Source organism: Loxodonta africana, chromosome 2 (genome assembly GCF_030014295.1).
Source record: "Loxodonta africana isolate mLoxAfr1 chromosome 2, mLoxAfr1.hap2, whole genome shotgun sequence".
Classification (NCBI taxonomy): Eukaryota; Metazoa; Chordata; class Mammalia; order Proboscidea; family Elephantidae; genus Loxodonta; species Loxodonta africana.
The window spans coordinates 75,762,167-76,001,304 of NC_087343.1; the positions used below are offsets into that span (position 1 = coordinate 75,762,167).

General features: G+C 40.2%; 2 protein-coding genes across 2 annotated transcripts; one reads left to right on the forward strand and one right to left on the reverse strand.

Annotated features, from left to right (window-relative positions):
- Nucleotides 1-11,152: 11,152 nt before the first annotated feature.
- MRPS27 (mitochondrial ribosomal protein S27) lies at nt 11,153-107,530 on the reverse strand. The gene is made up of 11 exons (XM_010588206.3): nt 107,400-107,530; nt 100,301-100,378; nt 84,948-85,018; nt 80,450-80,508; nt 29,038-29,152; nt 25,876-25,954; nt 24,862-24,977; nt 20,199-20,301; nt 18,484-18,626; nt 16,214-16,384; nt 11,153-12,853 (listed from the first exon to the last, which is right to left on the reverse strand). The coding sequence occupies exons 1-11, from the start codon at nt 107,470-107,472 to the stop codon at nt 12,614-12,616; spliced, it is 1,248 nt and encodes a 415-aa protein (XP_010586508.2). The 5' UTR covers nt 107,473-107,530; the 3' UTR covers nt 11,153-12,613.
- An 80-nt stretch (nt 107,531-107,610) lies between these two features.
- On the forward strand, nt 107,611-141,652 carry PTCD2 (pentatricopeptide repeat domain 2). Its single transcript, XM_064272968.1, has 10 exons — nt 107,611-107,760; nt 110,611-110,703; nt 114,226-114,355; nt 118,954-119,071; nt 122,534-122,612; nt 123,233-123,324; nt 126,262-126,375; nt 127,394-127,468; nt 134,831-134,944; nt 140,445-141,652. Exons 1-10 carry the CDS (start codon nt 107,649-107,651, stop codon nt 140,667-140,669), a joined length of 1,152 nt encoding a protein of 383 aa, XP_064129038.1. The 5' UTR covers nt 107,611-107,648; the 3' UTR covers nt 140,670-141,652.
- Nucleotides 141,653-239,138: the final 97,486 nt, after the last annotated feature.

Here is a 239,138-nt window from a genome sequence, read left to right on the forward strand (position 1 = left end):
ATTTAATTAGGTAGGATAATGGGCTTTCAGCAATGATTTGTTATTAATATACAGTAAAATCTGCAAAAACTGGAATCTGTGTAAGTGGAAGCCTGTCAGAGAAGGAAAACTCAAATATTTTCCATTAAAATGAGCGATAGAAAAGTGTTAAGACTGCACCCTATCAAAGGCAGAAAACTTGTGGGAGCTGGAAAAACAAGTCAGTCCTGTCAATTTCCAGCTCTTACAGGTTTCACTGCGGTTGTTATAATCAAGGCAAGTACATAATTACTGCAGAGCTGGAGCCTGGGAAACACTGATGCTGGCAATGGCCTACCATACTGTCATCGGAGAAAACTTTTAATGGGCATTCTTGTTCTATTCCACATACTATCTTGGGTGTATTAACTATAAGGATTAAAGCATAAATTCTATAGAGATGAAGCATTATGGGAGCCAAAAAAGTAAATAAAATTCTCCTACCCTTGGGTACATCAGAGCATATGATGCTTCTTTTAGAAATCCTTTATATGTCTTCTCCATGGTTTGTGATCCAGCAATAATGGAATTTACTTTCAGATGCTTTTGGAAAGAACGACCGTTTGTTTTCTGAACATGCCCAGCTCAGATCTGGAATCCTTAACATTCATACATAAACACAAAGCCTAAGTAACTATTTTGTTTTAAACAAAGATCCCAGCGGTTACAGCCACGCTCTCAGGGGCATCACCATCTTTTGTTTGGGCTTCCTTGTTACCATACACGTTGTAACATCCTCATGGTAGTACGCAATGTCAGGGAAAAAGCCGAATCAATGTGGAAAGAAATGGTTATTTTCCACTAAGAAGCTGTTATTTAGAATAAAAGGCAGTTTTCCTGACATAATTACGTGAGCGAGAACTCCTCTTTCCCCCTTTTCTAAAGCAGGGTTTTAAAAATTTACCTTTTTCAGATTTTGAAAAGTTGAGCTCCTTGAGAATTATTAATTACCATTTAATGAAAATACAATCATCCCTACACTCTCTGCTTTTATGATTCACTCAAACCAAAGCTCTGGGGATCCCTTCAAGCTTCGTCCCTTTCTTCCATGTCCAGTGAGTCTAGTGGGTGTGAAAGGAGTTGGCTTCTGCTGACTCATGCAAGTCACATCACAGCATCTTTGTCCTGAAACTCAAGACACAGCTGGTCCCAGTTACATATCCTGAAAATGTTGAATTTTACCCAAGCCTCATGATCCTGGACATCCTCCCACCCTTTTGTCTTATGGAAAATGGCTAGACAAGATGGCACTAGCATTTTCCTCATTTTGACTAAACTTTAGGCAGATTTCTTCCTGAATCTAGGCCCCTGACCTTGCTTTCTCTCTTGCCCTTATGGAGTCCAGATGGAACATTCTCTATCTACCCTTAACAGGGAACTAGGAGATGACTCGATGTGATTGACATACCCCACTGCTTAGACTGCCCTAATGACATTTAGTATTTTTTCACCATCTCACTTCATCCTTTAAAACCCTTCCCAACCTCTGCTTCAGTGGAGTGGGAGCACAGAGTTCTGGTCTCCTCCCCCTCCTCTCCCTTAGTCCTTTCCCCTCCCTTTCAATACCTTTTTGGATAGTCGTCCTTACCTGTTTTAACATTGTGCAGTCTAAGTTTTTCTCTGCCAATCTCCAAACAGCAAAACCATATAAACCATGTTTTACCATTTTCCATGATGGCTCTTGTTTAGGTAAAAGTAATGGCCTACCCTGCATCACTGCATTTTTTATACCTATATTCAGAGTTAGACAAGAAACAACTAATTGCTCTTCTAAGCATCAGAATTATAAATGAAGCATTTAGCACAAACATTATTCTTGGATCTATGCAACTGCAAAAGCCTTGTGGTGCCTTACCCATATCCCTTGTTGTAGTTGTGTGCTACTGAGTTGATTCCGACTCATAGTGACCCTATAGGACAGAGTAGAACTGCCCTATAGGGTTTTCTGGGCTGAAATCTTTATGGAAGCAGATCATTAAGTCCTTTCTCCCACAGAGCAGCTGCTGGGTTCCAACTGCTGACCTTTCAGTTAGCAGCTGAGCGCTTAACCATTGTACCACCAGGGTTCCTTCCTTATCCCTTAGACCAGGGTTTTTTCAATCGTGACACTATGGGCATTTTGGGCTGGATAATTCTTTGTTGTGGGGCTGCCCTGTGCATTGTAAGATGTTTGGCAGCATCCCTGGCCTTTACTCACTGGATGCCAGTAGCAGCTCATCAGTTGTGACAATCAGAAATACCTCCAGACATTGCCTCATGTCCCCTGGAAAGCAAACCTCCCCACTGTCTTGGACTTACTCCTGAGGTCACCTGCAGACTGTCCCCCAATAGTGGAGACATGGCTTCCTGGCCTCTCTGCCTGAGGGTGTACCCTGATCATGGGAACGTGCTGGCACTGCAACAGGAGTGCTCCAACCAGTGGGGCAACGGGAGCTAATGGGTGAATTTCTCTGCTTCCTGCCCCTCAGTGCAAACAGCTGAGGCCTGTCCTACATTCTCTCAGGAGGTCTCCAGCAGCCCTGAGCCTGATGCACTCCATGGTGCACTTTTATTGGCTTTCTTTCCTTTTCTGTATCAAATTCTCCCTGCTTCACATGGCTTCTTGGGATCACCTCCGGCCAATGCAGTTGCTCCCAAATTCCTGCTTGACAGTCTGTTTTTGGGGGAACCCAAACTAAGACAGTGATCTTCCAAGTTTGGGGTTGTAGCCTTAGAAATCAGATCTGGGTCCGACTGATTTCAATTAATCTCCAATTTACTGAGGGTGAGCTTGGATATTCACTAATTTCTCTAAGCCTTTGCTTTCTTATATATAAAATGGAGCTGTAATAATAATGAGTTATATTCTTGTGGATTAAATAAGATAATGCACTTGAAAGGTTTAATATGTTGCTCCCAACAAACCCAAAACCCACTGCTGTCAAGTCGATTCCAACTCATAGCAGCCGATAAATACTTTTATTAGAAAGGATAATTACAAGATTATTATAAAGGAATTATAAGATTTGAGCCATGGTTTCATCACTTTTTTAACTTTCTGCTTTGAAGGGGGTAAGTGGGATACAGATAAGAAACAGGGATACTTCCAAAAAACCCTGATATTTTTTTCATGAACCTCCCATCTGAGCTCAACTTTTGTTTGGTCCACATGGTATTTTGTAGGAATCCAAAGAGGCTCGCTTTGACATTAAACCCTCAGTGTAGTAATAATGGCTTCTAGTGTCTCAGTATTTCTGTGGGGGAATTAGAGCTCAATCGGAAAGGCTTTCAACTCCATCAACAAAAGTTATTCATTCCACAAATATCTGAGCATTCACCTCACGGTGGCTACTGTTCCTGGTGCTGGGATATAATAATTAACAAGGCACATGCGGTACCTGTCTTCATGGAGTTTAAAGTCTGGTGCCAACCGTCTCCCCCTCCTCCATATTAGTTCTGAAAAATTAATTCAGAATCCACAAAGTGGACAAGAGGTTTAACACTGGGACAATGACTCCAAAGGGTAGTGCAAACTTGCTGCTAGGATGGCTCAGAGAAGCCTGGAGCAAAACTGAAATACCTGAATTGATGTAGCAAACCATGGACAGGATTAAAAGTTTCAAGGAAATGAGCTTGCTGGTGGAAAGGCAGTCACACCTTGGCTCACTGACAGCAATGGTGACGATGCCCCCAGCCTGTTCCTCCTCTTCCCAAAGCAAAAGAAGCCAGGTGGTGTGCTTCCTCTCCCCCTCCTTTCACAGATGTAGATTTCCATCTTCATCTGAGGGCTTTCCTGCCCATTCCTACTTCTACCTCCTTTTCTCTTGCCCAATAAACAGCTTTCAGTCCTGTCTCACCATCTGCTTCCTGGAGGCCCTAAGTGACACAATGAGTTTCTAAAAATGCCTTTCATACCCAAAACTAAGTTTTTCTTCCACCAACATGACAAAAACTGGTTCATTTTTGGTATTGAAAGAGCGGCTATTTGTCCTCTCTTCTGCAGTGGTTAAAATAAAAGGGTCTCTCCTAAAGCTCAACACATAGATGGAGCAAAGAGAACGCTGGGTTATACTTCCAGGGACCAAAAAAAAAAAAAAAAGCATCGAATGTTAAAGCTAGCCGTTTTCACTTTGATTGAAAAAATGGCTTTAATACACCTCTTTTCAAAGCTTCTGACTACTTGTCCAATCTGCAGCAACCTTCCCGCATACCTCTCTGACATCCCTGGCCAGCTTGAAGGTAGGACAACAAAATGCAAGGCTTGATGCTATTGCAACACAGCTCCTTGGAGGAGGGTAAGGTGCTAGCTTTTGAGCTTCACCACTGTTTTTTTCTTCTTCTCTCCACCACCCCGCCTTTGTTTTTCCAGGGTAGGTGTGGAGTATGGGCTAAAACAAGTTTAATTGAATTGTTTATTTTAGCTCAATCTAAAAAAATTTCTCTTGAACACACCTACTCTACACAAGACTGGGTGGAGAGGAAGACTCCTAGCTCCACCCAGGGCAGCTTGAGACAACCATATGTGACTAATTAAAGCACAAGGCAGAGGGTAATTACTTCCCTTCATTAGAGTTTTCTGATTTCCAGGCTTGAAGTCTCTTCCTGTGAACCCCACATCCCTGTATGTGTCTCTGTAATGATACCTTTCAGCTGAGCAGTAAGAGGTGTGACCGTGACTGTCTCTCTCCTTTACTGGTCTCTGTTGTTTCAGAGTAGGATCTAGTTTATTGATCTTTGTCAACTCCACTGCACTCAGCATGGTGCCTCGTACTCAATACATGCCTAACAAGTGCTTGTGAACACAGAAGACAGAGCTAGAACAGACAGTGTGTCTGCTGCAGGTGCCTCTCTTGGCTTGTACAGGGGTGGTCAGGGTGCCAAATGCAACAGAGCATTTAAGGGGGCAAACGGATCACTGCAGTTGATGACGGTGCTGTGCAGCAGAGCAGTGAAGGGGATGGCCAAGCTTAGGGTCTAATGAACGAGCAACTAGTGAGTGTAGATACTCTACAAGTCTGTGACAAAAGGAAGGTGAGTGATAGTAGCTTGACTGGTGGCAGTGGCAGGACACAGTAGTACTACCGGGGACACAATAGAAGGTCCCACATAGGAGAAAAACACAGAAAACTCAAATTCCTAAAAAACGCCAGACTTACTGGACCGATAGAGACTAGAGGAACCCCAGAGACTGTCACCCTGTAACACCCTTTGAAATTGGAACTGAAGCCACACCCAGGGGTCACCTTTCATCCAAATAATAGCTTGGCTTATGAAATAAACAACTGACTTACAAAACAAACAATAGCGAGTACTGTGCTCCCTTAAATAATCGACTATATGAGACCAAATGATCAATATTTACCCTAAAGCAAACATGAGAAGGCAAGGAGGGGCAGGGAACCTAGATTAATGGAAACAGAACAAACAGAATGGAAATAATGAGAATGCTGACATACTGTAAAAAACTTAACCAACATCCCAGAAAAATTCATATAAAAATTGCTAAATGGGAACCTAACTTGCTTTGTAAACTTTCACCTACAACACAATAAAATAATAATAAAAAATAAGGTTTACTGCTTTCGAAAGGGAAAGAGGTCTGTAGACCTGGAAGAAGAAATCATAGAGATGATGCACAGTGGAAAAGGGATGGCCCTGGAATCAAGGTCACAAGTGAAGAGTCCAACCTAACAGCCTGAACCTGTTGCAGAGCCTTCTCTTGTTATGGGCCCCACTCAAAACTAGCAGCTTTTTGAGTCACTTGACAAATAGGCCAGAGTAGCACACCCAAATGAGGGATATGTTGCCTCTAAAATCCAAAGAGGCCCACTAGGTGTTGTGCCTTTTTTTAGTTGTGAGAGGGTCTAGATACAGTAACTTATTCTTCACTTTAGAAGGAATATCTCGACATGCCCCACACCACTGGACCCCTAGAAATTTCACTGAGGTGGAAGTGCCTGAATTTTTGTCGGATTAATTTCCACCCTCTAGCACGCGCTTGTCAGTTTGTTGTACTCTGGTGGCTTGCATGTTGCTGTGATACTGAAGCTTTGCCATTGATATTTCAAATATCAGCAGGGTCACCCTTGGTGGACATGTTTCAGCAGAATTTCCAAACTAAGACAGATTCAGAAGAAGGACCTAGCCATCTACTTCTGAAAAAATTGGCCAATTAAAATCTTATGAAGAACAGCGAAACATTGTCTGATACAATGCCAGATGAGCCCCTCAGGTTGGAAGGCACTCAACACATGACTGGGTAAGAGCTGCCTCCTCAAAGTAGAGTCAACCTTAATGACGTGGATGGAGTCAAGATTTTGAAACCTTCGTCTGCAGATGAGGCATGACTGAAAATGAGAATAGCTGCAAATATCCATTAATAATCAGAGCGTGGAATGTAGGAAGTATGAATCTAAGAAAACTGGCAGTTGTAAAAAATGAAATGGGATGCATAAAGATCAGTATCCTAGGTATTAGTGAGCTGAAACGGACTGGTACTGGTCATTTTGAATCAGACAAACACATGGTCTACTATGCCGGGAATGACAATTTGAAGAATGGCGTGTTCATCATTAAAAAGAACATTTCAAAATCTACCCTTAAGTACAATGCTGTTAGTGACAGGATAATATCCATACGTCTACAAGGAAGACCAGTTAATACAACTATTATTCAAATTTATGTACCAATCACTAAGGCTAAAGTTGAAGAAACTGATTACCAACTTCTGCAGTCTGCAACTGATCAAATATGCAATCAAGACACACTGAAAATTACTGGTGACTGGAATGCAAAAGTTGGAAACAAAGAAGGATTGGTGGTTGGAAAACATGGCCTAGGTGACAAAAATGATGCCGGAGATTGCATGATAGAATTTTGCAAGACCAATGACATTCATTGCAAATACCTTTTTTTCAACAACATAAATGGTGACTAAATGTTGGCCTCACTAAGTGGAAAACACAGGAACCAAATCGACTACATCTGTGGAAAGAGGTGATAGAAAAGCTCAATATCAGTCAGAACAAGACCAGGGGCCGACTGTGGAACAGACCATCACTTGCTCAGACTCAAGTTCAAGTTGAAGCTGAAGAAAAATTGAAGCAAGTCCATGAGAGGCAAAATATGACCTTAGATATACCCCACCTGAATTTAGACACCATCTCAAGAGTAGATTAGACCCACTGAACACAAGTGAGTGAAGACCAGACGAGTTGTGGAATGACATCAAGGACATCACACATGAAGAAAGCAAGAGGTCATTAAAAAAGACAGGAAACAAAGAAAAGACCAAGATGGATGTCAGAGGAGACTCTGAAAGCTGCTGTTGAATGTAGAGTAGCTAAAGGGAATGAAAGAAATGAAGGAATAAAAGAGCTGAACAGAAGATTCCAAAGGGTGACTCGAGAAGACAAAGTAAAATATTATAATGAAAAGTGTAAAGACCTGTAGTCAGAAAACCAAAAAGGAAGAACACTCTCAGCATTTGTCAAGCTGAAAGAACCAAAGAAAAAATTGAAGCCTCCAGTTACAATTCTGAAGGATTCTTTGGGCAAAACATCAATGACACAGGAAACATCAAAAAAAGATGGAAGGAATACACAGAGTCCCTGTACAAAAAGAATTGGTCGATTCTCAACCATTTCGGGAGGTAACATATGATCGAGAACCGATGGTACTGAAGGAACAAGGCCAAACTGCCCTGATGGCACTGGCGAAAAATAAGGCTTCAGGGATTGATGGAAGACCAACTGAGATGTTTCAACAACTGGATTCAGTGCTGGAAGTGCACACTCATCTATGCCAAGAAATTTGGAAGACAGCTACCTGGCCAACCGACTGGAAGAGATCCATATTTTTGCCTATTCCAAAGAAAGGGTGATTCAACAGAATGAGGAAATTATACAACAATATCATTAATACCACACGTGACGAAAATTTTGTTGAAGAATATGCAAAAGCAGTTGCAGCAGTACATCTACAGGGAACTGCCAGAAATTCAAGCTGGATTTAGAAGAGGACATGGAAGGAGAGATATTAATGTTGATGTCAGATGGACCTTGGCTGAAAGTAGAGAATATCAGAAAGATGTTTACCTGTGTTTTATCGACTATGCAAAGGCATTTGACTCTGTGGCTCATGATAAAATTATGGATAACATTTCAAAGAATGGGAATTCCAGAACACTTAATTGTGCTCATGCGGAACCTTTACGTAGACTAAGATGCAGTCATTCATATAGAGCAAGAGGATACTGAATGGTTTAAAATCAAGAAAGGTGTGCGTCAGGGTTGCATCCTTTCACTATACTTATGCAATCTGTATGCTGAACAAATAACCTGAGAAGCTATATGAATAAGAATGTGGCATCAGGATTTGTGGAAGTCTCCTTAACTACTTGCAATACGCAGATGACACAACATTGCTTGCTGAAAGCGAAGAGGACTCAAAGCGCTTACTGGTGAAGATCAAAGACTACATACAGCCTTCAGTATGGATTAGACCTCAACATGAAGAAAACGAAAATCCTCACAACTGGACCAATAAGTAACATCATGATAAATGGAGAAAAGACTGACGTTGTCAAGGATTTCATTTTACTTGGATCCATGGTCAACGCTCATGGAAGCAGCAGTCAAGAAATCAACTGGTATATCTCATTTGGCAAATTGGCTGCAAAAGATCTCTTCTAAAGTGTTAAAAAGCAAAGATGCCACTTTGAAGATTAAGGTGTGCCTGACCCAGGCCATATTTTCAATCGCCTTATATGCATGCCAAAGCTGGACCATGAATAATAAGACCAAAGAATTGATGCTTTTGAATTATTCTGTTGGCAAAGAATACTGAATATACCATGGACTGCCAGAAGAAGAAACAAGCCTGTCTTGGAAGAAATACAGCCAAAGTGCTCCTTGGAAGCAAGGATGGTGTGACTTTGTCTCACATACTTTGGACGTGTTAACAGGAGGGACCAGTCTCTGAAGAAGGTCAGCAAAAAAAGGGTAGACCTTCGATGAGATGGATTGACAAGGTAGCTACAGGGCGCTTGAACACAATGATAGTCAGGATGGCGCAGGACTGGGCAGTGTTTAGTTCTGTTGTACATAAGGTCGCTATGAGTTGGAACCAACTTGATGGCATCTAACGACAGCAACGACAACCTTGGAAAGAAGAGAGGGGATACCTATTACTTGGAAGTAGGAGAAATGACGGAGAGAACTGGTAAGGAGGGAGAACTGTTGAGGCAGAAAGGAGGGAGACTGAGGTTGTGCCGTATGGCTGAAATTTTCTTGATAAAAATATGATACAGAGACATTCTGGGGGCAGGAGTCTGGGGCTTGACAAGCTGCTGGGAAAAAAAAACAGTCAATGAAATATAAAGAATACTGAGTTGGAAAGGACAGCCATAAATTTGTAGGGGTACTTATCAGTCTAGCGTGTTTTTATATGCCTACACTTAGTAGGTCAGAAGCAAACAGAAAGAAACAAATAGTCTACTTGGGTATAAGGATGGCAAGCAGGTCTAGATAAAGGGAGAGGAAATTAAAGATGCTAATGACAGCTTCAGAGCCCTGGTGGCATCGTGGTTAAGAGCTCCACAGCTAACCAAAATGTCTGCAGTTCGAATCTACCAGCTGCTCCTTGGAAACCCTATGGGACAGTTCTACTCTGTTCTATTGGGTCACTATGCGTTGGAATTGACGCGACAGCAACAGGTACAATGAGAGCTTCAGTGAGATGGCTGATCACCGGGCCCAGGCCTGGAGGAAAGCAAATAGGGTCAGAATTCTAGAGATCAAGGGTTTGAGCAGTTGAGCAAGGGCTAAGGGTTTGCAGGCTGGGAGAGGGAGAAGCTGGTTCAGTAGGAGTCATGGTATGAGAGAAGAGCAAGACTGGGAGAATGAGACTTCAAGGTCTAGGATCTTGGATTAGTGATATGAGGCTGGAGGATTCATAGGTCAGCTAGAGGGAAGATACTTTATTATAGCTAAGACCATCCCCAGAGGCCAGGGTACCAAGTATTCTCCACACAGAGGAAATACAGAGGGTGGTACCAGGGAAAGAGAGGACCAATGTCGTCAGATCTCACAATCATCAAGAAGTGGGAGAGCAGATTCTACAGTTCAGTAGATCAGAGCATGGGGAAAGGAGAGTATACTTGGAGAAGAATTCCCAAAGGGGAGTATTCCTAGAGATGTGGGGACCCAAGTGTTGAAGGAATTCTGAGGAGCAGGAAACAGGAAAATCCCTCCTGGGATAGCAGCACAGTGGCAGAAGTGGTCTCTTTTTTGGGAGGATTGGAAGTGCAATAGGGACAGATAGGGAGGAAGAACGGAGGCAAAAATAAAAGCTACAAGTATTAAGCAGATGTGACATGCAGTGATAGAGGGTCCCTACGTGGCGCAAATGGTTTGCACTCAACTCTTAACCTATAGGTTGGTGGTTTGAACTGAATCAGCAGCTCAGTGGAAGAACGACCTGGTGATCTGCTTCCTGAAAGATTAAAAGAAAAAAAACCAAAAAACAAAAAAACAAACCCCGTGCCGTCGGGTCGATTCCAACTCATAGCGACCCTATAGGACAGAGTAGAACTGCCCCATAGAGTTTCCAAGGAGCGCCTGGTAGATTTGAACTGCCGACCCTTTAGGTTAGTAGCCATTGCACTTAACCACTACACCACCAGGGTTTCCCCTTAAAGATTACCGCCAAGAAAACCCTACGGAGCACAGTTCTATTCTGTAACACGTGGGGTTGCCATGACTTAGAATTGACCCCAAAGCAACAGATTTCAAGCAGCAATAGTCAATAGACTAAAATGCCAGAATTAATTTTTGGCCATTACCCTCTACCCAAACAAGATTCAGCTTTGCTGGTCTAAAGGGCCCTGGGTGCTGGATATTTACTGTAGTTATACATGGCAGTAGGTTCCCTGGGTGGTGCAAACGGTTAAGTGCTCAACTACTAGCCGAAAGGTTGGCAGTTTGAACACACCCAGAGTTGCTTCAGAAGACAGGCCTGGCGATCTGCTTCCAAAAGGTCACAGCCTTGAAAACCCTATGGAGCACGGCTCTACTCTGTACACATGGGTCGCCATGAGTCGGAACTGACTCAATGGCAACTAAACACAACACACATGGCAGTAATATGCAGGGTGAGGAGGAATGGCAGCTTAGTTTCAGTTTCCTCATTCATAAAATGGAGATAACAGTACTTCCCTCATAAGGTTTGAATTGTTGGCATAGTATCTGACACACAGTAAATCCTCAATAAATGTTTGCTGTTGCTGTTATTTTACTAAACGCTGCAGTCTAATGGAGGAGGAGGGTTGAAAATATGTTCTTAAAATCATAGTAAAAATAATGATGGTGAGATTCTTTGTCTCTACTTCCCTTTCCCCAAAAATAAAGAATATACCAAAATAATCTTACAACATTTATTTCCACAGGTTCTTGATGAAAGAGCACAATCGTGAATAAAAATACTCCATTGTACTTAAAGGCAAAATTATTACATAGCAAGCAAAAGGTGCCCCTCTACCCCTTTCACAGAGGAGAAACCAGAAGGAAATTTTCTACCTCCTCACAGTTTTACAATTATTCACATCTCCATCTCATGACCTATCTCAGCCCTCACCCTCTCCAACATCTCTAACAGAAATGTGTATTCACAAGTTGTGCACGTGTGTGCACACACAATAGGCTCATTTTATCTACTTGATAAAAGAGCTAAGACAATGCTTTCAGACAAAAAAAAAGTCACCCCAACATAATGGAGAAGCCAAGTCGAGGAGGCTTCACAGCTAGGGCTACCTTTCTCTTCCAAAGACCTTACATTCTGAAGGTACCACTTTGGGTTACTGAAATTTGAAATCAAGCAGGTTCGTGGCCTGTGTTCTCTCCCATATGGATTTCTCTGTGCAGCTCAGGTTCTGGTCTGGAAAAGCGAAGCATGGTGGAAATGACAAAGTGGGAATGAGTGAACACCCTACAACCAGCTCAATGGACAGGAGACTGGGGTCTCAGGACATGCAGGTCCCCTTGGCCCAGTGTGCCTGGGCTGGGGAGAGAGAAGACCATTCAAAAGTCTGTGCTTTAGATCTGACACTTCAGTCACACAGCTCCTCCCACCACAGCACTAGGTATTAGGAGCTTAGGTATTTAGCTGGAGGTCCCAGTATGACCACTTTCTATACTCATAATTTCACAGCCCCTCTTGACATCTGGATGGGCAGTCATTGTGATGGTTTCCCTTCAGACTTAATCCTGAAAGACAGGTTCTGAAGAGTGCCAAAAGTCACAATGTCAAGTGTAATGTGAAAAAAAAAACGTGAAGGCCTTGAAAATACTATACAAAACAGTGGCTGGGTTTGACAAGCCCATGTGCCGTTCTTGGTTTGAAGTCCTGCCCATGTAATACCTTTGTCCCTCTCTCCCCAGGTGTGCTCCTCTATCAGAGCTACGTAGAGCATCCTGGCTTGGATACCACATGTGTCCTGCTTTAAGCAAAGCAGAAGAAATACGGAGGAAGCTGAGGCTGCCGTCGTGGTCACCGACGAATCCTACGTTGGGGCCTAGTGAAGTTCCTGTAGGAGGGGCTGGGGCCCTGCGGGGCCACGTTAGACAGATGCCTTTGCCGCTCTCCGAGCCTGATACTCCTGTTTTGCTTTCTCCCTCTGCTCCCGTTCCCTCTGAATCAACTGTACTTGCTCCAGATGCCACTGCTGCAGTTTCTGCTCATAGTTGGCGATGTCCTCTGCTTCATAGGTGGGGAGCTTGTCCTTGATGAGCTGGGTGGTCAGAGTCAAAAGGCTTTCTGACTCAACTTTGCCCAGAGCCTGTAGCTTAGAATGTAAGGCCTATGGAAAATAAAGGAAAAAACAAAACAAAAACCAGAGGAAAAAAGGGAAGCAGGGGGGAGAAAAAGAGAGAGCAAAAGAGAAGAGATCGTTACTTGCAAAATATCCACGCGTGTTGCTTGCAGCACAAGGTGCTTTGCTAGGAGTCTATTAGGCAGCCTTTCATCCAGACACACTTAGCTTTTGCCATTTTCTTAGCCCAGCAATTTTGCTAAGATGCACCACATGTGATCTCTCCTCCTTTTACTCACAAACAGTAAATGACACTTCACATGCTTGTGACTCCCTGTATAATTTCTTGTTTTAAACCACAAAGACAGCACAGTGTAACAAATCTATGTTTCCACTCTAACTACACCAAACCAAGCAGCAAACGCCAAGAACAAAGAATTCTAAGATGCAAATAAAATGCAGAAGCGTATGATAAACAGGAGCCTATTCAAATCTTTCCCTTCAGAATAACTGGGATAAATGTTTGCCCTACCAGTGTTCCTTTCAACAGATGGAAATGATTTCAAGGATTTCTTACTAATGGTATGCTAAACAGCTCCCAGGAGTGCCTGCACTATTATAAGCTTCCACCTGCTGTGTTCCACAGCAGATCAGCCTTTACATACAGCCCCATCTGAAATGGCAGCTTGGTTTGGTCAGTATCGTACCCCTAGAGAAGTAAGGTATTAAAAATATTCCTCTACTTAAGTACTTCAAGATGGAAATCAGCAGAGAGAGCCATTTATGGCCCCAGCAGTAGCTTATACCACAAGTCCCCGTGTTCCACAAACAAACACAATGAACTGGCATAGTGATGAGGTCTGCTCTGGTAACGGGGGTGAAAGGTAGGTAGTATCCATGGGCTTCACGGAATGGCCAGAGGCTGACTGAGAAGGGTCAGTCATATAAAAATGGACCTCAAAGAAATGATGCCATTCTAATAACAACCAGGCCACAGGAAGAAAAGGAAATGTAAAATGATTTCTTTCTGACATCACTCTCCATGTGGTTTGAGGCCAAGGAGATGGCTTGGGACATCAGAATTAGGACTCAATTCTGTGTCAGCAAACTTTTGTTCAAACCCAGTCTTATTATGTTTCTCTCAGCCTTGGTGTCATGTAACATGGGAAGAGCAATATCGGCCACACAGAGCTTCTGTGAAGATAAATGAAAAGCTATAGTGTCTAACACACAGCTAGCATTCAATAAGTATTCATCTTTTTTTTTTTTTTTTTTTTGCCAACTAGCTTCTCATTAAACAGTTAGTACACATATTGTTCTATGACATTGGTTAACAAGCCCATGTCAACACTCTACCTTCCCGACCTTGGGTTCCCCACTACCAGCTTTCCTGTGCCTTCCTGCCTTCTAGTCCTTGCCCCTGGGCTGGTGTCCCCCTTTAGTCTCATTTTGTTTTATGAGCCTGTAAAATCTTTGGCTGAAGGGTAAACATGAGGAGTGACTTCATTACTGAGTGAAAAGGGTATCAGGGGGCCAGACTCTCTGGCTTTCTTCAGTCTCTGTCAGACCAGTAAGTCTGGTCTTTCTTTTTGAGTTAGAATTTTGTTCTACATTTTTCTCGAGCTCTGTCCAGAACCCTCTATCGCGGTCCCTTGTCAAAGCAGTCAGTGGTGGTAGCCCGGCACCATCTAGTTGTATTGGTTTCAGTCTGGTGGAGGCTGTGGTAGATATGTTCCAGTAGTCCTTTGGACTAATCTTTCCGTTGTATCTTTAGTTTATTTCATTATTCCTTGCTTCCGAAGGGGTGAGACCAGTGGGGAATCCTAGACGGATGCTCACAGGCTTTTAAGACCCCAGACACTACTCACTGAAGTAGAATGTAGAACATTTTCTTTATAAACTATATTATGGCATTTGAGCTAGATGTTCCCTGAGACCATGGTCCCCACAGCCCTCAGCCCAGCAATTTGGTCCCTCAGGGAGTTTGGATGTGTCTATGGAGCTTCCATGACCTTGCCTTGTACAGGCTGTGCTGGCTTCCCTGGTACTGTGTAGTGTCTTACCCTTCACCAAAGTCATCACTTATCTATTGTCTATTTAGTGTTTTCCATTCGACCTCCTGCCATAATCTTTTTTTTTGATTTCCATAAAAATGCATTTGTGGAAGAGCGAGAGCTGAGAATTTAATGTAGGCACAGGTTTTTATTCTCTGAGGCTAATTATACAGGAAACATGAGAAAGAGGTTGCACCTTTTTGGAATGGTGTGCCATCCCTGGTTGATGTGAATGACCATCTATGGGGTGAAGTAGGTTTTTGTTTTAAAACCTTTCCAAAATCTACAGGCAAAATTAAGAGGAAAGGATGGGTATGCAAATTTTCAATCTAGCTCTACTGTCAATTCCTGGTATATCTTGGGAAAATTGTCTAGCCTCTCTTTCTCAGGCTCAATTGTCTAACCTCTCTTCCTCAGCTTTATGAACAGAGAAATACTGGTAGAAACAGCTGCTAAAAATACAACAGAATCCTCCTTATAAAATGAGGAAACAGGTTTCCCATAGCTAATTTGATACGCTGAAAACATTTAAATGTAATAATCTAGTGAAGTTTACATGTCTCTGTCTCAAAATGACACAATAGGTCAGTCTGCACGGATAGGAAGGTTTTCTGCTACATTCAAAGAATTCCCACTCAGGCAGCACTTTTTTTCTCTTTGCAGTAAAGAAAGAAATCAAGAGTTTAAACCTTGGACATGGTTCTTCTTTCCTAATGCTGATCACAAAGCATTTTGGGATGTGCAGATGAACACTACTGAAGGACTTGAGTGCTCAGGGCTGTTCTGGAAAGAAACAGTGCAAACTTATTTACATCTTTCATCCTAGACAATAGAGTATTTCTAATGGCCCAGGGAACATCACAAAACTGGTGAAGATGAACAAAAAAAGACGCCTGCAATTATCATCTTCTCTCTATCATACGCAAATGTGGCTTCCTAAAATTTCTGTCTGGGCTTCTGGGTTATCAAGCAAATCTCATGCAATATGGAGAAATGATCGGATATTGCCCACCCTGGGTTGCAGTCAGGCTATTGCTGTGAGTAGGCAAGCTAACACTCACCCATCAGGCCTTCAATCACCAGACACACGTCACGGATGAGTGGGAAATGACAAGCAGCTCTAGTGAACAAAACTGTGACCGATTATCTCAAGTACGAAAAGGAGCATAAAAATTCCATTTGTTTCTTTTAAGACCACTTCCTGTGTGAAGCAATAAAAATGTAATTTTTGATGTCATCTTTTAATGTCTCTGTGTGTGACACTGATGCATGAAAGGACTGCTTGTCTATCACCACAGCAGAGAAGCATGTTGAATGCACAGCTAAGATAGACTCAATTCTGCTACCGACTTACATTAAACTGTTCCAGGTACTGGGGAAGCTTGGACTGTTCGGTTTCCTCTATGTCTAAATGTTCTACCAAGTCTTCTGCTCCCTGGTGGTCTCCACCTTTTTGGGACTGTTCCTCTGAAGAGCCATCGGCTGGAGAAGTCAGAGCCTGCAGCACTACATCCAGCACACCGAGCTGTAGAGCAGAAAGAGGGTCAGGGGCTACTCATCCTGCAGCCTTGAAAACATATTGAGAAGAGAGGCTGGAGAAGGTAAAAGAAAGGAGAAAATAACAGGATCTAAAAAAAAAAAAAAAACCGTGAGAAGATTTCTCTTGTAAAATTGTAGGGAAATATAAATGGTTGTATTACTTCACATTAGGAACACCCTGTCAGGTGGTGTGGAAAACTTAGTACAAAACAAATGGTACAAATAAGCAAGCTCAGAATTATCTGTGCAAATGAATGAGCACGATGGCATTGGATTTCACTTTTAGACAACCAAGTAGGTGTCTAAGAATTATGCTTGATGGACACTAAAGCACCTCTTCCTTCTGTCTTTCCTCCTCAGTCAGTTTGGAATTGGGACAAAAGGAAAGACCACCACAGGCTACAACCAACAGAGAGTCATTCTGAAGGCAGAGTTAAGCCTCTGAATATGGGTGAGAGCTTCTCTCAGAGAAAGATTTTCATTTATAGGGTATCTACAAATTAGGCATCAGTGCAATTCACATAAGCTGCGAGCAAAGAACAGAGAAGCATACATGAAATTCATTTTAATGAGGTGATTTCTGGGACTTACAGATTAGGTAAGTTATAAAACAGAGGGTTTATTTTTGTTTTGCCTCTCCCTCCACCACTTTTACTCTGGAGTGCACCTCCCATGACCCAGGGAGGACCTAACCACCAGAGACGGGATAGAGACAACATTAAGGCCCACATAAGCACCCACTTGGATACTGATTAATTCTGTCTATGTTATATTAGAACAAAAATCCATAAGGTACCCCAAGGCCTTTTAGTACCACTAATATGACAGCACTGGGTTACTGGGTTTTAATACATTACACCCAAACCTGACGTATCCAGTCCTTGCCGATATCTGAATCACGTTCCTATTAAGTCAGACACTTCCTACAAATCTTGCTCAGGATGGAAGGAAACATTTTCGTGGCAAAGGATTTCTATATAATTTTGTGTTTTCAATTACTAGCACTGACTAAAGCAAGATTAAAACATGAATATACATTTTAGAAACATGTATCCTTTGTTACCACATGGATTGCAACAATGGGCCCAAACATAGCAACCATTGTGATGATGGCATGGAACTGGACAGTGTCTAGTTGTTTGTTCGCATGTTGTACATAACAACTCACTAGACATTGGTATGAGGCACTAGTATAGGCACCAAACTTGCATCTCATGATTGATATGAAAGCCAAGTGATCCTAGTGATCAGGGTCAAGACAAAACAAATAAGCAGCTCAAAGCTAACATTTACACTGGTAACAAAACAACCAATGTTTTTCTAGGCCTCGTTTTGACTATGAAAGCTGCTGGGACAGGGGCAGGTGCTATGGCTCCCTATGGGGTGTAAGGCTTGTAATGTGGCTGTCAGATACCATGTTTCCTATAGTCTAAGCTAAGTCTAGGACCTTCATAGTACCAAGAGCCCTAGGTGACTAACACAGATGAGCTTTGGGGCTGGTGGGAGGATACTTCCCTAGCCCAGACCAAGTGAACACCTTAGAACTTTGAAGGGAATATCAGATCGAGGTCTCCTCAGCACCATGCATTCAGCACAGAACAATTTAATGGAAGGAACGTAAGACTGTGCCATCTCCAGTCCCCAGATTCATTTCTTGAGGGTTTATAAGGAAGAAAACACTATGTAGTCAACAGTGACTACTTAAAGGTACAGGAATGGACAAAAGTATTTAAGATAAAATCATACCCCCTCTTGAGGTCTCCTTGAGCATTTTTTGGAGAAGAAGGGAACAGTGGAGTGGGCAGTATTTTGTTGAACTCAGTGTGAACTTCAGGGTGGAAGAAATAGTCGCCCTTTTAGACAACGAACTATAAAATCAACATGAACCTTATTTTCTATTCCTGTTTGTCAGCAGCACTGAAAATCTTTATGGCTTTTCATTCCTTTTAAAGCTGCATAAATACATACTCTATTGAAACACAGAAAGGGGGACGGGAAAGGACAGTGAAAACAAATTCAAAGCTCGATTTACTATGGAGAACAGAAGATGGCTAAATCCCACTGAATTAGAACTGAGGAACATACCGCTTCTCTACAGAGCTTTATGTTTTCTGGGGAGGAAGCCACTTTCTCCATCACTTGAAGGGCTCTGTCGAGATACCCTGGTTTCCAAATTAGAGGCATGTCGTGGTACACCGCCCGCAGTCCTTGACGCAATTCTACCTTCCCTGTGGTCAAAAACAACAACGAAGGATGCTCAGCCAGGTCATCCCTGAGACTGAGGACATGAAGACACATGGCAGCTCTACAAACAAAGAAGGATCATTGCAAATCTGTACCAAGAGCCTCATTCCGTCCACGGACCTGGTGAAATTTCAGATGGGCAATGAAGAATGTGGTAAAATTAACGGTATACATTTTTTAATGCAAAGTTGTGCACACTTGTTTTCTTCTTTCTCATTTGGGCTGGTGGAGATTACTGATAAGAATGTGTGAATCATAGGATTGAGGGAAATTTAGAGAAGTTGATATATCTGCCTCTAAGTAGGAATACCCTTAAAAAAGAATCTAACAACTGAAACACTATTTTTGTTTCAAGAATAAAATTTTCCCCGGAAAAAGAAATCCCAGAACTTTTCTCCAATGAAAATCTTGTCAGCACTAACAACTTTCCCTGCCAGGAAATGTTTAACATTTTTCAAAATGCTCCAAAACACTCAATCTACTGTCCTTCTAGAAAAAAAAAAAAAAATCACTTCCTCTTTTTTCCTTTATTTGAGCTCCATCAGTTCTTAAATCACAAAGACCTCATCATCCTCTTGACCTTCAGGACAGGAGTGCTTCTCTCAGCACCTCAAATCATCACAACTGAAACTCAAGAAGCAGACACCTGCCAGCAGGGCCCTCCGGTCGGAGAGTGGCAGGAACCTGCTCTGCACTAATGACCAAGGGTGTCACCCTGAGCTGCCAGGTTTTAAATCAACCTTTACTTATCTTTCCTGGGAAGGAAGATTTGAGAAAGCTACAGAAGCACATAAACAGACACAGCTTATCAGATGACAGCTAATTTTAGACCTTTAAGGTGCTTGGGGCTGGACTACAGTCACCTCCTTGGCAGCTGCTGCCATCAGGGCTGAGTGAGGCTGCACAGCACAGGACAGAATGACAGCAAAGAGCTTTTGATCTGGTGGCTACCAGGACTAGGACCAGAGGATCAGGACCTCTGCTCATGAACAACAACAAAGCACATTTTCCTAGCCCTGACAGCTTCCTAAACACTCTACGTAGCATAAAAGTCCTGAATGGTAATCTGAAGGCAAATGAAAAAATATGCAAATCAGAACCAATGGCAGACGGTAAATAAGGAAAAAGTGATTTTTAAAAAGAGTGGTCAATTATTAGCTAGTCTGATAAACTCTGAAATTCCTCTCTCTGTGTCAGTTTATATCAGCATCAGCATTCAAGAATGCCATACTACGTTTTGTTGGAAAAGATCAACTTCAAAAGCAGTCAGCCTGCTGTAACACCGATGATTTTCAGAAAACAAAGGCAAGCAGCCGCAGTGCATGGTCAAGAACAGGTGCTTCCTCAAATCCATATCTACTTATGAGAGAGGATGGAAGAGCAATGAAGTAACACGTATTTATAAACCTTACATTGCTGTAAGGCCATTCAGGTCTATTTATTTTTAGGCTTTATTCACTAGTAAATTTAAATCAATTTAGAATTTAATTATGAAGCAGAAGAATGTATCAATTCTATTCATGATAGAAAATATCTGTAAGGCTCACACAGCTTACCAAGAAGGGCATAGCCATACAACTGCGAACTCAAACCCACTGAGTTCTCTTGTTTTAGGCCTGGGAGTAACAGGGATGCACCGAAGTTCCTCTCCTCTTCCCACTGCAACAGAACATTCCAGATCATGGTCCATACATGCAATGAATAGTTTATGCAAAAATGTGATTTTTAATGACACAGAAGAAAAGAGTAGCAGTAAATAAAGAAAGCAAAAATACAATAAATATCCCAATTTTGTAAATAAAAGGTATTTATGTTTAAATAAAAACAGAGAAAAGAAGAGTTGTATGTGTTAACAGATTTCTTGGAGGTGAAATTATAAGTGATTTTTTTTTTCCTTCTACTTTTCATTATTTCCAAAATTTTCTGCAATGAGTAAGAGTTATATTTACAATCAGAAAACCAAAACCAAAACAAAAATAAAGAGTACATTTTAGACCAACGTTGCCTTGAGACAGCCAACTGCGATTTAACATACCATCGGCCCCACAGGCACTCACTTCCATTGCTATGACATGCTGGTGTAAGCTTTAGAATTTTAAATAATTCAGTGATGATAAGACTCCTTCTCCTTCGTGGTGTTAAAATAAACTCCACCGTTAAGTTCCTTTTAGAAAGATTTATGCCTCTCAAAAGCAAATTAGGCAATCAGAAACACTTAGTGATAGTTTTTTCAACCCAGGATACAAAATTACACACCAATAAAATTGAAGTCTTTTGAGAAATGGGGGTCGGCAGGGAGAGAAGCGGCACAAATACCAGCATTGCTAAGCCTGCAGCTGACTAGCAACAGCAGTGGCTCAGGGACTCGCTGGGAACACAGGGCCCTGAGGAGAGCCTTGGCAACCCCCTAGACAACGTGAGGAGATCTTGTTGGTCCATGTGAGTACACACTGGCCAGCGCCAGAGCACTTGCTCTCGCTTCCAAATACAGAACACAAAGCTCAGGCTGCCCTGCTCTGGTCTCTGCCGCAGAGGTCAGGGATGAAGTAGAGAATGAATGAGGTTTGCAGGCGCCAATTGCAGCCGGGTGGAAGGAAGGCGTCCCAGGTGTTAATAGGCACCCAAACCTCTTTACTGTGAATGGCTTTTGTGCAATACAAATGTAATTTCTCAAGGTTTTTCTAAACCTTTGAAAAAAGCAAAGACCGTGGGAGAAAAACGAAACCTCCTCAGGCACTTCTGCAGCACAGATAGCAAAAGAGCTATAATTAAGGACCAGGTCATTTCACTTTAAAAAGCAAATCACTCTAATCCAGGGAGGTCTGATTTTCCTCAAATAAACTGCATGAAAAGCAGGCCCAGAGAATAGTAAATAAGGAGTATTAAAAACATTTTTTTTTTTTGTGGTGGGGTAAAACATGACCTCCAGTATCAAGATGCAACAGGGGCTAAAATGAGTGATAAAATCCATAAGGGACAACCATCCTCGATGCTAAGAACTGAGCAGGGATGCTGATGGTGAGTGAGATGGTGATATTGTAAGAGGACTTTTAAAAAGATGAATGAAAACAAGCAAACAGATGAATGTCTTAGGGATTTTTTGATGATTACCTGGGAATAACTGTAACCACTGCTGCTTTTATGATAAACTATTTATGTGTTAATGTAAAATATTAGATCTCTTCCAAGCCCTTACCTACTATAACCAGAAAAAAACACCAAACCCGTCGCTGTCAAGTCATTTCTGACTCTTAGCAACCCTACAGGACAGGGTAAAACTACCCCACAGAGCTTCCAGGGAGCACCTGGTGGATTTGAACTGCCGACCTTTTGGTTAGCAGCTGTACCTCTTAACCATTACACCACCAGGGTTTCCTTACCTACTATACATAGTATAAATCAGGTGCTACTTCATCAATGCACTCTAGGTTTTCCCATTTTCTGTTTCTGTTTTTCCCAAAGCAAATTCTCATTGTCCAACTCACCCTCCCTTCACTCCCTTCATAGCTAGACATCTCAGAAGAGTTGTCTATATTCTTTGTCTCCATTTCTGCACCTCTAAACTCACTCCATAATCACTCCAATTTGGCTTCCTACACCATTACTCCATGGAAACAAGGGTTACTATTTAGTGCCTCTAAACTCAGTGTCACTAAATTCAATGATCCTTGGAAACTCTATGGGGCAGTTCTACTCTATTCTATAGGGTCGCTATGAGTCGGAATCGACAGCACTGGGTTTTTTTTTTTAAATTCAATGAACCTTTCTTTAGGTCCTCATTTCACCTCTCCTTTCAGAAGCATTCTACGTTATACACCCCCCTCTTCTCTTCCCACAGTTTTTGTGGTCTGAATTCCTGATATTCCTTCCTTTTGCTCTCTGGCTCATCTGCAGATGCTTATACATGAATGCATAAATTAAATCTCCAAAATCAAATCTTCAGCCCAGATCTTTCCATTAAGCTCCCAAAGTCCCTCCTGAAATCTCTTGAATGTCTCAAAGGCATCTTAAAATGCAATATAATCAGAGACAAATAAATAACTTTCTTCACAAAACTTGGTCTTTTTCAGAGTTCCCTTTGCAAACAAATGGCATTCCTTCCATCTAGACACACAAGTTAGAAACTGAGATGGTAGTATCTGACTATTTCTCTGCTTCCATATCCAACTCTTTGTCATGTTATCTGCCTTCCAAATATGCCTGCTAGCTACTTCCTATCCCCCAAGCTACCACCGTCTCTTGCTTGGACTACTGTAACCGTACCCTAACTGGTCTAACCACAGTCATCCTGGCACCACCCTGCTCTCTTATCTACACTGCAGCCAAAGGGATCTTCTCAAAACACAAATCTGATCACATTACCCCACTCTCCTCACAGCTTTTCAATGGCTTCTATTTTTAGGATGAAGACAAAAAGAGATAGTATGGCCTACATTCTTCAACCTTATTTCACTCATGGTATCCCTATCATTCTTCTATGTAGCCATGTTGGTTATCTTCTTTCAACCCCTTTCTGCTTACCACGCTCTTTCTGCCACAGGGCTTCCCTGGAGGTCATCATGCTTGGTAAAGTAGAGGGTCAGTGAAAAAGAGAAAGACCCTCAATGGGATGGACTGATGCAGTGGCTGCAACAATGGGCTCAAATATGGCACCAATTGTGAGGATGGCACAGGACTGGGGACTGTTTCCTTCTGTTGGGTTGCTATGAGTCAGAACTGACTTAACAGTAACAAATTTCTTCTATTTGGATTATTCTTCTCTTTTTCAGCCAGTTAATTCCCATTCATCCTTCAAATAGTAACCCAAGAATTATTTCCTTAAAGAAGCCTTTCCTAACCTATCTCATTAGGTTTAAAATACAAAATCTCCCTACAATATGGGCCTCTCATAAACCTCTTTTCTTATAGCACTGATGAGAGTTGTAATTTTATACTGTACAGGTAGTCCCTGCCTTACGATGGGGTTCCATTCCAATGGCTCCATCATAAAGTCGGTTCTGATCTAAGTCAAATACCTTTTTTTTTTTAAGTTTTCATTATTATTGCTTTTTATTATCAGTATCTTTATAAATGTGATCTTTGTCTTCAGGGGTTGGAAACATTACATATAAACTTATAGATATATTTTAATACATACATATATATTATTAATAAGATGTACAAGGAAAACAAAAATCCAGATGGTCCTAGGTGCAGTTTGCTGTAACCTGAATACGTCGTAAGTCAGGAACTACCTGTACTTGCTTGTTTTGTTTTTAAATGTCCATCTTCTTCCTAGATTGTATGTAGGAAATGTAGATACTTGCTTACCATTGTGGAAACAGTACATGGTAATGTATGGAATGTAGTAGGTGCTTAATAAATATTTATTGAATTAATGAATATGTGCTATATCATACATAGGCCGTGACACTCATCTTAGACAGGCAAAACACACCATGCATTCTTTAGAATGTGGGTTAGACTAGGTGACCTTTTCAGTTCCCACCAAAAGTGGGAGGTTTTGATGTCACATTTGAGGCTAATGGCACATACTGTAGAGCCAGACTATTTGGCTTCACCATCTACTAGGTGGGTGGTGACTAGGTGACATCACTGTGCCCCAGGCTTCTAGCCTGAATAGAGTTGTTGTGAGGATTAAATGAATAAATACATTTAAAGCGCCAAGAACACAATCTGGTATAAGGTAAATACTATTTAAATATTAGTTGTATTTGTTGTTATTCTTAGAATAGCAATAAAAAATGACTAAATGCCCTAAATTAACAGCTGAAATCAAAACTTGGTATTCTGGACCTTTCAGAACACCATGAGCCAGAGCAACCTTAGGAAAATACCGATTCAAGTTAAATAATCAGTATTTAACACCTGAGGTTGTGGTCAGTTAGCTGCCTCACTGCTTCTTTGATATGCCATGTCCAGTTCTTACGGATTATTCATTACCCATTTCAGAATGTCTGAGGCTCACTCAGCCTAGCTCAAGTTTCAAAAATGTGCATAAAGACTTTCACTTGCAATTGCCGCAAGTGGAGAAAACAGCCAGTTCGACTTCATTGGAAACCTGTAACTAAATATATAGATACACCATGATCACTTGTTCCTGGTTATGCATGGCCACAGAGCTGCACTTTCTGAGGGTAGGGTTTTCCTCTGGCCACCTCATAATTCTGAGCAGCTTTTTCTAAGGCTCTCAGTAATGCTTTAAAGTAGATCACTTACACTGAAGTCTGTCTTCTTTTCCAGGCTATGGTATAAAACATAGAGGGAGAGAAGCTGGGTAGAAGGCACTTCAAAGGCTTCTTGCATCATGATCTCAAAAACTATCGATAAAGCATCTGGCAAGAAGATAAAAATAAAAATGAGGTAAAATTAGTTGTAAGTAATGCCATCAAATCTGTATTTAATTATAAACATTTTTTAGTTAAACTACAAATGATAAACACTCTTAAGTGGGGCAAGTAGAAAACACATAGAATTAAGAAGTTAAAAAATAAACCCTGTCCTCATTTTTCCATAAACTAGGTCTTTTCTAGCCTTTAGCTTCTATTGTACACACTACAAGGCTAAATCAGGTGTTTTATACCACTGGGTAGGAGTCTGCTGCAATCCTCACCCTTCCTTGGCCTTCCCTACTGTGGTGGAAAGCTAGGAGCCATTTTAAATAAATTTCATTGGATCAGAGCATTTTGGGAGTAACAAGACCTCAGAGGTCACCTACCCACTTATTTCACAGGTGTGGAAACTGAAGTCCAGGTAGGTGGATGATTTACCTTCATAGCTAGTGCACAGCTCTCTCCTGGGTAAGTCAACTGATTGTACAGTCTGACATTTTACATATTATGAGAACTGTGATTAAATACACCAAAGTTGGCCTCATGGCAAATGGTGGTATAAAAACAGTCAAGTAAATAACCACATTACTATAATCTTCAGCAGACACAGAAGCCCAGGAAAGGCACATTGCTTAACTACATAAATTCACTGACCTCTGCCTAAACGGACAGTACAAATAAATTTGAGAAAACTTAGATGAAAAAGGAACAACTGGCCAAGTGGTATGGTAAATCAACTATGCATCTATTTCTGTTTTTTTTAATGCATCTATTTCTCACTGAAATAGACATGTAAAAAAGATGACAACAAGATATAAAAGAAGGAAAGTGCCTATATGTACATACTTCCCTTGAGGAGCTGGCAGACCCATAATAACTGGACCTGGGTTTGGTTTCTTACCTTTGTAATTTTCTTTCTTTATGAAATAATCCATCAGTATATTGAATGTAAAATTATCTGGAAAAATTCCATACTGAACCTATAATGGGAAAAAAGAAAAATCTCCACTTGAATTCGGTCTATAATATATGCCTACGTATTATTTGGGATAAAACTTGCCACCATTAGCTTTAAAATATTTGACCATCATTTTCCAGCATCTGTGACAGTGAAATAGAAGCTGTGACTCATGAGTTTTGGTAGCTGGAACTGCTGGTCAGGATGAGAAAGTTGTGAGTGGGTGTCTGATATTTAAGAGAATTGATATGTGAAAAACAAAGCTCAATTCTAACATCTCATCATACTACCAAAAAAAAAAAAAAAACCTGCTGGTGCAGTGATTTCTTTTGAGCTGTGAATATCATCGCAAAAATGAACTCTCATGACAAAGCACACATTATACAACATTTTCTAGTCCTCAGGCTGGTTTTTAAAGCCCAAGAAATATGCCAATAAAATATTGGCTACTAACCACACTCCTAGGATGCTATCTATATTCAGAAGCCACTGAATATTTGAGAATCTAGATTTTTCAAAATGTGGAGGCTTTAACACCTGTTTCAGAATTTCGTAGGAGTGCTTTGAATAATGCACCACAGAATCAGAATCTCTGGGAATGGGGCCCAGAAACCTGAAGTTTTAGTGAGCTTCCCACGTGATTTTCATGCACATTCAAGTTTGACCACCAATGACCTAGATGAGGTTACATTTTTGCATTTTTGTTTTAAGTTCTTATTTCGGTGGGATTGGCCACCAGTGGCCACACTGCCCCATTCATCCCCACCAACCACCAGAAACATGGGAGGAGTTTTTTCAAACTATACCCACTCCCTTAGGAGATTCAGATATGGTCCCAACCTCCAGTTTCGAATCACTGCTGAATTAAGTCCGTTACTAATAGACATGCATGGGATCCCCCTAGGTGCTGAAAAGAAAAAAAAAAAAAGTTTAAAAAGCCACTGCTTTAAAGATTGTGCCCCATGGACAGTATCCGTATTTCTCAAAGAAGTCATACAAACCAACACTGATCCCTAAGGGCGGGGCAAAAGAAAATATTTTACAATGATAAATCATTAGACCTGGAAGGGGTCTTAGAAATCAGCTGATCAGTGATTCTCAGTTCTTGGGCCTTCTGTTTCCTCATCTTGAGATTCAAGGCCATCACCTAAACAGTTCTCATCAAGGGACCTAGCTCTTTCCAGCCCTCCCCTTACCTTTTTTTTTTTTTTTTTCAGTTGCCATGGAGCTGATTCCAACTCATGGCGACTCCATGTGTTTCTGAGTAGAACTGGCCTTTACAGAGTTTTTATGGCTTTGGCCTTTTGGAAGCATTTTCAAAAAATATTGCTAAAATCTTGTTATGAACTAGTGTTGTAGCTTAAAACTCACAATATTATTCTAAACGTTTGTTTATTTTGGACTTTATTTCATATTACACAGGTAATGAAGACTCAACCCTTGGATGGAGTATAATGTTCAGAAAGATCCGAATAGGTTCTTGGGCCTTAGGGGAGGAATCAGGGAGCTCGGAAGATACATGAGGTGCAGTTAATTACTTTCGTGCATGGCTTCTCTAGCCATGGCCTTGTAACTCCCACCCAGGTGATTTGGCAGGACTGTGATACGGTAATTGAGGCCCACCAAGGGGACTGGTCAGTTTTGCCTTAAAAGAGAGTTAATTTCAGAGCAGAGAGGAGGATCCTACCACCACCAAGGAAGAACAGCCAGGAGTGGACAGCACATCTTTTGGACCCGGGATCCCTGTGCTCAGAAGCTCCTGGAAGCAGGAGACCAAGGGAGTGAGCAAGCCGTAACCTTGAAGACAGTGAGATGCAGTGGCAGAAGAGACCTGACCACAGAAACCCAGCATGGTGAGCTTCCCGGCCCACAGAGAAAGCTGAGTGCCTCTGGCCAGAGGCCAAGGGCCAGGGAGAGCAGTGCCTGTGAGCACAGCTGGCAAGAGGCTGTTCTGGATGGAAGAAGTGTATCCTGAGTGTTCGAGCCCGAATTGTTAACTGTTGCTTCCCTGATAAACCCCACAGTCTGTGCGTTCTGTGTGGACATTGCAATGAATTATTGAATCCAGCAGAAAAGTAGAGAGTGCTGTGGGAGGGAGAGTTGGTGTCAGAATTGGTAAAGACGGCAGGGAGAGGGAGCATGTCTGACTCTTGTCTCATAGGAATCAGCCTTGGGCTGTTAGTTTTGGTTCTCCTTCCCCCTTGTGAAGTTAAACGAGGTCAGACACTGCCCCTAAGCTGTTTTTACAATACATTATGAATAACCTAGTATTACTGTCTTTTTTATCTGTGTAAGATTGTCTGAATACTCTGGAGATCACATTCCAATAAAAACGGTCTTGTCTTTTTCTCTAAACCACACCAAAGTGAACCGGGCAAGAAATCCAAGGCTTAAAGATCAAGGATAAAATAGACAAGGGTGCAGAGTTCTTCTGATTGGATTACCTTTTGCTTTTACCTATTTTTATGGATTGAATTGTGTCCCCCCAAAATATATGTTGTAAATCCTAACCCCTATACTTGCGGTTATAATCTCATTTGGGAATGGCTTTTCTTTGCTATGTTAATGAGACAGCATAAGTGTAGGATGTGTCTTAAATTAATCTCTTCTGAGATATAAGAGAGATTAAACAGGCAAGTGAGGAAGCAGACCTGAGGGACGAGAGATGCCACACCACATGAAGACTGCCCAGGAGCAGAAGCTCAGAGACAAGGATCTTCCTCCAGAGCTGATATAGAGAAAGCCTTCCCCTAGAGCCGGCACCCTAAATTCAGACTTCTAGCCTCCTAAACTGTGAGAAAATAAATTTGTTGCTTAACGCCATCCACTTACAGTATTTCTGTTATAGCAACAGTAGATAACTAAGACACCTATCCATTTCTGAGTCACTAGGTTTGGAAAAGCAGAAGCTACAGGAATTTTTATTTTAATTTGTAGATTAATTGATATCCAGTCCCCTTCCAAAAAGGACATCTGGAATTCCAAAAAAGATATCTGGGAGCAAATAATTAAAAAAAAAATCTTGTACCATTCTTTGCGGTACTGTCATAGGTACAATCATCTAAACTCAGGAAAAGAAGCTAGAGGTGCCAGGAAACCACTCACCTTATTAATAAGGGTATATAAGGCTTTGTCTTGTGCACCATACTTTAGACATTGCCTAATCCAAGTGTGGATAGTCCAGTCTCTCAGGTACCAGCAATTGGGGCTGTGTCTAAATCTAAAAAAAGCATAAGAAGAGAGAAAATTGGTGTTAACTCTTAACTGTCAATGTCAGAGCATATTTTCCATCAGCTGGTCCTCCTCCCAGATGTTTACACATGTGTATCAAGGTGACCAACAGCCAGAAAAGTCAAAAGTCATTAAAAACTTGAGAATGAAACTCATTAACTATAAAGTCTGAAATGGGAAAGAAAAGGCAGAATAATGACAAATAGCAAAAGTATCACGAAAATTTTATTCCTTACTTAATACCCCTCTGCTTCAAACTCTTAATAAGAAAAAGAGATTTATGGAAAATGATTTGGGGAAAACACTCTATTAATGAAATACATATTTCATCAGAAAAGAGATATGAAGCTGATACTTTGGAAGTTCAAAATAAAACAGATTGAAACAAAAATGAAAAACAGAATAGCCCAGTAACTCTGGAGAAAATCAACTTTGAGTGATTTTAACATTTCTTAGGGTGCTTAGGCGAGAATGAGCCACCCCTCATTGAACCAAAAGAAAACAAAAAAGAAGAAAAAAAAAGTTGAACAAACAGGCTGGCAAAGTCTAACATCAGGCCCTCCAGGATCCATGATTCCTCCTCCTCCTTCTAGCTCCATTTAGTCTTTCCACCTCCTCTCCCTTCCTATAGATCCCCAGGTCATGAAAGTCTTAGCAGCCCAGGCTGAAGTATATCTATTAATAAATTTCCACAAAGGAATGGTACTTGGAGAAAATTCTGAATGCTGTTCTTGCCTTGCATTCACACATACTGGTAACACCTGGGGTTGAAGCTACTTCTCCTTGTCCCTTGGAGTCTAGGCCAAAGACTCAGAGCTCAAACAAGCTGTGGGGAGGGTTTGTGATCCCTCTTTTTTGGTATCTGTTTCAATTAGGGCAGATCTTCATATATGGTCTCATGTCAGCTGAAGTCCTCAAGTTTTCTTTAACCATTCAGGAAACAGGTCAATTTCTGGGCCCCATTAAAATTGAACTATTTTCTTACCAAAAAAAAGGGTAAGAAAAAACAAAACAAAACAAAAAAACATGGCGCTAAGAGATTCTGTGCTTTATCTGAGAGTCAAGGGTACAGGCTAATATTAGTGTATTTTGGAGGCTGATTAATTCAGTCTGCCACCTGCTATTTCCTGCTACCTGCTGTTGGGATAGTTTCCTGCTGAATAGGTTCCCTGCCAAAGCAGAAGCCAAGAAAAGGAGAGGAAGTGAGAAGCAGTATTAATTTAGGCTATTTATTAGTGCTCTGGTGAGAGATTTTGCAAAAATAAGATATGGCCATCTAGCTCTCCCCATTCTTTGGAGTATCTTAGGTTTGGCTATAAACTTTCGCTCAATTTTTCTGCTCAGAATTCACCCCTTTATAAGCAGAAAGATAGGAAGATGTCAAATTATGTTCAGGATGAGAGTGAGCTGGCCAGAGAAAGGCACTGTACAGGTGCCCTAGATACCAGACCTAATAAGTCTTCTCACAGAGATTAAACAAAACAGACTGTTTAGTATCTCATGTTTTTCCTCACGTTTTCAAATCAATAGTTAAGCTACTCGAGCTCTTCTCCTGTTACTCTTAAAAATAGGAGATTTAAAAGTTTTAAGGCCAAATAAAAGTTAATTTTATCTTTTCAAAGAAAAAAGTCAAGTGGAATACCAGTCCAAAAAATGAGATGGTGGTGATGCTTCCTCTTTAGCCTGTATGCTCCCTGGTAAGTAGTGCCTGTCATGGCATTACTCGTGGCCTACAGTCAATATTTAGTAAATAAAAAAGCTTCAGTCAACACATTTATTAAATGGTATTACCTACTCATCATTTTGTTAACATCTGTGGTATATCTGAAGAATCTCTGGGGCATTTGTACTCTCATCACAAAATATACATATAGAAATAGTTTAACAATAATACAAGGTAGGATATGATAAATGCTAAAGATACAAAAGGGGGACTCCTAGATGCTAGAGGTTTTTCTAGTTGTAATGGTTGCTAGGTTTAGTCCATTTTTTTCTAAAAAACGAAACATTAAAAAACCAAAAAACAAGGAAGCAAGCAAACAAAATAAAAAAATGGCAATTACTTTCTTTACCTATAATCATTTAAAACCTAGCCCTCATCTGAAACCTAATCCTCTGCTTTAGGATGTCTCTAATGACCACTAACATTAGAGCTTGTCTTTTCGATGGACATTAAAATAAGAGCATCATGACCATACCCTACCAAACATTCTTTTCTCTTATTCATGACCAGCAGATTGTTTTCAGGCTTGGAACAAGAATTGATAGAGACAACTTAGCTGTAGACTTTCAAAGCTCAAATTAAAATTTGCTTAAAGTCATTTGCTAACCTTTTGAGTCTAACTTCAACACAACAAGGAACAGAAAAGTCTTTCCTTTTTAAAGTCTTCCCTTCTCAGACTTTATTCCTCAGGAGCCTAAAGGGAAAGTTACTTAAGACTTTACACATCTAATATAATCATCTCCGCACACTCCCCTTTTGAGAAATTTGTCAACAGGCTCAAGATGGAGGCTTTCAATAAATCTCGTCCCTCTCCCACTCTGGAACAGGGCTACCTGGTATGATCCCTGCTCTCTAAGACCTCATACCCAGACACACAACCATGTCCAGGGCATTTTCAAGTGACAACATCGAGTAGATTTAGGAAGAACAGTAAAAGCCTCACACACACCTTATGAAATATGCTGCCTGAAGTGCAATTCCTGCATTTCCCAGTGGAGCAGCAAATGAAGTCCCATCTAAGGCCCCCTCAGTGTTACAAAGGGAAATCAGCACTCAACCTGTGTGAGTCGTCACCTAGAATATAAGCAACACACAATATCGGGGTAGTAGGGCTCAATTTTGGATGGAGAGTTTGAGAATTTCTTTGACAACGACTTTATAAGCAGTTCAGGAAGAACTTGGGCCCTTTTCAGAACTACCAGCAGTGACAGGACAGGCAGGTAAGTCCCCGGAAGGGGCACTTGCCTGGGATGATTCTGAGGACTGCTGGACAAGTATTCTCCCTTTCAGCCAGAAGAAAGGCAAATAGGCAAGAGCACAACCAACACATTGATTTTCCAATTTGCCTGCAAACAGACTGGCTTTGTTCTCATCTGCTCTGACCACCAGCCTGGCAGATTACAGACGGCCACTGTAGGAGTCCCCTCTGTGCTCCATGCCATCAGCTGTTTGTTCACCTCGACAGAAGCTTTATTATTGCCCAGGCCAGCAGGCTGCCAAGTTAGGCAAACCTTGTGAGTGTGGACAAGATAAACAAATGAATCTCAAATAACCTAACAATGCTTGTGCTCATGAAGGGAAGAGATGTTCTGAGCTTCTATTTTATCAAATATGAATAAACTTACAACAATCTAAGGACATGTGCATTTCTTGGAAGAAGGAGGCACACACAAAAGAGAAGCAGGAGGTGAAGAAGTGTGCTCTCAAACTCCAGCTCTAGTTCTAAAAGTCAGTATCCCCTGGCTGAAGAGATCTCTGTCCACAGTGCTGAATAGGGTGTCCAGGTGAAGACAGAACTAGCCTAGGAAGCCAAATCATGGCCAAACCAATGGCAGGAACTGAGAAGCTTCCTCTCCTCAAAAATCAGGCCATATTCAGGACTCTTCAGCATATTCCCCTGTTGCTCATTCAAGACTGATGTCACGGGGAAGGAAGGAAAACAGAATCAAAGGCTGCAAAACTGACCCAGGGACAACAGTCTTGGAAACCTTAGAGATTTCTTAGAAGGGAGGGGAGGTTATATAAAAGAAATTAAGAGTGAAAAAAAAAACAAAACACCAGAGGCTGTGACTTGTTATTTGCGACCAACTCATTTCAAAAAATAAAGAGGGCGTGGGGGTGGGGGTAGGAGAGGAAGGAGGATTCAAGTAAAGGCTCTATTATGGTTGAAAAGCACAAGTGGCAATGCTCATCAGCTCTTTCAATATCACAAATAACACTGCTCCAGGCTGAGCAGGACTAACGTTCATATGCCAGAGCCTAGAGCCCAGGGGCTCCACCATTTAGCTGCAACACTGGCTCTTCCATATGAGTGAGCAAGCTTTCCACAACGTTTATCTGATTATGAGAGCCACCAGTCTTAAACATACACATGTGCTTTCCTCGCTCCCTCGTGAATTCTGTATCCTATGGCAACAGGCTTTCCAGATGGAAAACTCAGCTGCTTGGCTGGATAGATACGGAGCTGGGTGAGGATAAAGGGAAGGAAGGAAGCCACACTGGCTTTAAAGCTTGTAGTGTGGACTGGTCATCTTATCAATGAAGCAAAGTCTGCAATTATCAAAATGGTTGAGAGTTTCCCTAAACCAGAATCAAAGAGTAAAAGGGAGTCACGTGACTATTTAAAAAGAACAATCTGATTCAATCACTGCTATCCACTTTGATTCCTGATGGAAACTCTTCTTTTATCAATTATTAGTTGCCCCCAACTCCCACAAATAAAAATTTGATAATTCTGTAATGAATATATTTTTGCCAAATGTTTAATTAAAAAAGAGGGCAGAGGAGTCCCTGGGTAGGACAAACGGTGAAGCGCTTGACTACTAGCTGAAAGGTTGGTGGCTCGAACCCATCCAGAGGCACCTTGGAAGACAGGCCTGGAGATCTGCTTCTGAAAGGTCACAGCCTTTAAAACCCTATGGCATGCAGTTCTACTCTGCACACATGGGGTCGCCATGAGAAAGAACTGACTTGACAGCAGCCACCACAACCACCAACTGTCCCAAAGGAATCTAGAATCACCTTAAAGAATCCTAATCTGAACCACAAAAAGGGCATAATCCACTGCCATCGAGTCGATTATGACTCAGCAATTCTATAGGACAGGGTAGAACTGCCTGATAGGGTTTCCAAGGCTGTAAATCTTTAAGGAAGCAGACTGACACATCTTTCTCCTGAGGAGGGGCTGGTGGGTTCAAACTGCCAACCTTCTGATTAGCAGCCAAGCACTTAACCACTGAGCCACCAGAGCTCCTAGAGTCTAATATAGGAATTGATAATAAAAATGCCAGTGTTGTAGAAATAGATCTTGACTGATGAGTTGCCCAAAATAAAAATGGCATTTTTCACTATTTAAAGTTACAACAGTGATTAATTAGAGAAATTAAAACCTCTTTCCTCCCTGAGAGACCAAATTACTGGGTTGGGGGCTAGGGACCAGCTCAATTGGCATAACACAGTTTATAAAGAAAATATTCCACATCCTACTTTGGTGAGTAGCATCTGGGGTCTTAAAAGTTTACGAGCGGCCATCTAAGATATTCCACTGGTCCCACCCCATCTGGAGCAAGGGAGAATGAAGAAAACCAAAGACACAAGGGAAAGATTAGTCCAAAGGACTAATGGTCCACAACTACCACAGCCTCCACCAAACTGAGTCCAGCACAACTAGATGATGCTGGGCTACCACCGCCGACTGTTTCGAAAGGGATCACAATAGAGGTCCCAGGCAGAGCTGGAGAAAAATGTAGAACAAAATTCTTACTCACATAAAAAGATGAGACTTACTGGTATGACAGAGACTGGATAAACCCTGAGCATATGGCACCTGGACACCCTTTTAACTTAGTACTGAAGTCACTCCTGAGGTTCACCCTTCAACCAAAGATTAGATAGGCCCATAAAACAAACAATAATACATTTAGCTCAACCATGTGTATGAAACTAAATGGGCACAGCAGCCCCAGGGGAAGGGCAAGAAGGCAGGAGGGGACAGGAAAGCTGAACAAATGGAAATGGGGAATTCAAGGTTGAGAAGGAGAGAGTGTTGACATGTTGAGGGGTTGGCAGCCAATGTCACAAAACAAAATGTGTATTAACTGTTTAATGAGAAGCTAATTTGCTCTAAAAACCTTCATCTAAAGCACGATAAAAATATAAATAAAAAGGACTGCCCCCCCCCCAAATCTCTTTCCTGCTTGAGAGCACAGATTCTTAAAGAAGAATTTCAGCTAATTTTCATAAATATATACTAAGCCCGCACTAAGTAAGGTACCATATGCAAAGACCCCCTCCAACACTTCCTATCCCTGGCACAGGGTGAACGAGTCCCAGCTTGAACATTTCCAGTGAATTCACTATCTATTCCACAAAGCAGATTAAAAAAAAAAAAACAACCTTTTCAAGTCAGGTTTATTGAGATATAATGCATGCAGAGAAAAAATCATTTTTCAGTGTATAGTTTTTTGAGCTTTGACAAACACATTTAGTTGTTTAAACACTACCATGATCAGGATATAAGAACAGTTCCATCACCCCTGAAAATTCCTTAATGTCCCTTTGTAGTCAACCTCTTCAGGTTTTGGGGGTCCATTTAAGGAAATTTCATATAGCTAACCTCCTTGGGTCCCTTTCTGGCCTCAGAGTTACTAATTTTATAAGAAGAAAAACAAATAAGATAATAAAACCATACTTTCTACCTGCTGGTTGGTTTATAATGCATATCCTTTCAATTTCCAAAAAGAATTTGAAAAAATTAAAACTCAGTTTGCAAGTAGTTTCCTCTGAGTCCTTCATACAGTCATTTCACCTTCTGCTATCGCTGCCTGCCATTCTAAAAAGGGTGATAAGTAAGTGGGTTTTTGGTAAAGAATAACACAGGCATAGAATTTTGAAAATGTGAAGTGCTAAATAAATGCAGCATAATAACACATTTTTTGAAATGAAGATGGATAACAGAAGGACCTGTTAGATATCAAAGTCTGAATTTGTCAGACACAGGGCTTAAAAATGAGGTCATTAGCATTTCACCTGGTTAACACACTGGTATAAATATGACGTATGAGAAAGCTCCTCCAGGAGAGATACTCTAATGTCCATGTCTTTTCACAGAACGGAAGCAATCAGAAGTAGGTCATATGTCACCAAGTTATTTTCTCTCTCCCTTCTCTCTGGCCTGGCTGCTGTTTTGCCAGCTCTGCCTCTCTCAATCTCGGAGACGTATTTCTTACTCATTCATGTAATAAGTATTTACTGAGTAGCTACCGTGAGCCAGGCACAGTGATCCATATTCTAGCCCTGCAAGTTTACCCAGTTCCTGTAACTCCAAACTATCTAAAGATGACACCTCTCCCTTTCTGATACAGAAAGAAAAACACCTATAAATGGACTCTGTGCTCTGCTGAACACATGCGTGCTCTCTCTCTCTCTCACTTTCAGGGTTATGTAAAGATAAGGAGTCAGTCAGAATGAAGCCAGTGATTCTTTGCATGAAGCCTGAACCTGTTTTTATCAGCCCCCAAGGGAAGGAGACTGTATGTGCATAGCCAGGGGAGGATTATTTGCAGGAAGAATGGGAGAAGAAAAAAAAAGTATTTACACAGATGCAGAGGTACCTTTTTTGTGATGTTCCTCAAGCAGAAGATAGCTGTCTTTGTGGCCAAAAGCTGACCCACTGATGAACTCAAGCCAGAAGCACCAGGTGGGGCTTCTCCACTCACTTAAAGCTGGGCACACACTGGCTTAGGGGTCAGCTGCATGACTGGGAGGCAGTCAGTCACTGAAGGCCAAAACTGGGCTAAAGAGAAAGGTCTTTGGCTAGGAACAGTGGAAAGTTGAGGAAAATTGGATCTTGGAACCAGTCTTATTTATAAAAGCATATAAAGTTGTGGGAACTCATTTGGTATGAATCAAGATAAGGGAACTATCTTGTGGTTTTGAGCAGGAAACCTATGAGCAATGAACGAGCCAGTTTTAAAAAAAATGAAAACCTTTCCTGATGTCTTCTAGAGCTTTGGTTAGGAGCTTCAGATAAAACTTCTGCAAAATCATGAATAATACAATGACTAAGACAGGAAAATCGCATATATTAATTAACCACTGGTAGGCTGAACACCTGAATTATTCTGAGGAAGGTAAAGAGGAGAAAGCAAAAAAAAAAAAAAAAAAAAAAGGAGGAAAATTGAAGGAACAGAAATCAGAATTCTGGAGCATTCCAGGCTTAGTAAAGTTGTCAGGATTAGGTCTGCCACTAAGGCAATGTGTAGGCAAAGACGCCTGGCCTGGGGGATGAGGCGCATCAGGATATACGCAAGGACGAGTGAGGCCAGTGTTGAGCAGATTTTTGTGTTTGTGCGTGAGACTATGGATTTCTTTACGGGTGTTTCCGAGGAAAGAGAAACTAGTAGTAATCTGGATTTCTTAAGAGTCAGATTCTTTTTTAGATAAAAGCATCTCAATGCTTTTAACATTCTGATTCTGTTGCATGAAAAAGCTGAGTCCCTAAGAATTCTCTGTTTATACCACAAGGTAAGACTAGTTATTTCCAGTTCGACAGCCCAAGTATGTAGCCAATTTCCATTTCTGTAACTCTACTGACAAGTCTTTAAGCTCTTATAAGACAAAGGACAAACTTTCTTTCATTTTGTGTCCTACAATACTAGGTGCTTGATGATTTGGCAACAGTGAGTAGGCCTCCTAAGACTGTATAAATACCAATAATGTACGCTGAAATCCATGGGTGTTGTTTATATTTAAGGAGCCCTGGTGGCGCAGTCCTTAAGAGCTACAGCTGCTAACCAAAAGGTCAGCAGTTCGAATCTACCAGCTGCTTCTTGGAAACCCTATGGGACAGTTCTACTATGTCCTATAGGGTCCCTATGAGTTGGAATCGACTCAACAGTAACAAGTTTGGTGTTTTTTTGTGGGGTGGTGATGGTGCAATGATTAAATGCCTGGCTGCTAACCAATCAGCAGTTTGAACCAACCAGCCGTTTCATGGGAGAAAGATGTGGCAATCTGTTTCCATAAAGATTTCAGCTTTGGAAATCCTATGGGGCAGTTCTGCTCTGTCCTATAGGGTTCGCTATGAGTCTGAATCAAATGGAGGGCAATGGGTTATTTAAATTTAAAATAGTAATCCACTGTTGGTTTTGAAATATGATCCTGCCTATTATAAACAGAGTTGAAGCCAAGAGGGAATGCTACCTTTTTTGAACAAGACAAGAGACCAAAAATGGCAGAGGAATTGGAATGATATGTGGTAATTCTGGAAAGCCACCTTCTCCTCACTTGTTCTCCCTACTCGGCTCCTTCCTGCGCAGTGCATTAAGTTCAGGGACAGAAAAGCTGATAGGAGAGTGAAACTAAAATGACGACGACAGAAGACAAAGTCCATGGTTCAAAAAATTCACCTAATGAGTTTTAAATAAAAAAATTTTAGACTCCTTTCAGGATTGGAAGAGCCTTTGAAAGCCATATAGGCCAAATAAACTGAGGGTAGAGAAAACAAGAAAAGTTTATACGGAATTACTGAATCTATAATTTAGTGCTGTAGGGAGCTTCAACATCCACTGTTCATTGCACTATTTATTGAGAACCTATTACTTACTAAGCCCTGCACTAAGTGATGTGAAATTGTCGAGATGAGGAATCTGAAGTGTAGTGAGATGAGGAATCTGATGTCCAGTGAGATGAAACGATTTACCCATGATAAGCACAGTTAGCTACAGGACCTAAACTAAGCTCCTTATCCCACCACTGCTTCTCCAATCTTTTATTTGTAAAATGTCTTGAGAAAGCACCTCTGTAGTTCCTCTGTAGTTTCACAATGGTCTCTAACATACCAAAAAATAGACACGTCTTCTAAATTTAGAAACAGAATCCAGAGAAGAATACCTAGGCTGTGAAATAGTTCTGAAATTGACCTGAATTAGCTGTTTGACTTTGAAAAGTCACTCAAACCTTCAGGGTTTCAGTTCCTTCAGCTGTAAACTGCAGAGGGAGGCTTATCTGGACCACAAACTCAAATGTTTACAGAAGCCATTCAGTTACTAGAAATGCATGAAAAATCATGTAAGACAAAAGGTGCAAAGCAAGCAAAGTGGCAACCTTGTTATATTTTTGAAAACACACACTATCTGGGCCAAAAAAAATACATCTGAACTCTGGCTTAGGCTAGACTCTTGAGACCCCTGCTAGCACTTAAGTGTAATGACTGTAAAGAATACCCACTGCCCTCAAAAATCGATTCCGACTAGTAGTGACCCCATGGGATTTCCAAGGCTGTAAATCTCTATGGAAGCAGACTGTCACATCTTTCTACCGTGCAGCTACTGGTGGTTTCAAACCGCCAACCTTTCAGCTAGCAGATGATTGCTTTAATCACTGGGCCACTATGGGCTCCTATAAGTGTAATGACTGTAAAGAATAATAAGCCTAAATCCATTCATTAAAACATCAGTCATTTACAAGTTTCTATTAACCCAGAGCAGCTCCCAATAAAACGGCAGTGATACAAATAAATGAACAGTAAATCAAATATAAATAAATTGCCACTCAGGGCACAGCTGACTCTATTGTATATTTCACAAGCCACTCACTTCCCTAAAACCAAGAGATTATGGGGACTGAATGCTGGCAACTACAATTTCAAGTGGGAATGATAACAACTTCTATTATATATGCTAAGAAAACTCTTAAGAATAACCAAATATGAGCTTCACATTGTAAAAAGGCTTAGGGCCCAGAGACAATTCCTTTTAATATGATAATAATCATAACAAGGAATGATTACAAATTTTTGAACAGTGAAGAGCTATTTCTTTACAGCTCAACCAAATACAAAGGTCTGGGGTCATCTGTTCTTGCTGGCAAAGCTTCCCTAAAACTGCCATGCTTCAGCTAAACAAAAGCTCTTAGGCTGGCCCAGAAGGAGGGAATGAACAATTTGAAAAACATCTTTTATTGCCTGAGAAAATTTTAAAAATGTCTCCAAGTGCCAGGAGAGCTGCCTCCTGTGACTGTAGGCAGCTTTCCAAAGTCCCTCTGCTTTTCTAAGCATGAGTCATAAGGGGAAGGAGACAGAGGTCCTTGGCAAAGTGTCTTTCCTCTCTGGTTCTACACGCCTCCCACTTCTACTATTTAAAAAAAAAAAAAAAGCTTTGATGAATAATAGTTAACTAGATTCCAGACAGGCTTAAGTGACGAAGTTCGAACACCAAGGAGGTGAAATACCATTGCAGAGGTCCCCATTGTTTGCCACTGTGATCCAGAGACGCAGAGAAGCATCTCCTGTACCTTAAAAAGGGCTAAGGCTATCGATCGCGTGGCAGATCACAGCTGCGCTGTGTGGGAGAGGAGAAAGAAACTCGCTATGAAACTAACTTTGCTTCCCTAGCTTCCTAAACATCATTAGCTCGTATGCCGGACACTTGCAGCCAGTGAGCTGGAAGCGGCAGGAGCTCATCCTTTCTGAGTGCATATTAAGTGGGATTTCAATTTTTTTTTTTTAGCATGTAGACTGTCCACATGGACATGACGGCTACAATGAATGCAGTCTTAACGGAACAGGTAAGATGTTCCCTTTGCTAACTTTAGGCAAACAAGCAAGGGAGCTGGTTTGGTTTGTTTGTTAATAGAATACCATTAAAGAAAAGCTGAATGTTAAAGAAACTAGAGAAAGAATAGTTCCACTTCTGTACCTATATGGAATCACTTATTAAAATAGAATGGAGCATCTGGTGAGGACAAAGCGGCTCTCTTCTGCATCAGATCATTCATCAACCTACTATGAGACAAGATGCTACACTGGACACAGGTTATAAAGATGAACCAAATTTACGCCTTGTCTTGTATGAGGTTAGACTGGGATAATAAAAAAAAAATATGTATTTTTCGAACATCTACAAGAAGCTTAGCAAGTTAATTCATAAGCATCATATGCAATTCCTCATTTATATAACATTATTTCATACACCCCGGTGCTAAAATATTTTCAGGTGGCTCTCATAAGAAAAATGAATCCAGCTTTTCTCTTCTCCTCTTCTCAATAATCCTTACCAGTCTTTGTTTCTTCAGACTTTTTTTTTTAATAAAATTTTACAGATATAAAGTGCTATGCTCCTTTACCTCCTTCCCAGAGAAGGAACGCTGGTGTCCATCATTCCCATGCAAGTCTTTATACTTTATTACCTAGAGATGTGCCCAGTTTTGAGTACGTTAAAGTGGCATACAGTTCATATTTTTTGGCAACTTGCCGGTCTAAATGCTGGTTCCATTTTCAGTTTTCATTGTGTAACTTCTATGGCCATTAACTCAGCTCCAAATTACATAAACAGCACTTATAGCTTTTAAGGTACACGGATTTCCCAGGTGGCACAAATGGTTAAGCGCTTGACTACTACTTTGCAAGTCTGGTGGTCTGAGTCCACCCACAGGTGCCTCAAAACAAAGGCTCGGTGATCTACTTCTGAAAAACCAGCCATTAAAAACCCTATGGAGCATACATAGCTCTACTGTGACACACATGGGGTCACCATGAGTCAGAGTCAACTCAATGGCAGCTGGTTTGTCTTTTAAAAAAAAAATTTTTTTTTTCTTACCTGAATTTAAGGGTCTGTCTGGCAGACACTGAGCCAAACTCCAGTAACGTATGCTTCCACAGAGTCAGGAGGAACAAAACCACTGTGGCCCCACCTGACATAAGGGAGGATTGGATGCTACCTCTAACCAGCACTGCCACCAGAAAAATCCTGCATAAAGGCGATCTTGATTGCTGCTCTAAGTTTGATTAGAACCCAGCCCTGACTCACTGCTGACTTGCTGAGGTCACTTGCCCCGAGAATCAGTTTTGTCATCTATAGAGGTGATAATGCCTTACTCACTAGGCTTCTATGAACGTCAAATGAGAATTAGGTAAGTGTTCTGACAGCTTTTAATCCCTTCTGGAACTAAGCATGTATATAAATAATACTACTACTATTACGGTTGGCTTGATTTAGCACTGGATGATGATGATGTTCTGTCTGGTATTGTTTACTAATTGCTTTAAGTGTGTCTCTTTCCTAAGGCTCAGGCCTGTGGTGTAACTGTCTTTGGTAGCATAGAAGTAGTAAAGATACAAAATTTGGCATCAGAGAGAACTGTTCCCACTTTGGAACCTCAGGAAACTTAAAAAAAAAATTTTTTTTAAATAATTTTTATTGTGCTTTAAGTGAAAGTTTACAAATCAAGACAGTCTCTCATACAAGAATTTATACACACCTTGCTATATACTCCTAGTTGCTCTCCACCTAATGAGACAGCACGCTCTTTATCTCCACTCACTATTTTCGTGTCCAATCAGCCAGCTTCTGACCTCCTCTGCCCTCTCATCTCCCCTCCAGGCAGGAGCTGCCCACATAGTCTCATGTGCCTACTTGATCTGAGAAGCTCACTCCTCATCAGCATCATTTTCTGTCCCATAGTCCAGTCCAATCCCTGTCTGAAGAGTTGGCTTTGGGAATGGTTCCTGTCTTGGGCTAACAGAAGGTCTGGGCACCATGACCTCCGGGGTCCTTCTAGTCTCAGTCAGACCATTAAGTCTGGTCTTTTTATGAGAATTTGAGGTCTGCATCCCACACTGCTCTCCTGCTTCCTCAGGGCTTCTCTGTTGTGTTCCCTGTTAGGGTAGTCATCAGTTATAGCTGGGAACCATCTAGTTCTTCTGGTCTCAGGCTGATGTAGTCTCTGGTTTATGTGGCCCTTTCTGTCTCTTGGGCTCATAATTACCTTGTGTCTTCTGTGTTCTTCATTCTTCTCTGCTCCAGGTAGACTGAGACCAATTGATGCATCTTAGATGGCCGCTTGCTAGCATTTAAGACCCCAGACACCACTCTCCAAAGTGGGATGCAGAATGTTTTCTTAATAGATTTTATTATGCCAATTGACCTGGATGTCCCCTGAAACCATGGTCCCCAAACCCCCACTCCTGCTACGCTGGCCTTGGAAGCGTTCAGTATATTCAGGAAATGTCTTTGCTTTTGGTTTAATCCAGTTGTGCTGACCTCTCCTGTATTGTGTGTTGTCTTTCCCTTCACCTAAAATAGTTCTTGTCTACTATCTCCCTCCCTCCCCACTCTTGTAACCATCAAAGAATATTTTCTTCTCGTTAAAACTATTTCTCCAGTTATTATAATAGTGGTCTCATATAATATTTATCCTTTTGCAACGAACTAATTTCACTCAGCATAATGCCTCCAGATTCCTCCATGTTATAAAATGTTTCACAGATTCATCATTGTTCTTTATTGATGCATAGTATGCCATTGTGTGACTATACCATAATTTATTTATCCATTCATCCACTGATGGACACCTTGGTTGCTTCCATCTTTTTGCTGTTGTAAACAGTGCTGCAGTGAACGTGGGTGTGTATATATCTGTTCGTGTAAAGGCTCTTATTTCTCTAGGATATATTTCAAGGAGTGGCACTGCTGGATCATACGGTAGTTCTATTTCCAGCTTTTTAAGGAAGCACCAAATCCATTTCCAAAGTGGTTGTACCATTTTACATTCTCACCAGCAGTGTATAAATGTTCCAGTCTCTCCACAACCTCTCCAACATTTATTATTATGTGTTTTTTGGATTAACGCCAGCCTTGTTGGAATGAAACAGAATCTCACTGTAGTTTTGATTTGCATTTCTCTAATGGCTAATGATCGTGAGCATTTCCTCATGTATCTGTTAGCTACTTGAATGTCTTCTTTAATGAAGTGCCTGTTCATATCTTTTCCCCATTTTTTAATTGGGTTATTTGTCTTTTTGTAGTTGAGTTTTTGCAGTATCATGTAGATTTTACAGATCAGATGCTTATCAGAAATGTCATAGCTGAAAACTTTTTCCCAGTCTGTAGGTAATCTTTTTACTCTTTTGGTGAAGTCTTTGGATGAGTATAGGTGTTTGATTCTTAGGAGCTCCCAGTTATCTAGTTTGTCTTCTGGTGTTTGTGCATTATTAGTAATGTTTTGTATATTGTTTATGCCATGTATCAGGGCTCCTAGCGAGGAAGCTGACTCTTAAGACCTCAGCATCCTAATCTGTATAATGGGAGTAAAAGTTATACCCGCCTCATATGGTACAACTATGGGCAGACAGAAGATTAAGGAGCTAAAGTGTGTAAACTGTTTAGCAGAATGATTAGCACATGGTGAGTGCTCAAGAACTGTGAGCTCTTATGACAATTTCCATCCCCCGGTAGGTGACTTGCACAGCACTGGGTACGAATGTGCAGTACATGCCTGACAAGATCAATATGAAGGTGAAGAATCGCAGATTTCTCATTTCTCTAACAGAAGTCTCAAATAAGGTCCTGAGAGGCAAAACAGGGGAGGAAAGAGGCTTTTCACAATCACAAAGTCTCAAAGCCAACCAGTGCAGGGGTGTGCCAGTCAGCCTGGTGACCAGTAACAGGACTTCTCATCTTATTTATGACAGAGAAAGGTTGAGGCAGGGGTGACCCAATCAGGAGTTAATTTACCTATTAGTGCTCTTCTGCCCTTGGACTGGTTGATACTCACAACCTTAGCAAGGCATACAGGTAGTCCTCAACTTAAAACAAGGTTCTGTTCCAATGACCCTGTCGTAAGTTGCTTCTGATGTAAGTTGAATATATTTTTTTTTCACTATTACTGTCATTTATTATCAGTATCTTTATAAATTTGACCTTTGAACGTCTGAGAATAGCATTGCCAAATTACATGCTGCAACACTGTATGTAGTATGTATTACTGATGATAAGATGTAAAAATAAAAAAACAAATGGTCGTTAAGTCCCATTCATCGTAAGTTGAATACATTGTAAGTCGAGGACTACCTGTAGTTAGAATACAATAGTGTTTACATTTCTACTTTGAGTTCTCCATCAGCCCAGTGCCCACCAGCCTAGAGTAAATACCAACATATCAACAATCATGAAGATGCCACAGGACCAGGCAATGCTTTGTTCTGTTATACACAGGGTCACCATGTCGAAGAGGACTAGATGGCAACTAACAACAACACGAACACCTACTGAAGATAAACTGAACCACTCAAAAGAGCAGCTGCCAAGCACTGCCCATGGCTCTGAACTGTGCTTGGAACAGAGTCTCAGAAGAAAGAAACAGGCATCTGTGCAAAACATGCCCACCTATCCAAGGTAGCTCCAGCACTTGCTACTGTCGCTACCCTGTCTGGGATCTTTGCTCCCCCACAGCAGACAAGAACCTCCCTGCCTTCTTCATCACTTTTCTATTAGAACCCACTGCCGTCAAATCTTCTGACTCATAGTGACCCTCTGGGACAGAGCAGAACTGCCCCAGGGGGTCTCCAAGAGGTGGCTGGAACCTTTTGGTTAGCAGCTGAGCTCTTAACCACTATGCCAACCAGGGCTCCGCAGGTAATTCAAAAAGAGTTTAAGTTTGAAAGCTCCCACTCCCGCCCCCAGCCCCAATGGAGCCATCACGCTTTTCAGAAACCTGGTCAGAGCTGACAATAGCAGCCACATGCAAAGGGCTACCATGGAATATCGATGAAAAACAAATACTTTATCACGAAGTTTTTCTCACGTTGAAAAAAAAAAAGTGGACACAACCACTGTCTTTTAGGATTCTAGGTTAAAACAGGCTCAAAAAAATGAGAGAGATAGAGTGAGGTGTTGCTATTGTGACCATGGCGTCAGATCATCTCTGGGGTTTTCCACAATCCCCTGCCACCATAATAAAGTCTAATTTATTAGTAATACTTGTACTAATTACATTTTCACCAGTCTGTAATGGCAATGAATAAATGAATAAATATTTATAAAATGGAATAGAATACAAAAGAGTTTGCCTTTACTGAGTATTTAGATCTTTTTAAAAAAATCATACTGAAGGAAAACTTATTTTTCTCTGGGCAACTTGTGCAAAATCTTTATTTAATGGAGACTGAGAATGATGATGATGACGATGACGTGTTGAGTACTTCTTATGTGGCAGGCATCATCCTAAGTATTTTATATACACTTTTTCCTTTTTACAGAGAAGGAAATTGAAATTGAAAGGGGATAAATTGAGGGAGATAAAAAACTACCCCAAGAGCTCTCAATGACTCCATCATCGGTGGTTTTCCCTCTAGTGTTTGAAACAGGCTGCTGATGGTTGTTGTTGAATATCAGAAAGAGTTGGCTCACATTTAGATGGTTTGCTGTATAAAAAATGTATTACTCTGGACGCCAGAACTGCACATGGCATGGCAAGATGTAGAAATAAAAACGACACTAGGTTCTTATCTTTCATCTCATGCCTTTGCCAGGGTAGTCTAACAGGGTTATTTTGTTCGGAGATTCCCAAAGAATCCATAGATCGTTTCTTTTGGACTGGTCAGTTTCCCCAGAGAAGACTCCTCCAGTCTCCTCCCTGAGGGGTATAATAAAAAGGATTTGCATCTCTAAGTCCAGGGTCCTGGCTTGATTTTTCCAGAAAGACAATCATCAGTCTTCTGCAAGAATTGGACAGAAACAATCTCTACTTTTTATGAAGTCTTTCAATCAATCCTCCTGCTTTCAGCTCCACTCAAGTCTCTACTTTGGGAATTATTTGTTGCCTCCTATTTATAGACCTTCCTGGGGTCCTATGGTCTGGGCTGCCAATTTTAAGTTCTGGCTTTCTCTTTCTGCTAAGTCAGTCCATTACCTCTTGTCAATCTGTTTTTTAGCTTCAAAAATTTTGTTCTGTTGTCTCCTCTCTTATTCTATTTTGTAGATTTTTGCCTTTAAAAAAAAAAAATCCCTTTGTTGCTATATTTGTGGATATTTCAGGAAGAAATGAATATAAGTACTTATATTCAATCTGCCACTTTTAACCAGAAGACTTCTATAGGCTGTTTGATCTAAGAACTATATGAAAATCTAAAAGTAATGATGATACGTAAAATATACTTCAACACTTAAGTAAATTTTAGCAGTAATAATCCTCTGTTTAAAAAAACTTCTTGGGGCAAGACATTTAACCCTTCTGGAATTCACTTGCAATAAATTACAAAACGGAAGGGTAGATCAGATCTTTAACAACCCTTTCAACTCTAACATCATTAAATGAAGCCCAAAAATAAGTCACCATACTATCTTTTGAATTATTCAATCTAAAATGTTTTATTGAAAACATTTATATAGTGGCAGAAATAAAATACAAGGTAACCCAAAGTTATTTCTAATGTACATATGTTAAGACTCCAGTCCACGGATGGCATGTTGTTGCTGTTAGGTGCCATCGAGTCAGTTCCAACTCCCAGCTACCCTATGTACTACAGCACAAAACACCGTCCGGCCCTGTGCTATCTTCATGACAGTTGTTATGCTTAAGCCAACTATTGCAGTCACTGTGTTAATTCATCTCCTTGAGGGTCTTCCTCTTTTTCTTTGACCTTCTACTTTACCAAGCATGATGTCCTACTCCAGGGACTGATGACTCTTGATAACATGTCCAAAGTATGTGAGACGTAGTCTTGCCATCCTTGCTTCTGAGGATTATTCCAGCTGTACTTCTTCTAAGACAGATTTGTTCGTTCTTTTTGCAGGCCATGGTATATTCAATATTCTTCGTCAACACCACAATTCAAAGGCATTGATTTTTCTTCGGTCTTCCTTATTCATCATCCAGCTTTTGTCCACATATGAGGTAACTGAAAACACCATAGCTTGGGTCAGGTGCACCTTAGTCTAAGAGGTGATATCTTTGCTTTTCAACACTTTATAGAGGTCTTTTGCAACAGATTTGCCCAATGCAATGGTAGGCTAAGTGTTACTAAGAAATACTAAGTCCCTAAAGCATAATATTATCTCTCTTTTTTTCCAGGGGTAAGGAAAAGATAATCACATGAAATATCACTATTCATGATTACTTACTCTGAGCAATGAAATACAATTAAATCAAAATTGGTAAATTTTCTCTTTTAAGAGGGTAGGTGATTAATGTAATATTGCATTTCTTCATTTAAAGGGTAAAATTTCAGTCATATTTACAGGACATTCCCACTATGATGATTCCATTAAAAAAAAAAACAATCAAGTGTTTTATTTTATTTATATCTGAAGGGCGAAGAACCTATAGGAATGGATCTAGCAAGATTATGAAAGCAACACAACAGGAATATCTAATCTAGGTTGAAGCCTAGCAGAGAACCAAGGTACTTAGGGGATAACTTCCTATAGCAGGCTCTCAAAAAATCTGGAGAATTAGGGAGCATATATCATGCCACAGTCTGGCTTGCTTGTGTGTGTGTGTGACTATATATTATACACATAAAATCTCAGAAGGGAGGAAAAACAGAAGGGAATAACAGTAGAAAAACAGACAAACAGAAGAAAGGGAAATAAAACAACCACCCCCATTTATCATCCTTAGGGTTGACACAAAGCTAAATACCACGCCCTCTCCTTACATGGAGGGGACCGCCACAGCCTAACAGAAAGAGGTGGAAATTGTCAGAATTTAGGGAATTCAATACTACAGTTAAACAGGGAAAAATGATCTCTTCCTTTTGCACACTGTGGAGAACCACTTGTATTACAGCATCATAGAGCAATACAGCACACAAAAGCAACTGCTTCCTCTAACAAATATGATTAAATTTTTCATTCCTTGCAAATACCACATGGGATATTACACACAGCCATGTCATTGAGTGTATTTTATTATGTACCAACTGAAGGGATAAAAAGACTCAAAACATTGATTTAAAAAAGTCTACTTTAGTGAATTAGGTCATTCAAATATCAGGACTGCTATTTGAAATGTTTAATGGTCTTTTGCTTTTTGGTTACCACTGTTCTTTTCTTCAAAGATGTCCCTACTGCTAAGACATGTGAATGACATTTTTATTCACTGCATCAAAAAAATACTCAGGATTTAGTAGCTCTACACAGAAAAGCTTACCTTTCACATCTAAAATATAACACATTTCTTGACATATATCCAGTATACACATATACATCTGAAATAAGGAAAACAGGTATGGGGAAAGCTCTAACAGCCTATATATTAAATTAGTACCAACCTGTCCCAATACAAACACTTACGGGAGAAGCTACTTTACCACTGCCTGATGCCCCTCCTCACACAATTCTTTTCTCTAGGCGCTCAAGGTGACACAGCACATAGCTGATGTATTCAATGATAAAATCAGCATCTAACCTTTCTTGAACGCCTACATTATTCCAGTCACTAAGCTATGCTGCCTGATACTAGAATTAGGTGGTTTGGGGGTGGGGGGTGGGGTGGTAAAGTCTCTATTAACTACCTAACAGCAATTGAGGCTTCCTAATGCCCCGGTCAAGGAGCCCTGGTGGCACAGTGGTTAAGTGTTCGGCTGCTAACTGAAAGGTCGGTGGTTTGAACCCACCAGCCCATCTGCGGGAGAAAGATGTGGCAATCTGCTTCCGTAAAGATTACAGCCTTGGAAACCCTATGGGGCAGTTCTACTCTGCCTTATAGGGTCGCTAAGAGTGAGAACTGACTTGCTGTCGGCACACAACAATGCCCCAATCAGGGTGTCAACAATAAAACAGGTGGTATTATTGGAAATAATATTATTATTATTATATTATTGGAATTGGAAACCCTGGTGGCATAGTGGTTAAGTGCTGGGGCTGCTAATCAAAGGGTTGGCAGTTCGAATTCGCCAGGCACTCCTTGGAAACTCTATGGGGCAGTTCTACTCTGTCCTATAGGGTCGCTATGAGTTGGAATCGACTCGACGGCACTGGGTTTATTATTGGAATTACAATTAACTTTTGGCAGAAGGGACATTCGTCTGGCTAGAAAACTTTGTTATTTCAGAAGTCAGAGATAAAATAATTTGGTTTGAATCACACTGAATGAAAGCCATTGTCTTGTTTCTCTCCTGATCCTGGAATGTAATATTACATACGGATATTCAGCAATCACTTCAGGCCTTAGGTTTCCACTATTATTCACAAATGACAATCAAATGCCACCATATTATTACGTTCCTTCAATGACTACCTGTTGCCGTCGAGTCAATTTCGACTGATAGCGACCCTATAGGACAAAGTAGAACTGCCCCAGAGGATTTCCAAGGAGCTGCTAGTGAATTTGAACTGCTGACCTTTTGGTTAGCAGCCTGGGATCTTAACCATTGCACCACCAGGTTTCGCCTTCAATGAATATGTGCATACAATGACTATATGCATGTAAAGATATCATAGACATGTATATCTGTGAATGTGATACATTCCATGTATCATGAAATTGTATGTTTTGTTCTCTTACATGTATATATCTATACTCACAAGTAAGAAACTGCTATCAAATGTATATATCTATACTCACAAGTAAGAAACTGCTATCAAATGGAAATGATATGCACCTTATATTTAAGAAGCAGAGCTATAGCCATTCCAAAAATTTAAATATCTATAAAGGTATTAATAAAAGAACGAGTAAAATAAAATTTAAGGGGAGGGGGAGATAGGAGAAAGAACCTGTGCTGATATCCTATTATAAAATATTGTAGAGCTAGAAAGGGGGTCTCTAGAAATTATCTAACCAACCCTTTCACCTTCTTCATTTATAAACAAAGTGTTGGGATGATTATGCAAACTCAGCCAAGGGCTCTTTGATAATTTTATTATGTAAACCATATTAGCTGAGCCTTAATGTATTGCCCTCTTTCTTCTCACTCAAACAGCTATCCGAAGTCATTTAACATTGCAGGGGGTGGGACAGCAGAAGTACCTGGATGAGACAGAATGGAGGCAGTTTAGAAAGCAGAGAAGGAATTATCCTAATTGCTCTGATTTTAGGCATCTGTACCAAAAAAAAAAAAAACCAAACCCAGTACTGTCGAGTAGATTCCGACTCATAACGACCCTATAGGACAGAGTAGAACTGCCCCATAGAGTTTCCAAGGAGCGCCTGGCGGATTCGAACTGCTGACCCTTTGGTTAGGAGCCGTTAGCATTTAACCACTATACCACCAGGGTTTCCAGACATCTGTAAGTGATTCTCAAAACAGTGGGTCTGCTATAATGCTTATTTTCTCATGAAATGTCCACCAGTTCTACACTCAGTGCCCCTACACCGACTCACACTACGTTAGCACAACTCAAGAATAAGATGAAAACACTGTGAGACTCCTTACAAATGAACGCATTAGCTCCACCAGAAGACATTACTAGACCGTTCTTATTAGATGCTGAGGTTTGTTCCTGTACAGAACAGCCAGATATGCCATTTGTGGTAACCTCAGGATTTACGGTGGTTCCTAAGATGATTTTTTAAAGAAATACAAATGCAAAGAATAAGTAGAGTAGATGTGCAATCATTTCTTTATATACCACTGACAGGCAGGAGAATAGCCTACGAGGTACCTCAGGCACCTGAAGTTTCAGCTGTGATCTGCCACCCACTATCCAATTTTATTTTATAATTGTAATGATTTTTGTTGGAATTCTCATAGAACTGTACACCTGCCAGTCCTATTACAAATAGCTATGTGCCTTTGGGAAAGTCTTTTATTCCTTCTCTGTTACAGTTTCCATCTCTGCAAAATGAGGGGGTTGAATTAGATGATCTTGAACAGCTCAAACAGACTTGAATCTATAATATAACCATGCCTCGGGAGGCTCACAAGTGCTCAGAATATTTTTTTTCTTCCTTTACTGCAGATGGTCTAATTTTTTTCTAGCTGGCAAGTCTGTCTTTTCTCTCACAGAGGACTACTAGGGGGAAACTGACCACTATGCCAGCTACATTCAGCCACAATCCTGAATCAATTGGATCAGACATGGTGGTGACTTCCCTGCTCCCATGCAGATTCATGTGAATGGCTTTTATGAAAATTCTTTTCCTGGAAGCTGAGTTTTTTTTTTTTTAAATCTTCTTTTGATATCTTGTTTCAGAAGAAAAACAAAAAACTCATATTCCAGGCTTTGATGGGAAGAAAAAATAAGATTTGTATGACTTCCAAATATAGCTTAGTTACAGATGACTATTGAATCTATGTCTCTGCCCAAACATCTCCCTTAGCTGCAGACGTATATATTCTATCCCCTCCTGGACATGTCCATTTGTGTGGCTCCTTAATATACTATATTCAGAACTGAGCATATTATATCTACCTTTTTCCTCCAACCACGCTTCTTCTTTCTGTATTCTTGATCTCCAGTGGTGGTTCCTCTAGCCACTAAGATCACCTAAACCAGAAAATTCTACTACCAGACCTCCTGAATATCTGTTGGCCTTTACTCCAGTCAATCTGAAAATCCAATTTCCCCAGTGGCTTCTTCACAAGCATCCATTTAAAAACCTTTTTTAAGTTGTGAGAAACTATCTTTCCTCATTATAAATATAATAATTTTCTTGTAAATTTAATCATTATAGACGAGTCCAGAGAAGTAAAAATCACTTGAATTCTCACCATAGAAAGTTGGTTTTCCATGGTTTATTTAGTCAATTCTCTAATAATGGGCATTTAGGATGCATCAACTTTTTTCTCTGTTACAAAGCTCAGTTAATTTCCTTGACATATGTACAAATTTCTCCTTAGGATAAATTCCTTCAAAAAAGTTGTACCAATTTATGCCTCTAGCAGTGTTTTTTTGGAATATCTGTTTCCACAAGAATTGGCATTGTTAAACTTTTAATCTTTATAGCAAAATAACAGGCAGAAAGTTATTTATGTTATTTGCATATTTTATTTAGTGGTAAGGCTGAACAGCTTTTCCTATGTTTACTGGCTGTTTGCTGTCCTTTCTAGAATTGCCTTATTTTTTTTTTCCTTCCTATTTTGCAACATCTGTCTTTCTATTATTGATGTTTTTGAACTCTTTGTTTATTAAGGGTATTAATAAACAATGAATATTGTAATCACTATTTCTCAATTTCTTATATCATTTTACTTAAAATTAGGGTATTCTGACACAGCTTACTTATTAAATTTTCATATGGACAAATTGGTTAATTTTTTAAAAAATTTTTATTGTCGTGAAAATATATATAACAAAACATATGCCATCTCAACAATTTCTACATGTATAATTGTTGCCTTTTATTATGATTTCTGAGATTTATGTCACATTTAGGTCATAAAGGTCTCCATGCTCCAAGATTAAAAAAACATTTACCTATTTTATTTTCACAGACTTAAATGGTTTCACTTTTTAAATTTAAATGTTTACCTGGAATTTTTTCTGGTATAAGAGTATTGGGAGAAAAAAAACAAAACAAAACAAAACACAACTGTTGCTGTCAAGTGATTCTGACTCAGAAAGACCCTATAGGATAGACTAGAACTGCTCCACAGGGTTTCCTAGGCTTTACGGAAGCAGACTGCCACATCTTTGTCTGCAGAGCAGCTGGTAGATTTGAACCACTTACCTTCCTGTTAGTAGCTGTATGCTTAACCACTGTACCACCGGGCTCCTAGTAAGAATACAAGAATGCCTTAAAAATACCTTCTCATTATACATTTCTTAAGTTATATTTCCTGTTTTCCAGGCTTTTATCTTTACTTTCCCTACTGTTTTATTTCTCTTTTCTATCTACTGATTCATAATTTCAAGACAATCACATTTACTTTTAGGCTGCCGTCACCAGAGTCAAACAAGGCTACACTTCCAATATGTACGATGGAGAGTAAAGTTTTAGATTTACCACAACATACTAATCAGAAAGGGAAGAGGGCATCTCCTGCTCCTTACTCTACATTCTTTTTCTCTTTTTCTTTCTGTGCTAAGAACAGTATGATAATGAAATGGATATCCATTGAGAGAGAAGGTAAAATCACTACATAATAAAATATGTATCAGGCACAAAAGGATGTAGTCTAACTATAAAACAGTCAAATAGTTAAATGTTGTTACAAGTAGTTACATGGTTCAAAATATACATGGGAGGCTGGGCTGTGTTTCCAGGGCAACAAAATGTCAAATTTCATATCACTTTCTACAATAATTAACTAAATCATTTACATTTAAGTGGTACCTTCCATTCCACATGCTTCTGAAAAATTGCTACACTGCTGTGATTCAAATGCTGATCAGGAAAGTGTAATGTAAAAAAAAAAAAAATACCCCACTGCTATAGATACATAGAGGAAAAAACAAAAAAACAAACAAAAAACCCAACAACTGTTACGCACTTCTCCCACTCCATTATATTTTTATACTAGATTATGAGAGTAGAACAAGAACAGGAGTAGAAAAATAAAAATAGATACTCTTCTGTAGTAATAGCTCTGAATCTCATATAGAATTCTGAGTATTAGGAGAGAATTGTTGAGTAGGGATTGGCTATGTAATGTTTGTACCATATGCAGCAGAATAAGGACTAGTTATCATGACCCACAACTTCTCCTCTGTCAATTGCCCATTACCCAGCTCTCCATCACGGTTTTAATACAAGTACAACATAAAAGATCTCATTTGTGGGCCAATTCCCATTTGTTGGTAGTAGCTGCCTAGAGTGCTATATTGAGACAGGTTCTAAGGCTGAGTCATGACTGCTGAAGAGTCCCATGATCAGATGACGGCTGTCAGAGCAGACATCAGTTGTGGCAGTACAAATGCAAATTATGTGCATTTTTATATCTATAAAAAACACCAACCCTCCTGCCCCTAACCCTCTCTAGCCAGCAAGTTTAAACATACATAACCATGTATACTATACTCCCTAACCTTGATTTGGGAATAGTGGCATGGCCAAGTTAAAAACTTGGGCTTTTGAGGAAAAGAACCTGGGTTTCAATCTCTGGATTGCCAATCCCTAGTAAATTTTTAGGCAAGTTTTAGGCATTCTCATCTATAAAATGAGAATAAGAGTATCTTCTGAAAAGGTTTTGTCTAGACTCAGTCACAACATATCATCATGTGGTCAGTACTCAAATGAAGGCTGGTATAAAATTCTTGCTTTACTATTATTCTCTCTATTCAGTAAGGTTTTCTGTGGGGTCTCTTACCTTGTTGCATCCTCTCTTCCCCAAAAACCCCACAAACAAACTCAAAAAAGCAATCCAAAACTCAGCAATAAGAGTTCAGCAAACAGTAAGTACCCAATGTACTAGGGATTGTTAAATGCTAGAGCTATAAAAATAAATGCAACAGGGCTACTTCTGGACTACTGTTGGACACCTCATTAGAGGATAACTAAGTCTCAAATGAAAACTTCTATACTATGATCAATAGTAACCAACTCTCCAACCTGTGGGTCTGGAGGGAAATATGGCACCAACCTCAATGGGGGTGATAGAAGAAAAGGGGGAGATAGCTCCATCTAGCACATGGAAGGAAGGATGTATACTTCACAGGAATTTTGCCAGGGACGAAGCGACAGGACTTTAAGCCTGTGTCTGAAAAACTTGCTAAGTACTGAACGAACTTCTATTTGGTTCATTTTCATGACTGGGTTTCCCATATATCCAGAAAAAAATCAAATATGTCTTCCCCCCCCCCCTTGGTAAATAAGGTACCATGTTTCATGGTATGAAAGGCAGGCCCTGGGTTGTAACAAAAGAAAGCATTTTCCATTGATTATCTCCTAGGGCCTTCCTATATCAGTAACAGAAGGAATTAATAGATCATTAGATCCTAAGATCTTTGAGTGCTGGCATTGTTCAGTATCTGTGTATTACACCCAGCATTGTGCTCAGGAGGAACATTATATAAGTTTGTTGAATGGGGGAGGAGGATAGACAAAAGCTACCACCATTCTCACTGCACTGGCTACTGGATCGTAAATGGAGATAATATCTAAATAATAATAATTAATATCTTAATATCTAAAGTACATTCTAATAAAAGGTCTGCATTATATGAGTCTCTGGTGACGCAAACTATTAACAGCACTTGGCTGCTAACCAGAAGCTTGGAGGTTTGAGTCCACCCAGAGGTGCCTTGGAAGAAAGTAGGCTGCCTGGCAATCTACTTCCAAAAAAAATCAAGCCATTGAAAGCCAAATGGAGCACAGTTCTCCTCTGACACACATGGGGTCACCATGAGTCAGAATGGGCTCGAAGGCAACTGGTTTGTTGGTTACGTATAATACCCCAAAATTTAATGGCTTCGATATAAATGTTTTTATGAAAGCTCTTCTCATTGACATACATGCTGTTGTAATTATATAATTTTCAGGAAAGAATGACATACCAATTTCCAAACTTCACATGAAAACAAAGGATACCAAATGTCTAGTTTGTTCCACTTGGTGGGAAAAGTTAGCTGGAGATGTCAAGAATCAAGTGTAACGAAGACAGAGGGAAAAATGAAGCAGGTAGTAGGCTTAGAGAAGGAAATAAGTATGAGAGGCAAACAAAGCAAACACTGGCTGAAGGAGCAATTAGAAGGTGAGGAGGAGTCAGACATAAAAATGAGAGGGCTGGCAGAGCTGGAGAAAACGATTTTAATCTTACAGCTTGAGATGCTAACAAGATCTTAGGAAGGCAAAGAGTTGCAAATGCTTATTTATTTAACAGGTAATTACTATTTGTTGCAGGGTCCTTATTAAAGCTCTTTGGTAATTATGAAGTTTTATTAGACAAAGTTTCTGTTCTCAGAAAGCTGGTAATCTCACAAATGTGATAATATCACAAAGCTATGCCACATGTGACCAATGTAACCTGAGTAATACAAACTAAATGCTACTGGTGTGCAAGTCAGGGGGTCATTTCGGCCAGAGTAATTTGAAATGAATTAATGGAGACTGGGCACTTAAGATTTGGCAGACTCTTAAAGAGAAAAAAATGAATCCCCAGGGCCTGGTTTATAGAGGAAATTCAATTTAATATTTGCTGAGCAATACTGAATGAGCCAGGAAAGAGAATTCTGTAAGTGTACAGCAGCTTATGCTAGGGACTGGTGATATCTGGCTGGAAAAGTAGGCTGGAGCCAAATTACATAAACGATCTGGGCTATCCTTGAAGTACGTGGCATCGAGAACAGGGCTATGCCTTGAGGGGGGTTGGACAATCACTTTAGTCTTCTTCTAGCTTCTAGTCTGGTAGGAGATGGTGAATTCACTGAGGACTGTCAGAACATAAGAGTCCCATAGCTTTCTCACCTCAATAAAGGAAGTTTACTTGGACAGGTGTCACATAGAGTTACAGAGAAAGCAGATGATGAAGATCACATCTCTATTTTACAACTGGGGATTACAAATCCAAGAAGCCATGAATATAACTTGTAAAACACAAGCCACATCTACTATGTTAATTGGAGGAGTCTGGTTCTGCCACAAAAACTAAGAGAATGACATTCAAGTAGACTTAGGATATTAATGAATTTAACTAAGGTACAGTTACCTTAAACTAACAATTAGTATACTAAATTAAAAGCAAGATTCCGATTTGAAATTTGTTAATTTTTTTTTTCTCGTCTTTGAAGGTGCTAGAAATAAAAATAGAAAACAGGTTAGAGTCTGACTTGGGATCATATCCCATAGCAAAGAGAAGGGGAAGATACAAGAGTGTGGAGGGAAAGGCAACAGGCATTGGTAGAGGGATTAAACAACAAACAAACAAAAAACCGGAAGACAAAATACCGGGATATTAAAAGTAACCCATGAAGAACAACAGAAAGAGGTGACATTCTGAGAGAGTACGAATGTCCAGCTATGTAGCAGTCCCTCTATCCTCAAGGAACCAAAAAGACCCTGGGCCCAGAAAATCAGATATTCACAGTGCCTCCTTCTCCTATTTCTAAGGCCCATGCCTTCCTTCTCTGGCCCACTTCGAATGTATTGAGAGAGTGGGTATCTCTGTCAACCTCCTTCAAGGATCACTAGATACAGTATACACATAACTACCTCAACTACTAACCTGAGTAAAGTAACTAAAAAACAACCTTCCTGAGGCCTGGATTTGAATGTAAGTGAATGTCCCCAAACTGGTGCCATGTATTTTTTTATGTATCTGCTGGACACTGGTGGTTCGGTGGTTAAGAGCTACGGTTGCTAACCAAAAGACGGCAGTTTGAATGTACCAGCTGAAACCTTATGGGGTAGGTTTCATATAGGGCTGCTAGGAGTCGGAATCGACTCAACAGCAATGGGTTGGTGTTGATTGGTATGTAATCTGCTGCTGACTCAGTTCCTAACTATAGTCAGAGAAATGATGAGGAAAATGTTACTGAACTACAGGAGCAGTAGCAATACATAGCCAGAAATGTGGGATGTGTAACCACTGGGTTCGTGTACAGTAGAAAACGTGCTGAATCTTACAGCAAAAAGGGCAGCCAGATCTTTCCGAAGTGTGGCCTCAGGGTTCTAGGGACCATTCACTGAGAGCAATGCCTGTTTGTATCTGTAGAATGCTTTAACTTTCCAGAGCATTTCTACATGTATAAGCTCAGTGATTCCTACATAACTTTCTATCTTTATTTAAAAGGTGAGAAAACCGAGGTCAGCAAGGTTAACTAACTTGACTAGAATTCAGACTATAACCATTTTGGTAGAGCCACATGGAGTCTTCCAGTGCTCACTGTTAACCGCACTAACTCCTTAGACTGACACTCTATGTTTCAAAGCCTAAAAAAAAAAAAAAAATCCGTGTTCATTAAACGGGCTCAAATGATGTCTGAAAAGAGGAAGATAATGTATACACAATCAGGATTTTATATCTGGTTTGGTTTTTATAAAGACTTCATTCAGTCATTAACTCAACAAGTATTTATTGAGGTTCTGCTACGTTCCAGGCGTGGATAAGTGCTGGGAATCCCAAATCAAATAAGTCATAGTCTTTATCCTCTGAAGTTCACCTTACATTGGTGATTCTCCAGAAACACATTTTGTCCAAAGTCAAAAATGTCTGCAGTCAAAATCAAATTTACTGCTGCCAAAGATGCAGATACCAAAACAAATTAAAAAGAATCTGCACTTGTAGCAATAAAACAGCAGGATCCTGGCCAGGGCGGGGGGAGTGTGCTCAGATACTGCTTTCCAAATGAATATCCAAATGAACTGTGACTCATTACAAAATACTCGGCCAAAAAGATTCAACAGTAGAGCCCAAAAGATTACGATCTGCAAAGAAAACACTTAGAAAGGAAAGGACAGAGGTGGGCAAGGATTTTTTAGAGGCATGAAAAACAAATCTCACAGTGACTCCCCAACTCAGCCCACATATGCATCAAGGTCAGCCTCAACAATTTCCCTACTTGACATTAAACACATATTCTGTCCAGAGACTTGAAAGCTAAGAGCAGTCTAAAATAAACCTAAAAGCTATCTCATTAAAATATAAAAAAATTTAGAATTATAAACATGACAAGCTTAATTTATCATAGCACTATTTCAGAATATAACGTTACCCTCAAAATTACTGTCCTTCAATCTTCTAAAAGCCCAGAGGCTCAGATCTCTACCAACAAGTCAAAATAAATACTAGGCAACTTTTGCCTCTATCCCTAAAAAAAGATACTATTCTCTCTGCACCGTGTCTCTGAGTAGGAAGTGACTTGGCACCACTAGGGAAGGGTATGTGAGCATGCCAGAGATACCAGAATATACTTTCAGGAGGACAAAATATATACCCCCCCAATTTTGTGATGATTTAAATTTAACCTCCCTGGATCACTGCGGAACTGATGACATTTTTTCTAAGATTGGGTGATATGGGAAATAAGTGTTCCTTCAGCTTTGGAGGAAGAACCTGGAACTTTAAAACATTTGGGATCAAGGCTTTTTTCTGTCACTCACTAGCTTTTTGACCTTGGAAAAGTTTCTCCTCTGGCTTACTCCCTTCATCTATGAAAAAAAAAAAAAATTTTTTTTTTTTTGAGGGGCAAAAATAGCTGCCCTTTTAATTTTGTAGGCTGTTACATGAAGATAATTAAAAAAAAAATGAGATGATAAAACTTAACTTTTATAGAGTTACAAGCAATCACATTGTTTGATCTTTTTCTTGATAACGCACAATGTCTCTCCAATTGATGGGTGGCCAACTAGACTTTAGAGAGGTTCATTCACCACTCTCCCCGGTCTAAGTACCACTAAATGCAGAGGGTTAGTATGCACAGTCATTAGTACTTCTACTTAAGGAAGCACGTTGAATGATGTAGCTAGTCAGCTTTGGGGCTTGCGCTTATACAGGGAAGAGGAGGCAAAGGGGGAAACATGCATCCGGCTTTCCTAATAATCCTTTCACTGACTATATTATTTGCATGGTGCAAGATTAAATTCAGGATTGTTATATACAGGTTCGCCTTATAAAGTGGTTCATTTTGAGCACTGCCCAAAGGTGTGAATACAGGCTAAAACGAGCCCTAACAACTGTGTGTTCAGGTACAAGGCTACATCTTTCAGAAAAAGAGACTTTTCTCCTACTTCATCTGTCTAGAAAAGGAAGTACCTGTCTAATTTGCATGAAGATGCCTTATAGGCTACTTGAGGTCTTGGTAACATATGTGAAACTTTAAACCATCATCTAGGCCTCCCCATCAGGTACAGGAAGGAGGGAATATTCAAAAAAAGTATTTGGAAAATATTTCTAGCAACTTGAGGTTGCTAAACATAGGAGGAAGGGGGATAATGGAGGTTGAGCAAAGAGGTGAATAGAATTGTGGACTTTCTCTTAAAACATAAAGAAAACGTTAATTCACTACAGGAAAACAGGATTATTTCTTGGGATAGAGAATGCCATTCTTAGGCTAATGCAAAAGGCATAAAAGAAAAGATTGACAAATTCAACTACATAAGAAATAAAAATGTCTATATAGCAAAATAGCCCTGAAACATTAAGAGAGGTCCTAAACATCAGTTTAAAAAAGACCATGACCTAATAGAAAGATGGGGTAAAGGATAAGAAAAGAAAGTTCACAGTATTATGAACGACTCTTAAGCATATAAAAATGTCAACCTCATCAACAATGAAAGAAATGCAAATTAAAACTACATTGAGAAGGCTTATCTCTTAAAAAACATTAATTTGTAATTTAAACTCTTCTTAAGAAAACTCCAGGCCCAGGTTGCTTCACTGGTGAATGTTATCAAATAATGAAGAAATAATATAAATGTTATATAATCTCTTTCAGAAAATAAAGGAGGGAACACTTCCCAACACATTTTGTGATATCACATAATCCTAATGCCAACACCATACAGAAACATTATAAGCAAAGAGAATTAAGGCCCAATATAACAAAAAAAAAAAAAAATTTTTTTTGTTTTATAACTGACAACAAAGACACAAAAACCCCTAGCAAATGTTAACAAGTTAACAATACATTCTTGTGAGTTTATCCCAGTAATGCAACACTGGCTCAACGTTTGAAAACCAGTCAATGTAACTCATTATATTACGAGAATAGAGGAGAAAACCCACATGATCATCTCTATAATTGCAAAAAAGGCATTTAAAGAAAGTTAACACCCATTCATGATTAAAAAACAAAACAAAAAAAAACTCTTAGCAAACTAGGAATAAAAGGTAACTTCCTCAACTTGACGAAGAGGATATCTTCCTCAACTTGATGAAGGGCATATACAAAAAACCTACTGCTAACATCATTCTTAATGGTGAAATACGGAACATTTTCCCTAAGATTAGGAGCAAAGCAAGGCTGTCTGCTTCCACTACTTCTATTTAACACAGTATTGGCATATGATTAGTACAATAAGACAAAAAAAGAAATGGCATGAAATCTGGAAAGAAAGACATAAATATGCTTCGAGTCACAGATAAGATGATTGGATATGTAAAATTTCCTACTAAAGTATCTGCTAGAGCTAATGAGTAAATTTATAAAAAAGACTCACGATAAAGGGTCAACATACAAAATCAATTATATTTTTACACAATAATAGCAAACAAATGGAAAATAAAATCTAATACAATAACTTCCCTTACAACAGCATAAAAAACCATAAAATATTTAGAAATAAATTTAAGGCTTGCAAGATGCCTACACTGAAATTTATAAAACATTACTGAGAAAAAGTAAACATTAAAAAAAAAAAAAAAAAGAACACTTAAATCATGATCATAGGTTGGAAGACTCAAAATTATTAAGATACCCCCAAGAGACTAAAAGACCACATGACCCAGAGCCTCCATCCTCCTGAGCCCAGAAGAACTAGATGGTGTCTGGCTACTACCACCAATCGCTCTGACAGTGATCACAGCAGAGAGTCCCAGACAGAGTGGGAGAAAAATGTAGAACAAAATTCAAAGACAAAAAAAGACTAGACCTACTGGTCTGACAGAGACTGGAGGAACCCCCAAGACTATGGCCCCTGGCCATTCTGCTCACTCAGAACTGAAGCCACTCCCAAAGCCCACTTTATAGACAAAGATTAAACAGGCCTATAAAACAAACAATAACACATGTGAGGAACGTGCTTCTTAGTTCAATCAAATACGTGAGACCAAATGGGCAACTCCTGCCCAAGAGAAGATGAGAAGGCAGGAAGGAACAGGAACTGGACAAATGGACACAGGGAACCCGGGATGGAAAGGGGGAGAGTATTGTCACATTGTGGGGATTGCAACCAATATCACAAAACAGTATTTGCCCAAATTTTTGAATGAGAAACTAACTTGAGCTGTAAACTTTCACCTAAAGGACAATTAAAAAAAAAAATTATTAATTCTCAAATGTGTCTACAGATTTATCAAAATCTTGATCAGAATCCCATCAGGCCTTTTCAGTAACAATTGGCAATATAATTAAAAAAATTTTATAGAAAGGTTAAGAGCCTAAAATAGCCAGAACAATAGTAAAACTATAAAGCTACAGTAATCGAGAGAGTGGTTCTGACATTAGGATAGACAAACAGACCAACAGAGGAAATAGGAACATTCTAATGGAAAAAAAAAAAAATTATCACATCATACACAAGGATTAACTCAAGACAGAAAATTAAGTTAAGATATAAAATCTAGAATTATAAAGCTTTTAAGAAAAATACATAGGAGAATATCTTCATGACCAAGGGGTAGGCAATAATTACTTAGGGCACGGAAAATAATAAACATAAAAGATGGCTAAATCAGATTTCACCAAAATTAAAAATTCTCTAAAATTTATTTAGAAAGTAAATTAAAAAACCATATATTAGGAGAAAATATCTGTAAAACATATACATGACAAAGAATAATGGGAATCGGGGTTCTCACTATGAGAGAAGGTTACTACAAAGTTAGGGAGGGAGAAAAACAAAAATGAAACCTGCTGTGTTAGACTGGGATTGACGGTATAAGCAAGGAGATGGTTTTAAATAAAAACACAGACGATTGATTTTCCAGCTCTACCCACTGACAGTGCCTGAGAGCAATGACAAATCAATAGCTATAAGCACACCTGACATCTAGATCTTGACTTCTGAATATCATTCTCCACTAAAAAGAATCCAAGCTCCTTGGGAAAATGGGGCAGGAAAGTAAAAGATGAGACTAGAACGTGTTTTTGTGCTAGGTAGTAAGAAAATGCTAAAAGGGTGACAGGCACACATCAAAACAGCACAGGAGACAGCTGGAAGGGTCTCTCACCGACCAAATCTGGGACATTTGTGCATCAAAATAAGTAATGGATTATAACTCACTGATTAAAATCTGGAGTCCTTATGACAGAAATAAATACCTGAATAAATAAATAAACAGTAGAATGCCAACTAAAATATAAAAGGAATGATGCACTTAGAAAATCATCAAAAGATGTCATTAGTGGGTCAAAGTTTGATGAGAAACACAGTATGTACATAGTTTCAAAGTATCTCCCCACAAATTACTTAATTACAAAAGGAAAATTTAGTACAATTACAGTGAAGAAATCTAGTAGACACCACTTTAATAAAAGGATCATAATGGACATGGCCAACTAGGATGGCCCATCAGCACATGCTTCCATAAAATAATCCACAGAGGACACAACATCACTTCTGTGGTACTCCTACCCAAAACGCGTAACATGAATCAATTCTCTAGGAAATATCAGAGAAACCTAAATTGAGGCACATTCTACAGATTAACTGGCCTGTACTCTTAAAAATGTCAAGGTCAAGAAAAAAAAAAAAAAAAAAGGTTGAGGACCTGTTCCAGATTAAAGGAGACTAAAGAGATATGACAAGTAAGTGTAATGTGGCTTGGTTTCCAGACGAGGGACAAAAAGCCATAAAGGACATTAATGAGACAGCTGACAAAATTTGAATACTAATTGTGTATTAGATTATAGTATGGTATTACTGATAAATGTTCTGATTTTGATCATTGTACTGCAGTTATGTAAGAGAAACGCCTAAGTAAAGTGCCAAATTATCAGTATCCATATACAGTACCCATGCAAGTCGAATGTCTACTAGTTAACAAGGTCAGCTTTCTTCTTCTGAAACCTCCGTAAGTAAGGAGCACATGCCAACCATCTGTTGTTATCCAGCATTTGTTGCAGAGCTGATGAAAGTTACACCTAGGCTCAAGCTGGGATATAAAACAGCCATCCTACAGATTGTTCCTCCTCAAGCTCCAGGCTGAGAAATAAAAAAGCTCTGGAGTTTAAGCCTTAGTCTTTGCTTTTTTCCTCTCAAAAGCAAAACAAAAGAATGATATGTCCCCATCATTCTTCTTCCTCCTTGCCCACACCTCCCCCCCCCCCAAAAAAAAAGTTTAAGGACAGCGAAGTAGGTGAGGATACACAGAAAAGGCTGGCAAACTAGGACCCAAATGTGGCCCGATTTTTAAACTACCCAATTTTTAAAACTAACATAGCAGGTAGAAGACTTCTATTATTAGAAGGCCTGCTTGTACAGTTGGCCCTTGGTGGACTTTGTGAGGGTTCCTACCATTCCCTAACTGTTAAGAGTGGCTCACTATGCGTAAGCTGTTCATATTAACAATGTAGTTTGTGTTGAACACCATTTTTTACCTGGGAGTGTGAAATATTGGTATGTGCTAGGCAGAGGGAGCCTATGTGACCAGCCCCCAGTAAAAACCTAGGGCACTGAGTTTCTAATGAGGTTCCCGTAGAAAACATTTCACCTGTTGTCAAAATTCAATACTGGTGAAATTAAGTGTGTCCGGTGTGACTCCACTGGGGGAGACAGAGAGAGAGGGGGAACTTTTGGAAGCTTGTGCTTGGTTTCCTCCAGACTTTGCCCCACCCACTTTTCCCTTTGCTGATTTTGTTTGATCCTTCTGCTGTAATAAGTCTTAGCTGTGAGTCCAACTGTATGCTGGGCCCTGTGTGTTCTCTTAATAAATCACTGAACCTGGGAGGGACTTGGGGGCCTTCGACACAGGTTAGGGGAAAAAAGACAACAACTATGCAACAGAGATTATGTGTGGCCTGCAAGACCTAAATTATTTACTATCTGGCCTTTTAGAGAAAACTTGCTGAACCCTGGTACACATGAAAAAAGTTGGACTAGGAGCTAATGGTACTTGTTGAGTGTGGATAAGGAACACATGAGTACATTATACTATTCTGTTTACTTTTTTATATATTTCGATTTTCTCATAATAAAAAGGTTTTAAAAGAAAAGCATTCTAAGGTTGTATCTTTTGTGATATTAATATATTTATTATTTACATATTAGGCTTATCGTGAACATCTTATAATATTATCTAGCATCCCTTAGAAGCTACCCCGTTCTTATATGACCTTACCTCACAGCTGATTGATACAGGGGTAGTCATCTGGCCCAAGCTGGCCCAAACATATTACCCTGATATTATTGTCAAAGTGGACTCTGACCCAAGCTGGGCCATCAGTTCTACATTAAGATTTTTCAACGACGAAGTGAGAAAGAATTAGCCTCAAATATGCTCCAGTAAATCTGCAACAAATGTGAAAACCAATTGTTCTGACTGGTAAGAGAAGAGATGAAAACACCATGAACAATATTCGACATTCAGAAAAGCACAGAGAACATAACACCCATGAACTGGACCACCTACCTTCATCAAATTCTAAAACTGTCACATTTGCTTCATACTTTTTTCCTTTTAAAGGGATAGAGCATTACAGTTAATAGTTGAACCCCCCATATACACTTCCTGATCCTATTCCAATTCCACCTTCCTTCTTCACAGGTAAAAGATATCCTGAACTGTGATTATTGAGATTATTAGTGCTTATCATTCTTGACCAGGTTTTTAACACTCTTAGGAGCTGTGGTGGTACAGTGGTTAAAGCACTCAGCTGCTTACCAGAAGGTCGGCAGTTTGAACCCACCAGCCTATTCCATGTGAGGAAGAAGTGGCAGTCCGCTTCTGTGAAGATTTACAGCCTTAGAAACCCTATGGGGCAGTTCTACTCTGTCCTACAGGGTCACTATGAGTCGGAATCGACTTGACCGCATATTATGCTTTAAACATGTACCCATATAAACTGTAGTACTGCTTCGCATGTTTACAAGCTGCATGAACTATACAGTTCTTCACCTTGCTTTTTTCACTCATTATGTTTTTGAGATAACCATGCTGATACGTATAGTTCATTCTTTCTCACTGTTGTATGGCATCTCACTCAAAGAGTCCACCACACTTTAATTTTCTCTTTTCCTGTTGATGGACATTTAAGTTGTGTGTAGTGTTTACTATGATGAACAACACTAAAATGAACATTCTTGTAACTTAATCCTTGGACATGCCAGAGTTTCTTTAACATAAATACCTAGAAGTAGAATGCTGAGTAGAAAACCACATATACCTTCACTTTTAGTTCATTTGACAAACTGGTCTTTAAAGTGGTTATATAATTTTAAACTCCCACCAGTTGTGAATCCAAGTTCTCGTTGCTCCTCTTCTTTGCCACAATTATTACTATCAAATCTTTCCATTTTTGCATCTGGTAAGTGTAAAAATGTGTATCATTTTAATTTGTAACTTTTCTGATTATTAGTAAGAGTGAGCATCTTTTCATATATTTATGTCCATTCTGGCTTCTTATTCTGTGAATTTCTCTATTGGAATACTTTATTGATTATCCAGATGTATTCTGAATAATGTTTGTCAGTTACATGCACTGCCAATCTTTACCATGGTCTTTTGTTAATGGTGTCTTTTGTGGTTCAGAAGTTTTTAATTTTAATGTATTAAATTTAACAATCTTTTAACAGTTATGATTTTTGTGTCTTGTTCAATAAATTCTCCAGTGCTCCCAATGTCATACAAATATTAATATTTTCATATATTGCCTTCTAAGCTTTATGTTTTGCTGCTTCTATTTAGGTCCTTAACCTATCTTTAAAAAATGTTTATGCATGCATGTGTGTTTTGATGTGAAGGGTTAATATTTTTTTCATATAATCAATTGTCCAAGCACCATTTATTAATTAATCCATTCTTTCCCTTTTGATGTGTGATACTTTCCAGATTCCATATATGTGTAAATCCATTTTGGGGCTCCCTATTTGGTTTTTTTTGGGTACTCTATACACTGGTCTATTTTTCTCAGTCTAAGCCAACATCTCATTTTTAATTACCACGACTTTCTAATAAGTCTTGCTATCTACCTGGTAGGCCAATCACTTTTACTTTAGTCTTTTAAAAACTGTTTTATTTATTCTTTCATTGGAATTTCAGGATATTCTTCTCAGGTTCCACAAAAATTCTGCTGAGATTTTGGTTGGAACCGCATTGAATTTATAGATGAAAATTGAGAGTCAGTTTCAACTAAGTTTAAAACAAATAAAATGGAAAGGTATCATAAAAAGTCTGGCACTAAAAAAAAAGTGAGCAGTTTTTCCTTAAAAAAATTTTTTTTATGTAAGATGTAAAAAAATTAGTAATTATTTTTTAATAAGCAAGGAATACTTTAAAAAAATTACAGACAAGCTGTATATTCTATTTTAACCTGCAGAACCATAGCAGTTAGCCTAGTTCCCCACATAACAGTAGGCTATACAGTTAGAAACTTACTCAGTTTCCTATAGCTGAGAAAACAAAATAATAAAATAAAACAAACAGCGGAGAATGCTGACAACATTAACAGCTTTAGTTATTCTAAGCTGCTCTTGGGCACTCCAGCTATCAGAGCTAAAACCACGGGAAGCAGCACCTGAATTTCTATTTCAACTGTTTAAATGTGTTCCTGTCATGCTGCCAGTTCTCAGAACAAACCTCTCTTTTAGAGTCTACTACTTATTAATAATTGATTCGATAACATCGTGTCAGAGATCAGTTTGGGTGCAGGATTCTCCTGAGAATCATCTTTAGACTTTTCCTTCTCCACAGATGGGAAGCTGATGAGTTTCTGCTGCCCCCTTCTGGTATTTAGCTGCTGTAAACTCAGTGATATGAGTATAATTCTATGAGAGCTTCAAATAGTTGTCCTTTAGGATGAGGCAGCCCCTCCAAAAACGTGATGCCCCTTCCAGCTGGGAGCTGAAATACTAGTGTTCATAACGAACAAGGATAATGTTCATTATCCTTGAAGCTCCAATAACCCTTGTCCCTTGATAACTTTTGGGTAAAGGATGGCAAAGATGGTTGGGGAATATAGTCTTGGAAACCTAAACAAACTGGGGTTCAGAATACATTTTCCCTCAGGAGAGAAAGTATGGGGAAGGAATATCAAGACGTTAAAATCTAGTATAGCCAATATTAAAGCTAAAATTTATTGAGAGCTGACCTACTTTGTTCCAAGATTATCCTAAGCACCATTTTAGTGTATTAACTCCTTTAAGTCTTATAACTATTCTAAGGCACAGGCACTATTTCAATCCTTGCTTTAGGGACGAGGAAACTGAGAGAGAATATAAATAAGTCATACAGCTAGTAGATGGCACACCTGGGGTTCGAATCTAGGCAACCTGGCTCCAGAGCCCATGCTCTTACCACTCACACTAGACCACTTCTCAAGTACGAAAAAATAAGAAAGACATGATTTTGATCAGCCAAAAGACAAGAGACTAAGGTAAGCACCCTTGGATAGACAAAATAAAATTCTGTAGAAGGATCAAGGGAAACAGAGATCACATTCAAATGGCAGAAATCAGGGCAAGTTTATGGATATGGCAGAATTTGGAATAGGCCTTAAAAGACAGATTGTATTCCATTAGAAGGAAATGGAGGGAGGGAACGGTATACTCAGACAACAGCAGTCTACTGGGCTGGAGTCTGAAAGCAGTTTGTAAGTGTGCCATGCATGTTAACTGCTATTACTTGCTATTAGCAAATGGAGGACTGTAATAATCTCTATGTACGAGATCCATAAAGTTTTCATTTTAACAAATAATTTCAGTGTTCTTCCATTAAAACTTCTGCCAGGGCATTTAACAATGAAGAATAATGAGATTCAGCATCTATCACCAAGCCATGTAACAGCCAGTGTAAAATAAATATACTGTTCACGTACTATAAGGGAAAGAGTCCTGGAGTTGGAAGACCTGCCGGCAGAACTATGAAATGGTGACGCCATTTGCCTTGAAACTGGCATTGTAATTAACAAGAAGAACAGAATAGACTTCAAAATATAAAATCTGACTGGCAAAAACAAATGTAACTTGAAATCTATTATGAACACAATAGCAGCCAAGATCACTAAAGAAAATACACATCAAATACTTCTAGCTCCCAAATGTCCTCTTGCCTAGACACACGGCATCTGGAAATGCTCAAAAATTTATTTGCCTTTGGCCTCAAAAATCATGATGCAATCAACCGAAACTTCTGTTCCCACAAATCTCTTCTTGAAGCTTCTGCTTAACTACTTATCTCTCCCTTAAGTATTGTACCAGCTCCTGGAAAGATCTCTTAATTATCTTTAAATCAAAGTGCCTTGCATACAAAAGTCTACTGAAGTCTCTGTTTAATAAATATGACTATATTTTAGTCTTTTTCGCTGCCCTACAGCTGCAGTTCCTGATACCTTGATCATGACTTCAGAGTCCTGACAATAGCCAGTAGGTTTTTTGGATCAAAGATTTTCATACTACAGAAAAAGAATTTAGAATTCATTTTTTATTTGAGGCTGTAAGAGTTTTTTTTTTTTTTTTTTTTAGCTTTAATCCACAATGGATTCTACAGTCTTTAGAATGGGATTATTTTAGTCCTCTTCTTTTTAATCCCAATTATACCCAAGGTATCAAAAATATGTGCTTTACAGCACTGTCCTTCTCGGCACTGGGAAAATAAGATTGGGTTCCAGCATTGCAGCCTCCAACTTCCCAGGCAGCTTCCAAGGGCAACGGTGGGGAGAGGTGGCACACTCGTAGCTCACAGACCCACCTCATCCAGCCTTCACCAGGCACTGCTTGTAGACACCTGGGGAGACAGGGACTTGGGTACTGCTGACAGCAAAAGTTCTGGGAAGGGAACATTTTTATCTGCATGCCTAGCTCAGGATTCCAAAGGTAGAACTACATGTCTTGACATTTTTGTGTTTATGGTGCAATTGTGAATGCTAGAACTTTTGGGGGCTTACAAGATCAAATGTACTTCTCCTCAGGATTCATGCTATCTTGTAGCTGTTTGAGAGGAAAATTCCTTGCTCTGTGTTCTCTTATATCCCACCCATGAAGCAAAGTCCTCATATGTTTCAGCAAACAAGCACCAGGGGCTGGCAAACTACGGCCAATGGGGCAAATCTAGCCTGCTGCCTTTCTTCAACAGCCCATGAGCTAAGGATGGTTTTTATACTTTTAAATGGTCAGGGAAAGAAATAGAAAAATATTAGTGACATGTGAAAATAATTATGAAATTCACATGTCAGTGTCAATAGTTTTATTGTAACACACACACACAAATATGTGCTTTGTGAGCCTTTCAGAGAATGATGACAAGGAAATGTCAAATACATATTGCACAAAAATTAGTTTCCTGGAAAATGTGAGTGAACATCCAACTTTCTCACCTCAAGAAATCTATCAAAAGTATTTACAATAGGAGCCCTGGTGGCACAGTGGTTAAGAGCTCAGCTGCTCACCAAAAGATCGGCATTTCGAATCCACCAGTCGCTCCTTGGAATTTCTACAGGCAAGTTCTACTCTGTCCTGTAGGGTCACTATGAGTCGGAATTGACTCAATGGCAATGGATTTGGTTTGGTTTTATCTACAAATAAGATATTAAATGAAGCCTTACCCCAAATTCGTAAGAGACGAAAAAATGTTGTTTAATTTTACATTAGTTTTTCTTTTGATATTTGTGGTTAAGGTGGGAAAATATCAATCAGACAGTTTAAGTGAACGAAGTTCCGAGCGAGAAACTAAACAAAGACCAGAACTGCACACTTCCAAAGTCTGAGGTTTCTGGGGATAAGTCTAGTTTCTATATCAGTGAGACTTGAGAAACACAGAATTTTAAATATGGGAAGTGTCTCAGGAGGTATCAAGGTCATTTGCTTATCTAGGAAGCTGACTCCAGTGAGTTCACTGATTAGTTTCAAGTCACAGATCAAAGTGGGAACTAAACTGGTCCTAAAATCCAGGACATCTTACCGTTTCCTCCCCTTCTGACACCTTCAGAGTCTCTTCAGTACTTTTTTTTCCCCATGATAATACATTTTACTGTTGAATTTCTTTATATGCTAGGTTTTCTCCGGATTTTATTAACTCTATGTCATTTTGTTAAGTTATTTAAGTATTCAGTGAGTATATATCTTCTGGTTTATTACCAAGACTGCCTCAGGAAAAAGGGCTGGCACAAAAGATACGAGGGTCTAACTGATGAGCTTCTGAACTTGAAGTCAAGCCTTTATTCACAGCTACAGCTTAGACTTGTCACACAGCTCTAAGGAAACTGCTTAGTCTTCCGAGGCTTCATTTTCATATATTCTGAAAGTTGGCAGGATCTCAGAGATTACCTAGTCTAATCACCAGTTAGTGCCAGGACAACAGGAAGACCTCAAGGGTACGTTTTGGCAGGTGTTCTTACACCAAAGGTCTGTGGTATTCCTCACAAACGGTCCAAGTGTGGTCAGTAGTCAACATGTGATGCAGCAAACTTGAACATGTGTATGTGTAACATGAAAGGCAAAAGAAAAACCCACCTTCTTGCTATTGTCTAAATACGTTTCCACTTCAGCAATTCTATGAATGGACTAGCCATTTCCTCATTAACTGAGGTTCAATTTCCAGTTTGTCTTTGACCAACTCTGTTTTTTGTCTTCACATTCAACCTGTCATTAGTTCTGTTGATTGATTTTTCCCCTCCTATGTACAATTTTTTATGTACAATACCTATCTCTCTTCATTTCACTGTCAACCGCCATAGGAGAGGATTTTTATTACCTCATGCACACACAATTTCCCTCTAACACTTATCCCTTTCAGTTCAAAGCCCACCCTGTTATTCACCATCCCGAAATACTTTTATTATAAAAAACTTCTCAAGAATCTGATAACATCGTACCTTGAAGAACCTTTAAAACATTTTTTTTTTAATAAATAGCATACACCCATGATATAAAATTCAAAAAGGTACAAAAGATAACTCTGTAAGAAGTCACCTAAATTTCTTCCCTAGAGGAAACCAAGTTAACATTTTTTGTATGAGTAGTAACAGTTTTTGTGTGTAGGTGTGCATTATTACACAGACATTCTATGAACTATCTATATCTATGTATACGTGTGCATACATGCACATAAACACACATGTATACTAAATATATATTCAGATGCATCAAAGCACATACACACGTATTACATACACACACAATACAGTGGCAACATACTATACAAAGTTCTGCATCTTGCTGTTTTCGCTTAATGTCTGAAGTACAAATACAAATAAGGCTGCCTCATTCCTTTCAGTCACTGTACAGTATTCCACTGTATGTCTGTAGAATAATTAATTTAACCACATCTCTATTGTTGGGCATAATGTTTTACTTTTTGCAACTGATACCTTTGTGCATATGTTATTTCATGCAAGCATATCAAGAGGCTCAATTCCTAGAGGTGGAATTACTGGGCAAAGAGTATGTGCCTTTGTAATTTTGACAGATGTTGCCAACATTCTCTCTATAGAAACTGAGCTAATTAATACATCCAATAGCGATATATGATAATGACAGATTTTAAACTCTCACCTCTTCCCTGCCTGCATTTTATTCCCTCTGTAATCTGCCTGCCTTATTTCTCACTTCTCCCTCGAGAGGCCCCATCGTCTCTGGTTAGAACAGTCTCCTGTCATCCCCATGAAGCCAGTTCTCACCCTACTCTTCTAACTTCTATACTGCCTGTTCTGTCCTGAATACTACCCCCTGTTTCCTCTACTCATCCAATCCTCAAGGCCATCTCAAGTTCTAACTCTTTTATGAATGTCTGCTGATAATGGCATCAATTCTTCCTCTTTTAGCCTGTCCAAAGCAGATTTTATCTAAAACACACATCGTGGTACATAAAAGCAATCAGTTTGCCCATTTATTATATCCTAGGTTTGGTTGATCCTGAATGGTTTCATGTATCTAGTTATCCCCAACCATAAACTATAATCTTTTGTTGTACTGAATATACCACATCCTTCCTTTGAGCACACCAAAGTTCTATTGAGTTAAAAAATGCTTGTCTTAAGCCTTCTATTGGCTTCAGAACTTCCCTTATAAACAGAGCTGAGAATCATGTCTTATAGCCATGAAATCTATCTTAATTTACTTCTATCTCAAATTCTGCTGGGGTTTAAATTAACCTTCAGTAGAAAAAGAATGATTACTGACTTTCACAAAATCAATCTTCCTTCATATCACTTGCAATCCTCCCTCTTATTCTTCTTGTTTCTAAATGTATACTAGGTATTCAATACATACTTCTTGATCTTATTTCTATTTCCCTACGTTAGTAATGTATTGTGTATGTGTGTGTTTATACATACATATATATTAGGTATATTAGAAGACAAACACACACACATATACACATATACTAGAGGAGAACTGGACACAATGAAAGATCCCAACCATGTGGGCGGGGTAAAAATGTTTTTGTTAATGAGTTTGACAAGCTATTAAGTTTGCCATTGTAGTCATTAAAATGGAAGCTTATTTACTGTTATAACCTAAAGAAGTATGCTATGCTGTATCTAGCACTTTTTAAAGCAAATATTAATTGTTGAGGTATCTGTAAATAAAATATAAACCAACAAAACCAAACCCAGTGCCATCGAGTCGATTCCAACTCATAGCAACCCTACAGGACAGAGTAGAGCTGCCCCATAGAGTTTCCAAGGAGCGCCTGGAGGATTCAAACTGCTGACCCTTTGGTTTTCAGCCGTAGCTCTTAACTACTACGCCACCAGGGTCTGTATAATAAATAAAAATTGCCTAAATTTTTCTGTTTGGATTTTAAAATTTTTACTGTGATTGATCCTTCTACTATAGCTTTTTTGGCAGTTAAAAATTTAACATTTTTTTCTAAGAGGTTTTTTTTTTTGGTCACTAGCGTCTACTTATTTTCCAGGTGTAGAAATCTCGATTTTGTAATCAGATTTGAGAAGAAAGTCATTAAAGCAACCAGTCTAAGCACCTAGAGTTCTTTTGAAAAACAAATGTACTTTTTGTAAAAAATGAAAACGTCAAAACAAATTTTAACAAAACATATCGATTTTATGATTATTTAATGTTGTATTTATTTTAGGGACTACAGTGTGCCAAACAAATTACTAAGTAGACAATATCCAGAGTCCTTGGGTGGTATAAACAGTTAAAGCACTCAGCTGCTAACTGAAAGGTTAGAGGTTCAAGTCTACCCACAGGTGCCTCAGAAGAAAGGCCTGGTGATTTATTTCCAAAAAATCAGCCATTGAAAACCCTCTAGAGCACAATTTTACTCTGACACACATGAAATCACCGTGAGCTGGAAACAACTTGACAGCAACATTAAACAGTACGTAGTGTATTTATGTATTCTAGCAATTTTTCTTTTAATAAAATTTGTTGTACTGTTAGTATGAATTGTCAATCAGGAGACAGAGATAGCCTCATTATACAGAGTTGTTCTTTATTATGATTCAGATAGAAGTCTATTTATGTGACACCTCAACCAAAATTTTATATTGTCTTAGGATCTCTCAATCCAGTGGTAATATTATGATAATCAGCATGTCATAGCAATTCTAGATTATCCATAACAACGGGAAGAATCATGGATATTTCAAGAAAGCTGATGAACTGAAATGTAAATATGACCTAGCTTTAGAATGCGTTTTCTTTCATTTTTTTAACACTGGTAATTGAATATGGATGCATCCAATGTTCTGGGAATGCACAATGACTTAAAGAAAATGACAGCTGCATTAAAAAGACCTCGTTCAAAAGGAACTAAAAATCAATCTGCCTCTCCCATCTTGCTACACTTTGCTGAGAAGTGATGGAGCCAGTTAGGCGGATTCTCTTCTAAGTCTGCTGTTTTCCTTGCATCCATTTCCCATACCCAGGAAGGGTCTGGTTTAAATGACCCTCCCTTGTAATTTCAGCTAAAGTAAAGACGAAGTTGCCAACTAGGTCAATATAAGGCTTTAGAAAGAAAAGAATAAGAGAATGTCAACAGGTCAATGAAGAAGAGACACCCAAATCAAAGATTCAATATAAACAATCTGCTTCTAGCAATCAAGAACTGAAAATGTCTACTATCTACTCTCAGCTCCTCAGTGGGGGGGAACAATATAATTCCAATAATCTGTAGCTTTGTTAACACTTAAAAATACTGACTAAACCATGATGTTAAAAAAAAGGTAAGCATCAGCTTGTGGGACAAGAAAAATTAAATCTGTTAGGCAAGTGTTTCTTCTGTACTGTCCTCCTCCCCAGGAGGAAACACAGTCCAAAACCAGACCCACACATATATGAACACCTGATTTTCAACAAAGGCAATTCAATGGAGAAAGTTCAAATCCTAACTCCCAAATGGTGTTCAAGCAACTGAATATTCTTATGCAAAAATAAATAAATTAACTTTGATTCTTACCTTGTACCATATAAAAAAAAAAAAAACCCAAAATCAAAATGGATCATAGACGTAACTATAAAACCTTAAACTATAAAATTTCTAAAAGAAAACAATGGAGGAAATCTTAAGGCACTAGATTAGGCAAAGATTTCTTAGATATGACACCAAAAGTATGCTCAATAAAAGGAAAGATTGACAAGTTGAACTTTATTAAAAAAAAAAAAAACTGCTCTTCGAAAAACAAGAGAATGAAAAGTCAAACCACAGATTGTTAGAAAAGAATTCTCAAAATGCAATAAGAAGAAAACAAACAACTCATTATACAATGAGCAAAAGATATGAACGGACACTTTACCAAAGAAGATATATGGATGGCAGATAAGCACATGAAAACATGCTCAACTTCTTCAGCCATTAGGGAAACACAAATTAAAACCACAATGAGATACCACCTATTAGAATGGCTAAGTGCGTTGGCAAAAATGTTGACGAACTGAACTGCTGTTGGAAATGTAAGATGGTATAACCACTTTGGAAAAAAATTTGGCAGTTTCTTAAAAAGTTAAACACATACCTACCATATGCTCCAGTTATTTCACTGCTAGATATTTACCTCCAAGAAGTGAAAGCATACATTTGTACATGAATGTTCATAGCTGCATGAACTAATATGGACTCCTAGGACAAGAGACTCCTGGGGACCTATTCACACCAGAGAAAAGTTAGGTGGAATGTTTGAGCCAAAGGCAGGATAGACCCCCTTGAAGGTTCGCTTCCACGCCCTACTGTGACCGAGCTCCAGGCTGAAACACTAAGACCAGTGGGAAGAGAAGTGCCAAGTTTAAAGGAAGGAGGCTGAGAGTTCTAATACTAACTCTCATCACAAAACTCCCATGGGTCTTTGGCAAGGCATGTACTACACCCGTGACAATCTGCTATTTTCTAATAAAGAGCCATTAGTAGTAACAGACTATCTCCCAGGTCTTTGGTAAGAATCAGCAAATAAGAACTAAATAAAGCATCTGAAATGTTAAAGTATAGAAGTGTTACTAAAAAAATACTCTAAACATCCTTTATTTCCCATTGGGCTCTTATTCTTTTCTTAATAATGCTCAAACATAACGAGATCTGGCAATATGCTGACGGAGAAATTTAAAATATCCTTTCACGGCTGTAAAACATAATCTCTATGGCCTCAAAGGAAAATTACTAGTGTTTTAACTCAAGCATGCTGTTCCCTCCTAATAAACTCCCGCCTCTCCCTCCCTCTACAGGCAGAAATGGATTCCTGCGACATAGGCCTGAGGAGTGGAGCTCTCATCTTCCAAGGAACCATTGGGATATTTTTGCTTATTGAAAAATGAAGCTATTTTGGTGCTCCCTTTTCAGGCTGGCTGCCAACCGGGACCAGGAGACATGCAGGCTGCCATCTGCCTTACCCTAGCTATTCCTGACCTGCCATCCGCCTCCAACTAGGGATGCCTGGTATCTGCCAGGTCAGCTAAGCAGCTGAGGAAAGGTGCTGCAGGCCAAGGTAGAACGTGGACAAATGTGTTGGCAGCAGTCAGTTTGCCATGCAACCTTGACTTGCTGTCATTACCATGTGGCATGCTATTCTCCATGACAACGCAGAGAGCTGTATTCTGAGAAAAACAGGCCTTCCCGTGGAATTCTGCACAGTTTCTTCTTACTGTATGACAATTAATTCAGCATTCCCCATATTTTTGCTAAAAACCAAAAGGATAATTTTAAAAAGTTATATTTTTAATATAGAGAATACACGCTGTATATGTTATAAATTTCTATTATTTACCCTTCAGGGATTATCATTATGTTGCAGATTAAATAATCAGTTCTGATTATTGATGCTCTTAAAAAAAGGGAGCAAGTTTAATTTCATGCATCTTTAAGCTTGCAATGGTTCCAAAATGATTTGAAAGCCTAAATAAGCCTTTAAAAATGTAATTTGCAAACACTGTGAATGAAGATGAGGATGCCACGTGGAAAGAAGAAATTTTTATGGCTCGAGTTCACATTTCATTAATGCAGCAATCAAATACTAATATAGGAATTGTTAAAGCTTGTTATAACCATGAAAATAACGGCTTTTACTGATGCCACAATTTTACTGGTGACACGCAGGTTTATCTCCCCAAAATGGAGACACAGAGCTGCCTCAGGGGCACACTTGTCTGCGTGTGCACAGCACTCATTGACTTGAGTAGTCCTGAGCTTAGAATTAATGACTAAATAGTCCAGCAAAGAGATACTGATAAAAGCAAACTATACATAAGCTTCCATTATTCACCATAAAATAACATTGGCCTCTAGCTGACAAGTTCCAAAAGAAAATCTATCATAGTAGGGAAAGCTAAGATCGTGGTTCTTAAAAAAATAAACAGCAGCAGCAGCAACTGAGATGGAGACATCTCCATGACACAAGCTTAAAAAGCAAGGTATTAATTATGTATATAAATATACATACACATATATATCACCTTTTGTGTTTAAAATAGGGGACAGGAATGGAAATGTTTACACTGCATATCTTACTTTGAATTTTAATCATGTAAATGCACTTCCCATTCAAAAAATTAAATAAAAAATACACATATGATTACACATATATGTCTGTATATGCACAAACTAATAACAGAAGGAGAGTCAAGAAACAGTTGTCTTCAGAGGTGAATAAACACGACTGGGAATATGTTTTTTTTTTAAAAAAAGATCTACTTTTCATTGTTTGTTTTTTTATGTTGAAAATTTTAAACCATGCACCTGAATTACCTTTCCAGTATAAAACACTTTAGTTAAAACCAAAACTATCAGTTTAAGAATATTATTTATGGTTAAAGAAAATGCTGAAAGAAATAAAATAAGCAACAAACAAAAATCAAGCGATGAGAGAGGAGAGGTAGAAGCTAGTTTATGTGCACTACAATTCATTTTTTACAGCAAGGCAGCAACAGATATTGTCTAAGGACTTAACAGACATATTCCATCAAAGAGAGCTCTTTGTGTATACTGTTAAGGTTCATGTTGGTAACAATTAAAAGAACAAAAAATCAGAACAATTTAAAATAGTTATCTCAGCAAAATGGGGTTGGAATTAAAGAATGGGAAAGGGTAACTTTTTCTTTTTAATAGTACTTTCTTTTTACTGTTTTAATTCTTTCCATGTCATTGTATAGCATTTATAATTTAAATAAATAACCATCCTTGTTTAAAAAATATACATATGCACTTAAAAACCTATCATTGAAACAGATTTATGAAAATAGATAATAGTGTGAAATGAAAATATATTCTTATTAGATCTTAATGTTAATTAAAAAAAAAAAATGTGTATCTCGTAGATGCCTAGTTACCACGAAGTTATAACAGTTCGTGTTTAATGAACTGGATGACTTGGCTAGGGTAATGAATGATACAATGTTATGATATGCTATAGTATTTTATCCCTCTCCTTCTTACCTTCCACTGTTATTAAACAGATTGGATTTAATAAGTAAGATTTCTTTCAATTAATTCTAGTCAGAACAAAGACCGTATAAAAGGTCTATATTTAAGGGACCTCACGATTTAACCATGGCACTCACTACAGTCAGTAAACAATATAGTTTCCAGGGCAAAAAAAAAGATGGCCAATTATTTTTTCCGTATCCTTTCTTACCCTCCACTGGGAATCCATAATTAATGTGTTTTGAGAAGAAACAGTGGAACTGTGTTAGAACAAAGAAACCTAGCTACTCTTCTAAATCTTATCATAGAAGTCTTACATTTTTTTCTTAAGGAACCTTGACTCAAATGCTTAACACAGTCTATCAAAAACTTTACAATAGGAAATATGATTGAAATTTTACTTATATTATGGTTCTAGTGAAATATTTATGTTTATATAAGAAGCCTAAATATATGAAAAAATTAACAGAATCTGCTAAAACAGGAATATTAATAATAGAAAAAAAGGTGGAATATTCAAGATAAAACTAATCTTAATTTATATATGAATTATATGCAGAGTTCTAATCAATGAATAACTAATCGCTCCTTCCCTTAAGATAACAGCTTTACTGCGTTCCTAATAGAGCACAGATATTTAATATTTTAAATTCCATTTTATAGCCAAGAAAGAGAAGCTAAAAGGAAAATGGCAGGGCAAAGAGAATGTAAATGGGTATTTATCAAAAATGAACAGTAAAATGTCTTTTAACTACAGTAGAAACCAATGAGAAGCTTCAAAATACAAAAAAACATGGAAAAGTACCAACGGCAGAGGAAGAACTGAACACGCTGTTAGAAACTGAAAAAATTATTTGAACTTAAATGACTCACACGAATCTTTCTACAGATAAGGAAAATGAGGCCAAGAAGTGGAATGAATTTTCTAAAGCCACATAACTACGGAGTGACAGAGACAGGCCCTGGGCCACGGGTCTCTTGATTCCCAAGACAGTAATTCGGAAAGAACAGCATATACATTGGATAGCCAGGAGATACAAGAAAAAGGCAGAGACAATGTCTTGGTACCTGACTACAGAAAACATACTCTGGCTAGCCCTTTCTTGAAATGCTGCATCTCAAGACTGATGGGAACTTAAAAAAAAAAAGCCTGGAACCAAGAGTCTTCTGGTATTTACATATTTATCCATTAATATTTTAAACAGCAAGATGAAGACAGCTGTTCGCAAAGATCCATATTATGAGTATATAGCTAAACGAAATACAAATCTTACTTGTAAAGGTAATATTCTGCATGGTCTATTTCTTCTCGAGATGAAATGTTGTCTACAAACTAAAAGAGAGAAAAAGAAACCCTAGATTAAGTACAAATCATGCCATACATTAGGCCTAGCTGACACACTGAACTTAAAGAAAACACCTATTTTATTGGAACAATGTTCACATGTTGCGGCTCCATCCTTAAAACCCTTTTATGCTAATGTAAACAAAGAATATACAACAACCTTGAACAGAAAAACTGACTGAAAGCTAAACATGAACCCTGCTCTGAACAAGAGAGTTTCTCATGCTATATTTGTAACTGCTGTTCTTAGGGAACATTGAGTTGGTTCCGACTCATAGCGACTCTAAGAACAACAGAAGGAAACACCACCTGGTCCTTTGTTATCCTCATAATCCTTTGTTATGCTCACAATTGTTGCTATGTTTGAACTCACTGTTGGAGCCACTGTGTCAATCCATCTCACTGATGTTCCTCCTCTTTTTCACTGACATTCTACCAAGTATGATATCCTTTTCCAGGGACTGGTCCCTTCTGATAACATGTCCAAAATATGTGAGATGAAGTCTTGCCATCCTTGCTTCTAATGAACATTCTGGCTGTACTTCTCCCAAGGCAGATTTGTTCATTCTTCTGGCAGTCCATGGTATATTCAATATTCCTTGCCAACACCATAATTCAAAGGCATCAATTCTTCTTTGGTCTTTTTACTCATTGCCTAACTTTCACATGCATATAAGGTGATTGAAAATACCATGGCTTGGGTCAGACGTACTTTAGTTTTCAAGGTGACATCTTTGCTTTTTAGCACTTTAAAGAGGTCTTTTGCAGCAGGTTTGTTCACTGTAATACGTCATCTCATTTCTTGACCGTTGTTTCCATGGGTGCTTATTGTGGATCCAAGTAAAATGAAATCTTTGACGACTTCAATCTTTTCTCTGTTTATCATGATGTTCCTAATTGGTCGAGTTGTGAGGATATTTGTTTTCTGTATGTTGAGGTGTAATCTGTACTGAAGGCTGTGGTCTTTGATCTTCATCAGTATTTCAAGTCCTCTTCACTTGCAGCAAGCAAGGTTGTGTCATCTGCATTATCACAAGTTAATGGGTCTTCCTCTAAACCTGATGCCACGTTCTTCTTCATATAGTCTAGCCTCTCAGATTATTTGCTCAGCATACAGACTGAATAAGTATGGCGAAAGGATGCAGCCCTGACGCACACCTTTCTTGATTTTAATCATGCGGTATCCCCTTGTTCTGTTTGAAAGACTGCCTCTTCGTCTATGTACAGGTTCCACATAAGCACAATTTAAGTGTTCTGGAATTCCCATTCTTCAAAGTGTTATCCATAATTTGTTATGATCCACACAGTCAAATACCTTTGCATAGTCAATAAAGTACAGGTAAACATCTTTCTGGAATTCTCTGTTTTCAGCCAGGATCCATCTGACATCAGCAACAAAATCCCTTGTTCCATGCCCTCTTCTAAATCTGGCTTGAAATTTCTGGTAGTTCCCTGTTAATGTACTGCTACAATCACTTCTGATTTATCTCCAGGAAAGCTGACTTGTGTGTGATATTAGTAATATTGTTTGATAATTTCTGCATTCTGCTGGATTACCTTTCTTTGGAATGGGCACAAATACGGATCTCTTCCAATTGGTTGGCTGGATTACCTTTCTTTGGAATGGGCACAAATACGGATCTCTTCCAATTGGTTGGCCAGGTAGCTGTCTTCAAATCTCCTGGCATAGTTGAGTGAGCACCTCCAGTGCTGCATCCCCCTGTTGAAACACCTCAATCGGTATTCCATCAATTCCTGAAGCCTTGTTTTTCACCAATGCCTTCAGCGCAGCTTGGACTTCTTCCTTTAGTACCATCGATTCTTGATCATATGCTACCTCCTGAAACGGTTCATCATTGTCCAATTCTTTTTGGTACAGTGACTTAGTGTATTCCTCCCATCTCCTTTTTATGCTTCCTGTGTCAATCAATTTTTTGTCTGTAGAATCCTTCAATATTGCAACTTGAGGCTTGGATTTTTTCTTTAGTTCTTTTAGGTGAGAAATGCTAAGCCTGTTTTTGTCTTTTGGTTTTCTAATTCCAGGTCTTTGCACATGTCATTATAATACTTTACTCTGTCTTCTCGAGCCACCCTTTGAAATCTTCTGTTCAGCTCTTTTATTAGTTATGTTTATAGTCATTAATATTTTCTTTTATCTTTTCTCTATATTCCACATTCCAAATACATGGGAACACAATGGCTGAAAGGATGAAGGCTTTGATGGCTAAAAAAACATGGCCCAAGAGATGAAAACTCAAATTTTCATCCAAGAATTCAATCATGTAATTATTTTTCCTACTCCAATTTAAGTTCTGCTTATGAACCAGTCAATCTGTGATTTCTCTACCAACACAATCTCCCTTCGTACCATAACACTCCTGAGTATATTCTTTAATTATAGATCAAATAAACAAATAAAAAGGACTATTACAAGGATGGATTCTACCCTGAAGTAGAGGCTCAGGGGCAAAAAAGATCAAGTAGGAGATGATACATGCTGGGAATAAAATTAAAACCTCACAAAGAGGGAGAGGGAATAAAACAGGGGACTTATAGACCCTGTCCTAAGTTCTGGCAATAACTCAATCTCACTCATCAGGCTCCTGAAAAGGCTCACTATGCCTCTTCCAAGTCTCCCATTCCAGGACTTCGACCCATAATTTTTCCTGTTCTGTTTATGGCTCTGGATCACTCAAATTTAAAAAATTCAGGTCTCTTCTGGTTTCATTTTTTTGGCCATGACTGAACTAGTACAAACAGGTTCAAAACCCTGCTAATGTCCCCATACTGGAAAAGAGGAAATTGAGAGAGGCCATGCTACTCAATGTCACAAAGTAAATTCATGGTAAAGACAAGACCAGATATATTTGAGGGAGTCATAAGAAAAGAATTTTGATGTCACAGGGATCTGGGTTTGAACTCCAGCTTTTCCACTTGTGAACTGTGGAACTTGGACAAGCTATTCAATCATTCTGAGCCTTATGTATAAAACTGAGAAAACATTTATTTCAAATGGCTACTGTAGGAATTAACAGAGATAACGTAGGTTAAGAACCCAGCGCAATAGCTGGCATAGAAGATGTTAAATAATGATTACTAAAGGGTCGCTATAAGTCGGAATCGACTCGACAGCAGTGGGTTTGGTTTTTTGGTATAGGGTCTTTATGAGTCAGAATCAACTCTATGGCAATGGGTTTGGTTTGGTTTTTATCAATTACTGTTCCTGATTCTTAGCCTAATATTATTCTCCACTCCACCACTCTATAGCAGCTTAACATTAACATGCATTCTTTATAGACCTTCTTAAAAAAAAAAAAAAATTTTTTTTTTTTTTTTAGGTAACAAAAACACCTCTAACATTAACAAATAAATAGTATTACTTTGAAAAATGCATCAACTCTTTAAAAAAAAAAATCATGGTATAGTAGACCAGAGTATCATATCCTGGAAAAATATTAAGATAAATCAGACATAGAAAAGTGATTACTGACATCAGAGTGTGGTAAATTTATTACATTTTAATTCAGCCAAAGACATTTGCTACCTGTCTTGGTTATCTAGTGCTACTACAGCAGAAAAACCAAAACTGGATGGCTTTAACAAAGAGAAATTTATTCTCTCACAGTCTAGGAGGCTAGGAGTCTGAATTCAGGGTGCCAGCTCCGGGGGAAGGCTTTCTCTCCTTGTTGGCTCTGGGGGAAGGTCCTCATTATTAATCTTCCCCTGGTCGAGGAGCTTCTCAGCGCAAGGACCCTGGGTCCAAAGGACGCGCTATGCTCCCAGTGCTTCTTTCTTGGTGGTATTAAGTCCCTGTGTCTCTCTGCTTGTTTCTCTTTTATACCTCAAAAGAGATTGGCTTAAGACATAATCTAATCTTGTAGATTTGAGTCCTGCCTCATTAACATAAAAGCCACTGATCCCATCTCACTAACATCATAGAGACAGGATTTGCAACACACAGGAAAATCACACCAGATGAAAAAATGGTGGACAATCATACAATACTGGGAATCATGGCCTACCCAAATTGATACATATATTTTGGGGGGACACAATTCAATCTATGACACTACCTCACCATATCTATTAGTAACTGCAAAGATATAACATACTCTGGAAAAATATATTTCCTATAAAGGGTATTGTCTCTTTATACACCCTCATCTATATAAAGGGAAACCCTGATGGCATAGTGGTTAAGAGCTCAGCTGCTAACCACAAAGGTCAGCAGTTCAAATCCAACAGCTGCTCCTTGGAAACCCTACGGGGCAGTTCTACTCTGTCCTACAGGGTTGCTATGAGTCGGAATTGACTCGATGGAAACAGGTTTGGTTTTCTGGATCTACATAAAGAGGCTTTCTTCCATTCTTCCTTTTTCTTCTTCTTTAAAAAAAAATATATATATATATGTATTTAAATTTTCTTACCCGTGATATTGTCAAAGAACTAACAGGTAACTTTCTCTCATATGTTTTATCCATTAAAGATGCTAGATCAGCTGTGAAGACAAAGAAGAAAAAAAGACTCTTGTTAAATAGACATATTTCCTAAGAAAAATCTAACAGAACTCATGCCAGATGGTTGCCAACATTATGAAATTAATATTAAAACAGACGCTCTTTCTTGTTCTTTTTTAGAAATTATTTTTATATAAATTAACAAGAATAAAGGAATATTAGGGACATTTTTAAAACGATTAATTGGAGTAAGGATTATTGAAAAATCCTAACATATATTCAGTTTTTAAAAATGAAGTATCTCTGAAAGGAGACACAAGTGTGCCACGGGAGGAAGCCAAGGGAGGCTTACACATTTATTCCTTGTACTACGAACCAGGTAAATATACCAGCTGTTCGAAAAAATTAAAATTTATCAAATGACTTTTATACATTCTCTGAATCAACCAGAAAGGCACCCTGGCGATCCTTAATGATTTTCAGCCTGAACTATTCCTATTTTGGTTCATTTTAGCAGAACATCCATAGGTATACTTGGTATGTCTGAAATAACACTTTTATTTCAGATTCCATATGTAGATATGCCTGCCTTGAATCCTGCCTTTAACTCCAGACTTGTATTTCCAACTGCACGAGGCATCTCCATTTGGGCATCTAATAGGTATCTAAACATTATAAAAAAAAACATTATATATCCCATTAATTCCCCAACCTTCTGCCCCAAACCGGCTTTTCCCCAAGCTTTCTCACCTCAGTAAATGGTAACATTAACTGGCTTACTCAAGCCAAAACCTAGGTGTCCCTCTTGACCCCTGTTCTTTTTCACAATCTATAACCAACCTGTTGGCAAATTTATAGGCTCCACATTTGAAATATAAATATATATTCCTCATCCCCTCCACTGCTAAGCCATCAATATTCCTCACCTTGCTTCAGTTATTGTCTCTATCCTTCATATAGTCTGACCGATCCTTTTAAAAGGTAATCAGATCCTGTTATTCTTTTGTCTCAACTAGCCAATGACTTCTCACCATACTTAGGATAAAATCCGAAATACTTTTATGACAAATGTCTACATAATCTGTCTCTTACACAAGAAGTAAAATTCATGAAGGCAAGAACTTAATTTATTGATATATTTTCAGTCCTGAGGAAAATGCCATAAAAGGCGCTCAGTAAATACCTTAAGAAATGAACAAAAGGAAGGAACAAAGAGGGAAGGAGGAGAAAAAGGAAGTGAGAAAAAATAAACTGCTTGAATTTCCAAGTTATTTTTTACTCCCTGGTGGAAAAAATTAGTATTAAGCAATAAAGAGACACTCAAGAGGTAATCAATTAAAAAGTTTTTGTTGAAAAACTGTTGCTGGGTATTTAGTACTATAATGTAACTACACTTTTTTTTTTTTTTTTTTTTTAACACATTCTAACCATTTTTTTCCTCTCTCCTATCCCAGGACAGGAGCCCTGGTGATGCAGTGGGGAAGTGGTAGGCTGCTAACAGAAAGGCCCGCGGTTTGAACCCACCAGTCTCTCTGCAGGTTGCTCTGGGTGGGAATCGACTTGACGACAACAGATTCCCTAGGACAATTTTCTCAATGACAGTAGCTACTAGGGGAAAACAATTTTGCGAAACCCCTAAAACCTGATATAATGCAAAAGTAATTAGTGATTTTTTTATGACTGTCTTAAAGGAACTGATGCCAGGTTATTAAAGAATATTAAAAAAAAAAAGTTCCTAAAACCTGTTCACACTAAGGCAAATTAATAGTCTTAAATCTACTTGCTCACAAAATAGATATTAAACAGCTCTCTAATGGCTCCAAATCTTCACAATCACTTCATAATGAAGGCTCTTGTTTGGAGATGACAGGTAATTATGAGTCAGCTCGCTTTACTCAAAGTTTATACCTTAACGAAAAAAGGCAAGATAAGAATCCACTAGTTTAATTAACTAAAATCACACAGGATTCTGTTTCCTTGTGAGTTTCACACAGCACAGAAATGTATAACCAAACACTGGGCTGAGTTAGCTTCACTGGTCACCTCTGAAGTGTGCTAACTCATGGTTCCATTTTAACCCTTCATACCAAGGCATCTTCACACCAAGGCCTCTTCAGTCAAGTGAAATCAGCTAGGACCTCAAAAGACAACAGCTGCAGGACCTGGATCTTATGAATAACATTTGCATATTGCAAGTCAGAGAAAGGTTTGCTGCTAAATGTAATATGTGACCAATCACCGCACATTAGAGCACTGACGTGATGAATGAGGCAGAAAACTGCACAGAGCGGGGATGGCCAGCAAAGCTGGGGCAGCTGCGGCACAGAGGGCAGCGCTGCAGGCTTCTGGACTCTGCTGCGGCAAAGTGACACTTCACATTTCAGTGAGGGCCAGCAGACGTCCAGGTTTTGTTTATGGGATGTGCCAAACGACATGCTTTCTTGCCTTCCACTCAGCTACTCAGGAATACATATGGCAGCTGGTGGCTGAGGACAACAAAGGCTAAATGGGAAAACTGATCTGAAATTTTAATTTTTAACAAAACTTAAGCTGTATAGACAATATGAAAGTATGCCCCAAAATGAAATGTATATATTTTACATATGTGTATCTATGTATCTCTCTCTATATAAATATACATATAAACACACATATAATAAATGCATATAAATGCCCTTCTTGCTTGAAGGCAACACAATACTGTTGTTGACCTAAGGACATAAAATATCAGATTCCTAGGCCTCATATCTAGAGCCTAGAGAGTGATTCTGATTCCATAGGTTTGGGGCGAGGCTATGGGAATTCAAAATTTTAAACAGCTGCCCCCAGGAGACTGTGATCAAGCCAATCAAGCACTAGAGTCAGTTATGTTTGAGAATGACCACAGAAGGAACACAAAATAAGTCTCTGATATTAATACTTAGCTCAAAGAGGATATTTTATGGAATTCCGCTTCTGGAATAAGGTAGACTAAATACCATTTTTTAAAAATTCTCCTATACTAAAAATAAAACACTCAATAAAATATTTAAAAGATTTTTTTCCAAATATATGACCGAGCTTTCTAAAGTGCAGATGTAATTGTCAGAGGCCAAAGGTATGTGGGAACACAAACCTTGAGTATCTAAGGGAATAAGGAGGGTAGCAGCTACCCTAAGAGTGTTTGCAGATTTCCAGTGACAGAGACCTTCAATTTTAATGGCTTATCGGGGACAGAAGATAAAACCAAGGCCTTTGTAAGATGAGAAGCTGTTTCAGAGGTCTTTAAGTAAAGCCAGGACCACCTAGTGCTATAAAAAAAAAAAAAAAAAAAAAGCTATACCTATAGTAAAAAGCTGAACTACAAGAAAATGCACCTTGCAAAGGTAAACAAACAGCAAGTACAGTTGTCCCCTAAGGTTTCTCTAAACTACAAAGTCAACCCATATGCCTCTTTAGGTTGTTAATTCACGCATCCTACGTGAGCCCTGGTGGAATAGTGGTGAAGAGCTACAGTTGTTAGCCAAAAGGTCAGCAGTTGGAATCTACCAGCCACTCCCTGGAAACCCTATGGGGCAGTTTTACTCTGTCCTGTAGGGTCACTATGAGTTGGAATGGATTCAATGGCAACCGGTTTTTGGTTATGTGATCCAAAATATACCAAACTGAGAATATTGTCTAAAGTGGTCTTGATTTGAAAGTGCTCTCAGGAACCTAGGAAAAGCAAACACAGGGTGAAAGAAAGAAGCCAAACAAAACAAGAGCACATGCTGTATGATTTCATTTACATAAAATTCTAGAAAATACAAACTAAACTATAGTGACAGAAAACATTTCAGCGGTTGCCTAGAGGCTTTCAGGAGGAGGGAAAAATGTAGGATGACAGGATTAAAAAGGAGTAGGAGAAAACTTTGGGGGTGACAGATAAGCTCATTACCTTAATTGTGGTGATGATTTCAAGGACATATATATATGTACTACGTCAAAATTTATCAGATGTAAAGTATACCTCAGCAAAGCTGTAAAACAGAAACTCGATAAATAAAGAGCGAGTGAGGCCAAGAATTAGTAAACTGAAAGGTAGATCTGAAAGAAATTACCCAGAATGCAACAAAGACATATAAAGATGGAAAATATGAAAGAGGAGTTAGGAGATACAGAAGACAGAATAAGAAGGTCTAATATACATTTGATTGAATTCTCAGAAAAAGTTAATAAAGAGAATGTGGAAAAAAATATATGATAATAGCTGATAATTTTTTAGATTTGATAAAAGATACGAGTCTTCGGATTCAGGAAATACATAAAGTCAGGTCAAATAACTAAAACTGAAGTCATACCATAATACATTATACTTAAAGTGAAGAATAAGAGGATCCTAAAAGAAGCCAGAAGGAAAAGATAACTTACAAAGAAAACACAATTATACCAACAGGTGTTTTCTCAATAGGAACAATGAAAGCCAGAAGATGTTCAAAGTAGTAAGAGTAAATACTATCAACCTAGAATCACACACACAGCAAAACTATCTTTGAAGAATAAGGGCAAAATACAGACATTTTTAGACAGACATAAACAGAGAATTTACCAGCAACAAAAAATCATTAAAGGGACTTCTAAAGGATGTGTGTTAGGAAGAAGGAAAATGACCCCTAAAAGTAGACTTGAGATGTGTGATGGCTAAGATTGGAGAGTAATATATCGTTAGGGGTGTGTGTGTAATGCTATCTAAATATACTATCTAAAAGATAGCAGAATGTGATTAACATTAAAATTTAAGTTAAATATACATGTTAAAAGTTATAGGATAACCACCTTTAGAAGAGTAGAAATAGAGTAAATAATTTCCAGATAAGTAGAGGGGTTAAAAACACACAAACACAAAAACGAACAAACAAGAAAGGTAGGACAATTCAGGAAGTAATGACAGAAATAAATCTACTTATATCAGTAATCATAAAATGACAATGTAAATATGATACTTTCTAGTTAAAAGGTAATGATTATCAGACTTGTTAAAAATACAAAACTAGCTATATAAAACATGGACACAGAAGAGTTGAAACTAAATTCATGGAAAAATACGGTAGACAAATTAGTCAAAAAAAGCTGGTGCAAGCTATGTTAATATCAGATGTAATAAACATAAAGACAAAAAGCACTATTTTTCACAGATTAGGTGGGTCATTGCATTATAGGAATATAAATTTAACCTGCTGTATATCAAAATAATACAGCTTCAAAGTGCATACAATTCTCAGAAAAAAAAAATGGCAATCTCCCTAAGCCTTGCAAAACTAGTAGTAGAGATGTGCTGTAAAAGAAGCCTCTTATAAGAGCATGGATCTGTAGGCTAAAGTTGTGATGGGGAAGGTCCCTATAGGAAAGATGGAGCCTCTGTTGAAGCCTGTGGGCCTCTGGGGAGAAATCATAGACAATTTCAGTTTTTCATGATTTGTAATATAACTGTACATTATCTTTACCCATTCGGTCAACACTAAGCTCTAAGTTATGGCCATATCTGCATCTTGCCTAATTTACGTAATAAAGAACTACATACGACGTATTATTGTACTTCCTAGAAGTGGCCTTGGAAAAGACAGGCTGAAATTTTATTTGTTTATCATATTTTAAAAGACAAATACTAACTATAGCATGCATAGAATAAAAGGAAGTAGGAAAATCTAATACAGGAACCGATTTGGATATAGATTTTTAGATTTTTTCCTATTTGTCTGTCACTGGAAGCTTTAAAGCAAATGGATCCAAAAAAGGAAAAATGTAAGAGCCAGTTTTGTGTACCTATATACTAAGCAAATAAGAGTACAAAGGACAAGTCAGTCCCATCTCTAGAATAGCCAGCAGACAGTAAATAGGAAACCTAGTAAATGAACAGATGTCACAGGGATGCAAATATCGACCTGACAAAAGTTAGGAAAGCAGGCTTCAGAAAATCTCCATCAGGCCCAAGAGCAGGATCTGAAAAATTACTGCACCAAGCCAAACATTTCCACCACTGAAATGACACAGCAAAACTAAACTTCAGTTAATGGGAGAAATGTCTGTCAGAGAGGACTATAGTGCTTGGTTTCTGCCTGAATTCAAAAATGTCAATGGTATAATACTCTCTCTGGATGTGGTAAGTGAGTAAAAAAAAAAAAGCAAACCAAATCAAAATATGTCCCTTACTTTGTAATAACTTATAAACTGAAAAAAATCGGAAAAAAAAAACTTAGTTCAGTAGGAATGAAGAATCTAATTCAACTCAAGTCACCTGGGCCCTTGGTCCCTACACAGGCTAACTCAAGCAAACTTAAGGCCAAGGTCACACCTACCCCCAACACCCCTAACCCCAACTCAGGGCTCCAAATGTCTCCATCAGACCTGCCCTCCCGTCTCCAAAATGGTTTTTCTCCTGTGTCCTAGTCACTGTGGGCTCTATGCTGTAATTCAACAGCTACTACTTGGTCAATGCTGATAATCCTCCACTCGTTGCTGTGGAGTCAATTCTGACTCATAGCGACCCTATAGGACTGAACGGAACTGCCCCATAGGGTTTCCAAAGAGCAGCTGGTAGATCTGAACTGCTGGCATTTTGGTTAGCAGCCCTAGCTCTTAACCACAGCACCTCCCCAATATGCTTGCATGTTAGTAGAAAAATTTCAGAAGCAATGCTTGAATTCAGTGTTTATTTTAGTCAAAGGTAACCCCAGTACATAAACAGTCAAAAACTGAAATTTGACTGAAGTTGGAAAGCCCAAGAACTCCCAAGGTTCTGCAGAGCACAGTTGGAGAACACCCTATCAATTAAAAAAAAAAAAAAACTGCAATGGATTAAAATACCTCAAATGCTTAAATCCATGCATTCGTAAATTAAAGAAAAAGAAAAACCTCACTGGCAACCTTTGGAGGATACTAGGGAACCAACTCATTAATTTGAAAACTGCCTCTTCTGTATGAACTACACCTCAGGATAACTACATTGCTGATGAAGGAAAATTCTCTTACAAAAATCTTCCAAGTAATAAATGATAGAAGGAAGGTAGAGAAACATGTTGAGTAACACCATGGGGATGAAATCAGAAAATTCGGAATGTAGAAAACTCTATACGACTAAAGACCTGGTTTCTTCAACAAATAAAACTGCAAGAAAGGGAGAGCGAAACCTATAGATTTAGGAGACATCTCAGCACACTGCAATGTATGGACCTTATCTGGATCCCATTTCAACTGAAAATTTTCAAAAAAATTTATAAGACATTTGGGGAAATGTGAACATTGACTGAATATTTGATAATGCTAAGGAGTAACTATTAGATACGAGAATGGTATTACAGTTGTACTTTTTTAAAAATCCTTATCTTCTAGAGGAAACCCTGGTGGTGTAGTGGTTCAGAGCTACGGCTGCTAACCAAAAGGTTGGCAGTTCGAATCCATCAGGCGCTCCTTGGTTTTTGGGTTTTTTTAATTTGGATCCTGATTCAAACAAATTATTTACAAAAATATTTATGAGACAATTGGGAATATATGAATATTGACTGGATATCTGACGATATTTAAGGGGTATTAATATTTTAGACGGAATAATGATAAAAAAGTCCTTACTTTTTCGAGACATATATTGAAATATTTATGAAATGATATGCTGTCTGGGATTTGCTTCAAAATAATCCAATGGATCCGGATGGGGGAATGAGTGGAGGTAGAAAGGATACAAAGGCTGGCTATGAACTGATAGTTGTTGAAATCAAGTGATGGGTAAAGAGGATTCCTCATACTATCCTCTGTACTTATGCATGTTTTAAATTTTCTGTTATAAAACTTTTTGTAAAAAAATTATCCAATGGTAGTAGAAGTCAGGATAGTGGTAACCTTTGAAGAGAATGGGGGTAGTGACTGAGCAGGGCTTCTGGAAGGCTATGAATGTTCTATTTCTTGCACAGGTTTGTTCACTTGGACAGTTGATCAATCTATGCATTATGATTTGTGCACTTTTCAGTATGTATATTTCACTGCAATAAAACAGTATTTAATGCAAAGAAAGAAATCCACTGCCTTAATGCAAAGAAAAGATGCCGTGGCAGAATTTCAGCTACCACAATGATCACTGAGAAAGGTATTTTTGAGCAGAAAGGCAACTCAATACTATGACCCCAAGCAAATTCAAGCAAATGTCACCATCTGGAATAACAGAAGCTACTTTAGGCCGCTGTTGTGAGCATTAAATGAGATGGTGCCTGCGACTGCTTAGCACAGGACGTGGCATAAGACCAGCACTGAATGAAGGCTGCATTTTGAGTTATGTAAAAGGGCTGGCTCTGCATTCAGGGTCTGTTTGGCCCTTTGACTGCAGAGTGTAGCTACACCAATAATACTACTGGCGTCAATCAAAATCTTGGTAGTAAAAAATTACCCTTATACTGGGGACTGGAAGGTCTCCATTAGCCATCCCCGAAAACTCTAGCAGAAAACCACTAATGAGACTGAAGAGAGAACGCACTCGCTCCCCGGAAGGGCACTTGCCATTCCGAAAGAACATTCCCTCCGCAGTATTCGCCCTGCGTGGAGGTGAAATCACTTAAGTAAATCAAAGCCCCACACCCACACACTGCGCACCTTCCCTCTCTCCGGCACCCCGCCCTCCTCCCACTCACGCTCTCCAATGGGGCCGAGCGTAATTAATGCCTCATATCGTCCTCCGTCCTCCCCCCAATCAGTGAGCCCGCACCAGGCACCTCACAGCCCTCCTGGCCACAGCGTCCAATCACAGCGCTCCACATGCTGAGCACATCCCCGCACTGGGGAGAGCTTCCCGGAGGACCTGCGCGGATACACCCTGCTGATCTGCAAGGGGCTGCACTGTTTCTGCAGAGACCACACTGCCATCTGCTGCCTAGTCTTCAGGGATACAGCAACAGGCGCGTCCCCCTGACCACTGCTTTCTGCCTTATCTCATTGCCATTACCTGAACCCAAAGACGCAAATAAAAATTAGGAAACACATGCAGTAATATCGCTTAAAAGCAAAAAGTTTTTCTTTGTTTTAAGGAGAAGAGGTAACAGAATTAGCGCAGTGATTAAGAGCTCGGCTGCTAACCAAAAGGTCAGCAGTTCCAGTCTAACCAGCTGCTCCTTGGATACCCTGTGTGGCAGTTCTACTCTGTCCTATAGGGTCGCTATGAGCCAGAATCGACTCCACAGCAATGGGTTTACACAGTAGAAAAATTAGTTTTAATAGTCTTACACTTTCAAAAGGCCCTCTCCTGTCAAGCAGCTTGAGTTCAAGAACCTTAATTTACCGTGTATATAGCGGGTAAAATCAAGAGGCCAAAGCACTCACTCATTCAACATATTTCTGGATATATGGGTAACATAACTGAGGCAGGCGTTATCATCATCTCTAATTTACAGATACAAAAAACCAAGGTTAAGTGACATAGCTGAAATCTGGCACAGCTGGGATTCAAACCCAGACACCTGCCTCCAAAGTTCACTTCACAGCACATAGGGAAGGTACAAAGTGCTGTAAGAATAGAGGGGAAGGAAAAATCAATTCTGACAGGATAGAGATTCAGGCCTTAGGGTATGGTAGGCATAGGAAACTGGCACAGTGGCAAGGGAATATCAGTAAATGATAGTACTGCCTTCCCAAGTATACCAGTCTGAACAGAGTAAATGAGACAATGACCTCCATGATATCTCTGCACTGCAGAATGCACAGAATCATGGTCATTCCGCTGCTCACTCAGGTTGCCCTGACAACGTTCCCCTGGATTTGTCTCCGAATAACAGAGAACTGACTTTATCCAGCATCTGACTCAGTGCAACACTGAAGGGGTCTCATTGTTTCCTAACCTTCCATTTATACTTAGAAAAGTGTTAACACTTAGCTTTGAGGAATTGATGGTTCCCTTCTCTGCAGCGCAACTAGTTAATGTGCTCAGTTGCTAATCAAAAGGTTGGAGGTTGAGTCCACCAAGAAGTGCCTCAAAAGAAAGGCCTAACACTCTACTTCCAGAAAATCAGCCACTGAAAACCCTGTGGGGCACAGTTGTACCCTGACACACATGTGGTCATGGAGTCGCCATGAGTCAGAATCAATGGCAACTGATACTTCCATAGCACTTTGCTTACGATTCATACATAGCACACAATAGCCTTGCAATAGATTTGGGTCCATGTTGGTCTCATCACTAGGACTGTGGTCCCCAAAATGAGTAGTACTGGCTTTAGGGGGCATTTTAGATATTTACAACTTTTTGACTGTCAAAAAGACTAGAGGGCATTATTGGCATTTAATGGGCAGACAACAGTGAAATTAGATGACCTGCAATTCCTGAGACTGTCCCATAAATCAAAACATTGTCCCCATTGGGAGCCAAGGATCTCAGTATGGAAGAAGGGAGATATACAGAATAGAGAAAGGCAAGACAGACCTTGTGGGGATGAACTGGAATTGGAGGGGTAGGTATGAACTCATTGTTTCTAAAATATATATGTATGCGTATACACATGCATGTGCATATATGTATGTTTATATATATATGCATACATATTTCTCCTAACTCTGTACACTGAATGGGCCAAGAAGCAAAGATTTCACAGTAGCAATGAGGATACCTTGCACCCAGAATTTGGGCTTTTAATACCATTCATCACTAAAAGGAACAAGGACTTCTTGAAGAAACAGTTGGTCCCAGGTAGGGGCAGGAAAGGTACAAGACGAGCCCGTGGATATCTTGTTATGCCAGAAAGCAGGGAAGTTCAATAATAAAGACAGAGAAGACAGGAGCTAGCTTGAAATGGCTCCTATTGGCCAAATCTGGGACAATCTGACCAACAAAATAATTAAGGATGATAATGAATCACTAAAAAAATCCACAAATCCACAAGACCATACTGATAATAGATAAGGAGAAAAAGAGAAGGCAGCACTCTGGCTTACAGTAGAATAGTGAGTGCTAACTCGTACATGTGGAGTGATTGCTCATCACCATTTTGCAACCATCACAGTAAAGATTGACTGAGGCAAGAAACATCAACAGATGCTAAATCTAGGGGAAATCTTTTGATGAGTAGCAGACTATTTCTGCATGGTATTAAAGTGTCTCCCCACAGACCGCCAATAAGTCAACCGAGAGAAAAAACAGTAACTATACAGCAGAGAAATCTGATACACTTGACTGGGTGCTAAACATCACCAGTAAGGGCATATGGACAGATGTGTCTTCAGATGTGATACCCTGAGAAAGACACAATAACTTGAATCTAATTGTGAGAAAGTGTCAGACAAACTCAAAAAGAGGATCAAACCCACTGCCGACGAATCAATCTGACTTACAGCGACCGTACAAGACAGAGAAGAACTGCCTCATAGGGTTTCCAAGGGTGTAATCTTTACAGAAGCCTACTGCCATATCTTTGTTTTCTGCAGAGTGGCTGGTGGGTTCGAACCACCAACCTTTTGGCTGGCAGCCAAGCGTTTTGACCACTGTACCACGAGGGCTCCTCCAAAAAAGATGAACATTTTATTTGAATGAAAAGACCATTTTCTTTAAAAAAAAAAAAAAAAAAAGTCAGCGTCATAAGAAAGGAAGAAGAACTGCTCCAGGTGAAAGGAGACTAATGAGGCAAGGCAACTAAAGGCAATATGTGATCCTAGGCTGAATTGGAGAGGAAATGCTATAAAAGACATTACTGGGTCAACTGACAAAATTGGGATATGAATAATAAACTATTGTATCATGCTAAATTTACTAAAATTGGTAACTGTGCTGTAGTTATATAACAGAATATCCTCATCTCAGGTAATATATACTGAAGAATTAAGACTGAAAAGGCAATGATATACAAAACAAACTCTCAAATGGTTTAAAAAAAAGTACATATGCATAGAGAGAGAACAAAAAAGTAAAATTAAATGGGTCAAAATGATAACAATAGGTGAGTCTGGGTAAAGGGTATATAAGTGATGTTTGTATTATTCTTGCAGTTTTTCTAAGTTTAAAATTATTTCCAAGTAGAAAGTTTTAAAAAGTTACCCATATACCATGCCATTTATGACATGGCAGACATTCCTACACCAACAACAAAAAACCTGTTTATACTTAACTACATGAATTCCATTTTGCATAAAATCAGTTCTTTTTAATAATATGAAAATAAGCTGACTGTTCTATAAATCAACTACCATGTAAATTGAGGGAAGTAAACACTGATGCGTTCAGAACTTTTATCAAGAGTTGTTTACCTTTCTGTAAACAAAATTATATCACTCATGATAATGCCACTCTTGGTATTTGATTTTGCCAGTGCAACACACCTGTCTCCATCTGCATTTGTACCTGTCATGTTCAAAGTGACTCTGCATTTAAGTGCAAGCATCTAGCCACTTCACTGTGCTTTTCCAGTGTAGTTTTGCCTAAGCATTTATTTATATGTTGAAATACATATTATTTCTTGTTTGTTGTTGTTCGTTGCTATCAAGTCAGCCCCCAACTAATGGTGACCCCATGCACAGGGACTTTTGTATCAGTTTAGGGAATTATATTGATTTTTATGATATACATAAATAAGTTATACTATCTGTAAGTTGCATTTCAGGAAAATAAAAGAAGGGCATTAAAAATATTTATTATAAAAAGGCTATGCTGGGTCTTAAAAAAGTGAGAATCAGACAACTGCTAACCAAAAGGCTGGAGGTTCAAACCTATGGAGCCCTGGTGGCACAATGGTTAAGAGTGCAGCTGTGAACCAAAAGGTTGGCAGTTCAAATCCACCAGCTGCTCCTTGGAAACCCTATGGAGCAGTTCTACTTGGTACTATAGTGTTGCTATGAGTTGGAATTGACGCCATGGCAATGGGTTTGTTTGTTTTTTGGTTTTAATGATGTTTATTTGTTAAGGAGCAGGCAGAATCAAAAGTCTAAGTATGTACATTTTTTATAAAGTGCTCATAAGGTCAGTGATTTCTTTTAGGTCTTGGTTTTTTCATAAAAGAAGTGCTGCACATTATTTGCAATAGCAAAAAGCTGGAAACAACCTAAATGCCCATCAACAGATGACTGGATAAACAAACTATGGTACATACATACGATGGAAAACTATGCAACAATAAGGAACAATAATGAACCTGCACATCTCACTACATGGATGAATCTGGGGGGCATTATGCTGAGTAAAATAAATCAATCACAAAAGGACAAATATTGTATGAGACCACTATTTTAAAAGTTCATGAAAAGGTTTACATAAAAAAAAGAAATAATTTTTGAGGTTTACGAGAGAGTAGAGGGAAAAACACTAAATAGATAATAGGCTAGTGGTAACTCTGGTGATGAGTAAGACAGTACACCATATTGGAGAAGCCGGCATAACTTGACCAAGTCAAGGTCATGGAAGCTTCATAGACACATTCAAACTTCCTGAGAGATCAAATTACTTGGCTGAGGGCTGTGGGGAACCATGGTCTCGGGGAACACCTAGCTCAATTGGCATAACATAGTTTATAAAGAAAATGTTCTACATCCTACTTTGGTGAGTAGCATCTGGGGGTCTTAAAAGCTTGTGTGAGGCCTTCTAAGATACTCCACTGGTCCCACCCTGTCTGGAGCAAGGGAGAATGAAGAAAACCAGACACAAGGGAAAGATTAGTCCGAAGGACTAATGGACCACAAGTACCATAGCCTCCACCAGACTGAGTCCAGCACTACTACATGGTACCTGGCTCCCACCACTGACTGGTCTGATAGGGATCACAATAGAGGATCCTGGACAGGGCTGGAGAAAAATGTAGAACAACGCTCTAACTCACAAAAAAAGACCAGACTTACTGATCTGACAGACACTGGAAAAACCCCAATAATACTCCCGGATACTCCTTCAACTCAGTACTGAAGTCACTTCTGAGGTTCACCCTTCAGCCAAAGATTAGACAGGCCCATAAAACAAAATGAGACTAAATGGGCACACCAGCCCAGGGGCAAGAACAAGAAGGCAGAAGGGGACAGGAAAGCTGATAATGAGGAACCAAAGGTTGAGAAGGGGTGAGTGTTGACATTTTGTGGGGTTGGCAACTAATGTCACAAAACAATATGTGTATTAATTGTTTAATGAGAAACTAATTGGCACCATAAACCTTAATCTAAAGCACAATAAAATAAATAAATAAATAAATAAAGAAATGCTGCAGTATCTTTGTGATACGACACAGGGAATAGGAAAACGAAAGCATGACTAATCAGGAGGCTACTATCTGCGAAGATGTTAGACAACTATCTTCTCTAAATGGCTTATAAGAAACTAAAAACTGCTTCAAATCTATCACTGTAATGTAATGGAGAAGAACTGAAGAGAGCTCTGAGACTACAAAAGGAGTTAAAAAAAATGAAGAGACTGACAATAGAAAAGGATGAAAGTGTGAAATATTTATTTTTCTCTGCAGAGAATGTAAAATAGAAAGGCTACCGTCGATTCTCATCGTTCATGGATTCTCTATTTGTGAATTTGCCTACTCGCTAACATTTATCTGTAACCCTAAAAGCAATACTCGCAGTGCTTTGGCAGTCATTTGAAGACATGTGCGTGCCCAATGAGCACGTTCCACTTTGACTTTTTGTTTCAGCTCTCACACTATAAACAAGTGTCCTTTTTCTGGTCTATTTAGTGTCATGTTTTTCCCATTTTTGTGCTTTTTGTTGGTGATTTCGCTTTTTAAAACGGTGCTGAAGCTCTGCCTAATGCTACTAAGTACAAGAAGGCTGTGATGTGCCTTATGGGGAAAATACATGTGTTAAATAAGCTTCATCCAAGCATTAATTATAGTGCTGTTGGCCATAAGCTCAATATTAATGAATCAATAATATATATTAAATAGGGTGTCTTTAAACAGAAACACATATAAAACAAGATTATGTACTTATTGGTTGACAAAAATGTGACCAGAGGCTCACAGAACCTAACCCTGTATTTCTGCTGGGGGCAATGGTTCAGTATTAGCTAATTCAACACTCACGGAGGCTTTACAGAACGTAACTGCTGCAAATAATGAGAATCAACTGTATATGATAAGAATGGAAAGAAAACAAGAAAGAAAAGAACTGTTTACCTAACTTAGGGAGGCTATTTAAGGCAAATATGAAATATCAAAAATTTGTAGGACAGAGAAAATGATTTTTCATGTGTGAAATAACCGTCTAATTCTTTTAAAGAATGTGTTTACCTGGATTGGATCATCATGAAAGCATCATTTCATACATACATCACGTGTATGTGTATATGCATATATATATATACACACACATCAGTGACTGAAAACGACACATACCATAGACTGACAGGTACCTACCAAGGTGACATTGTTCTTTTTCTCTTGCTTCCCATTTCTGGCTATCCACGTATGCCGCAGAAAGCAGCCACCTTTTTTCTGAGGAAAAAGACAATTATCTCAACAAACAAGGCTTCACAATAGTTTCATTTTACATATCTATCTTTATTAAACATATTTTTGTCATATTTTCAATTTACTAGATTATATATTTTAAAGATTCTAGTAATATACTGCAACCAACACTGCATAGTTCACAACTCCATTCACAACAAAATGCATTCAACATCTAGAAAGTAAAATACACAGAAAAACTGAAAAATTTTACAATGATCTTATGAGTAATTTTATGCTGGTAATTCTGTTCCTATAACTTCAGGGCTTGGAGCCATTTATTTCCACTCAATTATAGCCTAGATGAGCCCTAAAACTCTTTCTTAGAACCCAAAACAATTCCTGGGCTGTTGCTTAGCTCATTATTCAAATGCTTTACAATCATTAGTCAACCCTAAAGCAAAAAGGATGCAAGTATGACTTGGATCAGCATATTTACCTCCATTTCACATAATGCAAGAGCAATAATTTACCCAGTGACTCAGCACCCCAGTGGTAAATGAGAGAAACTCAGTACATCAAACTTGGGGTAATGCACAAGGTGACAAAGCTGTATTCCCAGCACCTGGCACAATACTTGGCATAGGATAGTGTTCAATAAACATGAGTTCAATGAATGAATGACAAAGAACGGCAACTTCACAAAAATTAAAAACTTTCGTGCTTCAAAGGATACCATCAAAAGAGTAGAAGGGCAACCCACAAAATGGAATAAAATATTTGCAATCAGTCATCTGAACTTTTTCTCTTTGTTTTAAAAGAAAAAGTAGTAATGCCCCTACATGTCTGTCAGTTTGTTGTACTGTGATGCTGGAAACTATTCCACCGGTATTCAAGTATCAGCAGAGTCACCCATGGCAGTTTCAGCTAAGCTTCCAGACTAAGACTATGAAGAAGGACCCAGCAGTGTACTTCTGAAAAGAATTAGCCAGTGAAAACCTTATGAATAGCAATGAAGCACTCTGACATAGTGCCAGAAGATGAGCCCCTAAGGTTGGAAGGCACTCAAAACACTACTGGGGAAGAGCTGCCCCCTCAAAGTAAAACCAAAAAAACCAAACCAAACCCATTGCTATTGAGTTGATTCCGATTCATAGTGACCCTACAGGACAGAGTAGAACTGCCCCACAGAGTTTCCAAGAAGGGTCTGGTGGATTCAAACTGCCGGCCTTTTGGCTAGCAGCTGTAGCACTTAACCACTATGCCACCAGGGTTTCCCCTCAAAGTAAAGTCGACCTTAATGACATAGATGGAGTCAAGCTTTCAGGACCTTCATTTGCTGATGTGGCATGACTCAAAATGACAAAAGATAGCTGCAAACATCCATTGATAATTGGAATGTATGAAGTATGAATCTAGGAAAACTGGACGTCATCAAAAATGAAATGGAACCCAAAAACATCAATATCCTAGGCATTAGTGAGCTGAAAAGGACTGATACTGGCTGTTCTGAATTGGACAACCATATGGTCTACTATGCCAGGAATAACAACTTCAAGAGGAATGGCATTGCTTTCACTGTCAAAAGGAATATTTCAAGATCTATCCTGAAGTACAACGCTGTCAGTGATAGGAAAACATCCATATGCCTATAAGGAAGACCAATCAATACGACTATTATTCAAATTGACACACTAACCACTAAGGCCAAAGATAAAGAAATTGAAGATTTTTACCAACTTCCGCAGTCTGAAATCAATCAAATATGCAATCAGGATACACTGATAAATACTGGTGATTAGAATGCAAAAGTTGGAAACAAAGAAGGATCAGTAGTTGGAAAATATGGCCTTGGTGACAGAAACGATGCGGAAGATTACATGACAGAATTTTGCAAGACCAACAACATCTTCATTGCAAATACCTTTTTTCGCCAATACGAACGGTGACTATACATGTGGACACTTAATTGTGCTCAGGAGGAACCTGTACATAGATCAACTGAAAATTGTTGGAACAGAACAAGGGGGTACTGCATTATTTAAAGTCAGGCAAGGCATGTGTCAGGGTTGTATCCTTTCACCATACCTATTCAATCTGTATGCTGAGCAAATAATCCAAGAAGCTGGACTTTGGGAAGAAGAACAGGGCATCAGGATTGCTGGAAGACTCATTAACAACCTGTGTTATGCAGACGACACAACCTTGCTTACTGAAAGTGAGGAGGAATTGAAGCGCTTACTGTAGAATCAAAGACCATGGCCTTCAGTATGGATTACACCTCAACATGAGGAAAACAAAAATCCTCAAAACCGGGCCAATAAGCAACATCATGATAAATGGAGAAAAGATTGAAGTTGTCAAGGATTTCATTTTACTTGGATCCACAATCAACACCCATGGAAGCAGCAGTCAAGCAAACATAAGAGGCATCGTGTTGTGCAAATCTGCTGCAAAAGGCGTCTTTAAAGTGTTGAAAAGCGAAGACGTCACCTTGAAGACTAAGGTGCGCTTGACCCAAGCCATGGTGTTTTCAATTGCCTCCTATGCATGTGAAAGCTGTACAATGAATAAAGAAGAACTGATGCCTTTGAATTGTGGTGCTGGAGAAAAATATTGAATATACCATGAATTGCCAAAAAAATGAACAAATCTTTCTTGGAAGAAGTACAACCAGAATGCTCCTTAGAAACAAGGATAGCAAGACTATGTCTCACACTTTGGACATGTTGTCTGTCAGGAGGGATCAGTCCCTGGAGAAGGACATCATGCTTGGAAAAGCAGAGGGTCAGTGAAAAAGAGGAAGACCCTCAATGAGATGGATTGACACAGTGGCTACAACAATGGGCTTAAGCATAACAATGACTGTGAGGATGGCGCAGGACTGGGCAGTATTTTGTTCTGTTGTACACAGGGTCACTATGAATTGGAACTGACTCCATGGCACCTAAAAACAACAAGATGGAATATACAGGAATCAAATCAACTACATCTATGGAAAGAGACAATGGAAAAGCTCAATATCATCAATCACAATAAGGCCAGGGGTCAACTGCGGAACAGATCATCAATTGCTCAGATGCAAGTTCAAGTTGAAACTGAAGAAAATTAGAACAAAGACAGGGAATTCTGAGGCCCTAAGGTCAGTTTTAACCTTGTATATAACTGAAGCTGCAAATAGATGATAAGGGATAATCACCAACAGACTAAACACACCCTGAAACAATGAGTCAAGGCAACCTAACAATAAAGTTCATAGATTTTCTCAAAGCTGCTTTTTTCCACAGCAACCAGATGGAACCACGCACAGAACATCCACCTCTGGCTGCTATGTGACCCTGCACCAGGGGCTACAGAGAGCTACAGTCGAATCCGGGGAATTGAACTCAGGGATCGACAGACTGTGCAAGCACAGCACCCCATAATAAGTCCTGCTATGAATCCCAGAAGCCTCCGGGATAGGAGCCATCTTGAAGCCATCTTAGAAAGCTGCTGCGGTGTGCACTGTAGTTAACATATCCCTGCCCAGATGGGCCACTTGACGGAAAACCCTGCCTATACCTATGAAAAAACATAAACCCCTTCCCACTCAAAAACCTTTAAAAACTCATGCAAGTTCTTTGTTCTGAGAGATGGGGGTAAGCGTTGCCTAGGCCCTCCTCGTCTCCACTTGCAAGCCTCTTCAATAATGCTTTGCTTGTGTGGAAAATTCTCTGTGTCTTACCTGTTTATTCTTGATGAATGAAAGGCATAGAACAGCCAGCAACAGAACAAGTCCACCAGAGCCAAAGTATGATCTTGAGTATATCCCACATAATTTAGAGACCATCTCAAGAATAGATTTGATGTGTTGAACGCTACTGACCAATGATCAGATGAGTTGTGAAATGACATCAAGGACATCATACATGAAGAAAGCAAGAGTTCATTAAAAAGACAGAATAGAGAGGAAAGACCAAAATGGATGTCAGCAGAGACTCTGAAACTTGCTCTTGACTGTCCAATAGCGAAAGCAAAAGGAAGAAAAAATGAAGGAAAAGAGTTGAACAGAAGATTTCAAAGGGCAGAACATGCTCGGCATTTCTCAAGAACTGAAGAAAAAATTCGAGCCTCAGGTTATAATACTGAAGGATCCCACAGGGAAAATACTAAATGACACCAGAAGCACCAAAGCAGACGGAAGGAGTACACAGTCACTATACCAAAAAGAATTGGTCGATGTTCCATCATTTCAGAAGGTGACATATGATCAGGAACTGATGGTACTGAATGAAGAAGTCCAAACTGCACTGAAGGCACTGGTGAAAACCAACGCTCCAGGAACTGACAGAATACCAACTGAGATGTTTCAACAAATGGATGCAACACTGGAAATGTTCCCTCATCTATGCCAAGAAATTTGGAAAACAGCTTCCTGACTAAATGACTGGAAGAGATCCACATTTATGCCTATTCCCAAGAAATGTAACCCAGCAGAATGGGGAAATTATTGAACAATATCATTAGTATCACATGTAGGTAAAATTTTGCTGAAGATCATTCAAAAGCAGCTCCAGCAGTATATTGACAGGGAACTGCCAGAAAGCCAAACTGGATTCAGAAGAGGACGTGGAATGAGGGATATCACTGCTGATGTCAGATGGATCCTGGCTGAAAGCAGAGAATACCAGAAAGGTGTTTACCTGTGTTTTATTGACTATGCTAAGGCATTCGACTGTGTGGATCATAACAGGTTACGGATAACATTGCAAAGAATGGGAATTCCAGGATACTTAATCGTGCTCATGAGGAATCTGTACATGGATCAAGAGGCAATCATTCAAACAGAACAAGGGGATACTGCATGGTTTAAAGTCAGGAAGGTGTGCATTAGGGTTGTATCTTTCACCATTCCTATTCAATATGTATAAGCAAATAATTTGCAAAGTCAGACTATATGAAGAAGAACAGGGCATCAGGATTGGAGGAAGACTCATTAACAACCTGTGTTATGCTGATGACACAACCATGTCTGCTGAAAGTGAAGCGGACTTGAAGCACCTACTGATGAAGATCAAAGACCACAGCCTTCAGTATGTATTACACCTCAACATAAAGAAAACAAAAATCCTCATGACTGGACCGATAACCAACATCAAGATAAATGGAGAAAAGCTTGAAGTTGTCAAAGATCTCATTTTACTTGGATCCACAATCTATACCCATGGAAGCAGCAGTCAAGAGATCAAACGACAGATTACATTGAGGAAATCTGCTGCAAAAGACCTCTTTAAAATTTTGAAAAGCAAAGATGTCACTTTAAGGACTAAGGTGCACCTGACTCAAGCCATGATGTTTTCAATTGTCTCATATGCATGCGAAAGCTGGACAAAGAATAAGGAAGACCAAAGAAGAAACTGACGCCTTTGAATTGTGTTGATGAAGAATACTGACTATAACACGGACTGCTAAAAGAATGAATAAATCTGTCTTAAAAGGAGTACAACCAGAATGTTCTTTAGAAGCAAGGCTGGTAAGACTGTCTTACATACCTTGGACATGTTATCAGGAGGGATCATTCATGCTTGGACATGTTATCAGAAGGACATCATGCTTGGTAAGATATAGGGTCAGCCAAAAAGAGGAAGACCCTTAATGAGATGGATTGACACAATGGCTACAACAATGGGCTCAAGAAAAATGATTGTGAGCATGGCTTAGGACTGGGCAATGTTTCATTCTGCTGTATATAGGGTTGGTATGAGTCAGAACAGACTTGATGGCACCTACTAACAAAGAACAACTAGTAATGATTCTCCATCTCCGTTGAGTGTAGAACAAAAGAAAATCGATATAAGAATGAAGACTTTAAATTTGGCAAATGGAAAATTTTCCTAATAGATATCTATGACAAACATAGAAATGAGCTGTCAATAGTGATACCCATTACTGACTAGTCAATGCCAACTCATATTGACCGTATAGGACAGAGTAGAGCTGCCCTACAGGATTTCCAAGGCCGTAATCTTTACAGAAGGAGACTGCTGCATCTTTCTTCTCAGAGTGGCTGGTGAGTTCGAACCACCAACCTTTAGGTTAGCAGCCAAGCACTTAACCAAGCGCTTAATGCTTTTGGTAATGTGTGTCATTAACCATCTTCAACAGCTAGGTCAACCACTTAATCCTCAGAAAACTTCTAGCGGCCAACTATGAGGTTTCAAGTTGAAATTTAGTGGCTGTTCCTAGAAAGTGTGAGCAAAAGTGCATGCTGCTTTTTTACAGGGGTTAGAACGGGGGTTTTTTACAGGCTGGAAAGAGGAGATAATGGGCATTCAAAACAATGAATGTTATTATTACATTTTAATCACATAATTAGGCATGCCTTTCAGGATTATGTGGTTAAAATCATTGCAAATTTGGCTTCTGTAAATGCTTTCTGAAAAAATTCCCAATATTTTCATCAACAAACCCACCAAGTTGTTCATGAGTGGGCAGCCTTTCAACTCAAATACCAAAGTACTCTAGACGTTAACTATTAACATTTATTGTCTACACGTGGTGAACTGAAGCAAGACCAAAAAAACCGAAAACTGTTCCCAAGGTCATCAAGTAAAGTGAGATCAGTACTGAAAAATTCTTCGACGACGTGAAGACTACGGTCCAGCCAAGTGTGCGTGTGTTGGGACGCAACCGGAAAGGTTGATCTGAACCCCCTCCAAGGAAGCGCAGCCTCAGCAGGGAGAAAAAGTTCACAGTCCCAGGGGTGGGAACATTTGTATTTTTCATGGTCAGCAAAAAGACGACCACCCTAACACACAAATCCAGCAAATCATATGCAACGTCCCTCATACTATAACCTTTCTTTGCTCTTCACACCTTTGGACAGGCTGGCACTATTATATTGGGGGCAGAGGTGGGTCAGAGACTACCTTCCTTTTCTGCGCTACAAATACCCCCAAATGGCTCCTCTGGCAACCAGACCTCAGATGCATTTCATGTCATTTCGAAAACCTATGATTCCTGTTACTCAAGGGACAGAGTTCTCAGGGCCTAATGAAGCAGCCCCACTAAAGCAGCAGCCACCAACCTGCCGGGGAGAACTGAGGCAGAGCCACTTTCCGCACCAGGAGAAACCCACGCCGCAGTATGGAAGCCGCCATCTTGGAGCGTACCAAGGGGAAGGACGGCCGGGGGTTGCGGGCAGAGAAAGGGGCGGGGTTACAGGCCGACCTCGCTGGGCGCGCGGGGTTGGACGAATCCCATTCGGCCCTCTGGGCTGTAGGGCCGACACTGGGTCCCCTTCCCGACTCCCGCAGTTGGTGCGGCCCACGACAGCATGGCTGCTGCGTCTCGGCCTTCCAAGCAACTTCTGCTACAGGCGCAGCGAAGTTGGGTGTATCCCGGTGTGGGCGGCTCCTGCTCCTGCTGCTGCCGGTGTCCTCTCGGAGGTATCGCGGCCCCAGGCCTGCTGGGCAAATTGTGGAAGGAGGAGGGATGGGAGAGAAGGGATCCTTAGACACCAGCGGGCGTCACTTTGAAGGCGTAACAGCAATGTCTGCGTCACTCAGTGGCCTGGAGCTGGCGGGCAAGTCCTTGCTGTCTGGTTACACCTGGGTGCCGTGACCAACGCGTGCCAAAGGACCGAAAGCTGGCTGGGGTGGCGTCTTGACCTTTGGACTGTAGTATTCCCTAGATGAGACGACGTTACTCTCCGAGACCCCCTGTCCCTCGTGGGTGTACTTTTCTGCAGGTTTGGGGAACAGAGGCCTTAGACTCCCCAAAATTGGAGTCCCAGCTCAGCAACTAACATTCTGAACGACCCTAAACATGTTTTCTTATTTATAAAATTATTCCTTAACATCCTTAGGGGAAGAAGTAAATTTAAAAATGCTAGTGAGCAATAATAAAAATTCTTCAACTTTGTTCCAGGCATTGGTGTAAGGTATTTTACATACATACATTACTTCCTTTCATCCTCAAAACACCCAGCGGAGAATTCTTTTTTCCTTTTGCATGAGAGGAAACAGGTTAAGCATTTTGTCCAAGGTCACAGGCAACAACACCACAGTAGCATCCACTTCACTTTCCATAAATAAGCAGCTATTTTTATTGCTAAGTTGTTATTGCTACAGGGTCGGTATGAGTCCGAATCGACTCCACAGCAATGGGTTTTTATTTTTTTATGTTTTCAGCTATTGCAGCACACAGAGCCTTCTGGTGGGTGATTTTTTGTACAAGCGACACCCCATTTTACCTCATGTATCCTAAAGAAAGCATGTTTCCCAAATCCGCCTTCTCTACTAAGATGTGGTCAGTGATTTCAGGTGTGTCTTGAGTATATCTCGAACCAGACCTAAGAGGTCATAAACCCCTGTTTCACGAATGACAAAACTGGGAATTCCAAAGGTCACACTGTAGGTTTTTCTACTACACTACGTGCTTTTCTCCAAAAACCAAACCTGTTGCCGTCTAGTCAGTTCCGATTCATAGTGACCCTATAGAACAGAGTGGAACTGCCCCATAGTGTTTCCAAAGAGTGGCTGATGGATTTGAAGTGACTTTTTGGTTAGCAGCCAAAACCAAAACTACAGATGCCTGTTTTGCACCTTCATTTAAAAAATATCCAGATAGTCCCTGACTGACTTACAACCCACTGGAGTTGCAAAGAATGGCACTTAAGGTCATCTTTTTTTTTTTGGTACATCTTTTTGTTAGTAATACATAATACAGTGTTGCAGCTCTTAAAGTGCTGATGTTATCATTCTCAGATGTTAACTTGAAGATATTCAAAGGTTAAATTTATAAAGATACTGATAACGAAAGGCAATAATAATGAAAATTAAAAAAAAAGAGAGGTATTCGACTTAGTCAGGACTGTGGGAGTTGTGGGAATGGAACCCCATGACAAGTCAGGGACTATCTGTGGTTTTTCATTTTTGTTTTTTTTTTTTTAATGCCCTTGTTACCCCTTACCCAGCTGGTGAATACCTATTTGTTCTTTAAATCCCGGTTTCCTGTCAACTCTACCCCATACACAGTTAATTACTAGCTCCTTAGTACTACTACTCCATGCCTTGAACATAGCTCTATTGCTGCATTTATTAATGTTACTCTAATATATTTATTTGCATGCTTATTTTTCTTGATACACCATGAGTTCCTGAAGTCTTGTTCATCTTCATATCCTTATGGATCAGTATAACATTTGTTCAATAGTTATTGTGTGCCACTGAGTCAATTCTGACAGGCTCATAGTGACCCTTTAGGACAGGGTAGAATTACTGCATAGGGTTTCGTAGGCTGTAGTCTTTATGAAAGCAGATGACCAGGTCTCTTCTGTGGAGACACTGGTGGGCTCAAACTGCCAACCTTTCAGTTAGCAGCTGAAAAAATCACTTTGATTCTCCTGGAATCTAGATTTCTCGTATCATGGAATTGGGGTGAGCCACACAGGCCATCTACCTTCATGTGTCCTTTTGAACCTTGATAGAACTGGTTCCCTGGAGTCACCTTCAGGTGGAACAATAGCTTAGTAAGAGCAGCTTAGCAGAGCGTTGGGTTCTTTTGGAAAATTAACTATGTGCAGCCAACTTCCAGAAGCAGGAACTCCAGGGTCTGACTAGAGGCTGTTTTAGGGTGTATGGCATGTCCTTGGTGACTGTTTCCATACCCTGTCCTGTACTTTGATGTTATCTTCTGAGAAATTAACCTAACAGTGACCTCAGAGCACCTTCCTGACTTGTTCTGGTGACAATGCCCTATTCGAATGGTATCTACTCGCAATAAATATATTCTGTTACACTAATTTTTGGTGTTTCTTTAAAAAATTTAGGTTTTTGACACAGCCAATGCTTAATCAATGCGCCACCAGGGCTCCTGCTAGATGTACATATATTAGAATTGGGGGAGGAAAACATCAACATGTATAGCTTTGAAAAGCTCCCTAGATGATTCTGACATAGTAACTTATCCTCTCTTCCTCTCACGTGTGTATATGTATATATATATGTGTATATTTTTTTATATACATGTATATGTGTATATATATATGTATGTATGTAAACGTATCTCACATACACACATACAAAACTTGCTTGGCTGAGGACTGCATTCCCTGGTAGTTTGGAGATGTTTCTTCCCATCAGGATTGCTATCTGAGGGGTTGCTATAAACCTGGCTAGACGGCTTATAATAGATAGAGATAAGATCAGTTAATTAAAAAGATTCAATCATACCCTATCATGTTGTTTGTTAAGTATAAAGCAATCAAAATGACTTTTTTTTCCCCTAATTTCTAGCTAAACGATACCTACTAACAGATGGTATTATGAAATTAAGAGAATTTCAGCATGAGAAGGTGACTGTTGCACATAATCTCCCTGGCACCAAAGGTAATAGAATCTATTTTGTCAATTCTTTCATTTATCTGTCATTCAGGTTTCCTGTCTTTTTCCCTATTCATTCTCTCCCTCAATGAACTCATGTCCCATAGAAAAACTTGGAACCATTTATTCTAAGTTTCCTAGTCTAACCTTATATTTACTTTTCATCTTGCTGTCTGCTATTGCAGAGTCTACAGCTGTCCTCTTAATTCCTTCCCCAAGATTGCAGGAAAAAATACTAAAGCTAGTGCTGTAACCAGTCCTCTCTAAATCCATGCCACTCAAAGTGTGGTTTGAGGACCATCAGGACAGGCATCACCTTGGAGGTTGGTAGAATGCAAAACCTCACACCCCAGACAATTCATATCTGCAATAAAGTTAAGAAGAACTGCACCAGATGACTGGCTTTCAAATTCCTTTGATGCAATCTCAGCAAAAAATATATTTTACACTGCAACACCAGTACGTGCATACTTACCTGTATATAAATGAAATAAAATGACACAAAACAGTTTACTATGTGTGATACTACATTTTGATATTTCCCTTTCCATGCTGGGAAAGTCAATAGGATCAAAGAAAGATTTCTTTAAAAAGAGGAGAAACTTGCCTAACAAGAAGTCTAGGATTTACTTTGAAAAAATCCAGCGGGATTAAGAAGGGTGGTACCAAACCAAACCTGTTGCTGTTGAGTCAACTCTGACTCGTAGTGACCCTATAGGACAGAGCGGAACTGCCCCTTAGAGTTTCCAAGGAGTGGCTGGTGGAATCGAACTGCCAACCTTTTGGTTAGCAGCCAAAATCTTGACCATTTAGCCACCAGCAAAATCAGCAACATTTTGATAATTGTTGAGGCTGGGTTATGGGTACGCGGGGGTTCTTTGTACGATCTTCCTACTCTGGGTATGTTTGAAAATGTTTATTATAAAAAGCTGAAACAAAACAAACAAAAAACCAACAGTACCACAACCCTAGTCTATTCCTTTCCAACATATGAGAAGTTTTGTGTTTATTCCCTCCCTCCTGCACACTGAGTTTTTCCCAGTACTTCATATTTCTTTATAAACATAAGCAATTTTCTCATCTCTTTAAAGACCTCAGTTGTTTGTTCCTACTGATGTCTCAGCTATAGGCCCTTCATCTCACTGCCTAGTATATATGAGCACCTAGCATTCCCTTGAAGTCCAGTCTTCCAGAAATCAGTCTTCCTTCGCCACTCCTCTAATCATATTATTATCTAATACCACCTACGGAACAAGAATATATACGTTAGAAGTGGGCGACAATATATTAATCTCCAGTTCTGTAGAATCAATCTAGATTTTACTTCTGTCTTCCCTTTTCAACCATGTATTTTGAAGCAATGGGAGGTTTGCAGAGTTAGGGCTCCATGTCCTAGTCTAGCCGCTATACGACTTGTTGTAGTCTTCAACAGGCTGTGAAGGTTGTACATGTGTTTTGTAAGGCAGTTAATGTAGTCAGTGCCAATCTACTCCACTGTGGCCTGATCTTTATAAAACCCTGTCAACACTTCCTCACTTTAAGAATCTGCAGTGGTGCTATGTTGCACACCACATCATGTACAAACTCACCCCACTGGCTTCCTAGCTCTTGCATAAATGGACCCTGTCTTCCTGGAGTCCAATACGATTTCCTAGTTAATCTAGTCAAAATTCTCCCCTCACCACCTTTCATGCTTGCCGAGTTCATTCTCAAGTCTATACGGATCCCATACCTGGTGTGCCCCCTGGTTATCCAATCCTATCCAGCCCCCTTCCTTACTAGTATCCCTCCGCTTCCACCAAACCTGGTCTGTTCCTGCCACTTACCTCTCTTCTCCTCTTTTGCTTATAACCAGTCACGTATCGCCTGTCCATCATTGCTTTCAGATAGCTTCATAGAAATGTATCTTTTCTTCCCAAATAAACTCTAAGCATGTTGAGGGTAGGAACCATATCTTGTCCGTCCTTGTGTTATACACAGAGAAGGATACCATTGAGTATGAATATATGATAAGCACTTATATTTTGATTGATTTGTTTTAAAATACAAATCTGTTGAAATTTTGGGTTCTTAAGACTTACTAAAAGGATTAAGGGGGAAAAGATGTAGAGTCATCTCTGAAATCTTTTAGATTGGAAATTGTTCAGAAATATTTAATAGAATAAATCCTCTTAAATCTAACAAGTGACAGAGAGAATGAAAATGAAAGCAATAATGTCTGATTTATTAGCAGTTATTATGTGCTAGGCCCTGTGCTCAATGCTTTCCATACATTATCTCAGGACACCCTGTTGAAGTAGGTGCCTTGATCCTTACGTTACACAAGAGGAATCAGGTCTCACAGATGCTAAGATCTCTCACCCACACCATCCAAGTGACAGAGCCTAGACATCAGCTCGGATCCATCCAGCACTAAAATCTTTAACCGTCATGTGGTTATACAAGTAAAGATGGGAAGATCCACTGCACTGTCTCAGACCTAGTGGGCCTTCTTTTAAATTGAGAATAGTGTCTGCCTCAGCCTGCAGTTCTTATGTTTTCTATGTATATTGTACAGCTCCTGTAAGCAGCATTCCTTCAGTGCTCTGGGCATTGGGACAAACCCTGTAGACTTTTCTTGGCAGCTTCTGATGCTGAGAACAGCCTTGCCTACCGGAAGGCAGATGCTTGCTTAGTGCCTGCCTTCCATCTCACTCCACATTCTGGCAAGAATACAGCTCCGTCCCAATCCCAAGAGGCTGTGTTTTCATTGGTGTTTGACTGTCCCCACAGTTGATCAGAGATCATAAGTTCTTTGCAGAAATGACAAGGGACAAGGATAGATTGACCACCTTGAAATGAGTCTGTGCTAAATGTGGAGTTTGCTGCTGTTTAGAGACTGTCTTCTACCCCCTGTGCATTACGCAGAGCTGTGGCATGTTTTCTCACAATTGAGTAATGAGCACCAAGAGGAATGAAAGAGAGGTCAAGTTGAATCAAATGAAAGAAATGTGAAGTGTTCCTGGATCACATGGGTCAAACACTGTGGGTAAACCCATCTTCAATTCACATTTTCCTTTCAGCTTTATTGCTTGGTGTCCTGCCAGTTGATAGTATGGGTACCTTGGTTATGTTTTCTCTTTTTTTTTTTTCCTCATGTATCTCTCATAGATTCAGTTATTTGGGCTCAGCTTCTGGGGCAGTATTTCTCAGAGTTAAGTATGCGTAAGAATTTCCCAGCAAGTAGAAAATGTGTATTCTTGTGTTTCCGCACACACAGACACACCAGAGACCCCAGAGATTCTGTCTTGTAGAGTCTTAAGTGGGACCTGGGACTGTACCCCATATGACATAGATGCTTTGGTTCAGAGCCATGTTCTGACACACTGCCCTAGAGGAGGTGAGCTGGAGAGGGAAGTGCATGTCTGTGAGCCCCCCTCCGAGCCCCTTTGCACTGAGCCAGGTTCAGGTGTCCCATCTTCCTCAGGGTAGCCTCCTGGCAATTCCAGTCAGCCCGAGTGATGGCCACCATACTGTGTTTTCTTCCAGAAACCTATTTTAAAAACTTGGAAGAGAAGTTGGCCCAGAACAAACTCATCTTAAAGGAGGAGCTGAAAACCTTGCTTCATTTGTGTGACTCTCAGGGTGATATACAGCTGGCTAAAAATGTCATTTACAGGTAAGGAGTTTCCCTAGAACCCTGCCAGCCCTCATCTCAGTTCATTCTTTTCCTTTTCCTGAGCAGTCTCTTCCACTGCCAAGAATTCAGCTGTCACTTCTTCACCGATGACTTCCAAATTGTTTGTCCAAGTGCCTGACTTGAGCTCCAGACCTTTATATTCATTCATTCATTCGGCAGACACTTATTGGGTTACTACTGTGTGCCAGGTGTTGAGAATAGAAAAGCAGGTAATTCGTGCCCAAAGAAATCACCAGCTTATTCACCATCTCCACTTACATGTTCTCTAGGTCTTCAGATCCAACGTATACCAACGTGTTCCTCTTCCTGTGTTTTCTGTCTCACTGACCACTTACGAAGGACAGATACCTGGGAGTTCCTTTTCCCTTATCTCATTTGCCTCTCCTCTTCCACTTCCTTAGTCTCTCTTACCTCTAGCCCTCTCCTCTCTATCCACATTACCAGTATCTTAGTTCAGCCCTCCACGTGTCTCACTTGGATCACTTCAGGGGACTCCTAACTATTCTCTCTCCTCCAGTTTTATGCCCAGTATACCTCTCTGAACTATTATCTGAGTTTCCCATGTCAGAAGGAACTCATTGTAATCGTAGCCTGCTGTTAGAAAACCCAGCAGATGTTTAGCTTACCAGTGAGAGGTATGGCACCAAATCAGTAGGCTCGATTTCTGAAATTAAGTTCATTGCTTCCCTTCTCCATTCTTTAAAGAGATACTTGTGTATGTGCACCTGCATTTATGTGTACATTTATATAGAGAAAAACACAAAAAATTCATTATAAAAGACCAGACTATATACCAAAAGTTAACCGTAGTTCTCTAGGAATTATAGATTATATTTTATCTAAACATATACTTTTTTGATTTCTCAAATTTGTCTACGTTGGACATTATTAATTTTATAATATGAAAAAATGTTATTTTTAAAAGGAAAAGGAAAAATGAAATTACACAAAATTCATCAAAAATCACCAAAAAAGAAGGAAGAAAAACATTATCACAAATGCTGGTGTTTCAGTTGTTTGTTGCTGCATAACAAACCATACCAAAACTTAATGGCTTAAAACAATTACTTATTACTTCTCACAATTCTGTGGGTCAGGAATGCAAGCATGGCCCAACTGAGCAGTTCTGTATTGGTATCAGCTAAAATCAGTCCTCATCTATAGTCACCTGGCAATTAGGCTATGGTAGGAGGTCCAGGAAAGCTTCACTCACATTTCTGATGCCTCCTGCTCCTCAGTATGGCCTCTTTCTCCTTGTAGTGTCTCACCATTCATTAGTCTAGCTTGAGTGCATTGGCACATAGGAGAAGTGGAAGCTGCCAGGCCTTGTAAAGCTACCCAGAATTGGCACAGCTTCACTTCTGTTGCCTTCCCTTTGTCAAGGCAGCCCAGATTCAAGGGAAGGGGGAGTAGACTCCACCTCTGCAGGGATGGAGCAGCACTGTATGGGGAGGAAGGAAAGGGTTGATGGTGGCCATCTTTGGAGCCTCTCTACTACACCTAAGAAACCACTGTTACTATTTTGATATATTTTATCACACATTTTGTTTATACAAAGATTTTGGTGTTTTGGAAGGCTTTATTTTACGTGGTTGTAATTATTACCATATTTCCTAGTTTCCTAAATTAGTATTATAGCGTAAATGTTTTTCCTTGTTAATTAATCATATACTTAGGACTCATACTTTTAATGGCTATACAGTATTGCATGGTATGTTAGGTAATTTAATGAACCATGCCTCTATGGTTCCCCATCTAAATTATTTCCAATTTTTCACCAGTATAAATAACGCCATGTTGAGCAACTTTATGAATAAGGTATACTCTTTATTTTATTTTTGAGATTGGAGGGTATTAACATTTTAAAGCTTGCCAGCACAATGGCCACATTATTTTCCAAAAGGGCTATGCTAATTTACAGTCATATGTATCAACAAATCTAATTCAGTTATTTAAGTTTCTTAAAGTTGAATTGTTTGACACCCTCGGCCTGTCTCCCTCTCACCCCTCTTTTTACTACACAAAGCTATTAGATGTTTGTAAGAGTAGCAAAACAGTATAAAAATTCTTAACACTCTTTCCGCTCTTATTTTTATCATAAACATTCAAAGTGTGACTCATAATTCCTTTATTGATGCTAATAACTCTCTACCCAGTTGTCCTTTTCCTCTACTTGTGGACAGCTGGACAAGTGGGAAGATGGTGGATCCATGACCTACCCAACCTGTTCTCTCTCTTCCTGAGACAGGCAGCCCACGGGTGGGAAAGAAGAGTACATAATGAACCAGAATGAGCTAAAAATTGGGAGCAACGTAATCTCCTCATAATCTTGACCAAATATTGTTGTTTAGTTTATAGGGGGATTTTAAATCCTCCTACTTGAATGCTTCTTGTCAAGAAGAAGGTTATACATTATCTCAGTGACTTTCTAGCACTTTATTAGTATCAGTATCATTTAAATTGGGAAGCCTGTTTTGTTTTTGCTTTATTTTGTTTTTAATCTAGCACAAGTAGCTCATGAGGCTAAAGTAATATTGGTTTTAAAGATGTATTCCCCAGTGTCTTAGTTATCTAGTGCTGCTATAACAGAAATACCACAAGTGGATGGCTTCAACAAAGAGAAATTTATTGTCTCACAGTCTAGTAGGTTAAAGTCCAAATTCAGGGTGTCGGCCCCAGGGGACAGCTTTCTCTCTCTGTTGGCTCTGGAGGAAGATACCCCATCATCAATCTTCCCCTGGTCGAGTAGCTTCTCAGGCGCAGGGACCTCAGGTCCAAAGGATGCGCTCTGCTCCCAGTGCTGCTTTCTTGGTGATATGAGGTCCCTAACTCTCTGCTTGCCTCCTTTTCCTTTTATCTCTTGACCTATAAAAGGTGGTGCAGCCCACACCCCAGGAAACTCCCTTTATACTGGATCAGGGAGGTGACCTGAGTAAGGGTAGCTGTTACAATCCTATCCTAATCCTCTTAACATAAAATTACAATCACAAAATGGAGGACAACCACACAATACTGGGGATCATGGCCTAACCAAGTTGACTCATATTTTTGGGGGGACACAATTCAATCCATGACACCCAGTCTGTCTTAAATTTTATGAGCCAGCAAATATTGAAGATACTGTGCCAGGCACATTATCTCGTTTAATCCTCACAAAAAACTCTTTGAGTTGGGTATTCCTCTTATCTCCATTTTGCAGGTGAAGAAACTGAGACACAGAGTGGTTAATTAATTTGCTCAAGGTTACACAGTAAGTAAAAGGGCCAGGATTTGAACTCATTCAGTTTGGAGCCAGAGTCTGAACCCTTAGCACTACACTATATTGTCTTTTAGTAGTTTATTCATAAGTGCTATAGTGAAGAAATGCATATTTTCTGTAGCTTCTATAATTATGAAATGTACCTAAAAAAGTATACGTTATCATTTTATTTGGTAGTATATTTGTTTAGACATAATGCTATTCTAATAATGCCATTTTAACAGACAGTAAAAAGAACTATTTCATTTTTAAAGTCAGAGTATTTCCCGTGGTGTTTGACATTCATTCTTAAATAATGAATCTTCCTAAAATCTGATTTACAAGTAATTAATTAATCATGAGGTGCTTCTTCATGAGGTGTCACCAGATTGTCTTCCTAGTGTCTAAAGCGGAAGGAGTTGGTTTGTGAAAGTAAGTTTCCACTAGCAACATACAGTTCTGTAGTTCTAACCGGCTGCTACCGTTGGGTGCCATCGAGCTGAGTCCAACTCGTAGCGACTCTATGTGACAGAGTAGAACTGTCACATAGGGTTTCCTAGGCTGAAATCTTTACAGAAGCAGACCACCAGGTCTTTTCTTTCACGAAGCTACTGGTAGGTTCGAACCACCAACCTTTCTTTTAGCAGCTGAGTGCTTAACCGTTTTGCCGCCAGGGCTCATTGGCAGACTGGCAGAATTGTAGAAATCTCAAGCCACATATAAAAGATCACTGTCTTTGAAATAGCCTTTTTCCTAAAACTCAGAATTTCAAAACTGAATTTGACTTGTTCAGCCTGATGATTGTAGCACGCGTATATTCCTTCCCCTAGCTTAGAAAAACAGAAATTGCTGTAAATTATAAAATGCATCTGTTGGTTGTCTGCTGTCCTACATGGGGATGAAGCCAGCTGTAAGGAGGACAGAGCCTACTTCTTCATTTGCTCCCTCTAGGCGAGGCCCGTATAAAAACATGGTGCCATTCAAATGCTCTTAACGATGCCAGACCCCTGCTTTTCCCTAATATGCCCATATTTGGTCCTAGGAAGACTACTGGTGATTTAGAAGATGATTAAAATGTATGTTTTTCCTTCCTTTTATTTTATAAGCGATGTCAGCCTCTAACAAACCCTGTTTGTGTGTGTATGTGGTTTTTTTTTTGTTTGTTTTAATGCCTGGTATACTTCTACTCCAGAATTCCTCATTCTTTTCAAGTCTGCACTTCCACCCCTCCAGACTACAAGAGTACTTTATTCTTCATTGTGTCTCCAACACCTAGCAGAGCAACTGCCATGGTCTGTGCATCCCACCTGTTGGCTCATTGAATTGTTTTGATTACCAGGTACCATGCAGAGAACAGAAATGTCAGTTTGGGGAATTATAAGTTTGGACCACTCTTCATGAGGCTCTGTTACGAGTTGGATCTTGAGGAATCTGCCCTGGAGCTCATCAAAGACCAGGTTATTCTTTACTGATTGTTTTCCTTTCCAGGGCGATCTCCTTGTGCTGAGGATGGGGTATTTTTGGTGATGTGAGGAAAGGCATCTCTACCATACATGTTATTTCTGGATTATGTTTTCCAAGAGGGGCCACTGGATTGAATGGATCAGCTCTTCCCTGCATTTTTAAAGCTCCCTTGGAGTCAGTTTCTCTGAAGAGGCGTAGATCTCTTTAGAACATCAGTCATACAGATTATAAGATATCTACCTACCTTGGATGTGGGTCAACTGGGGACTGACACCCTCTCTTTTTAATAGCTTTTAATGGGAGATAGTGGAAGACTGGCTGCCATTTTAAGATGCCTTTCCTACCCTTTACGTGTGCTTCTATCTTTGTTTTTCACTTGAAGACTTTACATGTGTAAAGTGCTTTCCACTTTTCAAATACATCACATAGTTTGGTGTTCTTTTCCTAAAAACAATCATTATAAGCACCATTTATTGAATATTCACTACATCCTTGGCATTGTGTTTATTAAGCAGCACTTTATACATGTTTTATTCCATTTGTTTTCTACAACAGCCCTAGTGACCAAACCAAAAAACCAAACCCAGTGCTGTCGAGTCGATTCCGACTCATAGCGACCCTATAGAACAGGGTAGAACTGCCCCATAGAGTTTCCAGGGAGTGCCTGGCAGATTTGAACTGCCAACCCTTTGGTTAGCAGCCATAGCACTTAACTACTACGCCACCTAGTGAGGCCGATACTATTATTATCTTTATTTATAGATGTGAAAACTGGGTCCTAGTGACATTATAATCTCATCCAAGGTCAGAAGCATTTGTTAGATTGGAGGCCAGGGCTGACCATCATGTACGTTTTAGTGTTATTAGGAACCTCCATAACTAACTGTCCTTCTGTCTTTTATTCCTTTTCATATAAAGTTGTCTGTTCATGGTGAAATTTTTGCTATAGGCTTGCTCCTCTTTAAGGATACCTGTGTATTAGAAAGAAGACCCGAATATATAAGTAAGCAGAAAAAAAGGTGGTTTTTAGAAAGTACAGATAATTTGATCCTTTTTTTTCCTAAAAAAGAAATATGCATATTTACATATTTGTATATATGTATTAAAAATCTGGAAGAATATATACCAAATCACTGGTTATCTTTAAGGGTTAAAATTATAGAAAATACTTTTTACTTTATACATTTTTGTATTGTTTGACTATTTTACAACAAGCGTGTGTTAATTTTTATGATTAAAAGAAAAAAATGAGAATTTTTTTTTTTAGTCTACCTGTGTATGAAAAATTCATGTATAAATGTATAAATATGTTCCCTGGAGTATTGGAATGAACTGCATTAGAGCCAGGTGACCTAAAGCCTAATCCTGCTTCTGTAACTGTGGCCCCATTCAACGCCCTGTGTTGCTGCCCTGTCACTACAGTAGCCACTAGCCGTGTGCGCCCACTGAGCCCTTAAAATGTGGCTACGTGTGCTGCATGTATAAAATACTTAATAAATTTCAAATACTTGTTATGAAAGAGAATGCAAAATAGCTCGTCAATAATTTTTCATATTGATTACATGTTGAAATTACATTATTTGGGATCTAGTGGGTTAAATAACATATTAGTGGTTAAGTGCTACAGCTGCTACCGAAAGGTCAGCAGTTCGAATCTACCCGGCACTCCTTAGAAACTCTATGGGGCAGTTCTACTCTGTCTTGTAGGGTCACTGTGAGTAGGGATCAACTCAACGGCAGCGGGTTTGGTTTTACTTTTTGGTATTAAAACTAATTTCGTCTATTTCTTTTAATGTGGCTACCGGAACATTTAGAATATGTGGCTTGCATTTGTGACTCGCATTATCTTTCTGTTGGATAAGGTTGCTCTGGTGGCTTCCCATCACACTTAGACTAAAACTCAGACCCCTTGCTATTTATGCTCTCTCATCCCCTACCACTCTTTCCTTCTTGCTCACTCCATGCTGGACTGTCTCGATTTTTCTGACATACCAAGTTCACGGCCCTGCCCCAGGGCCTTTGCTTCTGTTGGTCCCTCTAACTAGAATGCCCTACACCCTCATCATTGAGCTTTTCTCCTTTATTTCATTCAGGCTTTCTCTTAGTCATCTAGTGCTGCTATAACAAAAATATCACATATGGATGGCTTTAACAAAGAGAAATTTATTTCCTTACAGTAAAGTAGGCCTGAAGTCCAAATTCAAGGCGTCAGCACCAGGGGAAGGCTTTCTCTCTGTCAGCCTTCTCATCAGTCTTCCGCTGGACTAGGAGCTTCTCTGAGCAGGGCCCCTGGGCCCAAAGGACGAGTTCTGCTCCCTCAATGCCTTCTTGGTGGTATGAGGTCCCCAACTCTCTGCTTGCTTCTCTTTCCTTTTAATATCTTGTAAGATAAAAAAAGGCAGTACAGGGCACACCCCAGGGAAACTTCCTTTACATTGGATCAGGGATATGACCTTTGTAAGGGTATAACCATCCCATCCTAATCCTCTTTAACATAAAATTAAAATCACAAAATGGAGGACAACCACACAATACTGTGAATCATGGCCTAACCAAGTTAATACGTATTTTGGGGGGGGGGGACACAATTCAGTCCATGAAAGGTTTCTTCCCAAAGAGCCTTGCCTGACCAACTTCCACCCATTGTCCCTCTCCCTTTATCCTGTGTCATCATTCTTCATAGCCCTGATTGATATCTGAAAGTATATTTTTATTTCTGTCACTTGTTTTATTTACTTGTTCATTGTCTGATTACTATAGCCCTGCTAGAATTTAAGAGCAGAATGTATGTTTTGTTCATCAACTCTTTATTCTCAGCCCCTAGAACAGAGTCTGACTTGCAGGATCTCAAAAAAGAACAAACTTGAGCAAGACATTTAATGGCACATTTGCATATCACATGTCATGCATGCTAGCATGCCATGAAACATGTTAGAAGAAAAAGGTTGAGAACCACTATTTTAATGAAGTATTTCAAAAAGTGAATAAACAATTACATTATCTGTTTGCCAAAAGAGGATCTAGTTGCACGAGACCGTCCTGTCTTAGTCCTCGAGTATATTTTTAGGTTCCATCTTATGTTAAGTTCGTGGTACCCAAGTTCCAGGACTAGCCCTGCCGGTTGAATTGGCTTGTCTCTTTTCCCCTAAACATAGCAGAGCCACATTTCATGAAGGCGTTCTTTGCTGTATTTCTGAAACCCAGAGATCTCTTCCCATGCCTCTTGTCTTGTGTTCCGCATGCCCGTTCCCAAAGGCATGGCAGCCAAGAGAGTAGGCAGCATTTTATGTTTTTTAAAAAAATTAATTCTTAGTATATCAGAGATTTATTAGGGAATTCAGGAGGCCAGAAGAATAAAGGTAAAGAAAAATAAATCCTGGATGGTTAAGATGAAATATAAGTACCACCTTTATAGTTGTAACTTTTAACCAAGCTGTATTGTTTTTCTTCTCTAGCATTTACAAGGTTTCTTTCCAGACTCCACATCATTCAATATTTTGATGGATATGCTATTTATCAAAGGCAAATATAAAAGTAAGTACTCCAATGTATATTTGCTAGAAATTCTGCTGTCTTTGCTGGCATAATAATTAGAAGAAAAAAAAAAAAAAAATGAGCCACGCAGAAATGACCCTTGTATTCCGGATTAGTGGCTGAGTTATGGAGACCTCATTCTTTAAGTCTGAAAACAATATTGCATTGCATGGCGTGCCTTAAACTAATCATGCCAGATTTTACTTATGCTGAAGTTGTAGCAGGATTTAAAATACTAGTTCTTTCTGCATGATCTCAATATTTATTTTGAAACTTAGTTAATTGCTAAATGACTGGAAACCCTGGTGGCATAGCGGTTAAGTGCTACAGCTACTAACCAAAGGGCTGGCAGTTCAAATCCACCAGGCACTCCTTGGAAACTGTGTGGGGCAGTTCTAGTCTGTCCTATAGGGTCGCTGTGAGTCTGAATCGACTCAACAGCACTGGGTTTGGTTTTTGGTTTTTTGGCTAAATGACTTTGACAAATAGCTTTTATTGTGCTGAAATATACTTTTCAGCTAATGCTGCTAAACAGATTAGAGCTCTGGGGCCTACAATAGAGGAGTCTGAACTTGCTCTGACACATTTAACACTGCTGGCCCACTCCTGACTTTTGGCAGGTGCGTTGGAAGTACTGATAGAAATGAAAAATCAAGATGTGAAATTCAGCAAAGATACCTATATCCTTGCTTTTGCAATTTGCTACAAACTGGTAAGACTCTCTGCCCTTAACTTTCAGAGCTTTTGTGGGTAGTGTTTGAGAGAGGATCAGTTACTCTGAGGTCTGCTTTCCAACTGGTGCAAACATTCTAATTTTAAATGTATTCATTTTTATAAAACTTAAGTTAGCTATGTCAGACAGTTTTATCATGGGAAAAGCTGGAAATATAGATAAGGACAAGAGACAGCCTCTTGGTGTTTGAGCCCTACTTTAGAGTTGTCTTGCTACAGAGCTAATGCTGGACTCTGCTAGACCAGTCTTCACTGTTGTCCTCACCCCATGGTAATCTTACCATCCTTCAGTGGCAAACTAGAGGGCCACCTCATACTCATCTGTGAAGTTTTCTATGATCATCTAAACTGGAAGCGACCTCTCTCTGCCCCAGATATCCCTTGATTGTGCTGTATTGGTGTCACATTCAGGGTACTTACAACACTGCCTGATGTTGTGCTAAGTAGATGTACTTTTCATCCCCCTCTGTTAGAGTGTTAGCTCCTTGAAGCATCTTTGTATCCAAGCACCTAACACAGTACCCCATACACAGTAGATCTTCAATACATGTTTGTTACATTAAAATGAGTTATTTGCTATTTGCTTGAGACCATGACTTAATGGGTTACAGTGGAAAGAAAACTGAACCAGAAATTGGGAAACTTGGGGTCTAGTCTCAACTTTAGCATTAACTGGTTTATATAGTTTTGAACTGGTCACTTATCTAAGGTTACTCATTTGTGGAATGATGGGCTTGAGTTTGGGTCAGCAAACTTTTTCTGTGAAGGGCCAGATAGTGAATATGTTAAGCTTTGGATGCCACACATGGTCTCTGCCATATAGGGTCTCTGTCACATATTCTTCTTTGTTTTCATTTTTATAAGCCTTTAAAAATGTAAAACCCCACATACTTTTGTGGTTACGAGGGGGGAAGGGAGGGAGGGTGGGAGAGGGTTTTTTACTGATTAATTAGTAGATAAGAACTGCTTTAGGTGAAGGGAAGGACAACACTCAATACATGGAAGGTCAGCTCAAGTGGACTGGACCAAAAGCAAAGAAGTTTCCGGGATAAAATGAATGCTTCAAAGGTCAGCGGAGCAAGGGTGGGGGTTTGGGGACCATGGTTTAAGGGGACTTCTAACTCAACTGGCAAAATAATTCTATTATGAAAACATTCTGCATCCCACTTTGAAATGTGGCATCTGGGGTCTTAAATGCTAACAAGCAGCCATCTAAGATGCATCAATTGGTCTCAACCCACCTGGAGCAAAGGAGAATGAAGAACACCAAAGTTACACGACAACCAAGAGCCCAAGAGACAGAAAGGGCCACATGAACCAGAGACCTACATCATCCTGAGACCAGAAGAACTAGTTGGTACCCGGCCACAGTCGATGACTGCCCTGACAGGGAGCACAATAGAGAACTCCTGAGGGAGCAGGAGATCAGTGGGATGCAGACCCCAAATTCTCATAAAAAGACCATACTTAATGGTCTGACTGTGAGTAGAGGAATCCCGGCGGTCATGGTCCCCAAACCTTCTGTTGGTCCAGGACAGGAACCATTCCCGAAGACAACTCTTCAGACATGAAAGGGACTGGACAGTGGGTAGGAGAGAGATGCTGATGAAGAGTGAGCTAATTATATCAGGTGGACACTTGAGACTGTGTTGGCATCTCCTGTCTGGAGGGGGGATGGGAGGATAGAGAGAGTTGGAAGCTGGCAAAATTGTCATGAAAGGAGAGACTGGAAGGGCTGACTCATTAGGGGGAGAGCAAGTGGGAGTACGGAGTAAGATGTATATAAACTTACATGTGACAGTCTGACTTGATTTGTAAATGTTCACTTGAAGCTCAATAAAAGTTAATAATAAAAAAAAAATGTAAAAACCATTTACAGCCACAGGCTGAATGTGGCCTCAGGATCACAGTTTGCTGTCCTCTGGGACAATTATACCATAATTTCCAATTATACCATGCTGTGATTCTGTGAAATAGAAAGCAAACAAAACAGCTCTTAAACATCAGTTATTGAGCCTGTGACGCCCAGTTTTCTGGCCTGGGGCCCAAAGGCTGAAGTGATGTGTATCTACTTAAGCACTCCTCCCTGAGTGTATAAGGAAGTGGAAAGAATTTAATTCTGTTGCGTAGGAAGGGCTAAAGGACTTTTCTCCCCTGTGTTGTGCCCAAGAATAACTTATTTTGCTCAGTGGAGACTGTAGTTGATGAATTGAGTTGGTCAGCCATCACAGATTCCAAGCCAATCCCGAGAACTGTCCTCTCTCATCAAATTCAGACTTTATTTTGAGAATTTGAATTGTGAGTCATGTCATGACAGATGAAAACCAAGATGCAAAGCTGATGCTCTCATAAGGCTTCTCTACCTTCAGCATGTCTAAAGGAAGAGGATTCAGTTTTACCGTTGCTCTCCTGCTGGTTTGTGTTTCAGTCATATTCTTGGATTTTTTTTTTAAGATTCTCTTTTCATGAAATTCATTCATAGCTTATGTTCAAATTAGTGTTCATATTTTCAAGTATTTGGGTTACATGGGTATTTTTCGATTGGAAATTTCCCCAGGAAGCATTTCCTAGTGTTGCTGAGCTTTACTGCACTCTTGAATATACAAGCAGGCTGACTCTTTACACATCGTATTATGGTACTTGTGTATAGAAACCAAAGAAACTTTTATATTTGCAGGTGAAAACTGCCAGAACTGCAGAATATTGACAGAACTTTAAAAATAATGTTAATTTAAATTTTTAGCTGCTAGTATGTAAATAACCTGGTCTATTTGCAAATAGTCTCTTTTAGGGCTTAATCTTAAGTGGCTTGAGATAGGCTTGGGGAATTTCTTGCTAAAGGAAATATGAAATACTGAGGACTGTTTATTAAACTAAAAGGTTCTTGGCATCATTAAGCAATCCTGTCTCCTCACAGAATAGCCCTGAGTCTTTCAAGATCTGCACTACATTAAGAGAAGAAGCCCTAATCAAAGGAGACGTTCTCCCCAGGAGAGCTTCGTGTTTCGCTGTGGCATTAGCTCTGAATCAGGTGAGGATTCGGGTGCACATGACTGGGCAGGAGTTTACTACTTTCATTCATTCTTAGTTTTATTATTTTTCCTTCTGACTGTATCTTGAAGGAAAAGTTCCCACGAAGAGACCAATGGCTTTGGTGCCATGGCAGCCTACATCCACACTTCTGCCTCCAAAGTACGCCTCCATCTCTGGTTGAGGACCTAACATGTATTTCTGTTTAGAAGGGGCTGGGTTAGATTGATTCTAATCAGCACTCTGAGAGAAATTGCTCAAGTAACTAAAATGGAAATTGCAAATGATCAATTTAATATTTAATGTTCTCGGAGAGTAATTTAATTTGAATGCTCTCCAGAGCTGAATTCACCTCAGATGAATCAGGACTGCTGAATCGCTGCATTTTAGAAGTGGAGTCCATCATATTTCCCTTAGCTAGACCCAAATACTCTTATTTGAAAGAGGCATTAATGATCATTTAGCCTATCCCTCTCACTGGCAGATTGAGGCAACTGAGGTCCAGAGAGAAGAGAGGACTTCCCTGAGATCCTACCACACGGAGGACAGAGTTACAGCTGCAACCCTGGAACAGCCCTCTCTTGCAGGGCCCCTCCTCAGGGCTGTCCTTTTCCAAGCGAGGCCTAAGAAAATGTGAAATACTTTACATGCTCCCTCACCAGTGTTTTGGCAGTGCTACTGCCTCTTCTCTGACTTGAGGTTTCTAGTGATGTCGAACGTGCTTCTCATTCTTGGTTTGTTTGTTTGGGCTGATTCCAGTGGGAGAAAGAGAAATACCAACTTTATGCCTTTATCTTAAAAACTGGATTCAGGCAGATTGTTAAAGCATTCAATTATGTGCTGCTGGGTGAAACATTTTATGGAGTGTTCATTTTGGAGTACCCAAAAAACTTGATTTTCTTTATGAACTTCAACCCCTTGGGGCCCCATGAACAGGAATTTCTTGACTTCTTTCAGGGATCCTTATAATAGCAGAGTAATATATGATTTAGGCTATGACATTTTTTTTTCCCTTCCAGAACCAAGTGGCAAAAGCTATGTCCATTTTTTCTCAAATCATGAAGCCAGAAACCATGACCTGCATGAATTTAAATGTAAGTGACTTTCTTATGGTTTAAACTAAGATTTGAAATGTAATAAAATGGTATTTAGACTTTTTGTCTGGGTACATTGACCTGATCTCTCGAGGCCTTCATTTAGTTTGAACGGACAATCGTTCATTGAACTACTTTATGTAAAAGTTATATTGTAGGTCCTGTGAGTGGAGTCAACACATCTCATTCTTCCAGGATTTATAAATTGGTGGGAAAAGTAGATATGTTCAGATACCAGACATGGTTGAGTAAGTGTTTAAATAGAGCTGCAGAATGCTGTAGATGTAGAGACAAGGGAGAGAATGAGGTGTACTCTCCGGTCTCTTTACTGGACCTTGAGAAAAAGCTGTGTGCTAATTGTATGCCATTGGTGGTACCTAACTTACAGGTCATTGTGATCAGTGAGTTAATACACCTCAGGTGCATGAAATAGAGCCTGAAGCGTGGTAAGCTCTCAAGAAGCCTTAGCTATTTTTATTCTTAATATGTTTCCAGTTTGCCATGGTCTATCTGCCCCATTGACTGAGAGCTTATCTGAGCCACATGTGTGTCACTTGTTTGAGGCCTTAATGTCTGGGTCAGCAAGGAGGCTGCGCTCATACAGATAAGACATACAAAACCTTAATCCCTGAAACTGAAAGAAAAACAAAACAAAAAAATTCCTCACAGAGTCACAGGATCCACTCCAGTAATAGAGTTCAAAGCATATCCTGTTACCGCTGCCAGTTTTTGAGCAGCAAGTCACCTACACCTTCCTGGACCAATGAAACAGGCTGTCTTTTCATTAAAGTCACCACAGCCCCCACTCAGCCAACCCCAGTTCAGGCTCTGCTTGTATGCCAAGTACATCTGTGTTCTGGAGAGTGCAGAAGAAAAGCCCCTCGCTTTCAGGAACTTGGAGTCTCCTGAAACAGACAGGGGGTCAAGATAAAGAAAACACTTCCAAAAGAGCAGAAATGTGTAAACACCAGTGTGATGTGAACCAGGGTAACAGGTCACGGCTGATGCAGTATTCCAAGATTGGGAATGAAGGGAAAGACGGAGCTGGTCAGCAGGAGTAAACAGCAGAGCTTAGGGAGGAAATTGTCTTTGCACAGTGCTCTGAAGGACAGGGCTGTGAGAGGTAATGGAGACAGAGATGGAAGGGCATTTTTGGGGGACTGGTTTTGGTGAGGGTTCTTTTAAATGTAAGCTGTTAATTTTAACCGTCTCTTGCTAGCTCTGTGTCCTTAGGCAAGTTGCTTAACTTCTGTGGACCCCCGTTTCCTTTTATCTCAAACAGCAGTAGAAATAGTACTTATTCTTTTGTTGTAAGAATTGAAAGAAAATAATACATATAAAGTAGTTAGCACAGTACCTGGTATGTAGTCAGTGTTCAATGAACGTTTGCTAGCACTTGTAGTATTATTTGAAATGAGGTATGTTAAATAAAAAGGAATATTTGTTTGTAACAAATCCTAGAATCCAGTGAATAGGAATTAGGTATAACTCCAAGGTTCTGAAAAGCAGTAGTAACACTTGAAGATAATGAGGATTTTCAGTTCTGCCCATAGTGGGTATCCTCAAATATCACCCCCAGATCAGTGTCCAGAGGACAATGAAAGAGAAGGGTGTAGAGCTAGAGACTTTTAAGATAAGGGCTAGATAAGCCTTTAATAAAGGTGAACTTTGGAGAACAAAGTCAGCCAAGAAATCTGAGATCAGAATACCTTATATTTGACCTAACATTGACTTTTCAAACTGCCTTCCACATGAGAAGAGCCTGGGGAACTCAGAAGGTAGAAATAGTGATAACAGAGAACCAAAAAAAAAGAAGAGATAGTTTGGAAGGGAAAATATTAAACTTTATTATACACTCACACTAGAAAAATATCCAAAAGGGATTTTGCAGTTTATAAAGGGCATGAACCTGGACAGGAAGTGAGTGTCAGAGCTGTCAGTTAAGACCTCATCTATATAAAGCCTGGGATGGATCTGATATGAACTGATGGCTGCCACAAAGAAAGGGAAGTAGGAGGACCCAGGAATGAGTGTAGAAGACATTAATGGAGAGGCAGAGGAAGCATCAGAAAAAGATAGGGAAGAAATAGCACCAGTGTATGGAAATCCAAGAGGGCTGATAGCCTACCTGTCATAGCCTGCTGCAGAAAGCTACTATTCTGAGTCTGGGGACCTGGAACCAGGCCGGCCTATGGGATTAAGCAGAAACTGCACGTCTTAGTTATCTCGTGCAGCTATAACAGAAATACCACAAGTGGATGGCTTTAACAAAGCGAAGTTAATTTTCTAACAGTAAGTAGGCTAAAAGTCCAAATTCAGGGTATCAGCTCCAGAGGGAGCCTTGCTGTCTCTGGTGGCTCTGGAGGAAGGTCTTTCTCGTCAATCTTCCCCTAGACTAGGAGCTTCTCTGAGCAGGAACCCAGGTCTAAAGGATGCACTCTGCTCCTGGCACTGCTTTCTTGGTGGTATGAGGTCCCCCTGTCTCTCTGCTTGCTTCTTTCTTTTATATCTGGAGAGATTGCCTCAAGACACAATCCATTCTTGAGTCCTGCCTCACTAACACAACTGCTGGGCATCCTCCCTCATTAACTTCATAGAGGCAGGATTTACAACATATAGGAAAATCACGCAATACCAGGAATCATGGCCCAGCCAAATTGATACACATATTTTTTGGAGGACATAATTCAGTTGCTGACACTGCAGATCAGAGGAGGTGGGTCCACATAACGATTCCCAAGCTAGCTGAGATCTGGGAGGCCCAGGCTGGCAAAGGCCCAGAGTGCAGAAGTTCAGGTCGCTGAGCCAGTGATACTGGTAAGCTGAACAGAGTGGTAAGCCTGGTCTTACGGCAGACACCAAATGGCTTTTGTCTTTGTCTCTGTTTCCTAATAAACACAGTCTGCTCTGAGTGGCTGGCACCACTTTTATGGTTAGACAGAAGTGGAATTGCTAGGATTAGCAAGAGATTCTTCCACTAAAGCTAAAGCTATCCAAGTGGTGCATCATGTCATGTAGGAAAGAAATATGAGTGAATGTGGTGAGAGATGTTTTATGTGGATCATTAGTTGCTTTTCCTAGACTTGAAGTGAGGTCTCGAGGGGGATCAGTGAGGATTTGTGGTGAAAAATTGAAGAGAATTAGATAGGCAGGATTTTAATTAGAACATTTAATAAGGTATGATGTGGGTTCTTTACATTTGTTAGTTCACGTTATATGACCGTGTCAGAACGATATTTCTCCATATGGTAAACCAAAAAAATGGTAGCTGTGGAAAACTAAGGTTCAAAGGATAAGTAACTTACCCATGTTCTCACAGCTAATTAAAGAGCAGAGTTGGGTTATTAACACAAACAAATCTGTTTGGCTCTTAAGCCTAGGGTTTTCCCACCACTTCAGATGTGCAGAGGTGAGATGCACAGGGCTGAGACTAGCTGCTCTTCCTGAATAATGCAAAGAATGCAGGACTGAATGTCAGAAAACATGATCTGTCCTTAATGCATGTGTTCTACTTCCTTAGACTTAAATTCCTCGTCTGTTTAAATCCTTGCCATCTTTCACAGTTGTTATAAGCATCTAGTAGTGATTTTTGTCAAACGAGGAAGCACTGTGTAGAAATAAAACATGAATCTGCTGAGAGTGAAAGTGTCCCTTCACAGTAGGAGAATTCCCAAGATGGTGGGGAGAGTGAGGCAGTGGCGGGAAAGGAGAGTCAGGGAATAAACATATCAGAATGGGCATGTTTTGGGCAAGGACCACATAGGACCTTGTGTTGATCCTGAATATGAATCAGCTTCTCCCTGAGTTGGGTCACAGAATTATCCACCGTCAAGAAACTTATAGTTTTATTGTTTAAAAATTCTCACTCCGGAAATTCTTCCAATTTTCCGATCTAAATTTGTCATATTTAAATATAACCCTATTTCATCTCCCTCCAGGATGATGAGAAAGACATGGTTGCCATTCTCAAGTTTAATAATCTTTCAGATTCTGGATCTCTGTTATTAGAGCAATTTTTTTTTAAGTGATTTAATGTAACCTAGCTTCTCCAAGGCTGAGTCATCCCCTTGGAATCCTAAAGGCAGTTTGATAATTATTAAGAAATGGAAATCTGAGAAAGAGGCAAGCAGTCTGTTCACTGAGTATTAGCAGAAAATAATGAAGTTTTTTTTTTCCTTTTTTCTGATCTACTTTAAAAATGAACGCCTTATGCTAAAATCTTTAGCTGCTGCCAACTGGAATTTGAACTTACTTAATTTTCTCCCTCTACTTAATTTTCTTTTCATCTAAATTGTTCTTGCTGCCAATGTGACTCAGAGGGTCTGGTTTCTCATTTTCCCAGCTAATAACTTGCTTCGTACTGCCTTGATTTAGCAGATGATCTCACCGTGACACACACGTATCTACTCTGCCCTTTCGATCTGAATTTAAACCTATCAGTCTTGAAAGAAAGAACTATAGTCCGTCTTTAGCAGTGCTGCTCAGTATCAAAGTTTACTTTTAAATTCTACTTTTAAATATGTCTGGGAGTATCAGAGACCAACATGGGTAGATTTCCACTGATTCTATATGAATTTTTATCATTTCTGTGGAAATCGGGCACGTCTCCAAATGGAGACCCATTTTGGAATTGAATTTACCTTGCTCTTTCAGGGGGATTGACAAGTAGTTATTTTTTATTTATTTTCTTATTTATTTGTTAACACAGGTGAATATTTTAATGCCCCTTTCTCCTACTCACTAAGGTTACTATAAAGCTCTAGTTCCTGCTGGGAAGTCTGGTATGCTGCCTGGGTAGGAAAGGAGACAAAGACTTATTTCATATAAATCCCTTTATGGCAGTGTCTCACCCGTATGTATAAGTTAATTGCATTTAGTTGGGAGCAACATAGGCTCAAAAAGAAAGAAAGAAAGAGCCTGTACAAATTAGAGGCTTTACTTTTCTTCTGTGTAGACAACCAGAGGTAGTGTCAACATTGCTTTTATATCACAGACCAGTCCGGGTTTGGTGTGGCTTTCCAAGCTGTCTTCAGGACACAGCCTCCTTCTGTGTTTCCACTCTACCATCCTAAGCACATGACTTCCATCTATTACATCTCTGTTCCAGCAAGAAGTAGAAAGAATGGGGGAGGATAAAAAAGTTGGTCCCTTTTCAAGATGCTTTCCCAAATCCCTGAACCAACAACTTGCCCTTATATGTTGTTAGCCAGAACTTAGTCCCATGATCACACCTCTCTACCTAGTTGCACAGAAACCTGGGGCATACAGTCATTAAGTTCTGCACATCACATGACAGCATCAGTTAACTTTAGGAAGTTCCGATATCAAAAGAGAATGGGAGAATGGACATTGGTTAGGCAGCTGTCAGTCTCTACTATGATGTTGTTGTTAGTTGCCATCAAGCCTGTTCCGACTCATGGTGACCCCATGTATGCTGAGGAGAACTACTCCATAGGGTTCTCAAGGCTGTGACTTTTTGGAAACAGATCACCAAGCCTTCCTAGGCACCTCTGAGTAGGTTCTAACCATGAACCTTTTGGCTGGTAGTCAAGTGCTTAACTGTTGGCACCATCCAGCCACCCTACCACACTATGATATTCCAATTCAAATATAGCAAACTCATAAAATAAACAAGAAATGCAGATTTCTACATGTTCAGGGCCTCTGTTCCTTCCTTTGATCAAAAGGTACGCAGTGACCTGTCCTCATTTCCTGAGGGGTCAGAAGATCAGGGGGGCAGGAAGTATGTGTTCTTTAAATAGTTTTTCCTACCACCTTTTCCCCTGCTCCTTGATAATTCAGTTTTCCCACCCTTTTGTTTGAAAATTTGCGATATAAAAGCAATGTGCTCTGCCCTGCTTTGGCATTCCTTAACCACACCCTGAGACTTGAGGCAAGCCCTTAGCTTTATAAACATTCTCTTTTGCCCTCCACCAGTGAGTGCCTCACCTATATTGCCCTTCATCAGTGTACTTCCAGGTATTGAACCTTAATCTTGAAATCCCTTCCGAATCAGGTGGTTGCTGGAGACAGGGAGAGAAGTTGGGAAAACTTACGAAGAAAAGTTGAAATCTTCTGGGAGCACATCACTAACAGTTTCTGGCATGGGGCTCCAGGAGCTTTATCCTTATAAATTGCTGGGGGCCTCATCCTCCCCTTCTTACTATTTATTGAGTGCATACTGGGTGCCAGGCACTGGAGATACAGCAGTCAACATGGCTGACTTGTCTTTGCCCTCAAGGGAACAGACCACTGCCCAACCAAGTTCAGGTTGTTTATACCCTCCGACTGAATAATTTCATTTCTGGAAATCAAGTATATAAGAAGCTAGTCAGTTGTTAAAATGTACACGTTGATTGATATAATAAAGTCCGGTATATTTTCATATGAATTTATGCATACATTAAAAATGAGGCTTTTTTCCTGAAATGTATAAGAAAATGTTCATTATATTGGCCAAAAGGGTCAAATTTTGAGAAAAAATAATATATTTTGAAGATAATTTTTCAAATTATAAACAGCAGTTAACATGGGTTGGTGAGCTCTGAATTATTGTCATTTTTGTAGTTATTTTCTTTAAACCTTTTTTGTATTTTTCAAATTTTAATAGTGAAGGTTGTTAATCAGGAGGGAGATACGTTGCTTTTTTCTTGGGTTAGTTGTGCCTATCTGGTGGAAAGTGTTTAGTGGTATCATTTTCAAAAGCAAAGTACAGTATCCAGTTTTGAAAGTTTCTGAATACACATAGTGCAGATAGGAGTGCCTTTTGAAGACTTCAGCTGGCTTCCACTTTATGCCAGCAGTAACCCGTGGTCTGCAATTTCCTAACCCATAGCACCCCCCCAAAAAAATTTTAAGGTACTATTTGCCCCACAGCCAATCTTATGAGATTGTCTGATTGTCTTATCCACCAAATCTAGAGGGGATGGGGAGGAAGACCTAATGTGAATGTCTACTGGCTACCTCCTGTGTGTGTTGGTGTTTTATTTAATGTTCATAATTACCTAAAATATGGAATCCATAGGTCTTTTCCCCATTTTACAGCTGAGGAAATTAGAAATCAGAGGTTAAGTATCTGGTGCAGTCCTGTGGCTGGTAGTTGCAGTGCTGGGATTCTAGCCCAAGTCTGCCATTTTCCAAAGTCATGCTCTTTCTCTTTTACCCTGCTTCCTCTCATTTAGTTCTTAAGCAAGTTTTTAAGTTAGAAAGCAAGTTTTGGCTGATGGACATACATTCAAGGCATCTTTTGAACTTGTCCAAGCCTGTGAATTAAGAAATAGCATCAACGTGTCTAATGGTACATTTCTCAACAGTGAAAATACTGGCTCGGTACTGTATTTGATAATTTTTTCTTTTATTCAGATTATCATCCATATCCACTCAAATATGTTGGAAACCCTGATGGAGATACTAAAGGATGCTGCAAAAGGAAATTTATCAAGCTTTGTGAAAAAACAAGAGTTTTCAGAAGAAGTGGTGAGTATGCAATTGCTGCAGAAATCACTCAACAACCCTAAAGAAAAATGGGCAAGAGACCTGGTCAGAGTTCACTAAAAAAAAGAAATGTGAATGGCTCTTAAACATTTTAAAAGATGCTCAACCTTGCTAATATTGAGAAAAATGCAAACTACAACTACCCTGTGATGCCATTTCTCATACCTTAGATTAGCAGAAATCTGAAGTTTGACAGCATTCTGTTGGCGAGGCCCTAGGGAACGGGCACTACATCCTGTGCTGTAGGGGGAACGTAGATTGGTACAGCCCCTGTGGAGAGGCACTCAGCAATATCTAGGAAAACTACAAATCAGGGTTTTGGACTGGTCGGTTCTGATTCAAACCCCTGCTGAGAATTTGCATTTTTAATAAGTTCCTGGTTGATGCTAATGCTGCTGCTCAGGGACCAGTTCTGAGAACCACTAGTAGAGCAGTGGTTTTCAAAATTTATTTCGCAAAAGAATCACCTAGGGATCTTGTTAAACTGTAGATTCTGATTCAGTATATCTGGGGTGAAAATGCAAATTCCCAGCAGGGGTTTGAACTGGAACGAACTGGTTTGAAGCCCTGTTACAAATGTATTTACCTTTTGACTTAACCAACCCATTTCTCAGAATATATTTCAAGTATACACTGGGAAAAATATAGGATATTGTCTGTACAAGGATATTTGTTGCAGATCATTTGCAATATCAAAGGCCTGGAAGCAACCTCAATTTCTATCCATAGAGGACCAATTGAAAAACCTAGGGTACATCTACACAAAGGGCTGCTATGTAGCTGTAAAAAGAAATGAGGAATACCTACATACAGTGGTATGGATCACTATATCCATGGATTAGTACAATATGTTATTAAGTGAAAAGAGCAAGATGCAAAACAGTGTGTATGGTATGCTTTAAGAAGGGGTATAATGCATACATATGTGTGTATGTGTGTGTTTTAAATCAAAACTTAATAGAAACAATTATTTGTAAGAGATTGAGGGGTGAGTGATGGAAGCTATTTCTGTGAATGTACCTTGTTTGTGTATTTGACTTTGGAACCGTGTAAAGGCTTTACAGAGTTATAAAACAAAATTAAATAAAAATAAAGAGAAAAAGGCAATTGCTAAAAATTGAAAGCGAAATGAAACAAATGCCACACTGATGACTTAACCTTACGAAAGGAATCATTCCAAGTCATTTGAAATAATAGTAATTTGTACATTTCTTTGTTGTTGTGTGCCATCGAGTCAATTCTGACTCAGTGACCCTATATCACAGAGCAGAACTGCCTCATAGGGTTTCCTAGGCTGTAATCTTTACAGGAGCAAATTGTCGGGTCTTTTCTTCTGTGGAGCTGTTGGTGGGTTTGAGCTGCTGGTGGGTTTGAACCACAGACCTTTTAGTTAGCAGCTGAGCACTTAACCATTTTGCCACCAGGGTTCCTTAAAGAAAGAAAGAGCTGTAAAGAAATCATAGATTATTTACAACGATCATATTATTGGTAATAATGCTGGTATTGTTATTTTGACTAAGCGACCTGTCAGTTGATCTTCGTTCCCTTGCGTTTTCTAGTACTGGTCCAGACTGACATCTGAGACAGCAGGATTGGCAATAGGGAACAGGTGGCTTCTTTCTCCTCCTCTGCCACAATAAGGCTTTCATGGCCCTGTCCCATTTCCTCACTTCCACCCATAGGTTTCTTCCTGCTGTCAAAAGGAATTTGTAAGGAAACTGACTAACTCTGGTTATGATTAAATTTATAGCTTCTTTCTATTTGAAAGCTCTGTAGGTTGTGACCGACCCAAATTCTTTTGGAGTGTATTTTGAAAGGGTTGCTATGAGTCGGAATCGACTCAACAGCAGTGCGTTTGGGTTTGGGCTTAAGGGAACTGGAAGTATTAACAGGTTTTAAAGCACACAGTTACATATGTGTACATGTCATACTGACAGAGCTTAAATGTTCCCAACAGCACTGATGCTAATCATTCCTGAGACCTGGCCCGTCAGTATGCTGTCATGCGTTTGTATGACTAAAGAATCCGCATAAACCATTGAAAAAATCTATTTTCTTTTTCTAATTTGATTTTTCCCCTAAAGCCTATAAGACTGATTTTTCTTAGAAAAGTCACCCTCTAGTTCAGTGTTGTTTCCCTGGTTATAGTGGGACCCCTCAGGGAACATCTTGATGAGTCACATAATTCCAGGAGCTTGGAGCTTGTTCTGAACACATGTATGTGAGATTGCATGAGGAGTGTTCTATTTTTATAAGCTCTGCATTTTACAAATACATACATGTATATACAATATGCATACTTATATGTACAAATATTTACAAATATAGTGTTATTAAAAATGTGCTCAATGTGGAGATTAGACTATAAATTATTGTGTAGGTGCTGTTATACCACCAGAGGAATATTGAAAAGAATTGTTGATGTGCTGCAGTGCTGTTACTGAATCCACTAAAATATTCACTATTTCTTCATTAATTTATTTTTTAAACTAACAAACAAATGTGTTACAATTTCTTTTCTACTTAAATTGTGGAATGGTTCCCTTTAATATTTCTCTAGTGGCATACGAGAACTGAGGCAGTAGATACAGTTAGATCAGTTTACCTCCCACTTGGCACGTTTGCTTTGCTTCTTTTGGAAGCTGTATGCTGCACCTTAAGTCATTTCACCTTGAACATGAGCACTAAATAGGCAATTCTTTTTAATACCCTACTTTTAATATCACCTGTATGATAGTTTAGAGTCCTCGTGGTGCAGTGTCCAAGAACTTGGCTGCTAACCAAAAGCTCAGCAGCTTGACTACACCAGCCGCTCCTTGGAGGCCCTGTAGGGCAGTTCTACTCTGTCTTACAGGGTCGCTATGAGTCGGAATCGAATCGATGACAATGGGTTTGGTTTTTTATGTGATAGTTTAAGGAGCCCTGGTGCAGTGATTAAACACTCAGCTACTAACTGAAAGATCAGCAGTTCAAACCCACCAGCAGCTCCATGGGAGAAAGATGTGGCAGTTTGCTTCCATAAAGATTATAGCCTTGGAAGCCTTATGTGGCAGCTCTCCTCTGTCCTATAGGGTTGCTATAAGATGGAATTGACTTGATGGCAATGGTTTTTGGATTATATGATAGATAGTTTATAGTCTAATCTCTACACATAGCTCATTTTTAATAACACTATATTTGTAAATGTTCTTATGTATACATATGTATATTGTATGTTGTTGTTAGCCGCTGTCGAGTCGGTTCCGACTCATAGCGACCCTAGGCACGACAGAAGGAAACACTGCCTGGTCCTGCGCCATCCTTACGATCATTGTTATGTTTGAGCCCGTTGTTGCAGCCACAGTGTCAGTCCACCTCGTTGAGGGTCTTCCTCTTTTTCCACTGACCCTGTGCTTTACCAAGCATGATGCCCTTCTCCAGGGGCTGATCCTTCCTGACAACATGTCCAAAGTGTAAGACACAGTCTCACTATCCTTGCTTCTAAGGAGCATTCTGGTTCACTTCCTCCAAGAGAGATTTGTTCGTTCTTTTGGCAGTCCGTGGTATATTCAATATTCTTCGCCAACACCACAATTCAAAGGTGTCAGTCCTTTTTCAGTCTTACTTATTCATTGTCCAGCTTTCACATGCGTATGATGAAATTGAAAATACCATGGTTTGAGTCAGGCGTACCTTAGTTTTCAAGGTGATATCTTTGCTTTTCAACACCTTAAAGAGGTCCTTTGCAGCAGATTTGCCCAGTTCAATGTGTCTTTTGATTTCTTGATAGCTGCTTCCATGGGTGTTAATTATGGATCCAAGTAAAATGAAACCCTTGACAACTGCAAGCTTTTCTCCGTTTATCATGATGTTGCTTATTGGTCCAATTGTGAGGATTTTGTTTTCTTTATGCTGAGATGTAATCCCCACATCTCTGTCAGTTTGTCATACTGCAGGGGCTTGCCTGTTGCTGTGATGCTGGAAGCTATGCCACTGGTATTTAGATACCAGCAGAGTCACACATGGAGGACAGGTTTCAGCTGAGCTTCCAGACTAGGACAGACTAGGAAGAAGGACCTGGCCGTCTACTTCTGAAAAGAATTAGCCACTGAAAACTTTATGAATAGCAGTGGAACATTATGTATTGTAGATACATGTATGTATTTGTAAAATGCAGAGCTTTATAAAAAAAAAGAACGCGCCTCATATAATCTCATGTACACATATTTAGAACTAGTTCAAAAGCTGATGGAGTTATGTGACTCATCAAGCTGTTCGCTGAGGGGTCTCAGAATAATGCTTTATTTTCTCAGCAATACAAACAAAACTAGAATTTAGCCTTCAGAACTGACAAGTAAGCCAAATGTAAGTGATTACTGCTTTGGTGACAGGCAAGGCTTGTGCTTTTCAAAAGAGGTACTTAAGCCTATTATCTGCAGGGTCAGTGGGGAATTGTCATTGGAAAAGAAGATGTTCAGGTAGCAAATAGGATTATGATATATTTAGAAGATGAACATAGACCAAAGAGTTTGTTAGGAATCTTGATCCCAATTAAATTCTCATCAAGAAATGTTATGTTGGATTCATGACAAAGATTGAACTAAGCAAAATGTTGGCTTTTTTCAGAAAGTAGCTTCACATCCTGATTTTGAGCTTTCCCATTTTTGTACAAATGAGTAGCACTCATGTGCTTATGATTCTAATCTTTATACCCTGGTATAGACCTCTTCTCCATGCCCCAGACTTGTATATTCCGCAGTGTTCCTGTCATGTCCACATAGGTGTTTCTCAGGCATCTCAGTCATGTCCAAAACAGAACTCTTGATTTTTCCCCTCCAGATCTGGTCCGCCTTGTCTTCCCCGTGTCAGTAAAGGATATCACCCATTGCCAAGATATTAAAGCCCAAATTGGGAAGCTATCTTTGGCTCCTCCCTTTCCTTCACCACTTACATGGTAAATCCTTTCAGCTTAACCCCCAAAGTATACCTCACATACATCTGTTTCTCCATCTTTACTATCCTTTTCCCAAACTAAACCAGCATCATCTCTCTTCTGAGCCACAGTGGGGGCCTCCTGATTAATCTCCACCTTCCTGTCCCCCTCCACTCCAATCTCTATACAGCTTTTAAACTAAATCAGATCGTGTCTTGCTTTAAACCCTCCAGTGACTTCTAGAATGAATTCCAAATACCTTTCACCTGACCACTGCCAAATGGATTCCATTGCTATTTGACCCCTTTCCCTTGGTGCAATTCATTGTATTGTTAATCTAACCTTCATTTTATATAATATTAGGTATGATTTTCAAGTGCTGATTTTGAATTTTGTATGTAGCTTGTGGAATATCTGTGTCCCCCAGTACCCTCATTTTCACCACTTTGGGTGTACACTATACATTTTTATATAGGTATAGCTCTGCTTTTTGGAGGATGAGAACAGGAGCAAAGAATGAGGAAGAATCTCAGAGAGATGTAATGATCTGTCCTTCTTGCTTTTTTCCAGCTAGCCGCAGTGAGGGAAAAAGTGAAGGATATCCCCAGCCTTCGGGCCACGTTCGATGAGATCTATGCAAAACTGCACATATCTGGCCGGGTCACCACGCACACTTTGGATGCTATGCTGTGCCACGCCCCCAGGGGCAGGACATCCCACATGGTGCTGGTAAACAAGAGAACATTCAACCTTCGGACTTTCCAGCCACTCAGTCAGTCCCTGTTGGCTGAGTAACCCTAGTTTCAAACCACCGAAGTGGAGAGACCCCTGCTTCTAGTCAGTCATTGGCTTCCTAAGAAATCAGGCATCTCATCTTCAGTGGACATTATCCTGACAGTTGGTCTTCTCCCTAAATCTCCAAGTTTATTAAATGCTGGCATGCTGATCTGAGAAGTTAATAAGTGTGCCACTGTGAGCAGCCGAGATACAAGCATGCAGAAAACTCAGCTCCCTTAGAAACGAGGCTTTGCCTGTGTAAAGTGCCGAGTATCCTTGAAGGAATGTGGACCTGTTTCCCAGTCCAGCTTCCTGTACTAGAGTGGAGCCCTGCAAGCACTATCAGGAATGAATTTCACATCCGGCTATGAGTATGGCCAACTCTGACTGACTGATTTTCAGGGGAGCAGTTCCTTGCAAATTATACCTTTGCTTAATTTGGGAGATCTGAAACCCTACTGGAAACCCTGGTGGCGTAGTGGTTAAGTGCTACGGCTGCTAACCAAGGGGTCGGCAGTTCAAATCCGCAAAACCTATTGTACCATGTTGGGAAAGAGCCCAGGATTTTCTCACTGCTTCTACTATTTATATCAGTGACTCTGTGTAAGGCACTTGATTCCTCATTTTTCCAGCTGCAAAATAATAGTGCCCGTGTATATCTGTATATTGATTTAAAATTTTCATCAAGGTTCAGTCGGGTCAAATTTTCTCAAAAATAAGAAATAAAAAGGTTCCTAAAAAACTTCCTGGGATGATGTTTGTTTTATTTTCTCAGAAACACAAACAGAACTGGAATTTAGCTTTCAGAACTGATAAGTAAGCCCAATTTAAATGATTACTGCTTTGGTCACAAGCAAGACTTGTGCTTTTCAAAATAAGTGCCAGTAAAAATAAGTGCCTCTGTATTGCCACGTTCTCTCTGTGGGTCATAAATATTTGTTCCTGTAGTTCATCTCCTTTGTTAAAGATGTTTTCTCTCTTTGGATGCCTTATTTTGTTGTAAAAATAAATGTGTCAGGAACAGGACAAAGCTTCCTCCGGTTCCTGTGGGTTCATCACTTAATGGTTTGAAATATAGTATCTGGTGAGTGTCACCATATCTGGTCACTGATGTGCTAAAGAGACATACACAATGAACCCACCTCAGTTGTGCCTTTTGTTTCTGAAGGCCCAAAGTGATGTTCAAAGCCTTTGCATACATCTGCCAAGAATACTGCACTCGTCCTTGAGCGCTACTTCGAAAACTGAGGTGCTTACTTTAACTTCATTGTTGTTCTGAGGCAAGGATTGTTCGTAGACTCAAATTTTAGAGTAGGAGTAATCCCTCATCTTTTAAGGTGGAGAAAATTACTTCTTCAAGTTGGCATAACTAAATTGAAGTGGAACTGAGATTAAAATCCAGATTACTAGTCCTTCCCATCATACTGCATTATGTCTCATTGGAGGTGAAGGAGAATCTCTTCAAAGACACTATACTAAGGACATTAATTTTCGGGAGGCCAAAGAGTGGAATGTTATGGATTAAATTGTGTCTCCCTCCAAAATATGTGTTGTGAATCCTGAATTTCTATGCCTGTGGATATAATCCCATTTCGGAATAGGACTTTGTTGTTAATGTTAGTGAGAACATACCAGTGTAAGGTATGTTTTAAAGCAATCACCTTTAAAATTTAAAAAGAGCAGATGGTTGTTGTTGTTGTTGTTAGGTGCTGTTGAGTGGGTTCCAACTCATAGCAACCCTGTGTACCACAGAACAAAACACTGCATGGTCCTGCGCCGTGCTCGCAATCATTTTTATGGTTGAGTCCGTTGTTGCAGCCACTGTGTCGGTACATCTCATTAAAGGTCTTCCGCTTTTCCACTGACCCTGTACTTTATCAAGCATGATGTCCTTCTCCAGGGACTGATGCTGACAACATGTCCAAAGTATGTAAGACACAGCCTCCACGTCCTTCTAAGGAGCATTCCGGTTGTACTTTTTCCAAGACAGATTTGTTCATTCTTTTGGCAATCCATATTCTTTGCCAACACCACAACTCAGAGGTGTCAATTCTTCTCCAGTCTTCCTTATTCATTGTCCAGCTTTCAAAAGCATATGATGCGATTGAAAATACCATGGCTTGGGTCAGGCACACATTAGTCCTCAAGGTGACGTCTTTGCTTTTCAACACTTTAAAGAGGTCATTTGCAGCAGATTTGCCCAATGCAATGCATCTTTTGATTTCTTGATTGCTGCTTCCATGGCTGTTGATTGTGGATCCAAGTAAAATGAAATCTTTGACAACCTCAATCTTTTTTTCCATTTATTATGTTGCTGTTTATTGGTCCAGTTGTGAGGATTTTTTTTTTTTTTTTTTATGTTGAGGTGTGATCCATACTGAAGGCTGTGGTCTTTGATCTTCATCAGTGAGTGTTTCAAGTCTTCACTTTCAGCAAGTAAGGTTGTGTCATCTGCATAATGCAGGTTGTAAATGAGTCTTCCTTCAGTCATGATTCCCTGTTCTTCATATAGTCCAGCTTCTCAAATTATTTGCTCAGCATACAGATTGAATAGGTGTGGTGAAAGGATACAACCCTGATGCACACTTTTCCTGACTTTAAGCTATGCAGTATCCCCTTATTCTGACCCAACAACTACTTCTTGACCTATATATAGGTTCCTCATGAGCACAATTAAGTGTTCTGGAATTACCATTCTTCAAAGTGCTATCCATAATTTGTTATGATCCACACAGTTGAATGCCTTCGCATAGTCAATAAAACACAGGTAAACATCCTTCTGGTATTCTCTGCTTTCGACCACGATCCACCTGACATCAGCAATGATATCCTTGGTTCCACGTCCTCTTCTGAATCTGGCCTGAATTTCTGGCAGTTCTCTGTTGATATACTGCTGCAGCCACTTTTGAATGATCTTCAGCAAAATATCGCCTATGTGTGATATTAATGATATTGTTCAATAATTTCCACACTCAGTTGGATCACCTTTCTTCGGAATAGGCATAAGTATGGATCTCTTCCAGTCAGTTGGCCAGGAAGCTGTTTTCCAAATTTCTTGGCATAGACAAGTGAGCATTTTCAGAGCTGCATCTGTTTGTTGAAGCATCTCAGTTGATGTTCTGTCAATTCCTGGAGTCTTGTTTTTCCCCATTGTCTTCAGAGCAGCTTGGACTTCTTCCTTCAGTACCATCAGTTCCTCTTGAGATGCTTGAATGTCAACCAATTCTTTTTGGTATAGTGACTATATATTCCCTCCATCTTCTTTTGATGCTTCTTGCATCGTTTAATATTTTCCCTGCAGAATCCTTCACTATTGCAACTTGAGGCTTGAATTTTTTCTTCAGTTCTTTCAGCTTGAGAAATGCTAAGCATGTTCTTTCCTTTTGGTTTTCCATCTCTAGCTCTTTGCACATGTCATTATAATACTTTACTTTGTTTTCTCGAGCCACCCTTTGAAATCTTCTGTTGAGTTCTTTTACTTCATCATTTCTTCCTTTTGCTTCAGCTGCTCGACGTTCAAGAGCAAGTTTCAGAGTCTCTCTGAGATCCATTCTGGTCTTTCTTTCCTGTGTTTTTAATGACCTCTTTCTTTATGTATGATGTCCTTGATGTCATTCCACAACTCGCCTGGTCTTGGGTCATTAGTGTTCACTGCGTCAAATCTGTTGAGATGATCTCTAAATTCAGATGGGATATACTCAAGGTCATACTTTGGCTCTTGTCGACTTGTTCTAATTTCTTCAGTTTCAACATGAACTTGTATATGAGCAACTGATGGTCTGTTCCACAGTGGTTGGTGCATAAGTTTGAATAGTAATTTTAGTAACTGGTCTTCCTTGTAGGCGTATAGGTATTGTCACCGACAGCGTTGTACTTCAGGATAGATCTTGAAATGTTCTTTTTGACGATGAATGCAACACCATTCCTCTTCAAGTTGTCATTCCCAGCATAATAGACCATATAATTGTCAGATTCAAAATGGCCAATACCAGTCCCTTTTAGCTCACTAATGGCTAGGATATCAATGTTTATGCATTCCATTTCATTTTTTTACTATTTCCAATTTTTCTAGATTCATACTTCATACATTCCAGGTTCCAATTATTAATGGATGTTTGCAGCTGTTTCTTCTCATTTTGAATTGTGCCACATCAGCAGATGAAGGTCCTGTAAGCCTTACTCCATCCACATCATTAAGGTTGACTCTACTTTGAGGAGGCAGCTCTGCCCCAGTCTTTTGAGTGCCTTCCAACCTGGAGTCTAATCTTCTGGCACTATGTCAGACAAAGTTCCGCTGCTATTCGTAAGGTTTTCACTGGCTAAATTCTTTTCAGAAGTAGACTGCCAGATCCTTCTTCCTAGTCTGTCTTAATCTGGAAGCTCAGCTGAAACCTGTCTGCCATGGGTGACCCTGCTGGTATCTGAATACCAGTGGCATAGCTTCCAGCATCACAGCAACACGTAAGCCCCCACAGTATGACAAACTGACAAACACATGGGGGAAGAGCAGATTAGGCACAGAAGAAACCAAAATTCAAACCTATTGCCATTGAGTCAATTCGAACTCATAGGAGCCCTGGTGGTGTAGTGGTTAAGAGCTTAGCTGCTAACCAATATAGGTCAGCAGTTCAAATCTACCAGCCACTCCTTGGTAACCTAATGGAGCAGTTCTACTTTATGGGGCTGCTATGAGTTGTTATGAGACACAGAGAAGGAAGCACAAATGAAGGGAAGATACATGCCTCATGAAGATCACCAAGGAAATGAGGATCAGAAGCTGAAAAGAGACAAGGACCTTCCTCCAGAGCTGACAGAGAGCGAGCCTTCCCCTAGAGCTGGTGCCCTGAATTTGGACTTCAAGCCTCCTAAACCGTGAGAAAATAAATTTCTGTTAAAGCCATGCGCTTGTGGTATTTCCATTACACCAGTACTAAGACACTAAGGGGAAGAAAGAGAATCTCTTCAGAGATACCATACTAAGGGTTCCCACCACTTAATGTTTCCATGGATCAATGACATGACTTCTGTGTGCCTCAGTTTCCTCAGTTGTTAAATGGGGATAATAGTAGTAACTACATCATAGGATTGGTGTGAGGATAAGATGAGATGATAAATTGTAAAGTAAGCGGAACAGTGCCTGGTACATAGTAAGTGCTATACAACTTTTAACTATTGTTACTGTTACTGTCGATAGCATTCAGAATGTTTGGACCTGTTTGAGGAATTCTGTAAACAAATGAGCTCTTCGTCTTGCTCAGAAATATCAACAGAATTTTTCTTTTGCTCTAGCAAACTCCTGCTCATCTTTTGGGTCTCAGTTTAGACATTTTTTCAGGCAGGAAGGCTTTCTGTACCAACCTACCCCCAAGTCCAGGTTAGATGAGTTACCTATATGCCCCAGCACTTCACTTATCAAAGCCCTTCTCACACTCCTCGCATTGCCCATTTTCTGTTCTTTTCTAGATTCAAGGTGTCATGTCTCTCTTGTTTTCCATTGTTTGCCCAGTACCTAATATGGCAGGAAACATAGCAGAGGATTAGCACTCATTTCATTCACTAACTTATTTGTATTATTGCTATGTTATTTACTGATGTTGGTGGTCATCATAATCCCCCTGTGAACAGAATTTTTTTCCAGTATTGTTCACTCAGTCCCAAACACTCCACATTTAGACCTAACTCCAAGTTTTTGCTCAGCCCATTATGTATCCTTTTCATCACCGAAAATGTCCTCTCTGTCCGTCCTGTCCTACTCCTTTTTCCAGGTCCAATTTATGTGTCATTTTTTTTTCCATGAGGTTTTCTCAAACTGCTCCAATGCTCAAGGATTCTTCATTCATTCATTCACCAAGTCTATACTGAGCATCTACAAAGGGCAAGGCACTGTGAAGCGCTTGAGATTCCACAGGTAAAAGGCAAACAAGATCCCTTTCCAAGGCAGAACATTTTTATCCTGCCATTTTGACAACAAGGACATTTTGGCCCAGTCACCTGCATTCATTACAGAGTGATCAAAGTCCTACCGAAGAATAGACCAATCCTGGGCAATTTTTGCTGACAGTTTTGTTGAGAATGACTCAAGAAATAAATACAAGCTTTTAACCAATTCATATAATGAATATTACCGGGAAATTGTAGTGGGGAGGTGTCTTAGTCATCTAGTGCTGCTATAACAGAAATACCACAAACAGATGGCTTCAACAAACAGAAGTTTATTCTCTCACAGTCTAGGAGGTTAGAAATCTGAATTCAGGGCATCGGCTTCGGCAGAAGTCTTTCTCTCTCTGTTGGCTCTGGAGGAAGGTCCTTGTCATCAATCTTCCCCTGGTTAAGGAGCTTCTCAGTCACAGGGACCCCAGGTCCAAAGGACACAGTCTTCTCCCAGTGCTGTTTCCTTGGTGGTATGAGGTTCCCATGCCTGTCTGCTCACTTCTCGCTTTTATATCTCAAAAGAAATTGGCTTTAGAAACTATCTAACCTTGTAGATCTCATCAATATAACCACCGCTAATCCATCTTATTGGCATCATAGTGATAGGATTTACAACACATAGGAAAATCATATCAGATGACAAAATGGTGGACAATCACACAATACTGGGAATCATGGCCCAGCCAAACTGATACCCATATTTTGGGGGACACAATTCGATCTATGACAGGAGGCAATGATTTACTGCTATAATTCAGGTAGGCAAATTGTAGATGCCACTATGTCTTTGCAATAGAAAATTTTGTTTGTATTTACAAACTGAGAGGGGAATCAATGGGAGACTTGATCTTGTTTTAAGGATATTTTAGTCTTCGATTTCTTTTAGGTAAATATTCAATCCATCCTTTTCATAGCAGAGATGGTAGCCAGATATAAGGCTGTGGTTCTCAAACTTTTACACATATCAGAATCACCTGGAGAGCCTGTTAAAACACAGGTTGCTGGGCCCCATTCTCAGGGTTTCTGATTCAAAATGGTGAGACTTTGTCTCACATACTTTGGACATGATATCAGGAGGGCCCAGTCCCTGGAGAAAGACATCATGCTTGGTAAAGTAGAGGGTCTGAAAAAGAGGAGGACTCTAAATGAGATGGACTGACACAGTGGCTACAACAATAGACTCAAACAGCAACAATGTGAGGATGGCGCAAGACTGACAATGTGTTTTGTTTCGTTGTACATAGGGTCACTATGAGTTGGAACTGACTCAAGGGCACCTAACAACAACAGATCTGGGGTAGGGCCCAAGAATTTGCGTCCCTAATATGTTCTCAAGTGCTGCTGCTGCTGCTGCTAGCCCAGAAACCACACTCTAAGAACCACTGGTTTAAGAGGAGTTTGAGTTTCTTCCTACGGATGGGAGGTTTGGGCTTCAGAGCCATTCTCTGGGTCATCTTTGCCCTTGGTTATGGAAGGAAGGAGCAGTGGAAAGTCCTAGCAGGCCTTTTAGAGGGTCCTGCTGCCACCCACTTCTGAGGTCTGCGGCTTCTATTATTTGCTTTTACTCACAAGTTCCCTCACCCTGCAGTTGCCTCACTCTTACTCCAAGCCCTCTGCTGAATTCATCGAAGTAGGAGTCCCAGAGCATCATGATTTAAGGTCAGTGAAAAAATATATCTATTTATTGCTTTAAAAAGTAAATATGCAAAGAAATCCGTACGAACTCAGGCAACATAAGGCTAAAACTGCACAGGGCTTGACTAAAATAACCCAAGATTCAAATTTATTTTATAACATTTCCATGTACAAATTTGACTTGAGAAATTAAACTCGTTAGACAAAATAGCCATTAAAAAAAAAGTGGCTAAAATTATGTTCAGTAAAATTTGATATGCATAGAAAACTGTATGGTGAACCAAAACTTTGCTTTAAAATTGATCCCAATGGAAATGTCAGAAAAAAGTAAAAATGGTATTTTTAAAAAGGAAATGGTTTGACTATTGCATACAAAATGGATCAAGGAATTAAATAGGTTTAAATGACATTAGCTCAAAGATATCTTCTCAACAAAAAATGGTTGATGTTGGTGTATTTATGATTGAAATATTTTTTATTCATTAACATGAAGTCAAAACAAGGGTATTAAGAAATGCCCTCTGCTCTTATGAAACCTGCATTCTATAAGAGAAACAGACATTAAATGGATAACCGGGCAAATAACTACATAATTGCAATTGGGATAAATGCAGAGTTCTAATGGAATAGTCCAGAGGGATATGAGGACATATATAGTAAGAAGACATATATGGTGAGAACTGAAGGAAAAATTCAAGACTCCAGTTGCAATATTGAAGGATTCTTTGGGGAAAATATTAAACAACACAGGAAGCATCAAAAGAAGATGGAAGGACTACACAGAGTCACTACACCAAAAAGAATTGGCCAACATTCAGCCATTTCAGGAGGTAGCATATGATCGGGAACCAATGATACCGAAGGAAGAAGTCCAAGCTGCATTGAAGGCATTGGCGAAAAACAAGATTCTAGGAATTGATGGAATATTAATTGACATGTTTCAACAAACAGATGCAGCGCTGGAGGTGCTCACTCATCTATGCCAAGAAATTTGGAAGACAGCTACCTGGCCAACCAACTGGAAGAGATCCATGTTTACGCCTATTCCCAAGAAAGGTGATCCCACTGAAAGTGGAAATTATCAAATAATATCACTAATACCACATTCAAGTAAAATTTTGCTAAAGATCATTCAAAAGCAGCTGTAGGAGTGCATCAACAGGAAACTGCCAGAAACTCAACCTGGATTCAGAAGAGGACATGGAACCAGGAGGATCATTGCTGATGTCAGATGGATCCTGGTTGAAAGCAGAGAATACCAGAAAGATGTTTACCTGTGTTTTTTTTGACTATGCAAAGGCATTCGACTGGGTAGGTCGTGACGAATTATGGATAACATTGTGAAGGATGGGAATTCCAGAACACTTAATTGTGCTCATGAGGAACCTGTACATAGGTCAAGAGGCAGTCGTTCGAACAGAACAAGGGGATACCGTGTGGTTTAAAAGTCAGGAAAGGCGTGGGTCAACGTTGTATCCTTTCACTATACTTATTCAATCTGTATGCTGAGCAAATAGTCCAAGAAGCGGAATTACATGCAGAAGAACAAGGCATTAGGATTGAAGGAAGACTCATTAACAACCTGCATTATGCAGACGACACAACCTTGCTTGCTGAAAATGAAGAGGACTTGAAGCACTTACTGAGGAAGTTCAAAGACCACAGCCTTCAGCATGGATTACACCTCAATGTAAAGAAAACAAAAACCTTCACAACTGGACTAATAAGCAACATCATGATAAACAGAGAAAAGATTGAAGTTGTCAAGGATTTCATTTTATTTGGATCCACAATCAACACCCATGGAAGCAGCAGCCAAGAAACCCAATGGTGCATTGCATTGGGCAAATTTGCTGCAAAAGATCTCTTTAAAATGTTAAAAAGCAAAGATGTCACTTTAAGAACTAAGGTGCTCCTGACCCAAGCCATGGTGTTTTCAATTGCTTCATATGTATACGAAAGCTGGACAATAAAGAGGACGGAAAAACTGATGCCTTTGAATTATGGTGTTGGCAAAGTATATTGAATATACCATGGACTGCCAAAAGAATGAGCAAATCTGTCTTGGAAAAAGTATAGCCAGAATGCTCCTTAGAAGCAAGGATGATGAGACTTTGTCTCATATGCTTTGGACACATTATCAGGAGGGATCAGTCCCTGAAGGACATCGTACTTGGTAAAGTAGAGGGTCAGCAAAAAAGAGGGAGACTCTCAATGAGATGGATTGACACAGTGGCTACAGCAATGGGCTCAAGCATAACAATGATTATGAGGATGGCACAGGACCGGGCTGTGTTTCATTCTGTTGTACATAGGGTGGCTAGGAGTTGTAACCAACTTGATGGCACCTAACAGCAACAACAATTGTGTACGTGACACATTTTGACACTTAAAGTACATTGCCTTGTGTTGTTACAGGACATTTTCCTCCTAAGTATATCTAGCCTCTCCTGGGAGAAAATATCCTACATTCCTTTTGTTTGACCCCAAAACGCCTATTTAGCATACTACTGTATAATAGGGCCTTAATATTTTTTTAAAGAATGAATTAGTATATTATGGCACATGTTAATTAATATGTACCATCTGCCATAATATACTTCAGGAACTTCACAACTTTTCAATAAACTGGTGACTATTTCCATCCCAGTTTTACATAAGGCAGAGTCAAGACTCAAGACAAGTAGATTGACTTGGCCTGTAGGCCCGGGGCCCCTAAGTGGACTAGTGCATTAATATCCTGGACCAGAGCCCCTCTATCTTCCAGTTCTGAATTCATGGGGGGAAATTCAGGCACTCAACTAATCTAAGAAAGAAGTGATTGGGGTGGGTATAAAAGTGCCAGGTGAAACTTGTAAGCTGCTAATGAACGAGCGTCAAAGTACAGCTGAGTTGCTCACTCTACGCACCTGCCCGCCTTGCTCAGTGGACCCTTCTTCAAGGGCTATAGCCTCCAGGAGCTCAGAGGCAGGATTACCTCATGGATTAAAGGTAGGATTGGGGAGAGAAGGCCCAGAGGGAAAGAAAAGAACCACACTCTTGGCTGCTAATCACTACCCTGCAGCTGAAACACTCCAAAGCTGGCTGCTTAGGGACGGAAGAGGGGGCCACATTTGATCAGGCCCTGAGAGGAGAGAGAACCAGGACCTCTAAGTCAGCCTGCCAGACAGCAAGCAGCATGGCCTGTGAATGGTGGCCTGCCGGAGAAGTGCATTCTCAGAGCAATAGTTGTTAGTTGCCATCAAGTCAATTCCGACTCCTGGTGACCCTAGTGTGTACAGAGTAGAACTGCTCCATAGAGTTTCTAGGCTGTGAACTTTCAGAAACAGATCACCAGGCCTGTCTTCCAAGGTCCTTATGGGTGGTTTTGAACCATCAATGTTTATAGCCGGTAGTCGAGCACTTAACCATTTGCGCCACCCAGTGGAGGGATGCTTAAATCCTTCATTTTCTCTGATTCCTTTTTCCTGTCCCAGGTCAAGCCAAGCTGTCCACACCAAAGAGCCCAGCATCACCCCGTCATTTAATCCCCCAAATCTCCTTCACTCCCAGACAGCAAGATCATCCTGCGGAATTACGTGTGACATCATGAAGGAAGGTGTTCTCCCAGGCAAACTGACTGCCCTACACCTCGATTTGACTTTGAATCCATGAACGCAAGTCACATTCCTGGCAACTAAGCAACAGAACCTTGGGGGGAGAGGGGAAATCCCACCGCATCACAGGTGACATATAATGTAGCCATTAAAGTTCAGGGGGGTTAAGGCAATGTCCACTTTCAGAGCTGGGAGTTACTGGATTAATGAAAGGTAATTTGAAGAGTATGTTCTGGTTGCATCTGGTATAGGGTGGCCACCTGTGAATGCTGCCAGGTGAGAAGCCGGGAGAGAACCAAGCAACTCAACATGAAACTTTGGGGCCAGAGGTTTGCCTCTGTCTATAATAAACAGAAGAAACTTCATTTCCAATGTAGATTAGCATAATCTGCTTTGGTATGTGGATAATAATGAATTCAACAATGACAATAAAATCAAGGCTTTTTATGCTAAGGTTCATAAAAGAGAAAGAAAGCTAACGTATAAAAAGACCATTTGCCAGGCTCTGTACAAAGCACTTTGTGTACATTATCTCGTTTAATCCTCCTGAAAACCCGTGAAGTACTATTACCCCATTTTACAGATGATATTACTTGCTCATGGCTATGACTCTAGGGAGTGGGAAAGCACAGTGTTTGAACCAGGCGGTCTGATTCCAGAGCTCATGTTTTCATCTCCTTGAATGCACGGCCTACCCAAATAGCTGCAATGTGTGTATGTATGTTTGTGTGTACCTGTGTGTACACTTTCCAGGGCAGGCAGCTCTTAGTGCTGATTCAGCAGATCCTCAAAGGGACCATGGAGCAAAAAAACGTTAAAATATATGTGTGATGTATGTAAATATGCGTGTGTGTTTAGTAATCCTTGGCAGACCTTGTGCTTTGCATTATCACTAGTAGACAGCAGAGGGCGCCTAGAGACACTATTTTTAAAAGGTGCCGGTTTTCAAATGCATCTTCCATTTCTAGAATTCAGAGAGAACAGAGGTTCTTACTGCCCGCTAGACAGGAACTGTAGACTTGATGGGAGACAAAGAATATCACCTTCACTCAGGTTTAGAATTACCCTGTGTTGGAGGGATGTGTTTAGATGGAAGAAAACAATGAGGTTGATCCTCTGTAGAAATTGTACCAATGCGAGTGTGTTTGTGTGGGTGCGCGTGTGCTGGATGTTTCATTTGAAAACACCCAACTCAGCTCCTTATGAAAGAAAAGGACAGTCATTTGTCCCACTTGGGAAAGGGTTTCTTCCTAAACTAAGAAGAGAAAAACCACAATTAACTGCCCTTATTTGCTATAAATCACATTGACATGTGAGAGAAATGAAAATAAATTAGGCTTTTAATTATTTAGTTGCCTCTCTACCCTTTTCAGATGGTAGTCAACCTGACCATGTTCAGGAATGTGCTAACTCTTGGAACTTTCTTCATTTTATGTGAAAGAAATTGTGATATCTTAGTGTATTTATCATTGCCTGTTCATGGGAACAGAAGTCACTTAAGGGACGAAGGTACATCTGACCCAAGCCATGGTGTTTTCAATTGTTTTGTATGCATGTGAAAGCTGGACGATGAATAAGGAAGACTGAAGAAGAATTGATGCCTTTGAATTGTGTTGGCGAAGAATATCGAATATATCATGGATTGCCAAAAGAACAAACAAATCTGTCTTGGAAGAAGTACAACCAAAATGCTCCTTAGAAGAAAGGATGGCGAGACTGCATCTTACATACTTTGGACATATTGTCAGGAGGGATCAGTCCTTGGAGAAGGACATCATGCTTGATAAAGTACAGGGTCAGTGAAAAAAAGGAAGATCCTCAACAATATGGACTGACACGGTGGCTGCAGCAATGGGCTCAAGCATAACAATGATTGTGAGGATGGTGCAGGACAGGCCAGTGTTTCATTCTGTTGTAATAGGGTCACTATAAGTCATAGCCAACTCAACAGCACCTAACAACAACAACAGGAATAGACTGAAGATAAATTTTCCATTATCACAAACCTTCAATATACATTGAGACTTCACAGCGTAGTAATTGTAGTGAGATTGAGATTCCAAGAAAGATATCCCTGACAGAGACCAGAGCCAGGGAGGAGGAAAATGGCAGATGCCCTTGGTAGTAAAGATGACTTGCTGATGAATATTCAATAGATAACTCGTGGGAACCACCAGAAGTACCTGGAAAAGACTCTTACAATAGCTGGTGGGGGTAAGAGAAGAAATAAACTGCTAATTACTCAAAATGGGACCCACTGAGTTCGTATGACTTGAGTGTACCAGGTCAGGAATAAAAGTATTGAGAGACAGAGTTGGGAAAAATCCTATTGCGTAGATGCTTATTCTCTACATATTTTCTGAGATTTATTTCACTTGTAAGTTAAAAAAAAAATCTGGTGGGTGGTCCTTTGGTCAAACTCCTTTATGATTTGGGAGTTGAACAGCCTGAACCAAGTCTCACTTTATCTCATTAAGATGTTAGAGGTGGTGGGAGGGCCCTTACTAAGGCAGTGTCCTACCGTATTGCACAGGGAGTAGGTGCTATCACTAAGGCATAGCGCCTACTTTGCAAGTAAAGAATCAGTAGCATGAAGCTCACTCATGAAGGGTCAGTCCTGACAGAGTGAAGAGTAGAGCAGTTCATCAGTGAATCAACTCATATGAATGGCAGCTCTGGACTCCTGTACTGCTGCCATTCCACGGCCTTTGTTATACCCCTCAGAGTAACAATATTGAACTCAGTGGACCATGGGTTGGACTCAAAGTTATAATCTTTTATTCATATGAACTATGCAGATACTTCTTAGAAACCTCTTTTTATTCTCCAAACTATCTAAATTCCACCTGTCACTGGGCAAGTATAGATATCACTTACAAGTTATCAATTATTTAACTCTTGAAATCCTCTTATGCGCAGAACACCTAGGTAGGTACAGAGGGGGATACAAAAATGACCAGCACACTGTTGCTGTCCCCAAGTAGCAAATTTTCTGATTCCATTTTAGAGTTTCTGAGAAAAGTAGGTAAAATGAGTCTGCATGTCATTGAGCTGACTGATGTCTTAGCAAGCAAATTGGGCTGGAGCGGGCTGGGTTCAATTTTGCCTTTTGTTCACATTTCAATAAACTAATGTCTTATGATTTTTTTTTTCCTCCTTGAATTCTACTTCCTCTTTCTTCTTTCTCTGTTCTTGTATTTTGTGTTTTCCCATCATTTTGTTAATGTGTCTCCCTTTGAAAAAACACTGTAGGTCCCTATTTCAGGTTCCTTGGTGACGGAGTTTGGCTTCCTGTGTTCTTGCTGTTTCACTCACTGACTCAGAGTGGAGGCTACTTTACTGGAACTTAGGAGAAGCCAGGTTTGCTTTCAGTCCTGTTTTCCCTCTACCATAAAACTCTGGGTTTTACTTTATTTCAGGGGAGAAGATCTGAAAAGGCCAAGTTGAGAAAAGCAAGCAACCAATCTAACAATTTTCCTCACCAGCTGTGCATGGGCTATATCCTGTAGAAGGTGTTACAGATTGAATTGTGTCCCCGCAAAATATCTGTCAACTTGGCTAGGCCATGATTCCCAGTATTGTATGATTGTCCACCATTTTGTCATCTGCTGTGATTTTCCTATGTGTTGTGAATCTTACATCTGTAATGTTAATGAGAAAGGACTCAATCTACAAGATTACATTGTGTCTTAAATCAATCTCTTTTGAGATATAAAAGAAAGAAGCGAGCAGAGAGACACGGGGACCTCATGCCACCAGGAAACAAGAGCCGGGGGGAATAGTGCGTCCTTTGGGCCCAGGGTCCCTGGGCTGTGAAGTTCCTCCACTAGGGAAAGATTGATGACAAGGACCTTCCTCCAGAGCCAACAGAGAGAGAAAGCCTTCCCTTGGAACTGAAGCCCTGAATTTGGACTTGTAGCCTACTAGACTGTGAGAGAATAAATTTCTCTTTGTTAAAGCTATCCGCTTGTGGTATTTCTTTTATAGCAGCACTAGATAACAAAGACAGAGTTTGGTACCTGGACAGTATTTGGCAAGGATCCATTTTGCCTGGAAAACAGAGAGGGCAGATTAAAAATAACAAAATGTGCTTGCCAGTTCAACATTTCTAGCTTGATATTCAGATACCTCCTACCATCCATTAACTTCAGATTTAGGTTTAAAGTCCAACTCTGGGACTATATCTCTCAACCTCTACTTAAAGTTTAGAAATGCTTATTACCATTAAATTAATCATATTATCCCATTATTTTCATCCTTATTGTTTTAAATTGAGGTAACCGGATTGTAACCAGATTGTATTTGCCTGTAGCAGCTAGGAGAAGAAGTTTCATTTTTAAATTGATCCCATTCTCTCATTCTTGGAATCAATAAACGAATAAATGATGCTCAATCTAATTCCTGAGTAAGAAGTAAAAGTTTACATGCGTGTGAGACTAGGGGAAATTGTACGACTAATTAAGACAACATTGGGAAAAGCATTAACCACAATGATCATTACGACTCAGTTGATAACATTTTTAGGTGAAGTCCACGGTGTTTGGAAAGTACTGTTTTGTTCCTGGTATCAGAACCTTCAGAAGCACATTAGGAAAGTAAAAGATGTTGGTCCCTGATGAGTTTGTCTAAAGTTATTATGGAAGTCCCTGGAGTCATCTATTATCACTTGTGTTTAATGATGATGATGTCTTTCATTTCATGATACCTTTCATTTCTTCCTCTTCTCCATCATACTCTCCATACAAAATAATAAGTGAAAGGAAGACCAGCTAACAAACAGGGAGCTCACAACTGAATTTGTTCCCATCAGATCTGATAGGACCACACCAATTTCTAAAGAAATTTACCCATAGACAATAAACAGTATGGCAGCGAAGCTCAAGCCTTTGTTTCACATTCCCCACTGTTACTACGCTGCAGTGACTCAAATTTTGAGAAATTTAACCTGTATGCAAATGTGGACAATGCATTCCTGGCAACCTGTAGTTTAACAGAGAACAGGAAATGAAAACTATCATTATTGCCACAAGGTTCCTTTTGTACAAGTTTCCATAACTGAGAGAGAGAGATCTATGCTGCTTACTCTCTGCCCTATTTCCCTCGTCTATGCTTCTTTGCATTTTTTTTTTTTTTTTTTTATGCTTCTTTGCATTACCTCAAAATGAAGAATAAAGGGAAATGCTTGTCCTAGTGGTGAAAGGTCTCAGGAATTGGCTGAGTCTCCTTCCAGGTGAAAGAGAAGGGGCACCCCTAAAGTTAAGTACCCTCCCATTTGCCCTGAAACACTAAGCTGTGGCCCCAGAAATGACTGCCTTAAGGTCAATAATTTGCATACCAAATATATCAAAGTCTTAGAAAGTCTCATGAATACCATTTGGTTTGGGTTTCTTAAATAACCTCAGCAGCACCTAAGACCAAGGATCATGATACACAGTTGTGCAAGTCATAACCCAGGCAAAGGCATTTGGCTAAGGGAATGAGTGGAGGCTAAACTCCAAGGCTGCTCTTCCCATAGGAAGGGGCACCTTTTACTAATTCAGCCATACTCACCGTGTGGACAAGTAGGAGCTGTGAGAAGTCACCCTGACCCCTTCTGCTTGATCTGTGTGAAAACTCAGAACATGTCTTTCCCTTTCAAGACCTCCATTGGCTTCCCATTCCACTGAGAATCAACTCCAAAGTCCATATGGTAACATGATTTGGCCCCACTGAACTCTCCAACCTCTACCTTTCCCTTACTTGCATTTTCTCCCACACAGACCTCCTTACTGTCCATTGAAGACCCTCAGCACATTCCTGCTTCAGGGCCTTTGCACTTGATGTTCTTCTGGGTTGCTGCTTCACTTCAGTCAGGCGTCTGATCAAATGCCATCTTCTCAGAAAGGCCTTCCCTGACCATCTAGTCTGAATTGCACCTCTCTTCCTCAGTATCCCTTATCCTGCCCCCCCCTTTTAACACCACTTCTTACTATTTGAATTTTATATTTATTTAATTATTTTATTGTTTGTTATTGTCTTCTTTCTAGTAAAGAAATTGTCAGGCTACAGCTTGAGGGCCGGATCATGCTTGCTACCTGTTTTTGTGAAGTTTTATTAGACCACAGCCACTCTCATTCATTGACTTATTGTCTTTGTCTACTTTCATACTTAACTGTAGAAATCCAAATGTATCTGGAAAATGTTTTTATTAATTCAACAAATATTTATTGAGCACCAACTTGTGCCAAGCATTGGACTCTGTGCAGAAGATGGCAATGATGAGAGAACAACAAATTCAAAGGCGCTCAAGAATGCCATGTTACAGGTAATCACCAGGTGCTATGGAAACTGTAAGGAAAGACCTTGTCCCATCCAAAGATGGTGACTTCTAAGGATGAGTTCTCTAAGTAAATAGAAGTGGGAAGGGCATTGCAGGCAGAGAGTGGAATATGCATGAAGCACAGTTCTGCTCTGACGCACATGGGGTCACCACAAGTCAAAGTCAACTTGATAGAAACTGGCTTTATACATGTGTTAAAACTCATGAAACTGTATGCCAAGAAAAAAGTTAATTTTACTATATGTTAATTAAAAAGAAAGCAAAACAAAAAAGTAGTATCTGAAGAATATTATGGATTCCCGTGTCTTCTTCTAACCATAGTAAAGTCCTTAAAGCCATATTTTAAAAAATGTGCTAGGCAACAAGGCCTTGACCACTCATGATAAAAGGAGTGCTCAAGGGAAGAGGACAAAGTCCATACTCTGGAAGTACACGTACAGCTTCACCTTCCTTGCTTCAATTCCTCTTTCACTTTCTACAGAACAAGGTAATCTTCACTTCCCAATCCAGGATTACCAGATTTTACCCCAGAACTGGCTGAGCCTCCTTAGTAGAAAAGAGAAAATGTTCTCATAACTTGAGGGATATTGGGGCAGCTTTGCCAGTGTGCTTTGAGGTGTATACAAGGCATAACATTGTGTCTGACGCCCTTGTGTAGGTGAAAAGGCCTCACTGAAGTGGTAAAGGAGAGCCTAACAGTGTTGTGGGGCTAGCTTTGACAGTCTGCAGCTAAGAGAAGGAGAAGAGAGCATAATACGATGAAAGTGACTTGATTCTAAAAGAAATCAATATCCTGTGTGTATTATTCATACAAATAATACCACAAGATTCACAGTTACATGAAATAATCACTATTGCGGAGAGTTTTTTACTTGCCCTAAATATCTAGTCATTCAACTATAATGATGATTGTCATGATGATGGCGACCCAGGGTATGCATGATACTATACTGTGTTCTCACCAAAATGTGTGTTAGAATCCAACCCCATACCTGTGGATGTAATCCTGTTTAGAAATAGCAGTTTCTTTGTTATGAGTAGGGTGGGTTCTAAATCTAATCATTTCTTCCCCCCTCACCCTGAGGAGTGATACAGAATTTAGTGAATTAAAATTTTCTATTTATAACTGAGATCACATCTACATACTATTTTGCTAGTCTACATGGGTACATTATTTCCAAATGAGTTTAAGACTTATGATGAATGGACTCAATCATAAAACACACACACTAATTGTTTTAAAACAGTGTGTACATTATACTCCTCCTATAAAGTTAGCTTTGATTAAAAACTACTAGTTTCAAAGATCAGTCTCTGATTTTGAAGATGAACCAAGATATATACCATATGATTCCAAACTCTATTTTAGCCATTTTGTACAATTGCTATCTTATTGGGCTACAGTATACATTTTTTAAAAGGACACTGATGAGGGGTACTATCTGGTATTAATTCTAACCAGACAGCTGACTTCTTCCCCTTCCCTTCCAACACCTTCAACCAAGAATTCTTCATTGTAAAGACTGAACGGGTCCAGTGGTACTTCAGAATCAGCCCCATTAGTGCTTGGAGGTAACAAAAGCAGGCCCACATCCTCCTTTAATTCTACCACACTATACAATTCGCAAATAGTTCTGAAATTAGAACATTTACCACCATACTTAAAAACTTAGGGACATGGATAATCAGCCAGAACAAGGGAAAAGAAAGGCCCGGGTAGAAGGGTAGGTAGGTAGGCAAAGGAAGAGCCAGGCTGCTGTGTTGAATATCAGTACATGTTGTGCTTTAACCAAAACAACCCAGGAGGCTAAGAGCGGCAGACCTGCTCAATTCACCTTCCAAATCAGAATAAGACTAAAAGCTCAGGTTTGAATTTGCTGCTATGTATTGGTTCCATCGGTGATGAGGAGCTCATCAGCAGGATCTCTACTCTGCACAACACAATGCATACACATGGCACGCCCAACAGTTGAATAGCTGCAAATACCAGCGTTGCCCAGATAACATGCATTGTAATTTCTTGTAGCTTCTTCACAACTAGAGCCTCACACTCCTCGGTGTAAAGGTCAGAGGGGTGGGCCAGACTGCTAAGACAGCTGATGGCAGTCTCTCTGCAGCAGCTAAGAGTGATGCTCTGGTTTTGGGTTTCTTTGAAGCTGTCTATATTTTGCCAGCCTGAATAGTTGTGAATTCCACAACTGCACAGCTGTCTCTGTACATAATCAGTAGGATGGGTTCTAAAACTAATCATTTTTGAGTTGTAAAAAGAGCAGATTAGATACAAAGATACACACATACACATACACACACACAGGAAGACAGATGCCATGTGAGGATTGCCAAGGAACAGTCTGGGCTACCAACAAGGAAAGATAAACATGGCCAAGACCCTGATTTGGACTTTTAGCCTCCAGACCTGTGAAAACATACATTTCTGCCCTTTAAAGCCACCCATTTGTGGTATTTCTGTTATAGCAGCAGTAGTAAACTAAGACATGGGGGACGGTAGTGGTCACCTCTACGTTGAATTGTATCCCATAAGCATCTAGTTCAGATTAAGAGTATTTGGCATTCCTAATCTTTTTTTTCCCCAGAACTGCAAACTGTGGTTTTCATATATATATATATATATATATATATATATATATATATATATATATATATGTATGTATGTATGTATGTGTATAGAAATATATATATATATTAAAGGGATAGTCATAGGTAAAATATTGCTCATTTGCTTTGCAATAATAATAAGGCACAAGATTTGCACATTATCAGAAAAGAATATGTTCAACCTTTCAAACAAAATGAAATGTATGGTAACAGTGAATCATAAAGTGTTATCCATCTGATATTAGTCCAGAAAGAGCTGTACAAAGCACACTCTCACAATCTCAAATATTATACTTGTCTCTCTTTCCCCCCATCATCCAACTTTTTCAGCAACACAACTTCAGATGGATAATTGAAGCTTCTCTAAATTTTTTCAGAGGTAGTCTAGTGCATCACACATTCTCCAGAGCTGTTGATTCCTTATTCTCCATGATTCTATTAACATGAAATATCTAGAATAACATGAAATATCTAGAATAGGCAAGTGTATACAGACCCAAGATTATTAGTGGTTACCAGAGGTGGGTGGGAAGGCAGGGAAAAGGGGAAATCATTGCTTAGGAGGCAATGAGCTTCTGTTAAAGGTGAAAGAAAAATCTGGAAATGGATAATGGTAATAGTTGCACAATATGATGAACGAAATTAATGTCACTGAGTTGTACATGTAAAGACTGTTGAGATGGCAAATGTTTTGTTATGTATATATCTATCACCATAAAAAAGAAAAAGATTTTATTTTAAAAATGACGTCCCTTCTTTGTGTGGTGGGGGTAGGGTGGGTGGCAGAGGTAAGAAATGTGCTGCAGAGGAACTAGTTCACCACTTCAGATCATTTTGAAAATAAAGCTTTGAAGTTTTCAACAGCATTTACACCTTTGATCTTATTGGATCCTCACAACCATTTCTTCCCATGATGTTTTAATGGAAGATCATTTTATCCCAATTTAAGGGAACCTGGAACTGAGGCATATGTAAATATGCAGGCCACACAGGGGTTAATGGAAAAACAGGGAGTAAAACTTGAGTCTCCTGATTTGAGACCCCCATGGCTCCATTCAGCAGACCATATTGTAAAGTGTCATCTGGCTTCACCAAACATAGATGTACAAAAACATAGGAGATAAAGATGGGTGTGTTCCATAGGAATCAGTTGGAACTTCCCAGTCTTACCCTAGGCCTAAACGTAGTGGTGCATTCACAGTTGAGAATGTGCCTGACCCCTCTTAAGACTTACCTCAAGCATCACCTTCTCTAAGAAGCCTTTTCTGACCCATTCCTACCGACAATAGATTATTCCCTCCATGAGCCCCGCTATACCTTAAACGCAGTGCTGTCTCTATGCTTGTAACTCATCTAAATGCCTTGATGCCCTTACTACTCAGAACAAGTTAGCCTTCCCTTCTAGACTGAGGTCAGGGCCTGGGTCTGTTTTTGTGTTCCCAGAGCCTAGCACAGGGCCTGTCTCATCATCTTAGGCACTCAATGCTTGTTTGCAGAATGAAAACAGGACCTAAACCTAATTCCTTAGGTGTGCAAATTGAGGGCAAGCTGGACATGGAAAAACGTTGGTAAGTAATTTACTATCTCTAAGCCTCAGATTCCTCTCCTCTAAGATGGAGATAATAAGATAATGACCCTCAAGGGGTATCGTATACAAAGTGCTTGGCAAGGTGCCTGTCTCACAGCACGCTCTCATAGATGGTGTCTTTTATGATACCCAGCCTCCTCTAAGATGGGCCCTAATGACACTCACCCCCTGGTATTCACACCGTCTTGTAGCGCTTCCCCGACACATACACACATTGAATAGAGCTGATCTATATAGCCAGTAGGACATCAGAGAAATGACAGAGTATGACTTCTGAAGCTAGATCATAAAATTATTGAGGCTTCTTTCTGCCTTGCTTTCTCTTGGATCACATGCTCTGGGTGAAGCTAGATGCCATGTCAAGAGAACACCCAAGCAGCCCTATGGAAAAGTTCATGTGGGAAGGAACTAAGGCTTCTGCCAATAGCCAGCATCAAGTTACCTTCTGTATGAGTGAGCTATCTTAGAAAAGAATCCTCTAGCCCCAGCCAGGCTTTCAAATGACTGCAGCCCTCGCTGACATCAACCTCATAAGAAATTCTGAGCCAGAAATACTCAGTTAAGCTGCTCCCAAATTCCTGACCTACAGAAACTGTGTGAGAGAAATGTTTATTGTTGTTTTAAGCTGCTAAATTTGGGGGTAATTTGTTACACAACAGGAAATAACTAATGCACTATTGTTGTAAGTGGTTGTATGAGTATCAGTAAAGAGAGACCTCCTACATTGCCAATTCTGGTTCTCGACTGATCTAAGTTCACAGGAGGTTTGAGGCAGGAAGGCTGGGTTTGATCAAATTGGGTCCTCCTGTTCCTCAAAGCTGAGGAGGTAACTAAGGTAGACATTCTCAGCTCCTTAGAGTCTTAAGATCCACATCTGACCTGAAGAAAGTGAAACAGTCCTCTTGGGCTATCTGCCACATCAAACAAACTTTGGAGAATCACTGGACATAGAATCAGATATTCTAATGTTATTTAACTGTGTCAGGCATGTAAGTCATTCCCCCCAAATTCTGACTCCAAGAGATAATCTTAGACTCTCCTCTCCTTTTGCCCCCCATGCCAGCAATTAGCATACCCCCCGACCATGCTCTTGTGTTCACCTTCCCAAGCCTGTCCCATCACAAAATTTCGATGAAAATAGTGACATTTTTAGTCAATATTTCACCAAGTATTGAGAGAAACCCTTGTTTTTCTCAGGCTACACAGACCTTGGCGATATTCAAAGTTTGGATGATGGCACAGAGGTATTTGGCCCAGAGCTCCCTCACGGTTGTGTTACTGTAACTCTAAGCCCCCAGTCCTTTCCCTTCCCCAGTGGTCCCTGGTGTCTCCCTAGAGTCTTTGCTGCTGCTTCAGGTGCTCCATTTCTCAAGAATTGTTTTCATTCTTTCCTGCTGTCCCCAATTCTCTTGCAGTCCATGCTCTGCTCTATTCTTCTTAAAACTAGAGGGTTCGTACCCAGGCCCCAAGCAAATACGTTTTTTTTTCCCCAAATAATCTTGAATTGTCTTACCCTCAAGTTACTACAGACTTTTAAGGCCCATATGCAGGTATTTACAAGTTCCTGGGCAGGAAGACATAGACCCGTGATACTCAAAACATTCCTTGACTATGAAAATGAGTATCGCAAGATGGGGAATAGCTGTCCCTCCTTCACCTCAGTAAGTTCCCTGCCTACTTGGAGCGCTCCCTCCTGAAACGCTGACACAGACTTAGCCTCTCTTTGTTCCCAAATCCCAACATTCCCACTTTTTTTTTCCAGGAAGCTTAAACACCACAGAGTTATTAGCTCAACTGTAGCCAGTCAGTCCTGGCTCACAGAATTTCCACCAAAAAATAAACAGACAAAAAAAAAAACCCCGAACCCCTTGCCATCAAGTTGACTCTGACTTATAGCGATCCTACAGGACAGAGTAGAACTGCCGATGTGTTTCCAAGGCTGTAAACTTTATGGAAGCAACTGCCATATCTTTCTCCCATGGAGCAGCAGATGGGTTCAAACTTCTGACCTTCAGTTAGCAGCCAAGATCTTAACTGCTGCAACACCAGTGCTCCTACAGAATTCCCAGAGGTGAAAATATATAGATTAGACCCACCAAGATCCTCCTGAATTTGAACTAGATAGTAAACAGTACCCTTCACAAAGCTTGCATTGACCAACTAAATTCTGTTTGGCATGTATGTCTCTCACGATTTCAGTCTGAGACCCTAATAACCCTATGTCCACCCAACCCAGCTGCTGATGGGGCCAAAAGGAGGGCGTGGTACTCCTAATTGCCAGGGCACCTTATAGCTAGTTTGAGGATCACCCAGCATCTGGCCTTCATCCATGCCTGACAGCAAAGCCCCATGACTTAATAGCCTGAGCCTGCTTTGTGTCTTTTTATGAATGCTTTGGCATTGTGTTGTTTGAAACATCTAATGGCCTATGCTTTAAGCCCTGGAGAATGCAATGAGTTGATTTTAGCACTTGGCAAAAAAACTACTGGGTAAAATGTGCCTTGGAGTCATTAAACAGAATTTGAAATTTTAACAACTCACCTCTGTTTCAAAGCAGCCTGTTACCACTATTGTTGACTATTTCTCTGTCGCTACATTCTTAAGGAAGGAGCCCTGGTGGTGCAGTGGCTAAGCACTCAGTGAGGCCCTGGGAGAAAAGACCTGGCGATCCACTCCCCTACAGGTTACAGCCTGGGAAACACTATGGGGCACTTCTACTCTGTCCTTCAGGGTTGCTATGAATTAGAATCAACTCAACAGCACACAACAACACTCTTAAGGCCAAATAATTCAGTTTGTGCTCCTAACACAGTGCCTTACACATTAAGGGTAGCTAATTAAGGTATTTGATCTGATTAGTATTTCATTGGTTGAGGGGAGGATCACCAACTTAAATTTTACACAGAGGAGTTTTCTCTGATTTTATCAAGGTTGTAATTTTATTATTTCAAAGATGTCAAGGAAGAAAGACTTCAAACTGAGCCTGGGGCAAAAGGAAAAGGCAGGCAAATGTGTCATCATTTTTATCCCTTGGGTTTTCCACCATGTTATTACTGACCCCCTCAGGGCTTAGGGGTTAAACTCGCTCTCCAGTTTCTCAACAATAAAATTGACGAAGTAATTCACCTCCACACTTGACGCTTAACTTCTGGTGGCAGAAAGACATGTTTCAGAGCCAATGTCGTGTTATCGACATGCCCAGATTATATAAATGTTCTCGATAGCTATAAAATGCAGGGGAGGGAGAGGGATAAAGTTTGCTGATTTCCACTCTTCCCAAGACAAAGCTACAAATACCTTAACCTAATTGACTACAACTTCTTACAAGTCATTTCATGGTAAGTGTACTATGGAAAAGAAAAAGGAGAAATGGAAGGTAAAGTCCTAGGAACTTCTCCTTTATTCGCAGTCTTTTTCTTCTCATACTTGGAGTGACAGGAACAGAGAATGAGGATGGAAATGGTATGATTGATACATACACAAAAATCTCACCGGCGGTTAAGACTTTCAGGGGAAATTTCTACCACAGCCTTACCCTCTCAGTGCTCACTACCCTTTGGAGTAGTTCTGTTTTTAAAAATCAAATAAATGCAGCATTTTGGAGCTTCGAACAGGATGTAGTAAGGGACATTAACAGCATTCTCTCCATCAAAAGTGATGGCTTATAGCAGAACTCAGTTCTCATCGAGGGGGCTGACACTGCCAAGCTTGTGATTGTCACAGAGAAGAAGGAAACATAGAGAACTTGACAAGGGGTCCCTGCTTGAGAAGATGCAGCTGTGACACATTTCTTTAGATTACAGGGGCCACTACAGCTCCGTGTGCCTATAAAACATCTCTAGACTTTCCCTATTCCAATCCATCTGGCACTTGTCTCTAGGCTGATCCTTCTAATCTAAACAGCTGCCTTGGTCACAGCGCACCTTGCCTTCCATGAGTCCCCAAGGCCTCCAAAAATATCAGTTACACCCTAGCCTGGTCTCTATGTTGTGCAAGAATCTGGCTGCTTCTGATATTTAATCTCCTCCTAGCCCCAGCAGGAATCTGTGCCTGCAGTTGATGGGCTCTGCACCACTTTATACTTGCCCAACTTTACACCTTTGCTTAGGTCCTGGGTGCCACAAACGTAAAAGTTGGTGGTTTGAACCCACCTGGAGGTGCTGTGGAAGAAAGGCCCAGTAATCTGTTTCTGTGCTTCTGTAAAGACCAAGAAAATCCTGTGAAGCAGTTCTACTCTGTAACACATAAGGTTATCACCAGTCAAAATTGATTCCACGGCAATGGGTTTGGGTTTTTTTGTTATTGTTACACCTTTACCTGTGATGGTCTCCATTCTCTTCACCTGGAATATTCTCCTTCTTCCCTCGTTTCCCGACCATGAACTCTAAGGTATGAATCCAAAGAGTGAAACTTAGATTTATTTATTTATGGAGCACCTAGGTGTTGCAAATGGTTAAGAGCTCAACTACTAACCAAAATGTTGGCAGTTCAAGCTTACTCAGAGGTGCCTCAGAAGAAAGGCCTGACTATCTGCTTCTGAAAGGTCACAACCTTGAAAATATGGAGTGCAGTTCTACCCTGCAAGACACTGGGTAACCATGAGTTGGAATCAACTCGACAGCAACTGGTTGGAGGTTTTTTAAAATTTTTTTAGTATGCCCTAGTACAAATAGATGAGTTGAACCAATCAGATCCTCTATCTTTCAAGAACTGGAACTAGAAAACACAAAAGGAATGAGCCAGTGGCAGCAAGGGCAGAAACTGTACGAGTACCCTGAGGGAGGGTCAGGGACGTGGCCAGCAGAAGCTGTGAGCAAGCCAGAGTTAAGTAAGTACAGAAACCCCTAATGAGCAGAATCAGCCACTTAGGAGAGAGAGGAGAACTGGGCAGAAGCACAAGGAGAAGTGAGAAGCCATGAGAAAGAGATAGAGCGCCTAGTGGGTCCCTGAAGCTCCCAGCCCCTCGGGCTGCCTCAGTCCTGGAACTATCTCAGTTCCTGTAATAAAACCCCCTTTTCTCAAGCTAGCTTACATCAGTATTCCTTAAAAACAAAAGAACCTAATTTAAACAGTAGGAAAGCAATGACATATTTTTACTATAAAAATAAAATGCATCAACTCGGAAAACACAAGGAACAAACCCAACAGGACCACAGGGCTTATTTCTTCTTCAATAAGATGTGAAGTGCAGGGTTAGCCCACCGTAAAGGGCAGACTAGCGTTTTCTCAGAGAATTCAGAGGAGGTAGCCTCTCACTACTTCACTTCTGAGGCAGCCACCACACTGATACTTAAAAAATGTTTCCACCTGCTTTGAGGACTCAGGCCACTTCTGGGGAGGGATGCTGAAGTGACTCGGTAGAGAACATCGTTTTCAGCAATGAGAAGATGTGCCACTTAGTAGCCTTGTGATTAGTGTACACCTAGTAGCCCTGTGACCCTAAGCAAGTCACTTCATCTCTCCGAGACCGAGTTTCCTCCTTTGTGATAGGCAATCACTAACGTGACTTCCAGGATTAATAACATATGAATCTTCTAAGTAAATTATTTGTTCCAATTAGATTAGGACAGGACGCATCCTAGGAGAAGAAAGATTCTGGACCAGGAGTCAAGAAACCTCCACTTCACCTCTGCCACTCACTGGCCATATGACCTGGACCTTACCTGTAAAACGAGGGAGTTGGTTTGTGCCTCACCTAAAAGGCATTTCACTCCAAATTCTGTGTTCTAAGAATGCTAAATGCTCTCCAATCTACGATTCCAGCGGAACCTTACATATGTATTTAAAACTTCTAACCTTGCTTTTCTGTCTCACCCTTGACAGTCCAGAAAGCAATGTGACAAACTTCTAGGAGAGCTTTCTTCTTCCATTTTGCCCAACTAGAGACTAAGCATAAAGAATGTGGGACGAAATCTGGTATGAGTTTCAGTAAACTCTAAAACGGAGCCCACATGTGGACTAATTTGGATTTCTGGTGGCACAAGGTCAGGGTTGGTAATGGAGAACTGTGATGACTAAACAGGAAGACATGCCATATTCAAAAGAAAAAGTACGTCTCCTTCCCACAAGACCATAAGTCTATAAATAGAAGGAGTCCCTGGGTGCTGCAAATAGTAACTCACTTGGTTGCTCCTGAAAGGTTGGTGGCTCAAGTCCACTCAGAGATGCCTTGGAAGAAATCAGTCACTGAACATCCTATGGGTCACTGTTCTACACTGACACACATGCATCACCATGAGTTGGAATCAACTCCAGGGACGAATGGTTTTATAAGTAGAAAAAGAAAGTATGAATCCCAAAACATTCCTTAGGGGCAGTTTAAATGTCCTTTCTTAAAAAGGTTAACAGGGGTAATTAGGAGTTTGAGGTTCCCTGGATCAAGGCGGTACTAAAAAAATAAAACCAGTTGCCATGGAGTTGATTCCAACTCACGGCAACCCCATGTGTGTCAGGGTAGAGCTGTGTGCCATAGGGTTTCGATGGCTGAGTTTTCAGTAGACCACTAGGCCTTTCTTCTAAGACATCTCTGGCTGAATTTGAACCTCCAACCTTTATGTTAGCAGCTGAACAGCTTAACGATTTGCACCACCCAGGGACTCCCCAAGGCAGTACAGGCCAAAAGAAAAAGGCCAGGAGCAAATATGGCTAGTTTATAATAGAAAATTAGAACCCTTCGATTTCGTTAAAAACATAAAGACATGGATGACTCCAAGATACTGAAGGTCATTGATTTTCATTGTTTCGCAAACACTCTGGTAAAATGTAAGTACAATACAGTAACATTTTTATTGGAAGCAGAAGAAAGATTGACCTAAAGTAATCAGATACAAAATGCATGAACTGGTAATTCGCAGATAAAAACCTGGAGGCAACAAATAGCTGAAGAGGTTCAACCTCAATAACACTTAAAGTTTAAAATGAGATATTTTGGCCATTAGGTTGACAACAAATAATAAACAGCATCTAGTCACTATAAGGAGCCCTGGTGGTGTGGTGGTTATGTAATCGGCTGTTAACTGAAAGGTCAGTGATTTGAACCCACCAGCCTCTCATTGGGAGAAAGAGGTGGCAACTGCTTCTGTAAAGATTACAGCCTTCTATTCTGTCCTATAGGGTCGCTGTGAGTCAGAATTGACTCGATGGTAACAGGTTTGGTTTTTGAACTTGAAATTGACTCCCTGGCACCTAACAACACCACCAACAGTGCTGGTATGTAAGGAATAGACAATCTTGTACACAAGAGGTAGTGTAAAAATTTAAATATGCATGTCCATTGACCTAGCAATATTGGTCCTGCCTTCATGTATACCTCTATGGTATGCAGTAATGTTCATTTACTCGTAGTAGTAAAAACTGGAAACTACTCACATGAATAGCAGATTGGCCAAATAATTTTTTATATCCAAATATAGAATATGACAAGCTGTTTTAAAAAGGATGAACTATTTTTAAATGCAATGTTTTCCCCATGTGGAAAACAAGTTTTGTTAGACAACATCTACCCGTTGCTCTCACACTGATTCTGACTCATGGCAAGCACATGTGTTACAGAGCAGAACTGTGCTCTATACGGTTTTCTCGACTGGGACCTTTATCGAAGCAGATCACAGGCTTCTCCGGCAGTGCTGGGTGAATTTGCAGTCACTGAGAACAAATCATTTGCATCACCCACGGCTCCTTTAGCGAATGCATCATCCTTGTTGTTGTTATGTGTCTTTGAATGATTCCATCTCACAACAACCCTATAGGACAAGATAGAAGTGCCCCATAGGGTTTATGAGTCGGAATCGACCCGATGGCAGTAGGGTATAGGACTTCCTAGGCTGTAATCGTTACAGGAGCTTATCATCAGGTTTTTTTCTCCCAGGGAGCCGCTGGCTGGTTCGAACTGTTGACCTTTCAGTTAGCAGCTGAGCACTTAACCACTGAGCAACCAGGACTCCTTAGAGAACACATTAAAAAAAAAAACATTGCTGTGGAGTTGATTCCGACCTATAGCCTAATTTGTTCAGAAGGTGCATAGGTGCCCACGTGCAGGCACACATACGTACCTCCGTACGTACATAGACAGGAAAGCACACATACAGGTGCTCTGCAAGGTCCCTGCCTGACTCCACCCCTCGCTTCTCACCACTGCTGCCTCACCCTCCATGACCTAGGGGCACACTGAACCTCCAGCTTCTCTAATGTGTCCTTTGTTCTTTTATTTCCAAACTCAAGTACATGCTGCCTCTCTGCCTGGAACCCTGGGGTCACCACTCAAGGCCTGACTAATTCCTAGCAATCTTATGTTAGTGCATGAATCTGGGCACGTACACACAAAACTGTTAACATGCGTATTTCTGGGAGTGAGATGGCAGGATATTTTCCCTTTCTGTATTATGCATTGATTGCTTGAATTTTTAATAATGATAATAATTTTAATTATTTTTCAATTAAGAAAACACACACGCACTAAATACAGGCAATCAGGGCTACTATTTTGGTTCATTTCCTCTGGTTCTAGTTAGAGATCACCAACCTGGGGACTAACACTCTCCAAATAAACCATCTCAGGAAAGCCTAGAGTGGGAGGGAATGAGTGAGAGAAGACAAGGAGCACATGATTTGCTCTTTGATAAAAATATAGTGCTTACTTCCAAATTTCAGGTTCGGAGTCTTACATATTTTCAGTTCTATGGAATAAAAGTTGAAGCTTTGGTTCATTGCCCAACCTCTAAGAGAGCTTAAACAGAGAAATAAGTCCAGTAGGAACTTAGATATTGTTGGCGTTGTTAGCTGCCATTGAGTCAGCCCTTGACCCATGGCAGCCCCACGTACAATGAGATCTGACCTTTGTGATTCTTAGGGTTTTCATCGGCTGACTTTTCTAAGTAGATCACCAGGCCGTTCTTCCCAGTCTGTCTTAGTCTGAAAGCTCAAATGAAACCTGTTCAGCATCACAGCGACATGCAAGCTTCCATTTGACAGATGGGTGGAAACTCAGTGTTTAAGTACCTAGAAAATAAAAATTTTAATTTCCTTTATATTATCAAACACCCCAGTCCAAAAAAAAAAAAAATCATAGGAGCTTCTTTTCTTAATTGTAAAATGAAGCAAACAAACAAAACTCCATCACTTAGTTGGTCTTATGCAAACCAAGGAGTATAATGTATTTGAAAAACCTTGGACATCAGAACTGCTGGGTTATAATCTGAGTTCTTCAGTGATGTGTGATGTTCATGCTAGTGCATCCCATCTCAACACGGGAGGGTCATCCTGTCCTTAACTTCTTCCTTTCTATTACCTCTCCCATCCCTCAATCCAGTGAAGTCTCCAGGCTCTGTCCATTCTCTGTCCTAAAACCAAAAAAACCAAACCTGTTGCCATCAAGTCAATTCCGACTCATAGCAACCCTATAGGACAGAGTAGAACTGCCCCATTGGGTTTCCAAGGAGTGCCTGGTGGATTCAAACTGCCAACCTTTTGTTTAGCAGCCATAAGTCTTAACCACTACGCCACCAGGGTTTGCTCTCTGTCCTAAGTGTCTCCCAAATCCATACACCTCATGTCAACACCCTGTCTCACCTGGACCATGGCCACAGCCTTGTATCTGGTCTTCCTTGCCCCACCAGTCTATACTCCACCTTGCAGCTGGACTAAGGTTTGAAAATTCAAAGTGGGATCAAGCCTTTTCTCTGCTTTAACCCCTCAGTGTCTTCTTAGAGCTCAAAAGACGAAGTCCAAACTCCTATTGAGTCTAGGATGAGGCTCAAGACAACTTTCTTACCAGACATCGTTCGAGTAGCAGCAATATACTAGAGTTCCCATTTCCCCAAAGATCTTTTATGTTTTCCTGAAGATAGAAAATTTTGCACTCCTGACTTATAATCATTTTGCTATGGAAGAGAGAAATTTAATTTACAGTTTTGAATTCTTCTTCCCTGACTTATGTGAATCAGATTCATGTTGGCCAAGTCTGTTGTATAATGTTCTTTCTTAGGGCATATTGGCGTTTCCACAGGAGACACAGGACCTTGACAACTATGTCAACTGTAAATACTGTAAGAGTTCAGAGGAGAGACACATCTGGGAAGCTGGAGTAGATTGGGTTGGCTATGGAGGAGATGAACTAGATTACATTTACAGGCCCTCATTCCCAAAGTCATCCTGAATGGTGGTCTTGCACTAGCAAGCAGAGGATGCAATACACAGTACAGATAGGTACACCCAGGCACTAGTAGAATGTGGGCCTGGAGTTGGTGTCCCGCAAATGTTAGCAAAAATGTTCATGGGCCGCAAAAATGTTCATGGCCCACAAAAATTGACCCAGTACAGAAGGACTTGAAAAGGCCCTGTCTCTTGCTTCCAGATGCAGGAAGTTTACTGGATATGCCAAGAAGAGCTATAAGCTGACTTGGCCTTTGAGAAAAAACAAAAACTTGGTTCCTGGTCTGGAGCCTGAAAGAACTAGACAACAGCTTTGAATCTTTTAGTGATCACAATTATCTGGGAAGTTGGTTAAAAACACAGATTTCAGAGTGGGTGGGACAGAAAACGGAAATCTGCATTTTGAAATTCCAAGTGATTCTACACCAAATGCCAGATGACTGTTTCAGGAACATAGATGAGGGACAAGACAATGTCAGAGGCCAAGGATAAAGCTTAGATAAAAATAAGGCTGCACCCTGGAGTTTGGCATAAACTGAAGGTGGCTTCCTAGTTCAAGTTAGGCCCCTATTAGGATATCCACCCCAAAAGATTAATTTCATCTTATTCCCTGGCCCAGAAAGAAGGTGACTCCAGCCAGCGGCTCTTGAGAAAAACAGTGTAAATATTTTATCTGCCTTGTTGTAAATAATGCATCTATTTATTTATATAAAGTGAATATTTAATAAGCTGCAGTGCAGCAATTTGAATTTGGAATTTAATCTGTTTACAAAACCCCAAACCCAAGTTTCCACAAGGGAAACCAGTTCATATAAATACTGAGTTTCCATCACTTCTGCAAGCATTGTTATCTATATATTGATTATTCAAACAGACGTTGTGGGGAGGGAGGCAGGATAAGGAAATACACCATATTTTTTATGCAAATAACACACACCTTCTATGTTTTTTTGCCAACCTTGCCCTCCCCCCCGAGATATTTTCATGAGGCCACTGTGCTAATTTCTTTTTTACAGAAACGTGTAAAAAAAATTGGCATAGCAGTGCTTATGAAAATACTTCATGGGGGGAGGGCACGGTTGGCAAACAAACATAGAAAGTGTATATTATTTGCATAAAAACATAGTGCTTTATGACCTCTGTTTATCCCAGAGTTTCTCATTTAGCTTATTATTTCCTGACCTTCAGGCAAGACCCCAAAATCATTCCAAACAGCATGAATCTACTGAATATTTTTAAAAAGAACTTGAGGTAAGACAGAAAAATCTCTTTTAGGTAACAAGGGTACTTTTCTATTTTTACACGAATTATCTCTTCTTACTGTTATTATTTCTCTTTGAATTAGCCTGGGTTTGAATACCACCCCTGAGAGTTAGCAGTTGTATGACTCTGGCCAATTTACTTAACCTCCCCAAGCCTCTAGTTTTCTGGTTATTCCTATTATTATTGAGGATAATTGTCCCTGTTAGGTGCTCTCGAGTAGATTTTTGACTCACAGCAATCCCATGTGACAAAATACAACAGACCATAGGGTTTTGTAGACTGTAATCTTTATGGGAACAGATTGCCAGTTCTTTCCTCTGCGGAGCTGCTGGGTGGGTCCAAACCAAGGTAAGTACATAAAAAAAAAAAAAAAAAAGTACATAGTACCTGCATAAAACAACATAGGTGTCCAATGAATTTTGCTTCTCCTCCCTTTCCTCTCCCCACTCCACGTCACATACCATAGCATAACTTCTATGTTGGACTGTGTAGTTGACAATCTTCTTTTACTCTAGAACTGGGATTTATTTTCCTGTAGTTATGCATGCTTTGATAATGTCAGTTTAAAAGGTTGGCTCCATTGTGGCACAGTGGTGTACCTCTAGGAGAGCTCCTGGTTGTCTGTCCAGGGGTCTTTCGAAGTGGCGTTTATCTTAAGGCAGTTGACAATGGTCTAAGGTCTCGCCTTCAGCCTTACAGACACAGAGCCTGATTTGTTCAGTATACTGATGGAGGATCTCTCCTGTTTGGAACCATAGACGTTAACCAAGGTCATACAGACTGATATATACAAGCCAGAATGCTGATTCATTAATTTGTAATAAAAAATATATCATTGTGGGGGATAGTTTATCAGACGGTTGCTTGCTGGATGTGGAATCAAAACAAGAGAAACTGGCTCCATAGTATCAATGTTCATGATGCCCTAAAGGGCCTCCCGTTCTCTCTCCCTCACAGATACAGCCCACTAAGATAGGTTCATCCAGCTTCTCACTGCTCTAACCAAAAACAAAAAACCCATTGCCATTGAGTTGGCTCTGACTCATAGTGACCGTACAGGACAGAGAAGAGCTGTCCCATAGTGTTTCCAAGGAGTGGCTGGTAGATTCAGACAGCCAGTCTTTTGGTTAGCAGACGTACCTCTTAACCACTGCGCTACCAGGGCTTCTCTCGCTGCTCGGAAGTCATTTTCTTTTTTTTAGTCTATACCTGGAGTCCCTGTGTAGCGCGAACGGGTAAGCACTCAACTATTAGCTGAAAGGTTGACAGTTTGAACCCACTTAGAGGCCCTTCAGAAGACAGGCCTGATGATCTGCTTCTGAAAGTTTACAGCCTTGAAAAGCCTAAGGAGTAGTTCTACTCTACACACATGGGGTGGCCATGAGTCAGAATTGACTCAACGGCAACTAACAACATCTGATCTTTCCTGTACATGCATCTTTTTTCAAATAGCATAGGATACAGTTAAGTTTCTGCTCAGTAGAATACAATGACATTCCAGTCCTATCATCTTGAGTTCACCTTGGTTGCTATCCTGGGTGTTTCTAGCTCTCAAGTCACACTATTACACTGAGAATTTACTCCTTGTTTCATGGGAATGTTTCTTTTCCATGTCTGGAGTTTCTTTCCTTGTGAAGGAATATCAATTACTATAACATTCCTTTCTCTTTGCCTTCACTCACACCCTGACCCTTCTTCACCACCCAGGGAAGTGGGGTGGCTTCGCAGTAAGTCTGGGAAAAATAAACTGGATGTACAAAGGTCAGCTCCATTGTTCTTTTGATGACAGACCTGCTCACAGAGAGCAAGATTTCTCCTATGCTCCATCAGAGTCAGCTTCCCGTGTGGGAATGTCCAGCACTGCCTGTGACTGGTGAGAAATTCTGTCTCATTCTGGGGTTCAGCATTAGGGAGCCCCTTTGTCCAGAGATAAAGGCTTGTTCTCTGATCTAGCTTTATCAGTGATAAAAGTGATTCCCGCCCCCATCTCCTTCTTGTTTTATTTAATTGTTTCAGAAGTTAAATGGGGAATGAGTAACACTACTTATTGGCTCTGTCAAATACCCTATGATTGTTAGATGCTCACTAAAGCCACTTCCACTTCTTCCAGCACTAGAGTGATTAACTGTCCTGGTTTTCCTAGGGTTGAGGGGTTTCCTGGGATGTTGGAGTTTCAATGCTAAACCTAATATTGTCTCAGGAAAACTGGAATGGTTGGTCACTCTACTGCATATATAGGAAGATGACTTTTTCAGCCTCCCTTGTAGTTGGTTGAAACTACAGGACTGAGGTGTAGCTTATGGAATGTGGGTGGAAGTGAAACCGTGAAACACCCTTCTTGATCCTCCATGCCCTCCTTCTTCCTCACCTGCCTGCCTGAAAATAAATGACTCCAAGATGGTAGAGTTGCTTGACAGAAGATGCTGGGGTCCCTGCACCATCACTTGGAGGAAAGCCTCACAATTCATATCAGATGTGATGGGGCAGTAGATAAAGCTTTAATTGTGTTAAGCCACTGAGATTTGAGAATTGTTTTTTTCCTTAGTGAAACTGTACTGACTAAACACACCCCTGTAACCTCTGTGTATGTGAATTTCAGAAGGCAGCCTGACTTGCTCCTTGTAGGACACCACATTCTTCTCCACAGGCGGCTTTTAGGAAGAAGTTCAAAGATCAGGTAATCTATGTTCTAGATACAGTTATGGCCCCTAAGTAACTGTGTGACCTTGGACCAATCACTTCGCTTCTTGAGCCTTGGTTTTCCCATATTGTAGTTGAAGGCAATAGATGAGATCAGTGGCTCATAAACACTTTTGAGTCATGATCCTATGTATCCTCTCTCCAGAAAAATACACACAAATCCAGATCTTTGTACACTTTCAGGAGGATCACATATCTAATGGAAACCCTCCTAGTCCCCCCTTCTCCTGCCAAGCTCTTTCATGGACATTCTAGGAATCCCTGAATGAGAATAAAATTACTTCTAGCACTAAAATGGCTAACTAGACCCAAGGATGATGTTACATTGCCAGGTCATATTCTGGCCCCACACCTCTCTTTAGCTATTGTCTGATCTCTCTTCTCCTCTTCATAACCATTTGTTCACCTTCCAGTCTCTCTTTAGCTCATCATACCAGGCTGGCCTCTCTCCATAACTGCTCTTGACAAAGTCACCAACAGCCTTCTCAGACTCTCTGTATTGTGTTAATATTTGTGCCCAGTAAACATTTTCACCAACATTTGTGGGGTGCCAACTCCATGCCTACATCCTACTAGTCCCTGGGTATACCTATCTGTACTGTGTATTAAATACTCTGCTTGCTATTTCAAGACCACCATTCAGGATGACTTGGGGAATGAGGACCTACAAATGTAACCTAATTCATCTTCTGCACATAGCCAATCCATTCTATTACAGCTTCCTAGATGTTTCTCTCCTCTGAACTACTTACAGTTGACATAGTTGTCAAGGTCTTGAGTCTCTTGGGGAAATCCCAATATGCCTACTCCCAAGAACCTTCCTTCTGTGAATTTACTTCAGCCCTAGGTCTAGGCTTGTATCTCTCCACCTCAAGGACCGATTGTATCTACATACCAAGAGAAGGATATTTCATCTTTTAGGGATGATTTTTCATTAAACAAACTTATGAAATTGATTTAGAAATAGGATTACCAAACGGAGCCTACATCTTTTGTCTCTACAGATTTTTTTTTTTAATGTTTCCAAGACTAATCAACCTCTCTGCTAACTGATTTAAATCTTTATTCTAAGATTATAATACACTCAATCAGATCTTCACCAAATTTCACATATCGCTCTGATCTGAGCTAGAATCTGTTGTTTTCAAACCTTGATTGTCAGAGGCCAATCATTTATTCATTCACTTACTCATTCAAAAAATAGTCACCAAAGACCTATTGTGTGCCAGGCACTGTCCTATGTCCTAGGGATAAAATCGGAAATGAAACGGACACGGTCAATCCCTTATGAAATTCATGTTCTCATCTTATTATCTGATCTTATTTCCGTATTCCTGGGAGAAGCCTACATATTACCCCCCAACCGTGTCATGGTTTTGAGTCAGACAGATTTGGATGAAATCCTAGCTTTGCCACTTACTAGCTATGTGTCAGTAAGCAAGTCAATTAACTGCTCTGAGCCTCAGTTGTCTTAAATGTTCAATTCTATGTAATTAAGTATATGTCGGGTTGTTGTGAGGATTAAATGAGATAAGGCCTGTAAAATCTTTGCAGAGAATTTGGTACTAGCAAGAGCTTATTAAATGTAATTAAATAAGTAGTTAGAAAAATAATAAATGTAAAATGTGATAACCTCTGTGTAACTTTTCCCCCTAAATTTAAGTTTTGAAGTCAAGGATTATGCTTCTTGTGTTTTCTGATGCTCAGTGCTTAGGCCCTAGTTAGAGCTCAATAAACATATATCAGTCCAACTGATTAGTTATGTGGGAGTCACTACAGAATTTTTTCTTACTTAGCCTTTGATTATGTCAGAGGCAACACTCATTGCTGTTTTGTTTCAAAACTGTGGAATTATGTAGCCAATGTAAAGTACGTCTTTTAAGAGCTTTGTGCTTAATTTTACCTATTTTGAATATAAATTCCCATAAAATAACAGTAATTTAGTCATGACTTTGACAAAATCCTCACAAGAGCACAAATAATTTTACTGTTGAAATATAAAGAAATTTAAACTCTTAGACCAGAAGAACTAGATGGTGCCCATCTATCACCAATGACCGCCCTGAAAGGGAATACAACTGAGAGTTCCGGACAGAGCAGGAGAAAAATGTAGAATGGAATTCAAATTCATGTAAGAAGACCAGACTTAATGAACTAACAGAGTCTGGAGGAACTCCCAAAACTATGGCCTCCGGATGCTCTGTTAACCCAGAACTGAAACCATTCCCGAAGCCTACTTTTCAGGCAAAGATTAGACAGGCCTATGAAACAAAAAATTAATACACGTGAGGCACGTGCTTCTTAGTTCAATCAAATATATGAGATCAAATGGACAGCTCCCATCCAAAAGGAGGACGAGAAGGCAGGAACAGGATGGATGAATGGACAAAGGGAACCCAGGGTGGAAAGGGGGAGAGTGCTGTCACATCTATAGGGATTGCAACGAATGTCACAAAAAATATGTATATAAATATTTGAATGAGAAATTAACTTGAGCTGTAAATTTTCACCTAAAGAACAGTTAAAAAGAAAAAACCTATGGAGCACAAATTAAAAAAAAAAAAATTAAACTCTGGTTGTTTTAATAGTTTACATTTGTGAACACAAAAAAGAAATCACAGGTGTTGTTCATGTGAATGGAAGGTATCAACACAGAGAGTTTTAAGAGAACATTAAGATATTTTCCTTATTATTGTTGAATATAGATGCGCCAATGATTGTGGAATTCCCATTGTTTGAAATAAAATAATGTGGTCATTGTGAAACCATTTGATTTGGGAGAGATGAGTAATGTGTCTGCATCCTGTCCTATCAAACTGCTCCCTGATCTTTTTCCATCACGAAAATCAGCTATCGCACTCCTCGAACTGAAGGAGAGCTAATCTAAGCAAACTCTTCTCTTAAAACTGGCTGTTTTCTGTATCCTAGTTTCCTTGATGTTTACTTAAAAGCTTTACTTATAGATTTTGAGTAAGAGTTAACAGATTTTAGACTAATGTTGGCAAATTGGTCAATAAAATTTGATGATGTTAATGAGAACGTTAAGGCAAATTTTGTTAGCAATAACTCATGCTGATGATATGGTAGAAGTTCATAATCTGGACTCCCCAGAGGAGCTTCAAGGATTCCTGAACCAGGCATTAGGGATGAAGCACTAATGGTCCACTCCCACACGGAAGTTTCAGTCAACTGAGGAGAGAGAGAATAAACAAGTAATAGACACAGCCAGCACCTATCTGTCAGTGGTGGTTTCGGTGTTGCTATGATGCTGAACAGGTTTCAGTGGAGCTTCCAGACTAAGACGGACTAGAAAGAAAGGCCTGGTGACCTACTTCTGAAAATCAGCCGACGAAAATCCTATGGATCACAACAGTCTGATGATCCACAAACTGATTATGGGAATCACAGCACAGGACCAGCCAACATTCTGTTCCATTGTACATGGGGTCACCATGAGCCTGGGCCAACTCGGTGGTGGCTAACAGCAACAAAAACAAAGTATTAAAACAGGAAATAAAAAGGAAGCTATAAAGGAGAGTAATGGAGGCGGAAGCTTTGGTTAACGGTTAGGGAGGAGGGCGCGGCTCTGAGGAGAACTTTGAGTTGAAGAAAGAGAAGAAGCTAGTCAAATGAAGAGCAGAGGGATGACATTGCAGGCAGAGGAAAGAAGTGCAAAGTGCTGAGGCAGGAAGAGCTTGATGTGGTCTAGGAAGTGTCAGAGAGCCCGAATGCTGTGGGGAGGGAGCAGGACCCATCAGCACTTGCAAAGGAGGTTCTAGTTTATCCAAAGTGCAGTGGGAAGCCATTGAAGTGTTTGTAAACCAGTTTGAGATTGGACCTGATTTGCATTTTAAAATGATAATTAGCATCTTTTGTGGAGAATGGGGTGTGGTGGGGCCAGAACAGAAGCAGGGAGACCAGTTGGGAGACACGACAGTAGTCCAGGTGAGACATGAGAAGGTGGCCTCTATAAAGGTGGTGACAGGGGAGGTGGGGGTCCTTAGGCAGAAACGTGGTGTAAATCTAAAAATGCATAAATAAAAATATCTCATAGTTCAAATAACTGCTTTTTAAAAATAAAGATAATTGAGTGTTTTAACGTTGATGTTGTCTTCAAGAAGCGCACTGCCCCTGTGGAACAAATAATGTCCCATTTTCACATAAATGCACACGATTGACATGTAATTTCCATCAAATCCTCATACATGGGAAGGAGAGGACACCCGCACCAGCCATAACCATTGGAACTCAGAAACTGTGACAGATTCCCCTGCCAAACAGGCTCCTGCTGTCTGTAATTAGAAGAGGCTGAGTCATGTGGGTACCAGGCCTGTTTATGTCCAGCAGTCTTAAAATAGACTGGATGGTACAATGAGGGAAGAAGGACAAAATCACACTCCTAATTTATTCTTACTCCTTTCCTCCTAGGGGGCACTGGGTGCTGCAGGAGAGGTCTGTTACCAAAGATGTATCAGACTATCCTGGGAGGATGTGATGAATGAAGACCATGTATGTATGCATGTGTGCGCATATGTGTGTGGGTTCACATGTGTGTGGGTTCACATGTATGTGTGTGTGTCACTGTTTTAACAGTCCATGCATTGTCTTAGCTAGCCATGAACAAAATGAGTTCACAGCAATTCCACCAGTGAATAGGATCAGAGGGAAATGGCTTCATTTGGTAATATAAGATAAGTAAAATCCCACTCTAGTAAACTTCATGTGACATCTAAATTCCTTGGCAACAAATATAATCGGGTTGAAATAAATCACTTGAAAAAATCAATCTACTGAAACTATAGTCTATAAGGCAGAACGTGGGCCTGTTCTCTAGGTAAGGAATTAATCGTATAAAACAGCATACTGTAGTTTGAACTTAATAAGAGGAAAAAAAAAAAACAAAAAAAAACTCAGAACCTCCACTTCATCTCAGCCTTGAACTCCATTTTCTCTCCCTGGGCCTTGAAATTTTTGGCTTGTTAGGATTTGGGAGTAGAAGTCAATTTCGCTTAGGTGATTGAGATATTTGGGGTGGCGAGAAGTCAGAAGGCTTGAAGAATGATTGCTACTTGAAGGCAGAACGAAAAGTTGGGATCAGCTCAGCTCTCATTTTTCCATAGGGCAGATGAGTGAAGTTATCTGACTGTCTGTCTGTCTGTCTACCTCCCTCCCTCATTCCCTCCCTCCCTCCCTACCTATCTACCTATGTATCTACTTTTAAGACTAGATGACAGTTTTGTGAAGGGGGGCCAAAGGAAAATTCTTATGATGTTAGACAATTTGTTTTACAGGATTTTAAATGTATCAACAGAACACTGAGCCACGGTACGGAAACTGCTTCCTCAAAATGATTCAAAATTGGTGCCATATAGTTATTGAAGAAATGCTTGTAAAAATTTCAAATGATATAGGAACAGAGAATTAAGAAAATTAAAGCTCCTTTCCTTAGTTCATATACCTCACCCTCCACCCAAGGTAACCATTGTAAAGTGTGGCCTGTATCCTTTAAGATTTTTTCTAATCACAGGCAAACTTACATGTAATAGATAATGTAATAATATATACTTTTTTAAAATAGGGATTATACTAGACATATTGCTCTGGAAATTGCTTTCTTTACTTTCTAGACATCGTTCCATGTCAGTGCCCAAAGAGTCACTGCATGCATTTTAATGACTGCATCGTTGTCCTTTGAATAAACCAAAAACCAAACCCATTGCCATTGCCGTCAAGTCAACTCTGACTCAGCAATTGCACAGGACAGAGAAGAGCTGCCCCATAAGGTTTCCAGGGAGCGGCTGGTAGATTCCCACTACTGACCTTTTGGTTAATAGCCGAACGCATAACCACTGTGTCACCAGGGCTTGTCCTTTGAATAGACATCATTTAGTTTACCAGTTGGCAAAGTGGAGTTTCAGCAAAAATGAGGGAAACTGTCAATGAGATGGGTTGACACAATAGCCTGAACAACGGGCTAGAACACATCAAAGATCACAGAGATGGTGCTGGATTGGGCGAAGTTTTGTTCTGTTACACATAAAGTCGAATGAGTTGGAGCCAATTCTATAGCAACTAACAGCAATAACACTGGTAAACATTTAGCAAATTACTTTTAAATACAGAAATTTTCTATGTAATGGAAGTTGCTATGATAGGATTTTTTCTGAATACTTTTAAGCCAACCATTGATATGATTGTGAACTATTTGAATTTACAGAAAACTGAGGCCCTGAGATGTTGAGGAACTCATTTAAGGTCACACGGCCACTGAGCATTCAGGCTGAGTCTCAGCCTGGTGTATTCCCTGCCCATAGTCCAACCTTCCACATCAGGCCCCTGAAAGGGCTCACTACGCCCCTTCTCAGTCTCCCATTCCAGGGCTTTCCCTTTCGCATTATTGTTCCACTTCATCCAAACTTAAAAAAATTCAGGTCTCTTCCTGTTTAGCCATGACTGAACTAGTTTGAACCGGTTCAAAGCCCTGCTTGCTAGCAAGTGAAGGCCACTGTCCCCTGGGGGATCAGAGAGGAGCCAAAAGGGGCAAGAAACTTTTAGTGGAGAAAATAATGCAAGGAAAGGAGGCAGGAAAGTGACACAACAGGCAAGGGAAGAGGGCAGGACAAAGGGAATTGGTGATTTTGTCAGAGGCTCTCAGCAGAGAAGAGGGAGGTCACAAGAGGGGCTGAGGAACTGGTTGGATATCCTTGGAATGCAGGAGATCCTGGAGCCATTTTTTCAAAGGATAATCTGTTGCCAAAATAAAATTTAAGGGAGAAGCCAGAAAGTATTCACATAGGAAGGATATTGTGAAACTTTGATTAAATGCTGGCAGATGAGTCAGAGAACATTGCTATGATTCAGATCAGAAAAAAGAAGCATGCTGCAAGCTTTAGGAGAGCAGTAGTTTTTCACAGAGTTATTTTGGGGTTCATGTCAATGCTGGCTACAGAAACAATGTATGTTGCCCCAGGCACAATTGTGAAGGAGGTCCTAGCCTTCCCCATCCTCATCTTTCTTCCACCTTGGAGGGATCCATCTACCTGTTCCCCACCCTCTAATATTCTGAGCCACAGCAGCTGCTCTATAATTCTTATATTGGAGGGGCTTAGGGGCAGGTGGTACAAACAATTAAGCACTTGACTACAAGCCAAAAGGTTGGTGGTTCAAACCCACCCAGAGGCTCCTTGGTAGATAGGCCTGGAGATCTACTTCTGACAGGTCACAGCCTTGAAAACCCTGTGGAGCAGCTCTACTCTGCACCCATAGGGTCTCCGTGAGTCAGAATCGACTCAGCAACAACAACATAGGGCCAGCAAGTTGTTTAGAAAGAGAGGCTAGAGGTCTGAATCTCTACGTTGCATCTGTCAAGCAAGCAAACCATTTGGAGTAGATTATGTTAGAAATCAAGGCAAACAACAAAGTTTTCAAAAGATGCTTTTATTAACACTCTACATAATACTAAGGGAAAGCTTATTCCTCTTAAACACAATTCCTCTTATTTTGTAGGGGGTGACTTGCGGTAATGGAGGAAGCCAAATCCTTCCAAACAGTGCATTTATTCATTTCGACTGCAGAGGAGTTCATGTTCTCTCTGTTCCCTTCTCATCAAAACTTGCTCTGAGGGCAGCTTCCAATGAACTCACATAAGGTACATCTGGAAAATATGGCTTAACAACGACCCAGCTATCTGCATTTTGTCAGGGAACAAAACCCAAGACAAGGAATCAGTCTCTTAGGGGTGTACCGCTAGTTAGTCGGGTGACAATTCTGGAAGGGAAATTGTTTTTCTCAGATCCCTCAAATTTTCCTACACCTCTGCCTGTTCCTGAGGCTGGGCCAAAGAAAAAAGAAAAAACGTTGTTGTCTAGTCCGTTCCAACTTGTGGAGACCACATGTGTTTCAGAGTAGAACTCTGTTCCATAGGGCTTTCAGGGCTATGATCTTTTGAAAGCAGATTGCCAGGCCTTTCTTCTAGACACTTGGGGTGGGTTCGATCCACCAACCTTTTGGATAGTAGTCAAGCACTTAAAAGTCTAGTCAACAAAATTTAGGCTGGGGAAAATTAACATTGTCGTTAATCCAGTAAAGTACTCAATGGATTTGCGTGTATATAAAGATACATAAAGAAGTTATCTTCATTGTGAGCAAAATATATATTGGGTCCTTTTCATGTAATAAAACATGATAAAAACATACGAGCTCTAGAGAAGTGCTATACAAGAGCTGAAAATAAGGACTGCCCTCAGAGAGTTAGTAAGGGGAGGTGAAAATGGAAGCTCCAGCAAAGGCATCAAGATCCACAGGGGATGGCAGACCAAGACACAAAGCTGATGAAATGATCTTAAATTCTTCATCCACTATGAGAGTATAAAACAAATGGGGGTAAAGGACAGCAGATTTATTCTTAGTGGATTTGTCCAGAGGATTTGGGGAAAGAGTTGTTGATGTAAATTATATTCTCCACTCACTTCTCCAAGGGGAGGTGTTTTAGTCAGGGTTCAGTTGCAGGAAATAGAAACCACTTTAGGTATTTTAATCAGAATGAGGTTTACTACAAGGAGTTTAGTGTGAGGAAAGTTTAGAAGGGCTGGAGGAGTGGATTTCAGGCTAAGTCTATAGAAACGACTTTCACAACAGGACGACGGTTCCCAGGAAGCTGCGACCTTGGCCAGCATCCAGAAAGTGGGGAGTTAAAACGCCACCACTAGAACTGTTTATGTCAAGATCATACTGCCATAGCTGTGACCCCAGGATAAGAAAACCTCTGCCATCACTGTGCGACTGTCACTTAATGTCCATGAAGATAATGTTTGGACACTGGATCACAGATGCAGAAAAATACTATCTCCATCTCCATGACCTTGTATGCAGTGGGAAGAGCTTCGCCAACTGTCCCCACCAGCTCTACTCTGCTTCCAAGTACCTTCAGTCAACAGAACCTAGTTTGCACCTAGAGCCCTAGCTACAAAGGAATCTGAAAATCATTGTTTTCAATTTTTCAGCACAGGAAAGCACAGAAGAGTTAGAATCAATATGGAGGACTAATTCCCTATATCTGTTCCAGAAAGGAGGACAGGGGGCCAAGGGGTTGATTCTCCCTTCCCTTCACCTCGAGAGAGACAGGTTTCAAAGACACTACTCAGAAAGCTAAAAATGTGTCTTCTGCAGTTTGGGGGAACCCAAAAGTGAGAGATGCTCTGACCCCAGAAGCAAAGATGATTTTCATGCTGTGTTGTGATCGATCTGTTCTCCCAGAGTTTGGGACTCAAAAGGAAGAAAGTAAAGGGAACCATGAGGGTTTCCAATAAACATGATGGTCCACACTACAGAGAGTTGGTATGGAATACATTCTGTCAAAGTGGTTTATCTGAGGGGAAGAAGGGTTTCAGCCAGAAGAAGCTGGAGGTCAGCCATGGAAGGGAGAGGACGGTCTCAACTTTAAACCAGACTTAGATTTTCAATGATCATATAGGACTGGACATTTTAGTCACTGAGTTGAGACAATAAGCTGTCTCAGACAGTAGTAACCAGAAACGTCAGGAGATTAAGATTTCTTTCAGGGACTGGAGAAGAACTAGCCCCACGGAGTGAGTTTAAGGAGATAATGTGGCCAAAGACAAATTCGCTTGATGATTATATCATAAGGTTTGTTCTTCTTCAACATATTGATTATAAGTTAACTTCTAAAATCAGTTTATCATATTTCGTGGTAGAGCTACCCAAAATATCCTTAAATAGATGGAGTGACTCCAGGTCCCTTAGAAATGACTGCACCTGGTTCAGCATATCTGGTAAGTGATAGGTAAACCCTCAGGTGTACAGCACAAAGCCCAGTTATGAATTATGTGCAAATAACAATTGTATAGATAGTCTGACAAGTAAATGTAATGTTATTCCAGCTACTTAAAGCCCAAACAGGGAGACTCTGTCCATCAGCCATTTCTAGTCTGGCTTCCCCAGCCATACTGGCCCCTTTTCCAGGCGGATAATTCTCATTACTATAACAGCACAGATCGCTCCTTGGAAACTCTGTGGGGCAGTTCTACTCTGTCCTATAGGATCGCTATGAGTTGGAATTGACTTGACGGCACTGGGTTTGGTTTTTGGCTTTTTTAAATGCAGGCCACCTGAGGTTTGAATGGGCTTAGGGCAGATGGCAAACTAAACAGGCTAAAGCTCACTTTGTGGGAAGAAGGCCAACCTGGTAGGTGATAGAGAACACAGGTTTTGACGAAAAAAGTTGACCCTGACAAAGGCAAAATATGAAGCCTCTTTTCACTACTTGTTTGTCTTAGCTCTTGTGAGTGCACAAAGACAATATGTGCTCTTTTGTGTCTGGTTTCTTTCAGTTTCATAACGTTTGCCTATTATGAATGATATAGCTATGAGTATCAATACAAGTCTTTGTGTAGATGTACGAGTTCATTTCTCTAGGGTGGATATTTTGGAGTAGAATTGCTAGGATATATGGTAAGTTATGGTAAGTTTGGATTCCTTGCAGTCCAGTGGTTAGGAATTTGGCTGCTAACCAAAAGGTTGGCAGTTCGAATCCACCAGCCACTCCTTGGAAACCCTATGGGGTAGTTCTACTCTGTTCTGTAGGGTTGTTATGAGTCAGAAGACTCGATGGCAACTTGGTTATGGTAAGTTTATGTTTAGCTTTTTAAGAAATTATCAAACCATTTTCCTAAGTGGCTGCACTATTTTATGCTTCCTTGAGCAGTGAATGAGGGTTCCTATTTCTCTACTTCTTCTCCAACACTTGTCACTCTCTTTTTTAGTTTAACCATTCTAGTGCGTGTGAACTAGTAACTCACGGTGGTTTTAACTTGCATTTCCTTAATGGGTAATGACATTGAACATCTTTTCATATGCTTATTAAACATTCCTATATCTTCTTTGGTGAAGTATCTATTCAAATCTTCTGCTCATTTTTTAATGTGGTTATCTTCTTAGAGTTCTTTATATAGGCTAGATACAAGTCCTTTATCAGATACATGATTTGGGAATATTTTCTCCCAATCTGTGATTTGTATTTTTATTTGGTTAGTGATGTATTTTGAAATGCAAAAGTTTTAAATATTGATGAAATCCAATTTATCAATATTTTCTTCTTTTCTTTAATCCTGAGGCTGATAGAATTTTTTTCTTCTTTTTTAAAAATTTTATGTATTTTGTTGTTGTTGAGAACATACACAACAAAACATACACCAGAGCAACAGTTCTACATGTACAATTCAGTGACACTGATAACATTTTTCAAGTTGTGCAATCACTGTTACCTTCCTTTTCTAAGTTGTTCCTCCTTCATTGGTATAAACTCACTGCTCCCTACATTTCCTATCTAGTCTTTCAAGTTGCTGTTGTCAATTTGATCCCATAAAGATAGATCTTGAAAGAGCACAATTCTCAGGGCAGACATTCTTTATGAGTTAAGCTAGACTATTATTTGGTTTTTAAAAAGACTTCGGGGAATATTTTTGGTTTAAGGTTTAAAGATTATCTCAGAGCAATAGTTTTGGGGGCTCATCCAGCCTGTGTGGCCCCAGAAAGTCTGGAATCCATGAGAATTTGAAATTCTATTCTGCGCTTTGCCTCTTTTGATCAGGATTCTTCTATAGAATCTTTGATCAAAATGTTTAGTATTGGTAGCTGGGCACCATCCAGTTCATCTGGTCTCATGGCAAAGGAAGCATATGTTCATGGAGGCAATTAGCCATGTATTTCATTTCTTCCTCCTATTCCTAACTTTCTTTTTTCCTCTGTTGCTCCAGGTGAATAGAGACCAATCGTTTTGTCTTGAATGGCAGCTTACAAGCTTTTAAACATCAGGCACTATGCAACAAACTAGGAGGTAGAATAGAAGCACTAAACATATTATTAGGCCAATTAACTGGGACGTCCCAGGGAACTAACCTTACAATATTTTCTTATATGGATCACACTTTTAGTGTGACTGAATTTATTTTTACAGTTTCATTATAAACTGGTGCCTTGTTGTTGTTGTGTTAGGTCCTGTTGACTCATAGCAACCCCATGTATAACAAAACAAAATACTCCTGGGTTCTGGGCCATCCTCAGAGTTGTTATTCTGATTGAGCCCATTGTCACAGCCACTGTGTCAATCCATCTCGTTGAAGGTCTTTGTTTTTTTCCCACTGACCGTCTATTTTACCAAGCATGATATCCTTCTCCAGGGACTGATCCCTCCTGATAATAAGTCCAAAGTATGTGAGACGAAGTCTCACCATTCTTGCTTCTAACGAGCATTCTGGCTATACTTCTTCCAAGATAGGTTTGTTCATTTTCTGGCAGTCCATGGTATATTCAGTATTCTTTGCCAACACCACAATTCAAAGGCATAAATTCTTCTTTGGTCTTCCTCATTCATTGTCCTGCTTTCACACGCATATGAGGTGATTGGAAACACCATGGCTTGGGTCAGGTGCAGCTTAGTCCTTATAGTGACATCTTTGCTTTTTAACACTTTAAAGAGATCTTTTGCAGTAAATTTGCCCAATGCAACACATCACTGGATGTATTGACTGCTACTTCCATGGGCGTTGATTGTGGATTCAAGTAAAATGAAATCCTTGACAACGTCAGCGTATTTTCTCTGTTTACCATGATGTTGCTTATTGGTCCAGTTGTGAGGATTTTTGCTGTCTTTATGTTGAGGTGTAATCTGTACTGAAGGCTGTAGTCTTTACTTTTGATCAGTAAGTGCTTCAAGCCCTCTTTGCTTTCACCAAGCAAGGTGGTGTCACCTGCATATCACAGATGGTATCTAGGAATGTATAATTCTCTCTATTCCCTTAACTGTCCCCCAAAGTTGCCTGGAATTATTTTACTGAAACAAAATAGCAATAAGGAAGAGTTTTCGGGTAGGCATAATCTCTAGTACATTGTTTTGAGAATGGAGAAAAACGAAGGGTGAATAACGGTGGGGGAAAAGCCCTAAAACACAGCATGAAAATTATTAGAGAAATGTTACAATAAACCTAACATTAAATGAACATCAACAGGTAGATGTTAGAGCAGGAAGAAAAGAAGTGGGGAAAAACTAATGCTCTTGATTCTTTTGGGGGAAAAGAAAAGAAAAAGCAGAGGCCTTTGGGGGGGTCCTTGACTTTAGGTAAGAAAAGGGGAAGGACTGGTGGTCTTTTCTTCCCTGTCATTCTCTTACCTCTTTCCTGATGGTGGAGGATGTAAAAGAAAGAAAAAACAGAGCTCCAATAAGTAATATACATATTTTAAAAAAATGATGTGGAAAAAGTTGGAGTCAGAAAATTCAGGCTTATAGCCCAGCTCTGCCTTCAACTAGCTAAGTTAACCTGGGACAGTCACTTGGTCTCAAAGCCTTTGTTATTTTCCCTTTGAAATGGGAACAATTGTTCCAATTCACAGCAATTTGTAAGGATCAGGTGAAGGCATTCTTGTGGTGGTGTGAAGGTGCTTGCTGCACATAGGAACACAATGCAGTCTACCACACAGACCCAGGAAAGTTCTGGGGCAATCACACTGAGGTGTGGCAAGAGTTTGAGACAATTATGTCCCAGAAGGCTAGAGATTAAAACAATGATTCATGGCGAAATTATACATTCCTGTCCTAAACCTAACCAGACACTAAGAGAAAGAGAAATCTCAATATCATCAGTCCTCTGATCTGGTAAATAGAATATGGGAAAGACTGTCTGGAAGAAGAAAACGATATGTGTGTGCGTGTGTGTGTAGATACATACATACACACACGCACACACATGCAGTACATATATGTGTGTGAGTATAAAATCTTAAGTTATTAGAAGTATAGGAGATCTTAGACTCTAACTGAAAGGTAAATGACACCAGGAAACAAATGGAAAAGGAAGAGATTAGTTGAAGCTCAGCCCTGCCATTAACAAGAGAAAACAGCAGGAGGAAATTTTCTCATCTGTAAAATGAAGGAGTCAGTGTAAATAATGTGTGAGGCTTTTTCTTGCTTATGATTCCACTATGAGAAAAAGCTTTTCCTAGAAGGAAGGCTCTACTCGCCAGGGGGAGAGTGTCCAGAAGAGATCTGAAGGTGGCTGATATGGTGGAGAGATGCCCAAAAGTTACAAGAGGGAAGGCATTTTAAATGAGGTAAGAAAGCAGAAATGAAAAATTCCTTCCTTAAAACCCATGCAAATGTGAAAAATTCACATGTAAAAATATATATATATACATATATATATGTATATGAAAGAAAAAAAAACGAAGACTACTTTAATTCTGTAGATACAATCTCCTTTAAATAGCAATTTAGGAAAAGTCAGTATTTTGGAATGTGATACTGGGATGTGTGACTTTCAGGTTGAAATGTTAGACAGAGTGATAAAATTTGGAAAGGCCCAGAGGTTTGCAAATTTGTTATGAGAATCAAAAAGGCAACTGAGAGACACATCGCTTAAAGAGCCTGGACCGGTACTGGGCTTGGTAGAAAACGGTGACCCAGTTAAAGTATATTCTGGAGACTGGCAGCTTTCCCCCAATTCTCTGGGCCTGCAAATCTAGTTACTGTCTAGCAGCTTAGTCCCAACAGCCAGAATTATTCATAGAGTGTATAACAGTTGTGACTGAGTTTTAAATATATGCTTCAATGCTTGAATATGATTTTCTATAAAAATATAACTACCAAAATAACCACCATTCACACCTTTGCTGGATATTTTCTGCTTGTTCTTCTATCTCCTTTCTTCACCTTTCACTGCCCTGCTCTGGGCCTTGGGAGGCTGTCCTGTATGGATTGCATCAATAGGTTCCCTGCCCTCTGGTTTCATGCTGGGACCCTGATGGATACCTTAGTGTATCCAATCCTTGGTGACCCCATGTGTGTCAGAGTAGAACTGTGCTCCACAGAGTTTTCAGTGGCCGAGTTTTCAGAAGTAAATCTCCAGACCTTTCCTCTGGAGTCCCTCAGAGTTCATTCAAACCACCAACCTTTTGGTTAGCAGCTGAGTGTGTTAACCATTTGTACCACCCAGGGCCTCCACCTTAGTGCCAGATATTAGGAAAGATTTCTAGTAAAATTTACTAACGTCAGGAGAATGGGAGTTGAGTTTGGGATGTGTGCGTGTGTGTTTTTATATGTAAGGGAGTTCTTTAAATAATACTTGTGCCTACTCAAAAGTCAGCCTCGGGGGAGAGAAAGGAGAAAGTAGATAAATGAGACTCTATTTCTAGGCAATGGGGCCCCTGCCAGAGCCCTCTTTGTGTTATGGATGAAGAACTATTTATGTGTGTGTCTATCTGTGTGTAAATTAATGAGTTGTATTATATATTCTGAAGATAAATATAATACACACTAGTTGCAAAAAGTCCACCAACAACAAATCATAAAGTATCTGCATAAACACAGACTGCTTAGAATTCCATTAGCCAGAGCTGACATTTTGGAATGTGTTCTTCCAGACTATTTCTTCCTTCCCTTCCTCATTTATTGGTGTGCGTGCGCATGCGCACTTAATTACAGGAGCAACATGTGCTTATTTTAAAAAATTTCTGAGTATATCAAACTGTATAGAGGAAAAACTAAGAACCAAATTTTCCTTTTGAATAAGGAGTTTCTGAAGGGACGTCGAAGTAACTTGAAGTTTTGTCTCATAAGAACCTAAGTGCTCTCCATGTTCAACCTTCATCATTTGATGCTCATGGAGCTTGGTCAGATGCTCCAGTTTACAAACAGAGGGAATGCTGACTTTGAGCAATGCTCCCTCCCCAGCCTCACAGTCTCTCACTATCTCTGTTCCCTCCCCTTTTCAGCGAGTAAGTCTTCAGTTATGGAAACTTTTATAACCATAACATTAACCATTAACTATAATATAACCATAACATCAACATTAATAAATAAATAAAACCAGTTGCCATTGGGTTGATTCCAAGTCATGGCGGCCCCTTGTGCGTCCGAGTAGAACTGAGTACCACTGGGTTTTCAGTGGCTGTTTTCTGAAGTAGATCAGCAGGCCTTTCTTCTGAAGCGCCTCTGGGTAGACTCAAATTGCCAATCTTGCCAATCTTTTGGTTAGCAGCTGAGCGTGTTAACTATTTGCACCACCTGGGGACTCCATCATAATATTAGAAAAAAAAATTTAGAGGAGTTTTAAAAGCACTGGGTAGAAATTATTTTCCTTTTTGAATAATATAAGGGTATTTTTAAATAATAGAAATATTTTTCATTACAAAAGTAATACAATATTGAGATAAAAACTATAAGCAATAGATACATAGATAAAATAAAAAGTAAAGACACCTCACTCCCTTCAGAATCCTCACCACCCCCATCTCTCACTCCTCGGGGGTAACCACTGCTTAATAGTTTGGTTTAAACATATTTTGACTAGAACTAAATAAACAGGACAAAATTTCTTCAGCTGTTTTAAGATCTGAAAGGAAAGTTGGAGAAAGAGAATTAGCCTCTACCTTGCTATTTTAAATTGGTAGAAAGGGATAACGCCTATGTAAAGAGAACATGGAACGAGGTTTTTAAAAAAAAAAATTCTGAGAGAAAAGTGTACCCAGAGAGAGGAATTCAATTTCTTGGGGGGAAATTAAGAAGAGATTCAGTATTACCAAATTTTAAGAATTGAAACCTCCAGAGAGAAGTAGCGATAGAATGTGGTTCACACACCATGGGAAACGGTTCACTGAAGGAATGTGAAAAGTTTCAGCAGGATGGTGGCAAATGTCTCCCACGGCTGGCAGTGAAAATGAAGACAGTTGGGGACATTTGGTTGCTGGATGTGCAAGTATAAGCCCTTGTGCACAAGCCATTCAACATATAGGCAAGTGAACGGTGAGATGGATAAACGTTGTTGATGCTAAGAGAAGATTAAACAGACCCTAGAAAACATGACCTGAGAGGAGGGACATTAGTGATCCCAAGGATATAGTGCTGATCCTTCAGAGTTGGGGATATGATTATATTCAGAGGACATGGCGAAGGAAATTCTGTGCTTTAGTTTGTAGGTACAATTATTTGCAGAGCCTTTTAATGATTTGTAACTAGGCTTCCTAGAATTTCTTTCTTTCCTCAAAGATGACCTCTCTATTTTTGGAGATCTTGTGTTGGGATTAAAGCATTAAAGTCATTTTGCATGCAAAAAGATCCTGGATAAGTATTCACAGGACTGATTATGGGTTTAAGCCCATTTAGGAAAGAGAGAAAAATCCTCCTTAAGGGGAAGTGGGAAGAAAAATGAGGAACAAAACTTTAAGAAAGGGGTAGATTAGAGATGTTTACGTTCAGTTACATTGTGTTATCGGTTTCTGAGTGTGGTGTGAAAACATTTAATAGACAATGATTGAATAGGAAGTGGTAAAGCGAAGAGAAAAGAAATAATTCTCCAAAATAAAGTTAAGCTGTTCTTGTTATTATTGTTGTTAAGCAGTTATTATTGGCTAAACTAGATTTTTTTGACGTATAGGTGTTGTGAAGATAAAGATGCTATCTGGGAAGATATAATGCTTTTTTGTTATTTACTTTTTTTAATGTCTTTCACAGCACTTTCCCCGATAATTATGTTGCATCATTAGGTTGAAGCCTGGCTTTGAAAAGTTAGCAACCAGTATTTCCCCTAGTTTGGATGTTCAACTATTGAGTTGGCTTGAAGGGAGGAATTTACAGCGAGCGTTTTTCAAGTAGTAAGAAGCAGAGGAGTACTTAATAAAACCCACTGCTGTTGAGTCCATTCCGACTCACAGTGACCCTATAGGACAAAGTAGAACTGGCCCATAGGGTTTCCAAGGAGTGGCTGGTGGATTTGAACTACCAACCTTTTGGTTAGCAGCTGAGCTCTTAACCACTATGCCACCAGGGCCCCAAAGTGGCAGTAAATAAAGTGGCAAAGCTAGATGTTTCCAACCCCAGTCCTGAGTAGCTGTTTGTACCCAGATTATCAAAATGGCAAAGTTTAGTTGAACAGCTCTTTATAAACCATGTGCTTACTAGCTGATTTAAAAATAAAGAGACCTACTTGCATTTCAGTCTGTTGAATATCAAGAACCCCTGTTTTGGTTAGGTCTCTGGGTGGTGCAAATGGTTTGCACTCTGCTGGCAACTAGAAGGTCAGCAATTTGAACCCACCCAGTGGCACTGTGGAAGAAAAGGCCTGGCAGTCTGCTTCCATAAAGATTGCAACCAAGACAAAGGCCAGCATAGCAGTGGCGGGGATTTGGGGACCATAGTTTCAGGGAACATCTAGGTCAATTGGCATAATAAAATCTATTAAGAAAACATTCTGCATCCCACTTCAGTGAGTTGCTTCTGGGGTCTTAAACGCTAGCAAGCGGCCATCTAAGATGCATCATCAATTGGTCTCGACCCACCTGGGGCAAAGCAGAATGAAGAACACCAAAGACACAAGGTAATTATGAGCCCAAGAGACAGAAAGGGCCACATAAATCAGAGACTACATCAGCCTGAGACCAGAAGAACTAGATGGTGCCCAGCTACAACTGATGACTGCCCTGACAGGGAACACAACAGAGAATCCCTGATGGAGCAGGAGAGCTGTGGGATGCAGACCTCGAATTCTCGTAAAAAGACCTGACTTAATTGTCTGACTGAGACTAGAAGGAGTCTGAAGGTCGTGGTTACCAGGCCTTCTATTAGCCCAAGACTGGAACCATTCCTGAAGCCAACTCTTCAGACAGGGATTGGACTGAACTATAAGATAGAAAATGATACTGGTGAGGAGTGAGCTTCTTGGCTTAAGTGGACACGTGGGAATACGTGGGCAGCTCCTGTCTGGAGCCAGATGAGAAGGCAGAGGGGAACAGAGCTGGCTGAATGGACACGGAATACAGGGTGGAGAGAAGGGGTGTGCTGTCTCATTGGGGGGGGGGGCAACTAGGAGTACATAGCAGTGTGTATATAAATTTTTGTATGAGAGATTAACTTAATTTGTAAACTTACACTTAAAGCACAATAAAAGGAAAGAAAGAAAGAAAAAAAGCTTACAACCAAGAAAACCCTATGGAGCAGCTCTACTCTGTAACACACGGGGTCACCATGAGTCAAAATCAACTCAATATGGCATAAAACAACTGTTTTGGTCAGAATTTTTTTAGTTGTAAGGAACTGCAGTCACATACTAACACAGGAAAAGACCCACATGCAGAAACCCAGGGGACTATGATCAGTAGGCCACGGGGAGGATGACAGCCAAGGCAGCTTAGGGCTCTGGCTACATCCATCCCTCTCCTCTCTCCTCTCCTTCTTTACTCTCCCCTTTTTTTACCCATTGGTCCCTGGGTGGTCCAGTCGGTTTGCACTGGGCTGCTAACCTGAAGGTTGGTGATTCAAACTTACCCAGCAGCGCCATGGGAAAAGGAGCTCTAACTGTAACACATGGATAGGGTCAAAGTAAGTCAGAATCAACTCCATGGAAATTGGGTGGGTTTTATGGTTTTTTTTTTTTTTTCTTTCCTCACTTCTGCCCCTCTCTCCTCTTCCTTTCCTGGCAATTCTCTTCTTTCCCCTGACCACTCAGCTGATCCAAAATGGCTCCTCCTGTTTAGCCTCTTCTGTCATTTCTTTGCATTTTCATTTGCTGCATTCTCACACTACACTGCTCTCCCTCCTCCTCTCAGCCTGGCTAAATTCTGTCTGCTCTTTCAGAGCCTTCTCAGTTGCAATCTGCTCCAGGTGGGTGCTGTTGATACTGCTAGGCTGGGATGTGTCCACCTGTAAGCTCCACTACTAGCTGGTGCTTACCATTCCATCTTAATTCTTTCCACTCTATATGTGATCAATGACCACTTGTCCCTTTCCTGCACTACACTGTGAGTGCCTTGAAGGCAGGGACTGTACCTTGTACCCCTAGTGCTGTACACAAAGTATGAAGATATCTATGAATATCACAACCTAGGATTCTGCTCTGACCAGGAACTCAATAAACACTTATTGAATGAAGGAACAAGAGAGTGAATGAATAAATGAATCCATTGCTCGCATTTATGGATTACACATAAATTGCTTGTTTGTATTGTCCAACACACCTACCCTTTCCATTTTTGTTTTCCTTGTCATGGTATGCTTCAGATTTGCTTGGGCCTGAGTTTAAGTCCAGAATTCTATAATCCAAATCATTACAGGTCCAGGTGTAAGTAAAATTGCTCTGAAATCAATAAGAAAGACCCTGACTTACCTCTTTTCTTGGATTCTCTGACTGGATTTCAATGGCTTATGTAACCCTCTTGGTTAGGGAGCAGCACACCTTTAAGGAGATAGCTCAAGATGAGTGGGTTTGTCTACATTTGGGACAAGTTCTACTTTGAATATCAAACGACTGAGCTGGTTGGCTTTCCTCTTGCAAACTTTCATTTCCAACAGGAGAAACTCACAATGCGTAAAGAAAATTCAGCTTGTGATTTATAGTTTTATGATCTTAAGAATATTCCCAGGTGGTATCTTTGTCTTTGTGTTCATCCTTTCACCTGACTCATAAACTCTTGCTCTGGGTCTTCAGTTAGACTTCAGAAATTGGTGTTAATGTTTCTGATTTGATTTCCTCATGGCCTGTGAACACCACAAATTAGCCATGTCTATGTTAGGTCAGCAGTTCAAATCCACCACCCACTCCCTGGAAACCCTATGGGGCAGTTCTACTGTAGGGCCGCTATGAGTCAGAATTGACTTGACGGCAATGGGTTTGGTTTTTGATTTTATGTTGTGAAAAAAAAAAAAAAGGTCTATTTCACAGTTACTAGTACCCTCAACAGGAGCCCTGTTTGCCTAGTGGTTAAAGCTCAGCTGCTAACCCAAAGGTTGGCTATTGAGCTCACTGGCTGCTCTCTGGGAGAAAGGTGTGGCAGCCTGCTTCTATAAAGATGTACAGCCTTGGAAAACCAATGGGGCAGTTCTACTCTGTTCTGTAGGGTCACTATGAGTTGGGATTGACTTGATAGCAATGAGTTTTTTTGGTTTTTAGTTCCCTCAAAGGAGCCCTGGTGGTGCAGTGATTAAAGTGCTCAGCTGCTAACCAAAAGGTTGTTGGTTTGAACCCACCAGCCACTCCATGGGAAAAAGATGTGGTAGTCTGCTTCCATTAAAGATTGCAGGCTTGGAAACACTGTGGGGCAGTTCTACCCTCTCCTATAACGTTGCTACGAGTCAGAATCAACTTGACAGCAATGGTTTTTTTTTATTTTTTAGTTCTTTCAAGAGAAGTCTCTGGGTGATGCAAATAGCTAGACGCTGGGCTATTAACCAAAAGGTTGGTGATTCAAACCCACCCAGAGTCACCTCAGAGTAAGACCTAGCAATCTGCTTCCAAAAGGTCACAGCCTTGAAAACCCTTTGAAGCAGTTCTATGCTGCACACATGGGATCGTCATGAGTTAGAATAGACTGGACGGCAACCAACAGCAACAGCAATAGTTCCCTCAAGAGGCCATTACTACTCACTTCAATCTAGGCTCATGCTCACCTGTAAAAAGAGGGTAAAAAAGTGGTTTTGAACTCTAAAGTATTTTACAGTCTAGCAAAAGTAACCTTATTCAAGGTCTTCCCATAAGCGTTGGATCTAACTTCTCATATTCCTAGTGCGGCTTATTGTGAATTCTTGGAGCAATTGCATTAGAAAAAAAAAAAATTTATATATACCGTGTGTCTGGCTCCAGATGGAAATAGAAGAGGATATGCTCCATTTCTTTGATGGGAAAGTGGGCTTCTCTTCCAAAACTCATGGGGAAACTTTGGGCTTACGTGATTTTGCTGTCACAACCATGTAGGTCTGAGAGTCCTTAGATACAAAAAACTCATTTCTAGTTGTAGACTTCTTTGTACTGATTTTGAGATTAATATCTCCCTTGGCTAGTTTCTCTGCCCTTGTGTATAGTTAGCTTTCTCTCTTAAGCATCCTTTACTCAAAATAAGTAAATACAAAAACTCTATGGACAGACTCCAGAGGAACATTCCTTACACGTGCTCAAGAAGAGTTCTGGGGTGAGAAGGTCAGGGAGAGAATCAAGTTAATCTCAATTAAAAATGACCACTTAACCCTTTTAGCTCAGAAATAAAGTCACTCCTGAGGTTCACCCTCCAGCCAAAGGTTAGACAAGCCCATAAAACAAAACAAAAGGGGCACACCAGCCCAGGGATAAGGATGAGAAGGCAGGAGGGAACAGGAAAGCTGGTAATAGGGAACCCAAGATCAGGAAGGGGAGAGTGTTGATGTGTCGTGGGGTTGTCAACAGATGTCACAAAACAATATGTTTACTAATTGTTTAATGAGAAGCTAGTTTGTTCTGTAAACTTTCATCTAAAGTACAATAAAAAAAAAAAAAAAACGAAAAGAAAATGGCCACTTAAACAGTGAGCCTCTATTTTAGGTAACTGCATGGAATTTCACATTTATGATAGAAAGCCATGTGGATGCCCACTAAATATTTTGTTTTGCTAATTTCAACTCTGGCTTTAGTTTTTTTTTAGATAATGTTTTGGATTAGGCAGAAGCTGCAATGAGGTAGCTTGCAAGTAAATTATTTCCTTTTACAGTATAAATAACCCAACTTGGTGGTTTGTTGGCTGATGGCCATCCCTACTTGTAAAGGTCTAAGCCAGGATTTGTTCTTTCCTGGGTTAAAATTTTTCCAGAACCACATTTAGAAGTGACTGCATCCTTCCCTTATTAGGATCGAGCTATAGAAGGAAGAATGAAAAAGGGGGAAGCTTGTCTATCAGCAGGATCACTAAATATTCCATCCCAGAAAGCCAATTGGCACTTACTCAGCCATTCAGAGTTGAAAGGCCGCAGGACACTTGGATCAGGTGCATCCTTTCTTGTTAACAGTATAGGTGCCACATACTCAGACAATGCCAAATGTGAGCTGACCAATCAGCAATTTCCAACTTTCCATGCAAATCACCCATCAGGCATTAGGTGGTACCAACAATAGCTGTCTTCTAGGCAAAAATAATCTACCCCATTTTCCTGTCTCTGAGGCCTAAAATACCGCTGTTAAAGATTTTTATCTTTGTATTGAAGAACTGGATTCAGGAACCAAAGATTTGGGACCTACCTCTGTTACTGTGACAAATCACTTAAGTCTCTTTGAGTCTCAGTTTTCTCATCTATAAAATCAGATTAATAATACTATCTTTCAGGGTTCTGTTCATGACTAAATGAAATATTAGTTGCTTTCAAACTTTGGTGTACATAAAAATTATCTTGTGTGTTTGTTAAAAATGTAGATTCTCAGGCCTCAGAAGATAATGTATATGACCTTATTTTTTTTTTTTTAAATGTAAAGAGTTGCACAAATGTAAGCAATTGGGATTGTCATTCTGGGTATTCCTCATGGGATAACACTTTGAGTGGTAACCAGCCCTTTACCACAGGAAAGGGAGTGGATGAAAAGAAGCTGACATTCGCCAAATATCTAATGTGGTCTAGATCTATTACACAAGTCATGTTTTTTAATTATACAAGGTAGGTATTAGTACTCCCATTTTACAGATAAGAAAATTGAGACTGAGGGATGTTAAGACTCCTGATCCAGCATCACACAGATAATAAAGGACAGCATCTGTCTGTGAACCTGGGTTTACCTTCTGCCAAAACCCAAGCTCTCCCCACTATACTAGAATTAATTCATTAATTAGATAAGGATTTTTTTTTTTTATATATATTGTGCTTTAGATGAAGGTTTACAGGGCAAATTAGTTTCTCATTGAACGGTTAATACACATATTGTTTTGTGACTTTGGTTGCCAACCCCATGATGTGTCCACACTCTCCCTCTCTCAACCTTGAGTTCCCCATTACCAGCTTTCCTGTACCCTCCTATCTTCTAGTTCTTGCCCATGGGTTGATGTGCCCATTTAGTGTTGTTTTGATTTATGGGCCTGTCTAATCTTTGGTTGAAGGGTGAACCTCAGGAGATACAGATCTTTTCTAAGTGACGACCAGATTTGTAGAAGTGAAAGATATAAATTAGTGGTTCTCAAACTGTGATTCCCAGACCAGCAATATCACTATCACCTGGAACTTGTTAGAAGTGCAAATTCTTGGGCTCTTTCCCAGACCTTTTGGATCAGAAGAAACTCTGGTGATGGGCCCAGAATCTGTGTTTTAACATCCAGGTGACTTCGATGCACACTCACATCTGACAGCCACTGCTATAGGCTGGAGGCACCGCGCACGTGTGAGTGTCTGTATCTGTGTGCCGATGTTGGGGGGAGGGGTGGCCCTGGAAGGGTAGAAGTGAGGGGCAGCATGAGGCAGGAGGCACCATGAGAAGGGGGAAGGCTACTGGAGGTAAAGGCGGGCGACCTTGAAGCACTTGACCTTCACTCTTGATCTTCCCTGTTTGTCTCAGTCCCACCCTGAGGCCCCAAAGGAGATGGGGCTGTAGACCACACACTCCATGCCAAGGAATGAAATGGCATCAGGACAGAGTCTTCTATAAATTGAATGGTCTGTTAAATATCTGAGATAAGAATCACTTATTTTACTTAGGTGACTAGAGATTTAGGGCAAAGTTCAATAACAAAAAGTTCAACCAATTTTCAGGATGATTTCACGATGAATGGAAACAGAAAGCATGTACTGGAAGAAGTTCCTCTTTTCTTTTTGCTTTTGCTTCATGTCTCCCACTTCCCTGCTCTCAGGAAAATAAAAATACGGCCATCATTGGAACTATCTTGTTCCTTTTCAAACTCAAAGATGTTTCCCTAAAAAAAATTTATCGCGATTAAAAAATGTAAATGTGGAAATCAATAATCGAGTGGGAAGAGGCTTAAAAGAGCATTAGAAAGTAAATATCCTTAAGGATAGATTAACTAGAATGCAATTTTTGAACTGATTTGGTCACAAACGTGAATATAACTAACCATAGGCATCTAAGAGACTTCAGGAAATCACTAAATGTGAAAGTAAGGAATTCTTTTGTTTAACTTCTTAATGTGCTTTTTGAACAAGCAGATATATTCGTATGGTTCAATATTATAAAGTTTCAAAGGGCATACAATTGAGTCTTCCACCAACCCGTATCCATCAACTACCCAGCTCCTCCCCTCTCCATAGGCTACCAAGGTTACTTGTTGTCCAAGGTCGTATAACATCCCTAATTACTTGTGATGCTTAATTTTATCTGTTAGCTTGGCTAGGCTATGGTGCCCAATGTGTTTAGTGAAATACCAATCTAGATGTTACTGTGAAGGCATTTTGTAGACATGATTAACGTTTTACATCAGTTGACTTTAAGTAAAGGAGATTGCCTTTGACAATGCGGGTGGGCCTCATCCAATCAGTTGAAAACCTTAAGAGCAAAAACTGAGGTTTCCGGGAGAAGAAAAAATTTAGCCTCAAGACTTTAACCTAGGAATCCTAGTTGAGTTTCCAGGCTGTTGACATGCCCTACAAATTTCAGACTTGCCAGCCTCCCCACCCCACCCCCGAGCTGAGTGAGGCAATTCCTTAAAATAAATATCTCTGTCTCTCTTTCTGTCTCTCTCTGTATATATAGTTAAATACATAAAACCCATTGCTGCCAATTTGATTTCGACTCATAGCAACCCTATAGGACAGAATAGAACGGCCCCATAGAATTTCCAAGGCTGTAATCTTTAAGGAAGCAGATTGCCACATCTTTCTCCCATAGAGTGGCTGGTGGGTTTGAACCTCCTTCCTTTCAGTTAGCAGCCGAACAATTAGCCACTGTGCCAGTAGGGGTCCTTGGTTAAATATATAATTTTAAAAATAACGTATTAGTAAATTAATATATTTAACCATTCCATATGTGTATATGTATATATACACACATATATATATGCTTGTGTGTGTATATATATATATATATAGGAAACCCTGGTGGAGTAGAGGTTAAGAGCTACAGATACTAACCAAAAGGTCAGAAATTCGAATCCACCAGGAACTCCTTGGAAACTCTCTGGGACAGTTCTACTCTGTCTAATAGGGTAGGGTCGCTAGGAGTCGAATTCGACTCCACAGCAACAGGTTTGATTTATACATATATATATATTTTTATATCTATATATATCTCCTATTAGTTCCACTTCTCTGGACACTGATACACTAGTGTCCTCTCCATCCCCTCTCTATATCTTTGGGCAAACTCTCTAGTTAACACATTCAGTCTTTACACAGGCTGCAGAACCTTGGCATTAGTTTTCTTTACTATATGCCAGTCCTGATGACACATCCTGGTTCTCCAGCAATCTTTGCTGCATCCATTCAGCATTCATGGGCTCTTTGGGTGCTAGGAACACATGTAACAAAGTACTTCCACACAGTGCTCCTGGTCTAGGGGTAGAGGCAGACGTGTAAACTAATATTTACAATGCAGCACACTTCCACAGAAATGGTGTACCAAACACTGCCAGAGGGTGCCAGGGAATGGTTGTAATGGCTAATATTTATTGAGCAATTAACCACGTGCCAGAAACCACTTAATTTTTCAAAATACTTACGTAATCCTTTCAACATTCACTTGAGGAAGGGACTATTATTCCATCTTACTGAGGAGAAAATAGTCACAGAGAGGTTATGTAACTGGCTCCAATATCACACAGTCAGTGCAAGCTAAACATCTCCTATTATGTGTTTCAGTTCAGAGGATAACATGTCCAAATTTTGTGTCTCCTTATCAAAAAAAAAAAAAAAATTTTTTTTTTTTTATCATGACTCTTAAGAGAAAGAATAAAGTATGGAGGTACCCAAGAAAACTGCTTTGGTTTTTAACAATGTAGTCAGCTCACCCTTGAAGGAGAAATCGGGAGAAGGGAGTTGACTTGGTATAGACATAAGTTATTTTCAGAACTGGTAACTAGTTCTGTTTAGAGTCTGGTGGTGGTGTGCTTATATTAGTTTTTTTCTCCCTGTACTGGCCACCCAGCTTTTCTACTGGATAAAGCTTTATTTTGTAGACAAAAACTATACTCTCCCCCTCATTAGTCAGTTCACTTGCCAATGTACAATAGAGGTCACATGGGAAACTGAACAAGAATATGGATGACTCAACCTGACCCATCACTGCCACTAGAAAATAACCCAAACCGGGACTTACTGACTGATTTCCTGGTGTCATTTATTCAAAGAGCTCTATCATCTCATTGATCCTAAAGGAGTTCCCCTCCAGAAAGGGGATTTCACAGAGGCATATAAGTGCAGTATAAACAAGAATTCAGATTTCATATGGGTGGGACTTGTGGGGAAAAGAAACCCAGGAGACAAATGAGAAATAGGTTGGTCTAGAGGAGTGTGAATTGGTAGTATAGAAGACTGGGAAAAAAATACAGAAATGGTTGGTATCCTCGGAGATGGTTAGATATGTTTTCAGAGCCAAGGACTAAGGGCTAGGACAGTCAACAAATCGGCCTGTGCTACTGCTGACTTAGTCTGGGGAAGGGATTCAGGAGAGTAAAGACCTCTTGGGGCAGTTATCACTTTCTCATTTCTCTTTCTTTGAGAACTGGCCCCCTCCCCCTTCACATGGATGGGCCCCTACTGTTTTGTTGGAATCTCGACGCCGTATTCTTTCTTAGCCATAGCTGATTGGTCTAGGGTCCCAAGGCCTAAGTGGAGCCAATCTGATTTTGTCTCTGATGAATTTGGAATTTTGAACTGAGAGGCGCAGATCTCAGAAGTCCATACTGTGGAGTGAGGGTAGAGGCCTAGCACTGCTGCTAATGTTAATGACTGGAGCTGCCTAGGGTCCAGCCCTTCCCTAATCTTGGTTGTTTAGATCTTCCTTGGATTTTGTGTGTTAACTTCTGCCTGTCTGTCTGTGTGTGTGTGTTTATTTACCTATTTACTTACTTACGTTTAAGATTACCAGGGTTGGTTTCTGCAATTTGGCACCAGAAGAGCCTTATCTAAGACAGAAGCTGGCAAACACCTCTTTTAGCTTCAATGCTATCTTCCCAACTCTGATCAAAGGAAACCAATTTCTTCTAAGTAAGATTGACAGGTCAATTAGCTTGAAATTAAGGCTCTTTCCAAGTCTGAGGCTACTTGAGAGTGGAAACCAAGAAACGTGACTTCAGCTCTCTCCTCCTTAAATCATTTAAACTTTCTCAGGGAACAAGATTAGAGTTCAATTGTAATTGGCTGAGAAGCCAGTCACCTGTTGATGGTGGATGGCTAAGCACTCTAGGAACATTGCTGGGTGCTAAGCCAGACCTATTGCATCAGAATATGTACAGCGGGGCCCAGGAACCTGCAAGCTCTCTCCTTAAGACTTATCTGTTAATATTTAGATAGACAAAATGTATATATGAGTGTTATCTTGGATAATTCCAGTTCTTTTGAAACATCATTTCCAATGACTATATATTATTTTACCGTGTAAATATACCACACTTTATCAATCATTGGCTTCCTTTGGACATTTGTGCCATTTCTATTTTTTTCCAAATGGTAATACTACAGTGAGTGTCCTTTTACATAAATTTTTGATGTCACCTTCTCTGATTATTTCTCTGTAATAGATGACTAGAAGTAAATATGAATCAGTTACAGTATCAATTAGAATCCAACCAGGGAAACAGAAAACACCCTAAAGTTTTTATAACTGTGGGGGATTAATGCAGAGAATTGATTACACAGGTGCAGGAAGAGGCTGGGGAGCCATCACGGGGAGATGAGACACCCAGAGTTTAGGAGTGAGGCTTCTACCCTCCCCTGTAAGCACCAAGAGGTGTGGGCATCCAGTAGAATCTAGAACTACAACAGCCCGTTGGACAAGAGCTGGATCCTCAGCAGAGATGTAGTAACTTTCAGAGGTGCCACCAGAGGTAGAGAGAGAGAGAAGACCCAGCTTCTTCCCATGTCCAGCTTCCCACCAGTACCTCCAAATGGCCAGGTGACCTGGGAGCCTGAAACATGAGATCTGTAGGGATCAGCCCGCTGAGATTCAGAGCAAAGCAGATGGAGGCAGAGAACTACCCTGAGGAGAGACAGACAGACCAAGACTGGCACAGGTGGCATGGAATATTAAGGGTTTTGCCAGTCTCTCCTTACTACATTGTAAGCACCATGAGAGCAGGAAATTTATGTTGTTCGCTTTTTGCACCTCCAGTACCTAGAACAAAACCTGGGATGGGACAAGCGGTCAATAAATATTTGTGGAAAGGATGAATTGCCTAGTCTAAGACTTTTTTTTTTTTTTATAAAGTGGAACCCTTCTTACATTCTCTTAATTCTTAGAATCTTTGGGTGGAGGGAAATGGTTAATGGTGATGTTTTCACTGAGAAGACAGGGAAAAGGACCTATATTTTCCTTCTGCTGGGAGTCTCAGTCAATTATAGAAATGCTGGAGTGAAAAAAAGGAACATGGAACAGTGGCAACTGGCTTGAAAAGGCCCCAGCACTTCCAACCTATGTCTATGTGTTGGGGGCCTATTAGCCTAGATATTGATTGGTGATGTTTCCCATTGAACAGTTTAGACTAAAAATGGGAAGAACAAAAAAACACGTGTGAGCAGCTAACTCTAGGTCATACCCAGAAAAGAACAGCTGAGGGTATCAGAAGTACAAATCACCATTGGTCCTCCTCCCTCACTTTTGGTGAGCTACATTTCTGCAACTACCACATCTTGATTCTATGTCCCTTTATCCAGTCTTGTCGATCTTGTGAGCCCCTCCTTACCTATGAAATACCTGAAAGCACCCATTTCCCATATTATTTCCATTGGTAAGTGGCTACGGCTTGGTCTGCCAATGATACCAAGCAATATTGGCAGACTGTAGCTATGTTTCATGGAAAATAAGTAGCTGGAAATTATTTCAAAAGCTCATCAAAGTTGCAAAGTGTCTCATATCTCACGTAGTGACCATGAGGTCTTTCTGTCATCACTTTACGAATATGGGGAAGTAAAATACAAATCAGGAGTCCAGCGATAGAAACTCAAAGGCAGTCTTTGCCTTTGATTTGCCTGAAGCTCTGATACTGTGCCTAGAAGGAGCCTGAGTGCTAGGGCCAAGGACAAGCTGCTACTCTGGCCCAAATGTCTGTAAATAAATGTAAGCAAACCACTTCCTCTGCTTCCTTTCTGCAGGAGCCTGTAGGCTTTTATTTACTTAAGGCCATGTTGGCCTTCAGTTTGAATCCTAGATGTGTTAATGAATTTTTTTTATTTGAAATGTGTTTAAAGACAGATCTAGGGAAGCTACTTCCCATAGGAAAAGTAAACTCCAGCATCTGTGCCATCTTTTAGAACATGAGACAAACAAGTCTTGCTTCTGAGGGCACTGTCAGGGATAGTAACTTTATTGTCTTCATCTGTGAGAAAATTATTCCATATCTTATTTTTGAGTCTATTTAATGTTGAAGAGGATGTGGAACAAGGGATATCATTGCTGATGTCAGGGGGACCTTGGCTGAAAGCAGAGAATATCAGAAAGATATTTACCTGTGTTTTATCGACTATGCAAAGAAATTTGACTGTGTGGATCATAACAAATTATGGATAACATTTCAAAGAATTGGAATCTCAGAACACTTAATTGTGCTCATGTGAAACCTGTGAATAGATCAAGAGATAGTCGTTTAAACAGAACAAGGGTGTACTGCATGATTTAAAATCAGGAAAGGTGTGCATCAGGATGGTATCCTTTCACCATATTTATTCAACCTGTATGTTGAACAAATAATCCAAGAAGCTGCACTATATGAAGAAGAACATGACATCAGGGTTGGTGGAAGACTCAATAACAGCCTGTGATATGCAGATCACACAACCTTGCTTCCTGAATGAAAGAGAACAGGACTTGAAGCACTTTCTGATTAAAATCAAAGACGACAGCCTTCAGTATGGATTACACCTCAGCATAAAGAAAACAAAAAACCTCACAATGGGAACAATAAGTAACATCATGATAAACAGAGAAAAGATTGAAGTTGTCAAGGATTTTATTTTTACTTGGATCCACAATCAATGCCCATGGAAGAAGCAGTCAAGAAATCGAACAATGTATTGTGTTTGACAAATCTGCTGCAAAAGACCTCTTTAAAGTGTTAAAAAGGAAAGATGTCATTTTGAGGACTAAGGTGCACCTGGTCTAAGCCATATTTTCAATCGCCTCACGTGCATGCGAAAGCAGGACAATGAATAAGGAAGACCAAAGAAAAACTGATGCCTTTGAATTATGGTATTGGCGAAGAATGTTGAATATACCATGTATTGCCAGAAGAACGAACAGGTAAATCTGTCTTGGAAGGAGTAAAGCCAGAGTGTTCCTTGGAAGCGAGAATGGTGAGACTTTTTCTCACGTTCTTTGGACATGTTATCAGGAGGAAGACATCATGCTTGGTAAGGTAGAGGGCCAGTGAAAAAGAAGAAGGTCCTCAGCGAGATAGACTGACACGGCGGCTGCAACAATGGGCTCAAACATAGCAATGATTGTGAGGATGGCACAGGACCAGGCAGTGTTTCGTTCTATTGTGCTTAGGGTCGCTATGAGTTGGAACGGACTCAACTGCACCTAACAACAACAACAATATAATGTTGATGGTGCTGATGTGGGTAGTCTCATAGAGAACATTTGTGTACTCATTCTCTAACCATTCAAAAATACAGTTATCTATTGAGTCCCTACTACAACAAGCCTGGAACTGCGCAAGACTTGAGGGTATGAAGCTGGGAAGAAACCGTCTTCCCAAATTTTGCCACCCAGCAGGCTGAATCACTAAGTCAGGGGATGAGCAGACAGGGTCTGTGGTAGTCCCTTGCTGGGTTTTTGAGTTGTACTATTATATATGTTAACAGTGATGTAAGTTCAAGGATCCAGGAAAGCAAATATCAAGTTCAGGAGAAGCTCTAAAGTTCAGAAATAAAATGAACACTCTTGTAAACAGCAATTTTTGTTTTACCTACAATAAAGAAATTATGGAAAAATCTGGAAAAGCCAGAACCAGTATAAGGTGGAAACCTGTCAGAGAAGGAAAACTCAAATATTTTCCACTGATAGAGAACAATAAAAGTGGTAAGATTGCACACTCTCAAAGGCAGAAAACTTGGGAGATCTGGAAAAACAAGGCAAGTTCCAACTCTCACAGGTTTTACTGTAATACCTAATTCCATTCATTCCTAGAATGTTTACTGAGCACCAACTGTGTGTATGAGGCACTTTGCAGTGCTATAATATTTCTCAAAATTTCCCAGGGAAGTACTCCTAAGGTCACAGAGGAGTCAAGGGAAGCCACACAGATTGGAGGTGGTGGTGTTTAATTGACAGTGACTGCTGCAAGCATGATATCTCGCTCAAGTTCTGTTTTATCTTAATATTTCTATCAATTTTTCATTCTATTCCATAATATATCAGATTCTGTTTTAATATAAAATGGTATTTTTCTCTAAAATCTTGAATAAATTGATGCTCCAAATAGACATTTATACTATAAAAACCCATTTGAAAACAGTGGGTACAGCACCACAATTTGAGAAATACAGTTGTAGGGGCTATAGTGATAAATTAAATGAAGTGTGTGCCCTCAGGGGACCTACAGTCAGGCTCTATGGGCTATTTACAGATCCGAATATGAAAGGAATACAGTGTAGTATAAAGAGCACAGCTCTGGAGCCACGTGGGGTGCCAAAACAGATGTCAAATGTAATTTAATGTTAAAATGATTTTTATTTTATTTTTTCAATACATTGTTAAGATTAAAAGTGAAGCTACCAAATATTATGTATAGAATACATATAACTTCATAAAAAATATGTGTGTGTACAAGGCCAAATGGGCAGGTACTATCTGGAGGCAGGATGAGAAGGTAGGAAGGGACAGGAACTGGTTGGATAGAAGTGGAAACCAGGGTAGATAAAAAAAAAAGGGTAGATAGGAGGGTGTATTTCATATAGTGATTGCAACTAGTGTTGATCACTATAATGTGTATAAATTTTTGTATGAGAAATTAACTTGAGCTGTAAACTTTCACCTAAAGCACAATTCAAAAAGAAAAAAAAAGATGAGTGGTAACTTTGGTGAAGGGTAAGACAGTACACAATACTGGGGAAGCCAGCACAACTTGTCCAAGGCAAGGTCGTGGAAGCTCCATAGACACATCCAGACTCCCTGAGGGACCCAATTACTGGGCTGAAAGCTGTAGGGACCATGTTCTCAGGGAACATCTAGCTCAAGTGGCATAACATAGTTTATAAAGGAAATATTCTACATTCTACTTTGGTGAGTAGTGTCTGGAGTCTTAAAAGCTTCTGAGCTGCCATCTAAGATACTCCACTGGCCTCACTTTGTCTGGAGCAAGGGAGAATGAAGAAAACCAAAAACGCAACGGAAAGATTAGTCCAAAGGACTAATGAACCACAACTACCACAGCCTCCACCAGACTGAGTCCAGCACAACTAGATGGTGCCCAGCTGCCACCACCGACTGCTCTTGATACAGGGTCCCAGGCAGAGCTGGAGTAAAATGTAGAACAAAATTCTAACTCACAAGAAAAGACCAGACTTACTGGCCTGACAGAGACTAGAAAAACCCTGAGAGTATGGCCCCCAGACATCCTTTTAACTCAGTAATGAAGTTACTTCTGAGGTTCACCCTTCAGCCAAAAACTAGACAGGCCCATAAAACAAAACGAGACTAAAGGGGCACACCAGCCCAGGGGCAAGAACTAGAAGGCAGGAGGGGACAGGAAAGCTGGTGATTGGGAACCCAAGGTCAAGAATGGGGAGTGTTGGCGTGTCATGGAGTTGGCAAACAATGTCATAAAACAATTCTTTACTAATTGTTTAATGAGGAGCTAGTTTGTTCTGTAAATCTTCATCTAAAGTACAATAATGGATAAATAAAATTTTAAAAATATACGTGTGTATACTATATGTGGGAAACCCTGGTGGCATAGTGGTTAAGAGCTAAGGCTAAAGCTGTTAACCAAAAAGTTCGACAGTTTGAATCCACCAGGTGCTCCTTGGAAACTCTCTGGGGCAGTTCCACTCTGTCCTTTAGGGTCGCTATGAGTCCGGATCGACTTGACAGCAACTGGTTTTTATACTATATGTGTATATGTGTATAGATGTGTGCATATGAGTATATATACAATCATGCATTGCTTAACATCCGTGACACATTCTGTGAAAAAGGACATCAGGTGATTTGGTCGTTGTGCCAATACCACAGGTTGCCTAGCCCTGGCTGCTGTTCCCCTAGCCCGAGGAGCAGGAGTGCCCCCACAGTTCCTACTGCTGCCTGCTGCAGGACAAAGCCTGAGAGCTGTATCCACTGGATACAGGAGGTGCGACTGCCAGCTGGACAGGGGCGGCTCTAGCAGCTGGTTTGGGACTTTGCACAGGTTTGGGAGCAGGGCGGGGGGGCATGGAGGCATGGAGAGGTGACCGCGGGGACTGGGAGGGGAGAGGGTGTGTGGGTGCTGGGAGCGCTGCTGGCGATGGCAGCCCTGGCTGCAACTTCCCTGTTGGTGCAGCCGCTTCCTGGTCGTGTGCAGCTGCCACTGCCTGGAGCTGGGTGCCCATGAGCCCTCCAGGCCTGGCCAGCTGCCCCTGTCAGGACCACTGGCAAGAACGTAGGAGGCGTGGCAGGTGCTGCTCTAAGCAGGGAGTGAACTGCTGCACCGCTGCTGGGCGGTTGAATGAAGCCAGGAGGAGGAGGAGGTGGAGGAGAAGGAGCTGCGGGCGATTGGGATGCAACATGGAGCCCGACTGCTCATTCACTCTGGGTTTGGTGTCTTTTAAACCACTGGGGGAAATAAACAAAAGGAAAGCTGCTTTCCCTTAAAAAAAAAAAAAACCTTATGAGATCAGGGATGTGTATGTGGTAGGATGTATGCAGCACATGACTGTACATACACACACACACACAAAGAGAGAGAGACAGGGAGAGAGAGAAAGAGAAGGAGAGGTCTGGAAATAAATATACGCTTAGAAAAAGGACTAGAATATGACTCTAAATATTAATACTGTTTGTCTCTAAGTGGTAAGTTTAGAGGGGATTTTAGTATTTTTCTAGTTTCCAGTTTTCCTACAATGAATATGTATTACCTTGGTAATTAGAGGAAAATATTATTTATTAAATGAAAATACTCAATACTAGCAAAGGTGTCATGAGACAGGCTTTCATTTACAACAGTAGAGTGTAAATTGGCAGACCTTTCTGGAAACCAATGTATCAAAACCCTTAATATTCCATGCCACCTGTGCCAGTCTTGGTCTGTCTGTCCTCAGGATAGTTGCTCTGCCTCCCCCTGTTTTGCTCTGAATCTCAGTGGGCTGATCCCTGCAGATCTCTTGTTTCAGGCTCCCAGGTCACCTGGCCCTTGTGAGGCGCTGGTGGGAAGCTGGGGATGGGAAGAAGCTGGGTCTTCTCTCTCTCTCTACCTCTGGTGGCACCTCTGAAAGTTACTACATCTCTGTTGAGGATCCAGCTCTTGCCCAATGGGCTGTTGTAGCTCTAGATTCTACTGGATGCCCATGCCCCTTGGTGCTCACAGGGGTGGTAAAGGCCTCACTCCTAAACTCTGGGTTACCTCACCTCCCCCGATGAATCTGCCTCTTTCCTGTTATTGTTGTTATCTGCCATCAAGTCAGTTCCAACTCATAGCGACCACATAGGACAGAGTAGAACTGCCCTATAAGGTTTCCAAGGAGCGGCTGGTGAATTCCAACTGCCGACCTTTTGGTTAGCAGCCAAACTCTTAACCACTGAACCGCTAGGGCTCCTAGTATCCTTGTGTCCTCTTTCCTAGTATCCTGGAAGCAATGACCTGCTTTAAGAAACACTCCCCTCTGTTATCTTCAAAACACAAAGTGCTTTCTGCACCCGCAGGCAACCCCAGAGACCTTTGAAAATAAGGCCTCTTTGGGGTTGCCTTCCTTGTGTTCACAGCTTTTCTTGTGTGCGTGTGTGTGTGCGTGCGTGCGAGTCGCATCACTGAATCACTGAAGCATACTCCTTCTTGAAGGTAAGAATAAAGGCTTGACTCCCTAGCGTTTAGTTGTGGGGAGAGGAGGGTAAAATCCCTTTTGTTTCTTTCAGAAAATCTGGAGTGATGAGAATAAAAACAAAAAGGCAAAAATTAATATTATAATAACTCACCCTGTTACATAATAACTCATTCCAGGCTCAAAATCAGGTCACATCTGGATTCCAGAGCTGAAACGAATTCCAGAGCCGAACGTGAGCCAAAGGGAAAAAGTGGCAGGGAGAGGGGGTAGGAAGAGAATTTATGCTAAGAGAAATGACATGTATCAGGAGGAGACAGGGATCTATTGCATTTCTAAATGCTCAAAGACCTAGACTCCTAGATTCTAAAAAGTGGAAGAAATCTTCGAGACTCTAACTTTCCTCCCCATTTAGAAATCTGATTTATGATACGTTTCGCAAACGACTATCCAGTCTCAGACTACGTATGTAGGGTAAGGAAGAGTTTTCTTATTTTGGAAGAGGCTCATTTCATTCCTGGACATTTCTAACAGCTTTAAAGTTCTTCCTTATATTAACTAAAAAAAAGTTCTAAATTCCATCCTTTAGCCCTAGTGTTTTTCAGGAGAAATATGGAGTAAGGGAGCATCGCCCTTCAAACATTTGAAGCCAGTTCTTACACCTGCCCTTGTGGCTCCCTGCCCCACCTTCTCCGGTTTCTACAATTACAACAACTTACTGGTCTACAGTGAGGGGCCCAGCCAAAAAGATCCTTGAGTTCCAACCTCTGTGGTTTAGTCAAGCAATATTACGGGTGGTTCTATTTCACTTATGTATCCTAGTTCTAATGACTAATAATAAGAACAATATTTTAGCTAACACTTATATAATTCTTCTATGTACCACGGTCACCATTCTAAGTACTTTACACATATATGTCATTTAATCCTCCCAACTACCCTATAAGGTAGGTGCTATTTTTATTCCCATTTTACAAACAAGGAAACTGAGGTCACACTGCTAGCTAACTGGCAGAGTTTGGATTCTGCCAGGCACTCTGACTCTAGAGTCCATGTGTACTAAGAGTACTAAGTCATTGGTTCTCAAACTTGACTGCGCACTGGAATCGCAAAGATCTTGTGAGCCTTGGGTGGGCCTGAGAATTTGCATTTCTAACAAGATCCTAAGTAATGCTGATGCTGTTAGTCTGAATACCATATCTGAGAGCCACTGCACTAAGTTATATTCTTTGTCTTATACCTTGTGACTAAACCTGTTGCCATCGAGTCGATCCCAACTTTTATCTCAGTGCTAACTGAATCCTTCTCTTGATCCCTATTTTTGAGTTGCTTTCATTGCTTCCTGCCTGTTACCCCAGCTCCTGAGGAACTAGACAGTTCTCTTTTCCCTCTAAATCTACCGGATTATTGCTGGGCCTTCAGTACCAGCTCTCAGGTGCCCCTATTACTACTTGCTTTCCTAGACTACTGCCTGCTGACATCTGCAAGATATTTCTGTTCTCCATTGACCTCCCTGAGCTCCCAGATGCCAGAAAATTCCCCAATCGTAGCCGCTCCATGGTGGGTTTCTCTGGTTTTGGACTCTAGCTTGACCTGACCAACTACTGACTGAACTGTGACAGCTGCCACATACCACCCCCTAAGCCTTTTCTGGCCTAGAACAGTTAACTTAGGTCAGATGTCCTCAGGAGAGATGTTTTCCAAATCTGTCACTGTTCAGATGATTCTCTGATCTTTCTCTAGGCTATCAATGTCCATCTTAGAATATGGAGCTCAAAACTGGATACGGTGCTTCATATGGGGTGTGACCACAGTTCAACTGGATCACCACCTCCTTTCTGCCAGGCTTTTATATTCTAGTAATACTATCTACCCCCACGCACCTGTCAGTTTGTTGTATGGTAGGGGATTGTGTGTTGCTTGATGCTATGTCACCTGTATTCAAATACCAACAGAGTCACCTATGGTGGGTAGGTTTCAGATGTGCTACCCCCCCAGACTAAAACAGACTAGGGAAAAGGATTTGGCAGTTCTAAAAAAAAAAAAAAATTAGCCAGTGAAAATCTTATGAATAGCAGTGAAACATTGTGCCAGATGATAAGCCTCTCAGGTTGGACGGCACTCAAAACACAACTGGGGAAGAGCTGCCTCCTCAAATTAGAGTCAGCCTTAATGATGCGGATGGAATCCAGCTTTAGGGACCTTCATTTGCTGACATGGCACTACTCAAAATGAGAAGAAACAGCAGCAAATATCCATTAACAATTGGAATGTGGAATGTACGAAGTATGAATCTAGGAAAATTGGAAGTCATCAAAAATGAAAGGGAATGCATAAGGATTGATATTGTGGCATTAGTGAGCGGAAATGGACTGGTACTAGCCATTCTGAACCAGACAATCATATGGTCTACTATGCTGGAAATGACAAATTGAAGAGGAATAGCATTGCATTCATCATCAAAAAGAACATTTCAAGATCTATCCTGAAGTACAATGCTTCCAGTGATAGGATAATATCCATATGGCTACAAGGAAGATCTGTTAATACAACTATTATTCAAATTTATGCTCCAACGACTAAGGCCAAAAATGCAGAAATCGAAGATTTTTACCAATTTCTGCAGTCTGAAATTGATCAAACATGCAATCAAGATGCATTGATAATTACTGGTCATTAGATGTGAAAGTTGCAAAAAAAGGATTGGCCTTGGAGATAGAAACGATGCCAGAGATTGCATGATAGAACTTTGAAAGATCAACAGTATTATAATGACATGTGCATAGACCTGGAGTTAGAAAACCCAAAGGGGAGAATATGCTCAGCATTTCTCAAGCTGAAAGAACTGAAGAAAAAATTCAAGCCTCGAGTTGCAATAGTGAAGAATTCTATGGGCAAAATACTGAATGACATAGGAAGAATCAAAAAAAGATGGTAGGAGGACACAAAGTGACTGTATCAAAATAATTGGTCAGCTTTCAATCATTTCAGGGGTAGCATATGATCAAGAACTGATGGTACTGAAGGAAGAAGTCCCAGCTGCACTGAAGGCATTGGTGAAAAACAAGGCTCCAGGAATTGAGGAAATACCAATTGAGATATTTCAACAAATGGATGCAGCGCTGGAAGTGCTCACCAGTCTATGCCGAGAAATTTGGAGAGAGATACCTGGCCAATCGACTAGAAGAGACCCACATTTATGCCTATTCCAAAGAAAGGTGACCCAACCGAATGAGGGAATTATTGAACAATATCATTAATATCACACACAGGCAAAATTTTGCTGAAGAGCATTCAAAAGTGATTGCAGCAGTACACTGAAAGGAAACTGCTGGAAATCCAAGCCAATTCAGAAGTGGACATGCAACGAGGGATATCATTGCTGATGTCAGATGGATCTTGGCTGAAAGCAGAGAATACTGGAAAGATGTTTACCTGTATTTTATGGACTATGCAAAGACATTCAACAGTGTGGATCATAGCAAATTGTGAAGAATGGAAATTCCAGAACACTTAATTGTGCTCATAAGGAACCCATTCATAGACAGAAGCAATTGTTCAAACAGAACAAGAGGATACCGCGTGGCTTAAAATCAGGAAAGGTGTGCGTCAGGGTTGTATTCTTTCACCACATTTATTCAATTTGTACGCTGAGCAAATAATCTGAGAAACCGGACTATATGAAGAACAATGTGGCATCAGGATTGGATGAACCAATCCTCATTAACAACCTGTGTTATGCAGATGGCACAGCCTTGCTTGTTGAAAGAGAAGAGAACTTGAAGCACTTACTGATGAAGATCAAAGTCTACAGCCTTCAGTGTGGATTACACCTCAACATAAAGATAACAAAAATCCTCACAATTTGACCAATAAGCAACATCATGATAAATGGAGAAAAGATTGAAGTTTTCAAAGATTTCATTTTACTTGGATCCATAATCAACACCCATGGAAGCAGCAGTCACAAAATTCAATGATGCATTGCATTGGGCAAATCTGTTGCAAAAGACCTCTTTAAAGCGCTAAAAAGCAAAGATGTCACTGTAAGGACTAAGGTGTGCCTGACCCAAGCCATGGTGTTTTCAGTCCCCTTATATTCATGTGAAAGCTGGACAATGAATAAGGAAGACTGAAGAAGAATTGACACCCTTGAATTGTGTTGGTGAAGAATATTGAATGTACTACAGACTGCCAAAAGAATCAACAAATCTGTCTTAGAAGAAATACAGCCGAAGTGCTCCTTAGAGGCAAGGATGGTAAGACTCATCTCACATACTTTGGACATGTTATCTGGAGGAATCCATCCCTGGAGAAAGACATTATGCTTGGTAAAGTAGAGGGTCAGCGAAAGAGAGAAGGACCCTCAATGAGATGGACTGACACAGTGGCTGCAACAATGAACTCAAGCATAACAATGATGCAGAACTAGGCAGGGTCTCCTTCTGTTTACACAGTGTTGCTGTGAGTTGGAAGCAACTTGATGGCACCTAACAACAACAACACTGGCTACCGTTGCACGAGTCTACCCTTTTGTCACATATTGACTTTAGGTCCAATTAAGAATTCCAAAACTTTTTCAAATAAACTGTTCTGGAGCCCGTCTTTTCTCCATTTTATGCTTATGTAACAGCTATTTTTTACTTAACACAGGACTTGAGCGTTATTTATGTTAGCTTACTCCGGTTTGTTTTTACATTTTCCGTTTTCCAACCAATGGAAATTTTTTTTATTTTTGAAATAAATCTCTTTTATTATTGTTTCTTATTATGAAAGGAATACTTGTCATAACAAACAATGTCAATATAAAATACAGATGAACAAAAACATTAAAAATGTTATTATACCACCCACTCAGAGTTAATCATTTTGAATATCTTGGTATATATACTTTCCAGAACCTTAATAAACATCTTTCCAAATTATCCATAAATAAACTTCTGCATATAAATTACCCTAGAGATGATTTTTAGATTTCTTTTTTTATGTCCAATATATTAACTATTTGTCCTCGTTTTGAGTCAGCCATAAAGTAGCTTCTGTGTTTTTGTATAACTTTTTGTATCACCTGTCTGTGTCAACTGGTCATACTGTGGTGGCTTGTATGTTGCAATGATCCTGGAAGCTATGCCACGAGCATTTTAAATATCTGCAGGGTCACCCGCGGTGGACAGGTTTTCAGTGGAGTTTCCAGACTAAAACAGGCTACAAAGAAAGGCCTGGCTTTCTAGTTTCAAAAATTAGTCACTGAAAACCTTTTGGATCACAACAGAATATTATCCAACATAGTGCTGGAAGATGAGCCCCCTGAGTTGGCAGGCACTTAAAATACACAGTAGCCAGAACAATGGACTCTAGCACACCAATAATCATCAAGTAGGCGCAGGACTGGGCAATGTTTCATTTATTATACATAAGATCACTATGAGTTGGAGCTTACTCGATGGCAACTAACAACATTGATAAATGTTGTACATGATGGCCAAGAATAGAATCCTGTGACATAGTCGGTGATCCTGCTCTCCAGAAGGCAATTGCGTCATCTTTCAACATTCACTGGGTAGCATTTTTCAACCAGTTAGAAATTCATATATTTGAACTCTTACTCAGCCCATTTTATCCTCATCTCATTCTGATGGATAGCATGAGGGGTTTTATCTGTTTAAGTTGTGATAAGCACCATACAGTTCACAGATGTGGCAATCTAAGCCTTGTAACACTCAAATAACCAGTGTTACTTAAACCTAGAGTTTAAATCCTAGCTCTGCCAGTGACCAGCTTTGTGATCTGACATTCTGCCTTAAGGTGACTGTTCCTAGATTCCAAAATCCAATATTGTACTACCTTACCTCCTTTCAGAAATAAAGTCATTTGCCTATCTCCAATTTTCAGGCATCTTTTTCATTCTTTTTGATTTTTCAAAACTTACTGACAACATTTCTGCAGTTTCTTTGGTTTGTTGGGTCAGAACATTGGGACAGAATTCATCTAGGGCTGAAGAATTGAAGTCTTTTTTACAGAGGCTTGCTGTCCTCTTACTCTCTCAGCCCCTATCTTGGACTTCAATTATTTTTTAACCATGTTTGTTCTGCACTTTCAGGTTTGAAGACCTTTCTCTTTCATAGAGAAGATAGAAGCAAAATGAGAGTTGTGAAAAGTTCTATTTTTCCGCTTGTCAACCATTAGCCTTAGAACATTAGTCTCAGTACACTGTCCCAGACATTTTTTGCTTTGGTCGTAGCTACAAAAGGCCATTTTGATGCTTCTAGATTTTTTCGTAAGTTTTGATTCATTTTTTCTGATGTTCAGCTTTGAGCTATGATTTTTACTCTTCTATGCCAATCTTTCTTTTCCCTCTTAGTAATGTACTGTTCTCTGATCTTGTGTGTGTATGATCTTTTATAATCTGATGTCACTGAAGTGGCCAATTAGCAACTCATTGACATCCTTATGTTCCTCTCTCTTTTCCTTTACACCAGATCATTTTTATCACATTTTTTTTTTCTTCTTTTTTTGGTAGAGTCTTAGGCCACTTACCCTAAGTAACTCTATTCATATCAACTTCTTTGAATTTTCACAACCTCAGCTAGATGCCTAATTGTGCCCTATATTTTCCTCTGGGCTATCACAAAATGTAGAGTGTATGAATGTCATATTCAATAAGGTTATTAGGTTGGTAGCAGTAGAAATAGACTATGGCCAAGTTAAACACAAGTGGAAGTTTTGTAAAGGTTATCAGGAAGCTCATAGATTGATGGGAAGCTTCAGAACTAGGCTCTGCACAGACAGAACCAGGTGGCTCCAGGAGTCCATTCAGTAGGCTTTACTCTATCCTTCAGTCAATGTATTTAAGATTAAAAATCCCAGGAGAGACAGTGAGTCTGGATGGCCTAATTTAGGCCAAATGTTCACCCCTTGGCTAGGAGAAGGCAGAGCACCCTAATTGACAAGTCCGATGAGCCTGCACACAATGGGGAGGCGGTAATGCCTCAGAGGAAACTGGCGTGTCATTACCTGTAGTAGGGAGAATACATCATAGAATGCTGAAGAACAATAAATATCTACTATAGCCACTGTCTCCCAAGGTTCCCTTCACTTCCAATTTACTGATCAGTTCTACCTTTCTGCTCAGAATTAAGCCTGGGCCTGTATTGCTTTTATTGATTCACCTGCATTCTGAGCAAAGATGTTAGTAAGAGGCATTAGGAATTTATGAAATGGTCTGGTTTTAGCAGAATGAGATTTCCTGCAGGTATGTGAATAGCAGATGACCTGGGACTACCAGTAATCTTTTTGACAGGGTTTTAACAGTATCTGAGATTCTACTGACTCTGTGGCCCCAAATCCTTTTGAAATAATATTGACAAACAAATGCACTTACCTTATACCAAAATGTTGAGTTACTTTCACTATCATATTTTGGGCTTTGATATATATACATATGCATTGGAAATTGTAAATATGATTCCTAAATCTTTCCCATTATTTCCTCTTGCAATTATTAATTTTCCTCCCTCAATAGCATTATTAACATCTTCTGTAAAAGTGCTGACTATGTACCACCTGATACTCTGTCTCATTTTTCTTTCATACTTGGTATCCTTTATAATGTTTGATTTTAGAGTTATTCTTAGATTTTCCACTCCCATCCACCCCCATCATTTCAGGGTTGTCATTTCTCCTTATCCCTCACTGGGACCACCAGTTCCACAAAATACATTTTCTGCCTAGAAAATCATTGGGCATATAGATACTGGAAAAGTTAAGAACAGTTCTTAGGATTATTGGTTCAAAGACAAAATCTTAGGAAGTAAAGATAGTGGTTGGAAGGCTATGATTAAGGAGGTAACATAATAATAGAAAAGAACAAAAATCCTTTGTAATTTTTCCTGTTAATCAGTTTTCTCATAGCACTCTGGAGATCTTCTCTGTCTAACAGAATTACAGTTGAGCTGGGAGATTATTTTTTTAAAGTCATCTAATCTCCAGATACTGTGTTTGAAACTAAGGCAGGCACACAAATAGTCCTAAATAAATGTCATATACAGGTGTCATCAACTCCAGAAAGGCTTGGATTTTGTTAGAGAAGTTGGTGACTCTGGAGAAGTCACAGCTGCCAAGATATGTTGAGAGCCCCATTGCATTTTACCATTGGAATGCCCTATTAATTTCAGAGACTCCCTCTTCTGGAAATTTGAAACTTACCCATGACTCAGTTTTCCTTTCCTTTCAGCTGTCTTTAATGATATCACAAGATATGATAATGGCCAAGCAAGCAGCCACAAGATGGCTCCCAGGCTCTGGCATGTCTTGGGTGTTTTAGTTTCTTAGTGCTGCTATAACAGAAATACCACAAGTGGGGGCTTTAACAAACAGAAATTTATTTTCTCACAGTTCAGGAAGCTAGAAGTCCAAATTCAGAGCGCTTTCTCTAGGGGAAGTTGTTCATTCTCTGTTGGCTCTGAGGGAAGGTTCTTGTCTCTTTTCAGGGTTTGTCCTAGGTTCCTTGGCATTCTTCCAGTGGCATATATCGTCCCCTGTTTCTGATTCTTGTTTCTGTGTCTAACCTATTCCTTTTATACCTCAAGGGTGATTGGCTTTAGACACATTCTACCCTGATATGGCCTCATTAGCATAACAAAGAAAACCCTATTCCCAAATGAGATTACATCCACAGGTATGTTGTTTGTTGTTAGTTGCTAACAAGTAGATTCCAACTCATGAAAACAACACATAATTTTGGGGGGATACAATTCAATCCATAACACTGGGCAAAGTAGTTTTCTGGGTTTATTTAGATGTGGAAGAAGCTGAGGATGAAATGTCTAAGGAAGTGAGTGCTAAGGGTCAAAAGGACAAGAGCTAAATTCATGGTCCGGAGATTCAAGAACAACATAAGAAGAGAGTAGAAAATACAGGAATAAGGAAAGCCCTTTTTAGCTACAAATGGGGCTGGTAGGCTGTCGCTATTCTTCTGTATGAGGACTACCTGGGGCATGCATAGGGAAGCCTGTGCTAACAATGCTGGGCAGACTGAGTTAGAACCCAGTTTCCAAAGAAAGAAACATCCCTCATTCTCTTAACCTGGCAACCAAAGTAAAAATCAAGAGACTTTCTTCTAGATCCCTAGTTAGGAGCTGCTCCCCTCATTGAGTAGAAGTCAAAAAGTCAAAATGTGTAGACTTTCTTTATGGTATGCCAAAGCCAGCAGTCACTCCCAGATGTCTATATAGGTTAGTTTCAGGGATGCAAATGTTGCTGGACGAGGCAGTTAGGGGCTTAACTGAAGCTAGACTTAGTTATATGGTATATTTATTTTTGGAAGCTTCAAGGAATGTACTAGTTTCCTAGGACTGCCATAACGAAATACCACAAACTGGGTGGCATATAAAAACAGAAATTTGTTGTCTCATAGTTCTTGAGGTTAGTTATCTGAATTCAGGGTGTCACCAGAGCCACATTTTCTTAGAGGGCTTTAGGGGAAGGTCCTTTCTTGTTTCTCTCAGCTCCTGGTAGCCCCAGGCATTCCTTGGCTTGCAGCCACAGCAAAACTCCATTATCGTATGGCCGTTGTCCCTCTGCTTCTCTGTGTCTCTTCTCTTCTTACAGGCTATCACTCAGATGGGATTAGAATTCACCCTACTCTAGTATGATCTCGTGTTAACATAATTGCTAACATCCTCAAAGACCCTATTTCCAAATGAGATCGCATTCATCGGTACTGGGGTCTAGGGCTCCAACTTATCTTTTGAGGGGACACAATTCCTATAAAGGAGGTTTTGGACATGGGGCTGATAGGTATGGAGAGGCTAGAGCCTTCAAACCACCTCTTGGCATCACTGACTTTCATGATCAAATTGTCTAAGTCCACCAGCGATTTAGGCAAGTTGTGAAAGATGCAGAGAATTATGGAAAGGATATTTCTGGGAAACTTCAATTGTGGAGGAGGATAGGATACACAAAGATACTATTGGAGCCCAATTTATAATACTCAAATTATTTTAAATGAGTGCAATTCAGATCTTCAGGTTATATTTCCGTTTCATCCATGCAAATAGGTAAATAATGAAAAGAACAATGAAGGAAAAAGATATAAAAGGGGTGAAAGTACTTAACCTTATCAAGGAAGAGGGAGAAAAAGAAGGAGTTAATTACTGTCTAAGTATAAAAGGGATATTGAGTAAATAATCACGAGCATGTATTCTGTATTCACAGGGTAGATACATTAGCTGGAGGGAAGATTTATCTGAGTAGTAGAATCTCTTCCTCTGGAGGCCTTTAGAGCAGAAAAGATGCTCTTTTTCTCATATAGCTTAGTTGCAACACCCAAAACTCATTGGTGCTCTCGTGCCCATCCATCACTCGGGTATAGTAAATGGATTCAGTCAGCCACCTACCTAAACACACTTCTCACCATTCTCTGTCTGGTGTGGAGGAAAGAGAACTTCAAAATATGCAAGGCTTGGGTTTGTGTCCCAGCTCCGCTACTTGCTCCTCATGTGCTCTTATGAGTCATGAATGACTAGTCACCATTTACTTTGTTCTCCTTAGACTTTCAAATTAATATAGTTATACATCTACAGTTGTAAGCTTTGCAGGAAGTGAAAAGAAAATAGGAGTCATGGTCTGTCATTTCCAGGGCCTGAAAATCCCTTGAACTCTCTGAGCCTGAGTGTACTTATCTATAAAAGGAGGATCACACTACTGAGCTCATAGGTTTCTTCATTTTTTTCTTTTTTTTTCCTTTCTCTCTCTTTCTCCTTCCTTCCCTTCCTCTTGCCATTTCTTCTTTTCTTTTTTCTCTTTCTTCTTATTTTTCTTGGGGGAGGGGGATGATTAAGTAAGTAGATAAGATAATGTATGTAAAGCACCTAGCATAGTGTTTGGCAAGTAGTTGTTGTTGTTGTTATTAGGTGCCATCCAGTCAGTTCTGACTCATAGCAATCCTATCTACAACAGAATGACACACTACCTGGTCCTGTGCCATCTTCAGAATTGTTGCTATGTCTGAGCCCATTGTTGGCAGCTACTGTGTGATCTCATTGAGGGTTTTCCTCTTTTTCACTCACCCTCTACTTTACCGAGCATGATGTCGTTCTCCAGGGACTAGTCCCTCCTGATAACATGTCCAAAGTACATGAGTCAAAGTCTCAGCATCCTCACTTCTGAGGAGCACTCTGGCTGTACTTCTTCCAAGACAGACTTGTTCATTCTTTTGGCAGTCTGTGGTATATTCAATATTCTTTGACAACACCATAGTTTAAATACATCAATTCTTTGATCTTCCTTATTCATTGTCCAGCTTTCACAAGCATATGAGGCAATGGAAAATATCATGACGTGGGTCAGGCACACCTTAGTCCTCAGAGTGATATCTTTGTTTTTTTTAACACTTTAAAGAGATCTCATGCAGCAGATTTGGCCAAAGTGTCATTTGATTTCTTGACTGCTTCTTCCATGGGCATTGACTGTGGATCCAAGTAAAGTGAAATCCTTAACAACTCCAATCTTTTCTCCGTTTATCATGATGTTGTTTATTGGTCCAGTTGTGGGATTTTTGTTATCTTTATGTTGAGGTGCAATCTGTACTGAAGACTGTAGCCTTTGATCTCCATCAGCAAGTACTTCAAGTCATCTCCTCTTTCAATAAGCAAGGTTGTGTCATCTGCATAACGCAAGTTGCTAATGAGTCTTCCTCCAATCCTGATGCCTGTTCTTCTTCATATAGTCCAGCTTCTCAGAGTATTTGCCCAGCATTCAGATTGAATAAGTATGAAGAAAGGATACAACCCTGATGCACACCTCTCCTGATCTTAAGCCATGCAGTATCCCCTGGTTCTGTTCGAAAGACTGCCTCTTGGTCTATGTACAGGTTGAGCATGAGGACAATTTAAGTGTTCTGGAGTTTCCATGCTTCCCAATGTTACCTATAATTTGTTATGATACACACAAATAAGTGCCTTTGCATAGTCAATAAAATGCAGGTAAACTTTCTAGGGTTCTCTGCTTTCAGCCAAGATCCATCTGACATTAGCAATGATATCCCTTGTTCCACGTAATTTTTTAAACCCAGTTTGAATTTCTGGCAGTTTCTAGAAAGTCAAAGACTGCAGACGCTTTTGAATGGTTTTCAGCCAGATTTTACTTGTGTGTGATATTAATGATATTGTTTGATAATTTTTGCATTCTGTTGGATCACCTTTCTTGGGATGGGCATGTATATGGCACATAATAGGCACTCAAAAATATTTGTGGCACATAGTAGGTACTCAAAAATATTCATGGAATAAATAGACGAGATAACATTTGCGTCTTAATTTCTTAAGTTTTGCTATAACAAAAATGCCACAAGTGGGTGTCTTTAATGAACAGAAATGAATTTCCTCACAGTTTACAAAGCTAGAAGTCTAAATTCAGGGCACTGGCTCTGGAGAGAGGCTTTCTCTCTCTGTCTGCTGTGGTGGAAAGTCCTTGTCTCTTTTCAGGTTCTTTTTCTTGGTTCCTTGGCTGCCTTCATGTGGCACGTATCTTCCCCTTTACTTGCGCTTCCTTCTCTGTGCCTAATCTGCTCTTTTTTTGTCTCAGAGCTGGTTAGCTTAAGGCACACCCTACACTGATATGATCTCATTAGTGTAACAAAGAAAATCTTATTCCCAAATGAGATCACATTCACAGGCATAGGGGTTTAGGATTTGCAACACATTTTTGGGTGATGCAATTCAATCCATAATGGTATGTAAAGTGTTTATATATAATTTGGCATACAGTAGGTGCTTAATAAATATTTGCCCCCTTTACCTTACTCTCTTCTAACCCTAAAATGTTCCGAGACTTTTATTACCCTTGGCCTCTCCTGCAAAGTCTTCAATTATATTCCTACAAAGTCTTCAATTATATGACAATCAGAGTCTCAGGGTGAAAGTTAGTGGCTACTGGATCATGTATTAGTTGTCTATAGATGCATAACAAATTATACGAAACTTAGTCCTTTAAAACAAAACTTAGTCCCTTAAAACAAAACTTAGTTTTTTATTATTTCACACTCTTGAATTCTGAAAGTGATTTAGCTGGGGGATTCTGGCTCAAGGGTCTCAAATAAGGTGGCAGTCAATGTGTTGTCAGGGCTGCATCATCTGAAGGCTTGACTAGGGCTGGAGGATCTACTTCCAAGACAGCTCACTAACTTAGCTGTAAGCTAGAGGCCTCAGTTCCTAACTGGCTGTTGGCAGGAGGCTGTAGTCCTTGCCACATGGACCTCTTCATAGAGCTGCTTGAATGTCTTTACGGTATGGCGGCTGGTTTCCCTCAGAGCAAGTGTCTAAAAAAGAGCAAGGAGGAAACTGCAAAGCCTTTTATGACATAGTTTCTTATATCACACGGGGTCACTTTTGCCACATTTTATTTGTCCCACACTCAAAGGGAGAAGGATTAGACCCTACCTCTTTAAGGGAAGACTATCAAATAATTTGTGGACATATTTTAAAGCCATGACAGATTATTATGTAATGTTGGACAGATTACCAAAAATCTATCGTAGTGGCTTGCCTGTAACATAAAGCTGTAGTTCTTCTTTCTTTTGATATCAGGCTTGAGGAGATAGTGAGTAGGTCCTTGGTGGTGTCCTATGAGGATGTAGAGATGAGAATCAAGTTGTTGGTTTTTTCCTGTTGTCAAGATTCCTGCTTGATGCTTCATAAAAACCAGTACCAGTTGCCATCAAGTTGAGTCCAACTCATGGTGACCCTGTGTGTGTCCAAGTAGAACTGTGCTCCATAGGGTTTTCAAAGACTGATTTTTCCAAAGTAGATCACCAGGTCTTTCTTCCAAGATGCCTCTGGGTGGACTTGGACTTCCAAATTTTCCATTAGCAGCTGAGTGCAATAACTGTTTGTACCACCCAGGGACCCCTCTAATCTCATTTCATCCCTCCTTGCTATGTAGGCTTTTTGCCTAATTTCCTAACCCTGCTTGCTTATTGATGTCCACTACTTATTTAAAAATATAATAATGACATATGGTATATTTTTAAAATACTTCAAACAGTACAGAAAGGTATTAGGTAAATACTACAGGTTGGTTTTCCCAGGAAGCCAACTTTGAGACAGAGATTAGATTTCTGTCTCCATCATGAAGATGCACCATCCAGGCTCTCCTTCAAAGAATGACTTGCTGCCCTACTGCTATAAGTGCTTTCCATAGAAGGCCTTCAGCAATCACCCCCTCAGAGATTGTTGCAGCTACAGAGAGCAGCTTCTCAAAAAGTCATACTTCCTGAGCAGCCTATATATAATGACTGATGGAGGCATGTATATAAACACCCAGCCTTTTCCATCCAACATAGGACAGCTTGGAAGGGCCTTTCTAACTCCAGAGCTCCCCATGGGATGGTTGAAGTTGCCAGTCTGCATCATGCTTTGAAGTTTACCTCTCTCTAGTTCTGCTTCCTCCCTTCCCTTCCACAAATGTTGATTTCAAGAGCATTCAGTAATAAACATCCTACAACCTAAACTTTCTCTCAGAGTCAGCTTCGTAAAGAATCCAAACTGTGACAAGCTTGAAGGTTTATTAGGGAATTAAATACTTGTGATATCCAGTATCCAAGATAGCCCTCAATGTTTCTTCCTTCCTGGGATTCATGCTCTTGTACAGTCCCCTTCCATATTGAATATAGGGGTGAACTATGTGACCAGTAGCATACTGAAGAAGTGATAGAGTTTGTCTTCAAGGTTAGGTCATGAAAGACATTGCAGATTCCACCTCGTCTTTCTTGGATCACTTGTCCTAAGGGAAGCCAGCGTCCATGTCATGAGTCTCAAGAAGCTCTATGGAAAGGTCCATATGGCAAGGAACTGAGGCCTCCTGCCAATACCCAGCATCAACCTACCAGTCATGTGAGTGAGCCGTCTTGGAAGCAGGTTCTCCAGCCCCAGTCAAGCCTTCAGATGACTGCAGCCCCAGATGATGTCTTTACTGTAACCTCATGAGACTATAAGCCAGAACAGCCAATCTAAGTTGCTGCTAAATTCCTGACTGGCAGGATAATAATGCTAATTGATGTTTAAAGCTGCTAAGTTTTGGAGTAATTTGTTATATCATAGTGAATAACTAATACAATACCTGTGGAAGAGACGGGAAGGTTTAGGCAGATGTAAAAGTTAAGCTATGATACAGTCTCAATGAAAGCCTCAGCCAACATGATGAAAACTTTACGTATGTATTTTTTTAACCTATAACAATTTTTTTCTTACTCTTCTGGAGATTCTAACATATCAGTATTGTACTATGTGGCAGTAACTGCCAGAAATTAAAGCCAGATTCAGAAGAGGGCATGGAACCAGGGATATCATTGCTGATATCAGGTGGATCCTAGCTGAAATCAGGGAACACCAGAAAGATGTTTACTTATGTTTTATTGACTATGCAAAGGCAAGAAATCAAACAATATATTATATTGGGCAAATCTGCTGCAAAAGACCCCTTTAAAGTATTAAAAAGTACAGATATCACTTTGAGGACTATCTTCATTATCTAGTGCTTCTATAACAGAAATACTACAAGTGGATGGCTCTAACAAAGAAATTTATTCTCTCACAATTCAGGAGGCTAGAAGTCCAAACTCAGAGTATCAGCTCCATGGGAAGATTTTCTCTCCTCGTCAGTTTTGGAGGAAGGTCCTTGTCATCAGTTTTAGCTCTGGGGGAAGATCCTTGTCATCATTCTTCTCCTGGTCTAGGAACTTCTCAGTTCAGGGGCCCCCGGGTCCAAAGGACACACACTGTTCCTGGCACTTCTTTCTACTATCTCTCTGCTTACTTCTCTCTCCTTTTTCTTGTAAAATAAAAGGTGATGTAGGCCATACCTCAGGGAAACTCCCCTTACATCCAATCAGGGCTGAGACTTGAGTAAGGGTGTTGCATCCCACCCTAATCCCCTTTAGCATAGCCAAATTTTGCCTCTTTAACCAAAGGCAGAGATTAGGATTTACAACACATAGGAAAATTACATCAGATCACAAAATGGTGGACAACCACATAATACTGGGAATCATGGCCTAGACAAGTTGACACATATTTTTTAAATCCATGACAAGGACTAAGGTGTGAGTGACTTAAGCCATGATATTTTCAATTGCCTCACATGCATGTGAAAGCAGGACAATGAATAAGGAAGACCAAAGACAAACTGATGCCTTTGAATTATGGCGTTGATGAAGAATATTGACTATACCATGGACTTACAGAAGAATGAACAAGTCTGTCTTGGAAAAAGTACAGCCAGAGTGATCCTTGGAAGCAAGGATGGCGAGACTTTGCTTCTCATACTTTGGACATGTTATCAGGAGGGACAAGTCCCTAGAGAAGGACATGATGCTTGATAAGTTAGAGGGTCAGCAAAAAAGAGGAAGACTCTCAAGGAGAAGGATTGACACATTGGCTGCAACAATGTGATCAAACAGAGCAATGACTGTGAGGATGACATAGGCCCAGGCAGTGTTTTGTTCTGTTGTACATAGGGTCACTATGAGTTGGAACCGACTTGATGGCACCTAACAATAACAACAATAATGTCGAAGTAGGTATCATAATTTATTTAGATAATCCCTGTTGATGGTCATCTAGACAGTTTTGTTATTTTAAAATATCCCTCGAGGTACATATGTGTACAATCACCTTGGTGCACAAGTACATGTAAAAGCATGGAACAAATCCCTAAAATTAGAATTGCTGCCACCCAGGCTGCTGACTCATTATCTAGCTCTGATCTCTAGGAGTTGCCTAGCTGTTTATGCATTGTCCGCGTATGCCTGGCTCTCTCCTAAGTACTGGAAACTCTTTCTACTGCGAACTGCCTGAAGACCGTTATAATCATCAAACAAGGTGTGCTTTACGTAAACTGAGAAAACATATGTAAAAACTCCATAAGTGAGTTACATACAGACATCAAAAGAAGACTGTCTCAACAAGTCCATCGCTGTGTCCTTCTCAAACAGCCACAACACCTACTGTGATAAGACACTGTGAGAGAGACAAGAGATTTGGTCTCTGTTCTTCATGAGCTAAAAGTCAAGTTTACCCAGCGCTCGAGTCCCAGAAGAGCTGAATCCAGTCAGCTGGCTTATTTCCCTCACTGGCCCACCTCCAGTGACTAGGGGAGAAACTTCCCTGATGTCTCTGAGGATGTGAACACACTCTTTGGTGGTCTTCGTCTCTGTCTTTCTGTTTCTTTCTCTCTGGCTCACTGTATGTCTCTTTCTTCTTCTCACTTTTTGTGGTGAAGCAAAATTATAACATTGTGAATAGAAGGTATGGGCTGAATGACTTGGGTTTCCCTTTACTTTCACATAATTATTTAATTCTTCAACCAGAGTAGGTGTTTTCATTTGTTTTGACAATATGTATATATTTCTATATATCTAGTATATCAGTGGCATTCAAACTCTTCTTACTATGACCAGAATTAAGAAAAACATTTATATTGCAATCCATCCATCCATCCACCCACCCACCCACCCACCCATCCATCCATCCATCCATCCATCCCTAAAAAATGTACCACCAAAGTCACTTAGTCTTATTATACATAATGCTCTCTGATAGTTCCTATTCTGTCCTATTCCATCTTGTAAACATGCTGGTCTCAACCAACTTGATTTAATGATCCACCGATGGGCCATGACCTGTTGGTTGAAAAACACTGCTGCCTATGACACACTACAGGCCTATGGTAAAGCTCAGGTGTGTGCCTTATGCAGTAAAAGCCTTAAAAGCCTGTGCTGTCTGCGTGCTAAATTGTTCTTCCTTTCAAAGTTAAAAGTTATCCCTGCTAAATATACTGGAAGCAACATAAATCTGAGACTTCCTCAGAAGTCAGCATCAATGTGCTGTAATTTAGGGCTAGCGCTGGGGATATCAGTTAGTGCACCTGGCTCTGTCATGCTGCTCGATTGTCTGTCACAGTTGGAGAGGTACTTTCCCTCCAGATGCTCTTTAAGGCGGCTCACGTGAAGAGAATGCAAATGCTGGTCCAGCCCTGGCTGAGGATACCTCGCCCTGCAGCAGATTGGGTTACGTGGCAGGGAGGCATGCTTTTGTCACTCAGAAGAGCCATCTGATGTAGGGGAAGCCTGGGAACGCAGTAAACCAAGAAGGCAAGAAACGGGGGAAAAATTCCCCCAAACTTTTTGTCCATAGGGTTGCAATGAGTTGGAATTGACTTGACACCTGTGGGTTTGCCTTTTTTTGGTGGGGGGGGTTGTCATCACCCTAAAAGCAGTATTAATGATCTCATATTTGTGGTCAGGTCAGTGCAAGGATGGGGGGGAGGGGAGGCAGGAACTGACATGGTTTGGAAGTCATCTGTGTGCCAGGCCCTGCTCTGGGCATGTCCCCATATGGTCACTTAGTGACTATACTAAGAGCTAATATGTACCGGGTGCTTACTTTGCTATAGGCATTTACAAGCATTATCCTTGTCCTTTGAGGGACAGGAAGAACAAAACAGCAGCAACAGGAATAAACCCACATAAATGGCTGTAGCATGGAGTTTCTATTCACGAGGAAAAAGCTCCAATCCATCTTTTAATTTTTTTTTTAATCCTGACATTTCAGAATTAAGCTGAAACGTTTTAATATTCCAGTCTTAATTTTCAAGATAAACAAAAAGAAAAAATATTAATGAAAGAAAAGAACAGGAAGAAGCTTATAAAAGTAAATATGAACCTCGGCACAACGGCTGAAGAGATGAAGCAATTAAAATGCTTTTAATTAAAAAAAAAAATCACAAGTGGATGACAAAATATGTAGAAAGTGAAAATTTACAAACAGTCAAAACCTGGAATTGCTGACTGTTCAGAAACTTCGCAGATGGATCTTGGGTGACGGTGAATGCAGAAGGGGATTATAGGTGAATCTGCATTGTCCTGGCTGCTTCCCGCGCTACCCTTCTCTGAGGAGAGCCTGATGTTGATTAGACATGGAGCCAGGCTAATGCAGCAGATCCGGCGCAGGGAACCAGCCTGTCAGTTATTCCTTTCACTAGGTTTGCAATTTTGATCGGTGTCTGAGACATCTAATGAATTTCATTGGTTTTGGAAACTTGATGACCAATCATGCAGCCAATTAAATCGTTTAGAACGGTGAGCCATGAGAAGTAGTCTGAGCAGATACATTCAAACCCCAATAGCCTTTCACTTCTGGAGAGCTGGATTCAATGCCACTGAATCCAGTGTTATCACATGTCGTTGGAAAATGACACTGTTGCATTGCCAGTTGATGAATCACAGTCAAATCTGGCTGTGGAATAGCATACTGTTCTTTCTTTTAAAAGATTTTAATCTTATTTATTTATTTTGTAACAGCTTTGTTAAGACTTAATTCATACACCATACAATTCATCCATTACGGTATGCAATTCAAATTTCAGTGAGACCACAGTCAATTTTAGAACATTTTTATAATCCAAAAAAGAAAATCTGTACCCTTTAACAGTATCATACCAAACTGTTAGCCTCCGCTGATTGCTACATGCGTGCTGTATTGTTTTTGACAACACTCTATAGAAATAAATTGCTGCACACACGGCCTGACCCAAATAAAGTCAGGGTCTTCAGGCAGGACCCGGGTGTTGCCAAGCTTTGAAGCGTGCTCCAAGCCCCATTCTTCCATGCAGATCGTCTGCACTCTGGACCAGGACCTGGGGGAGGATGGAGAGGACTTGCTTTTCTTTCCTAGGTTCTTCCTATGGAGCTGGGAGAGGGTGGTGGGGGGAGGAGCAGGGCTGGTGCTGCTGTAGGGCTGCCACCACCGCCCCAGTACACAACTTCCATAGCACAAAGCTGGGAGAATTGGATTCTGCCGATGTTCACCAGCTGCCAAGCTGGCCGTATCAGGAAGCTGGAGAAGCTAGCAGCTGTCACTCAGCTGCTGAGTCTGCCAGAACAGCCCTTCCACAGCACAGAGCTGTGGGGAAACGAGGGACTGACTCATTTTTTACCAGCTGCCCCACTCAGATCCTTCCTGCTGACCAGGGGTGAGAGAACCATCTCTGCTACCCTGCTGACACCACCCACCCAGCACAGGGCTTGGGGGACAGGATCTGCTGATGTTCACTGGCTACCCAATCCACCCAGAATAGCCTTCCCATTCCAGGAAGCTAAGGGAGATAGGGGCTTCCACTTGGCTGCTCAGTCCACTGGAATAGTCTTCTGCAATATGGAGTTGGGTGGAGGGGATGAGAGCCCCTAGCTCAATTGTCACAGTCTCCCACTGTTCGTACTGGGTTTCTGTAGATTTCATTGAATAAACACTTTTTAGTATGTTGTAAACCCTTTGGTCAATCTCCAATCTCCAGAGACTTTGAACGATCGCCTTGGCTAATTTTTACCAGCCTGATAGATGTCTCTCTGGGGGAGTTGCTTCACTGAGACACTCGCCTTATTGTTCTGGAAGTTTTCTCCTTCTCCACAGAGTTGTGATTGGCCATAGTGGAATGATGCATATTTTTGAACAGCAGCAATTTTGTATCGGCCTCCTTGAAAGTATTCCCGGTAAGTCCATGTATCAGTCTTATACACTTCTTATAGTATCCCAAGCAGAGATAGTGGCTGAATCCAATTTTAAAAAGTTTTGGGAGATGGCATAGCGTTGGCTAAGCCCTTTGGTCAGAGAGCTAACCGTCCAAACAAAGCAAAGCATCTGAGGAGATAAACCTGAGATCAAACGTCAAGTATCCCTGCACAAAGGTAAGGGGATTAACTCCGTGGAGGCATTCAGAGCTTTTGGAAATACAAACCCTTTGAAATCCACAGAATCATCTGTGTCCTCAGATAGGGGCTTAGTGTGAATTCTAAGGGAATTTGACCCTGTCAATAGTGCTTGCTTCACAGAGATGCGTCCTTACACCCCATTAATGTTTATCGAATGTCCCCTGGAAGGTTGACATTGTAATTATGTTTCTAAGGCTCTGCATAACCTGCTTTGATTTTTGCTCTTTCTTTCTATAAAGGCTTTACCGTTGCTGGGGATTTCATATTTCTCTTATTTTCACTTGCTTTTTAAGAAGTGAGAAGAAGCAATTGACTTAATACTGTATGTATACAGTCTTGCAAAAGCACAGCTGAGGATTTTAAATATTATTCTGACATGGGTAACCTGCCACTATAAGTGAAGCACTTTGCTTCACAAGACCTGGTACCAGGTGGAAAGGACACTATTCCTCAACAATGACAAATGGCACAGCTATCGTCTCTGCAAGTTCAGAATGATTAATAGATTTTACCTCATCCATCCCCTCATCTGACACAAGGTTGGAAACCAGTGTCATTATTGCTATTTTCTAGAGGAAGAAGCAAAATTATTTGCCAGCAAGTTTAGAATGATGAATTGCTACACTGAAAGAAGTATCTTTGTAATCCTTTTAGATGTCTCTTAATGTATCTATCCATTTTCCATCCAAAGGCCATTTGTTTATTAAGATTCACCCACGAAAAGACTTACATTGCATATTTCACATGTCAGCTGAAAACGATTCTTCAGGTCTTATGCCAGGAACGTTCGTACTCCGCCCCACCCCCAGCCCTTCACCCCGGCACTGTGACCGAAGGCATTTCTTTCTGAGTGCCCCCACCCTCTCATCCTCCTTGTCCAAGTGCGTATTGAACAGCAAGGACTTCTGGCTGGACTCGTTGTTTGTGTCGAGTTCAGAGGGTGTACTTGTGTTTCTTTCATCATTTTATAAAGATGGGGTGGGGCCAGGGGAAGCTGGTCTTAAGAGATGAAGGGCAAATTGAGATCTTTGATTGGAAGACTGTGGCTCCATCATTTTCTCTTACATAAAAATTGTATTCATCCCACTCTTCTTAGTGCGAATCACTCCAGTACAACGCGACAATGCAGCAGAGACACAAGAACTTTTCTCACATTGCACTACAAACACAGCCACCCTCTCTGGGGAACCTAAGAGAAACTTTTTGGCTTCCACTTCCTCTCCATTTGTTTGAAGGATCAAGAGAACACAGTTCCATTTTCAACAAATATTAAAAAGGAAAATCATGAAAAGAGCCAACGTTCTCTTTTTTTTTCTCTCTTAATATATTGTTGCATCCAGAGAAGAGGAAACAGTGAGCGCCACTGATACTGGGCCCCCAGGGACCCCATAAGGGTCACTCCCCAGCTATCAAATGGGCATGTCTTCCTTCACTTGCAGAAAGAGTTTGTAATGGGACTGGAAGTTACTCTTGGCTCAGCTCTGCTGTGCAAAAAAAATGAAATACCAGAGTGCTTCGGGGAGCCAGACCGTGCTCACACCTGGGTTTTCACAGGGAAGAGAGTTTTTAGCTTCAAGGCTTTAGAGACTTGGAGAAAGGAGATTTGAAAATCATTAGCCGTGTTCCTGCCAGTATCCACAGGCCTGCTAAGAACTGTGCGTTCCTTAGGCCCAGGGACAAATTTCACACACGTTTTTGTTGTTTCTTCTTAAGATGCCATGGGACAAATGTCCTTGGGACTTAGAATATGAGAACATCTCATTTATTCTGCATTGTTGCAAAATAAGTGCAGACTGGGAAATATTTTTCAAATAACTGGACTGTTACCCTTTGAGAATTGAATGTTTTTAAATGGAAATGTATTTAGAGTGCATTTAGTTAATAAAGATGATAAAGTTGATTGACTCTTCTTTGACCATGCAAGTCCATTATCATGGACATGTATTATTTTGCCAGATGGGTCAGAGATATCCACAGGGGCTATGGAGATGGAAAAGGCTCTTTGCTGCCTCACCTTATGGCCTTGGAGTTTCAGCCTCTTTCCTTAATTTTCTGCTTTTCTAACTCTGCAGTCATTTGTCTTACTTCTGTCATTTCTTCCCAGGACCTGTGCCTTAGAAACTTTGCTTCCCTAGGTCTTGACTATTTACATCTTCACCAATTGCAACCCAGAACAGAACTGTGAGAAACCAGATGGACTTAATTCTATGGATATCAATTAGTAAATATGCTCTCCTGCCAAAAGAACATGGTTTTATGATAGCTATAAAAAATCTAATTCATCCCTTTGGTCATTGAGTGAGGAGATGGACTTTATATCAAGCGATATTTTATTTTATAGATAGAAATAAATGCATCTACCTTATTATTAAAACTTGCCTTGGGTAGAAGAAGTTGAATGGACCTCCAAAACAGATTTTAAACTACCCATTTCTAACCCCTCCACTGCTACTTTCTTTACCCAGACAATATTATGTCTCATGGACTACCACGATTACCTTGTAATGGCTTCCTAGCATCATCTTGGCTTCCTTTCAACTCATTCTCCGCACTATAGCCAGAATGAGCTTTCAAAAATGCATATCTCATCATTTCTCCCCAATCCTCAATGCCCTTCTGAGTCAGCCTCACCTTGTGGTATTTCTGTTATAGCAGCACTAGATAACTAAGACAGAGACCAATCAACTACTTGATGGGAAGTTGACTACCCTAAGCCTTTTTCATCCTGGAAAGCCCAGAATTTCTTTCTCACAAGAATAGATACCTATTCTGGGCATAGTTTGCCTTTCCTGTTCATAAGACCTCAGCTAGCACCTCTATGAAATCTCACATAACATCACAGGAAATCACAAGGTTCATTTTACAGTAAATGAGGTGCAGAGATGGGCCCATGATTACACGAGCCACTGGTCATACCATATATACACCACTGAGAGATGGCTAGCTCCTGAGAGTGCTGGAATTGTCTACCGCAGATATAAATGAAGCACCAGTTTGGTGGCAGTCCTCTGCAAGAATAGGGGGCCATCATCCGATATACACATTGAATTAATAGCTTTTGTATGATGTGTCCCCAGCAGGAAGAATGCTTGTATCCAGGGACCATGGGTCTAAGTAGGAGTGGCCCCACTTTCCATCACTCCCAGTGGTGGAACTTTGTACTTCCCATCCCTGTAACAATGGGCTCTGCAGGATTAAAAGTTGTGGCCCTCAAAGTGGTCACTTTCACTGGGGGACACCGTAAGAGTTGCATTGAATTATAAGCTATGGCTACCACCTGGGAACTTTTTGTTCCTTGTTTCCAGAGACCGGCACCGAAGGAGAGGAGTCACCACCTTGGTGGAGGACATTGACTTGATCATCAGGAGAAGATAGGGCTATCATTACATTATTGGTCAGGAAGGAATACATGTAGAACCAGGTGACTCACTTGGGTTTCTTTTGGTACTCCCTTTCCCAATTGTGATGGTAAATAAATAGGTACAGCACCCCCAGCCTGAGAAAGGTATCCCATCTCCAGCTTCAGAAAGTCTCATCCTTGCTAGGGTCATTTCCTTCCCAGGGTAGGCCCTACCTGGTGACTGAGAGATCTGGGAATGTAAAGATCTGGACGTTTTGACCCAACGTGATACAAGGCATCCCCCTTAGGGATGAAGATCTGGGTCATACCACCAGGAAAGCCAGCTCTGAGTCTGGCAGAGGTGGTATCTAATGGTGATGTGTATCGGTTGTGGTTCCTAGATCAACCGCAGCAGTGGGGGATGAAGTTTGTCCCATTAATCTTCCTCTTTTATGTTTTCCCTCAGGCGGAGAGGCCATTTGGAATCCTGAATTGGAATTTAGGATTCCATATTTGTGAAGAAGTGGGCTGGAGTGTTACAAGGGGTGATCAGTGGTAGACAGAGATGTGCTGCCCAGATCTCTCTTCTAGGAAGGACTTGTACCCAGCTGGGGGAGTGCAGTCAGCAGACTTCATCTACAGCTCCCACAGGGTCTTCCCCAGCTCCAGAGAGTCTCACTTTTGCTGGGGTGATGTCCTTCCCAGGGCAGGCCCTATCTGGTGACTGACAGATCTGGGGATGTAGAGATCTGGACATTTTGACCCAATACCGTATAACTCCAATAGACCTTTTCCCTAGAGCTTCTGAGCATGTGAACGAGAATTTGTCCAGCCTCCACTGCACTTTAGCTTCTGTCTCTTTTTTCCTGCCCTTTCTTTGCACTGGTGTTGATCTCTAATAACCACCTTGCATCCAAACTTTGTCTAAGCATCTGCTTCCGGAAAACCTAACCTTCTGCATACTACAAGCTTTGGAGGCAAAGGAGGAGCTTGTTAACTAGGTAATTTTTTTTTTTTTTTTCACTTTCCAGAGCTACCATTTCCTCATCAGTAAAACTGGGGTAGCAACATTCGCTTCTCATGGCTGCGTGAAGCTTAAATGAGATAAAGTGTGTAAATCACTAGGCACAGTGCTTGACACACAACAGTGCTTAGTAAATGTTCCAGTTTCACTGTTGTTTTAAAGGGAATCTCCCTCAGAAATTGACAACTTCCTATGAACAGCTTTGTGAGTTCTCTAGTTTTCTGGCCACTATGTTGGCATTAATAATGGCTAATTCTTACAAAATATAAACTATGGACCAGGGACATTTTAAGTGTATTGCATACATTAATTCAACGCACACAACAATCTGATGAGGTTGGTACTGTCCCTAGCTCCATTTTACAGATGAGGAAACTGAGACACAGAGAGGTTCACTAGCTGGTCTAAGGACCCAAAGCTTGGAAGTGAGAGAGCTAGGCTATGAGCTCATGCAGCCTGGCACCAGAATCTGTGCTCTTACTCACTAGAATATACCGCCTTTTGGCAAACCTTTGTGTGGTTGAACTTTATCCTACAAGGAATTTGAGGCATAATGAGGCAATCCTTCCTCCAACCACCCACTTAATTCTTGCACGCTTCCAAAATTAATTTTTCTGAATAGGAAAAAGGAAGAGGATGACGAAGATGTCACCTGCCTGAAGATGGGCTGAGGGTCATTAATTCTGTCTGAAGCCTTGAGAGAGAGGAAGATTCCAGCAACCCTGTCTCCCTGGGGCTGAGGACCCAATCAACAGAATCATCCTGGCAGAGGGGGTGAGGGTGGGAGTGAGATGTTGACTTGCAAAATCTCAGGTCTTCGCAAATCATTAACTCAGCTTTTTAAACATGTTTTTATTTGCTTAAATTAACAAAAAATAGGCTACATGCTATTTTCAGGTAAACTGCTTTTTCACTGAAGCAGAAATCAATATTCACAACTTGGGTTGTTACACACTTGAAGTTTTAGTTTTTAAATAGCCAGCCAGAATTCTGTACAAAATCAACATTTGGTGTAATGTCCAAATACGTGAAGGACTTTAAATGTTAGCTTTGTATATACTTTGTTCCAAAAAAGCAGAAAATCATAATTCAAAACATGATGTTGGTATTTTATTAAATGCCTTTAGGGTTTAATAAATACAGTACGCACATTGAGTTTTCTCACGCACCTACTCATATACAGATATACTGGTTACCCTAGAGGGTTAATGAGAGGTCAGCCTCAGTCTCATAGCCAATGGGGAGTCAGTCATATTTTTAAAAGAGAGAATAAAAGAGGAATTGAAAGGCATCAAGAGGGGTAATCATAGACCTGAATAAAAAGGATAAAAGAAAAATACATCACTTGGCTGGTCAGTCGGTTAGTTCAAAGTGACAGTGGTCAAAAGCCTGGAAAGCATTGGGTAGTGACCCATTTTCAAATTGTCACAATATGATGTATGTCATGCTGTCCTGGCCCTTGAAGTATTGGTAACCTTTGATGGTTTCATCCTTTAATTCTCTGAAGCTGGCTCCGATGGGCTCTTCTTCAGGTTTGTATGGGTTAATGAGCCCATCAGGCAAGTTTGGCCAACTCATCCCTAGCTCTGCATTCATGCACAGGTCACCCATAAAATTTGTCATCCAAACTGGTATACTTTCTAGGGTTAAGATGACACTG

Coding starts and splice junctions, on each gene's coding strand:
- MRPS27 (XM_010588206.3), bottom strand. CDS start 107,472: ATGGCGGCTTCCATACTGCGGCGTGGGTTTCTCCTGGTGCGGAAAGTG. Junction 80,509..84,947: donor GTTCTTTGACAATATCACGG/GTAAGAAAATTT, acceptor TCTCTCTTTTAG/TTTGTAGACAACATTTCATC. Junction 29,153..80,449: donor GCAGAATATTACCTTTACAA/GTAAGATTTGTA, acceptor TGCTTTTTTTAG/ATTTAGACACAGCCCCAATT.
- PTCD2 (XM_064272968.1), top strand. CDS start 107,649: ATGGCTGCTGCGTCTCGGCCTTCCAAGCAACTTCTGCTACAGGCGCAG. Junction 107,761..110,610: donor CTGCCGGTGTCCTCTCGGAG/GTATCGCGGCCC, acceptor CCTAATTTCTAG/CTAAACGATACCTACTAACA. Junction 114,356..118,953: donor GCTAAAAATGTCATTTACAG/GTAAGGAGTTTC, acceptor TTTGATTACCAG/GTACCATGCAGAGAACAGAA.